At 41.0% G+C, this 288,358-nt stretch overlaps 9 protein-coding genes, 1 long non-coding RNA gene and 1 pseudogene across 35 annotated transcripts in view; 4 read left to right on the forward strand and 7 right to left on the reverse strand.

Moving 5' to 3' along the window:
* Window positions 1-4,883: 4,883 nt before the first annotated feature.
* Cryge (crystallin, gamma E) lies at window positions 4,884-8,145 on the reverse strand. 2 transcript variants are annotated; one of them, XM_030246091.1, is made up of 3 exons: window positions 7,891-8,145; window positions 7,099-7,341; window positions 4,884-5,225 (listed from the first exon to the last, which is right to left on the reverse strand). In XM_030246091.1, the coding sequence occupies exons 2-3, from the start codon at window positions 7,219-7,221 to the stop codon at window positions 4,953-4,955; spliced, it is 396 nt and encodes a 131-aa protein (XP_030101951.1). In that variant the 5' UTR covers window positions 7,222-7,341; window positions 7,891-8,145; the 3' UTR covers window positions 4,884-4,952. The 2 variants fall into 2 exon arrangements, with proteins under 2 accessions (XP_030101951.1, NP_031803.3); NM_007777.3 differs by lacking the exon at window positions 7,891-8,145 and adding an exon at window positions 7,434-7,492 and having other exon boundaries at window positions 4,886-5,225.
* Window positions 8,146-18,166: 10,021 nt separating this feature from the next.
* Window positions 18,167-19,769, reverse strand: Crygd (crystallin, gamma D). Its single transcript, NM_007776.2, has 3 exons — window positions 19,723-19,769; window positions 19,388-19,630; window positions 18,167-18,511 (listed from the first exon to the last, which is right to left on the reverse strand). The coding sequence occupies exons 1-3, from the start codon at window positions 19,729-19,731 to the stop codon at window positions 18,239-18,241; spliced, it is 525 nt and encodes a 174-aa protein (NP_031802.2). The 5' UTR covers window positions 19,732-19,769; the 3' UTR covers window positions 18,167-18,238.
* An 8,084-nt stretch (window positions 19,770-27,853) lies between these two features.
* Window positions 27,854-29,861, reverse strand: Crygc (crystallin, gamma C). Of its 2 annotated transcripts, none has more exons than NM_007775.2 (3): window positions 29,826-29,861; window positions 29,491-29,733; window positions 27,854-28,200 (listed from the first exon to the last, which is right to left on the reverse strand). In NM_007775.2, the coding sequence occupies exons 1-3, from the start codon at window positions 29,832-29,834 to the stop codon at window positions 27,928-27,930; spliced, it is 525 nt and encodes a 174-aa protein (NP_031801.1). In that variant the 5' UTR covers window positions 29,835-29,861; the 3' UTR covers window positions 27,854-27,927. The 2 variants fall into 2 exon arrangements, with proteins under 2 accessions (NP_031801.1, NP_001076042.1); NM_001082573.2 differs by having other exon boundaries at window positions 27,854-28,203.
* Window positions 29,862-36,550: 6,689 nt separating this feature from the next.
* Crygb (crystallin, gamma B) lies at window positions 36,551-38,619 on the reverse strand. Its single transcript, NM_144761.2, has 3 exons — window positions 38,576-38,619; window positions 38,244-38,486; window positions 36,551-36,896 (listed from the first exon to the last, which is right to left on the reverse strand). The coding sequence occupies exons 1-3, from the start codon at window positions 38,582-38,584 to the stop codon at window positions 36,621-36,623; spliced, it is 528 nt and encodes a 175-aa protein (NP_658906.1). The 5' UTR covers window positions 38,585-38,619; the 3' UTR covers window positions 36,551-36,620.
* Window positions 51,554-52,108, forward strand: Gm7329 (predicted gene 7329; annotated as a pseudogene).
* Cryga (crystallin, gamma A) lies at window positions 56,718-59,692 on the reverse strand. The gene is made up of 3 exons (NM_007774.3): window positions 59,658-59,692; window positions 59,310-59,552; window positions 56,718-57,054 (listed from the first exon to the last, which is right to left on the reverse strand). Exons 1-3 carry the CDS (start codon window positions 59,664-59,666, stop codon window positions 56,782-56,784), a joined length of 525 nt encoding a protein of 174 aa, NP_031800.1. The 5' UTR covers window positions 59,667-59,692; the 3' UTR covers window positions 56,718-56,781.
* Window positions 59,693-61,612: 1,920 nt separating this feature from the next.
* D630023F18Rik (RIKEN cDNA D630023F18 gene) lies at window positions 61,613-79,680 on the reverse strand. Of its 8 annotated transcripts, none has more exons than XR_003947354.1 (9): window positions 79,382-79,680; window positions 79,028-79,161; window positions 77,668-77,767; window positions 75,868-75,950; window positions 73,451-73,538; window positions 73,010-73,081; window positions 66,163-66,293; window positions 65,791-65,905; window positions 61,613-62,079 (listed from the first exon to the last, which is right to left on the reverse strand). XR_003947354.1 is itself a non-coding variant. In XM_030243843.1 (9 exons), exons 2-9 carry the CDS (start codon window positions 79,138-79,140, stop codon window positions 62,058-62,060), a joined length of 681 nt encoding a protein of 226 aa, XP_030099703.1. In that variant the 5' UTR covers window positions 79,141-79,161; window positions 79,382-79,674; the 3' UTR covers window positions 61,613-62,057. The 8 variants fall into 8 exon arrangements, 7 of the variants coding, with proteins under 7 accessions (XP_030099703.1, XP_030099707.1, XP_030099713.1 ...); XM_030243843.1 differs by having other exon boundaries at window positions 66,206-66,293; window positions 79,382-79,674; XM_030243847.1 differs by having other exon boundaries at window positions 66,206-66,293; window positions 77,686-77,767; window positions 79,382-79,671.
* Window positions 68,612-75,343, forward strand: Gm36358. Of its 2 annotated transcripts, none has more exons than XR_373470.4 (3): window positions 68,612-68,726; window positions 70,794-70,913; window positions 74,932-75,343. It is a non-coding gene; the product is annotated as a predicted gene, 36358 (long non-coding RNA). The 2 variants fall into 2 exon arrangements; XR_373471.3 differs by having other exon boundaries at window positions 74,968-75,343.
* A 35,264-nt stretch (window positions 79,681-114,944) lies between the features above and the next one.
* Window positions 114,945-142,808, reverse strand: Idh1 (isocitrate dehydrogenase 1 (NADP+), soluble). Of its 2 annotated transcripts, none has more exons than NM_001111320.1 (9): window positions 142,634-142,808; window positions 131,560-131,697; window positions 127,288-127,579; window positions 124,828-124,933; window positions 122,436-122,613; window positions 121,429-121,580; window positions 118,129-118,269; window positions 117,379-117,541; window positions 114,945-115,884 (listed from the first exon to the last, which is right to left on the reverse strand). In NM_001111320.1, exons 2-9 carry the CDS (start codon window positions 131,679-131,681, stop codon window positions 115,794-115,796), a joined length of 1,245 nt encoding a protein of 414 aa, NP_001104790.1. In that variant the 5' UTR covers window positions 131,682-131,697; window positions 142,634-142,808; the 3' UTR covers window positions 114,945-115,793. The 2 variants fall into 2 exon arrangements, with proteins under 2 accessions (NP_001104790.1, NP_034627.3); NM_010497.3 differs by lacking the exon at window positions 142,634-142,808 and adding an exon at window positions 135,319-135,471.
* A 160-nt stretch (window positions 142,809-142,968) lies between these two features.
* Window positions 142,969-235,025, forward strand: Pikfyve (phosphoinositide kinase, FYVE type zinc finger containing). 10 transcript variants are annotated; one of them, XM_006495776.3, is made up of 43 exons: window positions 142,969-143,162; window positions 146,648-146,828; window positions 148,474-148,623; window positions 148,860-148,895; window positions 151,985-152,103; window positions 152,941-153,112; window positions 159,045-159,252; window positions 161,918-162,007; window positions 172,263-172,401; window positions 176,083-176,240; window positions 178,599-178,710; window positions 179,834-179,981; window positions 180,491-180,658; window positions 187,123-187,182; window positions 190,059-190,188; window positions 190,583-190,763; window positions 191,339-191,413; window positions 194,764-194,871; window positions 200,725-200,865; window positions 202,039-202,165; window positions 202,391-203,547; window positions 206,515-206,615; window positions 207,934-208,005; window positions 208,741-208,912; window positions 209,681-209,859; window positions 211,371-211,484; window positions 211,851-211,959; window positions 212,268-212,422; window positions 212,877-212,967; window positions 214,238-214,298; window positions 215,112-215,249; window positions 216,328-216,448; window positions 219,209-219,304; window positions 220,676-220,759; window positions 221,578-221,675; window positions 222,091-222,255; window positions 224,155-224,214; window positions 225,027-225,203; window positions 226,202-226,305; window positions 227,597-227,725; window positions 228,776-229,037; window positions 229,362-229,436; window positions 229,972-235,013. In XM_006495776.3, exons 2-43 carry the CDS (start codon window positions 146,657-146,659, stop codon window positions 230,085-230,087), a joined length of 6,330 nt encoding a protein of 2,109 aa, XP_006495839.1. In that variant the 5' UTR covers window positions 142,969-143,162; window positions 146,648-146,656; the 3' UTR covers window positions 230,088-235,013. The 10 variants fall into 10 exon arrangements, with proteins under 10 accessions (XP_006495839.1, XP_006495842.1, XP_006495840.1 ...); XM_006495779.4 differs by having other exon boundaries at window positions 148,863-148,895; XM_006495777.4 differs by having other exon boundaries at window positions 142,969-143,107.
* Window positions 235,026-236,610: 1,585 nt separating this feature from the next.
* Pth2r (parathyroid hormone 2 receptor) overlaps window positions 236,611-288,358 on the forward strand; it is a 109,344-nt gene continuing 57,596 nt past the window's right edge. Inside the window, exons 1-2 of one of the 6 annotated variants that reach the window (XM_011238473.1) lie at window positions 236,611-238,552; window positions 278,298-278,400. In XM_011238473.1, the coding sequence (XP_011236775.1) occupies window positions 238,493-238,552; window positions 278,298-278,400 (163 nt within the window). In that variant the 5' untranslated portion in view covers window positions 236,611-238,492. Of the gene's footprint in view, window positions 238,553-246,539; window positions 247,091-267,212; window positions 268,000-268,025; window positions 268,220-278,297; window positions 278,401-288,358 lie in introns of those variants that run through there. The other 5 variants (XM_011238474.3, XM_017319688.1, NM_139270.2 and 2 more) reach the window with 5 other exon arrangements.

Consider the following 288,358-nt stretch of genomic DNA (forward strand, 5'->3'; position numbering starts at 1 on the left):
CACTGTGACCATTGGTTCCAAGAACGGCCACCTGACCTTCGGAGAGCCCCTGGACTCTTCCCCCTCCCTTGGAGCCTCCTCTTTCTTATATTGCCATCCCAGAATAAAGATTTTCAGAGCTTAATCAGTCTAATTGTCTTGCTATCATTCTTTTTCTTGTCCCTCTCACTCTTCCCCCTGCTCTAGGTCCCCACTGACTATCCCTGCAGGTCAGAGTATTACCCAGGGTAGTCTAGCCAGGATAATTTATCTGAGATAATTTTTGTTGGCTTTCTTCTGTTTCACCTTTAACAGTCAAGTTTGAGTACTTTAACTCTAAAATGAGATCTAAAGATTTCACATTATCAAACCACTAACATCTCCTTTATTAGGAATAAAACATCATCTTTCCTACAATAACTTTTTTTCTTTTACCTTAATTTTTCTGAGTAACTATGTAATTCATAGTGTCTCTACTCCCACATTCAACAACATCAGTGTGAATATGTGTAATTCATTAAATTAGTAATGGCAAACATGATCGAACCTTCTTCTTCTCCTCCTCCTCTTCCTCCTCCTCCTTCCCCTCTCAGAATTTCCATGATAACCAAATATTTTAGTCAAACACTTTCTAGTATTGACTGCAGGTGGTAAAGATGGAAATTCCATGGTGACTGGCACTGTGGCCACTTCTGCCCCATGATGCTGCTGGGCCCAGTCCTCAGCAGCTTCTGCCCCTCCCCATACAGACTCCTTTGGCAGCCTGTAACCTGCTCAGCACCTCCTGTGCAGTCTTACTCCTGAAACACAATGTGTAGATTCCATTGGCAGTACTTGAAGTTGTGTCAGTCATAAAAGCAGTGTAAGAACTTCATTGTGAGGGAACTACCTAGGGTGCCCTAAGACCTGCATTCATTAATCCCACCCAGCAATGGACCTTCAGTGGCGGATTACCTTGCACTAGGGCTGACTTCTTAACACTGTTAAGAGGGAAATAAGCTTTTACACTCTCATATTATATTCAGATCATAGCAGTATATAAATAAACTTTCTCAGATGTGAGCCTTAGTAAATTCCATAACTTAGAAATAAATACCATGAGACCTCCAAGCTATTTCATGTACACATGAGGGGAGTGTGGGCATGTGTGTGTGTTTACATAGTCTTTTGAAAATTCAAAGAGATTTCCATATCATCTGTACAGGCCGGTATCATCAGTCCTAGCTGGCAAAAGAATATTAGTGACTATTGTAGATGTTTTAAAACGTAAGAACTTCTCAGCAACCGTGGAGCCTCAAGAAGTTCCACAAATTTGCTGTCATCAAGATTGTGAGTCTGCAGTAAACATTAGCTAATGCTGCAGAGTAGCTCAGGCAGAGCAGGCGTGATCATCTAGATTGAGCACAAGTTAAACGGTGTGAAATGCAGATATGTGGAGATATTGTCAGCAAACACTGCTATGACTGGAAGTGGACTGAGCACAGCTCCTGTCTGAGAGCCTAATGCTGGTCAGACTGAGATAGCAGGGCACCTAAAACCTTCCAACTTTCCCACTTGAAAATCTTGGAAAACCACTTACGTCTCTTGAGACGAGGTGGGGGGGGGTCCATATAAAGGTAGGGTAACAGATTCCCTAGATTCACAGAAAAACATCTGTGAGTGAGGTGATAGCTCAGAGGTGAGCTCAGTGCTCACCTGAACCGAAACCTTTGTTATCCCTGGACCTGAGAGTTTCTCATGACAAGGGGTGGTCACTGCTGTGGACGCCCTGAGCTCTTGGAAAGTTTTTCTATCTTATTTGTTTGTTTGTTTTAGATGGGGTTGTTTTGTTTTGTTTTGTTTTTTGAGACACGGTTTCTTTGTGTAGCCCTGGCTATCCTAGAACTGGCTCTGTAGACCAGGCTGGCCTTGAACTCACAGAGTTCCACCTGCCTCTTCCTCCTGAGTGCTGGGATAAAGGCACTAGCCACCACTGCCCGGCAATAAATGTAATTTATAGATAAGTAAATAAACAAATAAATAAATGCTAAGTGGATGAGGCTGAGCTTCAAAGTTGGAATCTGGATATTCCATGAAGGGCTCAGGGATCCAGATTTTGTGGCACAATTCCAAGGTTTTCTTGAATATATACCAAAGGGTATGAGAATATGGACTGGTCTTGAGAGCTGCATCAAGACTTCTTGATGCCCTTGACACTGGGAGCAGGATTCCGGAAGAAGATGAGCAGCTCTGGGCAGAAGAACTCAGACCAACCTGCAGAACCAGAGCTTAGGCATAGGACCTTGATTTTTAAAGGTGAGGACCACAGCTTTCAAACAGAAAGGAAGAGCATTGTGCCATGTGCATTGTTTCTGAAAGCGCTTGGGTCCATTTGAGGTGTCTCACCATGTGCAGGATAAGGATTTCTGTGTACATGTGTAGATACTGAGAGAGGGACAGAAAAACAAAAGAAGTCAGTCTTAATCAACAAGATATATGTATGTATGTATATATGTATATACATATATACATACATACATACATACATACATACATACTCACACACACACACACACACACACATATATCACCTACAGTGAGAAGAAAGGAAGACTATAAAAGTAATTGCGAGAAACCGTAAGAAAGGTAGAGGTTGGGATTGAAGGTGAACTGAGGAACTATTTGGAGAACATAGAGTCTCTTTCCTCAGGAACTCAAAGTTTCGTACATCAGATATGTATCTATAAGATTCTGAGGGATGGGGGAGGAGATGTTGAACTGAGCACAACGCAAATGCTGGCTTCTCCATTAGAGAGCCGCCCTCTGCCAATGATAGCCAGGCCTCTCATGGAACACCATGCTCAACAGTTATTTTTAAGTAAAACATATATTTGTTTAATAAAATTAAATTGTTTTCTCTGCATTCGTGATTCTGGAAAGGGCTCTCCGACAATTGCCTTTCTTCTAGTGAGCACTAGGTGGCGGTCTTCTCTATAGTACAGGCTTCTCAATGGAGGAAGGTAAGGCAGATGCTTGAAAAAGTTGACATTTAAGGAATTTTCCATCATTTAATTAATCTGTGTGTCATAAAAGGCTTCCAGATTTTCATCTTAAGGATGGGAGGAAGGAAAGAAGAAAGGAAGGAGGGAGGGAGGGAGGGAAGGAGGGAGGGGGAAGGGACGAAGGGATGGTGTCAACAACGTGGCTCAGTGTGTAAAAGCCTTTACCACAAGCCTGGTGACCTGAGTTCAAGGAAAGAGCCATAGACCATAGCAAAGCCTGCACACAGAGCATGCTCACAATGACATGTGAGAGGTTAAAATGAGTTCCACTGACAGCGAATGTAATAGGACTAGGGCTCTGAAGTCTTTGTATTCAAAAGACTTTCTTCTGATCTGTTAGTGTCTTCTTGATTCTCTTATAATTCCTTTGGTTAATTAATGGAAAATACAATTAGGATGGTCCCTGCTCTACCTGTCACTGGTCTTTTCCTTGTTCCACTGAAGCAATGTACCCAGCCAGGCCTTGTTCCTGAAATATGCTTGCAAATCAATAGCTATTCTGCCTGAGGCTGATGGTTAGAACCCCATGAAAAGGTTCCAGTAATTCTTTCTTCACTTTGGTAACAAAACTTGTTTTTCAGGCAGGCTTTATCCATATTAAGTGATGGGAATTGTCTAAAGTGGGTTGGTGCATCTCAGGTACAAGTAGTAAGAAAAAAAAGGGTGTATTCCAAGTAGAGTTAGGGATACCCTAATACCTAATTCCTAAATAGGAAAATAGCACACAAGTCTCTGATTTCATCTTTACCTTATATTCTCTTTAAAATTTAAAGTTTCTTTTATTTTTTTAAGGATTTACTTTTATTTTGAAATTTCCCTGTGCATGTATGCATGTGAGTATATGTGTATGTGTGTATTTGTATGTGAAGGATCCTGCTCCATTCACTGTCATCTTTCAGTAGATCACAGTATCTAAGATGAATATGTGAACCCTTTTGGATATGACTCTGAGCTACGAAACCAGACTTAAGTCTCAGGGCTCTTTAATTTTACAAGCAAAACAGTCAGCTATCAAGGAATGTGTTGTAGGCTCTAAAAATTTTAGTAAGTATCCTGAGAGATTGTGATATAGCCCAACTTCAATTCGTTATACTTTGTTAAGCACCGACCTTGGTGCAAATGCTGTATAAGAAGTATTTAGTATACCTGTATACCACAAGTCCAGTGTGCAGGCAGCAGTTACTTTGTGTGTGGCCCCGTTACAAAACAATCATCACAATCAGATGACAAAAATCCATATTTGTTCTTCGTCAGGTCGGGATTAATACCTCTCACCTTCACAAACTAGAGAACCGGGGCACAGAAATGATAAGTGACATCAATCCATCGCCTGAAGCTAGTGACCCTGGCCACTAGCTTTGTTAGCCAGGGCCACAGCATCTTGTGAAACCTCCACCTCTCTGGATGAGCCACAGCCCATTTCTGTATCTACAGTGATGTGGTTTCTGGAAACGTGGTTACTTTTTCCTCTAGATTCTCGACTGCACTGCCCTGTGGCCCCCAGTAATGGCCAGGCAGGTCTGGACTGCCTGATGTTCTCGAATTGACTCCTCAATGGTTGCTCCTATTAATGGCCAGTTGTGTGCCTCCAAGGGAACCTTTTTAACCTCCCCCCACCCCCTTCCAAACGCTTAAACCACCCCAGCTAGCAAGCAGCCAATAGGATTTAACTCTTACAGAGACACGCGCCCACTTCTGGTCCCCCCCCCCCCCCCCAGAATCTGTGCTTTTTGTCTTAAGTTGCACGTTTTCTTGTCTGCTTTTCCGTTCCCAGCCCACCCCTATGTATGATACTATCCATATCATTTCTGAGTAGCTTTGCTGCGCCCTTCAATTGAGGGTGAAAGGAACAGAGAACTCTGTTATTGCATGAAACACACAGGAAATATTTTATTACTGTCCAGATGGAGAAAATGGTAGAGTAAAAATATTTCAATAGAAATCCATGATTCTCCTCAGAGAGCCCACCCTGGCATTCATGGCGCCCCAGTCGTGGTAGCGCCTGTACTCCCCAGGCCTGAGCAGGTACTGCCGCCCCCGGTAGTTGGGCATCTCGTAGAGGACCCAGTAGCCCTCCATCACGTGGAAGGAGTGGAAGTCACTGAAGTGGAAGCGGTCCTGCAGGTGGGAGCAGTCGTCTGTGATCTCCACCATTTGGCCTCTGTAGTCCTCTCGCTCGTAGATCTTGATCCTGTGAGAACTGGACTGTGTGTCCAGAGAACAGCAGGACGTCAGAAAACCTGAGCTGAGCTGAGCTGAGCTGAGCTGAGCTGAGCTGAGCTTGCCAATCCAGCACGTGCTGTCTGGGGGAAGGGCGCTCCCTAGCTTTTCTATGCCAGAACGATTTAACTGAAAGAAAGGCCACTAATACTAGGATCCCTGCGCATGATTCAGGAAGTTGTTCACAGTGAAACTCGAGATCATCACCACCAACCATTCCTTTCGTATAAACTGTGCTCCGGTGGAGTTTTCAAGTATAACTATCCACATACTGGCCCTCCTCAGCATCATTTTAAACAACTATTCTCCACCTCCCCCCCAACCCTCTAGATTCTTGGTAATCCGAGGTTCTTTTTAGAAGGTATAAAATTAATTTGGTATTGCAGTGAAAATCCAAGTGTATCTTTAGCAAAAAAACCACCATCCTGAATTTCAGTAGCATTAGGAGAAAGCAGAGGAAGAGAAGTCAAATTGTCTCTTCCACAGGAAGAGGATGGGCCAATTCAGGAAGAAGCTCAACCCAGATATCCCTCCCTCCAGCGTTCTTTGTTGCTTCCGGCCCTTTACAACCTCAAAGGTTATAAAGCAAGGATATCTCAAAGACTGAGGTTTAGCTCTCAGCTCTAAAGTGTGCTCTGGGTAAATCAGGTTTGGTCAATACCTGTGATGAATGTTTGAGATCCTGAAGAAGCCTGTGTGGATCAGGAATGCAAACCTTTAGAGCAGTGGCTCTCAACCTTCCTAATGCTGCGACCCTTTAATACAGTTCCTCACGTTGTGGTGACCCCCAGCCATAAAACCATCTCCTTGCTACTTCTTAACTGAAATTTTGCTACTGTTATGAACCATAATATAAATGGCTGATATACAGGATATCTAATACAGAACCCTAAGGGGGTAGTGGCCCACAGGTTGAGAACCACTGCTGTAGCACAGTGAATAGTCGGGCTGCTTGTCCTGGGCAAACCTGCTCTTCAGCTTCAGCAAGAGCTCTTGGCTCAAGGTCTTCTTCTATCCTCAAAACCTACGGTAGGAAGGGGTCTCCTAGCAACAGGGAGCAACAGGCTTATGAGGCATCCTCTGATAGACCAGTATTGTGCTCTTTGCAAAGGACTCACATGTGTGTGGACAAATTTGATCCTCAGGACAGCTTGTCACACAGAGAGCAGCCCTTATGACAAGACGTTCTTTTAAGAGAAAAGGAAAGGCCAGTGCTTTGAGTCTGTAGAAAGGAACAGGAGGAAGGGGGTAGCTAGGTAAAGGAAGAAGAGGAGGAGGAGGAAAAGGAGGAGGAGGAGGGATAGGACAAGGAGGGAGGGAAGGATGGAGGGAGGAAAAGGCAGCAGCTAATATCTGAAGTAGGTTATTAGAGAATCCATGGCATCTAGACTGTTGGGGCTTCCTTTGGGTTACAGTTGATGCCCCAGAAACTTTAAAATCCTACTTTTCCATCCCTTGGCAAGTATTACCACAGCTCAGCTAAACTTATCAGCTCAGCCCCTGGTGACAAGGTCTGATGTGAATGAAGTTAAGAAACATGGGTGAACAACCTCAAACCATCAGGCAGCCTCTTGGTATTAAAGCCGCGGCCCAGTGGCTCTGAACTAAAAACCATGCTCAGGTTATTCCCAATAATAGTGAATTGATTTTAGCAAAGTAAATGAAAATGCCCAGCGGAGAACTTTACTTTCAGACATGTTTTTGTGGGAACCTTGGATGGAGTACTTCTTAGTAAACATAGAGGACACAGAACCAGAGGAAGGTGGCTGCCACTCCTGACTTGAGCCAGTCACAGATATTACTAGCTGGTCAGGATCACATAATTGACTGTAGGCAGGAGCCCTGTGAAAAGACTCACGTGGGGGATGAGGCGGCAGGAGCGGACAGAGTCACTGAAACCCATCCACTGCTGGTAGTCAGGGTAGTCCCCGCGACGCAGGAAGTACTGGCAGCCTGCGAAGTTGGGCTGCTCATAGAGCATCCAGCAGCCACTGTCCACGCGCACAGAGTTGCAGCGGCTGAAGTAGGGCTGCAGGTTGGAGTGGTCGGTGCTGCACTCATAGTGGCGGCCCTGGAAGCCGCGGTCCTCATAGAAGGTGATCTGTAAGGCAAGGCAAGGCAGGGCTCAGAGGCCTGATGTGGCCTGGACCCCAGGGCAGGTCCTTTCCCAAAATGAGGATGCTCTGGGCTCACCTTCCCCATGGCTGGTGTTGGCAGGTCGGATGGGATAGTGCTGTTGAGTGTGTGGGGCTGGGAGCAGGGTCTATATAGCAGGAGGTCTGCTGCGTTGGCAGGAACGGCACAAAAGGGGCCCGCGGGGGGACAGGGCATTTTTTCTCTCTCTCTTTTCTATATAATGACTATGGGGGAGGTGTGGGTTATTGTATGTTTTCTCTTAGACTCTCCAGAGCTTTCGAATGGATGACGAATCACTGACCCGGCTAAGAGGGTCACTTGACGCGGCTCCAGCCTTTAAATGAAGCTGATTTCGGAAAAACTGATGTAGAGCAAAGTTGCTTAACTCGTTAACATTTGTAGCGAAATGTTTTAGCTATCTTTTACAGTTTCGAAACAATGCCATAGACTAACAATGCAATATAGTTAACAGTCTTGAAAAAGTGGAAGATGGGGGCGACAGGGGTGAGTGTACCTTCTCCACAGGATGATGAGAGTCCAAAAGGGTTCTCCTCTGTCCTGTACTCTGGAGACAGAGGCAGGCGGGAGATTAAATGGGCAGAGACAGGCAGGGGAAGGAAGATCTGTGTGAGTTCAAGGCCATGACAGTCTGGTCTCCAAAAATGAGTTCCAGGAAAGGCAGGACTGTTACACGGAGAAATCTTGAAAAAGCAACAACAAAAGAGCTTTCTTATAAGCTTTGTGCTGATCAGCTAGGAACCAGAGAACTAACGGGACTAAGTAAATGCTAAAGTTAGACACCTCAGTTCTGTTCCTCAGAGTGTGAGACCACGCCCATCTGCTTGGGCCTCTTCCCCCAGGCCTCTCTCAGTGCAGGCAAGAGATTTTAAGTCCTGGGGTCACAGGGTGACTCACAGCCCTTTTACACTGGTAAGTTTCTACTTGTATTGACTTCGCAGCAAAACATCAGTTTGTTCGAGCTGCCGATAAATGCACGGTAACAAACAACCTGTAAGGAGGACATTTGGAACCACACAACCTTGTAAAGACGCTGCCCTCAACACCCCTGAGCAAACCCTGATTGTCCTGTAGTGAGTGCACTAGTTAAAGGGGCTGGACCCCCTCCTCCTGTTTCCAAGACTCCCAACAGCAACAGGTACCTCACTCTCTTTAAAGCAAGGCCTCTCAACCTTGGCACAAGGTTGACATTCTAGCTGAAACATTCTGATGCATAGGACTGTCCAGAGAAATGCAACATGCTTCTTAGCGTCCTGTCTCAACCATCGGATGTCAGCTGACACCCCTCCCCCACCCCCAGCTGAGGTAATTGTGATAGCTAAGACTACACCTCCAGCTGCCCCTAGAAAACAGTATCTCCTTCCCCTTGGCCTTGAGAACTACCTCTGGAGAAGCTGCTCTCATTCCTAAACAGGGACTCTTACCACCTGAGTGGCTTACTCAAAACTTTTCTCCCTCAGCAAATTTAACTTGATTGAGTCCTAAGCCTGGTCACATCTTTGTCTTTTTAAAAATTATTAATTTGGGATTTATAAATAAGTAGGAGAAACAAAAACAGGGTCTTATATCCAAACAAGGCACTATTGATGTATATTCTAAATATTTATTTATTTATTTATAATTTAAAAAAGATTTATTGTATGTGTATAAGCATTTTGCCTGCATGTATGTAGATGCTTATAGTAGTCAGCAAATGGAGGTTGTATTCCCTGAAACTGGAGTCACAAATAGCTCTGAGTTGCTGTGCATGTACTGGGAATTGAATCCACAGGAAGAACAGCCTGGGTCCTAACTGCTGCCTATTTCTCTAGCCTTTGATGGTGTAGTTGTTTTGTTTGTTTTTCTAATTGCTGGCTATTTCTCCAGCCCTTGTTGATGTATTTTGCTTGTCTTTCTGAGACAGGGTTTCTCTGTGTAGCCCTGGCTGACCTGGAACTCATTATGTAGACCAGGCTGGTCTCAAATTCAGAGATCTACCTGCCTCTCCCTGGCTCCCAAATGCTGGGATTAAAGGTGTGTACCACCAGCTGGCTGTTGATGTATATTTTTAAAAAGTTCAATCCTTATTCCTTTGATTTAATAAGTACATCTCTAAAATCTATCTGAAAGAAATGGTTTAAGGTACATACAAAAAAGTAGTAGCTTATTTAAAAATTTGATATAAAAGAAATGTCCAAAATAGTATGTTAATTAAGTAAATTATGAAACATCTGTTTGATGAGTTGCTCTGTGACCATCAAAATTATCTCTTACTTTTCTGAGAATTTACTTAAGGATATAGAAAATGTTCACCATATGTTAAGGGAGAGAGAGTAAGTCTATTGTGCATAAAACTGCAAAACACTTCTGAAGATAAAAATGAAGAAGTTATAAACCTGTGGAAGGGAATCTTGTGCTTGTGGATCAGAATACTTGATATCATTAAGATGTCACAATTACCCCAAGTAATCTACAGAGTCAAGGCAACTCTGACAAAATCCCAGCATCTTCTACCCAGAAACATAAACATGTTCCCGAGAGTCAACTGACTTCTCAAAGGATCCAAACAGCCAAAATGACTCGGAAAAGAACAAATTTGGAGGGCTCATATTTCCTGATTTTAAAATTCACTACAAAGCTATAGTAATAAAAACAGTGTGGTACCAGTGTAAACCCAGACATGTTGAGCAATGGAATAAAGTCAGGATCCTGAAGGGGGGTGGGGCTCATATGTGTTTTCAAAATGGCTTTAACAAGAATATTAAAGTCACTCAGCAGAGAAAATACATTAAGCTAAGTTGGAGAAGCCAGAAAAGAAAGAACAGGTCTGCTATGATTTCATTTATTTGTCATGAAATAAACCAAGTGATGCTCGCCTGGTGCTGGGGTGTGGGGAATGGGGAGATGCTGTTTAGTGAGGGGGGAATTGCAGTCTGGTACAATGGACATTTCTACCTGCACACAGTGGCGGTATCAAACATTGGGAATGGGTCAGCTATACTTCAAATCACATGAACCAAAATGTCACCCATGCTTGCACGATACCTACTTCTATAGGAAATAGAACTAAGAGTATCTTATCATTTATTTTTAAAGTTCTCCTTATATGTCAACATTTTGGGTGATGGAAATATTTTACTCCAAAATCAAAACAGAACGGCAGGTGCTTGATTTGAAAACTGCTGTTACTGGGGGCTAGAGAGATGGTTCTGTGGGTAAGCATGCTTTTCATACTACTGTAAGGATCTGCGTTCAGACCCCAGCACCTATGTAATAAGCTGGACATGGCCTCATGGGTACCTGCAAACCCAATGCTGTGTGTAGGAGGAGGCAGGAGGATTGCTGCGACTGGTTGGCAGCCTTGCTGAAAACATAAGCAATCCAGGTTCAGGGAGTGAGCCTGCCTCAAAGGCAGGGAGTGATTGACCCGTTCAGCAGGTCCAGTTATTCGAGGGTCTCGAGGGGACCTCCTCCTAAAGAACCAAATGGGGGGTAGAGAGAGACAAGGGTCTTGTACAAGTAACGACACGAAAACCATTCTGAAGTTGTATCAAGACCCCAATGTATTGAGAAAGGTCCAAGGCTTAAATGCACAAGCAAAAGAGGAAGTATAGACACTGATCAGCGGGAGGGGTGGGGCAATACAAGCAAAAGGAGAAGTATTTATGGGAGGGGGGGCAATAGAAATTCTTTCTTTTGGCAGCTACTCGGGGAAGCAGGAACTTGGTGGTATCAGGGTGTGGTCAGGACATTGGTGATGACCTAGGGCTGGAACATCCATCTGGTTCTCGGAATCCATGTGTCGGTGGCCTGCTTTTGACCCCTTTTTCTTCTCGGTGGGAGAGGCCCAATTCAGAGATCAAGAGTTGTCTTAATAGCTCCCAACAAGTGATGGAGGAGGATATCAGATGCCCTCCTCTGGCCTCTACAGGTAACCCCTCACACACATGTGCACACACCACACTCACAATCAACAATATTAAAATTTTGTTGTATTTCACACTCATGTTTATAATGGAACTACTATTATAGCTCAGGTATGGAATCAGCATAGTGTCCATTACTGGGCTAATGGCTAAGGAATGTACAGCATAAGGTTTTATCCAGCCATAAAGAAGAATGACATTATGTCATAGACAAGGAAATGGATAGAAATTGAAATCCTCATGGTAAGTAAAACCAGACAGACTCAGAGAGACAAATGTTGCATTTTTTTCTTATATGCAGCATGTTGATTTTTTAAAACAATGTAAAAGCATAGGGAACTGTTTGCACAGGGAAGGGGATTAGTCAGTGTGGGAGCTTAGCAGCAGAAAGGGTAGAAAGAATGTGTTTGAATGTGATTTAAATACATCACAAGCATGTGTGAAAATGTCATCATGAAGCCAACTACTTTATACAGCACAAATAAATAACAGCACAACAACAAAAACACTGTGGCACTTTAGCAAGGATATATAAAATGTTGAGGTAATAGTCATATTATAAATATCATCTTGAATTTTTAAATCTTAGTTACAACTATATCAAACACCTTCCAGATTTTGATTTATTTCCTAACTATTCTCTGAAAGACGCTCATGTGTTCATTATAAGAGCACCATAGTTTACTATTCCTGTGCTACAAATGACTGGCCATCTCTAATTCTTTATTGCTATGACACCCCAAATAAACATTTTGCATATAGCATTTCTATTTTTAGAGCCTGTTTCTTAAGCATCCTTGGCATAAGACTCACTGGATCTAAAGTTAGTTCCCATCTTTTTCCTCCTGCTATAATGTTGTTGTTACTTAGGTTTTGAGACACTGTCTTGTTATTAGCATCCTATCTGTCCCGCAGGATGCTTTCCTCCACTTTCAGCCGCCTTCAGGCTGATAGTGTACCTGTGCCCAACTTCTCTGCTGCTCTTAGGCATTCCTTTTTTTTTTTAATTATTCATTTTATGTGTATATGTGTCTGAATATGTGTATATACAACATGTGTGTTCAGTGACAGCAGAGATCAGAAAAGAGCATTGGATCTTCTGGAACTGGAGTTTCAGAGAGTTGTGAACCACCATGTTGGTGCTGAAATCTGAACCCAGGTCCTTTGGAAGGGTTCTTTTTTTTTTTAATTAGGTATTTTCTTCATTTACATTTCAAATGCTATCCCAAAAGTCCCCCAGATCCTCCCCCCCTCCCCCTCCCACTTCTTGGCCCTGGCGTTCCCCTGTACTGAGGCATATAAAGTTTGCAAGACCAAGGGGCCTCTCTTCCCAATGATGGCCGACTAGGCCATCTTCTGATACATATGCAGCTAGAGACATGAGCTCCAGGGATACTGGTTAGTTCATATTGTTGTTCCACCTATAGGGTTGCAGACCCCTTTAGCTCCTTGGGTACTTTCTCTAGCTCCTCCATTGGGGGACCTGTGATCCATCCAATGCATCCACTTCTGTGATAGTAAGTGTTCTTAAATGCTGGCCTATGTCTCCAGCAGCTCTCTCACAACACTCTTTATTAGCACAACTAAGAAACTGTGAAAGTGTCAACTGTAGATTCCATCTCCGTTGTCCTCCCCAGTGGTGTGTGAATTTCAAGGATTATAAGAGAACTTAAAAGCATTGACTTAAATTTCTTCTGTGTGTTTAATAATATATAAAATAATTACATTAATATTTGTGGCCCTCCCTTGGGGGCAAGTCTACTTTATTGTTTCATGGCTAGGGTATATAAAAGCTTTTAGGGTGTATGGTTGGAAAGGCCTAATTTGTCATAACATCAATTGAGCAGAAAGAAAAGGCTGATTGGTCATAATATAGCACTTATTTATCATGTGGGCTGGAAGCCAGAGCAGGGAGTGTGTGCTGAGATATGTGCCCTTGCAGAGAGCTCAGACAAGGCCAGCCACCTGTGTTCAGGAACACTCTCCAGACAGCAGCAGACAGAGACAGAGAAGCTCAGCTGAAAAAGAGAGTCCTCCATTTTGCTGAGCTCAGGAAGCCATCCAGTCATGGGGGCCTGCAACCTCAATGCCTGGGTTCTCCATCAATATTTTAATTTACCTTTTCGGATAGCATCTTTCTCACCTCGAACTTCCTCTTCCATCTTCATTTAGTCGCTCCCTTCTGATTTCTTTATACCACTCTCAAGACTCTGATAATATTTTGATGTCCTCTTTAAACCTGGGAGCCTCTTTAAACCTGGGAGTGTATGCTCTAGGCTCAGTTAGAGATGGCTGTTAGTGTTTTCCTTCAGTCATCCTTTCTTGTTTATTAACTCAGATGCATCTTACAATTACCCTCTGGTTACCAAGGATACCAACTTCAGGACAATGCAGATGCTGGTTAAGCCAGTGTATAGCATCTGAGGCCTTGTTGCTAGTGTCAGCCTGATGGGTCAACTACCTCTAATTCTGAAGCTACCTTGGAACCTCTAGTCACTGAAGCAGTAGGCTTCCACCTTACTTGTCTATTTAACATGGAGTTGTTGTCATCCTTGAGTCTAAGGCAGCCCTACTGACTCTGGTCTGGCTGTGGGGTTGGGGTGTTTTGAGCTGGTTTGAAGAACTGGGTGGAGAACCGGCAACTCAGTGGGCCAGAGAGGAGGAGTAATCCAGGTGAGGGAAAGATGTGGGGAAGGACAAAGAGGCATGGCTCATTTCCTGTGTGTGGAGGACTCCTGGAGGTGAGAGCAAAGGATGGCTGACTGCAGTTAGGTAATAAGACATAAATTAGATGGTGGGGAGGGGTTTCTCAAAGTAATTAAGGTTTTCCTTATGGGTAGTGGAGAAACATCAAAAGTCATTTGTGAGGTTTTTTGTTTTATAAGTCTCTAAAGGTCTTTTTTTTTTAAAAAAAAACCTCTTAAATATTTATTTTCATTTTTGTCTTTTTAATTATTATATACTAATTATACATAATAATGGTTTTGTTATTTTTTTATAGATGTATATAATGCATCTTTTCCCCAGCTAGTAGTTCCTCTTCTATCCCCCACCTCTCTCTGATGAACCAAAGTTTTGCTAAGGTTGGATGAAAGTCTGTTTAAAGAAACATATGCCCTTTAGTAATGGTTATACCACTGAAGAAATTCCTCTCTCCTTCAGCAACCATTAGTTGCTCCCCTCTCAATCCCCAGACAGGACCTTGATTTTATGCAGGTCTTGGTAGGTTACTATGGCTGCTATGAGTTTGAAAGTGTCATGTGTGGTGGATTGAATGAGAATGGTCTCACAGGCTTACATATATGAATACTTGGTCCCCACTTGGTGGAACTGTTTGCGGGGGTGGGGGGTGGGGGGTGGGGGGTGGGGGGGATTAGGAGTTTTGGCCTTGTTGGAGGAAGTATGCCACTGGGTATGGACCTTGAGGTTTCAAAAGACTCCTGTGATACTCAATGCGCTCGCTCTCCCCCTCCCCCTCCCCACCTTCCTCTCCCTCCCCTCCCCTTCCCCACCTTCCTCTCCCTCCCCCTTTTCCTCTCCATCTCCCTCTCCCTCCCTTCCTCCCACATCTCCCTCTCCCTCCCTCTTCCCCATCTCCCTCTCCCTCCCCCTTCCTCATTTCCCCCCTCCCCTTCCTCATCTCCCTCCCCCTCCCCATCTCCCTCTCCCTCTTCCCTCCTCCTCCCTCTCCCTCTCCAAGAGGACAAGAGGAGAGCCCTCAGATGTTCCCTTAGTGTGCCATCACAGACTCTCTGACCCAAATTAAGACAAATTAAACACTTGCTTTTATAAGTTATCTTGTTCGTGGAGTTTATCATAGTGGTAGAAATTTAACTAAGACTTAGGCTATGATGGAAAGATAGTGTTTTTCACACTTCACCTCATCCTCTGGTTTTTATGGTTTTTCTGCTCTCTTTCTCACAATGTTCCCTGAGCCTTGGGCAGTGCACTATAGAGGTCCCATTCACAGCTGAGCATTGAATAGTCACTTACTATCAGGGCTTTGAGCAGCCACAAGTCTCTCTCTGCAGCTGTTGCTACCCACTGCAAAAATAAGGTCTTCTGACCACACCTGGTACTAGCATTAACATATGGGATTAAAGATAATTATTTAGAAGGCAATATGACAGGTACATCATATCCATTTCACAAAAACAACAGGAGGAGCTTTCCAACTAGGGCCTGTCACCTCCTCAGCCCCCGACTTTTGACCACGCTCATGGTACTGGACTGGAGTTCCATCCTGTGGAGGAGAGGTGATACAATCAGATCTGTGTTTTTAAGTACTTAAAAACAGTACTGTGTTTTTAAGGACATTCTTTTCTTAAAAAAGAGAGAGAGAGAAAAGAAACCTCGCACTAGCAGCAGCAGAACAACAGAAGAGAAGTTAGGAAATGTAAGAGGCAAAGAGAGAACCAACATAAATGAATCCAGGTCTTAGTTTCTTAAAACCTTATGCATAGTGTGCTAGCACATGTGTATATGTTGTGTATGTACAAGATTGTATAAACATACATAACTTTGTAAATGTGCATGTATATACAAGGGGATGAAGTTATAAATTTAATTCTTTTTTTCTTCTTTCTCTCTTTCTTTCTCCCTTCCTTCCTTCCTTCCTTCCTTCCTTCCTTTCTTCTTTTCTTTTTTTCTTTCTTTCATCTTTGTTTGTTTGTTTGTTTTTGTTCTTTGAGTTAGAACTTCTCTTTGTACCTCTGGCTGTCCTGGAACTTGATGTGTAGACCCCGCTGTCCTCAAACTCAGAGAGCTGCCTGTCTCTGCCTCCTGAGTGCTGGGCTAATGAGGTGCTCCACCACCACCCTAAAACAACTGGATCATTGTTTGGCTGTTTGCATCAATCCCACGGTAAGAATCTGAAATGTGTGCTGCTGTTTCTTTAGCATAAATCTCCCCGATTCCATACTGAAAACCAGCAGTTTCTCAAGAATCTTGTTCTTAACTCTATCTCAGCTACACGTGTACTTTGAACCTGAGCTACCTGCATGAGGGCTTTATTACGCACACACAGGTTTATTTTGATCCCATTACTAGAAGTCTCAAGGTTGTTGATGTTGATTTGGAGTTTTGAAGACATCAAGGTCAGCATCTCTGAAAATTTCATGTCCTTTCCTTTATAATTGTCATCTTCTTGATGTCAGATGATTAAAGTAATGGGATATGCTGTTAGGAGAATCTGCCCTTTCAGTTGGTCAAGTGGACGTTTTCCCTTCTACTAAGTACATTCCTCTTACTTCTCAATGGCCACAGTGGAGTCAGGTGACAAACTCAGCAGAAAGGGAGTCTGGTAAACATCTGCAAACTCATCCTTTTCATACAATGTTTGGGGAACCAGGAGTTCTCTGAAAGTCCCAGAGAGATGGCTCAGCAGTTAAGAGCACTGACTGCTATTCCCAAGAGAGGATCTAGTTCAATTCCTATACTGCTGCTCACAGCTATAACTCAAGTCCCAGGGGACCCAACAGCCTCTGTGGGCACCAGCCATACAAAAGGTACACAGACATACATTCAGGCAAAACACTTGGCCACATAAAAAAGACAACAAGGAAAAGAAAATACTCTAAAACTCTTTATGGTCTCCAGTCTCAGAAATCTGATTTTTAAAGTTGGGAACATCCTGTTTAAACTTGGCTTCCAGATGGTCACTCCTCAAAAAAAACAGAAAATAGAACAGATTCCTAATCATTTGGAAGCAACACATTTTTTTTAAAGTCTGGAAACTCAAATAAAACAGTGGTATGAAGGTTATTTCCCTTTTTTTTTTAAAGTGCTATTTTGCGTGAGTGTTTTGCCTGCATAAATGTTCATGTAACATATGCCTGCTTGTGCCGGAAGAGGGTGTTGCATCCTCTGGAACTGGAGTTACAATATGGTTAGTCACCATATTGGTGCTGGGAATTTGACTTGGATCCTCTGTAAAAGTGCTCTTTACCTCTGAGGTAGCTTTCCAGCCCATAAAGATGCTTTATAAATGACTAAGTTCTCTTTATATGATGGTATATTTCTATTGTGAGAATTTTCTTTTTTACTCATGAATCATCAGTTTGGTTGCCACTTGCATTGTGTGTGAGTGTGTGTGTGTGTCTGTGTGTGTGTAAAATAAAAATTATTTTACATTTAAGTAAAACAGTGAGCAGGGCAGGGTGGTGCACATCTGTAATTTCGACAGTGAGGTTGAAAGGCATCTTACATTTGAACTAGAGCGATGGCTCAGTCCATACAGTACTTGCTGTGCAATCATGAGGACTGAGTTGGATGCTCAGAACCTATGTGAAAACCCTGGCATGATGGCTGCTGACTGCAATTCAAGCATCAGGGTATCAGAGGGAGGAATCTCTCTGGGCCTCTCTGTCTAGTCATTCTGACCTATGCATTGAAGCCCAGGCCAGCAATGGCCTGTTTCAAAGGGAACCAAGTAACAACCAGGTTAACCTCCACCCTCTGTATGCATGAGTTGTACACATGTAAAACACATCACACACATGTGTGCACACATGCACACACATGCACATGCACACACATTGCAATGTATGCACATGCACACATATCACATACATGCATATACATCACACATTCACATGCATGCACATATATGCATATACATACATCACAGCACATGCACACATATCACATACTTACATGCACACACATTGCACACACATGCACATACATCACACACATCACACACACATGCTCACACTTCACACGCACATTTACATGCACACATGTACACACACACACACACAAGGATCACAAATTTGAGGCTATCATGGGCTAAATAGTGAGACCCTGTTTTGAACCAATAAACATAAGCAAACAGGAGATAAGACAAAAGAAAAAAACAGAAGCAAATAAGTGCCAGGAACACACAGAAAATATTTTATTAGCGTCCAAATGGAGAAAGGGTAGAGTAAAAAAACCAATTCAGTAGAAATCCATGACTCTCCTCAGAGAGCCCACCCTGGCATTCATGGCGCCCCAGTCGTGGTAGCGCCTGTACTCCCCGGGTCTGAGCAAGTACTGCCTTCCCCGGTAGTTGGTCATGTCGTAGAGGACCCAGCAGCCCTCTAGCACATTGAGGGAGTAGATCTCATTGAAGTGGAATCGGTCCTGGAGAGAGGGGCAGTCCTCCGTGAACTCTATCATCTGGCCTCTGTACTCTTCCCTCTCGTACAGTCTGATCCTGTGAGAGCCGGCCTGGCAGGCCCAGAAACAGTAAAAAGCAACGGTGAAGCGATTCTAATGCGTTAGGATGGCCTCAGCTGCATCAAGCCATTTGAACTAGATAAAAAATGCATTAATTAACTCAGACTTCTTATAAACTCGTCACTATGAGGGCAGATTCCAGGCTTTTCTAAGATCAGGAAGTATGAGGAAATGAATTGGAGAAGGAACTATGAGTGTGTTCAGAAACTGCAGGGCCCAAACCACCTCCTGTGCAGCATACTGTAAAGCAAACACCAGAGAGAAATCATGACTGTCAACAGCTTCTTACTACTTGGTTTGCTGATTGGGGAAAATGTTTTTATATTAAAATGTATTAAAATATTCAATATTTTAGGTCTCAGACAACAATGACTGCTCAGTTAATAATTTATAAATATAATGAGGGAAAAATGGAGAGATAAAATCAGTAAGCACAAGAGCCATTTTTCAGCTGTAAAACATCTGTGTTGCTCTGTCGAAAGGACTTCGACCGAATTAGATGGAGGAACCCCCAGATATGCACGTAGAGGACAAAAAGGAGGAGGGGGACTTTAAGCATAATTACTCTTGTGTTCAGTAGCCACCATTCTATTTTTCCATCCTAAATGATTGCATGACAGGACTCAGATTTCATACAGCCCGCTTGCTGCCAATGCGTTCTTATGCCACAAATACGTAGGGGCCAATAGAATAGTTGTAACTGGGTAACACCTTGCTTTTTGGATGTTGTGGGAACTATTGACCTAATTAATTCTAGCTATGGGTTTTTCTTTACAAGCAGGCTCAGCTCTGCTTTCAACATTTAACCTTATACTGGCAACTGCAGTCAGGGTCTTCAGTGCCTCAGTCTTGAGAATCTGGACTCACGTGGGGGATGAGGCGGCAGGAGCGGACAGAGTCACTGAAACCCATCCACTGCTGGTAGTCAGGGTAGTCCCCGCGACGCAGGAAGTACTGGCAGCCCGTGAAGTTGGGCTGCTCATAGAGCATCCAGCAGCCACTGTCCACGCGCACAGAGTTGCAGCGGCTGAAGTAGGGCTGCAGGTTGGAGTGGTCGGTGCTGCACTCATAGTGGCGGCCCTGGAAGCCGCGGTCCTCATAGAAGGTGATCTGTAAGGCAAGGCAAGGCAGGGCTCAGAGGCCTGATGTGGCCTGGCCCCCAGGGCAGGTCCCTTCCCAAAATGAGGATGCCCTGGGCTCACCTTCCCCATGGCTGGTGTTGGCAGGTCGGATGGGATGGTGCTGTTGAGTGTGTGGGGCTGGGAGCAGGGTCTATATAGCAGGAGGTCTGCTGCGTTGGCAGGAACGGCACAAAAGAGGCCCGCGTGGGGGCAGGGCACGTTCATGTTCTCCTCTTTTCTCTTTGCTGTCATAGCCCACGGGATTCATTGTGGGCTTTGGTTCTATTCACTCTGGAGTATTCAGGTTGTGATCACTAGCTGATGCTAATGAGATTGTTTGAAAAAAAAAAAAGTAATTTGGCACATTGTTTATTTAATAATAGAAGCAGGGCTTCAGCCATTTCATCGATAGACCACATTCTTCTTTGTATAGTTGGACAAAACAAAAACGTGTAATTGGGGAACAGACAACGTCTTAATGTGGTAAATGTAAGCCGTCTGTAAGATCCACTGAACTACTTCCCCAACCCTGAGCATGGATTAATAGGAAAGAAATAGACTCAACTGAATGGTGAAAATTTCAAGTCCATGGGAGATCAAGTCCTTTTAGAATTAACGATTGTAGCGAATGGGATTACTTTTACCAAGGGAGATCAGAGAATTTCACACTTTCACAACGAAAAACTAAACCAAACCAAAATTCCAAAAGGGCCAACACAGTCTTCAGTATTGTTTGTGACTTTGTTTGGAAGGAGGAGGCAAAGTAGGCCATCTCTTTTTGGCAATGCATGGTTTGGCATTTGAAAGGGAAAATAGTTTCAAGATGTTTAATCACAGAACTAAAAGAGAAAGTCTGAGGAAGTGAGAAAACCTGACCCACCAAAGACACACACACAAACCCCATCACGCCTTAGATCCACCTTCTTAGATAAAAGAAAACTAACTTCCAAGGTGCAGGGTCGGGTGGGATCTGGCGGACACTTTCGTTCTGTGGAGGACAGGCGAAGACAGCGTTTCACTCCGAGGTAACGGACTAGAGGATCATGGCTGCAGTGCAGCCGGAGAGGAAGGGATAAATGCCCAGAAGCCGCCATCTAGAAAGACTTCAGGGTGGATTTATTGGCTTGGAAAAGTTCGATGGGCTGGAAAGAGCACCAGAGTGGAAGATGTCTGTCAAGTCTAGCTTCTTTCATGTTCAAAGAATTATTCACAGTTCCGTTACCACACGGAAGGACCTTGCCGTGCCTTGCACCCCGTCTATTTTTCTAAGTGGGGACTTAACAAACTTGAAACTGCAACTATATGCAATACGATGATCTCAAGGGTTATTTTCTGGTTTCTGGCTTTCTGATCACATGTAGACACATGTTACAGATTCCCTTATGGAAGTGGAGGATAGGCAGACAGGATGTCTCATGCAGATAGTCATTATAATTAGAGCATTTCCAATGATGAAATACATATTGAGAGCAATGTTAAGTTTGTCAGAGTTGTTTCTGAGTCTAGGGTTCTGGGGTGGGGGGGAGCATTGACTGGCCAAAACTGTAAAATATGAGACAACTATCAGACAACAGAAAGTCTGACTGGACGGCTCAGGAGGAAAATACCACAAGGGGATATGTGTGTATATCAGGGGAATCCACTGCCTTTGTTGACATGAATTATATTTGAACACATCTGTCCAAACAAGGGGATCATTGTGATGGCTTTGTATCAGCCCCAGGCTGAACCAACCAGGGCAATGCCCCAGACTTCCTATAGAGCAGAAAAACTATTGGTTGGGTCAAAGTGTGGCTCTGTTTAAATGCTGGCAGAAAGTTCCATTAACAACAAGGTCATGTTAGACTCAATGCCCACATGTTAAACGTAGTATGTGAGGTGAGTGTGTGCCAGGTATGAGATCCTTAAAACGCAGAACTCTTTCCAAGCCGTCTGGGAGGACTGGGGCTGTCACTGAAAGGGAAACAGGAGAGGAGTACACCCTTGCCTTGATAAATGTCTCATCCAGAAAGTGACCTGTGGTCAGCCCCTAGTTATTGAAGTAAAATTTTAAAAAGTGATACAAGAAGAGAATAGCTCAGGCTAGGGTTTTGCTATACACACTGTCAGTAACCTGTGTAGTTAGTGTAAATGAAGTACATGCAAAATGAAGTATGTGAAAATCGTTTTTTTTGATTTCTGAGTGCTCGACATGTTTGATGAATCAGAGAGTCTTGTTCCACTGGAACGGAGAGAAAATGTGCTGTCCATCGTCTTTTGGGGTTTTCTAATCTTATTTTCCCAAGCGCCATGGTGCTAAGGTGTTCTCTTGAGGAGAGAAGGATTACTATGGAGTCTGTGGAATGGGAGCCTCCCCAGTTTCCACGTTAGCCTGGAAGTGAAGACTGGTACCATGAAGATGGCAGACGCAGATGGACTTTGGTGAGGCATTAGATGGGCGTTGTGATGTTCTGGATCAGTCCATACTTTTAATAATTCTATATATTTGCAAAGTTTTTACTCATTCAATGTTTTTATAGTTTTATTTTTATATGTATCCACAATCATTTCCTACTGTTTTTTTTTTTTTTTTAAACACATTTTTCCTCATATATTGATGTCATCTGCTTGGCACCTGGAGTCACCAACTTTCAATTCCAAACTAGAGCTTTCAAACTCAGCTGGATTGGAGGCGTGTGTCTTTGGTTTTCAGTACCTGGAAGACAGAGGCAAGCAGATTTCTGTGAGTTTGAGTTGCAGGCCAGCCAGAGCTGCATAGAGAGATCCTGTCTTAAACCCATCTGCTTTGACAAATTGAAAAAGTATAGAAACTTGAGAAAGTATCAAGTCTAGTTGCCAAGTGTGGGAACTTGGTCAGCTGCGTATTTTATTAGGGACTTTTACATTTGGGGTAGTTAAAATGCCCTTTTGTAAATATTTCACAAAACAGTGTAAGACTAGAGAGTGATTAGTTTTAATTTTGCTTTTGTTTTAAATGCCTTTGCTTATCCAAAAACAAATTTTAAAAAAATGGCACTATTATGTTTGTTACAATGGAAGAAAATTGGTTTGAAATGTGACCTCTGTGACTCATTGCTCCAAGGTATGCTAATCATAAAACAGATAGCGACATTCCTCCACCCACCCCCTTTCTGGGTTCAAAGAGTGTTCATTCAAAGAAAGTCACCCTGACCACTGCCAGAACCCGCTATGCAAATGTGCTATTGTTAGGGGCTCTTAGAAACTGTCTTGAGAGATAACCGGAACAATTACCAGGTATTCCTTGCGACTCTTGTGACTTTGCACTTCCTTGGGACTCTTAACTGGTATCTTTGGTATTTTCCAACAATGCCCTCCCCACTTCCTTGAGTTGTGGTTTCTTCCTTTAAATACCCCCTTACTCTGCTACTCAGGGTGCCACGGTCCTCTACCCCTGCATGGTGTATGACCGTGGGCCCGAGAGTGCTCTTGAATAAAAATCCTCTTGCAGTTTGCAGCAAGACCGTTTCTTGTGGGTGATTTGGGGTGTCGCCTCTCCTGAGTCAGAACGTGGGGGAGTCCTCACGTTGTGGGTCTTTCAGGATCACTCCAGAGACGCATTCCTCCAAGTTAGGAGCCACACAGAGTTAAGAACCTCTGATCCACATGAACTGGGGCATCATTGCTTCTCCTGATTAGCTGTAAGAACCTTGTGTGTTGGGGACTGGAGAGATAGCTCAGCAGTTAAGAGTTGTTAAGTTCAACCACCAAACCCAGACACTGGCAGATGCCAACAAGAGCCTGCTGACAGGAGCCTGATATAGCTGTCTCCTGAGAGGCTCTGTCAGTGCCTGACTAATACAGAAGTGGATGCTCACCGTCATCCATTAGACAGAGCACAGGGTCCCCAATGAAGGAGCTAGAGAAAGTACCCAAGGAGCTGAAGGGGTTTGCAGTCCACTAGGAGGAGCAACAATATGAACGAACCAGTAACCTCAGAGCTCCCTGGGACTAAACCACCAATCAAAGAAAACACACGGAGAAACTCATGGCTCCAGCTGCATATATAGCAGAGGATGGCCTTGTTGGACAGCAATGGGAAGAGAGGCCCTTGGTCCTGTGAAGGTTCTATGTCCCAGTATAGGGGAATGCCAGGGCCAGGAATCGGGAATGAGTGGGTTGATGAGAGGAGGGAGATGGGAGAGGGTAGTGGATTTTTGGAGGAGAGACTAGGAAAGGGGACAACATTTGAAATGTAAATAAAGAAAATATCTAATAAAAAATCTCTTTACTATTAAAAAAAAAAGAGTGGTTAAGTTCTTCCAGAGGTCCTGAGTTCAATTCCCAGCAACCATCTGCAATGGGATCTGATATCCCCTTCTAGTGTGTCTGAAGATGGCTACAGTGTACTCATATACATGAAATAAATAAAATAAACCTTAAGAAAAAGAACCTGGTGTGTTATTTAATTTTGCAAAAATAATGTTATATTTTCATCTAGAGACTTAATTATCTAGGATAGAGGCTTCTTATAGGAAAAAAAAAAAGCCTGCAAAATAATGTTCCTCACCCTATATCCAAGTACTTGGAAAGCTGAGACAATAGGGTTTGCTCTAAGTTTAAAGTCATCCTGGGTTAAGGTCACTTGTGTGCACTCATGGCTGGGAGAGTGAGGGGAACCTGGCTCCTCTGAGTTGCTCTCTTGGAATTTGAAAGAAGTGACAAGCTCTTTGTAACATGGTGTGAGAGAAAGGAAAAAGATAAGGCATTTAAAAAAACAATTGGATCATTGAATAGAGAATGGAGACTTCAGGTCTTGGCTTGCCCACACCCTGGCCATTGTGTTGCAGGGCAGGCCTGTATCCTCTCTAGGAAAGATGTAAAAGGCTTGTAAAGGCTGTGAGGAATCAGACAGAACAAATGTAGCAGGGAAAGATTTTGGATTTACTTACAAAGAAATAATCATTTAATTTATATAAATGTAAATTTGAAAATCATATTACATATAGAGTTTTAAATTAGAGTAATTTTAAAAGATAATTATAGGTACATCAAAAAACAAAAAACCTCTCAAGATACTGTAAAGAGAGACATACTAAAAAGCATGACTCCCATCCCCCTGCCATACCATCCCCAAGTTAGTTCTTTGTATCCTTCCAACATCTCTTAATAATTTACAAATAAATATGTTTAAAAAAAGAGTCTGGCAATGATGGCACACATCTTTATCCCAGCATTTAGGAGGCAGAGGCTAGAGGAGTTTCGAATTTGAGGCCAGCCTAGTCTACAGAGCAAGTTTCAGGAGATTCAAAAACAAAGAAATTCTGTCTTAAAAAACCAAAACCAAAACTGAAACAACCAACCAAGCAACCAAGCAAACAAACAAACTTGGATCGCTTCTGAAGTTTATTTCTTGGAAGAGTGATACATGAATTTTAAATACCATTAGTACAGGAACCCAGACTGGACTGCCTCATTGATAAAATTTATTTCTAAACACCCAGAGAGTACTGCATGATTCTTTATGTCTGCACTCCAGTGGTTTGGAGATGGGAGTAGAAGGACAAATAGCTAGGTACTGGAGGGACAGCAAGGAAGAAGGACACTGCAGGAGAGACTGGCTCTGTCTTCTTGTCCTCTGCCCTCTAGCCAGAGGTTGAAGGCAGAATGTGCTGTCTGTCGTACAGTCTCTTAGTTTCTGTCTGATCCCTGCAGCAAGGACTGAGTGTTTCACTCTCTTGGAAACTGTACTCACTGGGGATGTTGCTCCAGACTGGAAAACAAGGAGGTGCCAAAGAAACAAAGAAAGAAGGAGTAAGCGAGGATTTTGTGATGTAAACATTTTTCATCCCCTGAATGTAAAAGAACATAAACACATAGCAGAAGAACTATGAAAAAAGAAAGGAAGGGAAGGAGGGACGGAGGGAGAGAGAGAAAGAGGGAGGGAGAGGGAGGGAGGGAGGGAGGGAGGAGAGAGAGAGAGAGAGAGAGAGAGAGAGAGAGAGAGAGAGAGAGAGAGAGAGAGAGAGAGAAAGAAAGAACCCCTCGTGACTCTATTTTCTCTAGAATGGGATGATTCTGAAAGTACATTGAAATTAAAAGTACTCAAGCAAAAGTTGATCAGGTCTGTTACTTAGTAGTTGATATTTATTTATTGAGAAGGTGTCACTGTATAGCCTAGGCTTGCCAGGAACTTACAGTGCACCCCAGATTGACTTCACACTTGCTGTGATCCTCCTGCCGTAGATCGCAGAGTAATGGGATTCTGGTTGTGCTACAGTACCCAGATCTAGTAACTGACTTTAAAAGGATGCTCTTATGTCACTGTTTGAGTTGATATGTAGCAATATTTCTAGACTCGGCTCAGTGGTCATAGGGAGACTTTTTGGTGGTCTTTCATACTCAAGGATAGCAATCCCATGTAGATGCTCAATAAACAATAAAGAATCTATCTTAGTAGCTAATCACTGGCGATCTATAGAAATAAAATTTAAAAACAAGCAAACGACTTTCACTATGAACAGTCAGTCTTCCTTCTGGGTCTCTATTCTCCTGAACCTAAGGCATGTCAACATAAGAGAGTCCATGTATGATGATCTGTTTGTACCTTTGTGTCTAAGAGCCCAGTAGTAACCAATGAGGAAAAGATGTAATGATTTAGGAAACCTCCAAACAATGTACACCACTAAGCTGTGAAACAGAGCAAGATATTGACTTAAATATAACTTCATATGTGTTACAGTTTTTAACACAGCATGCAGCCCTATACAGTGATACATGCTTATAATCCCACCACTAGTGAAGCCAAGGTAGAAAGATTGAAACTAGCATGAGCGAGAGCCTATCTTGTAACAAACAAACATTGCAAATTAATATGTATTGTCTAATTTCAGCTCTATGAACAAGGGAAGAATGCCAGGAAGGTGAGCACCAAATATAAATGAGGATTATCTGGTTTTAGGAAGAGGTTTTACTTCTCTGTTGATAGAGTTTGTGAAGTGGTAAGGTTATGAGTGGTTGTGATGGTTGGCTTTAATTGTTGGGGTCTGTGTAAGAAATCTCCATGGTCTCATGAATGTGAGCACTCGGTCCCTAGAAGGTGGAAGAGCTTGGAGAAGGTATTGGGAGGTAGGGCCTCAGGGAAGGAAGTTCGTCACTGGGGTGGGCTGAGAGTTTACAGCCTTTGCCTACTTCCAGTTTGTTCCTAGTGTGTGTGTTTGCAGTTGAAGATATGATCTCTCCACGGTCTGCTCTGGCCTGCTGTCATGCCTCCCAGGCATTATGGACTCCTTTCTGGAACTATAAGCTTAAATACATGCTTTCTTTCATAAGTTATTTTTGATAACAATAGAAAATAGAAAGGTAACTAATATTACCAGCCATTTAACACAATCCAAAATGATCTGGGAAGAAAAGTCCTATCAGTCTACCCCCAAACAGGGTTTCTTCGTGTAGAAACTGGGCTGTCCTGGAACTCACTCTGTAGACCAGGCTGGCCTCCTCGAACTCAGAGATCGCCCTGCCTCTGCCTCTGCCTCCTGAGTGCTGGGATTAAATAAAGGTCTGTACCATTTCTGCCCAAAAGGAAGAGTCTTAATGGAGGATTGTTTAGATTGGGTGGCTAAGAATCTTTCTCACTGGGAATGGTTTCAGAAGGAAGTGGGTTTTAACCTTGTAAGGGTGGTGGCACCCCTGGCCTTATTTGGGTAATATTGTTCTTTACAGTAAACAAAATTAGTTCTCTTACAAGTCTTGATAGGCTCTTTGTCAAAATTGGACTCCAATCACTTCCTAGATTAGAAGACAACTTTGCCATATTATTTTTCAAGGTTGTCAGCTAACTGCTTCCTCTCCAATAGCCTTCTTATTGAAGTGTCTTTAGCTTGACCTGACCTTTCATTGTGAAATAAGCTTACCCCCCCACCCCCATGGTATACTCTCCCTCCATCAGGTATACCCTCCCCACCAAGTATACCCTCCCCACCACACCAGGTATACCCTCCCTCCACCTGAACCTTTTTCTTTTTTTTTTTTTTTCTGGTAATGCTAGGGACCGAGCCCAGGACCTTGTGCACACTGAATAAAAGCTCTATCACTGAGGTACATACATATATCTCCAGCCACCTAAGACTTATTCAAAATTAACACAATTGAAAAGTTCATGAACACCCTAACTTCTCCATTCTCAACTCAACCTTTTATAGGGAGAGTTTACAGGTGGGTGGATTTGCACACAATGAAAGAATAACAGAAGTCAGGGTTTGCCAACAATACAGACTAAATACTTTATTAGGTTCCAAAATGAGAAAATGGTAGCGTTAACCTATTTTAGTATAAATCTACCACCCTCCGCAAAGAGCCCGCCTTAGCATCTACAGAGCCCCAGTCCTGGAAGCGCCGGTACTCTTGAGGCCTCAGCAGATACTGGCGGCCTCGGTAGTTAGGCATCTCATAGAGAACCCAGCAGCCTTCCAGCACTTGCAGCGAGCGCACCTCACTGAGGTGGAAGCGATCCTGGATGCAGGAGCAATCCTCGCTCAGCTCCATCATGACACCTTTGTGATCTTCTTTCTCATACAGCCGCATTCTGTGGGAACCTGCCTGCTTGGGTCACACAGAGAAAGATAGGAAAAAGCAATTGAGTCTCTTCCAGAACTCACCCAAGCAAAACAATGGGTGAGTGTGGTCGACTGAGGTAGGAGGCTGTTGGTGTAAGATCTGAGCCTGTGATATTTTGGAGAGCTATGCATCAGTGGGTCTCCTGCTAGCATTACAGACACCCAGGTTTTGGTTTCCATTTAGGACAGTGGTTCTCAATCTATAGGTCCTGACCCCCATGGGTTAGTCCGATGACACTTTTACAGGCTTAAGACCATCAGAAAACACAGCTATTTATATCATGATATAACAGAAGCAAAATTATAGTTAGGAAATAGCAACAAAAGTAATTTTATGGCTAGTGGTCACCACAACATAGGGAACTTTATTAAAGGGTTGTGGTATTAGGAAGGTTTACAACCCCTTGATCTAGAAGATGGAACTTTTAAGGTGTTAAAAGTGAATTTGAGTTCATTAAAAATATGAATATCTTAATTTACAATTTCCTATGTTCATTCTAAGCTGTATGTTGGAGGGTATACAAATAATGTGTTTTGACTAGTATTTTTCTTTAGTTTTATGTATATTTATATTCATTAAAGTTCGTCCTTAAAAATAGGATTTTTTACTTACAATTTTTTGAGAATTTCATAAATTAGTACCGAATTTACATTATTTCCATCTGCCCCATTCTGCTTATTTTATAACCTAGGTTGTCATCAAACTCAAGATACTTTGGCCTCAGCTTCCAATAAAGTGGAGTTCAGAAAAATCATATATCTTTGTGGAAAGTTAATTTAAATAACCACTTATAATGATAACTAAGTTATCATTTTTAAAATTGAGTTCTGCCTGTGCAGTTTCTGATCACCGTACTTTTCAGTGTTTTCTGCTCCACAATAAGGTTTAATTAACTTACTTATCAGAAATCCCTTTATTAATTTAAGTACATAAAAATCAGTCTGATGGATGTGATTACTCTCCCATTCCCAACTACCTTCCCAATCACAAATTTTGTTTTCTATCCATCCCTGCATAAGATTATATTCACTGGGACAACTTTTGATTAATCTAATGGTGGCAACGAAAAAGAATAACTGGACCTTCTGTAAGTGGATTCTTCCTTATAAATCTGTCTTCCTGTCTGTATCCCCATGGATTTAGGCAGGCATTTGAACACCATTTAACCCTTAGATACTTCTGCAGAAAAAAACAAACCCTACTCTCTGGATTCCACATCAGTAAACAGTGAGGACCCCTGGGCAGCAAGATATGAAATCAAACAGGACTCACATGGGGGATGAGGCGGCAGGAGCGGATGGAGTCGCTGAAACCCATCCACTGCTGGTAGTCAGGGTACTCTCCACGTCTCAGGAAGTACTGGTGGCCCTGGTAGTTGGGGCGCTCATAGAGCATCCAGCAGCCACTGTCCACGCGGACAGAATTGCAGCGGCTGAAGTAGGTCTGCAGGTTGGGGCAGTCGCTGCTGCACTCATAGCAGCGGCCCTGGAAGCTGCGGTCCTCGAAGAAGGTGATCTGTAAAGGAAGAACAATTCTGAATGAGATCATTTGCTCCTCGTGTTAAGGCGGTTCAGTCTGACTTTTCGTTTAGTTTGCGTTCTGCTCACCTTCCCCATGGCTGGCTGACCCGTGGTGAGTTCAGTGTCCAGCCAGAGAGTGGCTGGTCTATATAGCAGGAGGGTTGCTGCGTTAGCGGAACTGCACAAAAGGGGCCCTCGGGCTGAGGGAATTTCATGGATCTCTATTAAGTGATGCATTCAGTGGCGGTGACTGTAGATTCGCCTGGTTCTCTGGTGTGTTCCAACGCTGTCCTAGATGAGCTGCTCAGTGTTGCTTTATTCAGATTCTTAGTGTTTTTTAAATTTATCAGCACATCAGCTTGAACTTTTGACCTGCAGTCCATGTCCCTACATTTTGATTCCATTATACTTGGTAAATCTGGGGGGTGGGGTGGGGTGGGGTGGGGGGAATCTGTGCATTTGTAGAAGAATCCCTGGGGTTGAGAAGGCTGGAATTCTGCAAACACTGAGTAGTGCGACAGAGACAGGCAACCCTATTCCCCTTCCCCCTTCTTTTCTGGTTTTGCTGGTTCGGTGTAGGGCACAAATCTGGATTTTGATCTAGGACCTAAGCTATCTTTCTCCTTGGTGGTTTCACAGTATGTGAGTCAAAATCCACCTCTGGTTATATAGCTTGTGTTAAGATGGGAAAAAATTCCTATGTTCATGAGGCCCAAGACTGACAAACATGTATGAGTTGCTTCATTCCCAAGGCCAGGGAAGGCTCTATACTTCCCATGTAAGAGTGAGATTTGAGCCTCTGCAGCAGGGCAGCAGGGACAGCATAAATCTCCTCTCAGAGCAAGAATTATCTTGTGGGAGAGTGGATGATAAGAAGGAAAGAAAGATCGGGGGAGGAGCAGGGGGAGGGAGGGAGGGAGGGAGGGAGGGAGAGAGAGAGAGTGAGAGAGAGAGAGAGAGAGAGAGAGAGAGAGAGAGAGAGAGGAAGAATGAAAAGAGTATCTGCCATCTGGCAGTGTATCCAGCACCTGCTATTCATCTATTAGATACAAGCAGACTTAGTAAGTACCCTCCAACAAGGTTATTCAGAGTGACTGTCTGAACAAAGGCAACCCCAAAGCACCCAGAGTGCTGAACGCTGCCCTTCTCAGTACCCAAATGATTAACCACTACTTGTAAATATACAACGCCTCATAGATGCTCAGCAGAGTCTTGCTAATGAACACACACACACACACACACACACACACACACACACACACACACATCACATCACATCACATACCACACCACCCTCCCAGCCCAGCATCAAACTGTTACTTCTTTATTTACAACTTTGTCTCTCGCCCCCTCTCCCTCTTTCTCCCCCAACCACCCCCCAACCCCCACCCCAGGGTCTCACTAAGCAGGCCCTGAACACACTGCAGTCCTCCTGCCTCAGTAACCTTGGTGCTGTGATTACAGGTGTGCACAGCCAACTCTGGAAAATTTCTGAGCTTTTTTTTTCTTGTTTTCTTTCTTCCCTCCCTCCATCCTTTTCCCTCTCTTCCACCTCCACCCCAGGCTCTCTCTTCCTATGTATGGCAGTGGTGGGGACTGAACCCAAGGTCTTATTCGTGCATTCTAGGTAAGTTTTTCCCACCAGGCGTCTCCACCCAGACCTCTATTTTTTTTTAAGATAGATATTTTTTTAAGAGGTCCTCAAACCACACGAGCAAGATATACATCCGAGACACAGTTCTTCTAAAGCCAGCTATGGGAACACATTCCCATTTCCTCAGGGTATGTGCTCTACCTGGGAGCAACAAGTCTTAAGTTTAACTTGTTTACAGGCAGGCAGTTCCTAGAGGTGTTTAGCTAATAAACATTAGCGTTCCTTAACCAGACTATGTGTATACCATTTTGGGCACAGCACTTGGTGCAGATGAACACTGGTGATATAGTGACATCGACAGCAGCATTGGAGCGGCATGATTAAAGATGATGTCAGCCTGCTTTCTGACCATAGATTATTGTTCTTAAAAGGGATCTTGAAACCTTCACTTCTTTTTTATTTTTTTAAGTTAGAAAATGCACAGACATTTATTCAGGAGGTACAATTACTAGAGTCCATATACATCTATCAATATCATTCCACAGTATAATCATATGTACTCTTTTAAGTCTATACCAAGTCCTGCTGACGCTTTCCAGGTAAGCCATAACCATATCCTCTATTGAATTCTACTCATTTTAACTGTAAACAAAGTGCCTGAGCTAGTCCTGTTCTTTAGGGTCTCGCTTTTTAAGATCATCCTCCTGTTGGAAAAGTTTAAGGCATTTTGCTCAAGTACTTTGTTTACAGAAACCTTCTATAGAGCCATCTTGTGGTTTAAAAGGGTAACACTTAGAATAGACGTTAGGAATCTTGTCAGGGGGGCTGGGAGTGGAGGTGCGTGCTTTTAATTCCCCGAACTTGGCATAGGAAAGTGAGTTAAAGGCCAGCCTGGATTACATGTTCCAGGACAGCTAGAGCTATGTAGAGAGACCCTATCTCAAAGAAGAAAGAAAAAAACGAAGAAGAAAGAGAAGGGAGAGGGGGAAGGGGGAGAGGGAGAAGGAGAAGAAGAAATCTTATAGTTTGTAAACTACTGCGTATAATAATTACAGAGTTTGTAAAAAATATATATTGCTGGGCCCTAACCTCCCCTAAGAGCCTACCTTATTAAATAAAGACAAGAGCCTTAGCATTTGCATGTTTTAACCAGAACTAGATAGTTCTTGGACTAAACTTTGAAGATCATGTCTGTGAGAAATACCTGCTTGTCTGTGTGTATCACAGCACTGTTCACAGTAGCCAAGGTATGGAAGCAACTTAAACACCCTTCAGCAGAAGAATGGATGAAGAAACATGGCATGCCATTTTAAGGAAGGAAGAACGAAATGACGTTGTTGGCAAAGAAATGAATGGAACCAGAGATCTTCATCTTAAATAAAATCATCCAGACTCACAAAGATGAATATCATACACTATGTGGAAACTTTATTTTTAAAATAATATGACATGGTAAGGAAAGGGGAAGGGGATCAGTGGGGGATGGGTAGGAGGGGCGGGATGTAGCTAAAGTCAGGGATAAATATGATCGGAGTACAATGGTACAATGATAAACAGGTGTGAAAATGTCACAATGAAATCCATCCTGTGGTATGTTAACTAAAATTATTAACAAACAAAACCTTCAGTTTTTGTAAGTCTTCAGTTTTGCTTTAAAAATTGTTTTAGGATAGTGATGGCACACACCTTTTCCCCAGACTTGGAAGGCAGAGGCAGGCAGGCAGATCTCTCTGAGTTTAAAGCTGGCCTAGTCTGTAGAATGAGTTCCAGGACACCTAGGGATACACAGAGAAACCCTCTCTCAACCCACCCTCCAAATCTTCCTAAAATTTGTTTTAATGCAAAGTCTTTCTATGTAGCTCAGGTTGGGTTTAAATTTGATATGGGCTGGTTTTGAACTCATGATCTTCCTTTCTAACACTCCCAAGTGCTGGAATTATGGGCTGTACCAATTTGCCTGGCCCATTCATTTATCTTTTCTTAAGAAAATCCACAGATAAGGTCTTGCTAGCAACTTATTAAGATTCTAGGGCTGGTGAGATGGCTCAGCGGTTAAGAGCACTGACTGCTCTTCTGAAGGTCCTGAATTCAAATCCCAGCAACCACATGGTGGCTTACAACCATCCATAATGATATATGACACCCTCTTCTGGTATGTCTAAAGACAGCTACAGTGTACTTACATATAATAATAAATAAATCTTTGGGCCAGAGTGAGCAGGGCTGGAGCAAACCACAACCATCTGTACAGCTATAGTGTACTCGTATACATAAAATAAAATAAATCTTAAAAAAGATTCTCTTTATTATTTTTACTAGTATATGCTAACTACTCAGCATAGGTATCATTATAACTTTTTCTTACTGTACATATTATATTTTGATCATATTCACCCCCTTACTCTCTTATCTCCCTTACACTCTTACTAATTCCCTTCTTTATTAGTCTCCCCAGTTGTGGTGGTTTGAATAGGAAATCCCCCACAGGTACATGTGTTTGAATAGGTTGTAGGGAGTGGCATTATCAGCTCTGTGGCCTTGTTGGAGGAGGTGTGTCACTGTGGGGCAGGCTTTGAGGTTTTATATGCTCAAGCTATGCCTAGTGTGGCAGAGTCTTCTGCTGCCTTCAGATCAAGATGTAGAACTCGCAGCTCTGTCTTCAGCACCATGTCTGCCTGCATGCTGCCATGCTTTGCACTATGACAGTAATGGACTGAACCTCTGAAACTGTAAGCCAGCCCCAATTAATTGTTTTCCTTTATAAGAGGTGTTTTCCTTTATGATCATAGTGTCTCTTCACAGTAATAAAACTCTATGACACTAATGCTTTCTTCTATGTGTGTGTTTGTGTGTGTGTGTGTGTTGTTGTTGTTATTGTTTATGATGTCTCTAAGAGTTGCGTTTGGGTATTTACAGAAGCATGGTTGAAGCGTTGTTTATAGGAACATGGGTATAGGAATATCAGTAGCTATACCACTGAAGAAAATGCATCTCCTTCCAACAGCGTCCATCACCAAGGTTAAATACACAAAGATATAAGCTCTCAGGGAGGGGTAAAATCTGTGATTTCCCCCCAGCTCCACCACAGGATGATAGCAGGCCAGCTCTGTGCAGGTGACCATAGCTGCTGTGACTTCAGGGGTGTAGTGGCCATGCCATTCCCAGCAGCTGATGCTCTCCACATAATTCTTTACCTTCTTCTTTGATGTTTCCTGAGTCTTGTGAGAATGGGGTGATATACATGTTCAGTGTATGGCTGAACATTAGACTATCAATTAATCTATCACATTGACCACTTGTGAATCTCTGCAATTTCCATAGCCTACTGAAAAGCAAAAAACAAAAACAAACTGTAGAGGAATTTTAATCTAGCAACACGGCTGCTCTGGCAAGGGATCACATACAAAGACCTTCTAGGTCTGTGTGATCTGCCTGGAATGACATACCTTTAATCCCTCTGGCTGGAATACAGGCATGCCTTTAGTAAACACCAATTCCAAACAATGAAGGTGAAGTTAGTTTGTAGAAGGAAGCAGCCATGTTTGAAAATGACGTCTAATTCAGACAAATTAATGAATCAGAAAGATCTGACAGAATGAGTTGGAGATAGGATATGCCAATGAGAACAGACAAGAAAAAGAGGCTATTTAAGAGGAGAGAGAGGGAGAGGGAGAGGGAGGGGCGAAGAGAGAGAGAGAGAGAGAGAGAGAGAGATTGAGAGAATGTGGAAATTTTACTGAGACAGGTGAAGACAGAGTGAGACAGAGAATGAAGAGCCAGAAGATTAGAAGAGATTGCCAGAGTTAGTTTGAGGCCAAGCAGAGCAATTCAGTCAGAAGCTGAGAGAAGCCAGTTTGAATCACCCAGTTTAGAGACAGGTTTGAGCCAGAATAGCTAAGTTGAACCAGCCAGCTAGAGTTCAGAAAGACCTGGAAAAGGTGAGCTTACTCAGCAGTGAGTCTCCAAGATGATAATTACATCTGGCAAATAAAAGTTATATTTACAACAAACAAACAAAAAACCTTTTTATCTGGACAAAGTTGATAGCAATAATCAACATATATGTACATATCTAATATATGTTGCATTATTATATTATATATGTATATTTATATAATATATTATATATACTTATGTATATAATATGTGTATGTATGTAAATATTACATATTGCATACAAATATATGTATAAATATATATTTTATACATTATATATAAATATATGACTATAATATTTTTAATATAAATATTTAAAGGTAATTTGATTAACACATTTAGCAAAATAAGAGCAGTAGCTTCTCCACTAAGGTCTCTCTCAGCCTCAGCCACAGACTTTTAACTGGGTTTTCAGGGTTCTATCCAATCAGAGAATGGTTGGTTATCCCAACAAGTGTGCTACTGCTGTATCAATGGGGACATCTTGCTTGGCCTGCTGTTAGTGTTGCACAGGGCCCGCAGCTGGCTAACACTATTGATGACTATTCTCCCCAGAAGCCTTATACCTTCTAACACTGAGGGCTAGTCAGCAGGGAGGAAGCTTCCAGCCCAATTGTAGTTTGACTTCTCTGTGTCTTGTGACTAGAGCCTGTGGTATCTTCAGCAACAGAATCTTACCGCTAAGAATCTCTTTAATCCTATAAGTAGAAGTACGGTTTGCTCTGTAGTCCTCTTTCTTATTCTATAAAGTTTATGCACACAAAGGTGGAGATTCCGTTGCATAAAGTTCAGTACTTACAAGACAAGTTACAAAGAAACCAGAAAGTGCTCCTCTGCTCCCTAAGTTTTAGTATCATTTCTGAAAAAGATAGTTTTTTACTTTCTCCCACTTTTCAGCTCTTTCTTTTTCCTGCCCCTGCTTATCTTTATTTTTTTCCATGGCACTCTTATATATCTGTTTGTGGGAAGGTGGGGGGTGAATCAGAAAACAACTCTTGGGAGAATTGATGCTCTCCTTCTGTTAGGGTCTTGGGACAAACATGGGACACCCAGACTTGGGACAGGCATTTTTACCTGCTAAATCATGTCACCAGGTCAGTTGTGACTTTTCTTGATAATTTACTTTTCTGTAATCTTACATATTTAGTCATTAGAGAATGTGTTTTTACCCAGAATGCTATTTCCCCAGATAGGAGGTTCCTTCCCATCTTGGTTATCATGTTAGGTTTAGCGACGTATTTTCTTAGGAATGCTTAAGAGATTAAAAGAAAGGCAGGACTCTTGGAGTGCCAGAATCATAAGCTACATACTTTATTTGGCTCTAGAGGAGGAAAGTAGAGTCTCAAAATGCCTCAGTAAAAATCCATGACTCGCCTAAAAGAGCCAACTTTGGCATTTGCAGCCCCCCAGTCAAGATATCTCCTGTACTCCCCCGGCCTTAGCAGGTACTGCCGTCCTCTGTAGCTAGGCATCTCATAGAGAACCCAGCAGCCCTCCATCACATTGAGGGAGTGGATTTCACTGAAGTGGAAGCGATCCTGAAGAGAGAGACAATCGTCTGTGATCTCTGACATTTGTCCTCTGAAGTCATCTTTTTCGTAGATCCTCATTCTGTAAGTGCCAGAGTGCTGGGGGGAAGGGGTTGGGGAGGGGGGCAGACAGAAGAAGAAAAGCAACTGAATACAAGTAGAAGCCAAGTTTCCTGTCTCAGTATCTTCAGCCTCTAAATCCCAAGTCCAAGTCTGCATTCAGAACAAGCTCGGTACAGAGCTCAGAAGTCTCTAAAGCCTCGGGTGTCACCTGAAGAATCTTAGGGTGTCAATGGCCAATCAAGGAACAGCACCCAGGCTTCTCCATGCCTAGCTACCAGCCCATAGTCTCTGGCAATTCAAAGTTGCTTAAAATAAAGCTTATCACACGTAGTTTAAAAATGCTTAAAGTAAAACTCAGCATACTGTCTTTGTGCTTGTTTGGACAGCTCTTTGCAGGAGAGGAAATCAGAAAGTTACCAGAAGGGTAGCGTTTTGATATGTCTCCCGTGTTGAAAAGGTATCAACCTTCAGCGATTCTCTGCAAAACCTGTGCATTGGTCCACGTATCTCTAGAGCAGGAGACTGAGCCCCTGTGATATATAAGGTGCTGTGTTTCCCTGGTTTCTCTTTCTAAGTCTCAGTTTCAGTCCAAATCAGCCCCTTCCCCTGGCTTCCTGCATGCCCACTGACCCTTCCCTGTGAGGGTTAAACTTCATCTTGTCTCACCCCTCCCACACTCCACCTGCCTAGGATGCTATTATGGTCGTGCTTTAGAAAGCATGAATCTTGAACTTTGGTTTTAACCCTTTTGCTGGTGTATTCCTCCAAGGGAGCCAATAGGTACTGCCCACTACATATGAATAAGAAGCAGAAGATGGGGAAAAAATCGAGTAGAAAGAATTGCAAGGCCAAGCAAGCCAACATGTTTTTAGATGAGATCAGGGCATTCAAGGTGGTATGGTTTTCTACAAAGCGGATGGCTCAGGCTGGCCTTGAATTCTTGCCACTATCTCTTCAGTGCATCCTACCCACCCAATGCATTTTATAACACCTGCACATTAGCCCATTGCATTTTTAGATTAAGAAACTGAATTTCTGACTTGAACTGGTTTGGAATGAACTAAGGACTACATATGGAGGGGATTTATATGTTAAACAGATAATAAATGTATTGTCTTCAATATCTTATTGTTTTAAAATTTCTCTCTGGCGTTGGCATTTGACTTCTCGATAGCATATAAAATGTGAAAATGGGGATTTGAGTTTTCTAAAAATTCACCACCACGTTCCTGAGAACTGAGATTCCTCTCTCAGGTATCCTACTGGATACACATACTAGGTATTACACCCACTCTTTGCTCTAGTTGAAACGACTTGCTTTAAGATGATCTTTTAGGATAATTTGTGTTCCCAGAGATCAATAATAAAGACAGCCAAACTCACTTGGGGGATGAGGCAGCAGGAACGAATGGAGTCGCTGAAACCCATCCACTGCTGGTAGTCAGGGTACTCTCCACGTCTCAGGAAGTACTGGTGGCCCTGGTAGTTGGGGCGCTCATAGAGCATCCAGCAGCCACTGTCCACGCGGACAGAATTGCAGCGGCTGAAGTAGGTCTGCAGGTTGGGGCAGTCGCTGCTGCACTCATAGCAGCGGCCCTGGAAGCTGCGGTCCTCGAAGAAGGTGATCTGTAAGCGCAGAAAGGGACCAGACAAATAAGTGATTTCTGCCAGCAAGGATGCTGCTTGCGGGCAAAGGTCAGGGTTCCAGGACTTACCTTTCCCATCTCGCTGAGAGTAAGAGATGCCCTGGGAGCTGTGAGACTCTAGGGGAGCTCCCCTGGTATATATAGCTGTCATGACTGCTGCCTCCACAGGAAATCACACAAAGGGGCCCATTTCGGTGAGTAAGGGGATTTGCAAGCTCGGAGAGCTCTCTCCCTCCCTCTGCTCATTGGGGTTGGCTGAATGGTTTACTCTCATTCTTTCTGGTAGGTTCGGGTTGCTCTAATTCACTAAAGCTGTTGTGTTGTTGCCATCAATGAGAAAAGTCTTTGCTCTTGTTTTGCAAAAGAATGAGCGAAGCTCTGATTCTGTGCGTTTATTTTATAGCTTACTCGGCTCAATTGACTTCTCTGGAGAGAATCTGATTTAGCAACTGTGCGTGCTTCGGATTTTGATTGCATATTTAAATTAAAAAAAAATTTATAGGTATTTTCCTCATTTACATTTTCATTGCTATCCCAAAAGTCCCCCATACCCTCCCCCGACTCCCCTACCCACCCACTCCCAGTTCTTGGCCCTGGTGTTCCCCTGTACTGAGGCATATAAAGTTTGCACGACCAATGGGCCTCTCTTTCCACTGATGGCCGGCTAGGCCATCTTCTGATACATATGCAGCTAGTTTAAATTTTTTAAAAGTGAAAACTTAAACAGTAAGGAAGCTTGAGTAAGAGAGCTCAAAGAGACGTAACCGGAGGAGACATTCTGAAAAGCATAAAGTTTAGTTCAAATTCAAGATTCTGTGATCATTAATGTTCGTTGGGGCGATGGTCTGGAGTAGAATTGTCAACTATTTTTGTGATGTCTTTTCTCCACCCTTGCACCTAGAACAGAGGTTTTGATGCTGTGGCTCTGACTGGAAGAGAAAGCAAGTGAGTGTTCATAGGCTTCCTCCATTTCCAATATCCTTGGAGAGCCTAAATCTCCCTTCTGCTCATGCTCACCCAGAGTCTGTCCCTCCTACAAATGCCACATTTTTTTCTTTCCATTTTTTCTTTTTATTTTTTGTTTTGTTTTATTTTGTTTTTCAGGAGCTATCAGTAAAGTAATATAAGGATTCTGACAGAAACCTTCCTAGCAACCCACCACAAACTTTCTCAGGCTTGAAATAATGGGTACCATCCAGGCCAGATTTGGGAGTAGGGGGGTGGTGGAGGGAGGGTGGGGGGGTGGGAGGAGTGGGGAGGGTGTCTTGACAGTGTGCCTCAAACATGTATTGTGGGAACCCTGGGGTCCCCTAGCCTACTTCAAACTGATATCTCTTCAGGACAGTTTTTCAGAAAAATACTGAGTTTATTTGCTATCTTAAGAAAATTTTATTCTTTCCTTTACAAATGAACAAATGAATACTGTCATTTCCCCACAGTAAGGATTTGCAAAAGTGTAAAACAATGCATCTTTTTGTCGTCTTTGTTTGGGGAAATATGGTGATTATTCACAAACACATACTATTTATTTATCACCTAAGAAGTTTACTGTTCAAGACCTCTGAGGGAAACAAATATCTGCGATCTATGTGGGTTCTATCAAGGATGGATGGGAAGATCTAGGTAGTCAAGTTACCACCGAGAAGCTGGTGGACTTCCTCAAATGCACTGAGGCCCTCCACTCTTCTGTCTCTCAGGTGGCCTGGACACTTGATAATGGTAATGGCTGAGTTAATGTTGTCAGGAGCCACTAAGCACAGCCTTCCCTGAGCCACCATGGACATGATAATTTGAGTTCTTTGTTCCAATCTGTCTGTCACCTGCTTAAATGGTTTAGCTTTTTTGTTTTCATTGTGGATTCGCTATGATAGGCATCAGTACGTGACAGAGTCATCTTCATGCTGTGCAGCCATTTCTGTATCTCCATGCATGTACCTCTACAAGAGGCCTTCTTACTCCTAATCTCTCCCTTTCTTGGCCCTGAATCAACTAGCCAAGTGACTCCCCATGCTCAATGACTCCATCTGAGCCCTGGCCTCAGGCTACTTTTCTTCCCACGCAAAGTGGATGAATGACCAGCGAGCTTTGTTTTGTTTTAAGAAAAAAAATATTTTAAAGTTATTTACTTTGTCAGGTTTTTTTTAGGGTTTCTTGTTGTTTTTAAGAAAAAAACTAAATATTTTAAATAATTACTCATTTTATTATTTTATGAGTGTTTGCCTACAGGCATGTGTGCATACTACATGTGTGTGTACCTGGTGCCTACAGAGGTCAGAAGAGGGTTTTGAATCCTCTGGGCCTGTAGCTACAGATAGCTGTGAGCTGCCCTGTGGGTGCTTGGAATCAACCCCACGTCATCTGTAAGAACAACAATCACCTCTAACCACTGAGCCACCTCTCCAGGACAAGGCTCACTCCTTGAAGGTCATCCACTGGGAGGACTACCCCCTCATTGCTGTTTTAATTGGGGCTGGCTTATAGGTTCAGAGGTTCAGTACATTATCATCATGGTGGGAAGATGGCAGCGTCCAGGAAGACATGGGGCTGGAGGAGCAAAAGTTCTACATCTTGATCCAAAGGCAGATACGAGAAGACTGGCTGAGGTGGTTGAAATATGATTGGCCCAGAGAGTGGCATTATTTGGAGGTTTTTATTTGTAGCCTTGTTGGAGTAGATGTGGCCTTGTTGAAGGAAGTGTGTCACTGTGGGTGTGAGCTTTGAGAGCTTCCTCTTAGTTGCCTGAGGATGCCAGTCTTCTATCAGCCTTCAGATGAAGATGTAGAACTCTCAGCTCCTCCAGCACCATTCCTGCCTAGACACTGCCATGCTCCCACCTTGATGATAATGGACTGAACCTTTGAATGTGTAAGCCAGCCCCAATTAAATGTTGTTATTATAAGAGTAGCCTTGGTTATGGTGTCTGTTCACAGCAGTAAAACCCTAAGACACTGGCATCCATGTGGCTAGGAAGAGGGTCTCAAATCCTACCCCCACAGTGACACACTTCCTTCCATAAGGCCACATCTACTCCAACAAAGCCATACCTCCTAATAGTGCCACTCCCTGAGCCAAGCATATTCAAACCACCACAGGTCCCATCATGCAATAACACTACTTTTGGCTTGAACCTGTATATCAAGCCAAGCCATTAGTGAACTGAGCCCACCCATCTCTTTTCCTCGAGTCAGCTGACCACAGGGCCTCCTGCATGCTGTTAGAACTGGGAGAAAGTAAAATGGTGGTGACTTCCCACTCTAGAGACATCTTGAACTGAACAAGGGACTGGGACTTTGTGCACCTTTAATGCTCAGTAAATCTATGTAGGTTGCTCCAAGAAAGTCCTGGAAGCTCATTGCATTGAACTTTGAGCTTCCAGTGTCTATGGAAAGGAGTACCTTGGTCCTGAGTGATGGTGTGAACAGTGTAGCACAATGCTCACTCCAAGAAGAAAAGAAGCCCTTATCTTGATCCCACTAGCTAAGATAATCGCAGGTAAAACAGTGGAGTCTAGCTTCCAGGCATCAAGGCATGGAAAGCCCATTTCCTATTATTATAGTAATTACGATTGTAATATTTATACCATGCAGCACACCTGTCTTCTATCCTGAGCCTTCTTTTAAATAAAGTGAATGGTAACACCAGATAAGGTTATCATATTAGCCTTTTAATGAAACATTATTTCAGTGAAGGAAAACTAATGATCATGCTGGACTCTTAACCATATCCTGATCGAAGCTTATCCAGTACTCAGATTCACCTGGGAGAACTCACTGAAAAATATGGTGTCGATTTTATGTGCTAAGATTTCTAACCCTTAAAAGGAGAAATGTAAAATAAATAAATAAAACTTAAAAATAAAAAAAAAGAAACATCACAACTTTATTTTACTTTAATATTTATTTATTCATTTATTTAATGCATATGAGTTTACTGCAGCTGTCTTCAGACACATCAGAAGAGGACATCAGATCCCATTACAGATGATTGTGAGCCACCATGTGGTTGCTGAGAATTGAACTCAGGACCTCTGGAAGAGCAGTCAGTGTTCTTAACTGCTGAGCCTTTTCTCCAGCCCCCACAACTTTATTTTATATATAACTCAATATATTTAATGTCACCCAGTGTTTGAGGATGGTAAGGAAACCTCAGTGAGTGATCACTAATGTTCTTATTTATAGTCTGATGTTTAAGAGAAGCATATACTAGACATACGTTGTATTGTACCATGATGTGACACAAAGGAGGAGAGAAAGGCTCACTTTTAGTCCTTGGTTTTGAGGTTCCATAGTCCTTGGCTCTGTTGTTTCTCGGCTTGAGACATCAGAACATCCATGGGTGTGTGTGGAGAAGGAGGTCGCTCACATCATGTAAGACAGGAAGCAGAGAAGTGGGTCACGACCAAGCATAACCTTCAAAGACCCTCCTAACTCCCTGACTTGACCCTTTCCCCAGTCTAGACTTTACCTCTCATGGTTTCCAATCCCTCTTCAACAGGGTCATCAGGTGAGGGCCAAGATTCAATGCATGAGGCTGGAGGGAAGGGAGAACATTTCATTCTCAATCTATGACAATTTAAGATCCCAGACTACGCTTTCCTTTTTGACAATTTCATGAATGCATATAAGCTATTTCAATCAAATCCATCCTCATTACACTTTCTTAGCCCCCTCCCATTCATCTGACTCCTTTTTTCCAAACTGGGTCCTCCTCCTCCATTCATTTTTGCTGTTTGACTGTGTGTGTGTGTGTGTGTGTGTGTGTGTGTGTGTGTGTGTGTGTGTGTGTGTGCATGTGCACATGCACATTTGTGTGTACAAGTGTATGCTTCTTGTGATGGTAGCTACATAGCTAAGCTATGTGTCCATGATTCCAATGGCCATGCCAAAGCTCCTCAGGCCTTAAACATTGTGATCATCCTGCCTCTTCTTATACAAGGTTTTGCAGGGAATATTACCAATGTCCCACTTAAGGCAGAGTACTTTAATAGCCATTTATTTTCAATGCTCTAACCAGTTGTGAGTCTCTGTATTAACCATCACCCTCTGCCAAAAAGAAGGGGGTAGGGAGAGGGAGAGGGAGAGGGAGAGGGAGAGGGAGAGGGAGAGGGAGAGGGAGAGGGAGAGGGAGAGGGAGAGATTTTCTCTAACCACACCCGAAAGCCACACACTAATGTATGGTCAGAATCTTAAATATTTAGAAGGCAGCTTGACTACACATCCATTTAATAAAACAGTAGTAGTTTCCCCACCAGGGTCTGTGACCTCTCCAGCCATAGGATTTTGGTTAAGGGTTAAAATAACAGCTATATATTTTCTCCTATGAAGATGGTTTGAAATACAACCAGGAAGCAGTTGAGTATGCCCAAAGTGGTCATGTCTGGCACATTGGTTTTGTAGCATTTAGAGTCCATAGCTGGGAAAGACCATTGATAGTTTTTCTCCTGCATAACACCTTTGCCACCATGAACACTAGCTAGCAAAGAAAAGGCCTTTAGTTCAGTTCCAACTTGGTTTCTCTATGTCCTGTACTCAAAGTATTTAGTGTCTTCAGCAATGCAGTCTCATCATCTAGTTTTAGCAGAAAACCAAAAGCAGGGGAAAGAGTCTCTAACATTTTGGGATCTCCCTGGTAAAGCTCATAAGGAAGTATCCCACATCTGGCAATGGGATTTCCGTTTAAAACCTCTTGCTTCTTGGAGGAGCATCCTTCAACCATTTAGCGCACTCCTTTATATTTGGTGGGTGGCAGGAATTGGAGAAACAACTTGGTAATTAAAAGCACATATTATTCTTACAGAAGACCCAGGGTCTGCGTCCAGATGCTTTCAGCTACCTTTGGCTCCTCCTCTGACTCATATGCATACCACATTCCCCATCCCGCCCCCACCCCATACAATTAAAATAAAAACAAACCTTAAATTGTTTTTTTTTAAAGTTAGTTTATAAAGTAGTAGGTTTTTGTATATTTTTATACACCCTTGGTTTTGATGAAACCTCACCTGTAACTCCATGTTTCTTCCATAATACACCCTAACTTTTGAGACAGGATTTTACTGTGTAATCCAGACTGGCCTCAAGTTTGTATTTCTCAAGCCTCAGCTTCCTGGTGCTGGGACTACAGGCCTGTACCACCATGCCTGACAAAATGATTCGTTTCTGATGCACAGAGAGGTCAATAATCTTGGGAAAGAACAATAAATCAGGGGCCAGCAAGACAGCTCGGTGGGCAAAGGCTTTTCTTGCCATCCTGCCTGAAAATCTGAGTTAGATTCCTGGGACCCATGTGGTGGGAGGAGAGGACTAACCCCCTAAAGTTGTTCTCTGACCTACCCACAAATATAAATACTTACACAAAAATGAGTAAATGTGTTATGAAATTCCAAAAAGAAAAATAAGTTAGACAAAGGAACAGAAGTTTAGACTGGAGTTGGGTATAATAGGTCCTGAGTCTTACACATGTCTAAGTGTCAACTCTAACTCCTGGGAAGGACTGGCTTTGCCATTTGCCTTCTCCTAATAATAAGTGCTTGTTTCCTTTAGAGCACCAGGGTGTGCTCTCTCCCTTGCAGACGGGCATCTCAGAACAGGTCCAGGACATCTGTGGTCTGGGGTAGGAAGATAATGTGCTCCCTCACTTCCGTTTCTGTGGCATTAGAGCATCTCTTAAAATTGTTCGGTGCTTAGAGCATACAACTCAAAAAGCATGTCTTGGAATAGGCACATGGATACCCATTATAATGAAAGAAGTAGGATTTCCCGTAGTAACCATGCTCTGTAAGAAGTGGCTGTTGCCTCTCCGTTTCATATGTGATTGAAGGTTTGTTTTCCTGGCAGGAGTGAGGGAATCTAATATCCTGTGGGCACCAAGGATTCACGCTGCTCCAAAGTTCTCAGGGGACAGAGTGTCTCCAGATAACTCCTGCCACAGCTGATATTCCTGGTCCAGACAGCTTGTGTGGTGACTCATGCCACCCTAATAAAAAGGGACATTGATAGTAGGTCTTAATAAGCAGAAGTTTATACCCTGGTCCTGTCATCACTCTTTGTGTGGACATATTGATTGTGACATATTCTCCACAGCCTCATGTTTTGAGAACTTTGTCCTCATATGGTGCTTTGTATATTAGGCTGTGGAACCTTTAGCAAATGGGACCTAATTGAAAAAAAAAAAGTGTCAGTTGGGGGGTGTATTTTATTATCTCTTTCTCTTCCTGGTCCCATTTCTCTGTCTCCTGGAGGGCTACCATATGCAATCAGCAGCCATGGCCTATTCTCTCTGGCCAGCACGCCTTATTCACCATGTTGGATTATAATCTTCTGAAATTGAGAGCCAAATGAATCTTTGCTTCTCTGAGGTGTTTCTATCAGGTAATTGGTCACAGATGAAAAGGTATGGGGTAGTTATATTTCTGTATGCTGCATATTCCTTAGCTTACACCATGTTGTATTGTAGAATTTGTTCCAACATCTTGACCAAACAATGGCAGCCCCAAAGGCTTGCTGAAGCAAACAACTGTATTATGACATGTTGAAGGTCAAATAAGATACCTAGAAATAAAATGCTGTTTCAGTGACGAGAGTTTGCCTCTTTAGATAAATGAAGAATTAATACAATGTCTGGGCCTGGAATCAGTAGCCTATGCTCACAATTTCTAAAGTGGGAGCACCAGAGACCTGGGCGCAAATGATGCTCTCAGGGCTTGGATGATCATTGACTTAGAAGATCTAATACTTGCAAACATCACCACCTAGCAGGACCTTTCCTCCTGTCCCAGTCTTTATTTCACATTACTTCCTTTAAAACTCCTTTTCAACACAGAGGAACTTCTGAATAGTCACTATCCATGGAGAATATGTGTAGGGGACCCATGGATGCACACATCCATACATATTTAGCAATTGCTGGTAATGCTTCTTTTAATCCTTGGAAAATCACTTAATCTCCCAATCCTCAGTTTCCCCATTTATAAGGTAAGAATAATTAATTAAAATCAAATGATATAATGAATTAAAAAGCACATGCAAAAAGTAATACCAGTGGAAAAGGGTTGTAGCATTTTGAAAAATGAGTTATTATGAAAGAAAAATTAGTTATAGTGTTTGCTAATGGTGGCAAGACTAACTTTGTTTAAAAGAGGATATAAAAGCAGGTAGAAGAATAACTATGCGTGGGTTTTGTAATGAGCAAGGTAGTTAGACTTGAACTCTAATACAAAAATGCACAAGTGGAGGTTTGTAACCAATGAGCAGGAGGGGTCCATTGTCAGTAGATGGAGAATTACTAAGAGGAAATGGCAAGGATAAGGAGTTTCCAGCTAAACTGATTGGTAAGATAAAGGAGGAAGGCAGGCCAGGGTGGTCACGGCTGGAGGAGAGTCAGTAAACTGACAGAGCAGGTTTGTTGCTCAATCTGATTGTGCAAGAGCATAGAGGGAAGTCCAAGGTCAAAGCCAAGCTGAGCAATCGGAAGAACCCAGCTCAAGTTCTGATCAGAGGGACAGTCTGCCAACATTTGATACTTGTCAGAGATATATTATTAACATCTTTGATATATATCAACTGATAGTATATTTCCAGGTTTGGGTATCATAGTGTCTACACGTTTGCTTATGTTATAGGAAGGCATACATTGTAGTGACTAGAGAAAGTGGGGATTAAACTGAAGTCATCTTCTCAGGTGTGCAGGTCTTACTAATCTATACATTAAATTATACTCTTCCCATAGCAGGTCTAAGGTCTTTCTTCAAAAATGAATCCACAAGCCCCTATTACCCACATAATCTACTCAGGTTCTGCCAGCCTTGGGTGTCTCTGACCATAACAGAAATTCTAGTATGTTCAGATGGGTTCAGATGAATTGATTTCATCTTTTTTTTTTGGAATGTCTCAGCATTTGACCAAGCAGAAGTGTCTTTCTACCTATTGGTTCATTAATTTGTGTGTGGACATGTGACACAGCAGTATTAGGTGATGCTTTAAACAACAGAGAACTCTAGGTATGGTAGGATATGTCTACTTGAGAGGCTGAGGTAGGAAGATTGTGGTTTTGAGGCAAAGTGGGAAAAATGAAACAGACTATTCCCGTTCACTTGAATTAGAGGTGGTTTCTGAAAAATAGCTCATCCTTCTGCTCTTTTTCTCCGGGGACTTCCCTGGAGACAGCACGCATATGAGCGTAATGTCTGAGCATAATGACAGCAAACCAAAGATGTGCTGATACCCATTTATCGAACATCTTCTATCTGCTAGCATGGTCAGGTGGAGCTCACGCAGTCACAAGGTAGACAGACCAAAACCAAGTTTATGGACTCCTGACCCTGCACTGAACCACAGATGTTTTCTCACCTAGAAACCCTGTAGAGCATTGTCATGTCTGAGCTGGGAGGATGCACCTTATCCACGCTCCTTATTTTGGTGAACGGAAACTGTACTGCATTAAGCTTTATGAACTTAAATGCAGTTTTCTGTGCTTCAGTTTTTGGTTCTTCTAAAGTAAGATGAGATTCCAAGTTAGCAAAACTGTTTTCCATGAGACATGACTCATACTTATTCCCTTTTTGTTAAAAAACAAACATGAAGACACCAGCTGTATGTCATTAGTCACCACACAGTGGGATAATGCAGTGGATTAGCTAAGCTAACACCAAGCCACAGATTTCCTGCATATTTGATATTGGTAAGAGTCCCAGTGTTTTGAGCTTCCTAATTCCAATTTACCTTGTATGTTCTTTCAGAGGGAAAGAATACCCTTGATCCGGAAGTTTTCTGAACTAGATGGGGGGGGGGGGGGTTTGAGGCAGCTTCGGCCATGCCATTCCATGTTCACAACACAGTGTTTTTAGTGTGTTTACAGTTATGTTCATAGTCACAACGAGAAGCTATACTCTAGACATCACACCCTAGTTAACCATCCCTTCAGCCCTAAGCAGCCACTACTGTTCTTGCTGCCACTATAGTTTTGGGTACTTCATATATCTGATTGTACCCGTGTGTGGTCTGTCTAGTCTGTAGTCTGTCTGACTCTTCTTTGCACACTTTCATGGCTTTTGATGGCCAGATATATGACATATTTGTATTGACAAATTTCACTGTGTTTGTCGGGTAATCTATTGACATCAGGACACTGGGCTATGTCCATCTTTTAGCCACTATAAAGAATATTACTACTATGCAAGTTCATGTATAAGTTTCTGTTTGGACCCTTACTTTAGTTCTTTTGATTGTCTACCCATGAGTGGGATTGCTTGGCCATAAAGCAACTGTTTCGGAGGAACTGTAAAGTCAGTTTCTCCAGAAGGGGTATCATTTACATTCCCATCAAAAATGTAAGAGAGTTCCAATGTTTCCATATCCTCACCAACACTTCTGGTTTTCTCTTTGGCGGGATTTAATTAGAATTAAATTTTAATTTAATTTAATTTTAAAATATTATCAACAGGCAGTGGTGGCTCACACCTTTAATCCCAGCACTCAAGAGGCAGGAGGCAGGGAGATCTTTGAATTTGAGACCAACCTGGTCTATCTGCATAGTGAGTTCCTGGACAACCAAGGCTATACAGAGAACCCCTGTCTCAAACAAAAACAAATCTGGGGCAGCTGGAGGATCTGGCCCTGGGGTCCTGAGAGTGGGAGAGCTGGCCCTGCCCCCCACCAGCTGCAGCTCTTAGGAGAGTGAGCCCTGCACCTTGCCTGGACAGCACAACAGAGTTGACCTTGGTGGTGAATGCAGGCGAGCCAACCCTGAGGGTGTGAGAGAGGAAGAGCTGGTCCTGCCACTCATTTGCTATGAGGTGGTATAGGTTTGGAGTGATGACCCCTATCCTCCCTCACTGCTCACCACCTGTGACAGTGGGAAGAGCTGGCTCTGGGATCATGAGAATGGGAGAGCTATCCTTGTCCCCTCACTGGCTGTAGCACTCAGGAGAGGAAGCCATGTAGTGGAGCAACTTAGTGGAGCTGGCCTTGATGTCGAAGGCAGGGTTGAGCCAGTCCGGAGGGTGAGAGAGTGGGAGAACTGGCCCTGCCTCCTGCCAATGGCAGCATTGGGTGGTGTCTCAGTCAGGGTTTCTATTCCTGCACAAACATCATGACCAAGAAGCAAGTTGGGGAGGAAAGGGTTTATTCGGCTTACACTTCCATGCTGCTGTTCATCACCAAAGAAGTCAGGACTGGAACTCAAGCAGGGCAGGGAGCAGGAGCTGATGCAGAGGCCATGGAGGGATGTTCTTTACTAGCTTGCCTCTCCTGGCTTACTCAGCCTACTCTCTTATAGAACCCAAGACTACCAGCCCAGAGATGGCACCACCCACAAGGGGCCTTTCCCCCTTGATCACTAATTGAGAAAATGCCTTAAAGTTGGATCTCATGGAGGCATTTCCTCAACTGAAGCTCCTTTCTCTGTGATAACTCCAGCTGTGTCAAGTTGACACAAAACTAGCCAGTACAATTGACCCCTTGTCAACTTGACACACAAACATATCACTAGTAAGCCTCAACCCTTACATTCTTATTTATTCCCAAGATCTAAACAACTTTAAAAGCCCCACAGTCTTTACATATTCTTAAATTTTCAATCTCTTTAAAATATCCATCTCTTTTAAAATCCAAAGTCTTTTTACAATGAAAAGTCTCTTAACTGTGGACTCCACTAAAACAGTTTCTTCCTTCAAGAGGGAAAATATCAGGGCACAGTCACAATCAAAGCAAAAATCAATCTCCAACCGTCCAATGTCTGGGATCCAACTCACGATCTTCTGGGCTCCTCCAAGGGCTTGGGTCACTTCTCCAGCCATGCCCCTTGTAGCACATGCATAGTCCTCTAGGCTCCAGATGCCTGTACTCCACTGCTGCTGCTGCTCTTGGTGGTCATCTCATGGTACTGGCATCTCCAAAACACTGCATGACCCCTTCAGTCCTGGGCCTTCAATTGCAACTGAGGCTGCACCTTCACCAATGGACTTCCACGGCCTCTCACAGTGCTGAGCCTCAGCTGCTCTGCGTGACCCCTTCATGCCTTCAAAACCAGTACCACCTGGGTGACCCTTACATATTACCAAGTCCCGCTGCAGCAGGAGTACAACCTTGGCTATCTCTGGAACACAGCCTCTTTGTGCTTTCAGAAAACACTTCCCAGAAGATGTCACCTCAACGATGCTGGTCTCTTCTTAATCACCGCTAATTTCTTAGCTCCAGCTAACCAGTATCAATAGTCCCAGTAATGCAAAGTTTTTGCTTTAGTAGTTCTGGTATCTTGTTAATCACAGCTGATTCTTCAGCCCCAGCTAACCAGAACTACAGAATCTTCACAATCAAAACAGCAATGGCCCTGAAAAGAGTCTTTAATTTTCCCTCTGAAATTTCACAAACCAGACCTCCATCTTCTGCACTGTTCTTAACATTATCTTCCAAACTCCTACACAACATCTGGCAAAGCTCTTAACAACAAATGGATCTTCAAGCCCAAAGCTCCAAAGTCCTTCCACAGTCACCCCCAAAACATGGTCAGGTTGTCACAGGAATACCCCACTCTGCTGGTACCAATTTGTCTTAGTCAGGGTTTCTATTCCTGCACAAACATCATGACCAAGAAGCAAGTTGGGGAGGAAAGGGTTTATTCGGCTTACACTTCCATGCTGCTGTTCATCACCAAAGAAGTCAGGACTGGAACTCAAGCAGGGCAGGGAGCAGGAGCTGATGCAAAGGCCATGGAGGGATGTTCTTTACTAGCTTGCCTCTCCTGGCTTGCTCAGCCTGCTCTCTTATAGAACCCAAGACTACCAGCCCAGAGATGGCACCACCCACAAGGGGCCTTTCCCCCTTGATCACTAATTGAGAAAATGCCTTAAAGTTGGATCTCATGGAGGCATTTCCTCAACTGAAGCTCCTTTCTCTGTGATAACTCCAGCTGTGTCAAGTTGACACAAAACTAGCCAGTACAGGTGGCCTAGTCAGAGCAGTGTTAAAAGAGCTCACACTCGAATGGTATTCAAAGGAGGATAGAGCCGGCCTTCTTGCAGGTGTTTATCTGACACTTGCTGAGATATGACCTCTTTGAATACCATTCGAGACGTTTCCTTGAAAATTGCAGTAAAGATTGTGCAAGATGCATACAAAGAAAAGATGGCCACTGTTTATCCTGAACCCCAAAACAAAGAAGAATTTGTCTCCTCCCAGATGTACAGCACTAATTATGACCAGATCCTACCTGATTGTTATCCGTGGCCTGCAGAAGTCCAGAAAATACAGACCAAAGTCAACCAGTAACGCAACAGCTAGGATTTTTAACTTTATTAGTAAAATCTTGAAGTTTTCATGATCTTTAAGGGTCAGAATCTTTTATGATGATTCATAGTGTGCTTAGAATAAGGTGATTTTAGTTTAATAACAAACTCATGGGAGTCTATTAGGATAAATTAGGATAAATTTCACACCAGACGGTTTTGTTTCACTGACTGTGGATATTTATGTTTTCTCTTGTGATTATTCTCTTTATGAATTCTGTTTAAAAGCTACTGTACCTGCTGCTGAGAAAGTCCTCACTGATATGTAGGAAGCTAATGGAAGACCCACACTAGTAATAAATTAATATAGCATAACTTGATTACAAAAAAAAAAAAAAGAGCTCACACTCATGGTACAAATAAAGGAAAGCCCACAGGCTGACCAACTCAACTACCAACTAGGCCCAGATCCAGGGCTCTGAGTTGGCCCATCCCAAAATGTATATCATCCCAAAATGTATATCATCCCCAAATGGCTGGGATATGTTAAAGAGACAGTCCTGCTATCCAAAGCTGCAGGATCTCCATGACATAGGACAATAACAGGATAACCCGGAGGAGTCCAGATGAGGATCTGATAAAGATGCTGTCAAAGAAGCCAGAGACCAGGAACCAGACTCATTGCAGTGAACATTTGCAAATGAAGATGTGTGGACAGAGGGATATACTGTGGGGCACACTGTGACACACTACAACCTCCACAATGAGATGTTTTCTATGTTTTGTTTTTTGCTTGCTTGTGTGTTTTTACTTTGAGGGGCAGGTTGCAAGGGCAAAGGGCAGATATGAAGGGATGGAGAATCAATAAAAAGATAAAAAATAACAAAAAATAAAATATTATTTTATTCATTAGAATAAACATTAAGTGTCATCTGATCTTGGGTTTAATTTGGATTTTTCTAATCACTAATGGTATTGAAATTTTTTCCTTATTTATTAGTCTTCTTTAGAAAAACATAATTTTCAATACTTGCCAATTTTGATTGTAGTTTTGTTGTTGTCATTGCTATTGTTTAGTTGAATTTTTTTTTTACATATTCTAGGTTCTAAGACCTTAACAGATAAATTATTTTTAAAGATTCTGTGAGTCATCATTTTATTTTATTAAGCTTTTTGTGGTGCATAAAATATTTTATTTTATAAATTTTAACTTACTAATCTTTAGCTGCATGATCTTAAATTTTTCAAATTTAATTTAGAGTCTTTTTTTCTACCAGGTGGGTCCCAGGGATTGAACTCAGGTCTTCAGGCTTAGCAGCAAGCTGAGCCACCACATCAGCCCATATTCCATGTAGTTTTAATGCTATATTTAAAATCATCAATGTTTTATAAAAGGATATAAATACTTATTCATAAGATTTCTCTTAAAAGTTTTATATCTTGACTTCTTAATCAGGTCTATATAACATTTTGAATGAACTTTTATTTACTATATAGGTGAGGGTGAGTCGTATGTGTGTGTGTTGTCTCAATACTATTTGTTTAAAAGACTATTATTTCTCCATTAATAATCTTCTCCTTTCTACCAATACTCAGTTGAACATTGTGGAGGTTTGAATAGGTTTGGCCTCATAGATTCATGTCTGTGAATATTTGGTCACAGGGAGTGGCACTATTAGGAGGTGTGGCCTTATCAGAGGAGGTGTGGCCTTGTTGGATAAAGTACATCACTGTGTAGTCGGGCTTTGAGGTCTCCTAGTACTCAGGCTCCACCCAGTGCAGAAGAGAACTTCCTCTTGGCTGCCTTTGGATTCTGAGGTGGAACTCTGGGCTCCTCCAGCACCATGTCTATCTGTATGCCGCCAGGTTCTCACAACGATGATAATGGACTGAACCTCTGAAACTGTAAGCCAGCCCCAATTAAATGTTGTTCTTATAAGAGTTGCCTTGGTCATGGTGTCTCTTCACAGCAGTAAAATCCATACTAAGACAAACATAGATATGGGAATTTATTTTGGGGCTAGTAGGTTGGTTTGTGTATCTATAGTCACTTCTCAGGCCAGCACTGCACTGTGTTGATTCTATTGTGTTGTGGTCAGTTTGGAAATAGTGAAGTATGAATATTCTTACTTTTGCCTTTTCTCAGGATTACATTAGCATTTCTGGGTCCCTTGAAATTTTATATGGACTTTAGAACTAGCTTGTCAATTTCTACAAGGAAGTCAAAGATCCAAGAGTAACATTTCATGCTTCTATAAATGTGTACGAACACTCTCAGAAAACTGTTCTTTTGGAATGAGATGTACTTAATATCAAATACTAATATCTTGCTCTGTGCAATTGAGTCTTGAGAACAATTCACCCCGAAGTCCAAAGTAAACACAACCTTGTTGGGGGTTGGGATGGGGGGACTAAAGGTATGTGCTTCTTTGCGTTTATATGGTAACTTGGAGATAACAAAACATATTCATAGTCCTTTTCTCATCTTTTCATCCTAACATCTCTGAGATTTAGAGAGGCATGAATCTGTAATCACTTGCAGCTTTCGATAAAGTAAGGTAGACATAGAGGAGATAAAAAGTGATTTGTTCAGAGAGATGAGGTAGAAACTAAAACTGCGGTCCTGGCTTACCTACATGGAAAACGGTGCTCAGAGAGATGAGGTAGAAACTAAAACTGCGGTCCTGGCTTACCTCCATGAAAACGGTGCTAGAACAGCAGATGTCTTAATGAAATCAGACCAGGCTGGTCACCGCACTAAGACCAGGCTGGTCACCGCACTAAGTAACAGAGGTAGGGTAAGCCACCGGCTGATTAACTCTTAGTACTTTTCCTACAAACACTGGTTGATCATGCATCTCCTGTGGAAGGTTTTGCTTAAACCCATCTCTTCATAAATCTTTTCTTTAAAAACATGTGAATAAATGGGGCTCAGAGTTAAACAAAGAATTCTCACCCGAGGAATACCGAATGGCAGAGAAGCACCTGAAAAAATGTTCAGCATCCTTAATCATCAGAGAAATGCAAATCAAAACAACCCTGAGATTCCACCTCACACCAGTCAGAATGGCTAAGATCAAAAATTCAGGTGACAGCAGATGCTGGCGAGGATGTGGAGAAAGAGGAACACTCCTCCATTGTTGGTGGGAGTGCAGGCTTGTACAACCACTCTGGAAATCAGTCTGGCGGTTCCTCAGAAAATTGGACATAGTACTACCGGAGGATCCAGCAATACCTCTCCTGGGCATATATCCAGAAGATGTCCCAACCGGTAAGAAGGACACATGCTCCACTATGTTCATAGCAGCCTTATTTATAATAGCCAGAAGCTGGAAAGAACCCAGATGCCCCTCAACAGAGGAATGGATACAGAAAATGTGGTACATTTACACAATGGAGTACTACTCAGCTATTAAAAAGAATGAATTTATGAAATTCCTAGGCATATGGATGGACCTGGAGGGCATCATCCTGAGTGAGGTAACACAATCACAAAAGAACTCAAATGATATGTACTCACTGATAAGTGGATATTAGCCCAGAAACTTAGTATAGCGAGATATAAGATACAATTTGCAAAACACATGAAACTGAAGAAGAACGAAGACCAAAGTGTGGACACTTTGCCCCTTCTTAGAATTGGAAACAATCACCCATGGAAGGAGTTACAGAGACAAAGTTTGGAGCTGAGACAAAAGGATGGACCATCTAGAGACTGCCGTATCCAGGGATCCATCCCATAATTAGCCTCCAAACAATGACAGCATTGCATACACTAGCAAGCGTTTGCTGCAAGGACCCTGATATAGCTGTCTCTTGTGAGACTAGGCTGGGGCCTAGCAAACACATAAGTGGATGCTCACAGTCAGCTATTGGATGGATCACAGGGCCCCCAATGGAGGAGCTAGAGAAAGTATCCAAGAAGCTAAAGGGATCTGCAACCCTCTAGGTGCAACATTACGAACTAACCAGTACCCTGGAGCTCTTGACTCTAGCTGCATATGTATCAAAAGATGGCCTAGTCGACCATCACTGGAAAGAGAGGCCCATTGGACACGCAAACTTTATATGCCCCAGTACAGGGGAACGCCAGGGCCAAAAAAATGGGAATAGGTGAGTAGGGAAGTGGGGGAAGGGTGTGGGGGACTTTTGGGATAGCATTGGAAATGTAATTGAGGGAAATATGTAATTAAAAAAAGAATAAATTAAGACAAAACATGTGTCTATTTGAAAAACCCATATTATTTGTGCAGTTCTACAAAAGTAAGTATGCATGTGGGCAAAGATGAATATGTTTACCAAATGGTCTTAAATAAATACTTAAGCATGAAAAAAAAAACATGTGAATATATATGTATTGAAGGTATGTGCATTTACACGTGTGTGCATTTGCATGCATGTGCATGTTTATGTGACTGTGAGTGTAGGTATGTGCAGAAGACAACTTTGGGTATAGATATTTGCCTTTCCCATTGCTTGAAGAGTCTCTTGTTTATTGCAGCTCACAAAAGGCTATTTGGCTTATGAACTTCTTTGGATTCTGCTTCTGTGTCCCATCTGACTGTGGGCACACCGGTGGTACAAATGTGTGCTGCTGCTTCTGGCTTTATGCTTGTTCTGGGAATCAAAGCTCTGCTCCTCAGGTTTGTGCAGCAAGTGCTTTATTCAGTGAACGTCTTTCCAGCCCCTATGGCATCTTTTCTAGACTACTGTCTTGTGAAATAGCAGCTACCCCCTCTAGCAGCCCTTTGTCTTTAGTGGTGTAGCCATAGGCAGGCGTTACATTTTCTACCTTCTCTGGGTTCTAAATGGCTGTTTATGTTTGTCTTTCCTCCCGTCTGCAGACCCAGAGGTCACCAAGGTATGCACCGTCCCATAAGTACTGCTTCCTGACTGGAAGGAAGTGAGTCAATATTTGAAACCTCTTTCAGGGTTAAGTTCCCCAGGATACCACTTAATAGGGTTTAGATATTGAAGATAAGCAAGAGCCACTTAGTGCCAGGAACACAGGTTGATTATTTATTGCATATATGGGCTGTAACAAGCAAAAGGAGGCTTAGTACAAATCCATGACCCGTCTCAGAGAGCCGACCTTGGCATCCATGGCGCCCCAGTCGTGGTAGCGCCTGTAGTCTCCAGGCCTGAGCAGGTATTGGCGGCCTCGGTAGTTGGGCATCTCATAGAGGACCCAGCAGCCCTCCAGCACGTGCATGGAGTAGATCTCATGGAGGCGGAAGCGATCGTGGATGCAGGAACAGTCGTCCATGAGCTCAGACACAAGGCCCCGGTAGTCATCTCTCTCATAAAGCCTTATCCTGTGAGAGCTGGTCTGTTGTTAGGAAGACAGAAGAGGAAAAACAATGATTTACACACGGTGTCGCAGCCTGCTTGCCCCGTCCCAAAACACAGCTTTCGGGCGAATCTGTCAAGTGTTCGTCTTCCCTAAGCCTACTCCGTGTGCTGTTGTTGTAACAAATTAGGAGATGCACTAACATAAAGTTGACCTGACCAGTGAACTCTTGTGAAGGAAACGAACACGGAAAGGCAGGGAGTGAAAGCACTTACTGCCCGTGTAACCAAATCCTACCAAGCTTATTTTTTTTTTCCATTTTTTATTAGGTATTTAACTCATTTACATTTCCAATGCTATACCAAAAGTCCCCCATATCCACCCACCCCCACTCCCCTGCCCACCCACTCCCCCTTTTTGGCCCTGGTATTCCCCTGTACTGGGGCATATAAAGTTTGCAAGTCCAATGGGCCTCTCTTTCCAGTGATGGCCGACTAGGCCATCTTTTGATATATATGCAGCTAGAGTCAAGAGCTCCGGGGTACTGGTTAGCTCATAATGTTGTTCCACCTATAGGGTTGCAGATCCCTTTAGCTCCTTGGCTACTTTCTCTAGCTCCTCCATTGGGAGCCCTATGATCCATCCATTAGCTGACTGTGAGCATCCACTTCTGTGTTTGCTGGGCCCCGGCATAGTCTCACAAGAGACAGCTACATCTGCGTCCTTTCAATAAAATCTTGCTAGTGTATGCAATGGTGTCAGCGTTTGGATGCTGATTATGGGGTGGATCCCTGGCTATGGCAGTCTCTACATGGTCCATCCTTTCATCTCAGCTCCAAACTCCGTCTCTGTAACTCCTTCCATGGGTGTTTTGTTCCCAAATCTAAGGAGGGCCTACCAAGCTTATTTTGACGCTGTCTTTTGTATGCATGACATGCAATGATTCGGATTTATTTTGAGTCCACATACATTTCTTTTTCTTTTTCTTTTTTTTCGTTTTCTTTTTCTTACCCCCTGCCCTTCAGACTGGTGATGTAGATCATATCTCATGAAACTCTAATCACCTGTTTCATGAGAGACTAGTCAATAATGATTCATAAAAAATACAAAACCACATGAGCTGACACCCATTGTTCTAGGCTTTAGGTGAGTGTGAGAGTGTATAGTAAGAAAAACTCACCACCAAAACAATCAGAATACACTAGCTCTAACCAAGCTTAATTAATTGAATTTTCAAATGTATTCTAAATTTGACAGATATTTTGTGTGTATTTATTAGGCATAGTATGGTGTTTTAAAGTAAGCACTATGCTTAAATCTAGCTAATTAATACACATTTGCCCCACATAATTATTATTTTTGTGCTGAGAATACATAGAATCCACTCAGCATTTTTATTGTGTGTTTAAGATATATTTCTTTTAATTTCATGGCTATGAATATTTACCTGCATGTTTGTAAGTGCACTACGTGAGTTGTGCTTGGAGCTCATGGAGACCAAAAGAAAGCATGGCATTCCTTAGGACTGGAGTCACGCACAGTTGTGAGCCACTTGTGGGCACTGGGAAACAGACCCAGGTCCTCTAGAAGGGTAGGCAGTGCACTTAACCACTGAGCCATCTTCCAGCCTCACCTTTCAGCAATTTTTAATAACTCTAATACATAACATGAACAGTCATCACTGTGCTATACAGTAGATGTCTAGATCATAGTTCTCTCCAGCAGCAATTTTTCTTTTTCTGACTGTCACTCCAAGCCTCTGGTCCTCTGCGTTGCCGCCCTAGCCTCTATATTTTTATGCCTGGTGCTGATAACAGAACTCAAGGCTGCATGCCTGCTAGACAAGCACACTACTGCTGAGCTAAATCAACGAGCCTGATCTTCTTGCCATAAACCTGCTGCTGTAGATCCCCCATAAAAATGAGAACTTGTGGCCTTTATCACTACATACTTGACTCCTTTCTTTTAGCACAGTGCCCTCCAGGTTCATCCATGTCATCACAAATGATAGGATTTCCTTCTTTTATGGCTGAAGGGTATGTATTTATTCGGCCAAGATTAATTTTAAAGGTCATGCTGTGGTTTCTTATGTCCTAAAACACTAATGCCCTTAAGTAAGAAATAATATATTGCTTATATTCTATTTAGCCTTAAGAGTCGGGTCTTGATATAACTGTGAGCACTTGTCACGCGTTCCTAGCCTTGCTTAGGGCATTAGAACACGAACTGGAACAAACTGACCATCAGGAAGACCTAGTGTTCTCTCACATCAGCCAGGCTGAAGCAATACTCACGTATGGAATGGAACGGCAGGAGCGGATGGAGTCGCTGAAACCCATCCACTGCTGGTAGTCAGGGTAGTCCCCGCGACGCAGGAAGTACTGGTAGCCCTGGTAGTTGGGGCGCTCATAGAGCATCCAGCAGCCACTGTCCACACGGATGGAGTTGCAGCGGCTGAAGTAGGTCTGCAGGTTGGGGCAGTCGCTGCTGCACTCATAGCAGCGGCCCTGGAAGCCGCGGTCCTCGTAGAAGGTGATCTGTAAAGGAAGAAACGGTGTAACATCACATGGTCAACTCGAAGGCGCATCCCCCACCCAGAGGGGGCACTCAACAGACTCGGGGAGGGTTCTCCTTTGGCTCACCTTTCCCATCGTTGTTGACAGCAAATGGTCAGTGTTGAGTATGATGGGGACAGGAGTGGCAGCTGATATATATACAGCAGGATGGCTGCTGTGTTGGCAAGAACCACACAAAAGGGGCCTGGGGGGATGTGTAAGGGGATTTCTGTGTCCTCGCGCTTTGTCATTTGGGATCATGGGGTAGGGGGCTCTCGTTCTCTCTGGCATTTTCGAGTTGTCCTCACTATCTCAGTGAAAGGAATTCAAGTCAGCAGAGCCATTATGACCTTGGAGACAAAGGGCGCGCTTCTCACCCTATGCAGCGCGCTCGAAATGCATTATGCACCCAGCATTTTGCAGTGTTTGCCTATAGAAACTGCTGAGGTGGAGGGTGGGGCCTCCATTTGTGGGAGCTCATGAGAAGCACGAGTTCCAGAGGCACTCTCAGGAGCCAAGAGGTAGCAGCAGAAAAACCAATACATTTCTCTAATTGAAAAACACTTGTGTGTCTTTATCTGTAGAATATGGGTTTGATGTTTTTAAAACTTTCACGTGTTTAAGATAAAAAGATTAGACCTGTGTATAGACTAAAATGTCAGCCATGGTCATCAGTGAGTGGTAAGTGTATATGTAGGTCTTCATTTTTTTTTCTTCATTTTTTAAAAAATGGTGTTTGTTTGTTTGTTTTAGAGATTTATTTATTTATTTATAAGTACACTGTAGCTGTCCTCAGATACTCCAGAAGAGGGCATCAGATTTCGTTATGGATGGTTGTGAGCCACCATGCGGTTGCTGGGATTTGAACTCGGGACCTTCAGAAGAGCAGTCGGCGCTCTTAACCACTGAGCCATCTCACCAGCCCCGTAGGTCTTCATTTTATTTCTTTCTTTTGATTTAAAAATTTTTTAATTTTACACACACACACACACACACACACACACATACACACACACACCAAATTCAGTGGATGAAAATAGTAAAATCAATAAATATAATATATATGCTTGGGATGATGATAAAGTGAAACACTTCTTCTTGGTCTAAAATGAAAAGCTCTCTGAAGAATCTGAGGCACACTGTTTAGGAGAAGACAGCCGTTCTTCCTGCCACCCCGCTTCTTCCAGAATTACCTTTTGTTCATAAAACCAGTGCTCTGACTTGTCTGTTTTCCCCCTCACCAAACTGTCGGCTTCCCTGAGCCAGGATGGCAGTCATAACTGACTTGATGTGCTTCTCAATTGCAGGCATGGAGGATGGTCCAGCCTTGGAATGTCTGCTGTCATCCCATTCTGTGCATATTTTAGGTAGTGAAGCCATGTCCATGAGGACACCCAACTAGAGTTAGCAATGCAGGCACAATAGCTGCATGAAAATCCTTAGGCATCACTTACAGGGCATGGACAGACCGTGAAAGGATGGAGAGCAAGAATCGTCTTCTCATAGTTAGCGAGGCTGCGCAGAAGCAGACCATAGCGAGGCTGCGCAGAAGCAGACCATAGCGAGGCTGCGCAGAAGCAGACCATAGAGAAGCGTCGCAGAAGCAGACTGAGCCAAGTCCTCAGTGGCTGGAGCATTGGAAAGGGCTACAGGCCACTGATGTCCTCTTTTGCCTCCATCCTAGTGTTCCAAGTGTCCTGGTGAACTTCAAGTTCAACTGTGATTAAGCCCCAGGCAGAAAGGCCCACATTGATCTCCCCAGCCACCACCCCACGTGGGAGTACCTCATATTTTCAGAAGAGGTCAACAAACTCCCCTGAGTTTGCATGTGGCACCAAGAGCATCGCGCAGAAAGATGGTTGGCCCAGTTGTTAAGAAAGAGGAGACAGTGTGATGTGTTCTGACATTAACCTGATGAAGTTGTTTTGCTAACTGGTTGAGCCATGTGCCTGTTGGCACTTGGCAAAGGCCAGGAAAGAGCAGCATATTTTCTTTCCCCATTGGTCATCGCGTTCTACCCAGAAAGAGCTGACATCCAGTTCTCTTTTCAAACTTTATTGAAGTGGAATGAGTTTACATTTTCTCTGAAAGTTATGCTAATGAGAAATTGGTTTTATTTGGGGTTAAAAACTTTTGGAAAACCACCTCCTTCTCCAGAATTCTATGCTATATTTAATGATACACATTTTCTAAGATGTGTATCAAAGTCAGATTGTCTGGACCCACCCAGAAATAGTGAACCCCCTCTGGATGCTCCAGTAGTCTTCCAGACACAGAATGAAATAGCAGAGGATAGACACATTTCTCCTTTTTGTCAAAATGCAGGTGTGCAATATGCTTCCAAAAGAAGACGGCTCAGTGGCAAACATGATAGTCAATGCAGTTTGCATTAAGAGCTCACTGAAGAAGAAGTGGGTGCTGGTGACAGCTGTAGCTTTAAGGCGAGGCATCCTGGCTGCTCCTAGAAGCTCTTACACGTCCACAGCACTAGTCCACGTTTCTAAGTGACCTGCAGAATGAAAGGATGGCTTTGGTACCAAGCACATCTGTATAACACAGACACATACACCAGCTTTCTATTGGAGTTAAGGTCAAATATCAGACACCAACAGAGAGGGATTAGACTCGTGTAGATGTGAAAGGATTTCCACAGAACGGTTCTGAAATATCTGAAAATGAGTTGTATTTCTCAACTGAAGGCAATATGCGATCTCACATTAAATCCTTATAGGGGACATTATTTTATTTTATTTTTTGAAAATAAAATGCTCTTTGGGTGATAGATTAGATAAAGGTAGCAATGTTTTAGATTCTGACGTTAATAATTGGCTACAAAGTAAAACATACAGGGTGAGTTGGTAGGGTATGTACAAGTTTTAATAGCTCAGGAAAGATTGTTTTTCAGTGTCTGTAAACACAAACAAAAGACAGCAGGGAGAGTAGACAAAGAGAAAGACATTAAGCTGGTGGGACAAACAGCAACATATATGTGAATCTGTGTCCTTGGTTCTATGGCAACATTTCTCTAAGTTTGCAATTACCTCCAAATTAATTTTTTGGCTTTTTTGTTTGTTTGTTTGTTTGTTTGTTTTGAGACAGGATTTCTCTGTGTAGCCCTGGCTGTCCTGGAACTCACTCTGTAGACTAGGCTGACCTCGAACTCAGAAATCTGCCTGCCTCTGCCTCCCAAGTGCTGGGATTAAAGGCGTGGGCCATCACCGCCCAGCCAAATTAAAAACAAAACAAAACAAAACAAAAAACAAGTGTAAAAGTCAAACTTCTTTGGACTAGCGCTACCCAACATAATTAATTTTTCAGCTCTCCGCTAGTACTATATTATTTTAAAATTTCCTCCTATTACTTTGAATTTAAGTTTAGATTCTTCTCCTTCTCTCTGGTTTCCTTCCATGACGCTGTGGGTTCTCTAGGAAGGGGGAAGAGTGGACAGGTATCTTTATATGCTATAATCTTGGTGATTCTCTGAGCCTTTATATGTGCACTAACTCACTTCATTCTTGAAATAACCCTATAAGGTATATAGTATACTTTCTTTTATAGAAAAGGAAGCAAAACATAGGGAGATTAACTTTCCCAGGCAATATTACTCATATTCATCTCAGTTAAAATAAGCTGCCAGGACCAAACAAACAAACAAACAAACAAAAACCAATAACCAAACCAACTAAACAAACAAAAAGTACTTAAATGTTTCACCAGAAAAGCTGGGTGTTTTAAAAAGTTTTTGCCTTTCTCTTAGTTTGATGAAACTCAGTGTCTGGAAATAAGAAAACTATGAAGAAAGATTTGCTACATAGGGGTTTGAAAAGTAAAGATAAAATGAGGAATTTCATATATATAAGATAAACAATTTCCTCACTCAAAAAGCCATAAAATCATACTTTCAGTCAGGCAGTGGTGTTGCAATAGTTTTGATCCTAGCCCTCAGAAGGCAGAGGCAGGTACGTGTCTAAGTTTGAGGCCAGCCTGGTCTACAGAGTGAGTTCCAGAACAGCCAGGGCTACACAGAGAAATCCTGTCTTAAAAAGAAAACAACAAAACAACAAAAAGCATACTTTATATACATTTAATAAAATGTTTACTTTATTCCATTTATAACAAGTAGTACACACACATATATATGTATAACAAATATTGACATATCATAAGGAATGTTAACAGCTGCTAATTATAAATCATGGAAAAGGAGTATAAAGAAAAGAGAATTCTTTTATTTTTCTACTGTAATTTTGATGTATTACTATTATATTTTATGAAGTGGTTTTAAAAAAATACCCAGGAGTTGTAAAAATGCCTAAATTATACAAATAATATGCATGAAAAAGAAAGCACCAACCGACTTTCTGTTTTCAGGAGGACATCTTGTTGGAAGGGGATTATTTAAAAATGGGCTTGAGTCTCAGATAGAGTATAGGAGAACTGGGTAGTGCTTAGAAAGAGGTCTGCTGGTCAGACTAAGCCCCCCAGAGCCATTTACTACTATTCAGTTACCAACAGTAGGTACAAGTCCCCATGGCGTGCAGACCACTGTGCGTGCACACACGCGTGCGCACCCGCGCACACACACACACACACACACACACACACACACACACACACACTCGTGAAATAAGCAGGAAGTGAAAGTTCTCCTGTCGCCAGGAAGCAACAGCCACTGGTGATTGTGAAAGAAAATGCATGGGGTTAAATTATATTTTAAAAACATAACACCCAAATGATGTCTAAAACTCAAATATTTACAACTACATTCTCATTACACAGGGCTATGCATGAACCTCAGTGAGTTTATAAACCAGTTCTTAAGATCAGTCTTTGTAAGATTACATTTTGTCCAGATTATCAGGGTGTGTCTGTGTGTGGTGTGTGTGCACACTCACAGGTGTTCATGTGACCTGTGTCTAGGAGTCTTACTGGTTTGTGGTTGTTGTTTTATTTTGCTTTCCAAGGCCTGCTGTTTCCAGATTCATTTGAAAGCTGGACTTTTTCCAGTTGTTCAGAAGCAATGACGTAGCTTGAGAAAGTCTATGCCCTGAAATCTCATTGGAGCAAGTGTCTTCAAAAGAAAACCCAATAGGTGGCTGCTTTGTCAGCTTTCTGTCTTTAGAATAGTGTCAAGGTTTGATGTAACCAGACAATCCAGAAAGTCCCTAAGCAGCCCCAGTGAGGAGGTTGTATGTCTTTTCTATTTCTAAAAGTGTGTGTGTGTATGGAGTATGTGTGTATGTGTGTGCATGTAGTATTATGTGTATGTATGTATGTATGTATGTGTGTATATGTGTATGTGTGGTGTTGGTTATATTTCTAACAAATCATCCCATTTGTTTCTGAAGACTAAACACATCTCAAGCAGTGTATAGTTCCGTTAATTTAAAGATGCACATTGAAAACATGCGTGGCACAGCAATTGAGTGAATGGAAATTTCATTTTAGGTTCCTTCTACTTTCCCTCCAGTCCCATCTGTCTCTGTGCTGATTCTAAATTCCTCCACATAACAGTTGAGGAGTGGAAGGGCTGGGCAGATGAAAGGACAGGAGTTGGAGAGATGCTATGAAACAAAAAGACAAAATTCTCTCTTTGTGGCAAAATTCTCATCTGGAACATTTTAGGTGCAGATGCTAAAACAAACCACCCTATTTGATTAAATAAATGGAAAAACATCGGATTCGCTTGTGACAAGCAATTTTCAAGTGTTCAAAGCTCATCACGGCTGATGTCTACTTGGGCTTCACCATGTCGAGTACTGTTCTCATCACTCGTTCCATAACCCTGATTAATCTGTGACTTTAAGAGGTGGGTACTATTCTTTCTCTCTTTCTTTCTTTCTTTCTTTCTTTCTTTCTTTCTTTCTTTCTTTCTTTCTTTCTTTCTTTCTTCCTTCCTTCCTTCCTTCCTTCCTTCCTTCCTATCTTCCTTCCTTCCTTCCTTCCTTTCTTTCTTTCTTTCTTTCTTTCTTTCTTTCTTTCTTTCTCTCTTTCCTCCCTCCCTCCCTCCCTCCCTCCCTCCCTCCCTCCCTCCCTCCCTTCTTTCTTTCTTTCTTTCTTTCTTTCTAGAAGAGGAACCTAAGGCACAGAGTGGTTTAGCAGCCTGTTCAAAACCACACAGCTGATAAGCGATGGGCTCCGTATCCACGCCCGGAGCCTTAAACTCCAAATACTCAGCTTTCAGTACGATGTAGGGAAGGCCATCCATGTTTAGTCTTACTTTGTTGCTGGGGTGTGGGTGCCTTTCCCGACAGGATCTCCATTCTGCCCTGTTGCTTTCTTTGTAGAACTGCTGGTGGTATTTTTATTCGTTGCGCCTCTTCTCAACTTGACACCTGCAGACATAGGCAGTACCACGCCTGAGTATAAAACTTAAAAAAAAACAGCGTCCACCATAGTGTTAGATCTTGTCTTTCTGGGCTGCATTGGCCCCCCTCGCCAAAGGGTCTAAGTAGTAAGGCTTTCTGGTTAGGGAAATGTAGAGGGAGGCATATGCCAACTTATGAAGAACGCCTAATTTTATTTTATTTTTAAATCTCACTAGATAGAAATCTAACCAGTACTATCATTGAAGCTGACCGAGTGGGCCCACCTCCTGGTTAACTTTCTCTACATCCGGAAGAGCGCAGGCTTACTCTGTCTCCGGTTGCACTCTGCTGCTCTGGGTGCGGTCAACATGGCAAAAGGATGCAAGGAGCGGCGGGGCAGCAGGGCCTGGGCGACCTGAAAGGAAGACACAGTTCCACATTACAGCGGTGTGAGTTTTGTGCGCGGAGCGCCTGCTGCTTACAGTGTCTTGGCGTGTCTCAGTCTCACCAACCGAGTCCCGGTGAACCGTGTCGATGTGGCAGCCGAAAGGCGGGTGAACGTGATCTTCATCTACAGCCCCTGCTCTGTGTTTGGTTCTCATGACCCACAGAAGCCCCCTTTGCACAGGACATTCCTCACAGCCCTCTACTGCACACAGCCCCTTCCTCTTTTCTGCCCCAGGCTCCAGCCTTTCCTTTGCTGAGTGAGAAACTTGCCCTGACATGTCTTCACCTGCTCCCTCCTGCCCCACAAACCGATGCACACTACAGGCTAGGAATTGCTACGTATGCAACTGGAATTTTTTTTTTAACGTGCCCTTAACTTTGTTAATATTTTTATTAAAAAATAAATTAACGAATATAGTTATATCACGTCCCTCATTCTGTCTTATCCCTGGTGTTCCCAGCAAGGCGAGCTTAGCAGTAATACAGTCATATGGAAGGCTCCCCTGGGCTGTCATGTAATTGATGAGCACAGTCCCGATTAATCCCCAGAATAGCCTGGTGTGGTTGGGGATGTGTCATCAAACCTATTTACACATAGGAAACTAGGTAACGGTTACCTGCCATTTTGTGCTATTACTAATATTATAAGGAAACTTTCTCATATATTCCTGATGTTACTAGGAAACTTTCTCATGCCCAAGTTGATTACATATTCTGTTATGTTCTGAGCACTTGGAAACCAGTCGAAATAGAAGTCAGTAGACTTCTCCCCCTCCCCCATTCTCTTTCTATTTCTCTCTGTTTCCATGTATTCCCAGCCGGCTTCTCTTTCTTTCTGTCCTCCTCAGTCCCCTCTTCTCTGCCCTCATGGCTCTGCTTGTCTCTACCCCTTCTCCAGGTCCTCACTCCCCTTCCTTCCCCCAAATAAACCTTGGCATGGGCCTACCAGCATCCCTGCCTGCCACTGCATCATATTTCATAATACCCACAGTCAGTTTGGACCCAAACCAACCACTCAGCAGCACTTCCTACACCTATCGATGAGCTTTTATGATGTTGCTTTTACCAACTAGCCCTGGGATGGAACCCAATATAAGAGAGACACCTGCACCAATATAAGGAACTACTGGGAATAAGACTTTCATTTTGAGTAGGGGATCGAGTAAAGTTTAATTTCCCAAGACCTCCCTGGGAACTGACATCCTACTTGGCAGAAAGAGTCATGTTCCTGGATAAGTAACATCCTCATTGGCAAGTTAAGACCTAAGTGTTAGACAAGACCCATTCTGGTAGACAAGTTAGGACATGAATGTTAGACACGTCCCCTGCCACAGCTGAATACCCCCACCAATAGGAGCAGGAAAAGTGTACAGCAAAGACATGTTCCTAAGGAAATCCCTTATCCCTAGATCCTGATTGGTGGAATAACTTGGCGCAGATGTTTGTGGATTATAGGCTTAAAAAGCATCTTAATGTCACAACCAGCTCCTGAGTCTGGATTTGTGGCCCTGGTCAATCAGTCCTGGGGTGTCTGCTCAGTAAACTATCCCTGTCTGACTGAGATCAGTGTTTATATGTTTTGGAAGGAGATTCCTGGACCATATCAGGAGGCAGCCAACTTAGAAGGGATGGATCTGGGTCTGGGCCCTGTCTGCTTTGCCTCTAGAGTCATGCATGATATTTGGTTGTGAGAATGGATGTGAATGCCGGCTCTTTTTTTCTCTTGATTTTTGAGATATGTTTTCCTCTGTGCAGCAGAGCCCTGGATGTCCTGGATTCCCTTTGTATACCAGGGTGGTTTGGCACTCACAGCGATCCACCTGCCTCTGCCTCCTCGGACTATAGGCATGCATGCACCACTAGGCTCAAAGCTGGCTTTTAAAATGGGATGACCTTTGGAGAGACAGAGGTGAGCTGAGGTCTCGGGGTTCTCTGTTCAGCACCCTTATCTCCTTCCACACACTTTTTTTTTTAATGCTTTTTCTTCAGTTTAAATCATGTTGGGCATTTTATATTTATCATCTGGGCACAGTTGTAAATAGCCAGTACTTATGTAAAGCCTTTAATTTAACTTTTTCTGGGTTCAGGGTCTTCAGCAGGAAAACAAAACAAAACAAACTGGAAATCGATTTTCTTATTAATAAAAAAAATGGCTATTTAGCCTGTTGCTGAGAGCGAACAGTACATGACTTGCTGCTATCCTTCCACCAGGGGGCAGCAAAGAGTCCCAGAGAAAGCCACCAGCTTTCCACAGTTCCCACAAGTCCTTTCCAGTTGCCGGAAATTCGTCCCAATCTGATTTGTATTCCTCTTGGTTTTAAACTCTGGCTTAGAAACTATTTCAGTTGTTGCTTAGAAGAAATTTTATCCGAAGGATTCAAAGGGCATTCTGATATAAGCGGTAATTAACCTTTGGCAACATCTATTGTTTTTAAACCACTCTGACTTATAATTAAAACCATTATTTTTGAAGTGATGTTAAACTCCAAAAGGCTGTTTTAAAATAGTCCTATAGTTTAATGTTTGAAATGTTTCATTGCCACTGAGAGATCCTGCTCGTTCCTCTTCTAAGTTGAAGAGAAAGCTTTAGGGTGGAGTCAGCCTGCAACTCTGCCTGGGGTGGGTAGGAGCTCTGGTGGGAGGGAGGGGCTGCTAGCATTGCTTCATCAAACCATAATCATTTGGGGAATTAGTTACCCCAGACAAGCCACGTTTGCATTGCTAATAATATACATATTTGATTAGCTATTTAATGTTTATATATTTAGAGTCTCTATCAGATGTGATTTTGTCCCTGGGGCACATTTAGCACTGGGAGGCGTTTTTTTAACTGTAGGATTCTGAGGATCGCGGCTATGTACCACTGAGCAGAGGCTCTTTCGTGACTGAACCAGTGATCCGGAGGACAAGCACGAAAGCAACGTGGCCTCCTGTTATAGCTCCGTTGTGTAGGCGGCACTTAGCCCAGCTGCTCTGACATTGACCTTTGCAAACCCTGACTGATGACCCCACCAAATCAGGAAGTCACAGTGCAATCCCCTTAAGAAAGAAGCATGGGAACTGAGATGCAACACCCAACCAGTGTGACTGACACGTTCCCGAAGCTAGAAGAAGAGAAAATCGAAGTAAAAAAACAGCGAGCAGGGATCAGGTCTGGGGCATATTTGGTGAAGAAGAGAGGAGACAGGCGGGCAGAGAGAACGCAGCAGCGAACACGCAGAGACTGGGCAAGGTGGAGGGAGTGTGGAGCCAGAACACCACAAAAGCGGGCCTTTCTTCACCTTAAAAAAACAAACGCTGCTTAGCGGGGCTGGAGAGATGGTTCAGTAGTTAACAGCACTGGGTGCTTTCCCAGGAGACATGGGGACAATTCCCAGGACCTACAGGGCAGCTCACAATGGTCTGTAACTCTAGTTCCAGGGAATCTGGCACCCTCATGCAGACATGTATGCATTCAAAACACCAATGTACATAAAATAAAATAAATAAATAAATAAATCATAGAAATCAAACCAGGTCATGTGGTATTTACTTGCATTTCAAAAAAAAAAAAAAAAAAAAAAAAAAAAAAAAAAAAACACCAGAAAACTGCTTAGCCTCTTAAGCCAAGCTAAGCCTTGATACAGAGTACAAGATCTATGTAAGACAAGGCACCTTGCCCAACTTGCTCACTGCTGACTCTGTGACACTCAGTTACATATTGTGAAAGAGCAAAGGAATGAGCAGGAAGCCATGCAGTGGTCAGGGAGAAAGCTGTAGTTCCTTCCTTCAGGACTTGAGGCAATGTGGATCTCAGCAAACGGAAGGTGCCGAAAAGTTGGTTCCACAGCCGTAAGACTTAGTAAACACTCGGCCATGGGGGTGGATGAACTAGGCACCTGAACTTAGGCTGTGACCCACTGCTCGAACAGTCTAGTCTGCAGGCTGTGACAAGAGCAGGGGATAAGTAATTGTCCTAAGTCTATGGCATTGGCCTCCTTCTGAGTCTTTCAAAACTGCTTTGTGGTTGTGAGCCATTACCTACACACTGTGGTCTGTGGGTATAAGAACAGGAGATAAATAATTGCCCTGTGTCTATGGCCTTGACCCTGCCCTGGTCTCTTTCTTTTTGTTTTTTTGTTTTTTTTCTTTTCTTTCTTTTTTTAAAGATTATTTATTTATTTATTTATTTATTTATTTATTTATTTATTTAATGTACGTGAGTATGCTGTAGCTGTACAGATGGCTGTGAGCCTTCTGATTGTTCCAGCCCAAAGGTTTATCTATTATTATAGATGAGTGCGTCAGATCTCATTATGGGTGGTTGTGAGCCACCATGTGGTTGTTGGGATTTGAACTCAGGACCTTCGGAAGAGCAGTCAGTGCTCTTAACCACTGAGCCATCTCACCGGCCCTCCCTGGTCTCTTTCCGAATCCTTTCAAACTGCCTTATGGTTGTGACCCGTTGCTTATATACTGTTGTCTACAGGTAAAAGAAGCAGGGTGGGCACTTGTCCTGTGGTTGTGTTCATGGCTCTGACTCTGCACTTGACTACCTTTTAAATCCAGATGGGAGACTTCGCAAGGGGCAGTGAGCAGAAGGCCAGGGGTGAGTACTCTCGTTCAGCTTCCTTTACCCCTGCTCCACCCCACCCCACCCCTACCCCAGCCACCTACTCGGCCCACAGAAGTTTTCAGTGGTAAGGGGATCATACTCAGTATTTAAACTCTTACTGAGTGTCGACACACTCAAAAAGTGTGAAAACGGAACTGTTAAAAACCATTCAAAGGGCTGGTGAAATGGCTCAGTGGGTAAGAGCACCCGACTGCTCTTCTGAAGGTCAGGAGTTCAAATCCCAGCAACCACATGGTGGCTCAAAACCATCCAAAACGAGATCTGACTCCCTCTTCTGGAGTGTCTGAGGACAACTACAATGTACTTACATATAATTAAAAAAAAAAAAAAACATTCAAAGTACTTTATTTTCTCAAATACTGAACCTCCTGTAGCCCAGGCTGGCCTGAATTTCCTATGTGGCCATGGATGTCCTTGAACTCCTGATGCTCTCGCCTCCTTTGCCTAAGAGCTGGGGTTACAGTGTGTGCCAAAAGCCTTATGGGTCTGGTCTTCATTCTGGATGGAAGAATACAGAATCCAGTGGAGGAGTGTGGCTTGTTAGTCCACGTTACGAAGCCGGAGTGTGACAGTACGGTGCGCAGAAACATCAGGATCTGGGCTCCCAGCCCAGTGCTCTCTGCTGCCAGACTCAGCCTTCCACAAAACACACCAGCACTTACTACTCGACTTAAAAAGGGGCATTTTACAAGCATGTGAGACTCAATTAGGATGTGGTTGCTTCCGTGTTTTCCCTTTATTAAAAGTACAATTATTTATTCAGGGGTGGGGTGAGCAGTTGTATGTGCTCAGGTATTCATGTGGAGCTCAGAGGGCAGCTGCCAGGAGTGTGCTGTCTTCTTCCGTTACGTGGGTTTGGGAAATTAAATCTGGGAGTCAAGATTGACTACAAGGGCCTTTACTTGTGGAGCAATCTCAATATCTCAGTTTTGGCTTTTTGACATAAAATTGTTATTTATATGATGCCTGAAAATATATCATTATAAATGTATATGCTAAATAATCTCATTCAGGGGCTGCGAATTGTAGCTCAGTGGTAGAACGGATGCTTAGCATGTGCAAGACTCTGAGTAGAATCCCCAGCAACACACACACACACACACACACACACACACACACACACACAGACTAGACACACACACAGAGAGACCAAACACACACACACACACACACACACACACACACACACACAGAGACCAGACACACACACACACACACACACACACACACACACAGAGACTAGACACACACACAGAGAGACCAAACACACACACACACACACACACACACACACACACACAGAGACTAGACACACACACAGAGAGACCAAACACACACACACACACACACACACACACACACACACATACACACACACACACAGAGACCAGACACACACACACACACACACACACACAGACTAGACACACACACACAGAGAGACCAAACACACACACACACACACACACAGACTAGACACACACACACAGAGACCAAACACACACACACACACACACACAGAGACCAGACACACACACACAGAGACTAAACACACACACACACACACACACACACACACACACACACACACACACACACACAGAGACCAGACACACACACACACACAGAGAGACCAGACACACACACACAGAGACTAAACACACACACACACACACACACACACACACACACACACACAGAGACCAGACACACACACACAGAGACCAAACACACACACACACACACACACAGAGACCAGACACACACACACACACAGAGACCAAACACACACACACACACACACACAGAGACCAGACACACACACACAGAGACCAGACACACACACACAGAGACCAAACACACACACACACACACACACACACACACACACACACACACACACAGAGACTAGACACACACACACAGAGATACATGCACATAAAGAGGTATATGCATGTATCTGTGTTTTGTGGCTTGGAATATATGTCAGTGGTAGAGCACTTGCTTAGCATATACCATATATAGGCCCATATACATCTCTGTTACTAGCAGTCCCATATCACACTTACCTTGGTAGAATCAGGACTGGCAGAAGAATTGGCCCCATAAATTTTAAGGACTTCTTCAATTGGAATACTGTTCTGTGAAATAAAAACAATGTGTTGCTATTCTGCCTTTTCTTTATTATAAAACAAAGTCACTGCAGCTTCAGTGGATCAAGTATGGTGTGAAGCAGCACAGCAACTAGATGATAATTTCCAAATTGATGGGTAAACACGTTTTCTAGACACTTCTGTTTCTCATCCTCTTATTCCTCTCTCATCTCCCATAAATATTTTTGCGATAGGGTATGGAAGTCAAATTTTTCATTATACATTTAAAATAATAAATTTTACTGTTAGTAAATCCAAGGCATTTAGAAGCGACATTAAAAACATGTAAACATGCACTAGCACCAAATGATCTTAGAAGACACAAAGTGTGCACAGATACAGTGCGCTTCCCCTCACCATTAAGACTCCAGCGTATGATGATAAGATCATTGCTTCTCGCTCTTTTCGGTTTGGATACGCAGGTCTGACATGAAGTGGTGCTCTCCTAAGGGGAAATAGGAAGAAGAGTTGGGGGTGGTGTATGTTGGGGGTGGTATGTGTGAGTGTGTGCGTGCACCTGTGCACATGTATGTGGAGAACAGAGGTCAACCTCAGGTGCCATCCGCTGGAGCCACCCACCTTGATTTTTTGAGTAAGGGACTCTCACTGGGACCTGGGATTCACCAAGTAGGCTAGGCTGGCTGGCCAGCCAGTGCCACATCTTTGTCTCCTCAGTGCTGTGATTATAACTTTGTGCCACCTCACCCAATATTTTGTGTAGGTGTTGGGGATCAAGTTCAGATCCCCTTGCCTATACACTAAGTGCTGACTGACTGAGACCTGTTTTCGAAACTCCTATTCTTGTTCTTTTTGACACAAGCTAAGGTGTGACACTAACTCATAAGTAATAAGTAATGACTGTGTGTTATCCACTTTTTAAATAGGATTAATATAATTGATTTTCATGAACCAATGAAACATGTACTTTGAATTTTGTTTTGTTTTGTTTTGTTGAGATAGGATCTTTCTGTGTAGCCCTGGCTGTTTTGGAACTCACCCTGTAGAGCAAGCTGGCCTCGAACTCAGAGATCTACCTGCCTCTGCCTCTGGAGTGCTAAGATTGAAGGCGTGTGCCACCACCAACTAGGAGTCTTTGAATTTTTAATTTGCCAACCAAGTGATGTATTTTTCTTCTTTGTTGGCTTTCACTAAAGCTGTTATAAATATCCATGGTTCCTGTAGTAATTAACTGATTATGGCTTTCTTAGCAGGAATTCTCATGCTTCTTTCTCCTCAGGGGGACCTGTTTTTACTTTACTGTAAGCTTGCACACCTGTAGGGAGGTTGAAAATACCCCTAGATTCTCTGAACGGGTCTTGCCAGGGTGATTCATGGACAGACAAATCAGGAAACAGAGACAACTGAGTCATGTCATGCTTGCTTGTTGTTTGTTTAAATCCATCTGGTTATGAAGTGAAAGGACACTAATAATGTCCACCCACAAGAAAGATACTGGAGGTAGAACCTGGTAGCAGCTGGTGAGGTTAAAAAAAAATCACATTTACTTGGTGTGTTTGTACATGTGTGTGTGTGAGGGGGGTGAGGAGGGGGGCACTTGCTTCACTGTGGAGTTCCTGTGAAGGTTAGAAGACAGTTTGAGGGAGTTTGCTCTGCTCTCTCCTCCCACCTTGTGAGCCCAAGGCATGGAACTCAGACAGTCAGGCTTGTGGCTAGTCATTGGCCCACTGAGATATCTCACCAGCCTGCGCTTTAAGTTCCAATGTCGACAATCCTAGTCCCAAACTTTTCAGGTATAGAGACAACCAAACCCACCTCTCCACCCCCCCTCTCCTGCTCTCTCACCCCGCCCCACCCCTTGCTCTTGTTCCTTCCTTAAGGTTATCCAAACTGGATTTTCTGCTTGTTACTGTCAGTGCCTCACCTGGAGCTTGAGCCAGGATCGAGGAAGAGAAACAACATCTGGACTTTGGACTGAGCTATTTGATCCTGCCTCTCCGTTTCCTGACCTGAGCGGTTGACTGAGTCTGCTGAGTCACTACCCTTGAAGGAAAATGCTGATAATCTTGGGAAGACAATGATCCCATGGACTCAAGTGCTGACATGCTCCAGAACCTGTGAACTCGTCCTTGGGAAGCAGTCTCAGTCTTTACCTACAGAACTAACCGGTGTGGAGTTTGTATACAATACAGTGAAGCTGTGCTTCTCAGCAGACACATCCCAGGCAAGACTGTTTTAAAAAAAAAAACTCAACAGAAACCAATGAGTACAAATACAAAATCTGTGAGCATACCTATGATGTCCCCAAGCTGAATCTGTAATGTGTCTTCAGGCTTCTGGCTGGAGGAGAAGTTTGCTCTGTGTTTCTATATCAGAGGGCCTCATAGGAAGATACCAGATAGGGCTGGAACTTGCTCCATCAATTAGTCATGTTTTAAAAGGAAAAACCACAAGGGCAGAGGAGATGGCTCAGGTGGTAAAATGTATATAAACATGATGACTTGAGTTTGGAGCCTTCCCCCATCTTTCATATAAAAAGCTAGGCATGGTGGTACAGCCTACAATCCTAACGCCCAAAAATGGAGGCCAAGACAGGAGGCTCTCTGGAGCTTGATAAACAGCTAGGCTTGCTAGTGGTGAACTCCAGATTCAGAGGGAGAGAGACCTTATCTCAAAAATAAGATGAAGAGTGACAGAGGAAGACATTGACCTCTGACCTATGCATACACTCACATCCATACATATACATATCTCTCTACTCACACTAAATAAATAGATAGATCAAAAAGAAAACCAACAAACATATTTCAACTTACACTTTCTCCCACTGGAGCCAAGTTAAGTTTTCTGAGCAATCTAGCCATTGACTGGCAACACTGATGGCCAAGTCATAGTGGGCCTGGAATCAGGAAGTAGAAAGCAGAGAGGTAGGTTGAGACCTTGGCAAAGCAACTCCCTGAATAGTGAATAAGCCCATCCTCTGCCCAATTTCAAGTGTGTGCGTGTGTGTGTGTGTGTGTGTGTGTGTGTGTGTGTGTGTGTGTAGAAGGTGGGGGACATTCCTATTTATAGCCTGATGCTCAGCTAGAGGTGTTCCAGAATCTTTGGGCAATAAGTTTATCTTCCACTAAACAGCTCCTTGCTGTGTGTAGTCCAGAGTAGTAGGAACCCTCAACAGGAAATTGGGGAATGTGGCCCCCTAGAATTTCCAGTATTTTCTTGGGTCTCGGTCTCCTTAAGTTTTAAAAGAGCAAAAGGAGAAAATGAGGAAAGAAAGCTACAGAGAACAAATTTTTTTGTTGTTGTTGTTTTTGTTTTTTGAGACAGGGTTTCTCTGAATAGCCCTGGCTGTCCTGGAACTCACTCTGTAGCCCAGGCTGGCCTCGAACTCAGAAATCCGCCTGCCTCAGCCTCCCGAGTGCTGGGATTAAAGGTGTTCACCACCACGCCCGGCTCAGAGAACAATTTTTTAATCCTGTTTATTGTTAGAGGACATAGGAGGAGCAATGGAGCTGTCAGACAGAGGTGACTGACAGCTCCATTGCTGTCACACCTGGTACAAAACTGAGAGTCAATTTGCATGTTGATTCTTACTACAGTGATGACCTTTTCCTTGGTTGTTTGTAACTTTTTACTTAGTAAATATGCTTACCACTTATTTGTAACATTTTCTTTCCACCCCTCATCTGGGCAAACAAAGGTAGATCTGGGTTCGTTTAAGGTTCTAAGAATTCCTCAATCATGTAATGACATTCTCCAGAGAATAAATGCCAGCCTAAATAATAAATAAGGGTTTTGGACCCTGGTCATTCTGTTGAAACCTCATCTGGAGTTTGATGCCTGGGTTAGTCACACTGGTCGTGCTCACTAGAAATACAAAGCCAGCCTTGACCTCCAGAATAGAAATGGCGCTGTAACAATACCTCATTAAAGTTTGAGAAGTCCAGTAATGATCTGTTTGATGCCTCTTCGTGATGTGGGCACACAGAGAGGCAGGCTTAGCTACAAACTTGGCGTTACTCAGAGGGAAACTGAGGAAAAGAGACACATCCCTCCTAGCAGGAGGATAACACATGGGCAGGGTGTAAACTGAATTCACTGACTTTTTTTGGGTTATATCTTTTTGTGGGTTCTTTTCTATTTTCTGTGTGACGAGCTAGCAGAACTTCACATGAGCCAGGGCTTAGTATGAATAACACAATGGATTCTAGGATCGTGTATCACTTAGCCTTCTCCACTAATGCCAATGATGGTAAGTGCTTAGAGTTGAGAACTACACTATTGCTAATTTTGTCAAGGGCTTACCATTTTGAATTAATTTTTTATCTTGCAGTCGTTGGTTTTAAAATCTTTTCTTGACTATGCTTATTTTCTCATTCTCATTTCGTGTCCTATTTAGTGGGTGAAGATGATCATAGAGACAACCACAGGATGAGAAAAGCATTAGGAAGGGGACAGGGTGTGTGTATGCATGCATGCATGTGCACGCGCTCACGCATGTGTGTGTGTGTCTGTGTGTCTGTGTGTCTGTGTGTTTGTGTGTGTATGTCAGTTACATATACATTTGATACCTATCCTCTCCCCTTATTACATACAGAATGCAATGGGAATCGCACCAGCGTGACTTGGTTTACCATATCATCTAGAAAGGTGAGTTGGCCTCTTCCTTTAGGATCAAATTCATTTTCCCGAAGTCTGATTCCGATATACTCTCCCCTGAAAAGCAAGAGAGCAGCATTAAACTCTTGGGGGCGACATAGGGTTCCATCCTCAGAAAGAGGCTTTCTTCCTGCTGCCCCTGCACACCCCCAAGACAAAAATGCAACAGAAGTCACTCATGGCCTAGTTGCTATTAACATCCAAATTTGGCTTACATAGTGATCTCCAAAGGCTGCAGGTTTAAAATATCTAATCACAATGAACTTAAATCACATTTATCTTAAAATTAGACACATTGTTAGAATAATTTACAGTTTAAAAAAAAAGGAAGGATTCAAAATGCCAACATACAGAAAAGATTTTTGCAAGAGGAGGGCTAAAAGCCATTGCATAAAATAAAAGATTTCCTGCCAGGCATGGTGGTGCACACCTTTAATCCAAACACTCAGGAGATAGAAGCAGTCACATCTCTTACGGGTATTTGTACTCTAAGAACAGGCCATGACAATAAAGCGTACATTTTTTTGTAAAATTTCCCACAGAACACACTAGCATTAGTCACTAACATACACACACAGAAGATAGCATGTGCAGCAAGAAAATATTTATTCACTCATTTATTCATTTATTTACTTACTTACTCACTTATTTACATGTTATCCATTCATTCTTTTTTTTTTTTTTTTTTTTTTTTTTTTTGAGATAGGGTCTCTATGAGTCATGGCTATTCCAGAATTCTGTAGACCAGATCAGCATCAATTCATAGAGATCCACAAACCTTTGCACCCCCCCCCCCAAGGACTAGGATTAAAGGCATCACAACCATACTTGTCAGAATTGGCATTCTTAGTGTTTTTTGGTGTTGCCTTTTAAACTACTGTTTGTTTTTTGTTATTGTTGTTATCTTAGCATCCAAACACACATGCATAAACATGAATGAATTCTGTACGTGTTTATTCTAGAATTTCTTATAGATTTAGTAAAAGCATTCACTTTCATAGGCAAAGGACATTCGATGGTATCTATGATAAGATCTTTGATGAAAAACATATTCATGTTGTGCCAACAATGTATACAGAATAAAATAAGACTTCCTGTTGTATGATCTGTGATTTTTTTCATCAACATTTGAAAAGTATCCAGTTAAAGGAAAACTGAATGGGATGGAAAAAATGTATGGGAAACTTCATCTTTTTTTTTTTATTAGTCAAGAAAGTTCAGAAGTCAAGAAAACAACAGAGAGGGATCATTTGTTTGCTAAGCTTGGCAATAAAAGCGTCAGATACTGGGCCCTAAGGCACATTTAGGGATTTATACCTTTTGCCAGTAAGTGCTGCCCATTTCAGCGGTGTATCCTGTCCCCCTAGGCTGTAAGAGGTGTCTTGCACATGCATTCTCCTGCAGAAGCATCTTGCCAAGAGATTCTGCATCCTGCCCTGTACCACATGTGCCTGTGTGGCAGGAGACAGAGACTAAAGCATCTGCCCCCCCCCCAAGCAGAGCAGAGAGATACCCCCCCAAGCAGAGCAGAGAGATACCCCCCCCAAGCAGAGCAGAGAGATGATACCCCCCCCCCCTTAGCTTTCTGTCCACCTGCCAATCTAAGAACCATCCGTGAGAGCATTCCAAACGCAAGGCTCAGAAACGAAAGTTATTCTCGGCAATACTCACAGCAGCCTTTTCACCTCCTGCTTCACAAGCCTCCTTTCCATGACGGAAGGCTGTGGCTGAGCAGGTATCTGCAGCTTGACATCCACCGATAGCCTTTAGGAAGAGCAGTTTCTGCAAGCCCAGAAACTACAGCAGCAAATCAGAGGGGATGTGGATTAGGGATGCTGTTGCTACAAATACCAGTCATGGAGTTTGAGGCTGTGGAAGGGATCCAAGACCATCCAGAATTCAGACCTCTTACCCAGCAAGTTCTAGGCAGAAAGTGATCTGGAGGCTAGCCCTGAACCTTGTGCCCATCTGAGATATCATTCCTTTCGAGTTTTAATTAAAAAATAAGCTTAGTAACTAACTTATTTTTGCCTGTGCATATGAGTGTAGGTGTGCATGAACCATGGCACATGTGTGGCTGTCGAAGGACAAGTGTCAGAGGGCAAGGGTCAAGGGATATCATGTGGGATCCAGGGATAGAACGCAGGTCCTGAGGTCTGAGTTTAAGTAGTTTGACCTGCTGAGCTGTCTCACTTGCCCTCTTTCAAGTTTTTCTGACACTCAGTGTGTGTGCAGCCTCACAGTTCTCAACCTTGTAAAACAGAGATGGTTCCTGAAGCAATTGGCAAGGCTCTTTGGGCAGAACCACCCTAACATGTTGACTTGTGATCTGAACGCATTGGAAGTGTCCTGTGTGGGGGTCAACTTGGTGACTCCCAGTGTGTTCACGACAGAGTAACAGCTCATGATGGAACTAATCCATATCCCCATAGCTGGGAGGTCATTTGACAGTTCACACAATAGGGGCAAATGTCTTCCTTCAGTGCCATCCTTTATTTTGAACTGGAAATCAAAGGCAAGGTTATGGGATCAAAGGCTGAAATGTGTCTGAAATGGCACACACAAATTGTTACTAATAAATGAAGGAACTCAGCAACAAATATGACTATAAACTAAATCTGTCAGCATCATTTATATTAATTTAGAAAGATTTGGAGCACTTTGTGATGGCTAGTTTGATGAATCATCGTAGCTGAATTACTATTATTAATATTTGGGCAAATGATATTCTGATGTTTTTATAAAATTGTTTTTTGGATGAGATGAAACATTTAAATGAAATAAACATGTAAACATTACGTTTTAAACTATACATTAAAGGAAAGTATATGTCCCTCCATGATTTGAGTAGCCTTACCTAACTTGTTGAAAGCCTTGAATGAACAAGAGTTGACATTTTCCTAGCAAGAAGGAAGTCTACCAGCAGACAGCTCAGACGCTAACTGCCACTCTTGCTGTGGTCTCCAGGCTGTGTATCTCTGCCATCAAATTCAGAATGACCAAGCATTGATCATTCTACACTCATGGGAACCAGTTTTGCTTTGGTTTTAAATCACTCTCAGTCTGTCTCTTTCCTACTTGTGATAGTTCCGTAGCTGTCTTAGTAAAGATTACACCTGTACACACACACACACACACACACACACACACACACACACACTCACACACACATATTCTCACAAACACACACATATGCACACACACATAAATACATATACTCTTCACACACACATATACACATATATACACACATGTAAACATACATATATTCACTCTCACACACATATATACATACATACACAAACACACACACATGCACATATATTCTCACACACATACACATATATACACACATACATACACTCACTCTCACACATACACATACACACTCACACACACATATACATACATACATACACAAACTCACACACATGCACACACACATACATATACTCTCACACACATATACACACACATATATATACACTACACATACATACACTCACTCTCACACATACATATACACACTCACACACACGCACACACACACACACATATATATACATACATACACACACAAATGCACACACACATACATATACTTTCTCACACATAACACACACACACACACATATATATATATTACATACACATACACTCACTCTCACACATACATATACACACTCACACACACACACACATATATATATACATACATACACACAAATGCACACACATGCACACACACACAAATGCATACACATGCACACACACAGTGCAAACACATGCATGTCTTGCGCGCGCTCAACAGGCCAGGAAGAACGACGCTGCTACAGGATCCTTCTGCACACGTTTATTCAGTCCTGTTTCTTCTTGTTTATATCTCCCTTGTTTTTATATCTCCCTTGTTTATATATCTCCCTTGTTTTTATATCTCCCCCACTAATAGTAATCCTCTCTCGAATAATAATCCTCCCTCTAACCCGGGCCTCTCACTCTTATATACTCTCAGTTCCCATCCACGCACAGCAGGCCACGCCACTTCACCAGGCACGCAGCTTCAGCTAATCAGGGCATCAGGGGCAAATCTCCACCAAATTGGATTCACCTGTATCCTGGTACACCTGCGCAGCACTCAAGATGTTTGTGTCTTGTATGAGGAAGTCAGGTGCAAGTCATATGACTTAGCTACAGTCTCTGGCGCCTTTGGGACTGCCGCCACACCCGCTCCCCACAATTCCCCCTTTTTTCTTTTTTGGCAGAGAGAATGTCTGTAGATAGCCCCCCGTAGTCATGCCCCTTACCCGTCCTTGGGTGACAAACAGCATTGGTTTGATCCCTGTCTTAGGTTGGTGACATGCCCAGGGAGTCTTATCACTGACTACCTCTCTATCATGCCAAGCCACACCTGGGGAGATTGTGTTTTGCTTGTGGCAGGTGCATCAAAAGGCCAGGATGTTAATGAACCTATGGCCAGATCTTAATTGCTGCAAGCAAGCCTCATGGGTGAAGGTAGAGGTCTGATCCCCAGTGTGCAAGCATAGGGGCCCTACACAAAACCATCCCTTAGGCTCATCACCCAGAGAGGTCTTGGCCAGCTCCCGTGTCGTTTTTCCTGAGGGAAGGGAACTAGGACACTGAACCTTCATGCAATCAGACATGCCTTCCACAGGATGCCAACAGCAAGCTATCCTCTGTGCAGTGCTTAGCCTCGCACCCCACGGCATAACGCAGCATAATTTCTTTTAGAGCGGCAAACCGAATCTGAGGAGATTGTCCCGCCTCCACTGCAGCAAAAGCCTATGCTACCATGGCGAAAGTGCGGGCCGCACACTCTGCACCTAACACATGTGCCCAACACACACACACACACTATAACAAGCATACATCCCAGGGCTCTCATCCCCGCTCATCTTCCCTGAAGCAAGGGATAGATGGCCAGCGGGGCTATCTCTTTAAGGGGAATTCAGGGATCAAAAAGCGTGGAAAAATTTGAATGTCATGTGGAGCTGGTATCGGCTTCTGGAACACCGAAAGGATCTCCCATCTTGGCTCCATTGTTTGTGCTTGTGGGAATATCCACCACATCCACAGGGGCAACTGGATCAGGACGCTCATTCTTGCAGCGTCTCACCAATCTCTCCAGCACCCAAAGAGGTTCCGTCTGGTCCTGTGGAAACACACAAACAGACCCTCTCGCCCACGTCAACACCAGATCTGGTCGATCCTCTCCAAATCTCCAGACAGAAGGTCCACCTACAGGTGGCTGCTGAGGAGGCATAGGGAGGCGGCGCAAAAGCTAATTCGCCTTCCTCCTCCACCTCGGCTCTTTTATTTCGTCCTTTCTGTCCACCTGATAACACTGTGTCTCCTTTCTTTTTCCTTTTTCTTTTTAAGCCCTTCTCCTCTTCCGACATACTTTCTTGTTGCTCTGTAAGGATTTTCTGACCTGTCTTGACTGCCTCTACACACAGTTTCAAACAGTAACAGAGTCCATATATCAGAACAAACAAGACCAAAACTATCAGACCTACCCACAAAGGGTCAATGGAAGAAAAAAGCATAACTACACAGTGAGGATCTATTGATCACTACACTGAGGTTATCATAGTTCCTTAACTTGTCCCCAAACCGGGAACCTTAACTTGTCCCAAAACCAGGAACCTTAACTTGTCCCAAAGCCTGCTTCCTGGCAACTTTATATTCGCCTCTATTTTATCCGAGGTCCTTCCCAAACTCCTGGGTTACTTTGTGCCTACTTCCTGGCAACTTTATGCTCACCTCTATTTTATCCGAGGTCCTTCCCAAAGTCCTGGGGTCGCAAGTTTCACTCACCGTGAACTTACCCTGCTGGCAACCACTGACTGCTGAAAGTTCTGAACTCGGTGGGGGAGTCGGTTCCCCGTACGGGCCACCAATTGTCGCGTCTGCTCTCGACCAGCAAGAACGATGCGACCACCAGTCCTTCTAACAGCAGTTTATTCAGCAAACTTCAGTCTTCATCTCTCTTCTTTCTCTTAAAAATATCCCCCTTTAACCCGGGGATCAATCTGGGAGACTTACCAGTACCGTTCCCCAGCTGAAGAGTTCTGAATCCACACCGGATCCTTCTCAGCAGTCTGTTTTACGGGAACACTTCATTACCACAGTTCCCCGTGATGCAGTTCTGAATCCTCCCTGTAGTAGGGGGTCTTCGCTCATGCCTGAAGATGTTTCTTGTCCCGGGTTTCGGCACCACTTCTTGCGCGCGCTCAACAGGCCAGGAAGAACGACGCTGCTACAGGATCCTTCTGCACACGTTTATTCAGTCCTGTTTCTTCTTGTTTATATCTCCCTTGTTTTTATATCTCCCTTGTTTATATATCTCCCTTGTTTTTATATCTCCCCCACTAATAGTAATCCTCTCTCGAATAATAATCCTCCCTCTAACCCGGGCCTCTCACTCTTATATACTCTCAGTTCCCATCCACGCACAGCAGGCCACGCCACTTCACCAGGCACGCAGCTTCAGCTAATCAGGGCATCAGGGGCAAATCTCCACCAAATTGGATTCACCTGTATCCTGGTACACCTGCGCAGCACTCAAGATGTTTGTGTCTTGTATGAGGAAGTCAGGTACAAGTCATATGACTTAGCTACAGTCTCTGGCGCCTTTGGGACTGCCGCCACACCTGCTCCCCACATGCATGCACACACACACACACACACACACACACACATCCTGCTGATTTTGTTTCCCCGAAGAAGACTGACTATAAATGCAATAGAAATGTTGACAGACTGCTTAAATTGCACATGTGCTTTAACATTCTTACTTTGAAGATAAATGGAAAGACAGCTTGGCAGACAATTGTAGCGCACGATCATGAAGGTTCATTTGAGCTGGTCTCTAACAGTAAGGAGAGAGCAAGCAGGCTGACACTGACTTGAATGAGCCAGGATGAGTGATTAGGATAGTTCTCCCTGCTGAGGCCTCTGCTGGGGCCTGTGAGAAGGGGGCCTTGGGTATGAAGAGGTGAAGAAGCACTGCATAGGAGGATTAATTGCAAAGACACTGCTATTCCTCTGATCAGGAGAGGCAGGAGAGAAAGCTTGCTGTAGATTAGAAAGGAGGTCTCATGGTCTAGAGGAAGAAAAGCCCTGACCTAGGGAAGTCAGAGACTGGGATGTGGCATCTCCTCTTCAACCGATTGGTGGGACCATGGTCAAGCTGCTTGGCTCTCAGTCTCTGGTATCCCCCAAAAATACACACCCATATGTATGTATGCATGTATGCATGCATGTATGTATACTTAACTTCAACCTGACATTCTATTACTCTATGGTGGCTGGAATATGTTAAAATTCTTTTAATTCAATCATTTGTAAAAGCACATGTTCATAAGATTTTCTTTTCTATTCCAGTTTCTGACTAGAAAGTGGGCTTGATTTCTTGGCAGGAAGTGGCCTTGGCAGGAGGTGGGCTTGATACCTTGGCAGAAATCAGCAGCATTAGCTTTGAAGCCTAAAAAGCAAAGAATCCTGGTATTTACTTTAATTCTTGTCTTACAGTCCCAAGCAGACTGTACAGACCCTCTGAATTTCAAACTTATAAATTATAAGCATGTGCCAGCTTTCTCTCAGCATCCCTACCCACAATGTGGTATAATTTCTAAAGATATACCACATTTGTAATATTTTAGAAATTAAAAATATGAATGCCTATAACCTCTAGATCACTAGGCTGGAGGTCTGGAGACCTTGAAAGGCCACCAATTAGCTGTTTCACCTTATGCAAATTTACTTTTGGGGTTTTTTTGGGAGGGATGCATTTCTTCTTCTGTAAAACAAGCATTGAATGCCTGGTGAAGTATGGCTAACTAAAGAACTATTTACATTCATTTGTCAGCTTTGCCTGGTTGAGAGACAGTCATTCCCATAGAAATTCAGTTAGAGTTGATTTTTGCCTGACAGAGTTTCTCTTTGTACCCTTGACTGTCCTGGAACTAGCTCTGCAGACCTCACACTCAGACTGGCTTTGAACTCACAGAGATGCTCCTGCCTCTGCCTCCGGAGTGCTGGAACTAAAGGCATGCGCCACCACAGCCTAGACATCCAGTCATTCTTCTGTCTATAGAGCTATAAAGGAATCAAGACCCCTAGCTGGAAGCACACTCAAAAGAGGCACTGGAAAATGGTCAGCTACCTCAACCTCTAGCTTTTTCATAGACACCCAACCCCCAAAAGTCACAGCCCCCATAGTTTAAGGAATCCTGAGAACTATGGAATATCTGCATATTCCAAGCAGATCTCCTCTCCACAATCTTTTCATGGTGATATAGATCTCTGCTATGTAATATCAGGTACAGGTCCTTAACAAATCCCCACTCCAGCATCTCACCCGCTGGAGACTGACTCCAGTACTTCTGTTCTCCCCAGAACCTGCAGGCAGGTTTGCACACAGGAAGGCTTGAGCTGGTGCCTAAAGTCATCCTGAACACAGATGCTTTTGCCTGGTTGCTAGGAAACAGTGGCTGGATGAAAATAGCTTTATAAACATCTTCACATCTCCTTCCACGTACATACAAAGGGGAGGGGCATGTATACTTGAGACAGACTGCGACCCTGACCTTTGGTTCACATATCTTTTCACTTGAGTAGGCATAGGTGTGCCAGCTAAATGATTAAACAGGAAACCAAGATGAGAAGAGGAGGCCACTTCCCCAGGTTTTCTTTTTCTCTCTTCTTTCCTTTCTTTTTCTTTTTTTTTTTTCCAAACTAGCATTTGGCTACAGATGGAGGAAGCAGATAATCTGCAAGGATTGCTGGGAAAAGCCCCTGAAACTTCTGGCTCCTTCATACTTAGGGTACCTCAAGCAATCTTTTGGGGTGACTTGACTCAGTGGCATGAAAAACCTTGGAAACCACCTCTGGTGGTCAAAGCACCATGTGCTGCTTAGTTATTGAACAACTAGGCACTGACTAGAGTCATCTTGGATGAAGGAGCCTTAGTTGATTGGCTGCTTTCACCAGATGGCCTGCATGCAAGTGTGTAAGAGCATTTTCTTGATTAATGATTGACATACGCTGTGGCTATAATGCTCACGAGTAGAGAACCACTGTGAGCACTGCCACCCCTGGTCAAGTGGCCCTGGGTTGTATAAGAAAGCAAGCTGAGCAAGCCACGAGGAGGAAGCAATAAGCAGCATCCCTCCATGGTTTCTACTTCACTTCTTGCATCCAAGTTCTAGCCTTGAGCTTCTTCCATGGCCTCTCTCCATTAATGGACTCTGCTCTGTAAGATGTAATGAACCCTTTCTTCCCCAGGTCAGTGGTCAGTGCTTTATTCCAGCAACAGAAAATCAAACTAGGACACATTAGCACCTCTCTCTGATGGCCTGTTTCCTGCCTGCACACTCTCATCCACAACCCATGTTCCATTCCCTTGCTTAGCTTGTTGAGGACATCTCTTTGCTTTTATGATAACATCTCTATGTCTGACCATGGTCTGCATATGACTTCTCTAAGCCACCAGACACACGCTAAGTTGGATATTCTGCCCCTGGGCTGAGGACATGTTACCAACACTCCTATCTTTGTGTTTATGTTACTGAGAATGGAATCCAGGGCCTGTCCATTCTAGGTAAGCACTCTGCCCATGAGCATTATAGCCACAGCCTAAAACCACTTATATTCATCATCACCTCCCCCTGATTATGTTAGTGAGGAAAAATATCTTTCCTCATGAATAGCAAGGTTCATGGCTGAGGACTTCCTAAATTGAGACATAGCAATAAGAGAAAGACACTAATTTAGCTAATAGGTTTCATATGACACAAGAGGCTTCATAATGAAACGAAGACCCAAAGAAACAGGTAAGCTTAGGTGTTTTCATGTTGAGTTTGGGAAGAATGGATACTCTCTGTGAAATATGATGGACAGAGATGCTATGATCTTGCGGTATACACTAAGCAGTTTAACCAAGCTCGATCCCTTAAGTGCTTCTCTACTCCTGTGTCATTGGCTCTTCTCCAGATAAGAGAGGTACCTCTCACTTGAGAAGTTAGGCTATGCTTCACGGTAGAACTGTCTGCTGTTGCTTGCTTTGGGGAAAAAATAAAAGTTGCTATTGCATTATCAAATGCTAACGTGCCTGGGTCCAGCATTGTGTGGCGTGCTGGGCTCAGTGGAGCTTAGGATTGGTGTAGAACAGAGAGTCTCTCCTATAACCAGTTGGTTATGTTTTTAACCTTTGGATTTGGTGTGTGTGGTAGTGAGGCACTGTCCACACCCACAGCATATAACAGACCATTATATGTGGATGGAGTATTTTTTGCATAAAAGGATAGTTTTACAAACTTCTCCATTGACAGAAGAGGCCAGACATTCTAGAGTAACAAGGAGAAATAACCCTGCTTACCATAGGATTTAGACATGTCTGGGCACATCAGGACAAGTCTGGAGGATTAGAGACTGTGGGAACATCTAGATTGTATTTGCGTCAGTGGATCTGAACTTTGGCTGTATGGTCCACCTGAGGAACTTTTAAAACTTGAAGAATCATTACCTTTGAATTCCTGAGGGTGAGATCAAGCCATTATACTCCTTAAGTTCTTCTGGGGCTCTGATATACAAAGAAGGTAGGTAATAGCAGGTACATGTGGAAGACTGGGGGACATCCTGGATGGTGGGTACTCCAGAACTACAGAGCTGCCCTAAGCTTTAGCTGGAGAAACTTCTCTTCATTTCATAAAGAAAAAAAAAAAGATGATGAATGGTGGGAAACAACCTGCCACTGAAACAACTTAGAGGTGACCCCTCCCCCATTAGTATAAGTTATTTTTTAAATTAAATATAATTACATCATTTCTCCCCTTTCCACACCTTCCATGACCCACTCCCTCACAAATTCTTTGACCTCTTTTTCTTGTTTTAAACACACACACACACACACTCACTCATTTTATTGTTACTTGTATGTATATGATTTCAGGGCTGACCACTTGGCATTGGATAACCAATTACCCAATTAGAGAGCTCCTCCCTAGGGAAGACCATTTCTCCTGCTCTCAGCATTCCATAGTTGCCTGGAGCTCTTTGTTTAGGGGTGGGTCCCCATGAGATTTCCCCACTTCATGTTAGCATGTCTATTGACATTGAATCAGTTCATGTCTTGTTTTGGCAGTCATTATTGAGGTATCGTAGTGACCAAAGCTACTCTGTCATTTCTAGGAGACACAATCCCACAGCAAATTTCCTGGTTCTCTGGCTCTTATAATCTTTCTATCCCACTTTTCACAATCTTCCCTGAGCTTCAATGTCCAGGAATTGTGTTGTAGATGTATCCACAAGGTCTGGGCTCTCTATAATCAATTCTTCTCTGTGTTTTGACCAGTTTTGGTTTCCTGTAATGGTCACTATTGCAAAGTGAAGGTTTTTGCTTGGTTTTGCACAGGATCTATGTGTGAGGGATAGAGAGCTATACTTATCTGTGAGTATAAGGTAAGTATTTAGAATACAGTCAGGTTTAGTGTGGTAGAAAGGTCACTTCTAGGTCTATGACCTCCCAGGCAGTTGGCTAGATTTCTGGCATTAGGCATGATTTCCCTCCTGTTGAGTGAGCCTTAGTCCAATTACACAGCTGTTGATTGCCATCAAGGCATGAGTGCCACTATTGCTTCCTTGGGGACATCTTGCCAAGTTAGCCATTGTGTATCATAGGCATCACAGCTGGGTAGGATTACTGGTTGCCTCCCTCAGGAGCTTGCCCAGAACCTTCTGGTACACTGAAATCTAGTCCTCAGGGAGGAGGCTTTCAGGCCAAATCCAGCTGGGATCCTCTGAGTCCTGTGCCTGAAGTACACGATGTCTTCAGCAATAGGGACTTACTTTCAACCTCTGGGAGACAACCAAGGGCAACAGCGGTAACCTACTTATATTGTTTTAGGAGTCTCATGGACAACCATGACCAACAATTTGAACAAGGGTATCTCATGCCTGGTGGTCCTGGGGGTTTTGTTAGGTAGTCTATGGTTCTTGAGGAAAGCATTGTCAATCCAAGTGTGATAACTTCATTTAAAATATATCTATACACACACACACACACACACACACACACACACACGTAACGTAAGTAATTTTGGTAAATAAAAAATAATACAGTTTCTTGCCGCAGACCCTCTGGGTCTCTGTGTCTGCGTTGAATGGGGTCTCTCAACTCGGGTGGGCAAAGTGTGGATGAGCAACAAACAGACACACACAGGAGAGTTCGAGTGGAATCTGAGTGTAATTTTACAACTCGAGCATCAGACTTTTTATGTAGAGGACAATAAGGAAGTTGGGTGACATATTCGCAAGGTACAATTGAGGTAACTGGAATCTTACATAAAATAGAGGAATGCAAACACAAAAGGTCTAATGGGAACCACCTGGGATAGAATTCATTGATAACAGCTGGGATCAACAAGGGCTCTACCTAAGATTCACTAATCTTAGAAGCCAGGGTCAAGGGCTTCGCAACCTTGCCATAGTTCCTATTTTAGTCTATTGTATAGTCTATCTTCCCCTTAGGCCATTGTAAATACGTGTGTAACTCTGCTATAGAATCTATTCTGGTTTCTCCTTTGGTCTGAAACTTTCTTCTTCCTTAGTGATGGTAAATTCCTGTGTAAGGGAGTGACTTAGCTTTTACAATCTTGCTGAATTCTAAACCCTTGATCTTGGTCAAGGACGCCCTTGGACTGCTGGAACACTGGTGGAAGGCTTTAACCATGTCAGAATTCAATTTTAAAAAGCACTTATAATAGGAAAATACTGAAAGAGAGCACGTGGATCCATACACTAGACTAACTCGGGAATGGAATGCAGGAGTAAAAAATTACTGTATGGGTAGGGAATGCTAGACTCCAGGAGGAGAGCTTCCTTGAAACTCTTTTGCCTCATGAGTGACTTAAGCCTCTCGGCTTGTCCAGTTGACTCGACCGGAGAGCGTAGCAGTTTTTCATGTCTACTTTTTCAGACATCCTTAGTGTTATTTTTCACATTTCTCCCCCTGACTAAAGCCACCCCTGATTTTAAACATTTCCCCCTATGTACTAAGCTCTTAAAAGTAGGATTCTCATTTTATTTGTAAAGTAAAAGACTTTGGGCTACAGAGATGTCTCAGTCAATACAGTGCTTGCTGTGCAAGCATCTGGACCTGAACTTGTTCTCCAGCATTCACATAAAGACCTAGGTGTGTATGTCTGTAATTCTGGCCCTGGGAAGGCCCAGACAAGGGGACCCCTGTGTGAGGCTTGCATGGCAGCTGGTCTAGCCAAATCAGTGAGCTCTGTGTTCAACTAGAGATCATGTCTTAAAAAAAAATAAGATGGGAAATTGGTAAGATGACTTAGTAAATAAAAATACTTGCCACTTCTCTGCCACTTCTCTGCATGTCTCTGGAAGGCAGGCTTCTTTTCTACATTTCCTATTATTCTAAAGTCACCCTCAGTATCTGATCCATGGCAGTCAAATGCTCTGCCACTGAGCAACACCACGTCATCTCCAGACCATCCTACTGGTTTTGAATCCTTTGAAAGAACAGTGGGTAGAATGGTTTCCTGGCTTCTGGCTGGTAGCATCTCTAGACTGACAGAAGGATTTTTGCCTTCATTGACTTGATCCATGTTGGGAAGGGGGGAAGAAAAAGATGATAAAATCAAAATTGGTTTATAAAAATTGTAGAATACACATTTAGTCCCAGCAGAAGCAGGTAGATCTCTGTGAGTTTGAGGCCAGCTTGGTCTGTAGAGTAAGTTCCATCCAGGACTACATAGAAAGACCTTGTCTCAGAAAAAAAAATTATATGTGTGTGTGTGTGTGTGTGTGTGTGTGTGAAAGAGAGAGAGAGAGAGAATATTTTAAAACTTAAATTTAAATTTTGAAAGTGTTTAAATCTTAATTTTATATAAATATTCTGTTTAAAAAGACCATAATCTGGAGTTCTTGGCTTGATTGTTTGCTTGGTTCAGTTCTGATGCAGAAGGAAGTGATATCAGTGCAATGGTCTGAAAATCACTGGAGGAAGACCCCAGATTCAGTTTGCAAAGACAAAGAGAGTTTGTTCTATAGAAACAACCAACATCTGAGAGCCAACCATTCCCCAAATGGTGACCTCAGACAAAGGCAGACAGGGCTTATAGGGGAGGGGGGGAATGCTCTAGAAGGATTAGCTAATCTAAAATTTCATTGGTGCTGGGGGGGCACAGGTGGTTAGTGGTCTGCATGCCTATGTCATAAACATTTAATCATAGGATGAGATAGGACAGCCCATGCTGAGGTAAGATATTTCCCCACTCTTGTGGTTATCCCCAGGCTGTTCTTTGGGAGGGGCTTTTATGACCTTGTTTCTGAATTGTATGGTCTGTTCCTGGAGCTGGTGCCTTATGGCCTTCTTTTCAAAGTCAGGCCTGGTCCTTAAATGGAGACAAATGGGGTGAATGTTATCTTTTCATTCCTCTCTTGAGCAAGGCCCCATCTCAAATCCTTGAGATGTCTCCAGAGCCTGATATTGCTACTTAAGACTCATCAGTTGGACCACAGAGATTTCTTCTTGTATGAATCTGAGCATTTATCGCACAAGATCCATGAGTGAGAACAGTTAGCAAGAACAGAATTGGTCCCACTCGTAGTCAGCCAGGAGGACCAGAAAAATTATGATTCATACCAGTTTTGATTCTGTTGCCTGAGTTTAGCCCTTTCCTCTAGTCTTTGGGGGACCATGGCCAGGCTGTTTCTGATAATGCCTGAGTTGTTGGTGTAGAAACAACATTGCTCTCCTAGGGCCTGGGAAAGTTCTCCCTGTCCCAGGATGAGTAAGTCTAATTCAGTACTACTTTAGCTAATGAGTCTAACGACTGTTCTAAGTGATAAACAGACTTTTTAAGTTAAGCTAAGTCAGAGTCTATATGGAGAAGGTAGATGGAACCCTTTGGAGACCTATGAAGGACCTCCATCATCTAGGGTACAGTGGGGTGTATGTGAGGCAAGAGTTTTATTAAATTCTTAGCTTGGATGGATCTTGTGGGTGGGCGAGAGTGAGCCACAGTGTAGTGTTGGCCTCGGGTGCTCAGTGCTCTAGAAGCTGTTCTCTGCGGTGTTTCAGCTGCTGAGTTGTCTCTGGTCCAGCAGGCTTGATGCAGGAGTGGTGGATCCAAGCCTTTATCCCATTGACTTTTAATCCCATGGGCATCGTCAGGTTCACTATGTGTGGGCCCTTTCGGTGAGGCTCAAGGGTCTGGTGATTATGCCTCTGAATCCAGACCTCATCACCTGATTCAAAGCAATAGGGATTAGGAGGGGGTGCAGACTCATAGATGTGGCGGATGCTTGGCCATATTTGCTGTGGCATTCTGAGAAGAACTGGTACCACCTCCATGACCTCCAGGTGATCATAGTCTGCAAGAATTTCAGACTGAAAGTTAGGTAAGAGGGGAGGGGACCTCCCATACAGGAACTTGAAAGGGGTCAAACCCTACATAAAAGGGGTGTTCCTAGCCTTACACAAGGCATAGGGGAGGAGAGCTACCCAGCCGTTGCCAATTTCTAGAGTTAATTTGGTTAATGTCTCCTTTAGGATCCAATCCATCCTTCTTACTTGTTCTGAACTCTGGGGAAAATAAGCACAATGTAATTTCCAATCTGTCCCCAATATCTTAACAAGTGTCTGTGTTACCTGAGAGATGAAGGCTGGTCCATTGTCAGAGCCCAGCGGTGAGGGCAATCCATACCTAGGATGATGTCCTCCAGCTGCTTCTTGGCTACCACAGTGGTGGTCTCTCTTTTGGTGGGGTTGGGGAAGCTCTGGTGGAACTAAGGCTATCAGGGCTTTAACTGTGAAATCCAATGCAGTCTTTTTTACAACCTTATTGTCTAGCCTGTTTCCTTTTGCCCTCTCACCCACGCCCTTTTGATGTCCTGGGCAGTGAACAGTGGCTCCCTTGAGGGGCACCCATAGTGCCTCTAAGAGGGCCAAAGTCTGTTCTTATTTTTGATAGCTTTTCCCTCCACCTTGAGCAGCCCCCTTTCTTTATATATGAGTTCATGAACATGTGTCGTAGTGAAGGCATATCATCTATCCATGCAGATATTAGCAATTTTACTCTTTGCTAGTTTTAGGGCCCCAGTGAAGGCAATTCATTCAGCTTTTTGAGCTGAAGTTCCAGGTGGTAGGGCGGAAACCTACCCGATAGACACACACGTGGTTCTGCCTTGCATGAAGCTGCTTCCATCTGTGAGTTAGATCATCTCTGCATCTGTCCAGGGGATTTCTCTCAGGTCTGGCCTCAGGTTCTGGATGTGCCTCAGCACTATTGAGCAGTCTTGCATAACATCCTGGTCCCGGTAGGAAGCAGAGTAGCTGGGTTTGAGGTGGAGGCAGCTTCAGGAGCAGGGACTGATGACGCACCAGCTAGGCATCAGATATCCAACAGTCTGGGAGGTTTTGAGTACTCCCTGGATGGCATGAGGGGTGATTATAATCGGTTCTTGTTCCATTGTGATTTTATCTGCATTTTGACCAGCAAGGCAGTGGCTGCCATAATAGTTAGGCAAGCTGGGCACCCTCCTGTGACAGGGTCAAATTTCTTAGACAGACAGGCCACTGGTCTCTTCTAGTAGCACCTTGGTGAGTCCCCTAGTCTGCCTATCCTCTGGAGCCTCCCTGTTGTTAAAATAGTTTTTGGCTATAGTTAGGAGCTCAGCCATGCACTTACCTTGAAATCCTTTCATCCGCTTGAGTTTAATATAGATGTCTGGCACTGCCTGGTTGGTGAATGCCAGGTTCACAGTGATTGATTTTCCCTCACCTCTGGGTCCCTATAGGTGCAGTAGGCTTCCAGCAACGTCTCGAGAAATGCCCCTGGACTCTCCTTACCTTGCATAACTTATCCTATCTTAGACAAATTTGTGGGCCTCCTAGCAGCTCCTGAAGACCTCTCATTAGACTTTTAGCCCCTCCTCATCCATAGGGTTGTCAGGATTCTAGTCAGGACGAACCAAGGGGAGAGCCACATCAAGCATCAATGTCAGCTTGTAGAGTGGTGGGCTGGCCATTTGCACCTGGAACCAGTTTCCAGGATGCTGCTGTCACCTGTTCATTCCCTCAGACTTGAAGACCACCTGCAAAAGTTGTTGGCAATTGTCCTAAGTAGGCTCGTGAATAACCATGCCAGAGTCTAATATGGCTATGAGGGCAGAAGGTTTCTCTGAAAACTTGGGATTCTGTATCTTCCAGTTGTATAGATCACTAGTGGAAAAAGGGCTGTGTGTCCTGTACTGTGTGCCCTGTCTATCTCGCCTGCAAAGGCAGTGCAGTGGTAGTGAAATCTGCCTACCTTGCTGTGCAGGTTCATGTATGGGGAGAGCAGACTCTGTCCCCTCCCACTTCCCTGGGACTCTGGATCAGCAACCACCATTTATAAGGGAGGGGTGTGCACTGGGAATCGGATGATAAGGGAATCGGCACCAAATGTCAGGTTTATAAGGGGACCAGAAGGAGTCTTCCTCTGAAGTCAAAAGGGATAGGACTGCCGGTTTGATTCTTTGGAGGTTCCATTTCTATTATCTGTAAGATCACTGGGGTAGATGGTAGGAAAGACCTCCCTCAGCCAGGTAGGAAGGCTCTACCAATGTTGCCAGACAGTGATATATGAAACCTGGTTAGGGTGCCCACCATGTCCATACATAATACCTTTAATCAACTAGATAGTAGGAAGGTGGAATGTAGCCATCACATTTGAAAGCTGGCCATTCATTCCTGCAAAACAAAACAAAAAACCAAAACAAAACCCAGTCAGCCTCCCTGACCGTACAGTTAGGTCCAAATTCTCTACCAGACATTTGAAGTCCTTGGAGTGTGACTGGACTGGGCCCAGTGGGGTGGAGCTAGTGGTCTGCTCCATGGTAGTTCTCAAGAAAATAAAAAAGAACAATAAAACACAAACACAGAAATATGAGAACAAACCTACAGGTATCCAGAAAAGAAACCAAAATGATGGTGGTCTATCCCAAAACAATGAACTCCCGTAATCAGGAGCTTCCTACCAACCTCTACCAAAGCCTGGGTTGGACTGGTGTTCCATGACTGGTGCTCCATGACTGGTGCTCCATGACTGGTGCTCCATGACTGGTGCTCTATGAGTTCAACTGAAAGGAGTCCAGAGGCAGCACTTATCCCTAAGAATGGGCTCTTCTGGCTGGGAAGAACCTGTTAGCTTCTGCGAAGACCTGGGTCAGAATGGAGCTCTCTGTCTCCAACTGTAGGGGCTGGGGAGAGACCTCCCAAGCCCTCTCCCCCTGCCAGGAGGGAGTTACTGGTGTATTAGTTGGCCTCCAGGTTGTGCAGACAAAAGAAAAGAAAATCACCCTATATTGAACAAGACAAAGTTCAACTCAGAACAAGACAAAGACAAGACACACAGCACTGAGAGGCACGCCCCAACTCACTGATCAGGGGAGTGTCAACTGCTCTCCAATGATGATGATGATGATGATGATAAAGCTCTACTATCAAGTGAAGGGGGATATCAGTGGCTCCTGGGCAATGCAACAAATGTAAGGGTTCTAAAATCGCTGAAGGAAGAGCCCAGATTCAGATAGTTTGCAAAGACAATGAGAGTTTATTCTACAGAAACAACCAGTATATGGGAGTTGGGGTGGTGGTGGTCAACCATTCTTCAAAATGATGACTTGAGACAAAGGCGAGGAGGCCTTCTTATAGGGAACCAGGGGAACTCTCAAGAAGGATTAGATAATCTAAAATTTCCTTGGTAGGTGCTAGGAGGTCACAGGTGGTCAGTGGTCTACATTCCTATGTCCAGAATGTTTAACCATAGAATGAGAGAGGGCTGCCCAGCACAGATGACCCATTCTGAGGTAAGATTATTTCACCATTTTTGTGGTTATTCCAAGGCTGTTCTTTGCGATTAGGTTTTATGACCTTGTTTCTGGATTTTATGTTCTGTTCCTGGAGCTGGTACCTTATGGCCTTCTTTTCAAGCCAGGCCTGGTTCTCAAATGGAGACAAATTGGTTTTATGTCATCCTTTCAGTCAGGTGTGAGGTGAAGGTAAGTGGAGCCCGTGAAGCCACTACCCCATTCCTTTCCCTCCTCTCTACTTCAAGATAGATTTAGCGGATTAGATACACCAGTTATTAAAGCACCGATGATAGACATATTATAGACACAGTGTGCCTTTAAGACCTCACCTATTAGATTCAAATACAAATGCATTTGTTGGATAGTGCAAATGAAAATTTGACTAGTTTCATTGATTTTAATTGAAGGCTGTAGCTTTTCTTTCTCTATCAGGTGGTCTGGCTGCAGCAGGAACACAGAGTAGGGAGGAGAATTTGGGCTATTCATAGAGACAGGTATTCATGGCATCTTAGTTGAAACCATGGAATCATAAATTATGAGCATTAGAAGTAATCTTTCCCTTGACTCAGAAAGATAAGAAAAGTTCCCCAAGGCCACCAAGAAGCTAAGGGACATGGCAGCGGCCACCTCACTGAGGACCCAAGGAACCATGCTTCAGAAAACGTAGTCTGAGGCAGATGTCCCAGATCATTCCTTCATGTGTCTCCTTGACCTTTGAATAAAGTATAGCTAGCCTAGCCAGTTGTCATGAGATATTTGATATCACGATAAGCCATTCATTGGTGTCCCGAGAGGAAGGGAATGCCTTTGTGAATTGTATGGAACATTCTATACTAGTTAATCCTCAAAAAGCTAAAGCTACAATGTAGACTGTAAGGCTGGATCCTACCAACATGGTGTTAATCTAACGAAAGCAGCCACAAAAGAATGCGTAGGACCTGACCCGTACATATAAACCTGAGAGAGAGAGAGAGAGAGAGAGAGAGAGAGAGAGAGAGAGAGAGAACAACTGTTCAAAGTCAAGGTAGTGGCTACCAAATCCTTACGACCAGACTAGTTAGGGGAAGAGGCCCTAAGTGGTTCCAGGAGCAGAACTGGGATCTGCATAACTTATAAAAATTCATCAACTACACCATTATGTATTCCTTTGTGTTTATTTATCATATTTTGATTTTTTTAAAATTTTTTATTAGGTATTTTCCTCATTTACATTTCCAATGCTATACCAAAAGTCCCCCATACCCACCCCCCACTCCCTTACCCACCCACTCCCCCTTTTTGGCCCTGGCGTTCCCCTGTACTGGGGCATATAAAGTTTGCAAGTCCAATGGGCCTCTCTTTGCAGTGATGGCCGACTAGGCCATCTTTTGATACATATGCAGCTAGAGACAAGAGCTCCGGGGTACTGGTTAGTTCATATTGTTGTTCCACCTATAGGGTTGCAGTTCCCTTTAGCTCCTTGGGTACTTTCTCTAGCTCCTCCATTGGGGGCCCTGATACATTGTTTTATAAAGGAAGAGAGACCTATGTAGTCGTCATGGATCCATTGTAAGTTGCTGGGGGAAGAACATTTAGAAGCATAGCTGCTATTATCTCTACTTCTGGGGACCCCATTGCTAGAGCCATATTTAAAAGCACGAAGCCAACTTCAAGGTGAGCTACTAAACAAGAATATAATGACTTGTTTTAATATCTGTTCAGTGGTACTTTGAGGTAAAAAAGAAAATCCTTCCTGTAGCTGGTGGAGAGAAAAAAAATTCTCCTTGATTGTACTGTGCCCCCCCCCCCTGCTTCCCAAATGCTTTATCCCCTGTGAACACTGATTCGCAAATTTCACAATGATCTGCAAAGGGGAAGCATATAAGAGAAGAGGAGAAACTGTGAAATAAACCAGGTTAGCATCTCTGCAGAGAATTCTTCTGTGTCCATTTCACTACAGGGAAAAGGGACCTGACTGGTATATGAAGTGGAAATTTATGGTTTCTTTGGAGACTCAGTTGTGCCATATGCTACTTCTCTGGAAACTGTCTTATAAGAGGATTTTTTTTTTCGCTGAGGCAGACATGTCGTGGGGTAGTTTTCTGAGAACAGACATACGGTGCTTTTCTGGAAAAGGGGAATGTGATGTTTTTGCTAGAGTGGATGCTTGATAGAACACATGATGCTTAGAACGGGTATAAATACAACCTAAAAGACAGTGGATGATGCTGTGTAGTTTTGGTTCGCCTTGTTACTCTTTGACGGTCATCATTTGTCATGACTTCTTAGAGAGAAACGCACAAAAGAACTTCTGGTGGTGTTCTAGCAGCTTCTTGCTGCTTCTGTGGACTCAGGCCATTGGCAAAGCCTTGAAGTTTCTTCTGGATCAAACTGCTGTTAAAGTGTTTGCAAGTGGATCAAGCTACTGACTTGGGTGGACTGAGCTGCCGATATCCTGACAATGCAGATTGGATTCACCCCAAAGAACTCTTTCTAAACAGGCCCACAGCCTCCTTTGCCCTGTTAACCTTTCCTTTCCACTACCTCCGGAGGGTGGCGGGCTAGAAGGGAGGTTAGAGCACTTAAATACACGCATTAAAGTAGGTTTTAGAAAATATAAACCTACAGGTATATCCTTAGGGACAACTATCTGAAATAATTTAAGGACCTGATTCAACTCATGCTTTGATTGAGGTCTTTTCTTATTTCAAAGCCATTTTCTCAGAAAACAGGACACTAAATAGTTACAAATAGCTACACCCCCCCCCCAACCCTCTCCCCTCCCAGTCTCCTTTTCAAAGCTGCCTGTCAGTGCTGGAGAACATAAGCCCCTGGTTTAGCTGACTGGTACATTAGAATTAGAATGAGTCTTCTCCCAGCTCCTCCCAGAGGCTCAGCTCCCACCAGAGAACCCAGCCTGTAGCACACAGCAATGGTCTATGCAGATGGTCAGCTGACTTCTACAAGAGTACCACAAAGTAGCATGATATGTTTTGGCTAAATTACATATCACAGTCAACATTTAATGAACACTGCAAATGTGCTGGGTGCTTCTTTCTCTTCTTTCTTTCTTTCTTTCTTTCTTTCTTTCTTTCTTTCTTTCTTCCTTTCTTTCTTTCTTTCTTTCTTTCCTTCTTACTTCCTTCCTTCCTTTCTTTTAATGTATATGTATACTTACATATATACATTTATACACACATATATATGCATTTAAGTGTATTTAGATAATATATTACATATATACATATAATGAATATGTATTGAAAGACCCACAATGTGAGGACTCCCCCACGTTCTGACTCAGGAGAGGCGACACCCCAAAATCACCCACAAGAAAAGGTCTTGCTGCAAACTGCAAGAGGATTTTTATTCAAGAGCGCTCTCAGGCCCACGGTCATACACCACGCAGGGGTAGAGGACCGTGGCGCCCCGAGTAGCTGGATAAGGGGGCATTTAAAGGAAGAAACCACAACTCAAGGAGGTGGGAAGGGCTTTGCTGGAAAATACCAAAAATACCAGTTAAGGGTCACAAGGAAGTGCAAAGTCACAAGAGTCACGAGGAATACCTGGTAATTGTGAGGGTTATTTCTCAAGACTGTTTCTAAGAGCCCCTAACAATAGCACCTTTGCATAGCAGGTTCCATCAATGGTCAGGGTGGGTCAGGGTGACTTTCTTTGAATGACTACTCCTTGAACCCAGGAAGTGGGTGGGTGGAGGGATGTCGATATCTGTTTTATGATTAGCATACCTTGAACCATTGAGTCACAAAAGCCACATTCCCAAGCCTGGGCCTAAGGGCCTAGAATTTTGTTTTTACGTTTTACTTTTTCATTCCCCACTTCTACTTGTTAGTAGTTCTAATCTTTTATTATATTTAATATATATGTTAAATTATATTCATGTATGCCTGAATGCCAGAAAAGGGCATTAGATCCCAGTATACATGGTCATGAGCCACCATGTGGTTACCGGGAATTGAACTCATGACCTCTGGAAGAGCAGATAGCGCCTTAACTGCTGAGCTATTTCTCTAACCTGCCGGGTGATAATTTAAGTGGCATGCATAAATGAACCAGTTCACAGAGCAGCCCCATGAAGGTGGTATCACTGAGGTTCAGCGGTCCATGCCATCCCTTTAATATCAGCTTTCTTGGTCATCAAATTGACATTTTTTTTTTGGGGGGGGGCCTGGATTCTGTATCTATCTCTCAGTGATTCCAAATTTGGGCAAAGAGAAAATAGATTTTATTTTTGAGTCCTTCAATCTAGACGAAAGCAAATAACGAACTTTCACACTGTCTCAATAAAGGCTTTGGGGTGCCCTGAGAGATTAAGTAAGGATAGTTCACCTTTGTTCTAATGTTTGATTCATCCCACACTCTGGTAAATTAAATTCTGCAAACAAGAAGGCCCTCTGAATGCTGCCTAAGGTAAACTGGCCACATGAGTAGAAGATGCTTTTAGAATCCTCTCTTTCTGCTGCCATTCTCTCCTTTCTTAGCTTTAAAATCACAAACCTCAATACTAGCTGCATATGAGACCCTGTGGATAAAGAACAGAAGGCACATATTCTCCAAAATCAAGAAACCTTAATGAAATTAAGCAGCAAAAAAGGAAATAATTTATACGTTCTTTCTACGTTCTTTCTCATGTCAGAGCACCTGTCTGTCATCAGTTAGTTCCTCCTTCCAGCTCAAGATCTTGTTTAATCATTACCAGATCAAGGATTCCAGAAAAGCACTTGGGCTAACTTCATTTTTAATTTTAACCTAGGTGCCCCAGCCATAGGAGGCTGGGACAGAATTTATAATGATGTTTTAATCATAGAAGCAGGCAAAGATGCCATGTAGTTATTTACATACTGTAAAATTGCTCATTTATTTGAGACATTAATAAGATGACTTCCATCATGACTAGCTTGCTTTTATGAGTGTTCCTGGGAACTTTGAATTCATTGTAACACTGAATACTCAGGTGTGATCTACAATGTTCATCTGTTATGCTGGTTCTAGAAATGTTGGGTTTTACTTATTATCTGCATGTTTTCCATATAGTGTTTTATAAATCTGATCATAGAATTTATATCTTTTCAAAAATGTTTAGATATACAGATATCCACTGCCTCTGAAATTAAATGTGTGTGCCACCACTCCTGGCCCATACCCCTTTTAACAACCAAGACTTCTTGATCTCCCACTCACCCCTTCATCCTGCCCAGGCTCTAGTAACCACTGTTCTCCCCTCTGTTTCAAAGGATTCATTGTCAGAAGGTTTAATGTTTAAGTGGGATGATGGGTAGTATTTGCCTTTCTGTGCCAAGGTTATTATTATGGACGTATAGTTATCTCTGTGACAAATGACAGAATTCCCTTCTCTTTGAAGGCTGAATAAAAAAATGTATACAAATAGAATCCCATTCTATTCATTTATTCACTGACCCATTTTAGTTTGCTTCTGTATCTAGCACTGGATGCCTTTTTGATGCTCTGAGCCTGCCAGCAGTCACAAAACTGTATGTCTGGGAATCCCTCCTACCCTACCCGTACTGTTAGTTCAGGAAATAGTCAAAGATGGAACTAAAATCTGCATGAAATTAGTTTTCACTCTGAAAATGTAGGAGAGGTTCACTTGCAGGCTTCAAAGGAAGTTGTACAAGAATTGGCAGAGTAAAGCTCACACACAGTCTCTCCATGTGATCCTTGCAATATATTCCTTCATATGTATTCCTTTTTGGTTTTTATCATTATAATAGTCAGCTCTGCATCATGATCATCTGACTTGAGATACTTAAATGGAAATGAGGCTTATTTAGTTTGAAGGTTTGAGAGTTTAAGTCCAAGGTTGGGCAAGGAAGGACTGTTGGGTTAGCCTTTGGTGAGTGTGGAAGATGACAACAGCCTATTATGGTGGGAGTGTGTGTGCATGTGTATGCGTGTGTATGTGTATGTGTGTATTCACATGTCATGTGTAAGCTTATAGTTCCAGAGAGAGACAGAGACAGAGAGAGACAGAGGGGGGAGAGAGAACTTCCCATCTCACTATGCCCCACCTCTTTACTACTTGTAAATATATATTGTAACATAAATTATGGTTTTATTAAGTGTTCCTTCTTCTCTTCAGAGGTAGAAACATTTTCTTCTTTATGCCTAAAGTTCTTCAGAGCCAAAGGTAATTGTGGGTACTAACCAGCTTCCTGATGTCAGAGCCTAAATTAACTTAAAAAAAAAGATTTCTTATTTGCTACTTCATATATACATATAAAGTACATATTATATATGACATATATAATATGTATATTAATGTATAATTACCCTATAATTCCTACCATACTCTAGCCTCTTGAAAACATTATTATCTTCAAAGTTCCTATGGGTCAAGCCAGCTGATAACCTTTGTAAGAATAGCAGACAAGTAGAACTGATTAGAACGGGCTCAGGAAACTAAGAACACCCTCAGGGAGTCTGAGTTTCCCTTATGGCCTTGTTAGAAGTAACCACGTCACCCACAGATGCTGACAGCAACTCTCTGGTATGGCAGGCACACACTGTTGCAATAGAACCCCTCAGGCAACTTCTGGAATATTACCTAGAACTTTAGACTTTGAAAGATACCAAATCATGGGCCCTTAGGGTTCAGTCCTTGATTTATTATGATTTATGGCAGTTACATTGAAGCCTGGGTTGACCATGGCTGACTGAGCCAAGTCAACTATCTGTAATACTTAATCCTTAGACAGTAAGAACAAGAGAAAAAAATTGGTGTGTGTGTACATCTCTCTCTCTCTTTCTCCCTCTCTCTCCCTCTCTCTCCATCTCTCTCTCTCTCTCTCTCTCTCTCTCTCTCTCTCTCTCTCTCTCTCTCTCTCTCTCTCTGTGTGTATATGTTGGGTACATGCAGGAATTGGGGAAAGATTCTTGGGAAAGCAGAGTTCTCTGCACACCATAGAACATCAGTTTGAAGTGTTTCTTAGCATTAACGAAATAGCATTAGATGATAACTTGGGCTCCCAGGTCTTTCCTGTGCAGCTCTGATGTGGTTACTAATGATTCCTGATGCATTTGTGATTAAGGTTTTTGTGTCTTTGAGACTTTTGATGTCAATGTGAATTTCACCTGAGAGATAGATGCTGGGAAAAATATTGTCGATTTGTTTGAAAACAGACACACGTCCCTGGTGGCTACAGAATCGACAGCTCCCAACCACCCCAGCCTGCCCTGCCAGCCTCTTGACCCCACCAGTGAGCTTTCAAAAGAATGCCCCATACCAAACCTAGAGTAACCACTTAAGGTCCAGAGGTGGAGAAAGGAAGATGAAACCAACAGCTTGGAACGGTGGACTTCAGAGGGTGTCTTCCGGAAATCAAAACTTGCTGAATCCACAGCTCAAATGGTTGAAAGACCTAACCAGTCTGCCTTAAATTGTGTGGATTAGAAACAGTAAGTAGGCAGGTGTAGCCTCTTGATGTGGGTGCTGGGCACCAAACCCATATCCTCTGGAGAGCAGCGTATGCTCTAAATGCTGAGCCATCTCTCCAGTGCCAAAGATTTACTTTGTGAAGAAATGTATTTAAGTGGAAAAAATATTGGCTAGAGAATTATGGGATACAAAGTGAGCACAAAAGCTGGGCAGTACCACAATCCTTTAATCCCAGCACTTGGGAGGCAGAGGCATGCAGATCTCTGTGAGGTTGAGGCCTACCTGGTCTACAGAGTGAGCTCCTGGTCTTAACCCTTTACCCTGTGCTCTGAATTAGAAGTTTGTGAGGGAGACACTGCTTTTCCAAGAGTATCAGGAGTAAAGGACACACTCAACTACGTTTGTTGGGTGAATTGGATTCAAAGACATAAGGAAGGGAGAAAAAAAAAAGTTCTTCTCCAAAGATGGAAAAACCACTGTTCTGGCTCACAGTTCTGGCTGAGATCCAAGCTCTAAGTCTTCATGGAATAGTACAGGGTGTGGCAGCTTTTGCACAAATAAACAAGCAATCAATGTCCAGGTTCATCTCAAAAGTTAAAACTGCGAGCATGATCAGAGTGGCTGGAAACTCACTGAGCAAGCCCAGCAAAAACAGTAACTGCCGATAGAGAATCTGTGAGCCTTTAAATAGATGAGACTAGCTTTAAAATATTCAAATCAAAACACAGAGTCAAAGTTAGGCTCCCATCATGTTATTTAAAGATTTTGGAGTTTATCTGGAAAATTCATGTTGTCCAAATATTATTTAAGAAATAGAAAAAGTCTTGAAATAGGAAGTATGTAGGAAAAAATTGAATTTGGAAAAATTTTAGTGATCCCCAAATTAGGAAAATGTGGTTGTTATGATGCGTCTTGAAGCTTAAGTTCCTGAAGAGCTAAACAATGTGCAAGGCCAACCAGGAAAACATACAGAACTCAAACCAAAGCTTTAACCCCAGATATTATGGACAGGAAGGTATCATGGCTTCATCAAGGCAAGGGACTGAAACTCCAAAAAGCTAGCCAAGGACTGTTCAGTGTCTTTAATTTAACACTTACTGTATAGACCTGTTGAAGTTACTAGAGTATTCCAGATGAAGGCTGGGGCATCTTTTTAAGAGATAGTTTCTAGCATATGTTTGAGAAGGTGAGAGATGATGGGACTGGAATTGTGTCACTCTATCAGGCAAGGGACAAGGACATAAGCCCAGTGCTGCAGAGAAAGTTCTTGGATGAGCTGAATGTGAGTCTGTATCACCTACTCAGAGACTTGGGATGCGTTTCCTATTGTTCTACTTTTTCTGGAGAAATGTGAGCAGTAGTCTATTCACTCTAGATAGGTCACCAAGGACAGACCAAAGAAAGGATTCCATCCAAGTCCAGTTTGCTGAACCAATGATTTTTATTGGGCTCAGTTGTAGAAGTATCAAGAGGGGCTACATACATCCATGGGAGTATGGATGACCCCAAAAGATATGCAGTGATAAAGTGCCACTGCAGCATGGATGATGGCCATCCAACGGCTACATAGACCATGCACAACCTGTATATCTTATCTTCTTACTGAGGGCACATGTGGCTCTGAGATCCAGGCAGTACATGGGAGCCTGGAACTTCAGGTAAGGCACTGATGACCCTCTTCATCCATGAAAGAATAGCAATAGCCCTGATCTTGTGAAGGGTTCATGGAGGTTTTTGTCACAGATGCTCTGATTTCAACCAAGATCATAGCCTTACCGTGGTGAGCAAATAGGGCACCATAACATTCTCTGGTACATTTAGGAGCAAACCACACATAACAAATATGCAGCTTAACAAACTTACTATTACTATTACTATTACTATTACTATTACTATTACTATTACTATTACTATTACAAGGCACTCTAATCATGACCCTTCTCAAGAGAAACAATGCTGAAGCCCTCCATTGCCTGTCCCAGTGATAGCATCCCCACTGATTATTATCTGAATATAATCCAAGGTTAACTTCATAACATAAAATAAAAAATGTAGTTTTTAAATTTTAAAATAAAAATATTTTATTTAATTTAAAATAATTTAAATATTTGTCTCCAAAGGATCAGGAGCCCTGCAACCCTCCTTTTCTTCTGGTCTACACCTGGCTTTTTGCCATTACATTCAGGTTTTAAGTCAGGATATGGACTCTACTCTTGAAAAGCACAGTCCTTTTCTGTTGAGCTAGTGGGACCCAGCACCTGGGTGGAGTGAGGGTCTAGATGGTGGAAGAGGGTGGGAAAGCTGATCTCAGAGGAAGCCTCACTTAGGTGAGTAGTGGAGTCAGGTGTCATGATGTAACAAATAGTTTCTTTCTTTGTCCAAATAGCTATTTATGAAATATGGCACAATGCTCACAGGGTATAATTTGATAAGATACACAATGGGTAAGTCTGAGGCAGTTTAAGTATCAATGATGCATAATAATTGTGTTTTATTATAGTCCAGAGAATAAAAAGAGAATTGGTGAGTGTCTATATTGGTGTAAATTAATCAAATAGAAGAGTGAAGGGAAGTGTTCCATACAGTAGACTATAAGCACATAAATACTTCTCTGTGCCATTTAGAGTGTATGATGGGCATAAACTCATCAATGGAAACTAAAACAATGGGTGAAGAACTCTGGGCTGGCATTGTGTCTCTCTCCTTATCACCCAGTTTTACAAAGGGCAAAATGATAATTTAATGGTATAAATACAAAGCAATTACTACATTACCCAGGTGAGTAACACCCCTACCCCTTACACAGTGAGATACCTGAGAGGGATACTATAATCCTTCTGTAGTATTTTTTTTTTTTTTGTCAAAAGTGCTTAATTTTAATCAGATTGCAAAGAAACATCAGCTAAACCTAATTAGGGACTGTCTATAAAAATAACTAGTGTTGTGATTCAGAAAGGGGTATGCTAAATATTGTTTCTTTGCTGTTGAGGGATCATGGAGCACACCAGAACGAGGTCCCTCTGGTCTCCTCTTGCTCTTTGTTCCCCCTTCCAGAGTAAAGAGAAACGCTCTGCATGTTCCCCCTTCCAGAGTAAAGAGAAACGCTCTGCATGTTCCCCCTTCCAGAGTAAAGAGAAACACTCTGCATGTTATTGACCTGACCTTATCCCCAAAGAAAGGAACTCAATAAATTACCTATAATCTCCCCTTTTCCCCAAACTTTCTTTAATCAGAGAAAACCAAACTCATAGGATAAAAGTTTGTAGTCTTCCCCACACTATCATCCTCTACTTAGGCTTCCTAGAGAATCACTGTGGTAGTTTGAATATGCTTGGCCCAGGGAGTGGCACTATTAGGAGATGTGACCTTGTTGGAGTAGGTGTGGCCTAGTTGGAGAAATGCGTCATGGTTGGGGTGGGCAATGAAACCCTCCTCCTGACCATCTGGGAGCCAGTCTTCTCCTAGCAGTCTTCAGATGAAGATGTAGAACTCTCAGCTCCTCTTGCACCATCCCTGTCTGGATGTTGTGATGCTCCTCCTGCCTTGATGATAATGGACTGAACCTCTGAACCTATAAACTAGCCCCAATTAGATGTTGCCCTTATAAGAGTTGCCTTGGTCATGGTATCTCTTCACAGCAGTAAAAACCTAAGATAGAAGTTGGTACCAGGGACTGGGATATTGCTGTGATAGGCCTGACAATGCTTTTGTTTGAAGGAATGTGGATTTTGGGACTTTGTAAAGCAATGAAATACTTTAAGTGAGTCTTAATGGGCCATACTAGAAGAAGCATAGAGGACAGTGTTCCTGGGTGTTTTGAACAGTGGGGGCCTAGCTCAAGAAGTTTCAGAGATGAAGACTTTCAGTATGTGGCCTAGATACTGTTCTTGTGACATTTTGGTAAAGAATGTGGCTGCTTTTTGCCATTGTCCAAAGTGTCTGCCTGAGGCTAAGGTGAAGAGATTTAGATTAATTGCTTTGAAGGAAGTCTCAAAATAGCTTTGTATAAATTCTGTTGTGTAGCTACTAAAGTTCACTCTTACAAGAGAATTTTAATGAAAAGTAGCAAGCAAGAAAGGAAAAATACAGAATGTATGGTTCAGAGAGTAAAGAGGCACCAGGAAGTGGAATGAAGTTAAATCCTGTGTTCAAGGATGTTAAGTGGAATTAAGGGAGTGCTGACCTTGGGATCCCACACAGCTAAACTTATTGTTTATGCCTTTACAATTGTATAAGGGAGAGTTATAGCATGCTAGGTGTTTTTAAAGCTTAAACCCAGGCATGGTGCTACATAGCTTTAAGCCCAGGAGACAAAGGCAAGCAGATAGCTGAGTTCAAGACCAGCCTAAGACAGAGCAAGTTCTAGTGAAGAAAAGCTTAAGTCCATGTGTGGTGGTACATGCCTTTAATTCCACGATTCAGGAAATAGACACCTGCAGAAATCTGAGTTCATGGGCAATCTACAGAGCAAGATCCAGGACAGGCAAACTTACACAGTGAGGGAATTGGAAAACAGAAAGCTGGTAAGAGAATAAGGGGCAGGGGCATATTCCAGTGCCAGCAAGCAGCAGAACTCGGCAGCTTCAGCCATGTAGCTCTGGGTTTAGAGTCAAGAATAGAAGGGACTACTTAGGACAATTGATGCTGGTTAGCTGGAACTAAGAAATTAGCAGTGAGTAAGAAGAGACCAATATCACTGAGGTGAAATCTGGGAAGTGTTTTCTGAGAGCACAAAGAAACTGTTCCAGAGATAGCCAAGGTTGTACCTCATGCTTCAGCTGGACTTGGTAATGTGGAAGAGTCACTCAAGTGGTACTGGTTTTGAAGGTATGAAGGTGTCCTGGAGAGCTGAGAAGCCAGGGAAGGCCATTGCCTGAGTTGTAGTTAATGGCCTAGGACTGAAGGGGTCATGAAAAGAAGTTGAGACTTGGCACCATGAAAAGAGCCTATGAGAGGCTATTGGTGAAGCCTAGTTGCAGCAGAAGACCTCAGTGTATTGGAAATGCCAGTATCATGGTATGATCACCAAGAACAGGAGCAGCAGTGGAGAGGAGTCATCCAGAGCCTAGAGAGCTTCAGAAAGCAGAGCTAGAGAAGTGATCCAAACCTAGAAGATCTTGTGTGGATCCCAGGCATTGGAACAAGAGGCTATGAAGTTGATGTCAACTCGGAGACCCCAAAATGTTAAAGATGCCAGAGCCATGGGCTACCTGCTAAGAAAAGCTGCTAAGAGGGAGTGGAACCAGCCCAGGAGAAAGAAATATGTTACAGTCAAAAAGATGAAAAAGGAGTTGGAGATCTGAAGACTGCATTGACATCAGACATGGAGATGCAGAGTTTGGAGTTTGCCCAGCTGGTGTCCTGTCTTGCTTTGGGGATTACAGTTAAGTGACTGGATGAATCTCAGAAGAGACCTTAAACTTTGGACTGCTAACATTGTTGAGACTGTAATAGACTATAGGGACTTCAGAAGTTGGACTAAATATATGTTTTTATTATGCTATGCATAGTTATGGTCCCCATAGACTCTTGTGTTTGAATAAGTGTATGGGGGACAGGGAGTTGAATATGTTGGTTTGAATATGCTTGGCCCAGAGAATAGCACTATTTGGAGGTGTGGCCTTGTTGTAGTAGCTGTGGCCCTGTTGGAGGAAGTGTATCACTGTGGGGGTGGGCAATGAGACCTCTTCCTAACCATGTGGGAGCCAGTCTTCTCCTAGGGGTCTTCTTTAGAACTCCCAACTCTTCCTGCACCATACCTGCCTGGATGCTGTCATGATTCTGCCTTGATGGTAATGAACTGAACCTCTGAACCTGTAAGCCAGCCGCAAGTAAATTTTGCCCTCCTAAGAGTTGCCTTGGTCATGGTGTCTGTTTACAGCAGTAAAATCCTAAATAACTCAATCACCCACCATTCATTGTCTCCTGGGTTCTGTAGACCTTGTCCAGGGCCAGCCTTCAATTTGTAAACCCTTGGAGTTCTCCCAAATTGTCCACTTTCTCTGACACTCTTTTCCTATGCTTTAGGAAAAGGACAATTGAGTTTCTGAATCACATTGGGCTGTGATTTTTCCATTTATTACACATTAATAAATTTCCAAGCTTCTTGTCTATTTAATCAACCTTTGTCAGTTTATTCCTGTGACCCTTCAGAGGGTATAGGAGAAATATTTCTTTACCCTACACTGGGGATTTGGGAACATGAGTGCTAGCCACTTCTATCCTTGGAATCTAGGGATCTAGAAAGTCCAGAGACTTAAGATGTTTATCAAAAGGTTGTCGTTAGACTCTTGTTTGAACAATTTTCTTTTGTTTTCTGTCCATCATGTCACACCAATAGTCAAGAGAAGTTTTCCTTGTAAGAATTTTTTTATAGCTTTAAAATCTAGCACATAGGAGACAGAGGCAGGCAGATCTCCGTTTTGAGGCCAGCCTGGTCTACACCATAAGTTCCAGGATAGCCACACCTACACAAAGAAACTCTTGTTTCAAAAACAAAACAAAACAAAACAAAACAAAACAACCACAAAAACAAACAAACAAAACATCATTGCTTGGCCACAAAAGCTCCCAAACTTTTCTCTTTTTTGAATCCCGGATTTACAGCTGTTTTAGCAGTTTGAAAATTCCATGTCCCTCGATGTAAAATAAGGGACCATGGGTGAGATTGCTTATAATAATCAATAAACACTAGAACACTTTTGTCAGTGTTGCCACAAGTGCTCCAAGCCTTCATTGCTGTTTTGTTGTTGTGGTTGTGGTTGTTGTTGTTGTGGTTGCGGTTGTTATATTGGGTTTTGAGCTCATCTCCAGATTAGCAGGAAGAGGTAGAGCCTTCATTATGGAGAATCTAATATTAAACAGAATGTATATATTAAGAGTACAGAGAGTTGTGATTCTAGTTGTAAAGACTAAAACTTGGGGCTGGAGAGATGGCTCAGAGGTTAAGAGCACTGACTGCTCTTCCAGAGGTCCTGAGTTCAATTCCCAGCAGCCACATGGTGTCTCACAGCCATCTGTAATGGGATCTGATGCCCTCTTCTGATGTCTGAAGACAGCTACAGTGTATTCACATACATAAATAATAATCATTTTAAAAAAAAGACTAAAACTTGAATGTTTCCATTTAAAACTCTCCTAGGAAGGAGTATTTGTGAAATGTAAGGATTCCCAACTTTGGAATTCTCCTATGCCCCTGAATCCTGCTGCTGCCAACATTTTGCTGAGGAGTCATTTTCCAGGTCAGTAGTCCTGACCCTCCTGTGGTTACAAAATCAACCATTAGCCTGTGGACACATTAGTCAGCAGCTAATCTGATAGTTGTTTTAGACATTAACTGGCTCTTGGCCAGATGCTGGGCTTGGGCAATGTAGTGGCACTCATTTGAGTGACTCCCAGAATCTTTGAGAGCAGGAGGGGTGAAGAGATCACCCAGTCCAAAGCCATTGTTCTGTTCCACACTGTTTCTTCCTCCTAAGCTTCCAAACCTGAAACAAACAGGTGGAGAGAGACAAGGCTTTGCTGAGTCAGGACTCCTGAAGTCCCTTTGCCAATGGCCATTGACATATTCTGTAGTCTCAAGCAAAGCTCCTTCCACTGCCTTCATGTCCTTCCTTACAACATATTAGTAGTGATAGCTACCACCTACCATGAAGAGTCTATGAAACAAAAGATAGTAGAAATGGGATTCATCCTTTTGTTTGTTTGTTTGTAACAGATTCTCACATAGTACCTAGCCTTGACCTTGCTCTGTATTGGAGGATAACCTTAAACTTCTGATGCTCTGCCTTCAGCTCCAGGCCTATACCACTATGTCTGACTTTATGCAGAGCTCATCATTAAACGGAGGAGGGTCAGTGGCAGTAGGTAAATACTCTACTCCCCAAGTCCTTCCCTAAACACAAAGCTTCATAAATTATGACCTTGCCAATAAAGGGTGAAATGGCTGTTGTAATAATTATCAAAGTATTAACAGTCAAAAGTCCAAACAGAAGTTAGTAAGCATAGATAAGGCAAGGTGAATATAAACTTGTTGACAACTCTTATGTTAAGAGTCAGTCTTGTTATGTTGCTGAGGCTGATCTTAAACTTTGGCTCTCAAGTCATCCTCTAATCTTCAGATTTCCAAGTAGCTGAGACCATGGACACATACCGTCACCCAAGATGACACTTATTTTTTGAATGTAAAATTTAAGTCTAGAACTTTTTAGTTTGTTTTTTTTCAAGACAGGTGTAGCTCTGGCTGTCCTGGATCTCACCAGTCTGAGACCACGCTGGCCTTGACCTTAGAAAGAACCACCTTAATTAGAAAACATTCGAGAGCGGATATGATGATCCCTGCCTGTGATCTCTGAGAAAATGAGCCAGGGTAGTGAGTTTGAGGTCAGCTTCAAGTGCAAGTTAGGAGTTTTATGATCTTTGGTAAAAATGCCTTACATTTTTATATAGAAGATTAAAATATGTATTGCTTTTGTCCTGTTTTCCTAATAGGCTTTTGTTTTGTTTTGTTTTGTTTTTCTTTTGTTTTCGAGACAGGGTTTCTCTGTAACTCTGGCTATCCTGTAGCTCACTTTGCAGAATCGGCTGGCCTTGAACTTACAGATCAGCCCGCCTCTGCCTCCCAAGTGTGCCTGGCTCTCCTAATAGTTTCAGCTAGAAACAATATGCTTTTCCCCCCATTGCCCTAGGGTCATCTGGGGAAACTGATGGACACTAGAACCTTCTCCCACTTGAGAATCGGTCAGATGGTTGTCTGTAACTTGTGCTGTCTGGGATGAAGTGCCCATGCCGCATGGGCCTCCTCTGCTTTGTGAGGTTTTCTTGGCAAGAGAGCTGGTCCGTGACTGTAGGTTTAGATTGGAGTTACCATGTGGGTAGCACGGAGAAACTAGTTCAGATGTGCATACTGCATCACTGCCTGCTTGGATTCTGGAAGGCCTCACGTATAGGCAGTGTCTACAGCCTGAGCTCAAGCTTGCCAGGAGGGCAGGCCAGAAAATGAGAGACAGCCACTCCACGCATTGACTTTTTTGTTCTACATTTTTAAATTCCCCCCTTTTATTTGGAGGGTTAGTGGTGGAGGGTCATGCATGTGTTAGAGTCAGGGGACAACTGTCAGCATCTCTCCTTCCAACATTTAGGTACCAGAAGGCAATCTGAAGTTGTCAAGCTTGGTGGCAGGTGCTTTTATTGGGTGAACCGTGTCACTGGTTCTAATGGACTTTTGAGGTAGGAGAGTCCAAATTCGCAGAGCCTCCTCCACTGAAGGTGCTGGGATGAGAAGAGCCTTCTCTTAGTTTTGAGAAAGAAGCCAGGAAGGCTTCCTACTGCTCCCTCACCACCCACATCTCTTGCTTATAGAGAAACCTACTCAACTTGTGTTTATGCATACATGTATGGGCATATACACGTGTGCATGGGTAAGCCAGAGGTCAGCCTTGGATGATTGGTATTCCTTATGCAGCATCCATCTCTCTCTCCTCCCTCCCCCTCTTTCTTTCTTTTTCCTTTCCTTTCCCCTTCCTTCCTTCCTTCCTTCCTTCCTTCCTTCCTTTTCTTCCTTTCTTTTTTTCTCTTTCTTTCTTCTCTTTCTTCCTCTCTCTTTCTTCCTCTCTCTTTCTTTCTTTCTTTCTTTCTTTCTTTCTTTCTTTCTTTCTTTCTTTCTTTTTCTTTCTTTCTTTCTTCTTTCTTTCTGTGTATTTGGGGATTGACTTCATGTCTTCTTGCAAACACTTTACTAACTGAACTGTGTCTCCAGCCCCATCCACCCCTTCTAGGATCTCAGAATTCTATCCCATTTTCTTGAGTGCACCTGCCAGTTGGATCTTCAACGTTTTTCAATTAATGTGTTAACAGTTGCCTCCTAAGCAGTCTTCCTCCCTCACCAGTGTCTGCTATCCTTTCCCCCCTTCACCAAACATCATTTATAAGAGTGCTGTTTTTTTTTTTAAGATTTATTTATTTATTATATGTAAGTACACTGTAACTGTCTTCAGACACTCCAGAAGAGGGTGTCAGATCTTGTTACAGATGGTTGTGAGCCACCATGTGGTTGCTGGGATTTGAACTCAGGACCTTTGGAAGAGCAGTTAGTGCTCTTAACCACTGAGCCATCTCTCCAGCCCCAAGAGTGCTGTTTTTAAGACTGAAAACATATCATGTCTTTCCCTTCTTAGAAATCTTCACTGTCTCCTTATTAACTTACAGGGCAATGCCTACATTCTTTAGTTTATGCAGTGTCTGCTGATAGTTTATTAGGCCCTTAGGTCTGTCCTTTTTCCTTACACTGGAAGCAGGATCTTGCAGCACTACTCTGTGCTTCCAGAGCAGATTCCCCTCACTGTCTGTTAATTCATGTACCTCACTCCTCAGCAAACGTTTTTGTTTGTTTTGGTGTTTTTGGAGACAGGGTTTTTCTGTGTAGCCTTGGGCATCCTGGAACTCCCTCTGTAGACCAGGCTGGCTTGGAACTCAGAGATCTGCCTGCCTCTGCCTCCCAAGTGCTGAGATCACAGATACGCACCACAGCTGTCTCACAGTAGACTTCTTAAGAGAAAAAATATTTTCAAATCAAATTCCCATGGCTAGGATATAATCTAGTGTCTGTGTCTGTGTTACTTTTCAACTTGACAGAGCCCAGAATCACCTGGGATATGGCCTCTAAGTATATACACTAGGGATTCTCTGATTTCTGTTAAGGGCTAGGGGAAGCGCCATCTTGGTTTCTAGGCTGAGCACTAGCATGCATTCCTTGTTCTCTACTTCAGGACCAGCTGCTTCAAGCTCCTGCTACCCTGACCTCCCAGCTACACTGGGAGTGTACCTTGAACTGTTGCCAAAACTAACCCTTTCTCCTTTAAAATGCTTCTATCTAGGTATCTTATTACAGTAATAGGAAAAGAAATGAAAAACACTTTTTAAATAAAAACACATAATAAACACTTCAAAGAAGAGTCATTAGTACTTCATTTTAATTAAAATTAACAGTTTAGAAGGACTAGACTGGAATAGTGTTTAATATCAACTTCTGGGAAAAAAAAGTCACATTTATATAAAAGAAATGCAGCAGGTCAGCAGAAATCCAAACGGTACAGCTCCCATTATTGCCCATGGGTGAAATGTACTGCTTGGGGTAGGATAATACTTAGGCTGGGTCACAGGAGAAGAGAAATCAAAGAGCAGAATCCTCCAGTCTGCATTTATTCTAGACTTGGAATTCTCCAGTGGTCTTAAAATATAACTAGTATATTGGACACATACATGCTCTTTATAAACACGTCTGCCATGCATTTTAGCTACACACATCCTATCTGTTCCAGTCTTATGTGAGCTTACTGTATAGCTCTCCCACACACAGTACAACATTTGCGTACAAAGGCCCCAGTGTTCACACTCATGGACAACAGGGGAAGTGAGTTTCTCTTTTCCCCTTATGGGGAACCATACTGTAGCTATTGTTCACCCTTGGAGCACTTCTGATTTTGGTCATTTACATTAGAGCATGAGAAAACATGACAGTTAATTGTGAACAGGTACTAACATAATTCCTACACTGCTACTACACAATAAAATACAATTAAAAAAATTTCCCCACCACATTCATTAAGGTGGCAATAACTGTATGAAAAAGAAAAAAGACTGTAAACATATATAAAAGTTCAACTTTGTCTTCTAAACAAATTACAAAATGATTTTTGTTTTTAATCTTGAGTGTTACTAAAAAAAAAAAAAAAATACGTAAACCTGTGGACCTAGTTACCGCAAAGACTCATTCTAAGCCCAGGTTTGACCTTAAAGTTTGGCCTGAGCTAATTTGGCCTTCAAGTTTTCTCCAAGTTTGTCCATAAACTCAAATGTATTCAAGTAGTCAGAACGTTGTACACTGGTGGGAGAAAAAAGAAAGAAATTTAGTTTTTTCTCTGACAAGGCAGGAGGTAATTAAAAACAAATCACAGTAATGCTACTCACACTTCTAGAAGAGAACTCATTAATGTTAAAAAGCTACAAATCTGTGGGCCATGACTGAGGTTCCTGGTGCTGCCTGTGCTCAGGGTAGCCTGCAGTGGGGTCTCATGTGCACACATTCACAGGAGACCCTGCTGTACGGCTCTGAACTACCAGGAGCTTTAGGTCAGGCTAATGCCAATGTTACTGAAACCATTCCACTTAAAGTTTGTTAATAAATGCCCGAAGAGTAGGTTTCAAAACCACTGTGCTGATGTTGCAAATGTATCTTTGCTGGAAATCTAAGAAACGTGTAGTAAACCGACTGTAACAGATCTCTGAGGTGTACTGGTGGGGAAATGGTATTAATTTACATTTAAGTAAGAGTTCATTTTTTGTTTGTTTTGTTTAAAATTTTAAACTTTTGTACATTTTAATTGAAATATAATTACATTACTTTCCTCTGGTCCTTCCCTCTCTTCATTCTCAAGTCCCAGCTCTTTCCATGCCCCTCCACTCTCTAATCCATAGTCTTCTTCCCCATTTATTATTGTTACATACGTATGTATATGTAGGCACAAACATGCAAGCATAACCTGATGAGTCCATTTTTGTTGTCATGTGTTTATGGTTTTGGGGCTGACTTTATAATTTCTCCTTGAGAGTGGATTCTGAGTAACAGTTGATCTAGCTAGGACACTGGCTCCCAGGTCCTCAAACAAGTCCTGGCACCACAGGGACACTGGTAGGTACTTTAGGGAGGGGCTACCCCATCTGGATTGCTTCTACTCATACTTAGGCTGTTTACTCAATGGGAAGTTAAAGAAAACAAGTGTCCTTCAGTGTCAATTTTCTCTAAAGATTTATTTTAACTAAGTTACATGCGTGTCTGTGTCTCTCTGTGTGTGTCTGTTTGCACATCAGTGTAGCTACCTATGTCAGAAGCCCTGCAGTTACACTTATAGGTGGTTGTGAGCCATTCAACCTGGGTGCTGGGAACCCAACTCATGTCCTCTGCAAGAGCAGTAAGTGTTCTCAAACATAAGTCATCACTCCTGCCCTCTCATTTAAAAAAAAAAAATTAAATAGGACTCTTTCATTTTAACAACTGCACACTAGGTCAGAAACCAGCAAATTTAGAGCCCAGCTCATAATCCAAATCTAGCTATAGCCCAGTTCTCTACACAGGAGTTTGATTGGCACGCCACTGTACCTATGCATTTCTTTATGATCTATGGCTACTTTCCTGCTACAGTGACAAATGTGGAAGTGTGTGGTTGTACAAAGATGATTTTCACAGAGCTGAATAGGTGGTCTACCTGATACCACACACTACACACATAGTGTGTGCTGACCCCAGAAAAGACAAACAGCTCACATAATGTCAATGAGGAGTGATTTGACCACAGAGTGCAGGGCATCTTACACTTACTTGGGTAAGCCTTTAATGCAAGCAGCCAAGTCCTTAGTCATAAAGCCAGCCTCAATGGTCTCAATGCAGACGTCTTCCAAAGCCTTTGCGAAGAAGCTGAGCTCAGTATTGTTATCAAGCTTTGCTCTGTGGGCTAACCCTCGGGACCAGGCAAAAATGGAAGCTAAGGAAAGAAAACAAACAAAGAAATCACTATTTCAAATCACTCCAGGTATGGGGATTCCTAGTGTTTCACTCTTTCTAGAGATGGGGCAGGTTTTGTTTAGATGATGGGCATCATTAGGGGTTATGAATTATGGATGAGTTTTAGGATGGTTGGAAATATTTCATCTGAAGCTCTGTTAAGAGAGATTTAACTATTTGACCTTAAGTGACACCTCATTGCTCCTGGGGTAAAGGAAAATGCTTTTGAAAATGCTCCTCTCTGTTTTTCAACAAAATACAATATTGATCTTCTGCATTTTAAAGGACATTAAAATCGCTCCTAATTATAGCATACACCCATTAACCCAGCACATGGGAAGCAGAAACAGGAAGATTACTACACTGTTAAGGCTAGCCTATGCTACATATAAAAGGTTTAGGCTAGCCTAGGGTACATAGACGTTGTCTCATCACCCACCCTCCAAATAAAACAAAGTAATGATTTTGTAGGAGTCTATGAGGAGCAAAGGTACGCGTCTCAGTTCCTTTGAGATTGGCTTTGAAGAGTTCTCTGGCTGGAAATCAGTAAAGTAGATACTATCTTACCAATGGGGTTGGTGGACGTCTCTTGCCCTTTCTGGTACATGCGGTAGTGACGTGTGACAGTGCCATGGGCAGCCTCTGCTTCTACCGTCTTACCATCTGGACAAATCAGCACACTGGTCATCATGCCAAGGGAGCCATAACCTATAAGTGCAGAGCATGAAGTGTTGGGTCCAACTGCATGAACAGCCCTGCTCTAGAGATGAGAGTAAGCGACTTGATGTTGACAGGTTACGATAAATAAAATGAACACAAGTGCATACAAGCATCCACAATGCTCTTCAGAATGCAGGGCCCCAGCTTCGAGTTTGAATCAAACTGCCTGGAAAGGCTATTATTCTCTCCCGAGCATCTACTTTGTGTTAGGGGGTGACCTATCCTCCATTCTACTTCTGAGGCTTCATTGCTCCCATGACTCAGTTTCCCTGCCTGTAAAGTTAGGTAATCAAAGCACTTGCCTGGCTGAGTTGCTGCGGGATTAGAGGAATACACACATAATCATGACTATGTGCTTGCATACTTATATCCCTTAGAACAGAACTTCCTATCAAGTAAGAACCCACTCTAGCTCTGTGCAGAATGCCCCTTGGCTCTGGAGAATGAAGTGAGTTATCTGCTGCCCTCCTGTGGCTCACTCACCCTTGCTGAGATGGAGATGAAAAGGCAGCTTTAAAGCAGGATGGGGTGGGTGGGTGGATGTAGGAACAGCCTACTTGCTTTCCCTTGCTCTTTTCTGCAGTCCCTATCCAGCAAACCCTACTGTCACTTTTAAGTCCATGCAACTGTTTTTCCTTTTCATGCATTCTTTACTCAACTGCAAAGCACTTCCATTTTCTTTACTCTCCCATGACCCCCTAATGAAGCTGATGATAAATTATAATAAAGAGGTTATAAGCAGGCTACTTTTTTTTTTTGGTCTGACACCAAGAAGATTGTTTTATTTTATTTTATTTTTGGCCACATTAGGTTTATTATTATTATTATTATTATTATTATTATTATGTATTTGGTATGTGTGTATGTGTCACATCTGAGCCCATGTATGTGTGGAGATCAGAGGACAACTTTTGAGAGTCACTTTTATCCTTCCACTGTGTGGATCTTGGAACCTGAACTCCATTCACCATGCTTGGTGGTAGATGCCTTTGCGTGCTGAGCCATTTTACCAGCCCATATTGTTTCTGTCATCTTTGACTTTAGTGAAATCAATCTTTCCCTCCTTATTTTATGCATTTGTAAGTGATTAAAACAAAACAAAACTTCACACAAAGGTAGAAAGTCACTTAATTTTCCTATCGTCATATCTCTGTAAAAAGAGAACCAAGGTATTCTGGCAAGGAGTAAAAGGGGTAACTCCTAACCACCAAGGATGCGCTCCCCAAAGAGCTCATTATTTGGCAACAGGTCCGCAGTGTGCTCCTGAGGAATTGAGATTCCTCTTCCCGCCGCCTAACTGTACCAGTCTAAATCTATTCAGTTGATTTAACAGCAGCTCCTTATGTTGAAACTGGTAAACAGAGAGAATGCATTTAAAAAGCAAAGATGCCTCTGTGTGGGAGCAGTGGCTCTCTCCAGTACCTGTGCAGCCCCCAAGGCTTCAGATGCAGTGACTGGTGAGGGACGACGTCCCTCACTGTGGGTCTGATCTATGCTCCACTCCACTCCACTCTGTAGCTTCATGGCTCCTACCCAATGTATCTACCACGACACTAGCTGGTGCCACTGTCAAACTGAGAACATAATTGAGTACACAACAGTTGTGCCTCTCCAGGAGAGGGAAGCTGCCTTGCAATCTGATTGGCTCTCTGAGGTCTCGTAATGTATGGGCTTTTGGCCTGCGCAGGACCTAGGCTGACAGTGTTTATTGCACTTCGACAGGACAGTTAACAACAATGGGTGTGGGGATTTAGTTCACGATACAGCACATGCCTAGCTACACAAGGCTTTAGAATGGCTTTGTGTATCTTCCCCAGAACTCTGATGACGTCCGCCGTTTTTTTTTTGTTTGTTTGTTTGTTTGTTTGTTATTGTTGTTGTTTTATCTACCAGGGTGTCACTACAAAGGACTGTTTCACTCAGCATAAATGCATGAGATTTTAGAGAGACAGAAAGTTGTGTAACCACTGTATATGATACTAATGTTATCTTCTGTTGGTCTGGTCTACTGATTTTCAAACTGATTAGAGATTCTCAACTTTCAAAGAGCAAAAGCAGTACCTCCTGTGGGAAAGTAAACATAATTGAAACTAACACAAACACTCATCTGGGGAGATTCCGGTTCTCGGACTTCCCTTGTGCAAACCTGAAACCAAAGGGCAATCTGGTGTGGAAGTCAGGGAGTTTTACATGGCAAAACCACCCGTTTCTTGAAATTTCTGTAAACAGCATTGGGCTTTGCACACTTCCTTTGTGCTGGAAGCTAAGTGCAAAGCATATGTTTTATAGAGCATCAGAACAGCCTTCAAGGTTGGCAGGAGGAGCACACTTAGGACTCGTTGCCTGATGAATGACCTCTTGGAGAACCCCGTCCTTGGTGCTGGGGTCCTTCACTTTATAACTTCTTTTTGGTTTTTCTCTACATTCTTTTGTTTGTTTCAGACAGAACTTTCCTACATGTCCCTGGCTGTCCTCGAACTCATTATGTAGACCATGCTGGCCTTGGAAATCAAAGAAAGCCATTTGCTTCTGTCTCCTGGTTAAGGTGTGCACCCCCACACCTGGCCTCATGAGCTATGAGGATAGGGGAATTGAGTGTTCGGATATGGCTTTAGCTACCCACTGGGAGCTCTGAAACTTCATCTGGGGTAAAGGGCTGAGTTGTGTTACCATTGATAAGGCTGGAGCCAAGAAGGGCAAATCACTGAAGAACTTTCTGTGTGACTGAGTAAAGCTACTTTCCTAGGAGGAGTGTGATTCACTTGTCTAGGCACCTAAGAGTGCCACCAGGCCTCTTGTGCTGTTAACGGTTCATTAAGAGACAAGGATTAAGACATTCCCTTGTATGGCTGGGCTGGAGAGATGACTAACAGCTAAGAGCGCTGCTCTTCCCAAGGACTCCGGTTCAATTCCCAGCACCCAGATGGCAGCTCACAACTGTTTATAGCTCCAACTTTCGGGGACCTGGCACTTCCACAGACATACATGCAGTCAAAGCACTAATGTACACAATGAAGTCTTAAAAACAACAACAACAAAAAAGAAACAAAAGTCCCTTCTCACACCAGAGCCCTTTGTGGAATATCCTCGCTGCCAGCCGGCATGTGCTTCCTCTAAGTAGTCCTCTGGCCATTTGTTTATATTTACCTTGGGCGACTGAGTCTGACTGCACATCCCCATCGTAATTCTTACAGGCCCAGATGAAGCCTCCCTCGGACTTCATAGCTTGGGCCACCATGTCATCTATGAGCCTGTGTTCATAGCAGATCTTCTGAGCTTCAAACTGGGACTTGTATTTCCTAAAACAAGCAAACGAACAAGAGAAAACAAGAATAAAATAGAATTAGTTTTATCAGAGATACCATTTGCAACTCTCCAAAAGGACAGGAAACATTATTGTTAGTAGATACAGCACAAATTTGGGACAGACAAATGCTTAGATTCCTATCCTAGACCCTCAAAGTGGCCATCTCTCATAAGACTATTCTCTCTTACGAATGAAGGTCTAAGAATTATGCGAGAAAAAACAGATTCCCCCACATATTTCTTTGCTTCCTACATTTTTAATAATGATCAGATTTTGTGATTCAATTTATTTTAAAAATGTCACAGTGCCCAAGCTTGGAACAGATGGGCCATAGGAAGAGGACTCTCCAAACTTCAGCAAAGGTCTCCTTTCATTTCTCAGCTCCCATCTGAACACTTGCCCTAACTGGGAGTTATGCCATGTTAGGAGCGGACCCAAGCATGCCTCCTGTGTGGCCGAAATGAGAACTGTTACATACAAATAACAGAACCTCTTAAAGCAGACCTTTCAATTCAAGCAAAGGTCTTAAGAAAAATAAACTGGGCGGGCTTCAGAAACACACACTTTCAAAACATTGGCACTTTTCAACATAAATGGGCTACTTTATTCAAACACTGAATAGCCCTGTCCCTACCAAGAAAAGAAAACACATGGCCCTTATTTAGGAACACATTTACCTTCTAAGAGCACCTCAGAGTAGTTTCCTTTCAGCCCTGCTAAATCTCAGATTTGCCATTACCCAATTTCAGGGCAGTGCTGTGGCTCATTCAGTCTGCCCCAGGGGCTACATCCTAAATGCCTGCAATTCTTACTTGAAAACAGAAAAGGGAGTAAGGGCCATAGTTACTTGTCATAGATCTCCTGGAAGATGTCTTTGAAACGCCCATCATACTTCTTCAGAATAGTGTTCTTGGTGCTGAGATACAAAGGCCAGCCCTTGGACAGAGCCATTTGGAAGGAACTGTGTGCAAAGTCTTCAATTGACTTATCCTGGTTGTACATGCCCATGGCAACACCACCACCTTCTGTGGAGAGGAGGTCACCAAGGACAAAGAGGAGAAAGGTAAGGAGGATGGTATTTATAGCAAGACTAAAACCATGTATAATAAAGACCCAAGGACCAATTTCTCAGCTGCCACCACGGGCTCAGGACTGTGAAATTCCAGAACTACCAACTTGAACAGGCTATGGCACAGGCACAGAGGGGAAGCATTTGTTTTAGATAAGGATGTTTTAATGTATTTTTAGAAGGGCTACAGCAATAAGAAAATCATATGGTCTTTAAGATTCCAAAAATTGCAGGCACAGAGGTGCACATCTTTAATCCCAGCACATGGGAAGCAGAGGTAGGTAGATCTCTGTAAGTTTGAGGCAAGCCTGATCTACAGAATGAATTTTATGATAGCCAGGGCTACACAGTGATTGCCTATCTCAAAAACAAAAACAACAAAAGATCCTGAAGATATCAAAACATGGAAAACTACCCCTGGGAACTAGAAGTACAATCAAGAATGGGAAAGAAGGGGCTGGAGTTAAGAGCACTGATTGCCTTTCCAGAGGTCCCGAGTTCAATTCCCAGCAACCACATGGTGGCTCATAACCATCTATAATGGAATCTGATGCCCTCTTCTGGTGTGTCTGAAGACAGCTACAGTGTACTCATATATATAAAATAAATCTTTAAAAAAAAGAAAAGAATGTGAAAGGAAGTTGGAACTCTTCTTAACACACTTTAACATGTTCCAACATGGAATTTGTTTGTTTATTTTTGTTTATTATTATTATTTTTTGAGACAGAGTCTCTCTGTAGTGTTGGCTGTCCTGGAACTTGCTCTCTAGACCAGGCTGGCCTCAAAGTCACAGAGATCCCCCTGTCTCTGCCTCCAGAGTGCTGGGATTAAAGGCGTGTGCCACTACTGCTTGACTGTACTTTATTTTTTAACTGTGCATATATACGGCGTGCGTTTGTGTGTGTGTGTGTTGGCTGTGTACCAGGGCACTCATGTGGGCTAGAAGACAATCTCAGCTTTCATCTTCTGTTGCTGTAGGCAGGATCTCCTGTGTTACTCATTACTGCATCCATCAGGTTAGCTAGTTTGTGAGCTTCCAAAGTCTCTTGTCTCTGCTTCCCATCTCCCTGTAGGGGCACTGGGATCACCAACATTTGCTTTTTGTGCTTGGCTTTGTGTGTGGGATCTGAGGATTTCAGCTCTTGCTTGCATGGCGAGTACCCTGCCCAGTGAGTGATCTCTTCAGTTCCCAGCATGCATTTTAAACTTAGGTATCCATAATGGACAAAGATTTGCATTTTAACCACTGGGGGTATACTGAGCACACCTGTGTTAATTGGGGTAAATAATTACACTACACGTAATCACTGGTGTTTCACAACTCTTTTATTAATTGACCTCTGTTATTACTGAAAGCAGAACCTGAATCCATGCCAAGGCCCCAAGCTAACTTGGCTGAGAATGTGAAAAACACTAAACAGGTAGAACTAGAATCTATGAATCTATGAAGACACAGAATCTATGAAAACAATATCACTTAGAGGAGGCAAAAAATGCAAAAGCTGGGGAGGCCCTGGGTTTCCTGTTTGTGTGAATGCTTAAAATTTTGGACACAGTTTAAGATAAATTGGTGTATGTGTGATGATATTCATGTGTTATGTATGAGTGATTACATGCACACATCTGTGCATAAACAATGTGTGGAGGTCAGGACAACCTCAGGAGTGGGTCTTCCATCTTGCTTAAGACAGGGTCTAATGTTGCTAACCACTGTGTGGGCCAGGGTAGCCAGCCTGATATTAGGCATACAGTTGTGCTTAGCCTATATGTGGGCTCTGGGGATTCAAACTCAGGTCCTAAACTTTGTGCGGCAAGTGCTCAAGTGCTTTATCCACAAAACCACCCTCCCAACCCTTTAGACTTGGATGTTCCTCAGAAACGTGAAGATTCAGGTTGGCTTTTTAGGCAATTGCATAACTACCCCCCCACCCCTTTTTCTTCTCACTTTTTGAGACAAGGTTTCTCTGTGTAGCTGTCCTGGATCTCAGTTTGTAGACCATGGAGGCCTCAAACTCACAGAGATCTGACTGCCTCTGCCTCACAGGCGCTAGGATTAAAGGCACACGCCACCCACCACCTCTTGGCCATAGCTAAGTTAAATAAATCTATTGTAACAAAGTAGCCCAAGGCATCTGTACAGTGACATGAAGCAGGGCAGACTGCACCTACCTTCAAAGTCATGTACCATGTATGTCACCTTCTGAGTTCCATCTTTTGGTGTGTAGGTTATCTCTACTTTTCCAGGCCCAGGAACAACAAAATCAGTTGCTCTGTACTGTAAAGAGGGGAACATACATTAGGAAAAGTACCCCACCAGAAACTGTAAGGGGTAAAAATAGATTTTGGAGCCAAACACCAGCAGTGTAACTTGAGGCTGTTTGGTTTTAAGAGCTAGGGTTGGGGTGGGTGGGGCCCACTATGAGGGAGGCCTACTAGTTGGTAACAGTGCATGTTGAAGATGGCACATCTTCTTCATCAGAAGCCTGTGGAATAGACAGCAGCGTTATGAGCACTAAGTCAGAGAGGATGGAGACTATCATAAACTTCTGTCTGTCTTAGCTTTGTTTCTGTTGCTGCGATACAACACTCCAACAGAAGCAATTTGGGAAAAAAAGGGTTTCTTTCAGCCAGGTCCAGGTGATGACAGTCCACCACAGTGGGGAAGTCACAGCCGCAGAAGCTGGCCATGTCACCACCACAGTCAGGAACGGAGAGCAACGCACACACACGCTAATGCTCAGCTTTCTTTCTTTCACCCAATCCAAGGCCCAGTTGGTGGGAAATGGTGCCACCCACATTCTGGGAGGACCTTCCCACTTAGATTAACTGGGTTCAAAAAATTCCCTCACAGACAAGCCAACAGGCCAACCTAAATCAAGACAATTCCTTCTTGAGACTCCATTCTCAGGTGATTCTAGACTATTAAAATGGCAGTCAAAACTATCCACCACAGACATTTCCCTTTAGGAAGCTTGTAGCTGCGTAAAGACAGACACAGGTGGAGAAGTTTTAAATGTCAACATGGGCGTGGGGGGTGCCGGGTAGAATGAGGCAACAGAGGGAAAGGTAGAGTGAGATAGATGCCAGCATCGCTCTCCCGCTGAAGATGACTGAAGAGCTTATGTCACGTCCTGACACTAATCTAGAAGCCGAATGCTGAACACATCTGATTTTGGCACCAGGTTTTCATGAAGGAACTAGGAAAGAATGCACCTGGCCAAGTGGCGTGGGATGTGACGTGCTGTTAAATTTTCAGGGTTCAGTCTCCCTCTGTGGTGATCACTGTTACTAACACCTCCAAGATGGGCCTGAGCCACTCTACAGTGGAGACATGTGCCCCCGACACACCAGGTGCTCACAGGTCACTGCTGCACGGGACCTTTTTCAGGACATGGGCAGTGCCAGCTGCACCTGCCACTTTACAGTAATCCTAACCACAGTGTGCAAAAGGTCAGATAACAGAAAAGACCAAACACTGCTGTCATCGAAAGTTCTCTACCAAGGCAGCTGAGGCACCGATGTTCCCTAAGACACTTTGTACAGATCTATGAACATTAAACCGTGAGTCAACACACTAGTTTAAAGAAAAAAAATAGATGAAAAGAAAATAGAATCCACTCCTCAAGGGACTGAAACAAGAATTGAGCAATAAAAAGGACAAACAAAAAAAATACTGAGTAGGCAGTATGCTCAGGATGAAGACTTATCAAAAGCTGCAGGGTGAAACAAAAGCCATGGGACACATCAAGGACCATGCCGGTAACCCTGTCACAGGAACAGAGACATCTGCTGTGGCCACGGTTTCCAGGGATGAGTCCATAGCAGCCTCTTGGTGTTAGCTGGCTTCCGTTTTGTTTAAGGCTCCTTTTGATAGATAAGCTACTATCTATTAAAACCTGAAACCTCAGTTTCTAAGGACTTTGTAATCTGTGTTGTCGGCAACTTTTCTGCCCAATTCACCAATGAGACTAACTGTACCAGTACAGAAATGAATGACATTTGTCTTCCAAGCCGTACAGAATGCTTTCACAAGCATTCTGATTGAAACTACTGGGTGACTTTCTCTTTATCCACGAAGTGATCAGCTTAATGTAATACCTGGCAGTTCTTCATGTGGCTGAACATTAGAATCAGGTGGGGTTTTTAAAAGAAACTGATCCTCACAGAATCCAAATTTCACTGGCTCTATGGTGGGACTCAAATACTAGAAGTGAAACTAAACAAAGACAAACAAACACAAAACCCAAAACAAACCAAAGCAGCAATGCAATAAAACCGTCACCATTACCACCAACAGCAACATCTCATGAAAGGATCCCAGCACGCAACCAGCACTGAAAACCACTGATCTGAGCGTATGGTCTTACTAATACAAAAATGGCAATATCATATGGAATAACTTAACAAAAGGATATTTGGGGAAAATGTGTTAAGATGAGTATTTATTTGAAAGTTTATCTGTATTTTTACACTTTCCTAAACATATGTAAATCTATAGTTTATTCATAATATATGTTGGACCTCTCTTAAGGGTGTAGATGCCCAAAGAACAAACATAGATATTGGAGCTAAAGGTCTGTGAAAAATAAATACGGAAAAAATCAAATTATGCTCACTCAAATGACTTACTTGGTCCCCATATGCATGTCGGCCAATGATGATGGGTTTTACCCAGCCTGTCACTAGCCGGGGGATATTTTTGCAGATAATAGCTTCCCTGAAGACAGTGCCACCCAGAATGTTTCGGATGGTGCCATTTGGGGATTTCCACATTTGTTTCAACTTGAATTCTTCAACCCTCTTCTCATCGGGGGTGATGGTAGCACACTTGACGCCCACGTTGTATTTCTTTATAGCCTCTGCAGCATCTTTGGTGACCTGGTCATTGGTGGCATCACGATTCTCTATGCCTAAATCATAGCTTGGAGAAGGAGAGATGTCAGGGCAACCGTGGAGACAAACTGACAGGCTGCAACCTGCACGCAGAGCTTGCTGGACCAAAGTGAAGATCACAAAACATCTACGTATGTCAAGTTCTAGCATCAAACAAAACATGGGTGCTTAGCCTGCAAAAACAAGGTGAAGCTACACTAGGAGGCTGCAGCCTGCCTCCCTCAGGTGGGAAGAGCTGCTTATCAGGAAACTAAGCAGAAGCCAATGCAGTCTGCTAAATGGCCTCCTGGTTTTCCCCATTTGAAGGCAGCAACAGATCAGAGCAACCCTTTGGCCTGGCTTCTGTCCACACAACTAGCAAACAAATTAAAGCCAAGTCCAACCTTATTGTCCCATCATAAGTTTTATACTCTGTAAGTAATGAGGCGGTAAGGTGAAAGGATTAAAGGGCTGGTTTGTATTTCTGGTACTCAAGTGGTGGGAAGGTTAGCTCTTGCCGATCCGTGCCAAAAGAGCTGAGAACTCTTTTGTTAGAGCCAGTTAGTCATAGGGTGAACCTTCCCCTACATCTTGGTAAGTCTCTTTGTTCTCGAACCAAGCCTGTAGTTTATTGGATAAGCAATGGAATCCACCAACCATCTTGTATACACAGTATTTAGCACAGCTCCCATGGTCCAGACTATTCACAGAGGAATGAATGGATGCTGGCTGTCCACAGAGCATAGAAAATCATGGGAAAGCTTAAGTACATAATGGTTTACTAAAAGTAATACAAGTTGGGAGGTGCTGGTGCACACCTTTTCTTTAATCTCAGCACTTGGAAGGCAGAGGCAGGGGGAAAATCTCTTGAGTGTGAGGCCAGCCTGAGTTACAGAGCAAGTTCCAGGGCAGCCAGGGCTACTCACACACAGACATACTCAGACACCCACAGCTGTTTTGAAAAAGCCAGAAAACAAACAAACAAACAAACAAACCAAAACACAAAACAAAAACCAAACCAGATACTCCCCAGCCAAAAAAAAAAAAAAAATACCTTAAACATACACAAAATCCTTAAACATCTTAAACATACACAAAATCACTAAGCGATTTACTTTGCTCTCCATGGCCTTACAGGAAAGCCTCAGCTCTCCACACTAGCTAATAACTAAGCTGCCTTTCTCTTCTCAGGGTTTGTCTTCCTGTCCTGACCTATCCCAACCGCTGGTGCAAACACAGGGAGAGGGGCTTTGTGTTTCCAAACAAAACTATTTTCTGCTTCAGCTTTAGAGAATTCATATGCACATAACAGAGCCACGCACTTTCTTGTCCTTTGTGCCTAGGGAATGCTGAATATCTATAGATATAACAATCTCAACTCCACAGGGAATGTGGACAACATTTTCCATGCTATAGGAGCCTTTTCTCAGGAGAATCCAACTGCAAATCTGTCTGAGCCTTTCAAAGCCTAGAGTCAGGTACTTATTTCTTCCTAGGCACAGGGTCTCACACTGCAGTCTAGGCTAGCTTGGAACTCACAGCAAGCCTTTGCCTTAGCTCTCTAAGAGCTGGGATTACTGGCATGAGCCACAAGGGCTCTCCTTTAACATGCCTAATGCAGGTCGGGGAGAGAGAGAGCAGTCACCGAAGTGCTTGTTGTGCAAGCATGAGGACCTGAGTTCAGTCCCATCTGAGTTCAGAATCCACCTTCAAAGACAGAAAAGGGCTGGTCATAAAAAACCCACCAGATACGTTTATGCATTTGCAATCTCAGAGTAAGGAGGATTCTGGATCCTAGGGCTTGCTGGCCGGTCAGCTGAGTTTACTTGGTGGATTCCAAGCCAGTGAAAGGGCTGACTCAAAAAAAGATACCCCAAGGAAAACAGATACCCCAAGGTTGTCCTATGACCTATATGTATAGCCATGTGCAACACACCAACACACACACATACACACACACACACACACACACACACACACACACACACACACACACACAGAGAGAGAGAGAGAGAGAGAGAGAGAGAGAGAGAGAAATAAAGAAATTTTGCTTCCAGATAAGTGTCTCTAAGCATTTAACTGGAGCATGGCCTCCAGGTCAGCTTGGTCCAAGCTAACCAGGGAGACATGGTGAGGTCCTGTCTCAAAACAACAAAACAAAACAATAACCAAACCAAGACCAAAAAGAAGGTCTGGGGAGATGGCTCAGTTGTTAAGAGCACTTGCTGCTCTTGCAGAGGACCTGAGTAACTCCCTTTTAGGAATTCTGATGCCTTTTGCCTGACTCTCCAGGTACCAGGTATTCACACTGCACAAATACACACATGTAGCCTAACTTAAAATTAAAAACTCTGAAAGCAATCCCTGTCTCCATGCTGTGTGTGTGTTGGGGGTGAGGTGGGGTGTAGGTTCACTTATTGCCATGCAAAGTTCTGAACGAAAAGTTACTAAAATGCCCCCCCCCCCCCCGTCATTCCTCTATGCTTAGGGGGTCTTAGGCAACTACAATATTGATCTTATTTTGACTATAATATAGACAGTAGCAGCAGCATAGATTTACACAATCAAAAGGTAGCTAATGACATAACGTGAACTAAATATCTGTACCCAACTTAGCAATAGGATGTGTACAGAGTGATTCTGGGCCAAGGCAAAGGCAGACATCAATAGTTTGCCTTAAATATATTGCTCAACATTATACCATGCCAGCCTTTGACCACTTCACCATTTAAAAAAAAGCATCTCTAATTAGTTCAAATGTGCAAAAGGGCAAGGAGCAAGCTTATGAAAACCACCAGGAGCAGACAGGTCAGTAGGTGGTGAAACACACCTTTAGTACCAGCACTTGGAGGCAGAGGCAGGTGGGTCTCTCAGTTCAAGACCAGCCTGGCCTACAGAGCGAGTTCCAGGACATGGTTACAAAAAAACAAGAAACAAAAACAAAAAGAAAAAAAAAGGGAAAAAGGAAAAACAAACACCAGGAAAAAGGGAGAGAATAAATAACCTACTTCCTAATCTGCCTCTTAACCCAGCAAACACAGGGTGAAGGCACACAGGACTCCTAGGGAGCTGCTGCTCGGGGAGTGTGTGTGTGTGTGTGTGTGTGTGTGTGTGTGTGTGTGTGTGTGTGTGCGTGTACTCTGGCAAGTAGCATGAAGAGAACAGAAGATGCAGGAGGAAAAGGAAAGCCCCGCCCACTGACTCAGTGGACACAGAAGAGCCAGCTGGGAAGGACAATCAGGAGTTCTCAGCATTTAGGTCACCTTTTGTCCCCTATTTTTTTCCTTCCACAAGTAATACACCGACTGCTCTAGACAGCTGATGTGCGAAGACATTCACAGGGCAAAGACATGCCTCAAAATTCACTACGTTTCTTTTATAGGGCTTAACTTTGAAATAATGGCAAGCCCACTTTTTCTAATAGTAGGCTAAAATAGAAGACTCCCTGAGGGCTGAGGGGCAATGGCTCAATGGAGGAGGATTCTTGCTCCTAAGCCTGATGATCTGAGGTTGATAGCTCGATCCATTGCGACCACGTGGTAGAAGGGGAGAATCCACTTCCATCAGCTGGTTGCCCTGATCACCACTGTGGGATGTGTGCTGCAGGATGTGTGCTGTGGAATGTCCCTGCGCGGGAGCACGCGCGCGCGCGCACACACACACACACACACACACACACACACACACACACACAAATTCAAAAAACAGATTCACCTGCATATATTTAAGATAAAAAATAAGCTTTGGCTAAGAATTGTGGTATATGACTGTTGTCCTAGCATTTGAGAAGCTGAGGCAGGAGGACTTTTGTGAGTTCAAGGTCAATCTTAGCTACAAGGCAAGTCTCTATGTCTCAAAGAAAATTCAAAAACCCAACCCAGATAACAACAAAAAATTTAAAACCTTTAATCACAAACACAGGTATTTTTATATGTAAAAAAAAAAAAAAAAAACAATGCCAGGTACAATTTGAGATAACAATTGTTTCTGAGTTTGCTAGCTACAGAGAAGAACAATTAATTTATTTACCTATGCAGATCCAGTTCCACATAGGGAAGAATAAGTTTTTCCTTAATCAATTCCCAAATGATTCGTGTCATTTCATCTCCTTGCATCTCCACCACAGAACCTCCTTGGATTTTTCTGGACATTTTTACTTCAATAACCCTAATTTAAAAAAAAAAAAAGAAAGAAAAGGTTTGTACCTTGTCACGTTATAAAGTAGAAACAATGTATCAATGAATTGGTGACTATTAAAAAAGAACAATTTATAATAGCACAGTTATTTAGATCATCACAATTACATTTACCAACACAACTGAGAACTTCTCTGTGCAAGACACAGCTACAATTCTTTTCCTGCTGCTTCTGAATCAGGACTATAAGATGACTCTGTAAGAAATTATTTTACCTCTTGAGAGCCTTACCAAGGCCATCTGGCTAAAGTGTAGGGGAACGTGACCCTGAAACACACCCTTAATAATGCAATCATTATCTCAACCATTACAAGAGCAGATCTGTTATCTTAGAGATGAATAAATATTACTAAAGTGATTTCTCAGATAGAGAAATCAGGAGACAGAAAGGCCCCTTCCTAGTACACAGGCTTATCCCTTGGCTTTTCAGGGGCAAGAGCTGCTGTTTGTATGATGGGACACTACATTGTTCTAGGAAGGCCATCACTTTAAAAAGTATTTGCCAGGCAGTGATGGTGCATGCCAGGCAAGTGGATCTGAGTTTGAGACCAACCTGGTCTACAGAGCAAGTTCCAGGACAGCCAGAGCTACACTAGAAACCCTGTCTCAAAACAAACCAAAAGTATTAATTTATCTGATTCCAATAAAGGTCAAAGATGACTGCTTGGAAAAAGAGAAACTTCAAGGCTTAAAGAATAACATGCTTGTATTCAGGAGGCAAAGGGTCCCTGAACCTCTGAGAGTGTCTATTCCTTATAGGAACGGTTGTGTAACCATTTCCTCTGTAATTGAAGCATTCTATCCTACACTAAGCTCTTTAAACAGGCAGGTAAAGAACTAAAAATATAGTTTCAGGATGTCTCTGAAACTGAACAGAGTTGATAGGCCCCACCCTGACAGAGTAAACAATAAAAGTTGAGACTCTTAGACTGGAGAAGACCCGACCCAGGCCGGCCACCTGGAAAGGACAGTCTCCAACCCTTGAGCTGCCAGCAGGCTGTGTAGTCTGCACCGGGTTCCCAGCTTTTGTGAGTTCTCACCCATGCTGGGGTGAGGTGATGCAGAGCCATTTTTGCTCCTTACCCATATTCGGGTAAAGTAATCCCAACAGTACTTATTGGTTCACCAAGTTGGATTTTGGTGGTGTCTCTACTTTGTCCTGTCATAGGATCCCTGTATGGGCTACGTGTGTTGCATTTCCCTAGGCAACAAGTGCCCTGTTCTGTCACACAAGTGACACTATATTGGGAACTTTCTTTCCAGAAATGCAGTGGCATATAGATCAATGTTATAGCTGAGGAACAGAAAGACTTTAAAGCAATTAGATAACAACCTAAAGCTGTCTTGAAACTAATTTGATCCTTAATTTTTTTTTAAAGGGAAATGATTATTAGACAGTAGGTCTCAGCACCTCACAAGAAGTCAGGAATATTTCCCAACTCTCAAATCCCATTTTTATGTCTGAGATTTGCATTTCTAGCATCCTATTTCTAGTATTGAATTTGTACCCTGAGTCCATCACCAGGGAAGTTTCTGGAAGCCAGTTAAAAGAAATCAACAAGCTGGTGTGGGTGAACCAATACCACCCATGAGATACAACTTAAAGATTAACTTGCAGTAGATCACAGAGTTCATAATTAATTCCATTTTCACCATGGCCATACTTTAGAGAGACAGCTAACTTATCTCAGTTTTGATACTGCACTCTCACGGTCATGTTCCTACACGGCATTACACAACAGTTATGACTAGGCTATTTTTCTGCGATGGCAAATACAGCTAATAAAATATCACAATGCCGGGAATGTCTGAACTTTTTTATTTGCTTTGTTATTTCCTTCTTGGTGTGTATATACTCTGATGTAATCTTTTTATATCTCAGAATTCACCAATGAATGATAAACGTCAGATTTCCTTCCCTTTATCTATTTAGTTTTTTTTTTTTTTTTTTAGCACTTGTTAATTAAAGAAGTGAAGCTGTATTGTAACTACTATCACACTTCTGGATTTGATTTCCATGGCATGTATGGGCTTTAGGTACCCCTAGATTCCCTGACTTCTTGGGTCTCACATTTTCTGATCCCACCCAACCCCAACTTTTAAAGGAAAGTTTGATCCAAGCCTAATAGCTACCAGCTTATTTACATAGTCTGAAGGCAGCCAGTTTCCAATCTGACAGCCTGTGCAATTCCAGAAAACAAACATAATAGACTAGTTAAGCAATAGGAACCCTTTGCCATACTTAATTTTACTTCCATAAATCTCAAGTTTCTATCTTGAGCCGATCTTTTTGTTTTCCAGCCAAGTTCAAGTTGCAAAACATGTGGGGACTCTAAGGAAGTAGTTGCAGTATATTGTCGAAAAATTCCTGCTTCTCTCTTTTCCCAGTGCCTACACTTGCACTAACGCCCAACTAACTATACAATGTGGTCACATTAAAGATATCAGATTAGAGGGCAAAATTGCTAATTCTTATCTTGATGGTGAACGGACTTGCAATTATAACAAGGCCTCTCAATTTTGATGACTTAAACAAGTGTCCTTTCAATTTATCTCCTAAAACAAAGCAAGATCCGGAACAGAAAGTCTTAACATACAAATACCCCTGCCAGGAGGATTTGTATTTAATATCAGCCTTACAGCCCAGTTTATCTGGTTTAAAGTACAGTGCTTGAGTGTATCCAGAGGGGCAAAGGGCAGGAGCCTTCCAAATAAAGGTCACAGGAGTACAAATATTGGTGCGCACACACGCTCACACCACAGGACGGTGAGTCCTAGAGTGAGCGCCCGGCTCTTTGGCTTTTTGCAGGTCTCGGGTTTGCTCGACCTCGGGTGACACTGAGACAGGAGATATCCATGTGGGCGTTGTGCAAGCTCTGCTAATGAAGCTGACTCGGTTCCTCCTTCCAGATCCCCACACCAGCCCCTCCTCTCAGCACTGCCAGGACCTTTTAAATACGAGGTCCACTGAGATGGCTGCATCTGGAATCGAGACCCCAGGGCGCCCCCAAGTGGCTAAGCAAACACTACAGACTGAAGCTGGAGGCTCCGCCTACCTTCATCCCCTCCCTCTCTTGCACTCTCATTAGCTCTTCTCCGACCACAAGGCAGGTCCCACCCCTGAACCTTGAAGGGAGTACACGCCTAAATTCCTGGCTTACACCCTTTCTGCAACCAGCTTTCCTGCCTAGTCCTTTTACACCCAACACTCAAGAGTTCTGTGCGTCCACCTCAAAGCTAAATTCTCCTCCGCGGGTGCCTTGCCACTTGTCACTGCTTGCAACGTCCTCGCCTCCCAAAGCGATCCCAACCTCGGAAGCGCCCTTCTATACAGATAGGCAAGCAGCACTCTGCTACTCCCATTTCCCTTCTCTACGCCCAAACTCTGGAAGCGTCCCTGAGTGCACCAGGGCCTTGCCACTGAGTTCATCTCTGCACAGCCAAGACCTGGGGTTTCTTCCTTTTTTCTCACTCCAGCTTTCAACGGAATAGTTTAATAGTAAGGGGCGGCGGCTGCCGCTCTAAGCCTTGGGGCACCTGTAGGGAGGGGAAGGAGCGCCCGCTTGCAGCCGGAGGCGCCCCAGCTACTCACCGGCTCACACCCGCGCGTACACACAAGCTGTAATAAGCCGGCCCCAGTTAGATCAGCATCTGCCACAACCTTCGCTCGGAAGCCCAGCGGCAGGGTCAAGGCTGTTTAACTCTTCCCGGCTTTGTCTCCTCCCAGGCCCCACCCCCTCAGCCCACCTCCCGAAGCCCCGCCCCCTCCACGACGCCATTCGCCGCCTCCGACTTTGTGGGGTGGGCCGAGGCATAGATTGAGATTAAGTCTGGGATGCAGCGGTCCGCTGTTCCCGGTGGGGGATGGGACTGCCACGCCGCGGAGATTCCTCGGGAACACCCTGCAGTTGAGGAGCGAGGACGCCACCTACTGACAGGCTATCGGAAGCGCCGAGACCGAGTGTTCTGGGCTCCGCAACAATCTAGGAATCCCAGCGTTGAGTATCCAGGTTCTCTGCAAAAGGTACAAAAGAGGGAGCCCTCCCTAGACTGGATCCCTTCCTGGAGTCTCCGGATGCCTCTTAGAGCTGGACTGTGCCCTTTGAAGAATGTGCATTTGAGGTTTCTTAAAGGCGTGTGAGGACTACAGATTCTACCTTAATGCAAAAGCTAAAACAGAGCGCATTTTCCATTTCAAAATCAAGAACAAACAATACCCTACACACAAATACATATATGAGTAAAACCATTCATATTCTCATGCTGAGGCTTTTACAGAGCTTCACCATTCCACCCCAATAATTCCCTCCACTACCAATGATCCGTATTCCCAACTGTTGCTGTTTATAAATAAGCTTCACTCACCATTTGTCATGGAAGACAGTGAGGTTTATTTTCTGGGTTGCGATGAAGCTGCACTAGAGATACACGATATAAATCTTAGAATTCTAAGAATGGGTTAAACGTATTCCAATCTTTCCAGAGATTTTTCTGTCTGTATTCCTTAGTCTTGAAAAGGAGAACATTATGACTTGTAGGACAATAGGTCATCCTTGATTGGTCAAGATTCAACGCTTCATGGACTTTTAAAACAACCAGCATTGTGTTGAAAAGTTATGAATTCACGGCAGTTAGTAAGATTCATTTTGGACGCTAGAGGGCGCTATGTGGAAAAGGACTCATACGTGGTGTCAGCTGTTAATGTTGATTAACTGGGTATTAGCTGTGACCTCCGTTTATTCCTATAAAATGATTAGAGAGTGTGTGAGTTTATACTTTCACCTCTAATCTCACTTTAAATCACTTTAAAAAACGTTACTTACTACCATCAGGCACATATTGTTTATATTACTAAAAGTAAGTATTCATAGCCATTCTTGTTCCAGAAAGCATTTTAGAATAAATTCAAGAAACGAAGAATAAAACACAATAAGAAGTATTGACTATAGGTGATGGCAAAAGTAAGAAGAATGCATAGGAATACAGAGCCATGGTGAATTTAAATATAAGCATCTTCAACCAAGTTCTAAATATGTGCTAAGCATGGATTGACTATCTGAGACACTGAGATAGGACATATGGCACTTATGTGCATGTCTCCATCTGGAATCCCGTTTTCAAGGGCTGATATGTCAAGTGCACGAGCTGATAGATCACTGAAAGAGAATATTTGTAGATGCTTGGTATTGAATTAAATTATTACAAAATAAGCCAGGTGTAGTGGTGCATGTTTGTATTCCCTACACTTGGGAGGCAGAAGCAGGAGGATTGCCACAAGATCCAGGCTAGCCTTGTCTACATAACGAGCTCCGGTCTGGTCAAACCCCATTTCAAAATCAAGAACAAACAATAGCCTATACTCAAATAAATATATAGGTAAAACCATTCATATTCTCACGCAGAAGGTCTCGTAGAATCGTAAAATAATAAACTTATAGACTAAATGACTGGAAAAATTACAAAACATTAAAAAAATCATTATTGATGTCTAATATGTGAGTGTGGAAATGTGCATGCCATGGCAAGGATGTGGAAGCCCAAGGACAGTCTTGAGATTTGTAGGCTTTGGAGACCAAACAGGTCAGAAGGTCACAAGGCAAGTGCTTTGATCCTCCTGAGCCACCTCTCTAGCCTCACAAAGCAGTACATCACCACTATTAGTAACAATGAGACTTAACAACTGGTGTTTGGTTGAAGATTACATTTCTCTTAAAAATGTGAATATGACATTCACTGCTCATATTCATGTCGCTCACTGCATTTGCATGCTTATGATTTGCTATCTTTTTTTTTCATTTACTCAATAAAAGTGTCTAAATATTTAAATAAGGTCTAGTAGGAACACTACTGTAAACATCAATGGGAGCCTGGGTCAGAAAATGTCTGTTAGCATCTGCTTGCCTATGAGACACTCAGCCAGATGATGGAATTCCCATGAGATTCCAATGCTACTTTATGTTCGTTTTGATGATCTGGAAAGGTAAAAACACACAAAAAAGAAAACGAGGGCAGAGGTTCAGTAGGTCAAGGTATTTTCCTCCAAAGCAGATATTCTAAATTCAATCCCCAGTACCCATAAGGTAAGAGAGAACTGACTCCTGCAAGTTGTCCTCTGCCCTCCACACATGTGGTGTGGATTGCATACGTATATAGGTGCATGCACAGACACACACAAAATAAGTGCAAATAAAGACAATGAAGGGAAGTGAAATGACGTCATCATTACTTACCAGTTACGATTACCAGCAGGAGAACAGCAAAGATAACGGTTGCACTTGGTTTTTGAGTGACAGACACTCTTCTACAGGAAGGGATAGGATCATGAGTTGGATGACCAAGATAATGAGTTTAGCTCTAGGACTGTTTAAGGTGAATGCTTGTGGGACAGGAAAATGGGGTTGTCCAGGAGGCGCTAGCCACATACATCTGAGCTCAGAAGAAATGATGGGGCTGGGGACCAAAACATGGGTTTCTTTAGTGTGTGTTTAGTGATAGCACTGAAGATGGTGATGAGATCGTCCAGAAGTACTGAAGAATAGCCTACTAGCAGAACCCTGGAGGCATGTTTGAATCTTTAAGGGTCAGGTGGAAGATTAGAGCCTCCTACCCCCAAAGAGAATGCAGAACTAGGGTAGGAGAATTACAGAGTCTGCTGTGATGGAAGCCCAGAAAGTTTTCAAGTACAGAAGAAGTACTGTAGAACGGTAAGAAAAAGACAGAGCCTGGAAAGAAGAGTGGGAAGAGCTCATGGATGCACTTTCAGTAGGATGAGCCTACGGTCACTCTGATCAGGAGCCCTGCTGAAGGGGACTGACATGGCTTTAGAAGGGGGACAACACTGTGAAGAAAGCACTTTTTAATAAAGATTGTCTCATGTGGTCCAGGTTAACCTTGAACTTGTTATGTAGCAGAGGCTGGCCTAGAACTTCTGGTGTTCTTGCCGCCACATGCCAAGTGTTGGGTACAGGCCTGGATTATACTTAGCTATAGAACAAATGCCGATGATTGCTAGTTTCTGTCATCTGGCATACTTGCAGGCCATTTAACTTGAGCAGAGTGGGTCAGATCCTGTTACTTTGGAATCATTTGCTTTGGTTGTTTCTTCTTTTATTTCCTCATCGCATCAATAATAATGAAAAATCCATCTTTATCTTGCTTGGTAAAAATGCTCTTTATCAATTCTGAATGCTAGATTAGTGGAACTAGTGGAACTGGAGTATAAACATTTTCAAAGTGCTTGTTAGAGCCACCAAATCATTTTGCTGAAACATATATCTACTTATACTTTCACATGCAGTGCGAAAGAGTGATAATTTCATTAGAGTCTAGCTAGAAATTAGTCTTACAGTAAACAAACAAACAAAAACAATCTACCACCACTACTACCATTGTCACCACCACCACCATCACCACACCAAAAAAACCAACCAAAAACAGCGTTTGCATTATATACCAAATGAAACCATAATTTCTTAGACAGTCAATTGATTAGCGGCACTGGACAGGAAATGTTGGAAGTTAGTCCACTAGGCCAGACAGTAAATATGTGCTTTCAATATGTCAGGATTGTACCCCACAGGTCTGCTGTAATGAGTTATTTGTGAAAACGGAAAGCCTCTGTGTCTCATCAGGCGAAGGTGCTCACTCTTGCCTTGTCTCAACACACTATAAGACAAAGAAAGGCATAGACACTATCCAGATGGGAGAGGAAGAAGTTAAGAGGCCCTGCCTGTAGGTGATATGATCTCAGATCAGAAAAATCCTAAATGTGTGACCTAAAACCTCTGGGAAGTACTGAAACTCAGTAGCATTGTGTGCCATGCAACCAACACAAACACACAAAAGGTCACAACAAAAACAAGGTCAAAACACAAACACGGTCAATAGTCCTTTTTTTCTCTAACAGCAACACAAAAACGGTAAATAGTCCTTTTTTTCTATAACAGAGAACTCCTCAGAAGAGATCAAGAAAACAATCTCACTTGTAATACTACAAAATGAAAATGCTTAGAATTAGGGGCTGGCCTGGTCTACAAAGCTAGTCCAAGACAGCAAAGACTGCACAAAGAAACCCTGTCTCAAGAAACCAAAAATGAATTGAGTGTAGTGTTTCAGTCCTGCAAACCCGGCACTCAGGAGGTGAGGCAGGAGACTCTCTGGTTTGAGGACAACTTTGGGTACATAGACATTGTCTCAAATCACCTGCTCCCCTAATAATGCTTCCCAGCTTTAAAAAGCAGAAATCTAGAAAAAGAGGCAATTCTATAATTTGTAGGACTACTAAAAGAGTAGTCCGAAAAACTAAAGATTCCAAATAGTACAAAGCTATGTTCATCAATACAGCATGGTCTCAGCACAAAAGTAGACATAGACCACAGAATAGAAAGAAAAGAGCAGGAATAAATCCACTTATGATAGACTTACTATTCAGAAAAACCCTGAGGGAAAGGATAGTCTGTTTAATGAATGTTATGGGAAAAACTGAATACCCACAGTGCACGAAGGAAATTAGATTGATATTTCACACTACATTTAAAATTAACTCAAATTGAATTAAATATCTAAATTTAACACCTAAAAAGTACAAATTAGTAGAAGAAAACACAAGCAAAAAAACCCATGACATTGCCCTGAGCAGTGACTTTTGTTTTTCTTATTTTATTTTTTTTTATTTATTTTTTGACTTTTATTTTTATTTTGTTTAACCCAAAAGCTTAGGCAAAAAAAAAAAAAAAAAAAAAAAAAAAAAAAAAAAAAGCAAAACAGACAAATAGGATGTTATCAAAATAAAGTGCTCTGGAAAGCGAGAAAAACAACTTTGAAGAGATGATCTATGGGATAGTAGAGAATATTTACTTGACTTTGAACATTAGAACAAATATAAATTTAAAAACAAGGAAATTTTATCCTTTGTGGCAACATACTGAACCTGGAGGAGCCTATAGGAAGTGAAATACGCCAGAAATAAAAGCCCTGTAAGGTCTCAAGTGTAGAGTTTTAAAAATGTTAAGTTAGAAAGAAAAAGAGCAGAGTGGTAGTTTTTAGGGGTTGGGGAGCAGAGGTAAGAGGGGAAAATAGGAAACAGAAAGCAAATGTTCAGAAAGTCATGGATCCTGGCAACAATACCCAGGGTTTTCATGAGATGCTTCCACTGGCCAAATCAGGGGCAACTTTTAGAGAATAGTGACAACTTTTAAAGAATAGTGACAACTTTTAGAGACTGAATAGTGACAGTGTTGAATTGGGGCATTACTGAGAAAAATTATATTGATACTAACCAATATAAAGAGAGGGAAAGGCTACGAATTCTCAGTAAAGTATTATAAGCACGTGAGCACAGTACCATAGTGCACCCAAGCCCAGCAAGTATCATAGAAGTGCTTGGATGGAAGTTCTGGGAAAGAATAGTTACAGGTACGCACAAAATGTCTCTACAGATAAAATACACCTGGGATTAATTTTTGATGTCTAGGATGAGGTAAGAACCCAAACTAATTTCTTTTCCTAAAAGAGAAGTCAATTTTCCCACAGAAATTAAACTTCATGCTAATGTAGGCACGGAAGTGCAAACTTCTGGGGAACATGGACTGTGTTATGGCCACAGCTTTACCTTTAGCACGGTACCTATGTGGCCAGTGACTGGCGCAGAGAACGAGGACTTGTCCAATTAATGACTCATAAAATGTTAGCTGAGGAGCTGGAGAGATGGCTCAATGTTAAGGGCATATACTGCTTTTGCAGAGGACCCAAGTTTGATTCCTAGCACCCACATTTGGGGGCTCACGACCTCCTATATCTCCAGTTTCAGAGGAATCTGACCCCCTGGCCGTCCCCCTATGCTCCTCTGGCACCCGCTCAGCCCACTATATCTTTTAAAAAGTGTTAGTTGATCGGGTGTTTCTGTACATAGAGTTTCTTCTGTATCTTGCTATCCTCTCTGCTGGATTATCTATTGTGTTCTCTTGGTCTATTTTATAATTTATTGTACGTTTATGGAATATTAGGGTCTGTTGGGCTAATTTAAGAAAAGATTTTTTTTTCTTCTTCTTAGGGAAGATGCTTGTGTATGTTTATGGGCCAAGGAAGGAGTTATTGGGAAAGGTTTGTTTGAAGAGACATTGCAAGCCCCCAGGGATATGTGTGAGGGACGTGGTTGGTGGTGGAGGTGGTTAGGTTAAGGATAGATAGTACCCAAGGTAGCCCGGTGTTTTGATTTGTATAGATGACAGTTAGAGTGGAGAGTGGAGAGAGGCACAGTAGTAATGAAGACCAATGCGGTCAGAGGACGCTGAGGACAAGATCCAAGAGCCAGTTAAGGATGGTGACCAGGAGTTGCAGCGTCCCCTAGCTTCAGGTTTTGATGGTAATTTCCAACGTTGAAACAAATCAAACAAACAAAAAACCAAAGCTGGGTGGGAAATGCCAAAGTTTTAGAAGAAAAGAATTCTCAGAATATCACCAACCTTCAGATTCCTTTCAATGCTCCCCTGCAAAGCCCTACGCTTTCAGTAAGCGGGTTTTAGCTTGTTTTCTACTTTTAACGGCACAGCCCTGTTAGCAGGACAAAAATAACGGGTCATGTTAATACTAAGCTGAGCAAGTCAGGGCTTGATAACTCTTATCTGCAACACAAAACCCGAATTAAAAAAAGCTATATTCAACCTCACTTGAGTCAGATTCTGTGCCAACTGCCTTTCATGCACAGTTCTACCTAATCCTCAAACAAGACCACCAAAAACATTAACAACAAAAACAACAACAGTAAAACAACAGGGAGTAAACGCAGCTATAATTAACCCTCCTTTACCCACCAGAGGTGTGAGGCCTAGAGAAACAAGCGATTTGTTCAAAGACACATAGTTGGTGTTAGCGGAGTCCTGAAAGGATCCTGAAAGCTAATTAACTACCTCTTCACTCTGGACTACACAGGTAGAAGTCGGTCCAAGAGAGCTCTGAGAGCGGTCCTAAATTATATGTGCTCACGTTGTTGAACACATACGGTAACAGCGACTGGCTGGCGTCTAATGCCTGGCGCGCGTGATGCTCACATGCACCGTCCTCCCCGCTTCCTTCAGGATGGCTGAGGCAGCGTTAAGTCCTCTGGGGGGAGGGGGGGGGGGGTCTAGAACGATACTCTCTGGGTTGGATTCTTTCAGCCTGAACATCTGATCGGAAGGTCTAGAGGGCGGAGAAAAGTAGGCGGAGCCGGCCCTTGGAGCCGGTTGATGATTGGTTAGAAGGGGTACTGGGCGGAGCCTTGAGGTGGTAGGCGGAAGCGAGAAGCCGCAGTTACCGCGTAAGCCTCTGGGCTTCTCGGCGCGACCGCCGGCTGCCTGAGAAAGCCGGCGCTGTGCTTGGCCTCGGCTTCCCGGCCGAGAGTGGTGAGGCGGAGGCCGGGGAGGCGGGAGGCCCGCGGGGCCGGGGCGGGAGGCGAAGGTAAGGGAGGCGGCGAGGCATGGGCAGGCAGGGCGCGCAGTGGGAGGAAGGCCAGCGTGGGTCGCGGAGCACCGCCGGAGGGATGGCGAGGGCCCGGGGCTCTGCGGCCGAGACTCGGCCGGCGAGCGGGGAAGACCCGCCGGGAACCGGCTGGCTTCTGAGCGCCCGGCGGCCCTGTGTGGCGAGACCGGCCGCGGGCCTCCTGGGCCATCTCCCGCCGAGGCTTCCTTGACACAATGGAAGTTCTCTTGCCTCTCTGTTTTCCTAATGCTCGAACTTATTTTGGAGGTGGACCATGTCATCCCTTCCTCTGAGCGGGCGAGCTCAAGTCTCAGGGTGCAGCCTACTCTGGAAAAGAAAGTTCTGACCCACAGAAACCATTCCATGCTTGAGTGTGTCCACCAGCTTAAATGCTGGTTTTTGCCATTTGAGGCTTTTATTTTTCCTTTTTAACTTTAACGTAGTCCTGTTTTGAGGAGGAGGCTTTGTTTCCGAGTAAGTCGTTTCCCCTTTCCCAAGAGGTTCCCAAGAAAGGTTGAAAGTGAAATTTGATGGATGCATTTAGGAATTTAGGGTCTTCTGTCCTATGTAGGTTCTTAGGACATTCAGGGGAAGATGGCAATTCTGCATAAAGCAGGTCATTGCTGTGTATCTTAAGTGCGTAATGTGTTAAATGATGAAGGGTTGCTTCTTCAGTTGGTGCATCTTGTGTTGGTAGAGGTAGACGCCCAGCAAACCTCACCGTCTTGTTTTACATTTATTTGAGTCTCTTTCTGCCTCTCCAGGACTCCCACTCTGTCCCATTCCCTCTCCCCCCCCCCCGGGGGGGGGGAGTGAAAGAGAGATAGACAGAGACAGAGACCGACACACGTGCGGGGTGGCGGCGGGGGTTGGGTGGGGGGAAGATAGTCTTAGTTTCTTTCTCTTCGATTCATTAGGTTAAGGCTTGTGACTAAGGTCAGGACTTTTCTGAGAAGCAACACTAATTTCCTGAGTCCTCCCCCTCCCTTTGCCTCTTTCTGGAAAAGTTACGTGGATCACACTGGTTTTCCTTTAATGTTTCTGTTGTGCATGGGTCACAAAATGAACAATATGCCTTTCTTGATGGAAGCTAACATTGCTTGTATTCAGCTGTCCTGCATTAATAGATAAAAGTTTGAGAATTATACTTAAGAAAAAAACACTCTAGAAAATGATTACACTGCTGTTTTGAATTTCACCTACAGTTTTCGTATGAGCTGATAGGTCAAGCTACACTTTAATATCGAATTCATTTTCTGATTTGCTTCACCAAGATACTCATTTCAAATCTGTGTATACCACACTAGTGCAGAGAAACACTGCAGAAGTTGTTGGATAAGTAGGTTAATATTTCTAATTATGTATTCAGAAAGAGCCATCCTTTACAGTATAAACAGTTATTATGCTGCTAAAAATCAGAGTTGTAATTTTTTTGGTTGCTGGTGGCATGTAATTATTAAGATTAGGTCTATGTGGTTGTATTTATGTTTTTAGAGACTGCACTTGATGTGATGTGTGTTTTCATGATAATTTTTTACTTTCACATGTCCAAAGGTTAAAGAAAGTTGTGGATATAGAAGACCTTTAGAAGTAATTCTAAGACTCTGTAGGTGGATTGGTTTTTGTGCTTTCGTTGGTGCTTTTGTGGACGTAGAATAGGTTGTGTTTGGAAGCATGAGGGTTTTCATTGCCATTACATCTTTTTTCTCTGGTGGTCTTTAAAACAAAACAAAACTTTGAGTTTTTACTTGATTAATCGCCATCTTAATCCTTTATGCTATAGCATCGAAGTTGTATGTTAGCTTGACACAAGCTGGAGTTTTCAGACAGGAGAGCCTCAATTGAGGCTTCATAAGATGGACTGTAAGCAAACCTGTAGGGTATCATCTTAACTAGTGATTGATGGGGGAAGGCCCAGCCCCCACGGTGGGTGGTGTCCATCCCTGGGCTGGCTGGTGGTCCTGGGTTCTATAAGAAAGCAGGCTAAACACTTGTTCATGAGGAACAAGCCAGTAAGCAGCACCCCTCCATGGCCTTTGCCTCAGCTCCTGCCTCCAGGTCTTACCCTGCTTGTGTTCCTTTCCTGACCACCTTTGATGATAAACAATGGTGTGGAAGTGTAAACTAAATAAACCCTTTACTCCAGACGTTCCTTTGGTCATGGTGTTTCATCACAGCAGTAGTAACCCTGACTGAGACAATACTTTACCTGATACTAGAGGTCCTCCTTCCCTGTCTTTCTTCTTCCCTTTCCTCTCTTTCCCCTACTCCATCGCCTTCCTCTTTTCTTTTCCTCCCCATCCTTTCCAATAAGCACTTGTTGCCAAAATTCCATCCAAGTCAGTGGTTTCATTTCTGTTTTAATTTACTAATTTGAGAGAATCTTGAGTATTAAGAGACTACAGTTGGCTAGAATTGGAAGTCTGTGAAGAATACAAATTTTTTTTGATAGAAGACTGTCAGAGAATTTTGTTGCAAGAGTTGTATAGTCACAAGTCTATTTATTACTATCTCTGATTCACCCAAAAGAAAACTGTTTTAGTTGCCTCAATTGTTAATTATAGTAATAATACTTACTTATGTGACTTCTAGGAGTGTTGTGAATATAAAATGAACCTATACATCTGATTTTGAAGGAGAAAACAGTTTTAGGAGAATATAATGCCCTTTTTTCTAAAGTATAGATAGATTACAAACTTTAGCATTTTTTACTAACATAGCAAAGGATATTTCTCTTTAAACTTTCAATCTAAGAGGGGAAGAGCCTCAGTCCCTTCCTATGACTTTATTTCGTGACTAGACTCACTGCTTTGGCCCATTATGCTTTCTTGGTTACTTATAAGCAAAAACACCTTTTAAGAAGGTCATACCTTAATGTCTTTTGAGTTTAGGCTTATAAGGTAGTTGTGGAAATCCCAGGTTCCTGTGCCTACGAGGAGAGAAGAGGAAGCCTGTTGATTCGAGCACTTGTCACAGGCGTTGCCAAAGCCCTTTGCTCAGATTGCATAGACATGTCCTGCCAGCTGACTGGCTTTCTTTTCCTCAGATACATATGTAAAATGAGGCTGAGTAGTTTATGTTATATAAAGTCAGTTTCTGCTCTAACTTTATAAAGCTATTATTATTTTAACAAAAAACCTTGGACACCTATAAGTAATGGGAAATTTTTTGTCTGCTCATATTTACGTCTTACCTGTAGATTTTAAATTAACTTTAATTGTAAAGAGAATAAGAATGGTAATATTTGAAATGAGCTCAGCCACATACATGGTTTTAAGTGTTGAGGCTCTTTCCATTTAGACAGTAGTAATTTTTAAGCCTCAATTTTTGAATATTTGGACATAGGTCTCCTTATTCTTTTGTGTTTTGATAAGAATTGTCACGCAGGGGGGCTGTTTGGTTATTTGCCTGTTCTTGAGATGGTTTCTAAGGAATCTCTTTCCCTCCCTGCCCTTTCTTTCCAGACTCATGAAATGGCCACAGATGACAAGAGTTCCCCGACACTGGACTCTGCTAATGATTTGCCTCGCTCTCCTGCCAGTCCTTCTCACCTCACTCACTTTAAACCCTTGACTCCTGACCAGGATGAGCCCCCCTTCAAGTCAGCATATAGTTCTTTTGTAAACCTTTTTCGTTTTAACAAAGGTAAGATTACATCTTAATAAACCTCATAAAATGCAGTTTGAATTCTCTGCATTCCCTTTAGTGTCTTGCTGTGTGGTTGTGAGAATGTGAAATATTAATAAGGTGGTGACTTCAATCTCAGGTCACCAAGTCTTTCTGTCTAAGAAGGAAAAGATAGCATTTCATTGTAATCCGATTAATTATTTGTGTAAATTGAATTTAAAGTGGTTAGGGAGGTCCTTTTTAATGAGAAAACATTTGTTCTACATATTTTCTATCAATGTGCTTTGACTTAAGCTTACAGAATGAAACTTGTTTTGAGGGAGGCATTGGTAATAAGATTTTAAAGCAATAATATTAAGCAGCAGTATATGGTTTGTATGTTTAGAAACTTACAAGCTGACAGCAAGCATGTTGGGACTTATACTCATTGGATTGAGTTGTAAATGACATGAAATGAACAGATAATTTAAAGGATGAGTTCTTGAATGCAATGTTCATTGTTTTTAAGCAGAATTTAAAATATAGACATATCTTGCTCTTATTTTGCACTTTTGTTTTTGTTTTTGTTTGAGACCAGGGTCCATTTTTTGGCCTTGGCTAACCTGAAACACTGTAATTTTGGCCATGAGGCCATTTTCCTGTGTTAGTCTTTTGAGAGCTTCGGTTGCAGGTATGAGTTACCATGTCTGATTTATTTGTCTTTATTGTTTGAAATGTGTTAGAAGATAGAACCTGATTTTAGGAATTTGATAGCTTCACTCAGTAGAATTTTTTTTTTTTTTTTTTAAAGATAGGCTCTTACTCTATAACCCTGTAAGTCAGGCTGGCCTGTCACTATCCCTGCCGGGATTCAAGGGATGTGCCACCACACCTGGCCTTTAGTAAAAATTTTAATAGTACTAGCTCAGTTTTCCTAACAGTTTTGTTATCGAGGATAACATTTTACATTTAGTTGTTGTAAGTTATGCATTTAGGAAGGGTTAAAAAGCACCTAGTATGCTGGACACTGTCTCAGTAATATAAAGAGATCTCTCCCATACACTGGTCAAAAAGGTCAAGGTCTTATGTGAGGCTTGTGTTGCTTCCTTTAGTATGTTCACAAACTTACAAATGAAAAGCAAAACACACAGTTCATGTACACAAAATGTGTGACTGTTGGAACGGAATTTCATTCTGGATTTTTTTTTTTTTTTTTTTTTTTTTTTTGGTTTTTCGGGACAGGGTTTCTCTGTATAGTCCTGGCTGTCCTGGAACTCACTCTGTAGACCAGGCTGGCCTCGAACTCAGAAATCCACCTGCCTCTGTCTCCCAAGTGCTGGGATTAAAGGCGTGCACCACCACCGCCCAGCTTTTCATTCTGGTTTTTTACTTTTTCTTTAAAATATTTAAAAATTTAAAAAATTAATTTTATTTTCAGTTATGTGTGTGCATGTGTTTTATGCACATGTGTGTGAGTACCTGAGGAGATGAGAAGAGGCTTAGTTACAGGTGATTATGAGCTGCCTGACATAGGTGTTGGGAACTGAACTAGGGTCCTTTGCAAGAGCGTTACATGCTCAGTTATGAATATAATACTTGAATATTGTCTGAAGGATCTTATCTGTCACCTTGTTGAACTCTGAGCCTTAGTTTTTCAAGTAATACCATATTTCCTTTGTCACAGAGCGAGGAGAAGGGGGCCAAGGAGAGCAGCAGTCTCCGAGTTCAAGTTGGGCCAGCCCTCAGATCCCTTCAAGAACACAGTCTGTGAGGTCGCCTGTACCTTATAAAAAACAGCTTAATGAGGAGCTCCACCGGCGCTCTTCAGTGTTAGGTAAAACAGCAATTATTACACTTTGTGTGTGAATTTTCATCTTTGTGCTTTCTAGGTGATATGCTGAGTTAATGTTTCTGTTACTTGGAACAGTCCAGTACCCTTCAGAATAAATAAAACTTACTTATGTGATAAAACTTTTCAGTTGTTGAAAAGTTCATTATGTCATTAAATTTTGATTATGCAAGCACTGATGTCTTGATTGTATTTTGATTAATTACTTGCTTGGGTTTCAGCAGAGAACACTTTGCCACATCCTCAGGAGAGCACAGGTTAGTTCCAACTTTATAGATGGATTCTGCACTTATTTTTGGATGCTAATGAAGTGTGATGTGCATGCCACTGGCTGCAGAACACTGTCAAACTCCATTGGTGGGCTGCTGATTGCTGCTGGCCTTTGTCTTTGTTGGGCTTCAGACTGTCAGTGTGGCTGGTTACACTGTGGATACACTGTCCCGCTTGCCTGCTTGTTCTCCATCCTGTGGTACTATATCATCACCTCATGCATTTCCATGCTTTTCTGATGGGTGTGGGCTGGGAATCTGTGTTTAGCTGAGGGACTACAGGCGGTTTAGGTTTTATTTGTTAGATTGTTATACTCGGTGAAGTGGTTGCTCACCTCTAGGTGATAGAAGTGCAGAGGCAGTGATTCCGTAGAGAGGAGAGGTGGTCCATTGGGAATCACTTATCCCTAAACCCCGTATCTGTCCTGTCGGGCCGTTCACTTCCAGGAGATCCTTGGGTGAATGATAGTTGTACAATGGTGGTTAGCAGAAGGATATTTTACTGCTTGTTGAGGTTTTTCTTTCCGAAAGGAGGAGGAAGACGCTAGTAGAAAGAGGTGTTTTTGCTGAGTGGCTTGAATGATGGCTGTGTCACCCCCACACATTTCTTAGGGCAGCCCCCTCAGCTCAGGTTATATCATTTTGAAAGGGAGAGTTGGGAGATGGAGGCAGAAGATTTTCTTTCATCCCAGATTATTCAAGTTTAACCTCAACCTTATTAAACTTCTCTTAGTTTCTGACACATGGCTTAGGAGGATGAGGCAGGAGAATTGCTAATTCAAGCCAGCCAGGAAATACTAGCAGGTTCCAGGCCAGTGTAGGATACACAATGAGATCCTATCTTAAGTAGCAAAAATGAATCACAGCAACAGAACCTGATCCAAGGCAACATTGTGCTATATTTAAGTATGTTCTTCTGACTAAATTCCATGCTGAATTAAAACACTGTTGTCCGAAAGCTTTCATTTTCTTTTCCTCGCTGAACTCTGTTTAGTTTTTCACACAATGCCAAGCTATCCTTTGCTGCAGAGGGAGGAAAAATAGGCCAAAGATCAGTCTGAATTTCTTAAAATTGAGGAATTGGACTAGAATCCAGCCTGCTAGGGATTGCAGAGTTGTAGTTTGCCAAAATTTGCTTTTATTGTATGATAAACGAGCATAAGCAGAGCTTTTCTCCTTCAGTGTGGCTCCCACATTCCCTACTGTCTAATCGAGTCCAATTCTTGGCCTTTACCTTGGAGGCCTTTGAACTTAAGAAGTTTGGGAATGCTTGCTTAGTCAAATACATTTTTTTCCTTAGCTGTACTTCTATAGATTGGGAAGTTCTTAGGGAAGTTACTTGATTTTCTAGCATCCATTTTACAAAACAGTAGCTAATGTTATTGTGTCTAAGAGCATTGATCTCTTTTCTTTCACTGAGATCAATCAGGGTCTAACTGTTCATTCTTTCCCAATGGAGGAGAGTATTGATATCCTTCTCTTCCAAGCAGCTCAGTGCAAAGAACTTTACAATTTATTTTGGTGGTGCCAGGGATCACTGCCATTATGATTCTTACAGCTTTGTGTCTCCTTTTAGGACTTATAATCATGGAGACTGTTTTTTAATCACTGTTTGAGATTCAAGAAAAATTTAGCTGTAATGCATGTTAGCACAGCACATCTGAGATACATGCTGCAGCTAAGATAGGTGCGGTTTGGATGAGGTCTTATTTTAGTGATTTAACTGCCTTAAGAAATTTTGATGCATTTGGATTTATACATCTCTCTCTCTTGCAATCCCTATTTTCTCCCCTCCCAACCAAAACAAAACGCCTAGTAGGAAACTAGTAAATAGATAGATTCAGGGTGGGATATTTCCATTTGATAGTAAATTACCTTATAGAAGATACCTTTTAGATCTCAAGTAGATGACTAGAGCCAGAGGCAGTTTCAAAGCCATAGTACATGATGTTTTGGTCAGTATACATTGAAACCTATGATAAATTAATTCATAAATTTGGCCAAGAGATTAATGTCAGTAATCTAGTGACATTAGTAATGTCACTAAACTAGTGTAGCAGTATAATCAGGTCATGTGATTGAGATCTGTTTCTCTTGAGCTAAGACAAATGTTAATATTTTCAGACTGTGTGACTGAGGATAACTGAAACCTTGGAAGTAAAACTGAGATATGGAGGAATTATGTAAATTAGGGAGACTCCACAGGTTATTAGGTTAATGTGCTTTAATTAATAAGGATTTTTTGTTGTTGTTGTTGTTGGTCAAGCCACTTTAACCTGAGATTTTGAAACTGCTGTAGCCAGGAATAAATAGAAATTTCACTTGTGATTTTCATCTAAAATAAGAATAGGTAACAACTATGGTAGTTTCATGTTTCATTCTGGTCACAAAGCTAAAATATGGGCTTGTTTTATTAATATATTTGCTTTCATATTGGTTTTCAAGTGCAAATGATCTCTTCCAGTGTGGAATTGCAGGATTGAGGAGGTGGTGGGTGTGGGTGTGGGTGTGGGCTAGCCAGGTTGATGCTTTGGCTTCATTGGTCATATTTGGTCATATAGCCCTGGATGTCCTGCAAAGCCTGCTGGGATCTATGGAGGGTTGTCTGTCAAGTTTCTTTCTGATGATCTGCTATAGAACTGACAGTTTGGTCCTATTGCTTACCTATTTGACTTTTGGGACCAAGTTAGATTAACTCTCTGGAATTACTTTTTCTTCTGCTCAATGTCTATGAGGTGTTTATTATTTATTTGGTTGGGAATTAAGTGTGCAAGAAATCATTAGTGAATTCTGAATATGTAAGTGATGCTTCCACTTCAACCATCAAACCCATCCGTTTTTCCATATAGTTCTTACATAGCAGTTAATACATGTAAAATAGTGGTTTATATGTAATGCATACTTTCAACAACTTATTTTTGATAAAAATTAGTTTTAATTCTCAGTATTAATGGCTGGGAGATCACATATCTGCTAACAATGGGGATAATTTGTATTATATCACACACACATACAGCTTGATATAGTTACTAAAACTATGAAAACAATTATTTTCTTTTTAAAAATATCTGACTCAGACTCCAGAAGGAAAGCAGAACCAGCCTGTGGAGGTCATGACCCACGTACAGCTGTTCAGCTTCGAAGCCTCAGCACAGTATTGAAACGCCTCAAAGAAATCATGGAAGGAAAAAGCCAGGTATTGTAGAGAGGCCTTGGGAGATTTTTTTTATTAATCACTCATGGAGATCATGCCATGGCATACTGTCACTTAAGTCAAAGTTTATTACTTCCTCTGATTGTGAATACCAGAGTTTTATATATAATTCTTAATTTGTTTTATTTTTTGTGTAGTCTAATTTTTCTTCCTTATCTTTTTTATATTTTGTTTTGGTGTTAGTCTATTAGCCAAGGTTTGTACATATTCTTCAGCAAGCTTTATTATTTTTGTTCATAAATATGGTTCCAGTTTCCTTTTGTCCCTTTCAGTGACTAGTGAACCTAGCACATTGCTTTTAGATAGCCCTTCTTTCATGGTTACATTAAATAACTCATCATAAGTTAGTAGACTTGCAAGCAGGCCACTCTTTCCTGTATTATAGTTCCATTTTGTGTGTCCTTTTACTAATACTCTGTCTAAAGTTACTGTAGCTTTAGCCTGAGTTCTGAGAGTGAGTGATTTAAGTCTAATTTTTCTTTAACATTGTCTTGATCTTTCTTCTCTCTCTCTCTCTCTCTTTCTCTCTCTCTCTTTTCTGGGACAGGGTTTCTCTGTGTAGCCTTGGCTGTCCTGTAACTCACTCACTCTGCTGGCCCAGAACTCAGAGATCTGCCTGCCTCTGCCTCCGAAGTGCTGGGATTAAAGGCGTGCACCACCACCAGCACTGTCGTGGTCATTTTAACCTTTTGCATTCCATCTGAATTTTAGAACTAGTTTGCCATCTGCAAAAGACACCTTCTAAGATTTCTTTTGTCATTGCAACTTAAACTCTTTATTTTTAAGAAGCCCTCACAGCACACATTTTTGTTGTTATAGGACAGTGACCTGAAGCAATATTGGATGCCAGATAGCCAGTGTAAAGAGTGCTATGACTGCAGTGAAAAGTTTACAACATTTAGGCGCAGACACCATTGCAGACTGTGTGGGCAGATTTTCTGCAGTCGTTGTTGTAATCAAGAAATCCCTGGAAAATTTATGGGCTATACAGGTAAATGCATCTCCTTGATAGTTGTTATATTTAAAAGTCAAATTATGAAATAGTTAAATAGAAGGCTAATATTTTAGACATTTTTTTATTTTGGGTTTTCTATCTATGAGGTATAATAGTGAGAAAAAGATAGACAGCTTTGATTTTAGGAACTTTATGCTTGAGTAATAAAGGAGGTGATATTTATAAGTAACTAGAGTAAAAATATAGCTATTATATAAAAATCTAAAGTAGCATTCACGATTATTAGATAAGATAATGTAGATTTTTAATTTATGTTTCTGTAGAGTTTTTATTCACAAAGTAAAGGTTGACTTGACTTACATGATAGTATACTTTGGCAAATTGTATTCCACTTGTATTACATTCATTGGGAATATAGTGAAATTCTGGTAATGGAGAGAGTTTATGGACACTGAACCATGGGGAATGGATTTATGCAGTGACTGGGGAATGGAAGGACTGGTTTTGTTTTGTAACTAGTCTTGACTGTCCACTCTTCCCATCATAGTCATGCAAGTGCTGGGTGCACAGATACTTCAGCACCCTAGAGTTGAAAATGTTATTTTCTTATTTATTTATTTGTTTGTTTGTTTATGGTCCTGGGTATCAAATCCAGAGCCTTTTGCATTAAGGAAATCAGTGTCCCACAGAGTTGTGTCCTCAGTTCGGGAAGGTGCTTAACATGTTTCTCATGTTATTTTAGTCATTATAAAGGTCTTCCTTATTGTTTATTTTTAATCTAAGATGCTATAGAGTTTATAATTTCATAATCTTCCAGTTAGATTATAACCATATCGTCATATCTTTTAAAATTATTATTATTATTTTTTTGTTTTTGTTTTTTTTGAGACAGGGTTTCTCTGTGTAGCCCTGGCTGTCCTGGAACTCGCTCTGTAGACCAGGCTGGCCTCGAACTCAGAAATCCGCCTGCCTCTGCCTCCCGAGTGCTGGGAATAAAGGCGTGCGCCACCACGCCCAGCTAAAATTATTTTTTTAACCAATAGTCTTTTACTATTACTTTTTCCCTATCTTGAATTCACTTTTCTTGCTCGAGTTAACCTTTTGTGTGCTCGTTTGATCACACAGGGTGTGTCCTACTGATTGTTGTCGGCCTTCATAGGCAGCTCTCTTCCTCTACTCTGTTCTTATTCACCTCCCTGCAGTTTGAGACTCTTGGCATCTTAGCAGGCACCAAGGTAACAGGAAGTTAAGCTCACCTTTTTTTGTACTTTGTGTTCTACATTTAGGAGCAATGAGCCAATCTCATACTTGTTAGTTTGACAGGTTTGTCAAGTATTAACCTAAGCACTGTCAGTATTCAATTAAGAATATCCAGAATTATTGCCTTTTTTTTCTGTTGCCTTACCACTTCTCTCAGTCTTCTTGTTACTATTAGAAATACTAATGGTTTTATTTTTTTAAATTTTCTTTTAAGAGTTATTTTGTGTTTTATTATTTGTGTATGTGTGTGTTGCAAGTTATGTATGTGTACCAGTTGTGTACCTAGTGTGTTCACAGAAGTCAGAAGAGGGCATTGGATCCCCTGAGATTGGAGTCACAGATGGTGCTGGGAATTGAATCTAGATCCTCTTTAAGAGCAACAAATGCTCTTAACCACTGAGCCATCTCTCCAACCCTTTCGTTAATGGTTTAAGTTGAATGTAATTACAGAACCAATTTCAGAAATCTCAGAGCCAATTCTGAAAACTTACCCCTAAGCTATTGTGTCTATAAAACTGTTCTTGCACTGACTCTCTTACACTGAATCTCTATCTGTCAGTTGTCTCTACTGAGTGGAACCAATGGGTAGGTTTATCTATAGTCAAGGAATCAACTCTAGTGCTTGTGCAGTCTGAAGTTATCAGAGTTATCAGCAGGGTGCAGTGCCGAGACAGAGTTCTCTTGCTTTTGGAAACTTTAATCTTTGTACTTGAGGCCTCAGCTGATTTGATGAGAATCATACTATGGATAGTAATCTGCTGTATTTAAAGATAGCTATAGTGTTTGTTAATTACACTGGGAAAACAACAAAACCAAATGAGCTTCAACTCTGGTGTTTGACCAAAAATTTGTTTAGGCAAATTGAACCTTTAAGTTTAGCCCTTGCAGATGGAAAATGTATTTTGGATACAATTGCACACTTAGATCCTAAGTAAATATAGCATACCTATAATTTTGATACGTAGAAAAATCAGTGGGTTGGGCTAATGTGGTCGCACATGTTTTTAAGCATAGCATTCTTCATGGAATGAGAGGAGTGGTGAGGTTTGGCTCTGTTTCTTGGTTTGATAATGTTATTCTTAATGGTTGACTTCTAAAGGGAGTTTATCCTTTATGGTCTAACCTATAACCTAGCCTTTGCTGTGGTGAAAATTGAAGGTCTTTCCTCAGATAGTAATTTCACTTCCTTAATGTGGTGCAGTTTTGGTAAGTGGCAGTGATTATCATAGCACTTTTATTTATTCTAGACTGAAGGTTACTTTATTTTGTTACTGTTTACTGAGTCCTGATCAAAATGATATAGTTTTCTTTACTGAGCTTTAGTAACATTTCATCTGCTAAACTGCTATCTTAGAAATTAGTAAATTAGTGACTTTTTTTTTTGATAAAACAGAGTTATATAATAGTTTCTTTTTTTTTGTGGGGGAGGGGCCAGGGGGCAGGGGCCAGGGGGCAGGAGGTAGGGTTTCTCTGTGTAACAGAGCCCTGGCTGTCTTGGACATGCTTTGTAGACCAGGCTGGTCTCAAACTCACAGACATCCTCCTGCCTCTGCCTCCTGAGTTCTGGTATTAGAGGCATGTACCACCACCCCTGAATATAATAGTTACTTTAAAATGAGACAATAAAAGGCAGTTTAGTATACTTGGTAGTAATTTATGGTAAAACATAGTATATTGAGCTTTCAGAAATTTTGTGTATCACTTTACATTTTTATATTAATGATTAGGTATAATTGAGGTAGAATTATTTAATAACATGCCTTTTAGTTAACAGTTAAAAATAAATATAGCTTGTTATTAAGTAGTGGGCTAAGTTCCAGAAATGTATCCCTAGGAACTTTTGTCCTTGTGTGAGATTGTATCATAGAGAATACTTAGGAGTAACCTCCATTGAACTATAAATTCTGTAATGGCAGGAAATGGTCTTCTTATTATTAGAATTAAAATTATCAAGTAAAGAACAGCCAAACCTGACCACAAAGCTTTTGTTCATTGAAGAACACGCACCTTCCCCTCAGTGTTTAACCCCAGTGTCGTACCTCCCAGGCTAGTCCTGAAGGCCTTAGCCTTTTGTCTGCACCTACCAGAAGACCTTATTTTCCTGCCTCTACATAGCAGGTGTGTGCTACCATGTTCTCTTTTAAGATGGTGTCAATATATTGCCCAGGCTGTGTTTGTGTAGCCTGCCAAATACCATTATGGCCCCTCAAAACAGTATTTTTTTTTTTAAATATTAGAAAAGAAATGATCAAAAGTATAACATAGTAAAGATAAAAACTAGTGACTTGGTTGTTTATCATCAAGTGTTATTTATATTCATGATTCAGTTTTTATGATTATATGTCTTATGGTTTAGTGACTTACAGATCAGTAAACTTAATTAAATCAGCCTCAGCAAAAATGTGAATAATATGCTACCCTATAACATTATGATGACTGTTATACCAGGCCCCATTTCAGCCCTATTATAATCTCACAAAACTGCCTGTGTGTGTGGCCTGTTGTTAACTGAAAAATCACGTGGTACATGGTATATTTTGCCTCTTAGCACACCAAATTGTTATGGAGTCACACCAAACAATGTTATGTAAAAATAGGGTAGAAATGAAGCTTACTTTAGGACAGGATTGTATCCTAAAAAATAGGTTTAGAAATATTAAGAAACTCTGTTTGTATTCCTAGGAACTATTTCTGTGGTGTTACGGATTGAAGTCAGTGTTCTAGGCAAGCACTCTATCACTGAGCCACACTCTTAGCTAGAACATTGCGTTTTTAGTTCACTATAAAATTTCTTTTAGTTTTATTCCTATATATCATAGTGTATGTAAGACCCTTTTCCATTAGTTTTAAAAAACTGTATACTGCTAGTCGATAGAGGAGATCCTACAAGACCCTGTGCCTAGACGAAGAGCTAACTGCATGGCTGCTGAGAGAGGGGAATCAGTCTTCTCCAGAGACAGGCCCTGAGATAGGTTATCCAATCTCACACGTTCAGCTCTAAACACATATGAACAATACCCGCTACATTGGGCTCCATGTGTGTGTGTTTGTGTGTGTGTGTGTGTGTGTGTGTGTGTGTGTGTGTGTGTGTGAGAGAGAGAGAGAGAGAGAGACAGAGAGAGAGAGAGAGAGACAGAGAACAATTAAAGAAGAGCTCATAAAATTGAAGGGAGTTGGGGGGCATGGGATGAAGTGGGGAGAGGGAGAATTGGAACTGATGTAAATACAGTACTCATCTATGTAATTCTCAGAAGTTTTTTTTTAAATAGATTTTTAAAAAAGATTTATTTATTATTATATCTAAGTACACTGTAGCTGTCTTCAGATGCACCAGAAGAAGGCGTCAGATCTCATTACGGATGGTTGTGAGCCACCATGTGGTTGCTGGGATTTGAACTCAGGACCTCTGGAAGAGCAGTCGGTGCTCTTAACCACTGAGCCATCTCTCCAGCCCCCAGAAGTTTTTTTTTTTTAATTAAAAAAAGTGCACTCTTCTGGAGAGCATTCTTCAGGGCTTCATTGTAGAGACGTCACTATTCTTTCCTCCCTGCGGTTGCCTGGGGAAGACAAGTTGCTTCTGGTGTGTTGGTTATTTAGTATATGGAAATCTCTTTTCATTGAAAGAGGGCTCTTGTAAAAGTAACTTTTAGTCTCTGGTTGTAATTGTTGTCTGAGCTTACTGCTTCTGTCTGCTAGCCTAGGCCTAGTCCTGGAAGTTTCTACTCTACAATCTTAGCTAGCCCTAGAATGTTTTTAGCCTCTGATACTTGCTTCTGACTAAATTCACCCTTTCCTGGTTCTTTCTGGACTCTAGCTGGTTGGTTCGGCTCAGCTGTTCTGGGTCAAACTCCTCTTCCAGCTGACTTACTCAGTCTGGCTTTTCTCTCTGCCTCTGAATTGATCTGCTTGGCCTCAAACTAAATAGCAATCTTTTCTAATTTTCTGGCTCCTTCTCATTTTCTTGGTTGATGTGTTTTTGCCTTTGTCTAATTTGTTCTCTCTTCAATCCGTCTCCTTAAACCTCTAGTAAAACAGCCTCCTTCTCCACCCCCTCTCTCTGTTCTACTCTCCCTCTCAACTCTACTGCACTGCTCTCCAGTGTTCCTGTACTGTACGCTCTTCCTCCTGTGCTGTCTGCCTCTCCCTTAAGTACTTCCCTTTCATCTCTCTTCTCATGAGAGTTAGGCATATCCCATTCTGTCAAATCTTTCTCTGACTCGTCCCTTTTTCTACCACTCAATTAGACTTCACTTTCAAACATGGGTGCTTCCTTCTACAAACTAAATTTACCTTCATTGTTTGGGATTAAAAGTGAATACTAAGGCTGTGTCTGTATTCCAGTCAGAGGGATTAAAGGTGTATGCTAAGGGTTGAGCCACACCCTAATGAGAAATAAGATCCATTAACTCTGATAGACCCCTTATTGCATGAATACAATTTTGAAAAAAATATTCTTACAGCCATGGTTTTATGTTACTATTACTGGGTCATTTGTTTTAAACCTAGTACAGATATTTGAAGTAATCGGGATGCTTGGATGAATTTATTGCAATAATCTAACATGTACAGCAGAGCCAAGTATTTCACTTTCTTAAAATGTCTTTTTGATAGCCTTTAGTTGAAGATACTCCTTTTATTAAGGTACATATTAATACAGATTTAAAGTCTTTCATTAAGTAATGTATTTTCTTATTACTCTTCCTCCTAGGAGACCTCCGAGCATGCACCTACTGTAGAAAAATAGCCTTAAGTTATGCTCATTCTACAGACAGTAATTCCATTGGGGAAGACTTGAATGCTCTTTCAGATTCAACTTGCTCTGTGTCTATACTTGATCCAAGCGAACCTCGGACACCAGTTGGGAGTAGAAAAGCCAGTCGTAACATATTCTTAGAGGATGATTTAGCCTGGCAAAGGTACCGTAACGTGAATATAATTTGATTTCAACTTGAAAAATGCTTAGTCCTGTGACCTTTTTCATTAGAATTTCTTTTTGTTACCTGCAAATTTACTGTCTTTTCCAGAGAAGAATCATAGATGTAAATGGATAATGATCACATTAACAACATTCAAATAGAAGTGTATAAGAAGAGAGTTTTTATACCTTTATTATTTACTATTCTCCAATTGAAACCAAAAACAAATGCTTGCATGTGCATGATTCTTGCAATATTTGTTGAACAGGCAACAGAAGTCATTGATGCTAATATTCCTAGTGTAGTCTTCTTTGAGAAAGGAGATCATTCCTCTAAAATCCGGATTTGTTTGCAATTTCAGTTAGGTTTTTTTTCTTCAAAAGAAGTTTTTGACATGTTTATATCTGAAGATGCTTTGCTGGCAGATTGTAGATATACACACCTCTTTACAAGTTAACTAGAATTATTTATATTGGAATATTAGGTTCATCAGTTTCTGAAAATTTCTTTAGTGAAATCATCTTACATATAATTTCTAATGAATTTAGAATATTCACTATTCTTTTTTTTTTTTTTTTGAGACTGAGACAGGGTCTCTATATAGTCCCAGGTATCCTAGAACTCACTCTGTAGACCAGACTGGCCTCTGACTCACAGAGATTCACTTGCCTCTGCCTCACAAGTGCTGGAATAAAGGCTTGTGCCACCACACACAATTCAACTAATGTTTTTCGGTGAGTAGTTTTCTTAGTTACTTCTTAACAAAGAGAATAATAAGTGTATCGTATATTTAAAAGGAATGAAATAAATTATAACTACACTCAGCATGTGTGAATCCAGGGACATAGAAAAGAAAGTCACAAATCATATCTGCACTTGGATTCTAGTTCTATGATGTTTAGAAATATATAAATGAAGGTAAATGCCCAGGGATGCAGATGTGGTAATTATTAGTAGTTACCTGTCTTGTTGCTGTAACAGGATGCCCAACAGAAACACCTTAAAGTTCTAGGGGATAGAGCCCATCTTGGCAGAGGAGGGATGGCAGCAGAACAGGATGTTAGTCACCTTGCGTCCACAAGGCAAGAAATGAGAGCTCTGAATACCTGTGCTCGGCTCCATTTCCCCTATTCTTCATTCAGTATGGCACCCCAGTGCATGAGGCAGTACTGCCCATATGTACATGGGTCTTTCACCTGAGTGACCAAGCCCGCTCAGTCAGCCAACAGGGTCTCAAAGGAGGGAGTGAGGACTGAAAAGAAAAAGACATTAGGCAGCACTATAACATGACGCCAGCCAGTGCTGAGGCTGAAGCGGGTTTATTTTTTCCCAGTCTGCTTTTATACCATTCTAGGTACTTGCAGGGAATAGGGTCAGTTCTTAGATCAAAGACAGAGTAATCAAACAGGGTAATTAACAAGAGATCAAACAAGGCAATAAACTGGTCACTGTTTCTAGGAGCTTGTCAGGATGACCTAAATAAAACCTTGTGTTTTGTATTTGCCTAAATGTGAATATTCTTATCTGAGCCTACCTTCTTGAGCCCAGTGACAAGAGCTTGCCAAATTTCTATAAGCCCTCTCCACATCTCAGGTAACCTAATCTAGATAGTCCTTCACAGACATGTCTGGAGGTTATTTCAATGGTCCTTGGCAGCGTTAATCATATAACAGTGATAAACATACAATTTGTAATGGTCTCCTTGGGATTAGGGAAAAGGATGGTACTGGGTATGGGAACACAGGCACTTGAAAATGGTGGTTGTGGAGTTTTTTTCCTTAAGTTGCTTGATGGCTCTTTTAATGTTTGTACTGCCATAGTTATATTATACCTCACATTTTATTACTTAAGTGATTCTGTATTTACTTAAAAATATGAAGATTAGATTTTTCAGCTTTTTATTATTTTAGTTAGCAATGCTTTTTATTTGTGTGTGGTCCACTTGTCTGAATTCAGAATTGACAAGTATGATTTAGTTCAGTCTTAGGCTCTCTCTGTGCTAACAGTTTCATATTCCATTAAGTTATCACATCTTTTTGGTAGGAAATATTTTCTTTGTTGACAGATGTGGGTGATAGAGCTTGGAAAGATTAATAAGTAGTGACCCTGAGGTCACACAGCTGTACTTGGACCTTGGTCTGTCTGACTCTCTGCTGCTCTTCTTGTGAGTTGCGGGGATAGAGAAGTTTTGAATACAGTTTTTTGTTGTTGTTGTTGTTTTTGTTTTTTTACCCAAATCACTTACATCTTGTATATGTGAAATGGAAATGAATTTTACAAATCACCTACCCAACTAAATTTGCAGTTTTATTGACATTTAGTACACTTAAAATTATTTTTTTGATATTTAATATCCTAGAGATGAAACTACACTTTTTTGTTTGTTTGTTTTTTGAGAGAGGGTTTTTCTGTGTAGCCCTAGTTGCCCTGGAGTAGACCAGGCTGGCCTTGAACTCACAGAGATCCGCCTGCTTCTGTTTCCTGAGTTTTGGGTTTAAGGGTGTGCTACACCACTGCCCAGAGAAACTGCACTTTTTGCCTCAAATAAAGTAAGGGTGAAAATGAACTGCATATAATCTTATTGTTGATGGGAAAATATTGCTTTTAAATGTTAAAGCACTTATTATAGCCCCAAATGACCCCAATATTTTAATTTTCTTTATAGCTTGATTCATCCGGATTCCTCAAATAGTGCTCTTTCAACAAGACTCGTATCTGTTCAAGAGGATGCTGGGAAGTCTCCTGCTCGAAACAGGTAAACTGCCAATAAAGAAACTACTCTGTCTGATTTTTTATTTATGTCCATTGTAATGAGAACAAACAAGCAACATGGTGAGACTGTTTCAAAGTTCTGTTAGGTTATGCTTTCTTTTTTTGGTAGTTCTTTCAGTGTTTAGCTCCTTCAGATATTTTCTGATGATGTCAGGTACTGGAACCTATCTTCTGTCTAGTAGTTTAGTATGATGGTCTGAAGGATGTAAGAAAATGAGCCATGGAGGCATTCCTGTGAGAGTGTGCACCAGGAAAACACCAGGAAAACAGAACAGCGGAGTCTTAAGAGGGAGCACAGCTGGCCAGGAATGGAAGAGGTCCTATGTGCTGCAGCAGTGTCTTGCAAGAATGAATGCTTCAGATGCTTTAATCTGGTCTAAGATGAGGAGCCATTGGAATTAAACAATTTTTTTTAAATTTCTTTGTAAAACTTAACTTATATTTTACCTATTTATTTTGACACATCTTAATGTACAATTAAAAAAGAAAAATCCTTCAATTGATTGATTTCAGCCCCGAGTTTGATTATTTTCTCCCATCTGCTTATCTTGTGTTTATGTTTGCTTCTTTTTGTTCTAGAGCTTTCAGATTTGCTTTTTAAAAAGTTGCTAGTTTGAGACTTCTCCAATTTCTTTGTGAAGATACTTAATGCTATGGACTTTTCCTCTTAGCACTACTTCTGTTATTCATATTTTGGGTATGTTGTGCCTACATTTTCATTGAATTCTAGAAAGTTTTTCATTTTTTCCTTATTTCTCCCTGAGCCTAGTGATCATTCAGTAGAGAGTTGTTCAGTTTCCATGAGTGTGTAGGTTTTCTGTTATTTCTGTTGTTGAAGTCCAGCTTTAATCCATGGTGGTCTGATAAGATACAAGGGGTTATTTCAATTTTCTTAATCTGTTGCCACTGGCTTTCTGACTGGACTGTATAGTCAATTTTGGAGAAGGTTTCCTTGAGGCGCTGAGAAGAAGGTATATTTTTTCCTTTGTATTTGGGTGAAATATTCTATAGATAATCCATTAGGTCCATTTGATTCATAACCACTGTTTCTAATCTCTGTAACTAACTTCTGCTTAGTTTCTGTCTTGATGGCCTGCCTGTCCATTGGTGAGTGTTGGGTATTGAAAGTCTCCCACTATTAATGCGTGTGGTTCAAAGTGTGATTTAAGCCTTAGTAATGTTTTTTGAATGTGGGTGCCCTTGCATTTGGGGCATAGTTGTTCAGGTTTGAGATGTCATCTTGGTGGATTTTTTTCTTTAATGAGCAGAAAGTGTCCTTCCTTAGCTCTCTTGAATAATTTTGGTTGAAAGTCTATTTTATTAGCTATTAGAATGACTATTCCAGCTTGTTTCTTGGGGTCCATTTGCTTGGAAAACCTAGCCTTTTACTCTGAGATAATATCTGTCAGTTGCTGAGATGTGCTTCTTGAATGCAGCAGAGTGATGGATCCTGTTTTTGCATCCATTCTGTTAGCCTGTGTCTTTTTATTGATGAATTGTAGTCCATTGATGTTGAGATATTAATGACCAGCGATTATTAATTCCTGTTATTTTTATGTTAGTGGTGGTTTTGTGTGTGTGTGTGTGTGTGTGTGTGTGTGCATGTGAGTGCATGCGTGCATGCACATGTGTGCATTTTTGTGCACACACTTCCCTTTCTTTGGTTTGCTAGTGTGAGGTAATTTCCTGTGTTTTCTTGGGTGTAGTTAGCCTCCTTGGGTTAGAGTTTTCCTTCTAGTATCTGTTGTAGGGCTGGATTTGTGGATAAATATTGTTTAAATTTGGTTTTGTCTTGGAATATCTTGCAATCCTGTACAATAAAAGGACTTCTGGAGGTATTACCATCCCACATGTCAAGCTGCACTATAGAGCAGTAGTAATAAAAGCCGTATGGTATTAACATAAAAACTGACAAGCTGATCAGTGGAAGAGAGTAGAAGACCCAGATATAAACCCACACACCTATGGACACTTGGTTTTTGACGAAGAAGCCCAAACCATACAATGGACAAAAGGAAGCACCTTCAACAAATAGTGCTGGTCTAACTGGATGTTTGTGTGTAGAAGAATGCATATAGATCCGCATCTATTACCCTGTACAACCCTCAAGTCCAAGTGGATCAAAGACCTCAGCATAATACCAGATACACCAAATCTAATAGAACAGAAAGCGAGGAACTGCTTTGAATGCATTGGCACAGGAGACAACTTCCTGAGCAGGACACCAGTAGCTTAGGCATTAAGATCAACAATCAATAAATGAGATCTCATGACTCATGACACTGAAAAGCTTCTGTAAGGCAAAGGACACCATCAATAGCACAAAACAGCAGTATACAGACTGGAAAAAGATCTTCACTAACCCTACATCCATCAGAGGACTAATATCTAAAATATATAATGAACTCAAGAAATTAGACACTATCAAACCAAATAACCCAATTGAAAAATGGAGTACAGATCTAAACAGAGAAGTCTTAACAGAGGAATCACAGAAAGAATGGAAACAGGCAACATTCAGTAGTTAGGGTTTTACTGCTGTGAACAGGTACCATGACCAAGGCAAGTCTTATAAAAAACAACATTTAGTTGGGGCTGGCTTACAGGTTCAGAGGTTAAGTCCATTATCATCAAGGTGGGAGCATGGCAGCATCCAGGCAGGCATGGCGCAGGCAGAGCTGAGAGTTCTATGTCTTCATCTAAAGGCTGCTAGTGGAAGACTGACTTCCAGGCAACTAGGGTGAGAGTCTTAAACCTACACCCATAGTGACACACCTATTCAAACCAGGTCACACCTATTCCAACAAGGCCACACCTCCAGATGGTGCCACTCCCTGGTCCAAGAATATACAAACCATCACAGCAACCTCTGGAGGTAGGAGGTTGGGGGGGACCCTCCAGGATGTACCAGAGACCTGGGAGGTGAGAGAGACTCAGGAATCAAAAGGAAGGACCTAAGATGAGATGCCCTACAGTGGGGAGAGGGAACTTGTAGAGCCTACCTCCACCAGAAAGTCAGGGCATCAAATGAGGGATAGGTTACCATCCCATAGTCAAAACTCTGACTCATAACTTCTTGTCTGAAAGAGAACTGCAGGAATGGAAATGGAGAGAAGCCTGAGGAAAAGAAGGTCCAGTGACAAGCCCAAAGTGGGATCCAGCTCAAGGGGAGGTCTCAAGGCCTGACACTATGACTGAGGCTATGGAGCACTCAAAAAAGGGACCTATTATGGCTGTCCTCCAAAAATCGCATTAAGCAGCTGAAAGAGTCAGATGCAGATATTTGCACCCAGTCAATGGACAGAAGCTGCTGACCCCTATGATTGAATTAGGGGAGAGCTGGAAGAAGCTGAGGAGGAAGGTGACCCTGTAGGAGGATCAGCAGTCTCAATTAATCTGGACTCCTGAGATCACTCTAACACTGGACCACCAACCAGGCAGTGTACACCAGCTGATATGAGGCCCCCAACTCATACACAGCAGTGGACTGCCGGATCTGGGTTCAGTCAGAAAAGATGCACCTAACCTTCAAGAGACTGGAGGCCCCAGGGAGTTTAGAGGTCTGGTGGGGGGTGGGGACATCCTCGTGGAGACGGGGAGGGAGGGTGCAGGGAGGAGGTATGGGATGTAGAAAGAACATATGGAGGGTGGACCGGGAGGGGAAAAAAATCTGGAGTTTAAAATAAATAAAGAAGTAAATAAATAAATAAATAAATGATAAAAAGATAAATGTTCAGTGTTCTTAGTTATCAGGGAAATGCAAGTCAAAATGACTCTTAAGAGTCCATCTTACACCTGCCAGAATGGACAAGATCAAAAACTCAAGTGACAACACATGCTAGTGAGCATATGTGGAGCAGGAGGAACTGTCCTCCATTGCTGGTGTAGTGCAAACTTGTACAACCACTTTGGAAATCAATTTGGCAGTTTCTCAGAAAATTGGGAATAGTTCTACCTCTAGACTCAGCTGTACCACACCTGGGCATATACTAAAAGATGCCCCACTGTAGCACATGGACACTTGCTCAACTATGTTCATAGCAGCTTTATTCATAGTGACTAGAAACTGTAACAGCCTAGATGTCCTTTAACTGAAGAATGGATAAAGAAAATGTGGTACATTTATACAATCGAGTACTACTCAGCTATTAAAAACAAAGACATTATGAGATCTGCAGGCAAATGGATAGAACTAGAAGATACTATCCTGAGTGAGGTAACCCAGACCCAGAAAGACACGCTTGGTATGTATTCACTTATGAGTGGACATTAGCCATGGAGTACAGGATAAATGTTCTACAATCCACAGACTCAAAGAAGCTAAGTAACAAGGAGGGCTCAAGGGAAGAGTCTTGAATCTTCACTCAGAAGGGGAAATAAAATAGCCATTGAAGGTGGAGGGAAGGAGGAAACTGTATGGAAGGGAGGTAGGAATCAGATCTGGGGAGGACGGTGGGTGTGGGCTGGGAAAGAAAATGGAAATTGATGGTGGGGTATCTCTGGGACAAGCTGGAGACCTGGGACAGGGAGGCTCCCAGGAGTCTATAGGGGTGATCCTAGTTGAGAGCCCTAGCAGCTGGGATACTGAGACAGAAATGCCACCTCTTTAGCTAGTTGGGACTTCTAGCAGAGGGAGGTGGGGACACCAACCCACCCACAAAACCTTTGACCCAGAATTTGTTTGCCTATATGATGTGCAGGGATAAAGATGGAGCAGAGATTAAGGGAATGGGCAACCAATGACTGGTCCCATGGGAGAGAGCCAACCTCTGACATTATTAATGGTACTATGCTATGTTTGCAGACAGGAGTCTAGGATGACTGTCTCCTGTGAGGCTTTGCTAAGGACCAGGCTTGGCTTGGAGAGGGGTTCTGAGGAAGGGATATTAAGAGTGGCAAAAGAATGACTTGAAAGTCAAATCCTAGGTACAAGCTGATGGCCCGTGTTTTGCTAGAGACATTTTCTCTGGAGATATAGCTCATCCATACAGCTCAGCTCTGCAGACTAAGGTCCAGTCTTTTATTTACATACCAATTCAGTTATTTATTCCAAGTTCCTTTTGATTATCTCACAAATTAACATTCCATGACGCCATGCCCCTGATTCTTAGTATAAGACCGCAAGACATTTTCTTTCTTTCTTTTTTTTTAAACATTGCAAATAAATCCAGAGATCTGCGCACAGGTAAGCTAGCTGGGTGGGATCTCACTCTGAGATAGGCAGCCATGCTATCACAGCCAGGCCTAACCTCACTCTGTCCCAGGCTGGCCTTGAACTCAGGAATCGGCCTGCCTTGTATCTGCTTGCCTTTGTATCTTTCTGACAAGCTGGCTCACTGTGTAGCTATCTCTGCTCTTTAGGTCTGTGAAGCTCTTTGTATAATTCATATTATATCCTTATATTTTTGCATAGTTGAGAGATTACATATTTTTGAACTCATGTTTTCAGAGTTCTTTCCTACAGCCTTAAGGGCTGTCCTGAAGATCTCAGTGTTTACCATTTTGCTGAAACATTAGCCACATCCTCAATCCCTGACTCATGCTGTCTTTGATTATCATAGAGTCATAAACCTTGGTAGAGAGGATATTCTTCGATAACCTTTGCTGGGACAAAATTTCCCATTAACCTTGGCAGGGTTTTCCATGAAGTAATATATAAGTATTTTTATACAAATAAATGTCATGATCAGGAACCATCAACAGTCATGGAGGCACATGCCCTGCTGGCTCTGTTCTAGGGGCAGGAAGCCATATTACACCATCCCTTCCCCATAGCTAAGCAGGACTCAAGGCTTCCTTTGGTAACAGATGGGAACAGATGCAGAGTCCTACAGCCAAACAGTAGGCAGAGCTTGAGCTTGGGGAGTCTTGTGGAAGAATAGGGAATGAATTGAGGAAGCTGGGGTGGGGGCAGGAGGGCGTGGTCAAGGACACCACAGGATCTATAGTCAACTAACATGGGCCCACGGGGGCTCATAGAGACTGAACCACCAACTAAAGAATATGCATGGCCTGGCTCTAGGTAGGTTTCTTATACATATTTAGCAGATGTGCAGTTTAGTCTCCATGTGGGGCTCCTAACAATTGGAGTGGGGGCTGTATCTGACTCTGTTGCCTGCCTTTAGATTCCTTGTCCCTAGCTGGACTGCCTTGTTGGGTCTCAGTGGTCACATCCTCAGAGGAAGTGCTTACTGCTGCTCTAACTTGATGTATCCAGGGAGGATTGGTACTCATGGGGGGCATCATCTTCTGTGGAGAAGGAGAGGGGGTATTTGGATGAGGGATTTGTGAGGATGGGACTGGGAGGAGAGGAGGGAGGGGTTGTGATTGGGATACAAAGTGAATAATTTAATAAACTAAGGAAAAAATCATCCAAGAATAGAGTCATAGTTTTTTCTTTAGTTAATAGATTAAAAAAATGCATTTTTGAAACAGGATCTTGCTGCTCTGAAACTCACTGTGTAGCTGCCCAGACTGGCTTCTACTTCATGATTATCCTATCTCAGCTTCCCAAGTGTTGGGATTGTAGGTACGGACTACTACATCCAGCTGAGAATACCTTTTTGTTTAAATAGCAATTTTGGCTTGATAGTAACAATTTTACTTGAAATCATATAACATGTATGTAAAAACAATGATTTGTTTCAGTTACCTCTGTTTTCATAACTTACTACATGTTTTTCTTTATTGCTAGGCAATATTCCATTTTCTAGATGTGTCATCTAGACTGATGTCTTGGTTGATTTCTATGTTTTGACAGTTGCATTGAAGCCTGTGAACATCTGTGTGTAATTTTGGGTGTGTGTGTAGGGCAGGGTCTTAACTGTGTTGCTTTGTCCATTTGAGAATTTATAGAGATCGAAGTGTTTCAGTCTCCTGAATGTTGAGATTAAAGGCGAATGTTACCTTACTCAGCTCTGTGTAATTTTGTTGTTTGTGGATGTAGTTTTAAGTTCATTTGCATAAATACCAAGAAGCATGATTGCGGGGTCCATGTTTAATTTGTAAAGGTTTACAAAACTGTTTCTCAAACTGGTAATGCCGTTTTGCATTTCCACAGGCAGTTCATGAGAGTTCCAAACAATTGCCAGCATTGCTGCTGCCCGTGTTTTGTAATAGGTGTGCAGTGGTGTCTCATCACTTTAAAAGGGTGTCTGGCTTCTCCAGTGAGTGCATTAAAGGACATAAAGAGTAGAAGCTGGTACCGCAATCAGCAGTCCAGGCTGGGGAATATACTTAGATCATCATTGAAGTGAGGGGAGGGAACATGAACACATGAGAAGAGGACAGATTCTAGATGGTTATTGATTGTATGGAGTGTAGGCTAAACAAGAAAGGACACCAAAGATGTCTAAGGTTTTTTGACCCCAGCAGCTTAAGTATGACCCTGCTGTTTACTGAAATGAGGCTGGAAGCTGGAGGCATGTGACAGTTTGATTTTAGATGTGTTGAATTTGAGATACCATCCAAGAAAGATGTCAGATAAGACAAGTTTAGAGCAGTGAATGGTGTAAAGCTATGGTACAATCAGGAAAGAGAATGTGATGGGGTTGGGGAGGGATGGAACCAAGCCTTGAGATTGGGGAAGTAAAGAGGAACAGGAAGAGGAGACTGAGCTGGGGAGGCTAGTGAGGTGAGATGTAGCCGGGAAGGCTTTTGTGTTAGCTGCCAAATGAAGAAAGGTGTTCAGTGAGGCAAGAGTTCATGCTGTGATAGTGAATAAGATGAGTTAAAGCTGGGCATTGGATTTAAACCAACACTGATGAACATAATAGACAATCTCAGTGGTTGTTCATCAAATAGAAAAAGGAAGGATTGGGGATGGAAGTTTTGCTGTATAGAGGAGGGAAATGCACAGGAGGAATGTAGAGCTGAGGCAGGTTTTAAAAGGTCAGATACATCACGGTATTCTCATCAGCACGCACACAGTTACAGCTTGCTGGTGCACAGTTATGTCTCCCTGTGCTTGGGTTGATGTGAAGATTGGTGGAGATCTTCAGGCTATAGAATTGAGTCAGTTAATACTATCTTAATAAAGTTAAACTAGTATCCTTGCCGTAGCATATTTACTAGAGCTTTTTGACAGCAAAGTTAACTAATTTTCTTTTATTCTTGATGCCATTATATTAGAGTGCATTCAGGAATTATTGCAATGTTACAGAATCAGGCAGCATGAATGTATGTACTTATTGTGGAATAGACTTAAATTAGTTGAATAAGATACAGTGACAGATTTTCACTGAAAGAAAATGTCAAGAAGTGAGTAATTGATTATTATTAACTCTGTGTTAATGACCTGTGAATGATTTCTTATTTTAAAGTGATTTTGTCTTTATAATGCACAGAGAATGAACTCTCATCTGAGACCTAGGATTTTGAATGGAACCTCTTACTATTAAAGGAATAAAGTTAGTTAAATTTCTTTATCCCTGATTATTATTATTATTATTATTATTTTCCAAGACAGGGTTTCTTTGTTTAGCCTAGGCTAACTACACCTTGCTCTGCTGGCCTCAGATTCACAGAGATCTACTTGCCTCTGCCTCCCGAGGGCTAGAATTAAAGGCATGTGCCACCATGCTCAGCTTTATCCCTGATTTTTGATTTAAAAATTATTTTACATTTACCCAGGTGGTGGTGGCACATACTTTTAACCCCAGACCTTAGGAGGCAGAGGCAGAGGCAGACAGATCTCTGAGTTTGTGGCCAGCCTGGTCTACACAGCAAGTTCTAGGATAGCTAGGACAAATGGAGAAACCCTGTCTTAAAAAATTAATACAAAACAACCGAAAATTTTTAGACTTATATATTTATTATTATTATTTATATGTGTATATGCACATGCTACACATGCTACAGCATACATGAAGATGAGAGGATAACTCTTATTCTACCATGTGGGTTCCAACGTTTGAATGCTGGTCATCAGGTTTGGTGGCAAATACTCCTACCCACTGAGCCACCCTGCTGGTTCCTGCTTCTTGTTTTTTTTTCCCCCTTTAACCTGTAAAATGGAGCTGGTAATACATACTCCATAGAATGTGTGAGGATTAAGTGAGGAAATGTATAGATTATCCCAGAAATGAGTTATGTAGTATGTCTTAGTGTTTTAGTGCTGTGAAGAGACACCATGACCAAGGTGACTCTTATAAAGGACAACATTTATTTGGGGCTAACTTATAGGTGGGTTCTGTCCATTATCAAGGTGAGGAGAAGCATGGCAGCATCCAGGTAGGCATGGCTCTGGAGAAGGAGCTGAGAGTCCTACATCTTGTTCTGTAGGCAAACAGAAAAAGACTGGCATCCTCAGGCAGCTAAGAGGAAGCTCTCTCAATGTCCACCCCCATACTGACACACTGCCTCCAATATGGCCACACTTCCTAGTAGTACCACTTCTTGGGTCAAGCATATTCAAACCACCACCATGTGGTGTCTAGTGAAGTTTCTTTCTATCCTTTCTATTGAAGCTGAAGTTTGATTTCATTTTTTTGTTCATTTTGTAGTTTTTACTGAAAATCTTCAGTTCTATTAAAAATGAATAAAGCTTGGTGATATTGATATATGATATATAAGTCATGATAGCATTGCATAGAGGCAGAATTAAGGATCCATGTGAATACTTGCATAATGAGAGGAAACATTTCCTATGACTTTTTTTTTTACTGATGAAATAAATTTATAATAATATTTGAGCATGGTATAGGCCTACTAATGAGAAGAAAAAGAGTTCTTTCTTGAGCCATAACATTCTCCTTAGTCAGGGTTCATGATTAGTGCTCCTATCAGATTAACTGCAGGATGTTCATCTATAAAACTGATTATTCTTAGTTCCTTGGTATTTAAAAACAGGGGCAGGCTAGATTTGGCATTCAGACCATATTTCTTCTAATCCAGATATGCGAGGTTATTTTTTTGAATATAGTTGTTATTTTTTATTTTTCTCAGAAAAATGATTTTCCAGTATTTTTTACAAGCAGAGTTTCTGTGTGTTTCCTTTGAAATACTACTAATATGCATACTGTATAATTTTTTTCCATAATATTTAAAACTTCAAATTTTTAAAGTCAATTAGTAGTTTCTGGTGTTCTTCCCTCCTTTTCTTCAGTGATAGTCTGCATAGCGATCATAACTACATTCATAGTTCCTTTAGCACTGGCATCTAAACATGGGAATATGAATTTTCATTTTGTTCTCAGATGAACTTAAAATTGTGATTTTATTTTTGTTTTTATTTCTAGATCAGCCAGCATTACTAATCTGTCACTGGATCGGTCTGGTTCTCCTATGGTTCCTTCATATGAGACATCTGTCAGTCCCCAGGCTAACCGAAACTACATTAGGACAGAGACGACTGAGGATGAACGCAAAATTCTTCTGGTACCAGTCCAGCATCTAACTTGTTGCTAGTTTTGAACGTAAAGAATGCTGACTTTTTATTCCCTTAAAGACACACATATGTAAGAGAGTCAGCTGGGTTTGGTGTGCATGCTTGTAAAATAATCTGGGAAGGCTGAGGCAGGAGAGTCTTGTGTTTGAGACCAACTTGAGTTAAGTGGGATATTGTCCTAAAAAAAAAAAAAGTATATCATTAAACAGGGAAATCATTAGCTGAATCTTTTATTTGCTAGTATATTTTTTTCATACTCAATTACTATTTCTTTCTTTCATTTGTCAAAATCAGAATTTATCTAATGCACGAATTGAGCTTGAAGTTAGATTGTTGTTTTCTTAAACTTTGAAACTTAATTCTAACTATGTTTATATTATATAATAATTGGTTCTTTGTTCAGTTTATGTATATGAAAAACGTTTACCTAATTCTAAGACCAACTCAAAGAAAGGAAAAATAAGTCTTTTGTTCTAAAGCTTATAATTCAAAAGGCAGAGGTAAGATCAATGGGAAGATTCTTACTAGTGAAAGAATTAATATTTTGTTTTATAATTTCATTTATTTTGTTGTTTTTGAGACATAGCCTCTCTGTGTAACCCTGGTTCTTTATATGTAGACCATTCTGGCCTTGAACTCACAGAGAACCACCTGCCTCCGCCTCCCAAGTACTGCAATTAAAAGGCGTGTACTACTATGCCTGGCTTTGAAGTAATATTTTAATAATAAAAATGTGTAAAATGTATGCCACAGCTGTATGTCCTAAAGAAATAAAATAAAAAGGTTGATAACAATGATGGAGTCAGGAAATTCCAGAGGCTGAAATTGGTTTCATTAGGCAGAATGTGAGTCTTACTTAAAGGTACGACAAAAGGTTCAGATTTGGGATCAAAGCATTTTCCACGGTCAGAAGTAGAACTTATTAGTTGAGACAGAGTTTAAGTTGGAATCTGTGTTATGATATCTCTGCTTTTTAAATTTTTTTCAATAGCAGTATATCCAGATGGTTTTGATTTGAGATGTTAATAGGTAAATCTAGTTGTCATTGAGCATTGTTGTATAATACTTAGCTACAAAGAACAGGGAAAAAAAACTGTGTTCATTACTATTGGTTATGTTATTATATTGATCAGAAAATTTAGAGAATAGCTTGAAAAGAGACCCATATGAGTAGTAGTTCCGATCTCTTGTAGAATGTAAGCCCATATTATTTGCCCTTTAATAGGAGCACGGATGTTATGATGTACTGTGCAAATAGGACGTGACTTAAATACCAAAGGAAAATTAAATGCAGTCTGGTCTTCAGATGCATGAAGGAGTCTGTTATGGCCCCAAGGTCCAAGCATGAACAGTCGTTAGTGAAGATAGCCCAAACTGGATCCATCTAATCTATTAGTTGAAACAATGAGGTTGAGCAACATAACCTATTTTCAGAGGCACTCACTGCAGATACACAGGTCAAAGCAGTTAATATTGCCAGAAAGAGATTCTCAGGTGACATAGGGTTCTGGGTAAAATAACTTCTCCCTTGGTGCTAGGGCCTAACCTGGGCCCAGGTGGGCAGACTTGACTTCTGATGGTGTGACCTTTTGCTCTTTAGCTGGAGGTTTGCTATCTTTCTGACTCCCACTGTTTTTTTTTTTTTTTTGCCTTCAGCTGTTGTCCTTGATGGCCTGGGGCCAAAGGAGCTGAAGAGGAATCCATGATATTTGAGTGGATCCATCTGTAGTGACAGATGTATACCCCTTCCCAATTAGATAGTCTATTTCTTCTGTAGTTAGACCAGCGAGGTTAGATGTGCCTGAGTATGAGTAATACACAAAAGATGTATATGGGTTTGAAGTGGATGTTGTAGTTCCCGTAGTAATGAAACCATAACAAAATGTGAAGGCAAAATTAAAGCAGTTTCTACTGCTGGAAATAATCCTACAACATCAGATCAGTCAATACTACCTGCTGGGCTGAAGAAAAAGAAGTATTAAATGATGACTATCTGGACCATGAAGCTTTCTGTACCCTTAGATGAGTCATCAATAAAATAAGTGTCTGTCAGTGGAATGGGAGAAGAGTAACAGGTGTTGTAACCACAAGTTCAGTCTGTATGAGAAAACTGACTGCTTACCCGCTGGACAGTAACTGCCTATCTTTTCCTAATAATCTGCAAATGGAATTTGACAAATCCATAGAGTTCTGTAATGCTCTTAAAAATTTATTATTACCTAAGGGTAATATAACACATCAAAGATCAAATCCATATAATTGGTGACATTGGGTTCACCCCTGATTTATAAGATAAGCAGTTAGTATTTTATGGCCCTTGAGGTGTAAATAAATATTCCAAAGGTCTTTGCCTCTTTTACCAATTTTAAGGTTTGGTTCTCCAGTTTATATTCATTGAAGGAATTAGTCATTTCTTCCACATGATGAATATCCTCCTTATCTTAATAATTTTTATAATAGTCTGAAGTAATGTCCAAGTGACCCAAAATTGTATAGGGTCCGCCATGTTTATATGCCATTAGTGTTCTTTTGGTCTCTGTCCCATATTTCTTCATTTAAAATTCCTTCTGGAAACCAGAGATTATAGTCACAACTTGCAAACAGTCAACTAGTTATGATTTTAATATTTGTGTCCCTCCTTTAAAAATGATGTACAGCCTGGTCTACAGAGTGAGTTCCAGGACAGCCAAGGCTATACAGAGAAACCCTGTCTCCAAAAACCAAAAAAAAAAAAAAAAAAAAATTATGTACAAGCTTGACATAAGACAACTTTTCCTGGGTTCTGCCACATTCTCAGCTCCTTCTGTGAAGGTCCCTGCTCTTCTATCTCATCGGTGACTTCAGGCCCCTGAATTTATTCAGACAATTTATACTTTGAGGATTAAGAGGAGTCACCTGAGTAAAGTGTACAGTCACACAAGAATAAGCTGCGTGTGGAGGACAAACTACATGTAGCAAAAATTATTTATTCATAGAGGCATATAAATAATCATAGCCATTGTAATAAATAAACTCATTTCTATCTGCTACTCCTGGGAGGAGCATGAAAGCACATTCCAAGAAAATCCCATGTTTTGAAGAAACTGCTGTCATAAGACTTGTGTCTTGTTTTCTTGGAATTTTCTCACAAACACTCAGAATTCTCATACAGCTCCAGTTTTGGACTGTGTTCCAACACCTATTCTTACAAGTTTAGGTTTGAACTCATAACTGAGGAACATCATTGAAAGTTTTCTGGGGTAGGAAATTATTCAACAATGACTTTCTTAAGAAATCTTTACTGAGTAGTTGAAATAGGGGAAGGATGCCTAGAATCTGTGCAGTGTGGACTACTATGATTATCTTAGGTTCGCACAATGATTATTATCTTTGTCTTCCTTGACTTGTCTCCAAAGAAGAATTTTATATTGCACATAACTAAGAGACCAATAATATGTGCCATCAAATGAAAAAGAACACTTTTTGTTTTGAAGAGAAAAAAGTTGTTTGGAACTAATGAGTCAAATCCAATTGTTTCCTTGTATGTGCCATTTATATTTAACTTAATAACAGTGAGCCCTGTGAAGAAATCCAAACTGAGATCCTTTTAAGAACTTAGAACCTAGGACAGTGTCTGAACAGAACACAGCATCCCTCTCAAGGGTAACGAGTAGCTTTTGATGTGATTGCAGGACAGTGCTCAGTTAAAGGATCTGTGGAAGAAAATCTGCCATCACACCAGTGGGATGGAATTTCAAGATCACCGTTACTGGTTGAGAACACATCCCAACTGCATTGTAGGGAAGGAATTAGTCAACTGGCTAATCAGAAATGGACACATCGCTACAAGGTATTTTAATTTCAAAATGTTTTGAGATTATTCATTAGTTAATATTTATTAATGATTAGGATGTATATTTGAAGATGTAAAGGTACCATCTTTTTGTGAGTTAGGGTGCTGTTTTAAGGATTTGATGGTTTGGGGGAACTAGCTCTTTAACTTCATTTGGTGAGACTGTAAGGAACCAGATTGGGGTCACAGTTTTCCATATTAAAAACAAGGACTGGTGGCTAGTGAGATGAATCAGTGAGTAAAAGCACTTGTTCCCAAGTCTGATGACCTCGGTTGGATTTCTAGAACCATATGCTGTAAGAAGAGGTAAAGCATCCATGGAAAAACTGGGTGTAGCAGCAGTTCCTGGAGAGGTAGAGGCCAGAGGTTCAGCTTGCTGGTGAGCTAGTCTAAGTGTAGTTGATGAACTCCAATTTCAGTAAGAGACCCTGTCTCAAAGGAAAAGTGGAGATCAATTGAGGAAGACCCTCCATGGTGTTCTCTATCTTCCATCTGCTTCCACATGTGAGCACCTATGTGCACACAGACACACATAACATACAGTAATTTTTCAAATGGATCCTTAGAAAAGCTAGAATCTAAAGTCAAAGGATTTTCTTGTCACTATTCTCTAATCTAAACATCAAACCTGTATTGAGATTGTGTCCATAATCCATGTCTGGAGGGACCTAATCACAGATTACACACGTATAAAACAAACCACAGGCAGGATCTGTTTGCTTTTTGTGTACAATGCCCAGGGAAACTTATAGAAGAATGACTTTATTTTGGCATAAGATTACAGAAGAGTTAGATTACATAATGAAAGGTATCTTATTTAGGGTTTCTATTGCTATAAAACACCATACATAAGAGTAGAAAACAACAATTAACTAGAAAAAAAGAGGCCATGAATTTGAAAGAGAATAAGGAGGGTTATATGGGAGGACTTGAAGGGAGGAAAGGGGAGGGGGAAATGATGTAATTATAATCTCAAAAAAAAAAAAAGGAAATAAATCAAAATTAAACAAAACACAACACCATGACCAAAAGCAGCTAGTGGAGGAAAGGATTTTTTTCAGCTTACAACTCTCAGGTCACACTCCCATCACTGAGGAAAGTCTGTGTAGTAACTCAAGCAAGACTGGAGGCAGGAAGAGAAGCAGAAGCCTTAGAGGAGTGTTGTTTACTGACTTGCTGCCCAAGCCTTTCTCAGCCTGCTTTATTATACACCTATTATCACCTGCCGAGGAGTATGCCCACCTGTAGTGTTCTGGGCCTTCCCACATCAATTATTAGACAAGAAAATGCTCCAGAGGCTTGCCCACAGGCCACAGAAGTGGGGGAATTTTCCCAATTTAGGTTCTCTGTTCTAAGATGTCTCTAGCTTGTGTCAAGCTGACAAACCAAACCAACCAACCAAACAAAAAACCCTCTAAATGGGACAGCAATAATAGAATGCCAACAGGCAGCAGGTATGATGACAGAACTGGATGCTCAGAGCATACATCTTGAAGGGCAAGAGGTTTTCGTTTGAAAGTTGGCCTCCATTAACATTCTTCCTTCAGCAAAGCTTCATTTCTTAAATCTCCACAAACACAACCACTAACTGGGAACCATGCATTCAAATGTCAGTGTTTGAACATATAGGGACATCCTCACTCAAACTACTACACCTTTCAAGTTAAGCTATCTCTTAGTTTTTGATATTTGCTGGGATGAGCGTACACTCATGAGAAGGAACACATACCTAAATAGGTGAAGAAACAAGCTGTGAACAGGGGACCTATGGGTTCTAATTTGTCTGTATCTTAATAGTTTGTGTCTTTAGATAAATTATTGAGTCTCTTTGAAACTTGGACCTCTTAGTTCCAAATAGGGGGATGGTTTGGTGTTGAACTAAGCCGTGGGTATTGAATGTTGGCTAGGAATGTTATTAATTCCTGAAATATCACAAACTAGTGTATTTATTTCCCTCATATATTTTGTATTTATAATGTTATTTTTTTATTGATACTGTAGGCTGTTTGAATGTAGGGGCCATGCCATTCTCAGTTTTGCTTACTTTGCTAAGGATGGGTGTGAATGCATTGTGTACTCAGCGAATGCTTACTGAGGTTAAAATTAGCTTGTTTAAAAACAAGGGCTACTTAAATGACTACCTTACTAATAGGTTCTCTGCTTTGGTACCTAGAAGAGTTTAATTTGTTTCAAGTTTTCTTTTCTTTTTATCCCTTACTTATCTAAAGACCATTTGACAGTTTCTCTTTAATTAGAAATGATAAAAAAAAATGAAGATGTGTTTTTTTTTTAATGTACCTATACAGTTATTCCACATAACCTTTTAAAATTCCAATTTTCTTGGTTTTGATTTAGGGCACAAGCTATAGCAATTGGACAAGCAATGGTTGATGGACGTTGGTTGGATTGTGTTAGTCATCATGATCAGCTTTTCAGGGACGAATATGCGTTGTATAGACCACTTCAGGTAAGCTTGTAGTGATACTGCCAATGAGAACGGTAGTAGCTTATTTTGAAGTTGTGTTTTCATCAGTGGGAATAAAAAGTAGTCCAATCACCCAAAGATTCTGTTTTTAATACTTATGATTCAATGTTAGGGAACCAGTTCACCATTGACTTACCCGGTTTTAGGATCTAACACTGGTGTGGCTTTGCTTAAACTTGGCTTTCTGGTACTTAGTTACTTGTCATTTAATTTTAATGCTGTTCAGTTTTACTCTCTGTATTTTTAGAACTAAAAGGGAGTGAAGTATTTATAATAAAGTGATTGGAAAATTTAACATTAGTTATTGAGTTAGGTTTTGACTCTTGGTATACAAGTTGTACATTAATGACCAAATGCTTAAATTTCTTTTTTTCTTTATGAGAATAAAAATTATTTATAGATAAATTAAAAAAGATACAACTCTTTAATTTCTGGTTTGTGTAAAATAATAAATATATATACACATATTATCGTACACCTCCCCCCTTGTGATGAGACTGAGAACCTTGTGGACTAAGAGTTGTAAACTGAAACTAGAAGCTCCATAGTTAGAAATGACAAATTACATCATAGTGGTATGATATAATTTGTAAAATTGGTTTTTTCTTAGGGGGTTCCAGAGTTGCCAGGGCTAGACCACATTTAATGCTATCTTTACTCAAAACTAAAGGATGAAGTGAAGCCATGCCAAACATGTATAAGAGAAATGTTCATTTGTAAAATGCTATATAAGTTCTGTAGTTAGTGAAAATTCTAATTTTAAGAGTACTTATCAAGCTGTAACTTGGGGTGGCGCACACCCACACACTTTTAATCCCAGCACTTGGGAGGCAGAGGCAGGCAGATTTCTGAGTTCAAGGCCAGCCTGGTTGACAGTGAGTTCCAGGATAGCCAGGGCTATACAGAGAAACCCTGTCTTGAGAAACCAGGAGGAAAAAAAAAGTGTTTATCAATATGATACTGCTCTGCACCTCTTTTTTGTTATTTGGTTGTTTCTTTGTCAATTTATTGAGTTGTTAAAGTTATAGAACTATAGGCCATGCCTTCTTTATCATGTACTAGTGTCACTGAGAGCCAGTTGCTTGCTGTGCTTTGGTCTTTTCAGAGTACAGAATTTTCTGAGACACCTTCTCCAGACAGTGACTCTGTGAACTCTGTGGAAGGACACTCCGAGCCATCCTGGTTTAAAGACATAAAATTTGATGACAGTGACACAGAACAGATTGCTGAAGAAGGTGACGATAATTTGGCTAGTAAGTTTGGTTTTCTAATGCTTTAGTTTTTACGGCTTATTACTATGTTGGTATGGTAAAATGCTTGTCTTGTTTATGATTTAAGATTCTCACTTGATGGTAACATCTGATAGTGATTCTTGTCTTAGATACAGTATTTTCTTAAGAAACCAGTTTGTTAGTCAGCTGACATTCATTTCTGGGTGTTGCATTAGTCTCTAGTTTGCAGCAGCTTAAAAATAACTCCAGCTAATATCTCAGCAGGCAGCTTTCTTATATCTTCACTGTGGTATCAGACTTTCTCTCTGCAGAACCTCCAATTTATTTCCTCATTTAAAAATTCCTTTTAAATTTAATCTGCGTAAATTTATTAAGTCTACCCAGAAGTACATGAAAATACTGTATCCATTTTGGTATTGCACATTGGGCTTGTATATTAAAAAACTTTTTTCCTTTCCTCCAATGCCCTGATAAAACCCATTTTTTACTCCCCTCTCCCTGTATTTCTTTCCCTTTCCCAACACTAAAAGATTCTGCCAGTCCTAGCAAGCGCACCTCAGTCAGCAGTTTCCAGTCCACAGTGGACAGTGACTCAGCCGCTTCTATCAGCCTGAACGTGGAGCTGGACAACGTGAACTTCCATATCAAGAAGCCCTCCAAGTACCCACATGTGCCCCCTCACCCTGCTGACCAGAAAGGTAGGAGGAGTCACCAACTGGACTCAAAACAGGCTGCAAAGCTGGGCCCTAGAATCTCATTGCAGCCTGTCCTCTGGCTTCCTCTGTCCCATAAGGCTGAGGGATTTGGAGTGGGTTTTGTTCCACCCTTTCTTGCCTCCCCCCAGTACTCCTCCCCACACCTTTTTGGTTGATTCTTTTTATTTCTTATTTTAACCCTTTGCACTGCCATGCCCAGTTTAAAGTATAGTCTTTAAAAGGAACTCTTCTGAGTGCTGTTCCCATAATGTGCAACTTCCAAGGTGGCAATTCTTTGCATTTATAACATGGACGTTCTGCTCTATTCTTTTGTCTTTTCTTCATTTAACATCACAAAGCCTCTTTGCCTGTGCTATTCTGTAACAACAGTTTGTTTAAGACAGTGTAGATTTTTGAACTTAGATTGAGGGAAATTTTCCATTCATGTTCATTACATTTATTTTAAAATTTCTTCTCTAGTAAACAATGAATTCCTTTGTGATTTTAGTTGTCTTATTTGATGCCTTAGTTTGTGAACTCAAAAGTACTAATGACCACATTAAAAAAAAACCCAAAACCAAAATCACAATGTAAAAGGAAAGATACAGCAAACCATTTCTAGCATTTCACATAGCAGCATAGATGGATTGCTCCTTTTTAAAAATGAGCTGTATATTACTAGATGCAATTAGAAGCTAATTTAAATTATAAACCCAAATATACAATTTTTTAAAGAAAATAAAATAAGTAATTAATTATGACAGTTCATTATAATAATTATAGTAATAACCAAAACATCTGTTATAAAGTACTGAATTTACCTAGAGTTTGAATCTTAAACTTTTAACTCTCTAAAACTGAATTGCTTCTGAAATGCTTGTCTAACTCTTTGCTATTCTTTACTTTAAACTTAAAAATAACATAAAGACCATTTGGGTTTATTTTATGACTTGAAATATTCCTCAACAAATTTCTCATAATTATCAATGTAAGCTATTATCAAGATGTGATAAAATGTCAGTTAAGGCAATCATGATAATAAAAAGTGCTGCTTATTTAAGAAATAATGTATTGAGAAAGAGGGAGAGAAAACAGATTTGATTGCCACTGAGTATAAAATCCGTATGGTGATGGGGATCCTTTTAGTATAGAAGTTTGCAAAATGATGGGGAAGATCTGGATGAGTGTAAGGACAGTGACACAGATCTGACCCGTGAGGATCCAGTATACTGCAGTTACATGAGGGGATTAGGCTTTTAATAGAGGTGTATATCAGGAGTAGACTATGTCGTGACGGGACATTGTCCTCTGAACATGCGTGGTAGCTGAACATGTCTGTTTTGCCGAATGCAGAGTGTGAAGTATACTTGTTTGCTGATGATTTTACCTCTTGGAATGTTAAGCATGTTTGGAAAATTTTGAAAAAAGTAACCCTTCATCATAGAATTTATACTGCTGAGCTGGCACACATTTACTTTAGGAAACCTAACTGGAAATGTTAGGTGAGGAACAGAACTGGAGAATTCAAAAGTGACATTTTTGTAGCCAACCTCAGTATAACTGTCTGGAAAATAAAAGGAGAAGTTTCTGCAGTTGAAACACCCATCATTCTTCTTGGAAACTCTGGTTTTAAATCATTAAAAAATGGTAAGAGTCATGAGCAGCAACTGCCATGTGCAGATAAATCTGAAAGAAGGGCACATACTTGTTAAGAAAATGACAGAATTGCAAAAATCCACATTGTACTGAAGGTTGGAGTAGAGGTCAAGGATATCAGAGTCCAGTTGTCATAGAAAGAAAAAAATCCAAGTTATTAGAGAAGTAGATGTATTTCTCTGTCAAAATTGATCTTATCCGGAGAGATCTATGGATAAGGAGAAATGAAGTTCAAGAGAATAAGGAAACAGAGTGCATTGTTAGTACAAGTAACTGCCTAGGTGTAGGTAGGCTGTATGCTAGCTGGTTGAAAGAAGTTGTATCTGTGATCAAGAAGCTAGAATTTAGAGTCTTTAAAGAGTCCTGTGGAGTAGGAGTGTAGACTACTGTATTGCTAGGTGGCATGACACTTTTTCCTTTTCTTTATTTATTATACACATTGATGCTTTGCCTGGATGTCTGTTTGTGTGAGTGAGAGTGTCAGAACCCCTGGAACTGGGGTTACATAGACAGTTATGAGCTACCATGTGGGTTTTGGGTTCCTTGGAAGCACAGCCAATGGTCTTAAACCCCGGAGTCATCTCTCTAGTCCCTTATTTTTTGGTTTTTTGGGATAGGGTTTCTCTGTGTAGCCCTTGGCTGTCTTGGAACTCACTCTGTCAACCAGGTTGGCCTTGAACTCAGAGAAATCTGCCTGCATCTGCCTTCCAAATCAAATGCAGGGATTAAAGGCATGCACCACTACTTCCCGATGATACACACCCACCCACCCACTCACCCCCCCCATATCTATATCTATAGCTATATCTATATCTATACCTATATCTATATCTATCTATCTATCTCTATCTATTTCTCTCTATATAAATGGCTTCTTGATAGGGCTTTGAAAAGTAACAAAATTATAAGAAGTTTAATGAGTAAAGTATACTATGATATTTAGAAAAGGATTTGTGGTGACTGGAAACCTGTGCTGCCTAACTAAAATAAGTCACTTTGAAATGAACCTAACCCCACCTTAATAAGAAGTTGTTTGGATAGAGGAGTAGCACACTTTGTTGATGTTAATAAAGCATTTGATTGTCATCATTAACTTTGTTGGCCAAGACAACAATGAAACATGTAAAAGAGGTAGTTGGAACCAGTGGTTCTGTGTATTGGTTGAAAGCATAGGCTGGGCTGGGCTGGGCTGGGAGATGGCTCAGCAGGTAAAGGTGCTTGACATACTGAGTTCCATCCCTGGGACCCACACGGCGAAAAACAAGAACCAACTCATGGAAGTTGCCTTCTGACTTACGGCATTGGCATACCCCCTGCCTACCAAATACGTAAATAAATAAACATGAAAAAAAATTAAGAGAGCTCAGGCTATGGAGCCTGAATTAGCTTTATAACAATTGGTTGCTTGTTTTTAATAGTTGTTAAAATTATCATTATCAATTTGATGCCACTAAGAAGAGAATATCCTAAGTTATCCTATAGGGCTCTGCTATAGTCAAGTTTGTTCAATACTTACTGGAGCACATTGATAATATGGGATAATGGGTTTCATTGTGGTTCTTCACATAGTCATAAATTATATTTGTATTAGTTATATGGAACAAAGTGATGCAATGACATAAAAGGAATGAGTCAGTAAAACCAGGTAACATCTGGCACCTTAGGAACCAACCTTTTTGTGTGTGTGTGACAAAAACATTCAAGATTTACTTTCCTGTAATTTTAAAATACCTACTATGCATTTTTAATTGCAGTCATCAGGCTGTAAAGTGCATCTCAGTTCCTCTACCTAACCGAACCTTCCTACCCTAGACCAACACTTCCCTATTCTCTCCACTTCTGCTGGCCTCTGACACCCAGGATTCTGCCCACTGTGAGCTTTTGTTTTTTTGAATGGAAATATGCAAAGCATAGTATATTTGTAACTGAAGGAGTTTAGCAGTGCTGTTATGAATGTTGACACAGAGTTGTGTAGCTTGCTTGAGTGATTGCGTAAAATACTAAAATGAGCAAGATTAGTTTGAGACCAGCTGGAAGAGGATGCTCTTAGGTTATGCTATAGAGCTTTGTATGGCTATAGTCAATTTGTTCAGCACTTTGTATATGTGTTGTGGGGCATATGCTTATAAGAGGTGTTTTCTCTCTCTCTCTCTCTCTCTCTCTCTCTCTCTCTCTCTCTCCCTCTCTCTCTCTCTCTCTCTCTCTCTCTCTCTGTGTGTGTGTGTGTGTGTATTACATGCATGTATGGAGGAGGACAAAGGTCAACACTGGGTATTTTCCTCATTTTTGCTCTTCACCTTATTTTTTTAAGAAAAGGTGAACCCAGAACTCACTGGTTTGGTTAGACTAGCTGGCCAGCAAGCCCCAGGGACCCTCCTGTTTCTACTTCCTTAGTGCTGGGATTACAGGCTTGTGTTGCTAAATTCACCCGTTATAGATGAGTACTTGCGATCTGGACTTAGGTTCTCATGCCTGGGTGGCAAGCACTTTGTGACACTTTAAATATTTATAAACATTTTTTATTTACTTTTAAAAATTGTATATTAGTGTTTTACCTGCATGTATTTATATATACCATGTGTATGTATGCTTGGGGCCTGTGGATGCCAGAAGAAGGCAGTGAATCCCCATGGACTAGAGTTATAGATGGTTGTAAGGCACTATATGGGTGCTGAGTATTGGACCCAGGTATTAAAATGTATTTTATGTTGCAAGCAAGATTCTGCAGTGTTTCTTATAACGTTAGTAGCAAGACTTTGAGACCTAGATGAAAGCCATGGCTCTGTGAGTCCTTTGAGTGGATTTTCCATGCATAGAAAACGTGATTAAGGAGCCAGTTAAATATCCCATGGAAAGAAACACTGGATCAGACCTAGCATGTAGGGCATTGCATCGGCCGTTTGCCTGTTTTCTTGAAAACTCCTTACCATGAAAAGACACTTGGAGATCTGCTTTACGTGGAAAGAGAATAAGGGGCATGGTAAGCAGATTCCATGTGGTGGGATCCAGTTTTCAGGAACATGTTTTTGAAAGATACTGCACAAGTAGATAAATTTGAATATGGATCAGTTCTGTACTTGTTACAGTATTGACTGCTTTCACAGCTGTGTAAATAATCAGGTGGCCATAGAGGCCCTTGTTTTAAAGCGATGCGTACTGATGTGCTACTTGCAAAGTTTTGCGAGGAACTTGAAATCATTTACTTTTAAAATTTATTTATTTACTTGTATGTGTGTATGTTTGTGAGTGTGGGTGTCAGGAGCTGTGGAACTGGAATTATAGGCAGTTGTGAGCCATCTCGTGAGTGCTGAGAATCAAATTCGGGTCCCCTGGAAGAGCAAGCAGATGCTACTAAGCCCTGAGCCACTTTTTTAGCCCCAGGGTAACTTTAAAAGCATGTGCAGATATATAGAGAAGTAAGACATTACAAGTTTTCAACAGTTGCTATATCTAAGTGGACAGTATACAGGACTTTTTGTGGATTTAAATTTTTCTATAATGAGAGGGGAAAACTAATTTCTGGAATTTGAGATTTAAGTTTTAGTATGAGAAGTAGGGCTTTTAAATAACATTAATTGAATTAACAGAATTTGACATTGCTTTTTTTCTGACACAAATATAGAAACAAATTATATATATCTTGCCTATGGTGTTGTTTAGTTTTCTAAATAAAATATTTTCTCTGCTTCCTGGCTGGAAGGGTGAATTTATTGGCTTGGAAATGAACTTAGAAAAAGTTTTGTGGAATATTCACATAGAAGTTGTTAATGCAGCCGGGCGTGGTGGTGCATGCCTTTAATCCCAGCACTGGGGAGGCAGAGGCAGGCGGATTTCTGAGTTCAAGGCCAGCCTGGTCTACAGAGTGAGTTCCAGGACAGCCAGGACTGCACAGAGAAACCCTGTCTCGAAAAACCAAAAAACAAAAAAACAAAAAAAAAAACAGAAAAAAGAAAGCAAAGAAGCTGTTAATGCACTGTGGTTTAATTTGCATAGCAGAAAGAACCGATCTGAGCTGTGTTAAGAGGAAAGTTCATTTGTACAGTTTCATTTGTAGAAAGTATTTAGATTTTTAAATGTTTTGAAAGCATTTGGAGTGTGTTCATCAGTTGTCTTATTGCAAAGATGTGATTTTAATAAGCTAGGGCTAAAAAAAAAAAAAAAAAACCAAAACAAAACTGTGATTTTAAAACGTAACAAAAATTCCTTGAATTATTTCTTTATCTTTTGCCATATGAATTTATTTTATTGCATGTATCTTGTACAGTTTTCTTATGTGCTTCTATAAAGTATCTTGCCTATAGATTGTCATTATTTGTGAAATAATGTAGTAATGCATGAGGAAAGTGGTAAGTTATATAATGTTTAAAGTTTATCATGGTAATTACTAAAAACCTTTGCTTTTTTTTTTTTTTTCTTTTTTTAAAGGACCAAGAGAGAGCTAATTTTGAAACCATTTTGAGTGACCATGGTCCAGGAACATTGGTTTAGGTTTCTCCAGTTTCCTTATTTCAGCATGGAAGCAGTTTAATAAATTAGTTCTGTTTTGGCAACTTAAGGTCATTTGAAAACATATCTGTTAAAATGTCTGACATCTGAACCAAGGCAAATCATTTGATGGTCCTATTGTCAATTTAAATCTCTTGAATATAGTTTAGTATGAAATTTATAAAACATATGTAAAAGTTTGCTGGACGGTGATATATTTTGTAGGAGTACCACACCCTTGTGGGGCTGTTCTGTTGCATAATTATGCTGACATATTGAAGTAATTGTCTCTCCTTCCTCTTCTCTGTTCTCTTCCTGGTTTGCAGAGTATTTGGTTTCTGACACTGGAGGACAGCAGCTCTCAATAAGTGATGCCTTCATCAAAGGTAATCTTAAAACAACTGTACTGTTGTTTTAATCAACATCAACTGGAAGTGATGTCTGCTTCTTGATATGGTGTGCTTGAGGTCTTAGCACATTGATTGACAGAAAGTGCTTATGTATTTAATTATTTTGGTATCATAGGAACATGATTATAAATGTATAGAATAACTTTGGAGTATGTTGGAGTTCAAGAATATATAGTTGGTCTTAGTTTGAGATGAGACCTTTAAAATAAAAGTGATTAAATATTTTTTAATCAACTTTGTGTTTTATTCTTTTGAAGGCATTATATAATAGTAAACATTGATGTACATGTTGTCAAGGATTGCCTCATTGTTAGAGAGCTCACAGGTGAGCTCGTCACTGGGACTTGCTGTTTACTCTGTAGAGTTGGGAAGAAAAGTAGGCAAAAGAGGATAAAGCAAAAGAGGAAATCCACTGTCAATTTCATTGGATTTAAAGAAGACTAGATGAATACAAACCGCTCTTTTTATTTTGTTAAAATTTTTTTGAGTTTTTAAAAAAATTAGATATTTTCTTTATTTACATTTCAAATATTATCCCCTTTCTTGGTTTCCCCTCTGAAAACCCCCTATCTCTTCCCCACTCCCCCTGCTCACCAACCCACCCACTCCCACTTCCTGGCCCTGGCATTCCCCTATACTGGGGCATAGAACCTTCACAGGACCAAGGGCTCTGGGGGTACTGGTTAGTTCATATTGTTGTTCCTCCTATGGGGCTGCAAACCCCTTCAGCTCCTTGGGTCCTTTCTCTAGCTCCTTCATTGGGGACACTGCTCAGTCCAATGGATGGCTATGAGTATCCACTTCTGTATTTGTCTGGCAGAGCCTCTCAGGAGACAGCTCTATTAGGCTCCTGTCAGCAAGCTCTTGTTGGCATCCACAATAGTGTCTGGGTTTGGTGGTTGTGTATGGGATGGATCCCCAGGTGGGGCAGTCTCTGGATGGTCATTCCTTCAGTCTCTGCTCCGCATTTTGTCTCTGTAACTCCTTCCATGGGTATTTTGTTCCCCCTTCTAAGAAGGATTGAAGTATCCACACTTTGGTCTTCCTTCTTGAGTTTTATGTGCTTTGCGAATTGTATCTTGGATATTCCGAGCTTCAGGGCTAATATCCACTTATCAGTGAGTGCATATCATGTGAGTTCTTTTTGTGATTGGGTTACCTCACTCAGGATGATATCCTCCAGATCTGTCCATTTGTCTACAAACCTGTCTTAACTTAAGTTGTGGAGGAGAAAAGGCAAAGGGAGGGAATGGTCTTTCTCTGGTCTACTTAGTTCCTAGGGCTTTAGAAAAAGAGGGGGAGGGGCAAGTTGGAACAAGGGAGGCAGCTGCTCTGGCTGGGCAGGAATTCACCTCCTAACATCTGCTTTGACTAGAAGTTTATAATTGAATTGTAATTGAAAAGTGCCAGTCTTTTGCCTCTTGTACCATTACATGTGCTTAATAGAAGTTGATTTGCTTTAAAAGAAAAAGAATTATGTTTCCTATCTCTTACCATGTGTTCAGTCATGTTCTATGATTATTTAATGAGCACATGTTTTGTAAAGCATTCTTATTTAGTTTTTTTCATCCATTTCTATCTCTCTAATAATTTTTATTTATTTTTTTAGAGTCACTTATAGGTGTGTGTATGTGTGTGTGTGTGTGTTTATGCGCGTGTGAGTGGAGGCACCTGCAGAGACCAAAGGTTTGGATTCCCTGGAACTACAGTTATAGATGGTCGTAAGCTGTCTGATCTGGGAGCTGGGAACTGAACTCCAGTCTTCTGGAGAACAGCAAATGAGCTTAACTTATGAACCATTTCTCCAGCCCCCAAGGCAACTTAGATCAGGCTGGCCTCAAATTCATAGAGATCTACTGCAGCCTTTACCCCCTGAGTTCAGGGATTAATAAAGGTGTGCACCACAACACTCAATTATTTCACCCATTTACAAAAATTAAAGACTTCAAAATCATATGTAAATTGTTTATTATGTTTTACTTAGTATAATTTCTTTGTAGTTTATTTTTTAGTTTCTTAAAATTTTGTTTTAAAGCCTATATTGTAAAATACAACGAAGAGGATTGTGTGAAGTGACTTTATACTGTCATTTAGGACTGGGTTTGTCCATGAGAGTTTCTTTCTTGAGAGTTCAGGGCCCACATGACTATGCTACTATTATCATTCAGATTTCAGATGAATGTGATTTTCAATTTATAATTTTATGTGGTAAATTTGCATTCTTTGTAACTTTCTAAAACAGTGGCTCTTACCCTGTGGGTCTCAACCTCTTTGGGGGTCAAATAGCCCTTTTACAGGGGTCAGCTAAGACCATTGGAAAACTATTTACATTATGATTCATAGTAGTACCAAAATTAGTTATGAGCTAGTAATGAAAATAACATGAGGAACTGTATTAAAGGGTCTCAGAAAAAAAAAAAAAAATGGGCCACAGCATTAGGAAGGCTGAGACCCACTGCTTAAAAAAAAGCAGGATTCAAAAATACCATTCTGTTTGTGTTTCAGAAGTCACTTTTGGCTGGAGAATCTTTGTTACTTAGGTTAAATTACTTTTCATAATTGTTCTCAGATTTTGCCTGATGCTAGTTGTTTCTTGACTCCTCCATCATGCTGGGTCTTGCACATGCTAGAGAAGTGCTGTACCTCATGCCCTGCTTCTATGTTTTAGTGTGTTGATGTATGTATACATGTATGATTGCATATTTATTATGTATTTTAGTTGTGTGTTGATTAAAGGTCTTCACTGTTTTATAGCAATAATATACATTGGCTACCTTCTGAGATTTTTTTTAAAGTATATAAGTTGATGGTATAAAATATGACAATGAAGTACTAACTTATTTTATGTTTAGAGTCCTTATTTAATCGACGAGTAGAGGAAAAATCCAAAGAGCTGCCTTTTACCCCTTTGGGCTGGCATCATAACAACCTGGAACTCTTGCGAGAGGAGAATGAGGAGAAGCAAGCCATGGAAAGGCTGCTGTAAGCACTAGAGTTTTATTTTTCTCTTATAGTTTTTGTAATTTTCATTGACTTGGCTATATGCATAATTTCTCTTGCTTATAAAGTGGAAAATACTAATTTAAAGTCTAGTCTGAGTTCTGATGAAATATCTTATAAAGCAGAGTTCCAAGCTGATTGTCTCCATTTTAATTTATGTGGTAAAATTTTATTTCAGCACTTTGAAGGTCATTTGTTAGTTTAAAGCTACTCACAGATTTTATTTATGTACAGAATCATTATGGTAAATAAAGATACATTGAAAGAATAAAATGGACATAGAAGATTTTGAATAATTGGAATGTTTATTTCTTTAAAAGTGCTTCTTGTATTATTAGTACTAACTGTACAAACTTGTTTTTGTAACATTTTGTAGTTCAGCTAATCATAACCACATGATGGCCCTACTCCAGCAGTTGCTTCAAAACGAGTCATTGTCATCGTCTTGGAGGGACATCATTGTGTCACTAGTCTGCCAGGTTGTTCAGACAGTCCGACCTGATGTCAAGCACCAGGATGATGACATGGATATCCGTCAGTTTGTCCATATCAAGAAGGTGAGTCCTGCTACTGTTTGCTGCTGTTAGGAACTGCTGGGGCAGGTAATCTGAAAGGAGGATTACCATAAACTTGTCTGCTCTGTCAACAATACAAATAGAGCTCTTGGTAGTCCTCATAGGAAGTGAGAGGGGCATGGAAAGAAGGAGTTGGGTGTGTGGTGCGAACCAAAATAAACAACTTCTTCCCTTTTTACTGCTGCTTCTTAGCATTTCATTTATGAGAAAGTCTGTTCTCATACATTCCTATCACTGTCTTGAGGAAACGCAGTGAGTAGTTGCTTTGTTTAGATAATATTAACTTGGGAACGGCTGCTTTACCTGTAATATTTAATGTTAACAATAGTGCTGTAGACACCAGCTTATTTAGTCAGTGAGTATTTAGAATAGCATATATCACTTAGAAAGTAGAGGGTAGGAGCACAATCATGATGAGATGGAGAATCATGAGATGAAATGAATTATATTCTGGAACTTTCTGCTTTTAACTATATCAAAGATGTTTAGACATAATAATAACCATCTGATGAAGTCTGGGTACATCACTGGTTTTTATTGTTTTCTTGTTTTATTAGATCCCAGGTGGAAAGAAATTTGACTCTGTGGTTGTCAATGGCTTTGTTTGTACCAAGAACATTGCACATAAAAAGGTAATAAGTTTCAGTTCTGCAGTGGAATTCAGTAGACCATGGCTATGTGCTAAACTCACAAGTTGGGATTTCTATTATGCAGGAAAAGGAGATGCTGAAGGGTACCTAGTCATATGGTTCATAGAGGTGAAAGTTCAGAGTTTCCAGGAAAATCTGCCAGAGCTGGTGATGGGTCGGAATTTGAATAATGGGAATTCATAAGACAGAAGAAGGAAGAGGGAGAGTTAGGTTTTCAGTCCAATAGAGGGCAAGGATACTGGTATCCTATCTCTAGAGGCCTTGCCTCCGGGCAGGGTTTTTCTAAAAGTCAGCATTTCTTCAAATAGTTTAGTTTTCTACAACTGGTCTTCCTACGGAATTGTCATTATTATTTTCTCACCAATTGTACTGGCTGGTTTTGTGTGTCAAATTGAGAAAGTTATCACAGAGAAAGGAGCCTCCCTTGAGGAAATGCCTTTATGAGATCCAGCTGTAAGCCATTTTCTCAATTAGTGTTCAAGAGTGGGAGGGCCCATTGTGGGTGGTATCATCCCTGGGCTAGAGTAGTCTTGGGTTCTATAAAAAGCAAGCTGAGCAAACCAGGGGAAGCAAGCCAGTAAGCAGCATTCCTCCATGGCTTCTGCATTCAATCCTGCCTTCAGGTTCCTGCCCTGTGTGAGTTCCTTGGTGATGAACAGCAGTATGGAAGTTAAGCTGAATCAACCCTTTCCTCCCCAACTTGCTTCTTAGTCATGATGTTTTGTGCAGAAATAGAAACCCTGACTAAGACACCAATTTTACTCCTACTCTCTGCCCTAAGGCCTCTTTTGAGCACTAGCACAAGAGAAGAAGTTAGGTTAAATATTGAATGCTAGGGAATCTTGAGATAGGAACTTCCAAGGGCTTTTAATTTCCTGGACACCTCGTTAAACACATAGCTCCCTAGCCTTTTTAGACGTCTGGTTCAGTTGGTTAAGGGGGTGGGAAAGGCTAGATGACTGAGTGAAGGGTCATAGTGTTGCAGTTAAAGTGGGTACTGTGGATATTTCAGTGTCATCTGCTGGTTGTTATATTCAAGTACATTTTTATTGATTCATTTTCTATGAGCCTTTTGCTCAGATGAATGTCTGTATACTATGTGTGTGCCTGATGTCATGGAGGTCAGAAGAGGGCAGCAGACGCCTTGGTACTGGAGTCCAGACAGATGGTTGTGTGCGGCCGTGGTGCTGGGACTTAGATACCAAGTGCACTTCCCTGCCGAGTTGACTTTTTTAGCATCCTGATCTTCACATTTTGAGAAACTCTAACACCATTCTTAGACCTTGCTCTACTTCACAAGCTTCAAGGAAACTACATAACACTAAGGAGTACACAGGAGACTTGCTGCTGGGAAGTCAAGACAACCGCTTTAGTCTGAGAAAACAGATTGTTGAAATGTTCTGTTTTAACTATTTTCTAAGTATAGACTAATGCAATTGTCTCTGAGTTGTTGCAGGCTATTGGTTCCAGGGTCTCAAGGGAATGCTAAGATGTGGGATGCTCAAGCGCGTATATAAGATGGCTTAGTGTTTAATTATAATCTAGTGAATACTTTCTTGTAGACTTTAAATTATCTCTAGATGACTTACAATGGGTAGGATGTAAGTGTATAAATAGTTGTTTTGCTATATAGTTTATGGCCCTAATGAGTTTTAATGATAGAAAAAATAATTTGTACATGATTAGGACACACACACTCTCCATTTTGCAAATATTTTTCTATATGTAGTAGGTCAAATCCAGGATGTGGAAATTATGGGTATGGAGGGCTGTAAGACATTCAGCCTTTAGAAAATTGTTAATGATCACTTATAAATTATATGCTGGACGTTGCGTGAAATATAAAAAGGCATCTCACGCTGTCACAGGCTAGCCTGTGATATCAGCAGCAGACAGGCTGGCCTGTTCTTGCCCAGCACACTGTCAGACTCAGAGCTCCAGAATCGCTCTCTCCTCCTGGCTCTCTAAGTTGGCCTGCCCCATGCTTTCAAATTCCTGAGGCTGCCTGGGGTGTACTCTTGCACACCAAGCTCTGCTGCAGTAACTTTTTCTGAAACCCAGTTGAGTCACTGCAGGAAGGAAAACCCCACATAATCTTAGTTTAGAATCAACAGGTAACACAATTGTTGGGCAAAGAACCTAGGATCCTAAGTTTGAAAACTAATCTATGTTAAATCCTTGAGTGTCGGATCCTGGTGGGTCCACCACTCAAACCCACAGCCTCTGGCTTCCTTCATTCTGTCTGTCTCCCTTGCTCCCGCTGTTCAAAAGAGTTATTTCTCTCTTCCTCTGCTTCACCTGGAAGTCCCACCTACTTGCCCAGTGATTGGTCCCTTGTAATCTTATTCATTAGGAGAAAGTTCTGCCACAGGTGGTATTAAATGTTATTTCTCAGACATGGTCCAAAATCACTGTGTTTATATATAGAATCTTGTAAATCAGGATATTATACTTTTAAGGTACAGTGTCAAGTCAAAATAAGTGAATTTTACCTAATTAAGACGAAGAATTAGTCAGATGGTGGTGGCTCACATTTTTAATCTTAGTACTCAGGAGCTAGTGGCAAGTGGATTCTCTGAGTTTGAGGCCGTCCTGGTCTAAAAAGTGAGATCCTCCCTATCTCAAAAAAGAAAACAAAATAAAACAGAAGGACTAAACATGTTAGGAGAGGTAGATATATACCCATGAGTTATTGGCTTGCCTCACCGATCACATTTAGACAGAGTCTTTATTTTTAGAGCCTCAAATACATTAGCCCACTTACTTCCTGTCCTCAGAACTGTTTGCCAGTCTGGGCTGCGTTAAGTTTGGTCAAACTGAAACCTTAATGGGAGGATATAAGCCGCTCTGCCTGTGGCTTTAGTCATAGTTGGAATGTTGGCATGAATTTCTTTGACAGTAATTTTAGGTTTTCTCTTTTAACTTCACATTATCCATTGGGCTTGCTAACTTAGGATTGTTGGAGAATGTATTCCATTAGAATAATGTTCAAGTACCATTAATTTTTTATTCCTTTTTTACTTTTGAAGTTTAGAAAGACCGAATATAGTCTCAAAGTTGTTGATCTAGAATGTGTGAATACTCTGGATATAATACCCACTGCCACCTATGCATATTATTTGTTCTTACAGTATGAGAAATTATAAAGCAAAAACATAATAAATAGTATAGAGGAAAAGATAAGAAAAAGTTGTTTTTGAAGAACTTGCTTTGAAAAAAAATCGAGAATTACCCAAAAGTAATAGTTTAGTAATAGAAATTATGAACAATATGAATTAAAATTGTGGTTAAAGTCTATAAAGTGCAAATCTTTAACAAAACATTTTTTTTAGATGAATTCCTGTATTAAAAACCCCAAAATCCTTCTGTTGAAGTGTTCTATTGAGTATCTCTATAGAGAAGAAACTAAGTTTACCTGCATTGATCCTATTGTGCTTCAGGTAAGAATTTCTGGAGGAAATCATTTGATGGATGCTTACCTTCTGTGCTGCTTGCCACCTCTTAATTTCAAAAACTTTGTTATGTTTCAGAAATTAAATTATGCGAGCCATGTTTATGTTACACTTAGGAAGTAGCTTACCCAAATCTCTTTCACCCATTTTTAAGGTTTCAGAGTGATGAAGGGAACATATGCCTGAGAATGCGTGAAGTGAAAATTCAACTTTCAGTTTACTTTGGGTCTCTCGTCTGTACTTTGGCCATTGCTTTACTGGGAGAGTTTCTCTAACTTCTTAGGCTACTGGGATCTCCCGTTTTGTGATATAGACTCTCATTAATACCTGTTTCTAGAATAGACATAGTTTATATGTAGTTGGCAAATAGAGGAAAAATGTAAGATGGTGGTTATATATTGGTTTCTTTGTGTTTTTCCCAAGCAAATGGCACCAGAATAATGGCTGTAAGTTATAACTTCAGACTTTTTGCTGCACGGGCATGAGTTCTCTTAGCTCTGCTCTGTTTAAAGAAATGGTTACAAAGCTCTCTCCACAGAAGGATGTACTCCTAGCCAAGGCTGGCTCCTGGGAGCTTTTCTGCCAGAGTGTCATCTCTACTCTTGCAGTTACAGTAAAAAAAAGTTTTTAATTGAAATAGAATTAAATACATCACTTTCCCTTTTCTCTTTCCTCCCTCTGGCTCCTCTCAGCTACCCACTCTTGAACCTATCCCATATTCCACCCATTGTCCTATTGATAGCCTCTGTTACTTATGTGTGTATGAATGTATATGTATGTATAGTTATACATGATCTATGTGAATATATATGAATACATATATGAATGTATATGCACAATTATATAATATATATGATGTATACACACACATATGCAAACTGTTTAGTGTTTTTGTTATTGGTATATATATGATTTCAAGGCTGATCACTGCATTGGACAACCAGTAGTGGGGTTCATCCATGGAAAACCTGGAAAATGCTAATTCTCCTTCTTCTAACAGTCATTAGTTAATTGTAGTTCTTTGTCTACGGGTGGGACCTCATGAAAATTTCCACCCTATGTTAACTAATGCCATTGATATTGCCCCAAGTCTGCATGTAAATTTATTCTATTTCATCTTCCCAGGGTAATCCGTGTGTCCTGTCCCCACTAAACCCTAACCCCTAACCCCTCTGGGTCTACAGAGTGTAGCTTGGTTATCATTTAATGGCTAATACCCATTTATAAAGGAATATATACCATATTTATCTTTCTGGATCTGGGTTACCTCACTCAGGATGATTTTTTTCTAGTTCTGTCTGTTGGTCTGCAAATTTCATGGTGTCATTTTTTAAACTACTAATACTCCACTATATAAATGTACCAAATTTTCTTTATTCACTCTTTGGTTGAGGGACATGTGGGTTGTTTCCAGTTTCTGGCTATTATAAATAAAGTGTCTGTGAACATAGTTGAGAAAGTGTCCTTGTGATAGGACGGAGCATCCTTTGGGTGTATGCCCAAGAATAGTGTAGCTGGGTCTTGAGGTAAATTGATTCCAAGTTTTCTGAGGAACTGCCATATTGATTTCCATAGTGGTTGCACTCCCAGCAGCAGTGGAGAAGTGTTCCTCTTTCTCCACATCCTCACCAACATGTGCTGTCACCTTAGCCATTCTGATTGGTGTAAGGTGGAATCTCAGGGTCATTTTGATTTGTATTTCCCTGATCACTAAGGATGCTGAACATTTCTTTAAGTGCTTCTTGGCCATTAGAGATTCCTCTGCTGTGAAGTCTTTGTTTAGCTCTATACCCCATTTTTGACTGGGCTGTTTGGTTTATTTTGGCAGTTAGGTTCTTGAATTCTTTATATATTTTGTATCTTAGCCCTCTATCAGATGTGGGGTTAGTGAAGATTTTTTTTCCCCAATCTGCAGGTTGCCGATTTGTCCTATTGACTATGACCTTTGCCTTATATAAGCTGGGAGGTGAGAGACTTTCAGGACTCAAAGGGAGGGATCTTAGATGAAATGCCCAACAGTGAGAAGAGGGAACTTGTAGAGTCCATCTCCAGTAGAAAGACAGGGGCATCAAGTGGAGGGATGGGGTTGCCATCCCACAGTCAAAAACTCTGATCCAGAATTCTAAAAGAATTGCAGGGACAAAAATTGCAGGGAGAAGAGACTGAGGGAAAGGAGGTCCAGTGACCAGCCCAACTTGGGATCCATCTCAAGGGAAGGCTCTAAGGCCTGATTAATGATGAAAGGAACTTTGTGGTTGAATTAGGAAAAGGTTGGGAGAAGCTGAGGAGGAGGGTGACCCCATAGGAAGACCAGCAGTCTCAACTAACCCAGACCTCTGAGATCTCTCAGACACTGAGCCACCAACCAGGCAGCATACACTTGCTGGCCCAAGGCTCCCAACACATAGCCTGGTCTAGCCTCAGAGAGAGGAGATGTGCCTAACCCTTTAGACTTGAGGCCCCAGGGAGTGGGGAGGTTTTGTGGGGATCAGGGTAGGGGGAGAACATCCTCTTGGAGATGTGGGGAGGGTGACAAGGAGGAATGAGATGAGGAATTGTGGGAGGGCAGACCGGAATTGGGGCAAAGACTGGACTGTAAAAAAATAAAAGTAATTAAAAAAATTTAAAAGAAATCAGAGAGACAACACTTACAATAGCCACAAATAATATAACATATCACATGGTAACTAAACAAGCAAGTAAGAGGTCTTACTTGAGGAAAACTTCAAGTCTTTGAAGAAAGAAATAAAAGATTATTTCAGAAGATTGAAAGATCTTCCACAATCACTGATGTTGGAATATCTTTTGTACCACCCCTTTACCTGAGGAAATGTCTACTCCTTTTTTTTTTTTTTTTTAAGTTTATTTATTGTTACATGTAGGTACACTGTAACTGTCTTCAGACATCCCAGAAGAGGGCATCAGATCTCATTATGGATGGTTGTGAGCCACCATGTGGTTGCTGGAATTTGAACTCAGGGCCTTCGAAAAAGCAGTCAGTGCTCTTAACCGCTGAGCCATCTCTCCAGTCCCGAAATGTCTACTCTTAATGTTGCAATGTGTTTGTTGGTGTATATATATCTTCTATAATTTTATTTTCACATTCTTCTCTGATCTTGTTGAAAATATTTTCTGGGTCTTTGAACTTTGAACTTCTTTCCGTCCTTTATTCCTATTATTCTTTGGTTTGGTCTTTTCATAGTTTCCCAGATTTTCTGGATAATTTGTATCAGGATTATTTTAGATTTAACATTTTCTTTCTCCAGTGTATCTTTGGTACCTGAGAGAGATTCTCTCTTCCATTTCTTGTATTCTGTTGAGGAAGCTTGCCTCTGTAGTTCATGTTAATATTCCTAAATTTTTAGTTTCCAAAGTTCCCTCAGTTTGTGTTTCCTTTATTGCTTCTATTCAGACCTTCAACTGTTTGCATTTTCTTGGATTTCTTTAAGGAAGTTATTCATTTCCTCTTTAAAGATCTCTTACCATCTTCATGTAGTTGGTTTTGATGGCTTTCTTGTGCTTCTGTTATGTAGGAATATTCAGAGCCTGCTCTGGAAGGTTCTGGAGACATATTGCCCTAGCTGTTACTGTGTTTTTATACTGTCATCTAGGCATCTGGGTTTGGGATGATTATATAGGTCTAGGTTCTGATTTCTGGCTTTGTCTTTGTTGGGTAGATGTTTTGTTCCTTGGTTTCTGTTTCTTTGGAGGATTTTTTGGAGAGTGGTTGATGGCCATGTTTTGCCCGTTTTACTGGTCTGTTCAGTTGGTGTGTTCACAGAGAGTGGTTGCTGGTATTGGAGGCTAGGATACTGGGTTGAGTTGGGGGAAATAAGGTTGAGGGAAAGGGTTTTTGTGATCCTTCGGAGACTGGGTCAAAGAGGAAAGGAAGACCACAGCAGCTTTCCAGCTACAGAGTTGGGGATAAGACTAGGGGGGTAGGGTCTCAGTAGTAGTTGGAGAGGTGTGAGCCTGCCCTCAGCCTACTTGTCGCCGTGGAAGAACGGCCTTAGATCTGAAGTTGCATCAATTTCAGGTGTTAGTGTTTTTTGTTTGTTTTAATTTGCAATGGCTTTTTTTTCTCCTATGAATGGTATTATAGTTTGTGATCATTCAAAATATATGGTATTTAGGAATATAAATAGCATATACATGGAAACACACTACCAGAAATACTTAGGAAAACATACTTTTTATATTCGTAGTCATATTTTTTCTAGCAGGATAGAAGCAATCACTTTGTATTTCATTCCATAGATAGGAGCTAGCAAAACACAGTTGTAGTCTAAGACAAAATGCTTTTTCAAATTTTCTGCATTAGCTAATGAATTTATTTCCTGGAGTTCTTGTTCTCTTATGCTTTCTGCTATTATCATTAAAAATGGAAGATCTTGTTTAGATTTAGGTCAGCATTTCTGGATATGATGGAGTATGGTTTTCAGTGAAGAACCTAAGAGAACAAGGGGAAACACAGTTATGTACGTTATTGCTCCTCAGGCTTACACTGTTCTGTGTATATCATCCCTGATCTTGTGGTTTTATAGATGATATTAGCATACTTTCATAGAATTAGATCATAGCCATATTGAGTATAAGATGTTACTTGGTTGTAGAGTTGTTAAAATGTATAAAATTGTGCCTTGTTGGATTTCATGAACCATGGTATTTGAAATCTATAGATATTTCAATATCACAATTATTCACAATTTTCTGAATCTGGTTATCAAATTATATGTGAGTCATGGCTTGGGCACATTTGTAGTTAACAACATGATTTAATACTGATAATATGAGACATCTTCTTCATCTGTGTTTTCAAACTTCTTTTTAAACCATTAATGCCAGTTCTGTTAAATTTCTTAGCTTGAAAGAAAAATGTCAGCTAATTTGTTATTTCTTTTTCTCTCTCCCCTTTCCCATCTGCTTCTTCTGTCCTCCCTACTATGACCAAGTATAAAATAATCAGGGAAGAAACAAATGTAATCAGAAAAAGGATGAGAAGCAAGGGACAGGATATAATTAGGTTGTGATGCCATTTATACTCCATACTAGCTTTATTGGTCTGTAGTCCTCTAAGCGGAACTTGGTACACACCTGATGGTCTTTCTTGGATGAGCAAGAACCAGACTGGGAGGAAGTTTATTTGTCAACATTGTAGCAGAAGCAGACTCTGTGTGTGTGTGTGTGTGTGTGTGTGTGTGTGTGAGAGAGAGAGAGACAGAGAGAGACAGAGAGAGAGACAGAGAGAGAGAGAGAGAGAGACAGACAGACAGACAGACAGACAGAGAAACAGACAGAGAGACAGAGACAGAGACAGAGACATAGAACCTTATATAGCCTGGGCTGCCCTGGACTTGTAAGTAACTTGGCCTTTCAAATTCTGAAATTATAAGTATGACTTAACCACGTTTGGTTTCAGAATAATTGTGTTTTATTGGAGCTGCACAAAGAAAATAATTTCAGATGTCCTTGAATTAAAATTTAGTAAGCAGATTAGGAAGTTAATGTACTTCGAGAAAAATAAAGGGAGAAATTGAGAATGTATAGTTGCTATTTCTCCCTCACCAAGTGTCTACAGCAGACTGTAGATTGTTAGGGCCTGAAAATCTTTCAAAATAAAATTTATTAGAGGGTGAAACTTTTCCTAAAACTTTTAAGTAAAATGTATACTTGAGAACTATAATTAAAATTTTTTGTTGCATTTGAATTTGTTACAGACTTATTTGTGAATGAAAGACTATAGACTGAATATTGATATTAATAGTCAGGCTGTCATGATACTTTAATATATCAGAATCTTGAATTATACCAGGTTTTGTATTTCTGGTTTATCTTACTTAGGAAAGGGAATTCTTGAAGAATTATGTTCAACGAATAGTTGATGTTCGACCCACATTGGTTCTTGTTGAGAAAACAGTGTCTCGGATTGCTCAGGACATGTTACTGGAACATGGCATTACTCTGGTCATTAATGTAAAGTCAGTGAGTGTTTATTTGTCTTTTTTTACTCATTTATAAAATCATGGCTTTTAAATTAATATGCATGTATGGTAGGTATGCAGCAATATTTTTATTTGATGTAGCACTTATGTGGAAGTGGGACCCAGGTGTAGTAGCTACATTATTACAACTGTGGACTCACACTGGAAGACAGAAGACAGTGTAACTTAACTGCCATAGGCCACCCCAGTCGGGTATGTGGGTCCCTGGAATGAGGGATCCTCGAAGCTAGGTGGGTAAGGATTTGGTGGTGACAAACAGAAACAAACACAGAGGCAGTTTGAATCTCAGTGTATTTTGCAGCTCTCAAGCAGGGGATTTTATACATTAAAAAACCAAACATTACATCTCTTAGAAACTATATCCAGTGAAACAGTCATAAATAACCAACAAAAATCATTTGGCACAGAAAAGCACAAAAATCATCCAAGCATTACAACTCTGAAACTATGTATTCAGTGAATCACAAACAGAACAGGTAACATCATTATAAATCATCAAAGTGTAATAATTCTAAAAGGATGTATTCAGTGGGGGCTGTCATCCAAGGCTAGTGGCATATTTCTAGGAGCAGGTAGCTATTCTTTTGGGTGTTTTTGAGACCAAAGGTGGAATGGACATGACCCATCAGCATTTGTGCTTCATTCTGTAAAACAGAGGTCACTTTTAAGGAAACTGATTTTTATTTGTTTTCCCATCGTAACATCATGTCATAGCTAAGACATGCTATCCAAATGCTCTTTTAACAAAAGACAATAACAAAATAAAGTAAGAGTAAAAATAATGTAGTTTCACATTGTATTTCTGGCAGGTCTGGAACTCAGTTATTAAACCAGGCTGACCTCAAACTTGCACTAATCCTCCTGCCTCTGCTTCCTAAGTGCTGGAGTTATACAAGTGAACCACCATGCCACACCCATGTTTTGATAAGAGTACCATGACCATGGTTTCTTTTTGGGGCTACACATTGATTATTTAGCAAGTAAATTTGGCCAAGTGTAGAATAAACAAGTTGTCAAGCGATTGATTTATTAAAATTAAAGAAGTTGATTGTGAACATTATTTTGTTTAATACTTAATGTACTTTTCCATGTTATTGAGATTTTTATTCATAGCTAATTTAATTTTGTAATACAGTGTTTTTCTGTTTTGTAGCAAGTTTTAGAAAGAATCAGTCGAATGACCCAAGGTGATTTAGTGGTGTCCATGGACCAGCTGCTCACCAAACCCCACTTGGGCACTTGCCACAAATTTTATATGCAGATATTTCAGCTGCCTAATGGTGAGTCATCTTAAGCATATAATCACTCAGTTAGGGACCTCAAGGAGAAGTGAGTCATCTCTGAGTTAACTGTATCATTGTTTATTCAGCAAGTGTTAATATCTGTTAGCACTGGTTAAGTGGGAGATGTTTCAGGTGGCTTTATTCACATATGGTTTTTCTTTTTTGTGGGTAGTAAATTGTTTGGTCATCTAAGTCTCTTCATTTTTATTTATTTATTTGTAGAACAAACCAAAACACTGATGTTTTTTGAAGGCTGTCCACAGCATCTAGGCTGCACAATCAAGCTCAGAGGAGGCTCTGATTATGAGCTGGCTCGAGTTAAGGAGATCCTAATATTTATGATCTGTGTAGCTTATCATTCTCAGCTAGAAATCTCTTTTCTCATGGATGAGTTCGCTATGCCTCCAACATTAATGCAAAGCCCTTCATTCCATCTTCTGACGGAGGGACGAGGTGAAGAGGGAGCCTCTCAGGAGCAGGTCAGTGGCAGCTCCCTTCCTCAGGATCCTGAGTGCCCTCGTGAGGCCCTGTCTTCTGAGGATAGCACTTTGTTGGAATCAAGGACTGTGCTAGAGAAGGGTGAACTAGACAATAAAAGTATTCCACAAGCTGTTGCCTCTTTGAAGCATCAAGATTATACCACCCCCACTTGCCCAGCAGGTATTCCCTGTGCTCTTTTTGCATTGGTACCAGAGTCATTGTTGCCTCTCCATATGGATCAACAGGATGCCGTAGGAAATGAACAGCCAGAGACTTCACAGCAAACGGATGAGCAACAGGATCCCAAAAGCCAGATGAAAGCTTTTAGAGACCCTTTACAGGATGACACTGGAATGTACGTTACTGAGGAAGTCACCTCCTCTGAAGATCAACGAAAGACTTATGCCTTGACATTTAAACAGGAGTTAAAAGATGTAATCCTCTGTATCTCTCCAGTTATTACATTCCGTGAACCTTTCCTTTTAACTGAAAAGGGGATGAGATGCTCAACTCGAGATTATTTTCCAGAGCAGATTTACTGGTCTCCTCTTCTCAACAAAGAGGTGAAGGAAATGGAGAGCAGGAGGAAGAAACAGCTGCTCAGGGATCTCTCTGGACTTCAGGGCATGAATGGCAGTGTTCAGGCCAAGTCTATTCAAGTCTTACCCTCACATGAGCTAGTGAGCACCAGGATTGCTGAACATCTGGGTGACAGCCAGACCTTGGGTAGAATGCTAGCTGATTATCGAGCTAGAGGAGGAAGAATTCAGTCAAAACATTTGGACCCCTTTGTCCATTCAAAAGATGCATCATGTACTTCAGGTGGCAAATCAGGAAACAAAACTGAGAGTGATGAAGAGAGGGGATTGATTCCAAGTGATGTAATATGGCCAACAAAGGTAGGACGTCTGGGTAAGATTAGAATGTTTTGTCTGTTGAAAAATTACTGAGGCAAGATTTTTAAAAAAAACAATATGACAAATTGCATGCAGACTTTTAAAATATTTATTCTTTTGTTTATTTCCTTTCTTCTTCTTGAGTCTGGTGGCTTATATATGAAGTAGAAAAGTAGAGTCATAAGGCAACAAAACTGGGATTTTGGATTTTAATATGCACTTGTAGTAAAGTAGGAAGGGCTTGAACTAAGGGAAAGTGTGTAGTTGTTTTAAGTTTCTGTCTGTATTGCTTAAGTGTGATGATGTAGCTCTTGACTTTTTCATTGCTTTAAGATAGGTCATGTTTTTGTTTTAGTTTCTTTTCCTCTCTCCCTCTTCTTCCTCTCCCTCTTCTTCTTCCTCTCCCTCTCCTTCCTTCCTTCCTTCCTTCCTTCCTTCCTTCCTTCCTTCCTTCCTTCCTCCCTCCCTCCCTCCCTCCCTCCCTCCCTCCCTCCTCTTCTTCTTCCTCCTCCTCCTCCTCCTCCTCCTCCTCCTCCTCCTCCTCCTTCTTCTTCTTCTTTCTTTCTCTTTCTCTCCTCTCTCTCTCCTCTCTCCTCTCTCTCTCTCTCTCTCTCTCTCTCTCTCTCTCTCTCTCTCTTTCTTTCTTTCTTTCTTTCTTTCTTTCTTTCTTTCCGTGGTGACACACTCCGACAAAAAGACAGCTTATGGAAGAGTTTATTTAGCTTATAATTCTGGGTTTACAGCCCATCAATAAGGGCAAATAAAGGTTACTTTAAGGAACTTGAAGTAACTTAAGATACCACCACAGTTAGGAACAAAGCAGAAGAAATATGTATATGCTCTCCACTTGCTTGTGCTCAGTTCTATTTCTCAGTACTTAAACAGTTCAGGACCTTTTGCTAGGGAATGGTGCCACCTATAGTGGGTCTTCTTCTCACATTTTAACTTAAGACAATCACTCAGTAAGCCCATCTTCCAAACCAGTGTAGAGAATCCTTTATTGAGACTCTCTTCCTAGTTGATTCTAAGTTATGTTAAGGTGACAAAGCTAATCTTCATAGGTCTTATTATGTGATCCTGGCTGATCTTGAGTTTATAATCTTGTCTGTACCTCCTTAATGCTAGGAGTATACACACACACATACACACACACACACATACATCTAAGAGTAAAAATTATATATTGTTATTTAACTACATCTGTTTAGATATAGAAATTAAAGATGTTTAAGGAAGATCTACTTGTGGATGTGTACATGATTTAAATTGAAACTTATGAAGAAATCTTTCATTAGATTAAATGCAGTTCGTTAAAACAAAAAAAATCTAGCTTCACTGTTACTCAAGGAAGTATTAAATGGTGGTGCTAAGCAATTGTGAGACTCACACAGAACTATAGTGAGAGTCAAGAAATTTTGAATGCTTTTGTATAAATTTATAGAAAGTGCTGAGGATATTTACATGTACTATCTTATTTTACATGTAGTTTTATACACCTTTGACTCAGGATTCCAACTTCTCTATTCTTGAATGATTTAAATATATGTGAGGATCCTTGCTTGTAAGAATATATGTACAAGAATGTTTGTTGAAGCACTTTATTATATCCATTTTTTTTGTAGTTAAAAGGATTACATTATGTTTTGCAGATGTAACAAATACGTGACATTAAACAATTTAAGGGAGTTTATTTTAGCTGGTGAGTCCTAGGCTTCAGTCCATACTCCTTGACTCCATTATTCACAGTAGTTGGAGTCTGGCAGAGGTTATTCACTTCACAGCAGATAAGTAGAGAGAAGTCGAAGGGCCTGGGATAAGATACAGGCTTCAGGGAGACTCCCTCAGTGACCTACTTCCATGTAGGCCCCACATTATAGTTTCTAGTATGTCTAACATAGCATCCCAGTTGAGGAAAACTTTAAATACAGGATTCTTGGGCATGGGCATCATTCATATTCAACCCATATCAAACAAAGGATAGGTTGGTCCCTATATGATCTGTATAAAACCCATGATAACTTCTGAACTACTAAAAAGCTTGTCATGGAATTAATTCCATGTATGATTTTTTTAAAAATACGACTTTAAAGTTATGCTATATTGGAATAAAACATTATGGGTGGATGTATTTTAGCATGTCCTCAAAACAAGTTATATTAATTCATTTTTGTAGCATATCTCATTTCAGTGAAAACAAAGTCACCTTTGTATATGTATATGTGTATGAACATGTGTGATTGTGCATGTATGTTTATTTGAATAGTATGAATAAACAAAAAAGAATAGTTTTTCTTTTGGTGCTTGTTGGTTTGTTTCTTGTAGGCTGGCATCAAAATCTAGTTGAGGAAGACATTAAACTCCTGATCCTCTAGACTCTACCTCCCAAGTGCTGGTATTTTATGCATGTGCCACCATGTTGGTCTGAGTTGCTATTTAGTTGTGCAGACTACATAGTGTGATAGGTGGAATGATATCTAAGGAGGAGGGACTTTACTATTGAATTTTAACAGGGAACAGGAAAAGCACAGGTGACAAAATATCTCAGAATTTAGATCTCTAGGCACCATGGATTGATAACATATCTTATCTGTCAGGTCATATTGTTTCATAGGAATATATTTTAACTAATTAGTTCTTCCAGAATATAATGCAATTTTGAAAAAATGGAATGTTTATGTTAAGAATCAAACTTGTTAGTTCTCTTATCCTTTCAGGCTAGCTTTGGGTATAACGAGGACCTCATTTATGTTACACTCCAACCCCAGTTACTTTACACTTAAGTTTACCTTAGAGTTCTGAAATAGTCTGTGTTCAAAACCTGGCTGCTCTTATAGTTAGCCTTTTGTAAGTCTTTACAAGCATCCAACAGTGATAACAGAAGACTATTAACTGAGTGCAGCATGTTCTGCGTCAGTGACTTGGTTAGGAGCTGTGTTCTGACTTAGGTGTCATCTGTTCCTTGTTCTGCAGGTGGACTGTCTGAACCCTGCTAACCACCAGAGGCTCTGTGTGCTCTTCAGCAGCTCTTCTGCCCAGTCCAGCAATGCTCCCAGTGCTTGTGTCAGTCCTTGGTAGGATGCTTGTGTGCACTAGTGCACCTAGTAGTGGAATTCCAATAACATAAATAATGCCTGCTTTTAGTTATGATACATTGATGGTCACATGTGAATTGATAGAATATTTAAACTTATAAAGTAACCGTGAAGGGTTTTTGTTCATGAATAAATAATTGTACCTTAAGTAAGAATGAAAAAAATTCAGAGAGAGGAAAGAGAAATGTTTGTATTATAGAACTTACAAAGTTGATCCACAAAAGCTGGTTTTTGAAACCAAAAGTCTACATTTTGATTATAAGCATGTACAATTTAGGTAGGTTTCCCTTTGCATAGTGTTATAAAAGAGTCAGCCGTTTATCTTACTGTTTGTAGTTCTACCACTGAGTTATACTACCAGACCAACCTTTTGTCTCATTAGTGTGTTCTTCTTGTAAATGTCTTAAATAAATTTATAGAGACAAACACATTTTATAATGTTGTAATATTTCTAGTGATAGCCATAAAGACCTTACATGCCTGTTAGGTTTTTGTTGTTATGTTAAAAAATTATCTGTCAAAAGCAGCCTAAAGGAGAAAGGGTTATTTGGTTCATAGTTGAAGGATACAGTCCTTCATGGCAGGGAAAGTCACAGAAGCTAGAGCTTGAAGTAACTGATGATAGGAAGCCAGCATTCAGGGGAAAGCATTGAATGCATGCACGGATGCTGTGCTCAGCCTCACTCCCTTTCTCATTGTTGTTTGTTTTTGGTAATGCTGCTTCCATAATAAAATATTTATCTCCAACAAAAATTTTTTTCTTGAAGCTTGTGTAGTTCCAGGACAACTTTAAGCATGATTTTCTGAAAGTGTGTAGGGTTTTTTTCCCTTAGAAATTAATGGACTCCTTAGGTAATACTAAGGATACAGATTTTAACAAGCGTACATGCAAAGTCTCTAATTTTGGTTAGTTGTGTTACGTACAGTTAGGAGCTGTTTTCCATACTCAGTGACTAGAGGGCAGAAGAGCACTGTCTTTTTTTTTTCTCCCCAATGTTGATTGGGATTGAAACTGAAAGACAGTTTTACCTCTTCCTAATGCAAATCAGTTTTATTCCACTTATTTTACAGTTTGTGCATTCTCATTAAATAATTTTTTAAAGATACTAACGAAATAGGAGTGGAAACGATGCTATAGTGTGGCTAGTCTACACTTGTTTGACAGAATGAGGTAAAACCTGTTCCACAGCATCATTAGATATGTTTTTCTTTAGTACTTCATCATAAGCATATTTAATAATTAGAATATAGTCTTTGTGGTAATGTTGCCATATTTCTAAGAAGTCATCTCTTTTAGGATTGTAACAATGGAGTTTTATGGAAAGAATGACCTTACACTGGGGATATTTTTAGAAAGATACTGTTTCAGGTAAAAGTCGATATCTTCCTTATGATTTATTATGCTTTGCTATTTATTTATTTATTTATTTATTTATTTATTTATTTATTTATTTATTTGAGAAAAATGTCTCACTCTATAGCCTTGACTGGCCTGGAACTGACTCTGTAGACTAGGCTGGTCTGGAACTCACATAGATCTGCCTCTCAAGTGCTGGATTAATTATTATGCAGTTTTGAAGTCCAGAATTTCAAGCTAAACATTTTGAGTTGAATATCAAGTATTGTTGATGGTTCTTATTTTTGCATCACATGTCAGAGTATATCTTTACGATATACTTTCCAGTCTTTCTGCCATTCCAAGACTTTTTTAGTATGTCTATGTTTATAGTGATTGAAGTGAGAAGCAGGCTTGGGGCACCTCGACATCAGTTTACGTTTCATTGGTGTTTCCAGTTAAGCTTCACAGCAAGGCATGAGCGAGTTAATGTTAACAGCTTCTTTTACAGGGAAAAGTCCTTAGAAATATCTGGGTTTTACTGTTGTTTGAAATTGGACATTAGAAGGTGTTATGGCAAATGAGAACTTCTACCATGCTTCAGTTTAAGACAGCTCAGAGCAGTGTGCATCCTGTTTAGATTGTGCACTGTCTGTCATTATTCTAGAGCTGCTGCCGTACTTTCTTGGTTGTGGCTGTGATCACTCGTTACTTGCTGTGTGGACTGTTTCAAATTTAATGTGAGAAAGATTCTCTTGTTTATCCCAGGTCTTCTTACCAGTGTCCGAGCATGTTCTGTGACACCCCCATGGTTCATCACATTCGACGCTTTGTTCATGGCCAAGGCTGTGTACAGATAATTCTGAAGGAGTTGGATTCTCCAGTGCCTGGATATCAACATACAATTCTCACATATTCCTGGTGCAGAATCTGCAAACAAGTATGTGCTGCTACTGACATATTTCCTGTAACATTTCCTTCTCTTTGTATAGTTTTTGGGGGATGTAGATTTTGAACTTTGTTATTTGTTGTTGTGATCTTCGTATAACCTTGTGCTATATGCTTAACTTAATACGCTTTTACACTTCATTGAAAGAATATATGTCATTACATAAAATATGTATGCCTTGTTCAAGAAATATATTGAAATTATATTTTGATAACTTATATATGTTAATTTAGCAGACAATCCTTTCTGTGTTTTAGGTACGATTTTGCACCTTAGGAATAGAATAGAAAGAGAATAAGGAATGGCTTGTAGAGGAGGAAATAGACTTATAAAGCAGTAACTACAGTGTATGAAGAAGATACTTACCTAACAAATCTGAGTCTGTATCAACAACTATTCTGAAAAAATGTGGATGGGGCTTTGTTGAAAATGCTCTGTATTGGTTTTTATATCAATCTTAAAAAAAATGATATGGACATGTATTTAATTTCTTTGAACTGTCTCTTCTAACTCTGAAAAAATATTTGATGTCAGTATTGTGATTTTTTTATTTGCTTATTTTTTATTAAATGGGTTCAATCCATCTTAGGAGAAATAGCATAAGTTTAGGTTATGATTTATTTATTTATATAATTTTATTTATATCTTTATGTAATCTTATGTGTCAGAGTATGTTGTTTGTCTTGAAAAATAGAAATACATCTTTCAAAAGTGAGATTCTTAGTCTGTAATTTATTACTTTTTCCCCCTGAACTTCAGGTAACACCAGTTGTTGCTCTTTCAAATGAATCCTGGTCTATGTCATTTGCAAAGTACCTTGAACTTCGATTTTATGGCCACCAGTACACACGCAGAGCCAACGCTGAGCCCTGCGGTCACTCTATCCACCATGATTATCACCAGTATTTCTCTTATAACCAGATGGTGGCATCTTTCAGGTAAGAAGGCAAAAGGATCGTGTGTATTATCACATTCCTTATAGATAGAACACTTCCACTCTTGGGTTGAATTTGGGCATATATGTCCTCCCCTATCTCTAAACCTACAAATGCAGAGGGCTATACTTTAAGAGCTTTTAGTGTTAGTTACCCTTTATGCCAAGAACTAGGTAGTATTATTGTTCTGTTATAAGCAAGGATAATAATCTTGTATATTTCATCCATGGAGCAGTCAAGTGATTGATTTTTCTGCTTCCTGACTCACTCTTGACCATTGTTTTGGCATCTGCAAGTCTGAGATTTTTGTTGAGAAATTACCATGAAGATCCTAAGATACTTCTAACAAAGCTAAAATTCCAAGTTCAAGGAATAAATACTCACTGTTGCAGTATCAAATGTGAGAACGCCTTAAGTGCTGTCCTCAGAAACTACTAATACTACTACTTCATTGCTCTAGGCATGCCATTCTTTTGTTTTAGCAGGATGTTACCACAGTAACTCTGGACAGACCCCCTTAGCCTTATTCCTGTAGCCAGCTCTTAGCTCTGTTCAGCAGTCAAAAATGTGAGCCTGTTCCAGGAAAATCAGCTGTTCCTTATGCTGCTGTAGAAATTCCAAAGGTATCTGGTTTGCAAGTAGAGGCCAGAATCCAGTTTCTGGCTTACAAACCCTTACATACTCTTACATACTCTGGTTGCTCAGGGCCTGTGTTCTCACCTCCTACTGCTCACAGTCACTCTGCTGAGGTCTCTCTGGCTCTGGCCTGCCTTCTGCTGTGCCAGGTAGGTGCCTACCTGGGAGCCTTGTACTTATCCTTCCTTCTCTCAGCTGCTTGTCCCTCAGATACCTACCTGTTTCCTTACTTACCAGCACTCTCTCTTTAGATCTTCATGCTTCATTCTTTGCTCATTATTATTTTTCCATAGAGCTCTGATAAAGATACTTAAATATTTATATTTTGTTTATTAGCCACATTTCATTATTCCTAAGTCATGAGGGCATGAATTTTGATGCTGTATTCTAGGTATTTAAAACCATATCTGACATAGTATACTCATGAAATATTTATTAAATAGAATTTTCTTTTTAAAACAAAGGCTTTTAACCATAAATGTAGGATGTAGGATATATGTATTTACTAGTCTGTACCTCTGGTGGAAAGGAAGTAAAGATGCATGAAGAACCCTCAAGAGCTGGGAGTTAATAAGTACTTTTTTTAAACTTTATAAAGTTCCTTGAGAGCCATAGCAAAAGTTTGCACTAAAGTCATTGCTGAGGGGTAAATAACAGCATTACAGTGCAAGGATAAACAGAATCCTCTCAACACTGGCAAAGATACTTCTGGGGGTTGAAAGTTATTTTTTGTCTTTATGAAACTTAGTTTTTATAGAAAACATTATTTTCTCTTATGTTCAATAGAATTTAATTAAACATTTGCATACATATGTATATGCTCTGTATAAAGCATTAAAGTAGTATTCATTTTCTCCTGTTACTGTTTCTTTCCTCAGTTACTCTCCTATTCGGCTTCTTGAAGTATGTGTTCCACTACCAAAAATATTCATTAAGCGTCAAGCCCCACTGAAGGTATCTCTTCTTCAGGACCTCAAAGACTTTTTTCAGAAGTAGGTTTTAGTTGCTTTGGTCATCTATTTTTGCTTGGTCATGTTTGTAGTCCATGGTGATTTATTGTCAGTTTAACTCTTCTTTTGAAATATGAGTAACTTTTGTTTTCTAATTATATGTATATAATATAATAGATAGTGTGTGCTCAGTGGGAAAAAGAAAATTCAAATAATGTTGTAATAACTGACAACTTAAAACTTTGAAGTAAATCCTTTGATACCTTGTTTTGCTTTGTAAAATTCCACATGATTTTTGATGAGAATTCCCTTTAGCTATGGTTTTATATAAACTGCCTTTCCCCTGGTTTCTGTGCAATAGTTTGATTTCAAGTCCTCTGACATGTGGTGCTCTTTCCTCACTTTTAGGGTTTCACAGGTGTACCTAGCTGTTGATGAGAGACTTGCATCCTTGAAAACGGATACATTTAGCAAAACTAGAGAGGAAAAGATGGAAGATATCTTTGCACAAAAGGAGGTAATTGTTTCTTCTATAGAAAATCTAAAAGCAGGCTGGAGAGATGGCTCAGCGATTAAGAGCACCAACTGCTCTTCTGAAGGTCCTGAGTTCAAATCCCAGCAACTACATGGTGGCTCACAACCATCCGTAATGAGATCTGAAGCCCTCTTCTGGTGTGTCTGAAGATAGCTATGGAATACTTATATATAATAATAAATAAATCTTAAAAAAAAAAAAGAAAGAAAATCTAGAAGCTGTTGTTCCCTAGAAATTCCTCTGTCTCTCTGGTGTCTAAGCTTACCAAACTTGTTTCTGTTGCTTTCCAGATGGAAGAGGGTGAGTTTAAGAACTGGACAGAGAAGATGCAAGCAAGGCTCATGTCTTCCTCTGTGGATACCCCTCAGCAACTGCAGTCCATTTTTGAGTCACTGATTGCCAAGAAGCAAAGCCTCTGTGAGGTGCTCCAGGCGTGGAACAGCAGGTATGGCTTTGTCGGGCTTTGTCCATAGCATTGCCAAATTTGTTCTACCATAGTATTCCAAAAGTTATTTTCTGTTCCTGGGGATCAAACCAAGGCAATGTGTTTTGCTAGGCAGTACTTTGTTACTTAGCTAAATCCCAAATCCCAGTTTTTAAAATTAAATATCCTAGTTGATTATAGATGCTCCATTTTCTTAGTTTTAAAGGTTTTTTTTCCTTTGTTGTGTTCATTCTTTAAAACATATTGCAGCCTTTACATAGTTTGTTAAGATAAGAGGAAATAGCCCTCATTGCTGTTTCAAGTGTGTGTGCTACTGAGACTGTGAATCATCTTTGACTATCATAATAATTCAATAATGGCTAGGTACAACTTTAAAGTTTATAACAAGAAAAAGTTTATAAGTATAATTTAAGTACTGAAAACAAAACCATGTCCTTTTTGCCTGTGGCTATAGGTTGCAGGACCTCTTCCAGCAGGAAAAAGGTAGAAAGAGGCCTTCAGTTCCTCCCAGTCCTGGGAGACTGAGACAAGGTGAAGAAAGCAAGGTAATAACATGTAGCGTTGTCTTTGTTGTTTCATCGATAGAAATATAGTTAATTCCACTTCTAACACTTAGGAGTAGTAATTTAATGCATAAAGTTTTCTGTCATGTGTGAATTTTCAGGGATATATGATCTGGATTACTTTTATATTTTAATACCAATTAAAATAATATGTTATAATTTATTTATTTGAATATTTGTAAAAAGGCTACTCTACCTGAGACAGTATAGAAGATATAACAGAGGAAGTACTCAGGGTCCTCAGAGTTATAGTAGAGTTCTCAGTCTTTAATTTTCTTTAAAAAAAAATGTAGTTGTTTACTTTCATGAGCATGAGTGCTTTTGCCTACATGTGTACGTGCACCTTGTATGTGCCTAGTGTGAGACCTTTTTGAGTATAGTCTGTAGGCATACACTTGAAAATACATTATCATCCAGTAGGTGATCTGCTTTGGGGAAGTAGAAAGTTGACTTGAAATTTTGTTGCATGGCCTTTTGATAAATTATTTAGAGTGCTTTTTTTGGTTTAGGCATTTTTCTAGGTTACATGGCATGCATTTGTGAACAGGCTATAGTTACTACCTCGTGAAACATTTGCCTGGTTAAAAAGAAACTAATTGTAGAGAACCCTAAAAGAAAATAGAATTTTGGTGATAGAGTGGGTAATAGTGGTGGATTATTTTATGTAAGATACAAATAAAGATCTCTGTGGTATGGTAATCTTTAAATGACCCCTAACTAAATTTTTTGTGGGGCTTGCAGTATTTCTATTATATGTTGTCCATAGGTGATTGGACCTAAGAAGGTTCAGTGGATGGATTATAAGAGATGAGTAGGCTTACTTGACAAACACAAGTGTTCCTAGATATACCCGTGCCAAGATGTGAGCTACTATTTACAGCAATATTTTCAAAGTATGGTCCATGCCTGCTGGTTTTCTCTTTATAAACTGCATATCTGTTTAAAGCCAGGATTGGTGTTGTAATAATACGTCTCAGTAGAATAAATACAGAATCTAGCTGTCTTATAGTTAGCCAGACAGCGAAGATATTTCTGAAAATGTAAAATAGTGATAGTCTTCATTAGTGCTTGTTTTTTAATTTTGGAAAATTGCTTTACTCTTCAGGTAGTTTATATATATATATGTTTATATAAATAGGGTTACTTTAAGTGAACCAGTAGATGCCATTTCAAGATTCATAGGGTTAGACTACTTTTAAAATAGGATTTTAAAAAATGTATCCTTAAGAATAGTGTATTTATTTCTCTATAGATAAATGCAATGGACACATCTCCAAGGAATATTTCTCCAGGACTTCACAATGGAGAAAAAGGTTGGTCCTCAGTATGGTGACCTCTTGCTCTTGCCTTTAAGGAGGTTTTTGCTTCTAACTGCTAACATGAGCATTATTTTCTAATACCCTTGTCCATTGTCCTTTTCCTCTTTAGAGACCATTTATAATGCTTACTGGTCTGAGACTGTCATACAGTATGCTATAAGAACATAAACTAGGATGTAAGAAATGTGCACAGTGTATCAAGGGCTGCCAGAAGGAGAAGAACAAAACCTGACATTAACTTTCTCTTTTGCTTGTGCTGGTCAGCCTCCCTATTCTATTTGCAAGAATCTCTCTTAGCATGCTTAATTTATATTTTACATCATTAAATTATTTTTTAGATTTAAGATTTCTTTCTTCAATAATTTGGTGTCATCTTGGAACTGGGGAAATTTATATAGGCTAACTACTACAAAGAAATTACCATTTAAAAAATATTTTTCTATAATAATGATAACATTGTTTTTTCTCTCTTAGGATGAGCGTGTAAGTTTCCCCATAGTGTTCTAATTCCATTTTCTGTTAAGCCAAGTAATATTTAGGTAGACAATGTAGCATTGTTGGGTAGAGGTCAGAATTGGTTGATACAGTTTTGTCACCAAGATTTGGTTGTGGTTAAGTCATACAATCTAGATTTCTTTGTCAATTTTTATGCCATGAGTTATATGACCTAGATAATTTTTGAAAAGGTAAAATTTCTGTTTGAACAAGTAGAAATAAATGATTTTGCAGTTAAGAAATATAAGTACTAATTAGGTGAAGTGGACTTTTTTGTTTCAATGACTCATTTAAGATTGTGTGTTTCTTTAGAGGATCGCTTCTTGACAACCCTGTCCAGCCAGAGCTCTACGAGCTCCACCCACCTCCAGCTGCCCACTCCTCCCGAGGCCCTGGCCGAGCAGGTAGTGGGAGGGCCGACTGATCTGGATTCAGCCAGTGGCTCTGAAGGTACGGTGTGGGCCAAGGTTTACTCAACTTCATTGAATCTAAGACAGATTATTCCTTGCTTTATGTGCGTCTCTGAAAAAGAAGAACATGGCTAATTCTTTGACATAATGCTTTCTTAGTCGTTAGAATTATTTCATTTTTGTTGAAAGTACATTTTCAAGGGGCTGAAGAGATGTCGCAGTGGTTTTAAGCACCTGCTGCTCTTCCAGAGGATTGGGACTGGTTCCCAGAATCCACGTTAGCTCACAACTGTGTAATTCCTGCTCAGAGAATTTTTTCCTTGCTCTTCTGATGCCTCTCCTTGGATCCCAGTGAAGCATTTGGTGCACATATACACATGCAGGCAAAATACTTGTGCATATGAATGATAAACTATTTAAAGGACCTTTGTAAACAAAGCCTTCCATTCGTTCCTCCTTCTATTAGTAGTACTACTTGATGGGCATCACTTTGTGTATGTAAATGTTCTAGTAAGACAACATTATTTAATGGTATCTACCTTTTGGGAGGTGTCTTTCTTAAGGTATATAAAATGTATTATTATTGTTTTGTAAGGTGAAAGAAATTTCTGCCAGTTTTTTTTTAACGAACATTTACATTATAAATCCTATACCTTCTTTCTTCCCTTGTTTTTTTTTTTGTTTGTTTGTTTGTTTTCGGTTTTGTTTTTGTTTTTGTTAAGCAATAACTACTTTAAACTTTGGATCACTTTACCATTGCTACTAAGCTCTGGTGTAGTGGGCAGAGTGCACGTTCCTCAGTTGGAGTAACAGTGATGTGACAGTAATGTGACATGGTCAGACAGTAGTTCCCTCATGGATCCTGTGATGGGAAGAGCGCTGACCCAGGATGGTCTCAGTTTCAGGTGTGAGGACCTACACAAGTCTCTCTGAATCAGTGTCAAATAGATTTCACTCTTGCCATTTCATGTCCTAAGAGCCGCTTTCTTAGACCAGAAAATGGAAGTCATAGTTTATATATCTGTCTATATTCTGAAGAGAAAATGAAATAAAACAGACACTTCTACTCTTTGTTTTTCTTGAGTGTTAATGTATAAGTAGAATATGTTTTATCCTAGATGTATTTGATGGTCATTTGCTGGGATCCACAGACAGCCAGGTGAAGGAAAAGTCAACCATGAAAGCCATCTTTGCTAATTTGCTTCCAGGAAACAGCTACAATCCCATTCCATTTCCTTTGTAAGTATTTCAGAACCAAGTGGCATTCTTGCTACTTATTCTCTACTTACTTAGATCAGTTTATCTGCAAATATGTTTTTTTGTCTAAATTTACATCGTCCTAGTACAAGAGAAAGCTTTGGTGTATAATTTTTAGAATGTTTTATCATTATATCAGAGGATGGAAGAAGAAAACATTAATGTTGTTTAGTGTGTAAAGGCACTAGTTATGAAAACAGATACACAACATATATGTATCTATGTAAAGGTAAGTGCTAATATTCATTGATCTTTTTAAAAACTTACTTGTGTAAGTTTTAAAATTTTGCTTGTGTGTGTCTGAGTGCTGTGTGTGTGTGGTGTTACTTATGTATGTATATGCAAGTAAGTACCTATGTATAGAGCTCAGAGAAAGACGCTAGGTGTTCAGTCATATTACTCTCTTTCTCTCTCTCTCTCTCTCTCTCTCTCTCTCTCTCTCTCTCTCTTTCTTTCTTTCTTTTTTATTAGATGTTTTCTTTATTTACATTTTAAATGTTATCCCCATTCCTTGTTTCCCCAACAAACCCCCCATTCCATCCCCCCTCCCCCTGCTTACCAACCCACCCCCTCCTTCCTCCCTGCCCTGGCATTCCCCAGTACTGGGGCACTGAGCCTTCACAGGACCAAGGACCTCTCCTCCCATTGATGTCTGACAAGGCCATCCTCTGCTACATATGTGGCTGGAGCCATGGGTCCCTGCATGTGTACCCTTTGGTTGGTGGTTTAGTCCCTGGGAGCACTGGGGGTACTGGTTGGTTCATATTGTCACTGAATCCATAGCTAGGCCGATGCCCAGCAAACTCTGGGGATCCTCTTGTTTGTGTTTCCCTTAGTACTGGGGACATGTATGGTCATACCTGGCCTTTTATATGGGTGCTAGTGATTTGAGCCATCTCTCAGTCCACATTCATTTATCCTTAAAAGACAATATGCTGGGTATATGAGTGCATTCGTTGTAACAGGATACTGATAGGAGCAAATGGCCCATGCATGTTTTCATATTTTTTTATGCTGTATTCACTCAGACTGGAAAGAAATACATAATGTTGTAAAAGCTTGTTTTTCTATTGGTTGACCTGTCTGTCTGTCTGTCTGTCTATCAAATGCTGCCTTTGTTTTGGTGGTACAAGTATATCCAATTCATTTGTTAATAAGAATCTTTGTTTTTATTCAGTAGTAATTAGGTTTTTATATAGTGACTATTTACCACCCCTCAGGTGGAGAGCATTGCTCTTATGAGCATATGGTTTTGAAGGAGGAGATAAGAGTCTCACAGGCAGTTTTGGATACATTACATGGTAGTCATATATAAAGGCTCGTCCTCCCAACTTCAGGTCTGGGTGTCTGTTTCTTCAATATCATTTGTTCCTTCCTATTAATGGCCTTTGTGTTCTCACCATCTTTCTTAATCAGGAAGGTGAGTTCTTTTCTGAAGACAACTTTACTAGATGGTTCTTCTATGCTCCAGTGCTAACCAAATTAAGCCTCTATGTTTTATTAGAATTTTTATCTTAGTTTAGGCTGCTATAATGAGTTTCCATATCTTGGTTTGCTTATAAATGATAAAAATATATTTCTCACAGTTCTGGAGGCTAGAGGATCAAGTTCATATCTGCAGGGTAGATTCTGAGGGTCCTTGTCCAGGCCATCCTCACATGGTGGAAAGAGAGCTCACTTGTCCCTCTTGTCAGGGATACTACTTCCATTTAGGATGTCTTTATCCTAATGATCAAAAGGCACTGTCTCCTAATATTATTACACTGGGGCTAGGGTTTCAACTTAGGATTTGGAGAATGGGAGTTAAACACTTACCTGCAACAATTCTCTTACAGCATTTATCACAGAGAGTGGTTGTATTTATTTGCAGAATAGTTTCTTTACCGTTGTGTACTACAAACAACCTGTTTCGTTCTCACGAGTGTATTGTTAACTGTGTACAAATATGGAAAATGCTGAAATAGGAGTTTTCCATAATACTGTTTTTCTCCCACATTGGATAGTCATTAAATGGCATCCAAGGTAAAGTCAGTGACCCTACCTAATGGTTTCCAGAGGAGTTGAAGCAGAACTCAGGGAGCAAAATTTGGGTTCAGGTAGACTACATACGCACTCAGGTTCCATGTGATGACAGTAGAGTGGTTTTGTTGTGTTATTAATAGCTCTGGAACTATCAGTTTCTGCATAATTACTGGGAGGCATTCTCTGAGGGTTAGAAAAGAACATTCTAGACTATTGCATACCCCTTTTTGGCCAAGGTCTTGACAGTATATAAAGTTTTGGAGTAACTATTTTGAAACATTCAGATTTGAAAACTATTTTTTTAATGTTTGTTTTATGCATATGGGTGTTTTGCCTGCATGTATGTCTGTGTACCAGGTTTGTGCCTGGAGCCTGAAAAGACCAGAAGAGAGCATTGGATTCCTCCTGAATAAAAGTGACAGACAGTGACAAGCTGCCTCGTGGGTGCTAGGAATCCCAATTTGGTCCTTGTGCTCTTCACTGCTGAGCCAGCCATCTCTCCAAACCTCAATCCTATTTCTGACCATTTTCCAGTTGCTTTTATAAACTTTTCTTGTTTATTTCATTTAGTTTCTCAGCATTTGCTTATTTTTGGCTTTCTTAATTATGGTCACATTGCTCAATATTTAGTTATCTTAAATTGTCCAGAGATTTGATTGTACTGGGTTAATCAATGTTGTATTAGATTTACTTCAAAGTGTGTTCTTCTTTATTGGACAGTGATCCAGATAAACACTACTTAATGTATGAACATGAACGGGTGCCCATTGCTGTCTGTGAGAAAGAGCCCAGCTCCATCATTGCTTTTGCACTCAGGTATTATGAGCCTTTCCTGTACATCTGTGTCTTTTTAAGTCTGTCTGTTAGTTATCTTGTTTGGGGCTCTTTAGATAGAAACCAAAATGTATGTTTGTTAAGCATGAGAGTCTTTTTTGTATTTGAAAAGCTTTAACAATGGGATGATGCATGGCTTTTAAGCAAGTAGTTACTAATGTGACCTGGCATAGTATTTGCTAAACCTTGAATATGCTGACCACTGTCTAATGTATCTCTGGTAACTCTTACTATGTGGTTTAGTTGTTAATGCAACAGTGAACCCATTTCACAATATCTGAGATCACTTTCTTCCTACTTTGCACACATACTGGCTCAAATTTTCTACCTGGAGAATGCTGTTTCTGTATCTTGTCCCAAAGATACATTTGTATGTTTAGCTTAGTAATTACCATGATCTTAAAGAAGCATTGCACCTTTAAAATATTTATATCTAATGTCTAAAATCCTCAGCATCTCCTTCATACAGCTATCATGATAGTGGTGAATTTAGTTTAAATAGCATCTGAGGTGCTTAACTAAAGTATAAAAATAAAAAAATTGTTTATGTATTGATTATAAAGTATCCCATTTATTATAAAATATTTGATTTTAAGCAAAATGTGGCATGTAGATATTGCATATACCAGAGTAAATAGTATGGTTTTATCTGATTCTACCTTTATGAACTTTAGAGTTTATATTAGGTAAGAATTCTTTTCTTACAAGAGCCTATATAGTGATTTTTTTTTCCTTTGTGCTTTAGCATTATGAAGATGATATGTACGTCTTCCCTTATTGATTAATCACAGTCCATAGATATTAAAGTCACAAAAATATAATCATTCTTTATAGTAATAGGAAGCAGATGTTCTACCAGAGTATATCTTTCAGTATTTTAGAAAAGTAATGGATCTTAGTATTTTAGGCTGATAGTTGAAGAATCAGTTTTAAACTTTTGGAATGTTATTTAAAAAACAAAACAAAAAAAAGGTTTAGTTCCTTCAATAGAAAATCACTTTCAAATTCCTATCTTTTCTTGAGGGTTGTGTAGGGGTTGCTGATGGCTGTTAAACCCAGGGCCTTTAGATGCTAAGCAAGAGCTCTCCCACTGAGCTATATCCTACCCCTTATACACTGTTTTTGGATCATTCTTAAGATTATTAGATATGGTTGATTTGGTGATTGTTAGTTCTTTGTGAAGACATTAATCTTATTCATGAAGCTTGATTACTTTTGTTAATGCCTAATGTATTTGTTTAACTACGGGCACATATAGTGATTATGCTTTTATAATGTAAAAGTTATTTTAAAACTTCTTATTGTTAAAGAAGAACTTAATGCTTAACATTTTTAACCTATTTCTGCCCTAAGTTGTAAAGAATACCGCAATGCCTTAGAGGAATTGTCCAAAGCAACTCTGCGGAACAGTGCTGAAGAAGGGCTCCCAGCCAATAGGTGATTCATGATTGAGTGAATTCTTTTAGAATTGAGCTATGTCATCGTTTTATATATCCTCGTACTTTAGTTCTGTGATAGCATTTATTAGTACAGAATCTCCTAGGATTCACATAATTCCCTCAGCTAACTGTTGGAGCAACAAAATTCAAGTCTTGTAAAAGACCTTACACAGACCTTAGCGTATAGTTTCTTACCTTGCTGTGATGTTTCACTGTGCACTGCAGGTTAAAACTTCAATATTTTTTAATGATAAAGAGAAGCGGCTGTTTTATTTAAAAACCGGGAAAGTTTGTGCTATTGCTTGGCTTTATAATTTTAAGTGTTTGTAAACTTTCTATAGTACTAAAAATCCTAATATTTAGAAAATAAATACTCAAATCAGTCTACTTAGCATGTTCTGTGTTATAGAAAGAAATTGGCATAGGCTTATCCTTACTGAAATAAATTCTCCTGTTTTACTGACCTGATAAGATTTAGTCTGAATTATCTTTGTAACTAAAGTAAGAAAAAAGATATTAGTATATTTTGGTAATTGACTTATAGTTCTGAGTATGGGAAAATTTTATTAAAGTCTTTTTTTTTTTACATTTTTATATACTTTTCTAGTTTTCTATACTTTTTACTTCATTAAAACCTAATAGATGTTTCAGAATTTTTTTGTAACTTGTGTTTTTCAAAATTATGAATCAAGTTTCCGATATTGCGGGTGATGTAGGTAAGGAGTACAGTATTTTAGGAGCTAGAATTCTTGTTTTTTGTTTTTTTATCTGACTATCTTCAAATTCTTTCTCTTCTTTCTTTCTTTTTCATGGTAGTGCTTTAGATAACAGACCTAAGAGTAGCAGCCCTATTAGACTACCTGAAATCAGTGGAGGACAGACAAACCGCACAGTAGAAGCAGAACCTCAGCCAAGTAAGATTCTCAAGGCTTCTGTTATGTTCATTCATTCATTATTTATTTATTTGTGTGTGTATGTGTGTGTGTGTGTGTGTGTGTGTGTGTGTTAGCAAGAATGTGGAAAGCAGAAGACAACTTGTGGAAGTTTTTTGGTCCCACAGTGTGGGTCTCTGTGAGCCTTCTCAGGTTCTTGAGCTCAGAGGCAGGTGCCCATTACCACTGAGCCACCACTGGCTCTGATGAGGGCAAATGGGGAAGGGACTTAGAAATAGCAGCAACATGGGGAATTGCAATTTGTAAATGAGAATATCTGTATAATGCAGATTCAGTAACATCACACAATGGTTATTGCCAACAAAAGGTTGAAAACTTTTAGTTTTTAGTTTTAGTGACCTGTACTTACATTAACGTGGTACCTTTTATTTTTAAGCCAAAAAAGCTTCAGGAATGTTGTCCTTCTTCAGAGGAACAGCAGGGAAGAGCCCTGATCTGTCTTCCCAGAAGAGGGAGACCTTGCGAGGGGCAGACAGTGCTTACTACCAGGTTGGGCAGGCCGGCAAGGAGGGGTTGGAGAGTCAAGGCCTGGAGCCTCAAGGTGGGTTGTCAACTCTATGTGCTTATTTTACGCTTTCATTTATTTCTTTAGCTTGTGCATTTTTTAATAAGTTTAAGTAAATAATTCTTTGCTGAAGCCAGAGCATCCACTCTGTTTTAGTTTAGTTTCTGTTTAGTGTAATAGACCAGAAACAGCATGATACTTGGAGTCTGTCTGGCTTCAGATGTCTGCACTGTTCGAATGTTAACACATGCCTGCATGTGATAGAGTCAGAAAGCCTCAGTGTCCATATCTATAAGACAAAAGCAATGTCTTTTAAGGGCTAAGTGGCATTTGTATATATGTAAACATAACTCGTAATATGTACTCAGTCTTCAGTCCCCTATTCCCCCTGCAGATGTTTTCCTCCTTTTCCAGTCCCTGTAAAATTGTGGTTATGTATATATATGCACCTTTATTTTGATCCTTAAAAACTGTGTTTACCTAATTATGTTTAGATTTGGCAGATTTGACCAACTGTACTACCTGAGTAAAAATAAAATTTTATCAGAATAGGGCCATGTGCATTTATTTCCTGTTGTCTGATCACTTCACATCAAATTGGCCAGTTGAGAAGTTGTAGCGTAGTGAAGTGTTTACTGTTCGATTCTTTAGAGGAATTGTTTGGTGACTTATAAGTTAAATCATGGGAGAGAAGTTTTAAAAATAGCAATTGCACTTCCTTTTTCATGTAGGATTTTTTTCTGGCTTGAAAAGCCCTACTCCTAACCAAGAATCTGTTAGCAAGAAATTGATTCTTGCTGGGCAAGGAGCATCAGTTCTCTCCAGTGAGTGTCACTGGGTCTGTCAACCACACTCCAGGACAGGCAGGCCCCATGCCCAGGAATAACTGGCCAACATAAAACAGACTCTATGCTTTTCTTTCTCTTTTCTTTTCTTTTCTTTTTTTCTTTTTCTTTTTCTTTTTTTTTTCTTTTCTTTTTCTTTTTTTTTTTTTTTGGTATGTGTGCATGTTTTGTTTTAGATTTTGTTCTTGATTTTCATGGTTTGATTTTTTGATCCTTTTTTTTTTTTGAGAAAGAAGGAGAGGACACAAAGGCATGAAGTTGGGTGGATAAGGAGTTGGGGAGGAGCTTGCAGGAATTGAGGGAGGGGAAAGAATATGATCAACATACATTGTGTGTGTGTGTATGTATGTATGTATGTATGTATGTAGTATGTATGTATGTATGTATGTATGTATATATGTATATAAACACCAAAACCCTCAGATTGGCTTGGTGGTACACTACTATATCCTAGCACTCAAAGGGGTTGAGGCAGGAGGATTGTGAGTTCCTGGCTAATTTAGGTCATATGGTAACACCTTGCTTCAAAACAGAGCAAAACAAAACAAATAGCAGCTGAAAAATTTTTTTACTAGTAATTAAAATATTTGTTTAATAGCTGTATGCTCCCATTGGACTATAGGTATCTTTAATGTGTCCCTTGGAGGGATATGAAGGGCTATGATGCTTAGCAAGTGATTCTGAAATGTAAAAATTAGGAATGGTTTGTTCTTCTGCATCTTAGGATGCCTACTAAGACTGTAATATATCGAAAAAATGTTTTTTTTTGTACCTAGAAAAAAGTATCATAAATATGGATAGGGAAACCATGGGAATTCTTGGTATAAAAGCCGAGTTTGCTCTATTGCTGTCACAGAAGTCACTTGCATATAAGAAAATGATCCAGCCTGAAATATTGAAATCCCAGGAATAAACATACATTTTTTACTGAAGTCATTTGCACAATTTGTCTGTCTAATGTGTGCTTTATAATAATTTGATTAGGATATTTTTATTATTGACTTGCTAACTTCTGTTGCTATATTAGGAAAAAAGACAAAATGAACTTATAACTAATGCTTTGCTTTTACTAATGATATTAAACCTTTAGATGAAGTAGATGGAGGAGATACACAGAAGAAACAACTCACAAATCCTCATGTGGAACTTCGTAAGTATGCAATGACATTTGTCTAAGGACAGGGACTATAAGATAAATAACTTCATTGTAGATAAATGTACTTTTCTTTTTAAATGAGTGTTAGGTATTGTTTGAGTTTTACTTAATCTATAATTCAATACATAAAATTTGTATTATTTATTTTCACCACTTAAATGATAATTTATTAAAAATATATTTTAGTTTTAAAATTTAAATATTTTCTTCTATGTAATTGAGAGATGTAGAGCTTGGCGAGCACTAAGATGTTTGTTTAGGGCTGAGGGTGAAGTGCTCACCTGCCAAGCAGTTTTGACCCTGGGCTCGATCCTTGCTACCACATACTTATAAAAGGCAATGTAAGAACTGCTTTAAAGTATAATGAAGAAAATACAGTTTCCAGTGTAGTAGAACAGAGGTTTTGTTTGTTTGTTTGTTTTTGGTTTTTTGAGACAGGGTTTCTCTATGCAGTCCTGGCTGTCCTAGAACTCACTCTGTAGACCAGTCTGACCTCGAACTCAGAAATCTGCCTGCCTCTGCCTCCCAAGAGCTGGGATTAAAGGCGTGCGCCACCATTGCCTGGCTTAGAACAGAGTTTTATATTGAGGTCTTAGAAGATAAGTAAGAATGGTTAGATGAGATTCCCTGATACTGTGAAGCTCAACATAACACAGTTGACATAGACCAGGACTTTACTTCATTAGGAAAGATGTTATCACTGAGAATCCTAAAGGGTTATGTTTGCTGCTTGGAGAGGAAAGGAGAGATTTTCTGCTTTACGTACCTCCTCCTCGTCCTCGTCCTCCTCTTTCATCTCTCTGTAGAATTTTCTGATGCTAATGCCAAGTTTTACTGTCGGCTGTACTACGCGGGAGAGTTCCACAAGATGCGTGAAGTGATTCTGGGCAGCAGTGAGGAGGAATTCATCCGTTCCCTTTCTCACTCATCTCCCTGGCAGGCCCGGGGAGGCAAGTCAGGAGCTGCTTTCTATGCCACCGAAGGTGATTCTTCTTACTCACTGGTGCAGGGCACTTGTCCTTTGCCTTGAGGCAGTTCACAGAGCACTTGAAGTGCCATTGCATATTAGCTATTGGCAAACAAAGTTCTCTAGTTTCTTTCTGTTCCTGAGAGGAAGAATAAAACCTTAAAGGACTACACAAGCTCAGACATTGGTCAGATACTGCCTGCACTCTTTCTGGTTCGAGCTTTCCAAATGCATGCAGAAACGATGTTAGTTACTTTTATGTCTCTGTGATCAAAATGCCTGTCAGAGACAGCCTAAGCGGGTTTCGGCTCATGTCTCACACCGAGTGGTTGGCAGCGGGAGCATGTTCTGGTAGGTAGCCATTCACATCATGACAGATAGGAAGCAGAGAGTGAGGCTGGAATGGGGTGCGTATAATCTTTCTCTGTTCAGCAGCTGGCACCCACTTCCATACCTTTCCACAGTAGTACCACCAGACTGAACAAACTTGCAAGCATGGGCCTGTGGGGGACATTTCAGATTTAAACCATAGCAGACATCTTATAGGAAACTCAGTTGGGTGCCACAGAACTGATGAGAGAAAGGGGACAGTGTTTGGCCAGAATATAGAAAGACCAACTCTTTCCTACACAGGCTTACCCAATAGTAAACAGGGTGACACTTTGTATGTTTAATATTCTGCTGTGCACACCTATTGAATGCTAAATTTGTGTACTTTGCAAATGTATACTGAATGCAAGAAAATATATATTAATTGCATGATAAAAACTTTAATAACTTCAAGAGTCATTGAAATGGAGTTATAAATGGAGTTATAGGCATTTTTGTTCATGTATCTTCAGGGCTCCTAGCATTTTAGTCACTTGAGAATTGCTTTTTGATCAAAATTTTCACTGTGTGGTTTAAAAGAATGCCTTGAAACAGGAAATAAACAGACGATTTGGAGTCTGGAATGATTTCACTTTCCTGGACAATGTGTACTGTGATAAATAATGCGGGATTTCTTCCTTGTAGATGATAGATTCATTCTGAAGCAAATGCCTCGTTTGGAAGTCCAGTCTTTCCTTGACTTTGCACCACACTACTTCAATTATATCACAAATGCTGTTCAACAAAAGGTAGAAATCCTAAATTGTGGTTTGTGGTTACAGTGCATTGGGTTTTCTACATTCTCAGTTTGCCCTGATTTATCCATGGAAGGAGTTGCAGAGACAAAGTTTGGAGCTAAAACAAAAGGATGGACCATCCAGAGACTGCCCCACCCGGGGGTCCATCCCATAATCAGCCTCCAAACCCAGATACTATTGCATATGCCAGCAAGATTTTGCTGAAAGGACTCTGATCTAGCTGTCTCTTCTGAGGCTATACCAGTGCCTGGCAAATACAGAAGTGGAGGCTCACAGTCATCTATTAGATGGAACATAGGACCCCCAATGAAGGAACTAGAGAAAGTACACAAGGAGCTGAAGGGGTCTGCAACCCTATAGGTAGAACAACAATATGAACTAACCAGTAACCCCCACCCCCCCCCCACCCCCAGAGCTCGTGTCTCTAGCTGCATATGTAACAGAAGATAGCCTAGTCGGCCATCATTGGGAAGAGAGGCCCCTTGGTCTAGCAAACTTTCTATGTCCCAGTACAGGGGAATGCCAGGGCCAAGAAGTGGGAGTGAGTGGGTAGGAGAGCAGGGCAGGGGGAGGGTATAGGGGACTTTTGGGATAGCATTTGAAATGTAAATGAAGAAAATATCTAATAAAAAAAATTAAAAAAAAAAAGAAGTTGTCTCTGGTAAGAGCAGGTCACATGGACCAGGCTCTCTATTACTCTATTGGGTTGTGATGGAGTGCATAGTTTTTAGATATTTTTCCTACCTCTGCCATTGAGAAACCATGTAACCTTGAACAATTAACTTTTGATTGGTATATACATTCCTATATACATATATAAGTTACTATAAAATATTAAGATCAGATGAAATTAGGTATCCATTTAATAACATTTTTATTGAGACAAAAATATGAAACATGTTGATAAATGGGAGCTTGCTAAGCTAGAAAAGAAACCAATGAGTAGCTCATGTTTGTCCACTTGTCACTGAGCCATGAATGGAGGCTAACTGTTGTCAAGTAATAGTTGCAAATTATTTGAGGGGAATGTCCATACGATGATAAAGTTTTTGAATTTGAACAGCTGTGCAGGGATATTGTACTGTACAACTTAAGGACCTACTATTGTTACTTGCATGCATTTTATTCAACTGCAATTTTTGACACAGAAGAGGTTCAAAGGCCTTTTCCTGGTATATCAACAGAAAATCATCCCTGGATATTATGTGGAGAAATCAGGTGTTATATCACCTACAGATAATTTTATTTTGGTAATAGTTTATTTTGATCTTTTCTCAATTAGAGGCCCACCGCCTTGGCTAAAATTCTTGGAGTTTACAGAATTGGTTATAAGAACTCTCAGAACAACACTGAGAAGAAGTTAGATCTCCTTGTCATGGAAAATCTTTTCTATGGGAGAAAGATGGCACAGGTGAGGACCCTGGACTTTGTGAAGCATTCGGCTGTGAGAACTTTGGTCCTTTGGTTCTTGAATGTAGTAAATTTGAGGAATGTGTTAGTCAGCACATTTCACTTATTTTTGGAAGAAAGAAAAGTTGGTCTGTAACTCATCTTAAAATTGAACACATCCAATGTTCTAGAATCAGGTTGGTGGTGGGCTAAGGAGAGTGATGTTGTTTAAACTTGAATTAGCTGAAACCTGTAGTCTCAATGACCTGTCAGTCATGTGTTTGCTTTTAGAGTCCATGTTGGTCTAGAAGTTGTGAGAATGGCATTGCTAGCTACTGCAGATAACAAGGCACTTCATCCAAACTTTAAACAGTGCTTTCCAAGTGCCTCTCCAACATAAGCCTTCTCCATGAAGACATAAGCCTTGTGCTTACATCTAATTCAGCATAGTAGTTTGCCACTGAGAATGCCTTTGTATGCGAGCACTGGCTGAGCTACACTGTGTGGTTATTGCCTTTACGTTGTGCCAGTAGCTATAACATTTTCATGAGCCAGGACTAGCTGGCTAGCGTTGGTGTAAGGATGGGCTGGTCCTGGTCATCAAGCTTTTTTGACATTTCTTACCCTCCAGATAGTCTGAAATTTGTGTTCTCACTTTATATTGCCTTAAGTGATTTTATAGAGTTGTATTAGTATTTTAAGTTTCCTAAGAGTATTTGTGTTTTCTTTCATACTGTTGGATGATCCAGTGATAAACTTATTACTATATTATAAAATTGATTAAATTGACAGATTATTTCTGAACTGTTTTAATAACTGAATACCTATGTATTATTTCGAATGATACCATTGTATCATCATGAATTTAACGTATCATGTACTATGTATTTTATGTGTTATATAATTATATTGTTGTATATTTATGATTTAAATTAGAAAAGTTAAATTTTGAAATAAAATTTAAAAATACATATTGTGGCAGTAACTACAAGGGATCTTTTTGCCTTTTAATTGCACCAGTTAACCATTGTGGCAAATTTGCACAAATAATACAGTATTTTTGTTTTGCTAGGTTTTTGATTTGAAGGGTTCACTTAGGAATCGAAATGTAAAAACTGACACTGGGAAAGAGAGCTGTGATGTGGTTCTGTTGGATGAAAACCTCCTAAAGATGGTTCGAGACAACCCTCTCTATATTCGTTCCCATTCCAAATCTGTGCTGAGAACCTCCATCCACAGCGACGCCCATTTCCTTTCCAGCCACCTCATTATAGACTATTCTCTGCTGGTTGGGCGAGATGACACTAGCAATGAGCTTGTGGTTGGCATCATAGGTAAGTCAGCCAGGGTTAACACTGGAGCAGAATCTCAGAGGTTCTGTTGAATTGGTTCAATATTACAATCACTGAGTACTTTGCAGGCTTTCATTTGTAATTTCAAGTTAACAAGCTTTCATTCTAGTCTTTTCTGTTCAGTTTCTTCATTTCTAAAATATATCAATTAAAGGGTAATAATAATTACTTTAAAAAGAGACACTGTGCCACAGTTGTGAGAATTAAACAGAGTAATGTGGGAACAGTCCTTGGAGCACACTGTAAAGATGCAGTGTAAGTCTTACAACAGTGTTTCTGTTCATGCTGCCTTCTTTCTATCCGTAGATTACATTCGAACATTTACATGGGACAAAAAACTTGAGATGGTTGTGAAGTCAACAGGAATTTTAGGAGGACAAGGTGAGAAAGTGTTGGTTTGTTTATTTTTTAACACTGTTCTCATATATTCCTTGAATATTTAAGACTTTAAAGCATGGTAGCCAGGCATAGTGGTGTATTGCAATCTCAATGCTTAGGAGTCTAAGGTAGGAGTATCATGAATTCAAGGCTAGCTTTGGGTACATAAGACTCTTCTTTCTATACACAAAACAAAACAAACTCAATGTGGCTGTCTCTGATTTTGCCATTTCTAAAATGACTTTAATATAAAGAAGCTTATAAGTGGGGGAATACTGAATTTACATGCCAGAGGTTTCCAAAATAAGTTTTTAAAAAGCCAGAGATTTTGAATAAAAGATTGTCTTTGATGCACACTTGATAGCTTCTAGATTCTGTAGTTCATTTCTGAGTTTAGATGTCCCATCCCTCAAGAGAACTCATCTTCAGAAGCATTCTGCCTGCTTCAGAGTGCTTGGGGCAGTGTATGTTTGGTGAAGTCAGTTGCCCAACTGAATTAAAACAGCTTTATTCCTCCCTTTGTCTTTCACTGTCTTAGGTAAAATGCCAACTGTGGTCTCTCCAGAGTTGTATAGGACTAGATTTTGTGAAGCAATGGACAAGTATTTCTTGATGGTGCCAGACCACTGGACAGGGTTGGATCTGAATTGCTGAAATCACACAGATGATTTGAAAAAGACTGTGAATGAAAGTGGATCTGAAGAAGAAACCCAAACTCTATGATGTTTTGTTTCTTTGTCATATATACCACTGAACACAAAGACCTTTCAGTTCTGTGACTGTCTATAGATTGGCTTTAGACTGTCCATGACTGCAGGGTAAAAAAGCCCCATGGATTTGCTTTTGATATTTGCTATTATCTGCCTGTAAATGGGAAATTGTAAAAGTTAAATACAATGTTTTTTTTCAAAGGGCTGTGATTAGAGATGACTATATAGATGGAGTAAGATATTGAGTTGTCATACTTACTAACTCAATTGCTTGAAGAGGAAAGCGCTGTCTGATAGACACTGTCTTGTAGACTGACAGGTAGACTGTCTAGTAGACTGTGACTGTCTAGTAGACTATGACTGTCGGGCATCACATTTGTTACTTTTTTCCATGAGAAGGCACTTGCAGACCTTCTTGGTTTGGTATACGTTTCCTGTGTAGTGACTTTATGTTTGTTCTTATAATATCTAAAACATTTAGGAAAAATCTGATTTATTCCATTAATGGCCAGTTAAACAGATTGGTGCTTGCTTTATTAGGAATTTGACTTAAATTAGGAATCCTGCCATAATCTATATTCTCCAACTGTTTTGATGCTTTCACATTCTACCTTCTATGCAGGTGACAAGAGCCTTTATTCCTTAGCTTGAGAGCCTTTCTTAGAACATTTTAAGGAGCTTGTTTAAAACATTTGAGTAATGTGCCAAACAGCACTTAATCTGCATATGTGTTCATAGTCTAGATTTACCTCTCATTTTGGGCAAGCAAAATAAGCAGGAAATGAAACTGTAGTCACTGAAGCCCTGAGTGAAGAATTAATAATGAAAGCTTTTTTTTTAACGGCAAAGAGAAACTAATTGAGAATCAAAAATGTGGGGTTTTGTTGTTTGTTTTTGTTTTTCTTATATATGTATTTGTAAAGTATCTTTTAACACTACTAGCAGTTAGGTGGGATTTGTAAAATTTAAAAGTTTTCAGTATGGATACTCTCATTTTAAGTTTCCATCACACTGACCAGTGCTTCTGAGAAATGCTGAGAGGTAAAGTTACTCCTACTGAAGGAGTAGTTTACTAGTTAGCAGTATCATCTAAAACATGACCAGAAATCCTGAACTGTGAGCAGATGCTTTCACCCCATAATATGCGAGTGTTTCTCTTGCCTTTTCTGTAACAAGGATATTTGGAAATTTATAAAGTTGTAAGATTTCCATTTTATTCAGACTTTATCTAATAGCATGTTAATATTCACAAAGGGCTGGATGGACGATGCTACAGAGGGCAGTCTGCACCCGAGTCAGCACAGTGTGGCAGGTTTGCTGTAGACAGTGAAGCAGTAGCTGGCTATTGGTTACTTGTTGAGTGTGTGGCTAAACAAGGCTTATGTATGCTTGATGTTAGGCCTTGGCCTCTTCAGTGCCTTGGAAAGATGGACCGAACACTGAAGAGTCCAGCTGTGATGTTAAAGATCAGTAAAGGAATGTATAGATTTGAAGATTGTGTGGAACACACTTTCTGTGCTTCCTGGGACAAAGGCTTTTGTGTCTGGTTTGAAATGCCAGCTGATTTGTCTTTGTTCATTTTTTCTAATCTTGATTGATTAGGCTATAGGACCCTCTCACTTCCTGTAGGACTAGAGAGATACCTTGCCTAGCTGGGGTTGTGTTGTTTCTGTTTTTCTCTTTGGTTTCAGTCCAGTGCATATTTGAGCTGAGCTCCAGGGGGGTAACTCCTGACAGTAACATGGCGTGTCCATCTTCTCTTGTCCCTGATTGAAAAGCAACTTTGCTTTTTAAAGTATTGTTTAAAGTAAGCAAATATTGAGGTATTTTGGTGACTTTCTGAAGCAAGAGTTTGTACTTTGAAAGCTTGATTTGTTTTTTTGCTTTTTTTTTTTTTGTTTTGTTTTGTTTTTTTAAATTAATGTCTGGCTGGTGTTAATGAAGGGGAAACACATAATTGAACTGTTTTGCGTGGTACAAATGTGTGACTCCTGGCTGCTTGTGTTTAGCAACTGCTGTGTATATGTGTGTATATATAGTGTTCTCAGTGCTTTGAATTGAATGGCTGTTGTCCTCCTTGACTCCCTTTCATGGCCTAGAGAATATTAATGCTGAAAAGCTGTGAATACGAAAGAAATCTCATGCTCAAAATATGAATTCCAAAGTAGCTGATAGTAACATGAGAAAATTATGCCTACGTGTTGCTGTGTATAAAAATCTTGTTCACAAATATGAAACTTTTTGATGACGTAAAATTTTGTTTAAAGACTAGAATTTGAATTTTTCATGTCTGCCTGAGAAAAGAAAGCTGGAATAAGCTGGAGAGCCCTTTTGTAGTCTATTGAGTGCTTATAGATTCTCAAGATTTCCTAGGGAAGGACAGAGCAGGGGTTTTCTAGCTTTGACCTCTATGTATGTATGGGGTCACTCTTGAGCATTGGCTTGAGGTGACTGTGTGGTGGATGGCTTCTTGGCACGTTAGCCATGGCACTGGGCTTCTGTAGAAGTGCCAAGGAGGTGATCTGCCTGTGGCAAGTCATCTAAGTTTCAAGTGTGAAAACTATTGTGAGCCTGGGACCGAGTCTTCCTAGGACACCCAGTTTCTAAAGTGACTTACGCAGTATTCAAACCTTCTGTGCAATGCCTTTTTTTGGTTGTTTTTGTAACGGGTGCAGTGTATTATAGGAAAAAAAAGGAAACTACAATCACAAGCAGTTTTGTTTAATGCTGCTTTGTCAGTTTTGTAAAAGAAAATGTACATAATGTCTTTCAACAGGTTTTAGACTAGAGGAAATAACATTGTAAATCACAGTAGCCTAATTTAATAGTAAAAGTACTTAATGTATTATAATGTGTATATTTCTCTAACTTTGTTTCCAGCTGTTTTATATGATTGACATGTTATTTAAAGATAACTACCATAGCTTCTTAGAGACTTGTACTGTAAATAAAGAGGACCTTCAATAAACTGGAATTTACTTACTCTACTAGATTTCAGATCTCTTTGAGGAAATTAACAAAGTGAGAGAAAGTTGAACTCAACTCTGTTGACCAGACTGGCTTCAAACTCACAGAAAAGCACCTTCCCCTATGAGTACTGGGATTAAAGGCATGTTCCACCACCGCCCGGCCCTCAGTCTTGAATGACTAGTAATGCCCATGGCTGTATAGGCCTTCCAATGTTTAGTTTTCTTGATAAAGCATCCAGGGAAGTGAATCCCTTTTCTGTACAAAATAATCTGGTTGTGTGGGTGGATGGTACTCCATCATTCATTATTTTCTCCTATCAACTTGAAGACAAATACTGTACTGGCTGAAACTGAAACCATCTTGGTGGTACTCATGGTTGTGGTCTCTAGGCCACGAGGCCCACTTTCCCTTAGATTCATGAGGGCAAAGCTGTGAGGGGGGGAGAGGAGAGAGAGGAGAAGAGAGAGGAGAGAGGGGGGAGAGGAGAGAGAGGAGAGAGAGGGGAGAGAGAAGAGAGGGGAGAGAGGAGAAAGAAGCTAGGTGGGAAGGTTTGTAGACATTGTCCCAAGCTTCTGACTTTCAGGCTAGACTCCTCCCAGTTACCTAGTAACAACAAGATAACAAGCCCACTATAAGAGGGGCTGCTCGGCCCCTCCTTGCTCTCTTACTCCCTTTACTCTCTTACCTCTTACTCTAACCTCTTACTCTCTAGCCTTTCCTCTCGCTCTCCTTTTCCCCTTCTCTCCTCTTGGACATGGCTGGTTTCTCCCTCTCTTTCTTTCCACCTTCTCTCCTTTCTCCCTGCCTTTCTACAATAAAGCTCTAAAACCATAGACTGTCTCTGTTCATCAAGGCCCACTGTGCTTGGATGATCAGATAGGTTTTCTTCTAACCAGCTGTGCCTAATCTCCCATCTCCTGTCAGAAGGCCTTCCTGTGCTCCAGCCACAGACTGGACTAAGGACTCTTGCCTGCATGGGAACCTCTCTCCCTCTGCCCTCTCTTCTTGTATCTCCTGGCCGAGAGTGTTGCCCCGGGGCCCCTGGACTGGGGGCTGCCCCTTGTCCACCCTCTGCAGTGTGCGGTCAGTGGCTCCATACAGACAGATGCCCACCTGAGGCCGAGTGGAAAGCGTCCGGCAGAGTTCCTGTCCTCCCGCATCCGCCTGCCCAGAGCACAGGAACTCTGGCTGGAAGCGGGCTCTCTCCCCCCTACCCCCATACCCACAGCCACACACTGAGTGTGCCCCAGAGATGGCTATGGCTAGGTTATGTGGGGAAGTAGGGAAGTTACAGACTTAAAGATGGGCACCTTTGCTCTTGTAGGATGGAAGAAGTGAATGGTAGGAAGAGAATTCCTAAGTCAATGCTTAAGGAAATTAAGAAATTTTTAATTTTATCTTAGCAGTTATATGCTATAGTCAGATACATAGAGCAAAATTTACCATCTAAAATTTTTAAGTTAAAATTCAGTGGTGTGAAGCACACTCTTATCTTCAAAATCCCAGGTAACTACCATCTGATTTGTAAGAATGTGATTATCCAAGTTACCTCATATAAATGATTTTGTGACTCTCCTGTTTCACTTACATATTTTATGTTATGACAAGTGTTACCTGCTTAATATTTGATACATCCTCTATTCAAAATACTATATTAAAAGGAGTTTTGGAGCTGGGAGATGGGATAGGAGCTTGTTCTGTCCACTCCACACACTGGTTGGATGTTATCACAACTGTCAGACCCCATTTGGGGGACGTGGAGTTGACTTCGTAGCTAATGCTTTGGGGGATTTTGGTTTTGGTGTTGGGAGTCTGTTTCCAAAGTGATGTAATTTGTAAGTACTGAAAGTTTAGGCTTCCAGCATTTGAAGACGAGATATAATAAATCAGCTCTACAGTCTTGTTCTCTTTATTTCTAATGTGTCTGTTTTTTATTGGGAATTTCATACATGCATATAACATGCTTTGATCAAATCTATCCCCCTTTCTCCTTCCCTTCAATCTTTCCCCATTCCCCTCCCTACATCTTTATCCCCAGGTTCATGTGTTCTGTATTTAAACCTACTGTGTCTACTCAGTGCTGCCTGCGTGGGTATGGGATCATCGCCTGGAGTACAAGTAGCCTCTCATGGACCAGCTAGCTCGAAGAGGAAAACGGATTCTCCCTCTTCCAGTGGGCTCCTAAGTCTGTTTTGAACTTCTTTTTGACAGAATATTTAGACCTTTGACTCAAGAATACCTCAGTAGTATAAGGAGGGTTAGTTTGGCCAGGGAACCTTTCCTGGCTAGCAAAGAGTGAAGAAAAAATTCTCCTTAGGCCAGTTAAGGCCTCATTTGACATGAAATGCAAGTGTGTGCCAATAGATAGCTCAGGGGTAATAGTGCTTGCTGCCAAACCTGAAAGACTTGAATTTCACATCACACACACACACACACACACACACACACACACACACCATAGTGGAAAACGAGAACCCCACTCCTGCAGGATTTCCTCTGATCTCATTGTGTGCATGCATAGAAAAGAACTCTGAACTTAAGTTGCAGGAATTATGTAGCCCCTTGTAAATATCTAAATACCCCAAATAGGAGACATGGGTTGACCCTGTGACTCATGATTCTCACCTAGGCTGTATCTGGAATTAAATACAAGCAGCTGGAGCACCTGTGAGATATTTTATTTTCTTAATTAAATCATTTGAAATGGAATGGTCCACTTTTAATTTGGATCTTTTGAGGTGGGAAGATCCAGCTTTAATCTGGGCTACACCTGGGGACAGCCTATATTAAGGACATGGAAGAAGGAAGCTCTCTTTGCCTGCTTGCTGTCTGGCTGGCAAGTCCTTTACTCTACTGTCATTAGAGCCTGCTTCTTGGGGATTCTGATGCATTGTGAAGACCAGCAGAGACATCAGCCCTGTGGACTGAACTCTGCCTACTAGATTCTTAGGGTTTCCATTGGTAGACACCCATTGTTGGGTAGCATGACCACTACCAGTAAGCCTCTCAAATTATATATTCATAACATCTAGTGCAATATCTTTTTTGGTTTGGTCAGAGAACTCTTTACTAACACAGACCCCTTTGAAATAATTTTGACTGCCTTATGCCTGCTGGCATTTCTAAGCTCTTTATTTCTGTATTAGATAGTGAATATTATGGAGATTTGAGTAAATTATTTAATGCATTCAGGTATATATGGAAACTGACAAGTGTCATTCATGTGCAGGTGTAAAGGACAAGGCTTTCACCATCTGACAAAAGTCTCTTATGCCTTTTAACCAGCAGACTAAGATACATCAGAGCTTTTAGAAGATATGCACTGTTACTAAAATAATGGGCCCTTTGGATTCACCTTGGCCATCAAGAACTAGGCAACTTTGTCCAAGATCACAAGTCTATACAACCTTTTCTCCACCTTTCTTTCTCTCTCTCTCTCTCTCTCTCTCTCTCTCTCCTCCCTTCCTTCCTTCCTTCCTTCCTTCCTTCCTTCCTTCCTTTCTTTCTTTCTTTCTTTCTTTCTTTCTTTCTTTCTTTCTTTCTTTCTAACTTCTTCACCTCCCCCCCACCCGAAAAATTCTTTAACCTAGAAATTTTAACAAAAATCTTCCCTTTTCATTTGTAGAAAGAAGGGCTGAATATTACTCTTATCCTATTTTATTCTTACTCTGTTCCTATGTGGTGGTCTCACCTTCACAAAGGAGGTTTGCCCCAGCTACACCAAACCCCACAATCCTAGCACAACCCAAATATCTGTTGTTTCAACATTCCAAACCCTGGCTGTCTTAACTAATTTCGAGCCGAACCTGATCTAGCGACATTCTCCCAGTACAAATATCTGCTAGACTTCTGTCTTAGGTTTTATTGCTGTGAAGAGGCACTATCACCATGGCAACTCTTTTAAAGGAAAAAAAGTAATTTGGATTGGCTTGCAGTGTGTTTAGGCCTTTCTTTTTGATTTGTGCTGGTTTCTTCTCTCCAGACTTCTAGCTCAAGTCTTTTCTTCATAGTAAGCAACCCAGCTATGTGAAGAGCTTTGTGTGGTATTTTAAATAGAGGACACAAAGGGATCAAGCACACACCAGAAAGTCATGAAATTACCTTAAACTGCAAATCCGTGAAGCAACCATAGATGAAAGCCTTGTCTGACTCAAAGCAGAGCTGCATAAGTTCTGTTCTCACAAACCCCTCAGAGATCTCCACACAGGGAAACAACTGGCTGATTAACACTTAGATTCTAAAGGGTTTGAAAATGAGCCAGATCAGAACTGTCCCTACTTGCCCTCTAAGGCCTTAGCTGGTATGGAAAACCTGCAAGCTCTTCAAGGAGCCACTCCTTGAAGGCTGCTCCCACTCATTCTTTCCCTGGTAGTGAGCTGCTGCTATCTTATGCCAATTTGCAGACCCAAGAGCGCTCAAACCCAAGTTGGAAGAGGAGAAGTTATTTTCCGAACATGACCAGGCTGATTGTCTGGTAAAACTGTTAGTATTCTCTGCAGAAGTTGGGAATACAACGTTGTGTTTAATTACTAGGCCTGTACTCACTTGCAGTAACTATCAGAAGTTTCACTTATTGGGAGACTTGAATAGGATAGAGAGACTTCCTGGCTTATCTCTGCTTGCAAAGCTTTATGTTTCTTCCCCTCACTCTGTTCAGTTGACGTCCTGGGAGTGGGAAGAGGCTGAGACAACAGCTTTGCTTCGGTATTCTCCCTGTGTGTTTCCACTTACGCTGCAGAATCACAAGAAGGGAGATCATGTGTTAAATTCCAACCACCGTAAAAAACGGAGGGTGGTTGTAAGTGCGTACTGCAGCATATAAATATTTGTCTTCAGAATACTTTGTAGTAATATTCTTTAAGTATGATCAGGTTTGGAGTAAACAATTAAAATGTCCAGATTTTTAGAAATGTTCATTTCTTGGACTGCTGAGACTGTTCAGAAGGTAGAAGTGTTTATCGCTAAGCCTACAACCTGAGCTTGATCCTGCGACTCATGATGGAAGGAAGGAAGTGCCATTCGTGTTCTCTCACGTCCACATGTGCAGTGTGGCACACATACATAGACACACGCACATATGCATATCCACACACAATAAATGAGTGCAATAAAAAATGTTAAGCATTGTGGTTTGGATGATTCATCAAAACTCATTTTGGATTTAATCCCCATTGTGAGGTATTAAGAGATGGAACGGGAGAGAATTTAAGAGATAATTAGGTCACAAAGGCACGGATCTCATGAATGGGTTGACCCATTAATAGATTAAATGAGTGTCCTGGAATAACTGACTATGCCAGTTTGTGTTTGCCTTCTTTGTGCTCCCCTCTCACCATGTAATCTCCTTTGCCACCTCAGAACTCTGAGGGTCTAAGCAGCATGAAGCTCTTTACCAGAGGCAGCCCCTTGTCCTTGAATCTCTACCTTTGGAACTGTGAAGTGAGTAAACCTTTATTTTTTCAGTGTGCATTATTTTTCAGTGAACCTTTAAATTGTTCAGTGTGCATTATTCCAGTTATAGCAACAGAAAATGGTCTATGACTTTAACTAATAGTGTATTACTTGAAAAACAAAACAAATAGGAAGAATAGTTATATTACTATCACCCAAAAACATAGTATGAAATTCAGGGCAAACTGACCTTTTTAGTTAACAATTTCTGGGTTTTGTGTGACCATTAATTATTCATAAAAGAAAGGCTCAGACTCAAGGCTTATAGGCAGTAGAACAGGTTCTTTGCCATATATAAATCTTGGTACCTTAGGCTAAAATGGCAGCTGTAGGGTGAGATGGAGACCCAAGGGAAGGGAACTGACAAGCCATAGACAGAAGCATGTCAACAGTTACTTCCCTGTTTTCAAAGCCTTCATCTATTGAAAGACTCCCCACCTTTCCCCCATGTAAATCAATATTCTTAATTTGTTAAAATCTAGAAATAAACATGTGATAGTAATTTTACTGTAGTCTCTTATTTTCCTAGTTGCTATCTTCTGCTTATTACATTGGAAAAACACTAGTTTTGCCAGGAAAATATCAACTTGATAGCTTTTACCTTTAGAGCATTATCTATTCTTACATGTCACAAGTGTGGATTGCTGTAAAAATTGTCCCTGCTCAGAGGGTAGGCGTATGGGAGAGCATTGGAGAGACAGCAACAAAACGAGGTTGTAGGGCTGAACAGTGGCCATTAGAGGGCACTAAAGCACTTTATTCTAGTATTTGCTCATTCGCGCCTCAGAGCAAAGGAAACCCAAATAGACCTTGGGACACGAGCCTGTCCCCCCAAATCCACTTGAGCCCAGTCCTTATTCTTTAAAAATTTGTTCTCACAAATTTACGTTTTTATATTGAGGGTGTAAAACCCAGATGCTAGTTTAACTGTTGTATTAAAAAAAAGTGTAGCCATGTCCTAGAAAGTTGCCCTGAAGGTTTTATTTTTTTTAAACTCTAAAGTATAATGTAAATTTTATATTTGCTGGCACTATAGCATTGAAATAGTAGATCCGATGCCATGTGTGAGAATGAGTGGACTGTATTGTGACAGCAATAGCTCAAGCCTTCAAGTGTTGATGCTCATTAGCAGGACCATGCATTAGCCATTATGCTTGCTATCATACTAAAATGCTCTCCCCTTCCCAGTTCAAAGGACTGGCTGTTATGAAGCTACAGTAAAACATGTGAATTAAGGATCATCTACAGTTGTCTCTTGGTGATCTTGGAGGTTGTTTCCAAGACCCCCTACCCCAAAAGGCAGCAGTTTCTTCAGGGCCCTAATTCTTCATGGCAGAGTGCTCACAGGGTACTCATATCTGAAGCAAAGTGACTGCTGTGGAAATAGGTTATTTCCTTGTAGTAAATAGCAGCAGGGAAAAAGAATTTGAATGTATTTAGTGCAAACACAGATCCTTTTTAATATGTGTGATCTGTGGTGGGTTGAATCCTTGGTTGTGGAGTCTGAATCCTCAGATGTGGAATCTGCACACATCAAGCACCCACTGCCATTGCAGAGTCTTGTCTTTTCTATTCTTTTTTCTTTTCTTTCCTTTTCTTTTTCCTTTCCTTTCCTTTCCTTTTTCCTTTTTCCTTTTTCCTTTTTCCTTTTTCCTTTCCATTCCTCCTTTTCTTTTCTTTTCTTTTCTTTTCTTTTCTTTTCTTTTCTTTTCTTTTCTTTTCTCTCTCTCTCTCTCTCTCTCTCTCTCTCTCTCTCTCTCTCTCTCTCTCTTTCTTTCTTTCTTTGACAGGGTTTCTCTGTGTAGCCCTGGCTGTCCTGGAATTTGTTCTGTAGACCAGGCTGTCTTGAACTCACAGATTTGCCTGCCTCTGCCTCCCGAGAGCTGGGATTAAAGGCATGGACCACCAACTGGCATCTGGCATCAGTTATTTTGTTGTTGTTTAATCTATCTTTGACTAGTTTCTTCACTCTTGTGATTTGTATATAGATTGATCCTGCAGGTTCATATGTTGAAGGGTTGGTCCCTTGCTGGTGGCACTTTTTTTTTTTTTTTTTTTTTTTTTTTGATGTGGTGGAAACTTTGGAGATGGGGATCTTGGCTTGAAGAAGGAATTGACTGGGGCATGCCTTTAAAGGGTCCCTTGTCCTTTCCTCTGCTGCATTTTGCCTCCCAGCAGTCATAATGTGGAAAGCTTTTGCCAGATTCTCTTGCTCTCATGATGTTTCTGTCTTGTCTCAGGCCTGAAGCAACATAGCCAGCTGATCCTGTGAAACAGAGAGCCCAAATAAACCTTTGGGGGCTGTGATTTGGTGATAGAATGCTTCCCTACCATGTGCAAAGCCTGCATTTGTGGGTTTGGTCCCCAGCACTGAAAGTGGGGTGGGGACATATGGGGGCCATACAAGGAAATATTTACAAATCTCAAATACACAAAATATTTATAAGACCACTCCTCTTTTGAAACTATTTCCTTAGATAATTGTCACAGTGATATAAAAGCTAGACACTTCTTACAGGGTCAGTCCCTAACAGACCTCTGGCTGTCACTGGAGAGGCCTGTCTCATGAACTTGCACTGCCCGATCTCTTGGCTCAGTCTCTGTGCCCAGGAAGTACAAAGAATTCCTCTAATTCCTCTCCTCTGTGAAATGTGGTTGGGACAGTTACACTTCTTATGCTTCCAGGTTCCCATCCTTTCCTGGGTGATACCCATGATCACTCTGGTTCCTTACTCTGTTATGTCTTAGCCAGACACAAATGCCCATTTTGGAATGAGATTTTATAAAAGCTTATATTTAAATGTGCTGTTGAATATTTGATGTCTTCTCTGGTGAAGCAATAGTTCTTTATTTGTGACTATTTTAAAGCCAAGCTTTAAAGAATCTAGTTTCTTCTAATTGAAGTGCCATTTTCAGCAACAAATCAGAATCAACCATAACATAATTAGAGAAAATGTACTATTGAACCTCCATTTCCAAGAATGTTCACACATAATCAGATTGCCTTTAGCAAAGGTTGGTAGGTATATTTAGATGCTTTTTTCAATTAGAACTTGATCAGTTTCTCTGTTGTGAACATGCCACTTCATCTCAGAGAAACCACCTGGCAGTTCCAGCTCCCCAGAATCTGACAGTTGTCACCTTCCTCGGGAATATCATTTAGATGTGATGCATCTTGGGAAGCCTGTCCCATGACCCATAAGTGCTACTTCTGCCACATCAGTCTGTCCCTCTTCCAGCTTCTCTTATCACGTGCTCTTACTCTTACCCGCCATCGAGATAGATCCTCTTCTGCATCTACAGAAATCCTCACAGTTACTGGCTTCAGCAGAAGCCTCCACCCAGTGCCAAAGCCTTATATTGAAGTCTTCACCTTCAGCATGATGGTGGCATTACGAAGAGAGTGCTTCAGAAGATGAGTCGTAAGGGAGTACCCATACATGGCATTAACGTCCCTATGAAAAGGATCCCAGCTCTACCATTTCTGCTTATGTGAGAAGGCTTAGGTGAGCCCAGAAGTAGACCTCACCAGACCACAGATCAGCCCACAACTTGATTTTGGACTCCTCAGCCCTCCAGAATTGGGAGAAACAGTTATTATTCAAGTTCTCCCTCTCCCTTCCCCTCCCCCTTCCCCTCCCCCTGCTTCTCTGTGTATCTCTCTCTGTCTCTCTGTGTCTGTCTGTCTGTGTTTCTGTGTGTGATACATACGCAAGTACGTATACATTAGTACATGTGAGTGCGGGTGCATGTGTGTCAAAGGAGGTCAGAGACCAGCTTATAATTGGTTTTCCCCTTCCACCTTGTTTGAAACAAGGCCTTATTGCACTATTTATGCATGTGCTACACTAGCTGGCCTGTGAGCTACAGGGCATTCTTTTTTTTGTTTGTTTGTTTTGTTTTTTTGTTTTGTTTTGTTTTGTTTTGTTTTTTTGACAGCTTTGACATTGGATCTTCTGGTCAGTCAGTAGACTTTTAAAAAATTACTTCCCTTCCAAAAAGTTAGTATTTTTTTAAAAATATTTTTTATTACATATTTTCCTCAATTACATTTCCAATGTTATCCCAAAAGTCCCCCATACCCTCCCCCCCACTTCCCTACCCACTCATTCCCATTTTTTTGGCCCTGGCGTTCCTCTGTACTGGGTGTCCAATGGGCCTCTCTTTCCAGTGATGGCTGACTAGGCCATCTTTTGATATATATGCAGCTAGAGTCAAGAGCTCCGGGGTACTGGTTAGTTCATAATGTTGTTCCACCTATAGGGTTGCAGATCCCTTTAGCTCCTTGGGTACTTTCTCTAGCTCCTCCATTGGGAGCCCCGTGATACATCCAATAGCTGACTGTGAGCATCCACTTCTGTGTTTGCTAGGCCCCGGCATAGTCTCACAAGAGACAGCTACATCTGGGTCCTTTCAATAAAATCTTACTAGTGTATGCAATGGTGTCAGCGTTTGGAAGCTGATTATGGGGTGGATCCCTGGATATGGCAGTCTCTAGATGGTCCATCCTTTCGTCTCAGCTCCAAACTTTGTCTCTGTAACTCCTTCCATGGGTGTTTTGTTCCCAATTCTAAGGAGGGGCATAGTGTCCACACTTCAGTCTTCATTCTTCTTGAGTTTCTTGTGTTTAGCAAATACTACAGGGCATTCTTTTGTCTCCATTTTCCATCGTGCTGAAGGAATACTGGGATTTGAGATGCATACCACCGCACCAGGCTTTATGTGTGTTCTAAGGATCCAAATTCAAGACTTCATCTTACCTGGTTATACCCACTGTGCTATAAAGTCATGTCTTATGACCATGCTTGGCTTACTTCTACATGGCTTCTGGACATGGAACTCAGGTTCTTTTGCTTGCACAGCAAGTGCTTTCTCAACTAAGTTATCTTCTCAGTCTGGGTGAGGCAGGGCAAAGCTTTACAGCTTAGTAAAGACTTCTAGACTAAGTGGATAATTCATCCTTTGTTCTTTTGTAGATAATAAATGCAGTTATTAAAACACAATTTATTTCTGCTCATTAGAAAGAATATTGTCAAAGGGATAAGTCAGTGAATTGAATACATTTGTGTTTTTAGTTATCAAAATAACCCTTAAATTTTACACAAAGAGATTCAAGGAATTCTATACAAAGTTCTATACAAAGCCTACTAGACCCACAGTTTCTAACACTGGAAAAATTCAACCAATCCAGTTTCCTGGCACCATTAGAATTTTCCAGCTGTGTACTGCTCTGTGAGCATGTGTAAATTCTGTGACCAGAGAATCTCTTATTCTTTATTTACAGGACAATCATGTGGGCTAAATGAGCTCATCTCTAGCTTAGGATGATTTCCTGGTAAATGGCATTTCCTTTAACAAGTTCTCGCTCAGCATGAGAATGTATGGTTTGAAGGAGACCTCAGTAAGATACATAGCAGAAGATGTGGTCCATGATGGTGTCAGCTTTCCTCTGTTCATCAGATGCTTACGTGCCAACGGTGGCCGTGCTCTTTAATGTTTAGGCATGCTGTTTTCTTATTTTGGACTTTATAAAATCTCTATCAGAAAGTTGGGCAATGAGCTTTATTCTCATGCTTGCAAGGGCAATACTTCACATGCTATTGTAAATAAGCTCAATACATTCTGCAAGCATCATACACATATGGTCCTATCATTACTCTTTCCACTTAAACAAGCACACACTTACTCTATACACCCCTAGCCTCTTGCTTCTCTTTTTTTTGACCCCTTTGTTGTCTTTAGAACTGAATTGAGTGGCTGAATTGGTTTCTATATTCATAAATCAAGTTTTTTAAATGGTAGGACTCTGTGATGAATGCACACAAATTTGTTGTCTTCTCTTCTTTTTGCCTGGTGCTTGGATCATCTATAGAATGAGCTTTCCCTGGTGTAGCCTCACCCAGTGCCTAAACTCATCCATCCACTAGGCACAATTGGCTAGTGCATACCTCAGCCCCCTCGCCAGTATTGGCTTCATCGCTAGTACAGGTCCTGACTTTTGTCTGATGAACATGTCTTTATTGGATCTGCATTTTGGAGAGAGAAAACAAGGATGTTCCTTGTGTTCTTGAGCCATACACATGGTGAGAAACATCTGTACCTAGGAAACTCAAATCTTCAGACACAGCCTTGTGTTTTCTGAAGTATATAAAGTAATCTATTTACCTTGCTTTTCATTCACACATGCTATTTGAAAGCTTTTATTACTACATACCAGATATATGTCCCCAGGTCTCCTCATCTGTACTGTATAGTTAATACTGTCTGACAGCCAGGATAACTGCAAACATGAATAAAGTCTATTTGAACCTTGCAGTTGTTGTTACATTGTCTTAGTTTAGGGTTTCGTTGCTGTGAAGAGACATCATGATGAAGGCAACTCTTATAAGGACAACATTTAATTGGGCCTGGCTTATAGATTCAGAGGTTCAGTCCATTATCATCATGGTGGGAAGCATGGCATCACGCATGGAGACAGTGCTTGAGGAGCCAAGAGTTCTACCTCTCAATCCGAGGGCAGTCAGAAGCAGACTGTCTTTGGCATGCAGCCAGGAGGAGGCTCTCTTTCACACTGGGTGCATCTTTAACACTAGAAGATCTCAAAGCTCACCTATACAGTGAAACACTTCTTTTGACAAGGCCATACCTTCTAATAGTGCTTCCTTCCCGTGGACCAAGCGTATTCAAACCACCATGCTATATGCTCATCATTTTCCATTTTTTGTATTTACTAGAAACTGACATCTCTTTTAATAATGGTTAACAACCAAGTATATACTTTTATTGATTTTTAAAATTTTTATAATAAACATGGTCTTCCCTTAAATTTTAAATCACACTTGAGAATCAATATACTACCATGTCTGTAAGCACAGCAAAGGGATGGAAGCCTTTTAAAGAATAGTTTGTGAGGGTGAAATTCTAAGATGACTCCCAAAGGCTCATACCCCATTTCAGCCAATGCCCTCCTCTAGGGTGATCTGTCCTTATCAGTTGGCAATCAAAGGGGAATCACCCTGATTAGAACTAATGAATTTTAGCTGGGTATGATAGGTCAAGCCTTTAATCCTAGTGCTTAGGAGGTTGAGACTGGTGAATCTCTGAGTTTGAGGCTGGTTTGGTCTTCAGTGTAAGTTCTAGAAGAGCCAGGGGTACACATAAAAACCTTGTCTTGGAAAAAAATGCAGCGCCCCAAAAGCAAGCAACCAAGCAATCCCTCAACCCAATTCATTGAATATTAACAAGAAAACTGGGACTCAAGTTGTTCAAACAAAATGTGGTGGTAATGTAGTTTTTTTGTTTGTTTGTTTGTTTGTTATAAATAATTTAATTAGTTTCAGTTAGCTTTTGATTCTAGTTGACAAAAACGCCAAGTGGCTGTAATAAGGATTCTTTTTTTTTTTTTTTTCCTAATTTAACTTTTTTAATGTAGTTACTTTACATCCTGCTCACTCTCCCACTGCGGGTCACCTCCACCCACAATCCTTCCTCCACCCACCTCCCCTTCTCCTCTGGGTATCCTACCCTGGCACTTCAAGTCTCTTCCAGGCTAGGCACTTCCTCTCCCACTGAGGCTACATAAGGCAGCCCAGCTAGAAGGGATACAGGCAGCAGCTTTTGGAATAGCCCCCATTCCAGCTGTTTGGGATGCACATGAAGACCAAGCTGTATTTGCTACAGATGTGCGGGAACACTTAGGCCCAGCCTGTGCATGTTCTTTGGTTGGTGGTTCAGACTCTGAGAGCCCCAAGGGTTCAGGTTAGTTGACTCTTGTTTGTCTTCCTGTGGAGTTCCTATGCCATTTGGGGCCTGTAATCCTATTCTTCCATAAGAGTCCCCAAGCTCTATCCACTCTTTTGGCTGTGGGCATGTGTATCTGTCCGAGTCAGCTGATGGGTGGAGCCTTTCAGAGGCTCATACTCTGTCTGCAAGCATAACAGAGTATCATTAGTAGTGTCTGGGATTGGTGCTTGTCCATGGAATGGGTCTCAAGTTGGGATGGTTATTGGTTGGCCATTCCCTCAGTCTCTGAGTACATCTCATCTCTATCCTCCATGCCTGCATTTCTTGTAGACAGGATAAATTATGGGTTGAAAGTGTTTTGGGTGAGGTGGTGTCTCTATCCCGCTATTGGGTGGAGCCTGGCTATAGGAAATGGCCTTTTCAGGTTTCATAATGCCAATATTGTGAGTCACAGCTAATGTCACCCCCATTGATTCTTGGGTGTCTCCCTTATCTTAGGTTTCTGTCTTGTCCTGGAGCTGCCTCCCACCTCCTCATCCCTGTCAGTTGCAGATTTCCATTCATTTTTGTGGCCAGCCAGCCACCTTTCCTGTCCTTCCCTATACCTGATCCTGAATCCTCCATTCCCCTCCCCAACCCCTTCCTCCATCTGCCTCTTATGACTATTTTACTCCCCATTCTAAGTGAGATTCAAGCTTCCTCATTTCCCGTCCTTGTTTAGCTTCTTTGAGTCTGTGGCGTATAGCATGGTACCTGTGTTTTGTGGCTGATATCTACTTATAAGTGAGTATATACCATGCATGTTTTTGGGGACTGGGACACCTCACTCAGGAGCATGTGTAAGTTGACTCTTGGATCATGGATAGGAATTTGCTAGAGCACAGACATGAAACAAAGGTGTATTCAGTATCTCTGTCCTATCACTAAAGCAGATTCAGAGAAGAGGTGCACACAGCAAGGAGATAGAGTCTCACTATGTAGCCCAGGCTGGCCTAGAATTTACAGTCCTCCTGCTTCAGTCTCCCAAATGCTGTGATTACAGGAGTGAACCACCAATCCCAGCAGGTTTGATGTCTAATCAGCCCAATGCTCTTGTATGACATCTGCGCTGCTGTGTGCATCTGTTTTGCTTTTTGTTGTGTTCTATTGCCAGAATCTACCCAGTGGACTTATTCCTATGTACTCACAGATATGTAGTTATTCCTGTTTTAGCTGTTATGAATAATCTTTCTGTAAAACATTCCCATACATCTCTGTGAAGACTCAGGTTTTCATTTCTCCTGGGGAAACACATAGGAGGGGGAACTGCTACAGCGCAAAGGTAAGTCTAGCTGCAGCATGATGAAATTGTCAATTTGTTTTCCAAAATGGTTCATTCAGGCTTTTTTTTTTTTTTCCTTTTAACAGAAAGGAGCTGTTAACTCTTTTGGTGCTGTGTATTGATACTCTCAGAGATGTATCCTAGCTCCTCAGAATGTCAGTGTGGGGTTGGTAGGTGAAAGCAGGGAAGGTGTGGATGAGGCAGCCACGCTGGAAACTTCTGCTTCCCTTTCTCATCCTACCTTACTTCAGGGTTTGGCCTTCTGTTTTACTCAGAGCTAGACTAGCAGCCGATGCTTCTGCTGGTCCCTCTTCTTAGTGATGGGTCTATAGAGACAGGAAGGATTCAAATTATTCCAGGATTTATTGGTGTGACCCTATGCCCATGGGCAGCAGTGTGTGTCACCCCAGCTGCCAACTCAATTTGGGGGTTTGTCAGCCGAGCACTGATCCACACTCTGCACTGTTTTCCAGGGTTCATTTCATGCTGTTACTGTGCCCTGCTTCATAAAGCCAGGCCCTCTGCACTGGCTTGACTCTGAATCCCAGGCTTGGTCTCTCATGCTGACTAAGTTATTGTTTTCACAATTAATCTCTCCTAATAATGACACCTGTGCATTGGCACATTCGCTCTTCCTTTATTACCTGGGTGGGCAGTTCTCCGGACCCATCCCCTCAATCTCCTTTTAGTTTTTTTTTTTTAAACAAAAAATTAACATAAAATAATGGGTTCCTTATGATATGAATGCCATAAACTTGGTTCCTGTGCACCCTCCTCTTCTTCCTGCCTTCCCTGTCTTCCTCCCCCAGAAATCTCACACTCATGTATGTGTGTGTGTGTGTGGTGTGTGTGTGTGTGTGTGTGTGTGTATGTATGTATGTGTGTGTGTGTGTGTGTGTGTGTGTGTGAGAGAGAGAGAGAGAGAGAGAGAGAGAGAGAGAGAGAGAGAGAGAGAGAGAAAGTATATGCCTTCCCTGGCAAGAGTCTGGAAGTCAGAAGACAACTTTATGGAGTCAGTTTTCTCTTTCCATCTTTACACAGGCTCTGGGCATGAAGCTCAGGTCATCAGGCTTATTCAGTAAGTACCGTCATCCACTGAGCCATCTCACCAATATTGAGATAGATTTTTTAAAAAAAATTAAACATTCGAGAGACTGTGCAATATTTGTTTTTTTGAGTCTGACTTAATTTGCTTAATGATAGCCAGTTTTATTCATCTTTCTGAAAAACATGTAATTTCATTTCTTCTTTACGGCCAGATAAAACCCCATTGTGTATATTATACTACGTTTTCATCATCTGTTTATCTGTTGGTGAATATCTAGGCCTATTCTATATATTCATTAAGGTTCCTTTGTGTGTTTATCCATATGTGCTAATGTCTCAATTTTTATACCAAGCTGTGTGTGTGTGTGTGTGTGTGTATAATATGTACATCTTCAGGCATCGAATGCATCATTAGAATCTTGGACCTCCACTCAGGTGTGTATTTTGACATTATGATGAGTCCTAGGTCACCTTCAGACTCTGCAATGTCTCCACACCTGTGTTCTGCCTGTGGTTGGGGGAGGGGCTCATCCCCTCTCTTTGCCAACTGTTTTCTTTCATATGTTAATTTTGCAGCTTTTGTACAAAGCATTCTAGATTGCAGTCTCTACTGCCACAGAATAAGTCCCTCAATATCAATTTAGTACAAAAATATTAATTCATTGCTACTATTATATACTACTTTCTCAACACATATTTTATATTGGGAATTTTTCTTTTTGAAATAATTTTATCTTTGTGTATGTGTGATGTATGAATTTGAATGTGGAGGTCACAAAAGGTGTTTTTCTATTGTCCTCCAACTTATTTTTTTGAAACAGAGCACATTGAACCCGAAGCCTACTAGGCTTGTTGGCTAGACAGATGTAGACTATACTGGTCTCTGTCCCACAGTGCTGAGATTACTGGCACACACAACCATTCCTGGCTCTTACATAGGTAATTGTCTTCTTGCATACATAACAAGTCCTGACCCCCTGAGCCTGTTCCCCATCCCTGGAAGACTTTTTTTTCATATTTTATTAGATATTTTCTTTATTTACATTTCAAATTTTATCCCCTTTCCTCATTTCCCCTCTGCCCTGGAAGATTTTTCTTAGGTGAACTGTTAAATAGTTTAGAAATAATATAGCCCCAGAAAAATGAAACATAATGTAGTTACTCCTCAAAGAGAGATGATTGTCATGCATGGATCACACACTAAATCTGTCTCCAATGCTTAGAAATGGAATAAAAATTCATAGGCAAACATAGTACAAACACTTAAGAATTATCTTCCTTCCACTATGCCTTGCTTAGGACAGACAAAAGTCTGTGCTTTAAACAACGGCAGAATTTGATTTACACTTGTTGGTTTCCAAGTTACATTTACTACTGGATAGTTTTATTACTTTCACCTAGTACTTTTCCTCCAATATACTTGGAAAGGGCCCTTCCCAGAAACTGTGTCCTTAAATTCAATTAAGTACCCATGTTGTGATTACTTTTAAAATGAACATTTGATTCACAGGTATGAGCAGGTCACTTAAAAAGCAGTCATTTAAAAGCTCCCTTTACCTCAAAGAAATGTAAGTTCAAATCATGAGATTACCTCCTGCCTCCCAAACGAAGACTTTAAAATGGAAGAGCTGTGGATAGGACTGCAAACCATTCTGGGCTTCCGATGTTCATAGCAGAAGCTCTGAAGTATTCTGATGTGTCCACAGTGCACAGTGGGCCTTCCCGAGCCCTCGCTGCATGAAGACCTATTGTCACTCTTGATCTACACTGAAAACTTGATCTACACTGAGGCTGAGGTATTGGAGAAAGGCACAGTAAGGGAGGTGCCGCAAGCCTGTTCTTAGCTGCAATCTTTTTATTTAGTTTGGTTTCTGTTTTCTGGGACTGGGTCTCATTGTAGCCCAGAGACTAGCTTTAGATTCCTGATCCTCCTGTCTCCACCGAGGGCTAGGATTCCAGGAGAGCACCGTCACACAGCTCTGTAGTCTCCATTCTCCAGATTCTAACCAAATACAGTCAGTCAACTTCCTGAGTAAGATGTATTAGCAGAGCTTAAGGTTGGCAGCGCAGTCAGGCTTTCAGACTTGGTGGGACTTCTTCCAACTTGTTGATAATAAGCAAATGTCTAAAGTTGGAGACACAGAATAAAACACAGAAGATTCAGATGCCCCAAGAGAGTTTACTGCCCAAATCACTGATAGGGCAACTGAGGAAAAACTTTTAAATATTTTATTAAATGAATGGGTACTGGCAAGTGAGACACATAGGAAGAAACTGTGCTGTCTTCTGTCTGTCTATCTATCTATCTATCTATCTATCTATCTATCTATCTATCAATCAATTATCTGGATATCTGTCTATGTATTATCTATCTATTAATCATCTGGATATCTATCTATCTATCTATCATCTATCATCTGGATATCTATCATCTCAATATCTCTGTATCTATCTAATCTATGTACTACCTATTTAATGTGTGTTTGTGTGTCCATGTACCCACTGCATGTTGCATTTGCAAGTCTGCCAGTGAGAGGAGAACTTACGGGAATGAGTTCTCTCCCTTCATCCTGTGGTTCTGGGCATTGAGTCCAGGTCCTTAGGCCTGGCAGCAAGTACTTTTACTCCCTGAACCATTGCTACCTCAATGGGAAGTATTGTAAAGCGAGCTTTACCCGATTTCTGCCATTCCGTTTTCTTTGTGCTGTATACTTGCCTGATCTGTTAACTGTGATTTCTTTAGAGAAAAATCCTGAAAGAAAAACCTCTTAACTGCACGGAAATTTAACCCTTCTCTTACTTTTCTCTGCTCTTGATTTTACTATTTTTCTTTAGACACTAAAAACTCCAGAAGATATTTGAATCATCAAATTTTAATTAGCTCCATTTATCTGCTTAAGAAAGTATTGCTGGGCTGGAGAGATGGCTCAGTGGTTAAGAGCACTGACTGCTCTTCCAGAGGTCCTGAGTTCAATTCCCAGTGACCATATGGTGGCTCACAGCTATCTGTAATGGATGCCCTCTTCTGGTGTATCTGAATACAGCTACAGTGTGCTCATATACATAAAGTAAATAAATATATCTTTAAAAAAGAAAGAAAGAAAGAAAGAAAGTATTGCTAACATCCTTATGTTGAAGAAAGTCAGACTTCTACTTTAGCTTCTCATTGTACCTGTGTTGCTGATGTTAACATGTTGCCCTGTTAAGATCTACGATGTAGTTGCATATCTCACATTGCTCTGTGCACATTTGTGTCATATCATGTTTGTGTTGTGATAGGTACATTGAAGCACACATTCATACACACACATGATGCAGATGGCTGCATATAGAACACTGATGTAGTTATAGTGTTCTGCTATAATCACGTTTGAGTTCCATATATATATATATATATATATATATATATATATATATATATATATATACTGTACTTATATCAATATTTGCATTGTGGGCACAAATAAGTAAAAGCCCATGAAGCTTTCAGCACTCCTGGCACACTGCCGAGAATCAGCAGGGAGTGGGAAAGGAGCTCTTTGGGGTGTGATCGAAAATACCATGGTCTGGATGACTTGAACAAAGACACTTATGGAAGTCCAAGGTCAAATGTAGCAGATTATGTTCTTGGTCTTCAGTTTGCAGATCCTGCCGCCAATGAGTGCAAAGGGAAGGGCAGGACACGTTGTGTGTAAGCAAAATACGTTTCTCATAGACACCAATCCCACCATGAGAGGATTTTATGACTTATCTCTAGAAAGTACAATGTCAAAAGTCCATCGCATCGAGGACAAAGGCTTCAAAGTGAATTTCGTGGGGACACACACGCAGTCATTTATGCAAGTGCAAGTCTGAACTCTCAGGGATTTGCTTTGTGTAGGAGAGCTTATTAATAGAAAAAAATTAAATTTAACTGTATTTTATATTTTCTGTTTTAAATATTAAAAAAAATTCATTTTAGTATTTTTTCCCCTCCATTGCCCTATTGCATCATGGGTATCCTAGTAGCTTGTTTCTGAGATAAGATTTCACATTTTAAAAACAGTTTTATATGCAATACTGAATTTGAATTTTCAAAACACCTTTTATGAATAATTTATTTTATAGATAAGCTCCAGGGACTGATGATTTATGTCTAGAAGACAGTAGTGCTAAGTACTAAGTGCTAAGTGATCACTTAGACTGCACTGCACACTCAGGCATCCTCACCCCAGGACATCACAATGATCCAGCAGGCAGCTCACTCACAATACCACACTCAACCAATGATGTGCTTGGCCCAATTTCGGCCATTCCGTTTTCTTCGTGCTGTATACTTGCCTGATCTGTTAACTGTGATTTCTTGAGAGAAAAATCCTGAAAGAAAAACCTCTTAACTGCATGGAAATTTAACCCTTCTCTTAACAGTGGCCCTGTTTTTACAATCAGATGATCACTGTCCATTGAGAAAGTGATTGAAGCAGAATCACCTTGTGTTATTACAGTGTTACGGTGTTTCTGTATTATAGTGTTACAGTATTTCCCTACTACAGTGTTACAGTGTTACAGATGCTGCAGTCTTCAAATCAAGGTGCTGACCCTTTAATCCCTAAAGGGTAAGATCACACCTGCCTGAAGCTAGATTACATCATAGCTAACTCCAATACAGGCACACCTCAGTTTTTTTCTTTTTTAAAAGAGATTTATTTGCATGTACATTGGCATTTTGATCGCATGTATATCTATGTGAGGGTGCCATAGGCTCTGGAACTGGGATTACAGACAGCTGTGAGCTGCCATGTGGGTGCTGGGAATTGAACCAGGGTCCTTTGGAAGAGCAGCTGGTACTCTCCACTGCTGAGCAATCTCTCTAGCCCCCTTCTTTTACCCCTCCCCTTTCTTCTTTAAAAGGAGCAGGAAATTGGTATTCTTGAGTTAAGTATCTTATTTCAGAACCACAGAGGATCCTGGCAGCGAGAGATTAGTTTGGATATAGCACCCTGCCATGCAAAGCTATTGCAGTCCACAAATATTGCACCATGCTTCAGTAGAGAGGGTACACCATGCTTCTCGGAGATGTGGTTAGAGCTGGGAGTGAATTAACAGTGGTTTTAGACTCCATTGTCCACTTACATTAGTCTCATATTCCAGAGGTTTCATCTCAAATGGTATACCACACCACCCTCCAGATGTTACATACAATGCGATCCCTTCTAGTATATTTACTGCTAATGTTCAAGACTTGCAGATAGTTTATTTCCCCTTCTGAATAAGATTCAAGCATCCTTGATTGGTGCTGCCTCACCATTTAGCTTCTTTGGGCCTGTGGCTTGTAGCATGGATATCCTGTGCTTTATGGTTAATATCTACTTGTGGGTACATGCCATGCATGTCCTTTTGGGTCTGAGTTACCTCATTCAGGATATTTTTTAGTTCCATCCATTTGCCTGCAAATTTCATGATGTTCTTGCTTTTAATAGCTGAATAGTATTCCATTTTATAAATGAACCATATTTTCTTTATCCATTCTTTGGTTGAAGGGTATCTTTTCAACCCAAATTTTGTTGTGGATGGATCAGAGAGAGACAGATGGACTTGCTAATCAATGACTGGTCCAACTTGAGACCCATCTCATGGTCAAGAATCAATCTCTGACACTATTAATGATGCTCTGCTAAGCTTGCAGACAAGAACCTAGACAGGAGTCCTCTGAGAGGCTCCCTTCAGCAGCTGACTGAAACAGATGCTGAGACCCACAGCCAAACTTTGGATGGAGTGCGGGGAGTCTTGGGGAAGAACTGGGGGAAAGACTGAGGTACCCAGAGGGGATAGGAACTCCACAGAAAGACCAATAGAGTCAACTGACCTGGACCCCTGGGGGCTCCCAGAGACTGAACCACCAACTCAAGAACATACATAGGCTGGAACTAACCCTCACTGCCCCCTAATATGTAGCAGATATGCAGCTTGGTCTTCATGTGGGTCCTCCAACAATTGGAATAGGGTGGGGGGTGGATGCTGTCATTAAATGCTTGCCCATGGATCTCGTTTCCTCATCTGGGCCACCTTGTCTGGCCTCAGTGGGAGAGGATACACCTATTCCTGCAGTAACTTGACGGGGTGATACCCAGAGAGGACCTACACCTAATAAGAGGAGGAGGGGTAGGGGTAGGAGAGGGGCTGTGTGAGGGGGAGTCAAGAGAAGGAGCTGTGATTAGGATGTAAATTAATTAATAAATAAATTAATGAGAAAAAAAAGACTTGGCGATAACTTGCTAGGTCATATTCACCTCCCTCTTGACCAACTTTGTCTTGGTACAGAATTAGTGTAATTCCTGAAATCCTCTGTTTGCATTAAATACATCTTTGTAGATTTATATTCTTATAAATTACTATGGAAAAGATGCTGAGATAGGAACCATTATAAGGCAAATAGAAGTGAACAAGTGAGTACAACTTAAGAAGGAAATCTGTCAAAGTACTTGGCTATCAGGATACCAGATGCACTGGCTCATTGCCTAATTCCCAGTTTTTGCATTTCTCCTGATATTTGGTTATAATGCTATACCCAGGACCTTTGCGAGTAATTTTATAATTTCTATTATTTTATTTTTTAACCAAAAATTGTTTTTTCTTAAAAAAAAGATTTATTTATTTACTATATGTAAGTACATTGTAGCTGTCTTCAGACACACCAAAAGAGGGTGTCAGATCTCATTACAGATGGTTGTGAGCCACCATGTGGTTGCTGGAATTTGAACTCAGGACCTCTGGAAGAGCAGTTAGTGCTCTTAACTGCGGAGCCATCTCTCCAGCCCTGAAAATTGTTTTTCACGCAATTTATTCTAATTATGTTGTCTTCCAAGGAACCAGGGGTTCTGTGGGTCTCTGGTCCAGCTGGAAAAGGCCAAAGTGTTACAGCTCTCAGAAGGAAAGCCTGTGTTGGGTGGGGTCCCAGATCTCCCCTGCTACCATGGCAGTGCCAATGCTAGTGGCAGGGGTGGCGGTGGCAGTGGTGGTAGCAGTGGTGGTGGCAGTGGCAGGGATGGCAAGGACAAGAGCCCATCCCACCAGTTGGGTCTGAGGTCCAGTGATGAATGCTTCGAGAGACAAAACTCTTGCCCAAACTGTTATAGCCCAGTAAAACAGCCATTCTCAGATGATTCTCAGTGAAATAACTTGTGCACGTTAGTCCATGTGGATAGGGACTTGATAAACATTGAGGGGGAGGGTGGGATCCAGGGGTAGATGCTTCCCATTGGCTCAGTTCCAGATGCTAATGATGCTCTATTAGCATGGCGAGGACTTCAGGTGTTTTCCCTACTTGACTGATAGTCATGGTCCTTTCAGTGGGGTGTCATGGTTTTGTGTTCCAGAGCAGATAGTTTGGCAGGGAGTTGGCCCCACACCTACTCTGTACTCAATTCTGAGTTTCATTGGGTTTGGGTTCACTCAACCTTACCAGTCTTCTGTCTTACCAGACATGCATAATTACACCCTCTCCCCCCACTCCTCCCAGTTCCTCCCCACCTTCCCTCCATTTTTGGATCCACCTCTTTCTCTCTCATTAGAAAATAAACAGACTTCTAAGGGATAAAATACAATAAAACATAATATGATAAAACAAAAACAAACCAATCAGAAGAGGACAAGAAAAAAAAAAAAAAAAACCAAAGAAAAGTACAAGAAACACAAGTTTGCACATACAGAAATCCCATAAAAACATAAAACTGGAAGATAGTATATATTTGCAAAGGACCTGCAAGGTTAGATGCCCCGATGCTATTGAATTTTTTTCTGGGTGTGAAGCCTATGCTTAAGAGTAGTTTGTTTCCCCAGTGAGACTCCTTTGGAGAAACTAATTTTCTCATGTGCAAGTGGTTATCAATTGGAGATTGTTTCTGGGCTAGAGGTGGGGCATGTGTCCATTTTTTCTTTTAGTTCTAGGGCCCTATCTGGTGCAGAGCTGTGCAGACCCTGTGCCTCAGTCTTCACAGGCAATTTTAACTAGCAAAATACCAGGGTAGTGAATACTCACTCTGTCTGATGCTCATTAACAACAATGTAAGCAACAAATGCCCCACAGGCTTTGGATCACGTGTATTAGAAAGTAATGGAAGGTTATTTAAACTTTTAGTGAATATATTGACTTGAATAAGTGACTTTGTTACTCAAATCTCTGTTCCCCTCTCAGAATTGAGAGATTCTGATGAATAATAATTGTGTGTTCCCATTGTGAGAACATCTTTATTATATCTGAGTTTAAGTATTAGAGGATTCTTTGAGTTAGTGGAGTACATTTCTCACAGCTTGTTTTCTGTTGCTCAGAGCATTAGAAGTATTCCATACTTTATAGAATGATATATTAAAAGCAAAGTCACATGCACACACATACACACATGGATGCATATACACACACATGCACACACACATGAATGCACACACACATTTGAGCGCACACACATGTACCCGCAGTCTATTTGGGGAATGTCTCCAGGTTTTCCCTATTTCTTGATACAGCTCTCTGGTGTTACTCATCATTTCACTAAAAAATCTCCCTTCTCATTATTTTTAGCTCTTGACAATTGTTATGCTTAATTAGCTCGATCAATTGTGGATTACTGCCAGTTATATTTGCAGAAACATAGCACTTCATTAATCTTCAAAAATGCCAAAAGATAATAGAAGTGCTGGAAGACTGATAATTAAATGCACCTTTTAATTTCTAGCCTATAAATTGAATTTAGCTTGCGTTGGAAGGTTTTCATCCATGCGCACACTCTGGAATAGTGCCTTTCTCCTGCTGTGTCCATTTGTGGCCCTTCAGGGAAAGCAGTGAATCATGGCTAAGGCTCTACATGGGTACCAAGTGTGAGATGTTTTATCATAAGCCATTAATGAGAGACATTGCAAGGTCTTTGAAGGAAGATGTTTCGACTGAGAGAGAGAGAGAGAGAGGGAGAGAGAGAGAGAGAGAGAGAGAGAGAGAGAGAGAGAGAGAGAGAGAGAGAGAGAATGTCTGTGTGTATATGTCTTGTGTGTAGGCCAGAGGAGACATTGAGTATCTTCCTTGATAATTCTTTATTTTTTGAAACAGAGTCCCTCACTGAACCTGGAACTCATGGTGTTGTCTTTGCTAGCTGTCCAGCAGTAGCTGCAGGGACCTGTCTGTCATTGGCTTCCCACACCCTCCAGTGCTAGTAAAGATGCATACTGTCATCAGCTTTAAAAATAGCTGGTAGGGATTTGATCTCAGGTCCCTAGGCTTGTGTGGTAGCCTCAAATTAACTGACTGAGCAGCCTCTACATATTTTGTTAACTACTGTTTGGTTACATCCTGGCCAAGAATCTGTCACAACAGGAGTTTGTTGGAAAAGTGAATGGTTTGTTATTAGTATTACCTATGGCAGAGAATCCATACTTTTCTGGGTCTCCAAATATCATGTCAGAGGACGCTTATGTAAAACGAGAGTAGTGATGCATTCCACGTATTACTAGAGAGCAGTTTACTCATCCAGCCTAGAAAACATCCTCTTGCAGGAATTAATTGGGCCTTTGATTCTTTTTTTTTTTTTTTTTTCCATTTTTTATTAGGTATTTAACTCATTTACATTTCCAATGCTATACCAAAAGTCCCCCATATCCACCCACCCCCACTCCCCTGCCCACCCACTCCCCCTTTTTGGCCCTGGTATTCCCCTGTACTGGGGCATATAAAGTTTGCAAGTCCAATGGGCCTCTCTTTCCAGTGATGGCCGACTAGGCCATCTTTTGATATATATGCAGCTAGAGTCAAGAGCTCCGGGGTACTGGTTAGCTCATAATGTTGTTCCACCTATAGGGTTGCAGATCCCTTTAGCTCCTTGGCTACTTTCTCTAGCTCCTCCATTGGGAGCCCTATGATCCATCCATTAGCTGACTGTGAGCATCCACTTCTGTGTTTGCTGGGCCCCGGCATAGTCTCACAAGAGACAGCTACATCTGCGTCCTTTCAATAAAATCTTGCTAGTGTATGCAATGGTGTCAGCGTTTGGATGCTGATTATGGGGTGGATCCCTGGCTATGGCAGTCTCTACATGGTCCATCCTTTCATCTCAGCTCCAAACTCCGTCTCTGTAACTCCTTCCATGGGTGTTTTGTTCCCAAATCTAAGGAGGGGCATAGTGTCCACACTTCAGTCTTCATTCTCCTTGAGTTTCATGTGTTTAGCAAATTATATCTTATATCTTGGGTATCCTAGGTTTGGGGCTAATATCCACTTATCAGTGAATACATATTGTGTGAGTTTCTTTGTGAATGTGTTACCTCACTCAGGATGATGCCCTCCAGGTCCATCCATTTGGCTAGGAATTTCATAAATTCATTCTTTTTAATAGCTGAGTAGTACTCCATTGTGTAGATGTACCACATTTTCTGTATCCATTCCTCTGTTGAGGGGCATCTAGGTTCTTTCCAGCTTCTGGCTATTATAAATAAGGCTGCTATGAACATAGTGGAGCATGTGTCCTTCTTACCGGGCCTTTGATTCTTAATGCTCTTTAAGCCACATAAATCATGCATAAGACTATGTTCACCATCTTAGGTGTTCCATTAGAAATGTGAGTTTTGGCTGAGTTAATCCCAGCACTTAGGAGGCAGAGGCAAGTAGATCATCCCATGTGCAACCCCCATGTTGCATTTAATCTACACCTTTCACTGTAATGAGCCATGACAGTGAGCGTAATGGTGTCCGACTCCCGAGTTCTCATCCCCCAGCCTGCAAGTGATGATGCTGGGCCCTCCCAGTATTCAGTGTTTATAGAGCGATGACTTTGAGCTCACTCCCCATCCCATTCCCCTATAAGAGCCTTTTCCTCGGTAGAAAGTGGAACTACAAATGTCTCTGCTAATACTCCCTTCCCCCAGGTCCTCATGTTTGCTTAAGCCTCTCTTGGGGGAGGCTTAAACCTACCTTAATTGTCCTGAAGCAAATAATAAATTTCAGTAGGTTTATCACCTGAAAAAAAAATTAAACTCTTCCTAAAACTCAATGTATTGGGTGACCTGTGGTTTTGCAGTTCATGCTGAAATATGGAACAATAAAGTAAGCATATATCATGGTTAATACATCCAGAGACTAGCAACGCACTTCTGCCTTTGAGAACAGAAGGAAATGTGAATTCTAAACAGCGATGCTTCCATCCCTCAAATGTCACCTGGAGTTGGTTGTTACAGACATTGCACTTTTGCAATATGTTGCCGTAATGTCCTGAGAAATACTGAAACATTGCACAGTTATTAAATTAGTCATCTGTGCCTCTCTTTGGGACTCTGTACACTGAAAGCGTGTGTCTGCCTACTCGCCAGTGCTGTGTGCTTATGCTTGGGGCATAGCAGGAACTATTTGCATTGCTCTTTAGGATACCTATTTAGATGTCTATCTTAACCAGGTCATCTAGTAAAAATTGTGCTACTCAGATCACTAAGGGATGGGTTAAAATAGATTGTATTTGTGGTTACTTTGGACTGGCTTTTTTTTTTAATATTGCCTATGACCCTTAAAGCAGCTTTCATTGCTTCATTCAGAGAAATTTTAGAAATGTAAAAAAATCAACCATAAGTTTATCTATTTATTTTTCTTTCTTTTTTGGAAACAGGGTCTTGCTATACAGCTTAAATTGGCCTGGAGGTTCCTGTGTAGTTCCAGTTGGTCTGGAATTCACTTTGTTTCTTCTTCAGATTCCCAGGGAGATTGCTCCTATCCATAGCTGAAAATCACCCATTTAATCAAAATATTTCGCGGTTATGCCAGTAAGAATCGAATCTATAATTGCTAGGCATCATTTCTTTTACTTCTAAACGATATTTCTATTTTTTTCTGGAGATACAATTTATGTACGTTCTTATCAGCTAGTCAAGATATTATTTTGTCAGGAGATTTGGTATTATGGAACTTATACATTTTAAATGTTTCTCTACAAACAGAAAAGCTTTATTTGTGAAGAAAATAAAAACAAATTTCATAGCAGATCTCAACAGATATTTGACAGGAGTTAACCTCATAGTTTGAGAGTAGAAATCAATTGGATTCAATATAGTCTAGAGACCTGATTCATAAGCATTATAATAGATTATATATTAGATATAATAGATTCATTGAACTCCAAACAAGCACTTAGGGGCTATATACTCTAGAACATGCTATAGTATGAGATTTTTAGATGTATGTGTATATATATTCTATGGGGGAAAATCACCCATATTCTTTCATTTACTGGGCTTATTTAAGGTCTCATGATCAATTCCAAAATCTTTATTGAGCCCCAGTCTTCAATTTTGCAGTCTCTTTAGTCTTCAAGCCCTCTTCAGCTTGGCACCGGTGTGTTTGATGGAGGGGAGTTAAGTAGAGCTTGTGCCTGATAAAAACCACACAGTGGTTTTTCCTGCAGTGGTACCTACCTTAATATAGCTGACACCACTAGTATACGAGTATCGCTAGCATGTCTGGGCTGGATAGTTTTATGTCCATCTGGCATGAGCTAGAGTCATTTGGGAAAAGAGAACCTTCATTGAGGAAATGCCCTCACCCAACCTCACAGACTGGCCTTTGGGAAAGCCCGTAGGGCATCTTGATTGATAAGTGATGTGGGAGTGCCCAGCTCACTGGGGTCATTCAGTTCTTGCTCTGATTTCATTTAGTGACTGGTATATGGAAGTATAAGCAAAATCAAACTTTATTTTTTTTCCCACCAAGTTTCTTTGGGTCATGGTCAAGCATCAGAAAACTAAGTCAGACTATCAAGACTGACAAGTAGTTTAAAGTGTTGTCTTGTTTTCTAAAGATTCTGTCATCATCTGACCTCCAAGGCCTGCCAGACCAGTCCATTTAGCAGCAAGACCGTTTCTTGTGGGTGATTTTGGAGTGTCGCCTCTCCTGAGTCAGAACGTGGGGGAGTCCTCACGTTGTGGGTCTTTCATTTTCCTTCAACAAGGCCACACCTCTCTTTCCTCCTTTCCTTTCCTTTCCTTTCCTTTCCTTTCCTTTCCTTTCCTTTCCTTTCCTTTCCTTTCCTTTCCTTTCCTTTCCTTTCCTTTCCTTTCCTCTCCTCTCCTCTCCTCTCCTCTCCTCTCCTCTCCTCTCCTCTCCTCTCCTCTCCTCTCCTCTCCCCTCCCCTCCCCTCCCCTCCCCTCCCCTCCCCTCTCCTTCTTTGTCCTTTTTCCTTTTTTTCTTTTTCCTTTCCCCTTTCCCTCCCTCCCTCCCTCCCTCCCTCCCTCCCTCCCTCCCTCCCTCCTTTCTTCCTTCCTTCTCCTGGCCACAATTTCCCCTCCCTCCTCTCCTCCCAGTCCCTCCCTACCAACTTCTCCTCCCTCTCCTTCCCCCACTCTTCCATTTCTCTTCAGAAGAGGGCAGACCTCCCTTGCATGGGTATCAACCAGCCATTGCATGTCAAGTTGTAGTAAGACTAGGCATCTCTTCTCCTCTTGAGGCTGGGTTTGGAAAGGATCCCAAAAGCAGTCTACTGAGTCAGAGACAGCCCCTGTTCCTACTGTTAGGAGTCCCACCAGAAGCTGAGCTACATAACTGTTACATATGTGTAGAGGGCCTAGGTCAGTCCTGTGCAGGCTCCCTGGTGGGAGGTTCAGTCTCTTTGAGCCCATATGGGCCCAGGATGGTTGATCCTGTGAGTGTTCTTGACCCCTCTGGCTCCTATAGTTCTTCTTCCCACCCCCCCTTTCTGCAGGATTCCCCTAAGCTCCACCTCATGTTTGGCTGTGGGTCTCTGCATCTGTTTCCATCAGTTGCTGGATGAAGTCTCTCTGATGATAACTGGGCTAGGCACCAATCTATGAGTATAGCAGAATATCATTAGGAATCATTTCATTACCTTTTTTCTTTTTTCTTTTTTTTGTCAGTAATGTTTGGCTTTATCCTAGGTTTCTGGCCTATCCAGCCTCTGGGTCTTGGCCCTCCAGGCAATGACAGGGGTGGGCTCCCTCTCTTGGCATGGGTCTCAAGTTAAACCAATCATTGATTGAAGGCCATACCTCTTAGTCCTTTCAAGCATTGCCACTCCCAAGTGACAATCAAATCTATGAGCTCATGGGGCCATTCTTACTCAAACCAGCATGGAAGCTGCAAACTAACCTGCCTTCCTTCTGTGCCACACGCCTGTGTTTTTAAGGTACGTTACTTTCTTCATGTTGATAATCCATTCTTTATTTAAGAACCATTACATTTTGTTGTTTATACCTGTTTGTTTCTTATAGTGAGCTTTTGTGTCTACAAAGTACCTAGTATAAATTGCTTGGCTCCTTAAGTTTTAAAGATCATAATCAAATTATCCTTTTCAAGGCTTCCTGAACATTCTTTTAAAGTATGATAAACAAGTAGGTTGTCTAGTGTTCTTTCTTAATCCGTCTTCACATTCAAGGGCTGCTACTTTTGTAATTTAGGTTAATTTATCGTCTCAGTGTTATTGGGTACAATATTGGGAGCATATGCTTACTTGTGCTGAAATGTGACAAATCCTTCAGTTGAATAAGACTCTCTTTCTAAGGGGGGGGATTTGAGTGGCAGGTTATCTCTGTGGGGGGATGAAAATTTGAATGAGGGGAGGCATTCCCCACCACTGTGAAATTCCAGACAAATGTTAAGGGCAGCAGGAGGTAGGAAGTCAAAAGTGGTTGTCCAGGCTGGGGTCTCCACACCTGCTGTGCTCTGTCTCCATGTCAATGGACTTTCCTGTGTAAATGGCTATCACCACTAAAGCGGAACCTTGGTTTACAAATATTTTAGGGTTTTTTGGGGGGTGGGGTGGGGATGGAGGATAACGTTATCTTGTTGATATGTTTTCCAAACTTTATGCTCATAAAAGAAACTTCTAAAATAATAAAACTAGAAAGTATGAGGTATTATTTTGGTCAGCCATTTAGCTTCTGATGATGGCTCATTCAAACATTTTTTTTCATGTAAACTTCATTTCTTGGGGGATGATTCTTATCATTAAAGGTATTTTTATGGCAAGAAGTATGGTGGGAAATGTGTAGGAATGATTGAAATCTTGGAAGTTGAGGGACTTTTTCAAGCACCAATATTCCAAGATCCAGTGTGTGTGTGTGTGTGTGTGTGTGTGTGTGTGTGTGTGTGTGTCTGTGTGTGTCTGTGTTGGGGGATGGATCTATGATGCTCACCAATTCTGGAGAAAGAATGAGTCACCTCTGAGAATGCCATATGATTTTAGAAAGAAAACATGGAGTTGAAAGGGTGCCCAGAGTGAGCTTTCTGTCCAGCCAACACTGGACAGGACTCACCAGGTTGCAGCTGGCATAACGATTAGGAGAAACATTATTTTTATGGTCTACGTTAGGAGACAGATAAGCTCTTCACACCTCGAGGACAGGAGTTTGGTGGTTGGTGGCATCTAGTCATCACTGCTGAGAGCTGGTGGTCTGAGCCTCCTCCCTATCTGAGCTCTTAGATGCTCAGGCTTGAAACTACAGTAGAATTTGACCCAGGCATACAAAATCATCAGCTTCCAACTTTAACCTCCAGGATTCATTTTCATGATGGAACTTTCAAAACCACGTTGCAAGTAAGTTTGGAGGCTCTCAGGGGAAAGTGTATGTCCGAAGATTTGGAGGACATATTTGAAAACTACAGATAGAGAATGAAGAGGAAACAGCAGGTAGAAGAAGGCTGTCTGTGGGAAGCAAGCTGGAGGTGTCAGGTGGCTTGTTAGCCAGTAAGGTAACAAGAGATTTCTTACATAATTATTCAAGAAACAAACACAAGGCTTTTGTTATTTCACAAGTTAGGGAAAATATGGATTGAAGGGAGGACTGCCAAATGCACAATTGTCTAACTTTTTAATTTTCTTCAGGCTTTATCTTGGCTGAGGTGGGCCCTGTGTTCATTAGTTATGTCCTATAATCCCCAATAGAGCAACTTTAAAATTTGCTATGGCTTACTTTTCATTATGTTTTCTAAAGCTACAAATTAATTTCTGAGTATCTTATACTAGGCTTTGTACATTGTTAATTATAAATTGAATTTGATAGGCTTTATGAAGGTATTGACAGATACCAAGCCTGCTGTCATTTATGTAACTCTGTAGAGTGGATGATAGGAGTTTTGTTGGCCTGGTTGTTATCTCAGTTCTCACATCAGCATGGTCTCTAGACAGAAGCACTGCCCTTGTGGGGCCCTCTTTCCTTATAGATAGATGTATCTGGCCCATTCCTCCCTGTAAATGCCCAGGATTCTCCCTGCTCTTTGTTGCTGCTGCCTTTTTCCAGAGCTCCAGGCAGAGGACCTCCAGGACAGAGGCTCAGATATTACAGCTGAGGGAACTGGAAAGTTATTTGCCAGAGGTCCTTGACATCTGGGGTTGATGAATGGGATTCCTCTCTGGGTAAATGGCAAGAGGCTCTGCTCACTCAGCTGCAACTCCCGCTTTATTCCTTAACCCTTCTGGGGAGCTGCACTTGGGATTTTAGAGGATGCTATTAAACTTTTAGCCTTCAAAAGATCTTCCCCATTAAAAAGATAGATTCTTCGGCCGAGAAGACAGCTCAGCCGGCAAAAGTAAGCATAATGATTGGGGTTTGGTCTCCAGAGCTCATGTGGAAAGGTCTGGAAGGGATGGTGCATGCTTGAAACCCCAGTGCTTGGGAGATGGAAGACACAGATGTCCTTAGGATGGGTTGCCCAGCCAGCTTGGCCTTCTTGGTGAGTTCCAGGCAAATAAGAGACTTTGTTTCAAACAAAATAAAACATGAAAAAAAAAATCACACACACACACACACACACACACACACACACACGAGGGAAGGAGGCATCCCCACATAAATGAATATGCACACACACACATATATGAAAATAGACTCTTTAGTAAATAATGGTATGTTTATTCATTAGTCTGATAGCTGTCTATCTGTCTCAGCCATTTTTATTCTTAAAAGCCTCCAGATTATTTGCGTTTTGCTGCTTGGAAAATCCTGACTTGTAAAGAGAGGAACTGCCGATCAGGAAGCCAGAGCTGTGTGCATTAGCCCACGGGTCTGCACTAGCATTTGTTGTGACAGGATGAAAGTAGGCTTCCTGGACTACTGGCTCCCAGGGCCCTTAGAGCCTGAAAGATGTTGGCACCTTAATCTTACAGAAAATCTCCCCACTTTACTGAAGACAATATCAGAATCTTCTGGAAGCCTTCCTGCCCCTTTGTAGTCTGACTACTTGGTGACATACTTTATTTTATGACTTAAAAAAAATCTCTAGGAGGAAGGAATCCTTTGAAGAAACATGTTTCCACATCCTTGAGTTTAATCGGGGGAGGGGGAGTCACTTGTATTTTGGTCAATGAGAAGCTATTTTGTTATTTTAAAAATGTTACTTTTTTATGTAGAAAAATTTTTGGCGTCCAATGTAGGACAGTAGGAGTCTTACATGGATACTGGGTACTTAGAGAACCTGTTAAATTGCTATTAAATTGAATACTTTAAACAAGCTAATTAAAAATTATTAATGGTACAAAAGAATGAGAAACGATTTTGATGAAAAGATTCTACATTTTCCAGTTTATACAAAAAACAAGTATTCAATATTTTGGCATAAAATTGACACGATAAAATGGTGAGCTAGCTCAGTGGTAGACCTTAACTTGTATCTGGAGGCCCTGATTTGATCCATAGCATTGCAAAACAAAACACTGGTAGATTTAGATACATTAAAAAGGAAAAAAAAAAGCCCTTGACATTGATTAAAGTATTAGAAGTTAAGGTGAGAATAAAGGTGTACAGCCATAGCAGCGGTTATACAGAATATTGCAAGTACAGACAATATTCTTCTATTCAACATAGTCCTTTGCTCAGTCATAGATTGAGTTGTCACAACCACAATCATTATCATCATTCATCATCACCACCACCACCATCATCGTCACCATCATCAATAGTAACTATAATATATACACTTACTGAGCATCTCCCTTAGAGGGCGCTGCATCTTAAACTCAACTTTCCCGATAAAGTTTTGAGTGTACAACTGGACCTAACGCTTATGTTCTCCCAGAATTCATATGCTTGCAATCTAAGGGTCCAATAAATAGTAGCAATACCCTGATGAGGGATCCCAGAGAGATACCTTCACAGTTTCTGCCATGGGAGGGTACAGTGAGAAGAAGGGGCAGGCAGACCATGTTCTGACCATCAACTCTGAGGAACAAAATTACTATTAAAGCACGTGAGAGTACAGGAAGAGGGTTTAGCAAGAAGCTAGTGGTTTTGGAGTATTTGCTATAAGCTTTCATTTTGAGCACGCCTTTCTAAGAGCTGCATTTAAAGGATTGAAGGCAAAACCTGATGATCAACACAAAACCCTGTGAGCTTGGAGCTTCGGTGAGCTTGGAGGACAGAAGCTACGGTTTACTGCACCAGTCCGTCCTGATCAGAACGTGTCTTCAGAGGCAAAACTCCCAAAATGCAAAACAAAAACAAACAATAACCCATAACTGAAAAACAAAATCAAGCAAGCAAGCAAGCAAGCAAGCAAGCAAGCAAGCAAGCAAGCAAAAAACCAACAAAATGTTGCTAGAAATAACTGAAATATTTCTTTTGGGACTTTGAGCTTCCACAGGACTGAGTCCTTTTATCGTCAAAATGCTATTTCTCATTAGTAATTTGTGTGACACACACACACACACACACACACACACACACACACCCCTCCCATATCTGCCATATCATTGTAGTGAGGAGAAAATGAATCGGAGAACTTGTGCTGTGGGTAGCTGCAGAGACTAACCCTACAGGTCTCAGGAAGCCTTTATCACACTGGCATCTTGGTGGCAGATGGTCAGTGCGCATCTGGGCAGGAGGAAAGTTTTGGGCCATTCCTCTGAGGACTTAGGGCATTCCCAGAGATGGCTTGGGGACTCAGAGCCCAGTGCAGCGAAGCAGACACACCGAGAGTCAAGCCTGGCTGCAGCCCTGCTTCGGGATCGCATGGCATCTGAGCTCCTGGGTTGCGGACTGAGTGACTGGCAAAGGACGCACTGGCGTCCTCCGCCCCCTCCCTGCAGCTGTCCTCGGTAGAAGGCGGGACCACCCAGAGCCCTCAGGACGGGGTTCCAGACTCTGGGGCGCAGGCAGCCAGACCCCCGAGAGTCCTGGCTAGTGACTCCCGCGCCTCAGCTGCCCAGCGGTGCCTCGCTCCCCATCACAAGTTTGGTCCATACTGGACAAGTAAGCGAGCCTGGGATACAGACTGCTTTTGCCTTGGGCAGTTTTGGACATGGCCTGGCTGGAGACTTTCACCTACATTTGTGGATGGCTGATTCTCAGTAGCTGTCTCCTGGTTAGAGCGCAGGTAAGAGCTGGGACACCAGAGCGTGCTTCCCCAGCCAGAGAAGCAAGCCCAGGGCGCGCCGCACTGCACCGGTCTGTCCACATCCTCTTCAGGCGGGAGGTCCCAGCTCCGGGCGGATGGACCAGCTTCCTGGTGTTCAGGGATCTGGTAATGCACAGCTGGAGGGGGAAGAACTTTGTTCTTTCTGATAATCCCCGGGGTACTCGCTTCAACCACCACAGTAGGTTTTGTTTGTTGGCAATTCACCATCATGTTTGAGAGCTTAAAACTTCTAGAATCGATGATACAGTGTAAAAGTGTAACTGTTTCTCTCTCTGATACAGAAGCGCGTATTTAAGCAAAGGGGCTATACCGAATAAATACCGTATTAAATACAGCTCGGGTCTTAAACGTTGAATAGCAGTGGTTGTAATTTTCTTATTGCCACTGTCGCTTAGGGGTTTTCTGGAAGTTCTTTCATAGTGGGTCTCTTTAATGTGCACGGAACAGTTCATCTTCATTTTTTTAAGTCAAAGAATATGTTAGGTTTATAGTTTTATTTATTTATTTTTCAAACGAACTAGAAAGATGCTTGCAGTGGTGTGTGTTTTGTGGTTTGATTTGTCCTATGATTTAAGACATATCCGAGGTTATATATGTCCTGTTCGGTAGAGGGCGCACATTGACTGTCAAATAAAGATTCAATTGGTTTTAAAAAAACTTCCACAAAGTTAAAGCACCCATGAATATGTTCCGGTGGTACTTAAAATGACATCTTAGACCTTTAAATGACCAAATTGAATTTTAGTTATTCAAAAGATACAGTTAAAAAAATCCAATCTTCCAAAGTCGTAACAACATAAAATCAGAAGATATTTCTAGGAAATATCTTTCCTGAGACATGCTACTCTTACTTAGCAGGATCAGGACATTTCATGTAGACTTATTGTGTTGTGAAAAAAGAATGAGTGGGGAATCATACAATGGACACTTAAAAATATGTTCTCTTAAGTTCAAAAGAAGTTTCTATATTTGTAGAAGGAATAAGCAGGTATGGGGGGGGGGAGCCTTCTAGACTGGATGGTACATTTCCATTAGAGTAACAGATGATCTCCAAGGTACCACCTACATTTCTGTCTTAGGAGGTCCTTGGATACTATGTTAAAACCTCTATCTCCGTGTGTAAGGAGCAGATCTGCTCTGACCAGTTCTTTTCACTTGGTGTTCTAGGTTCCTTTCAAGAAATTAGAGATATTATTTAGCACAATAAAGAAACAAATTACTGTGAAGTCAAGCGTAGATTGTTCCAATTGCCTTTTGCTTTCAATAAAACAAGTTGGGTCTTCACTACAGCCTTTTCCTTTTCGAGCCACATACCCATTTCTTTTGGGGTTGTCTCCTGTAGTGACAGGACATTCAGCAGAGTCTTTGTACTCTGTCCACTAGAGGCCAGTGACACCCCTTTGGCCCTGACAGTAGCAAATATTTGCACATACTGCCAGATCTCTTTGGGTGTTGAAATTCCTCCTGGTTGGTAATTATTTTTTAACAAGGATTTTTATGTCTTTTTTTCCTCCTTTTCTTTCCCTCCCTCCCTCTCAGTGTGTGTGTGTGTGTGTGTGTGTGTGTGTAGGAATTAATAACCTGCTGTATGATTACATTATATACTAAATTTTTAATCTTTAAAGAAAAACTGTAGTCTTAAACATATTTATACATCCTCTGACTTTTAGGTTTTCATCTTAAAAAGAATTATACTGGACTATTTTTTTTTTAAAACTTGGTAATTCTCGGTTTATTATTTTGTGGTTATTACATATTCTGAAATTTCATTAGTTAATTGAAAGAATTATAGAGCTGAAATGGATTGTGGGTATTATTTATTCAAGTGCTACCTGTTGATTCTATTAGCTAAAGCATGGGAGACAAGGTGTTTATGAAAAAGTGAATGGTAAATATACTTCTAGCTATACATATATTTAAAAATTATAAGATATTGAAAAAATACCAAATAAGACTCATCTGAAAAGAATGAACTGGTATAGAATAGATGTTTAATTGTCAGTCGACATTGGCTCACGTCACTAAATAGATAATAACATGGACCAGTGCCCACCAATTCTTATAAAGAACGCTATGGGTTTTGTGAAGAATTAGCCTTGTCTTAAGACACAGTTCAGTACCCATGCACTCATACCCCTGATATCATTACAGACTCTGGCAGTGCATGTCTTAAAGCCCGGACATGACATGACACCAGGACTATCATATAAATACACATTGTGTTTCCTCTACTGTGCCAGTGAGCTACCAGGAAAGAGACTTTGAGATGGAGATAGGGATGTAAGAGGTTTGTTGAGGGATGGAATGATGTCTGTGGAAGATAAAAGGACCAGGAACAGGAGAGAGTTCACACATGTGATGCTAGCTCTAGGTCAGACTGGTTGGTGCACGGTGTGCATTTTAGGAAGTGGATATTAAAGATCTCAGAGTCCAGATAAAACTCCAGACACAGCTCACTCCATGGAAGGAAGTGTGTCACCCTGTACAGTACATGGTGTGAGCAGAGACCGATTTGCTGATTCGGCTTTCCTGTGGCCACTCTGGATGGGGTGCTAGCACTGCTGTGGTCACTCTTAGGGCGTTGGATGGAGGGAGAAACAGCCTCAGGAACCTGGAGCGCTGCATTTGGATCTCTCTGCAGTAAATCTTTGAGCACAGACCTGGGTCCCTCCACTTTAATTGTTCCCTTCTGTGCAGTGAGGCAGAGGTCTGTGAACTCTACTAACCTACCCTGAAGATGCAGTCTCCGGGCAAGTCAAACACAGTACCCCAGGACTCCACTCACTCGGTCACTAAATGCCCAAGAATGTGCTAAAGCACTTTTGTTTCCCATTTAATTCCCACAATAAACCCGTGAAATAGGCATTACTTACATTTTTATACATGAGGAAAGTGGGCTAAGAAATGTTAGAGAATGTACAAATGCAGATAGTTTCCATTAAAGCATAGGGGTTACACTCTGGCTTTGGCTTTCAGAGCTCCCATCCCCTGCCGAGCGTTCCCATCCCCTGCTGGGTGCTCCCGTTGTGGAGGTGGCACAGCTCAGCTAATTTATGAGCACACATTCCCTTTGTCCAGTAATGCTCACTCCTGAGATGTTGTAGACCGTAGAATTTCTCATCTTGGTCTATAAGGAGCACCAAAGCAGGTCTGTGCTGCTATAGAATTGGGCACAGCCTGAATGTTCATAATGGGGTACTGTATACAGCAAGAAGCAATGGGTTAAATATGGCTTCACCAGCATGATGAGATCACAAAGCAGGACGAGATGACAGAGAAGCCATGAGAGAATGAGGAAATACCATTTACATATGTTAAAACGTGTATAGTGCAAAGCGCTAATGCATGCTCTGTAAACGTGTTCAGATAAAAATGTGTGTCTCACATGACACGTAGTGGATAGTGAAATGTGAGTGGGAAATAAGGAAGAGAGCAGAAAAATCAGCATGTGGTCACTGTGCACTGTGCATTTTAAGAGACTGACGTACCAAGGAGCCATTACTGGTGGATAGAACCATGAGGAGAGCCCTAGGACCTGGGCAGCTAGGGCACTCTTTTGAGAAAAATCTAGCAGAAGCATGACTGCCGATTATCTCCCCACTGTGCAGACTGCTTCAAGTCTCATTGCAGCTAAGCAGGGGAGAGTTGTGGTTGTTGTTGTTGTTGTTTTGTTATTTACAAGGAAGACCCGTGCGTATCCTTGGAGGACATGGAGGACATCCCCTTGGAGGGATGGAGTCTGATGGATTTCTCAATGGCTATGCTAACTCTGGGCGGTCTCTACAGCCTAGTAGCCCAGAGGCACAGAGATGGACGGGAGTTACACTTTGAGTTTTCTTGGCGACTTATCAAGTTATCTTTAATTTCTGAGCACTTTCTCAATTCTTTGGAACTAAATCTATAACATTCTCAGGCAACACCCACACACTCTGATCACTTTCCTGTCTCTGGCCTCAGCTGAGCTACTCATCAGCTAGGACGCTGGTTTGTCTTTTCTTCTCTTCGTTCCTTTTCCTGACACCTCTCTGGTTTATTAAGTCTCTGTCTCTGTCTCTGTCTCTGTCTCTGTCTCTGTCTCTGTCTCTCTCTCTCTCTCTCTCTCTCTCTCACACACACACACACACACACACACACACACTTCATTTCTCCTTTTGAACTTCATTTCCTCCACTGGGAAATGGAAGTAATAATATCATTTATGTACAGAATGTGAGAGTCTTAAGTTTAAGGATATACAAACAAGAAGAAAACCAAAGTACCAGCTCTTTCTTTTCTCCCAGTTGGATTAGCCAGGCTCACCTCAATCACATGGTGGTTGGATTGAGATTGCATCTAGATGCGATCAGGAACTGCTGCAGGTTTTGAACTGACACAGGAGAGAATTTGTGAGGCCGGGCCCTCCATCTGTGATTTTCTCCTCTTAGTCCTCATGCCTCTCTAGAACCCGATTTCTTTCTGATAGCAATTGGATCCTTAAACCATATTACTTATGCCTGTTATAACATGTGTTATTAAGAGCATCTAATTAATATGATGTGAATCAGAATTTTTGAGAGGAACAGAAGCAAAAGTATTGGATTTGTTTGGCTATTTTATTTTATTTTATTTTATTTTATTTTGAGACAGGGTTTTTCTGTGTAGCCCTGGCTGTCCTGGAACTCATTCTGTAGACTAGGCTGGCCTCTAACTCAGAGATCCACCTGCCTCTGTCTCCTAAGTGCTGAGATTAAAGGCATGTACTACCACCCCCTGGTTCTTATTCAAGAATTTTAAAAGTCAATTTATGCTAAAAAAATGCAGATATGGCTGGCTAAATTATACCATGAGAGGTCAAGAACCTGGTCCTTGCCTGGTCCTTGAAGCCAGGTGCCGCATCAGTTCCAAATCCCTTGTCCCTTACTCTCCGATAGAAGCCTGGAAACACTGGCTCTGATATCAGCAAAGGACTCATTGTCACCAATATCAGGCTAAGTCAACTGAGCCGTGGCAGGGAAGGCCAAGCAAGGTGCAACGGGCTACCTGCCTCAATGGTTTATGTTCCTGAATGAAACACACACACACACACATAGTCTTTATATTTTAATAAGCAGCACAATAGTTGGGTGACTGCCTAGCCTCTCTGCTGCTAGAGTCGACCTCCCACCAATAATTCTGAGTTACTACTAAATCCTTGGTGCCGTCCTGGCTGCTCAGGACCCATTTGTGCAGCCCTCTGGCCCTTGCTTTCTTGGCCCAGAGTCCAGGACGCTCTTCTTGCTTCTCTCTACGCCTCTGTGTCTCTCCTCTCTCCACACTCTCCTAAAGCAAAGCCTTTTACTGCCAGTCCCAAGCCCAGGAAACCTAAAATCCTAAGCCCAGGAATCATAAAATCCCGCCTCTGTCTGTCCTCCCCAGCTATTGGCTGCTGGCATCTTTATTTACCAATCAGAACCAACTGGGGACAGGTTCTCAGAAGTTATATGAAGACTCACTCCAGCAAACAGTTTTTTTTTTTTTAGGGGGGGGGGTATAATTAGGTTCGTAATACAAGCAGCTACACCTTCCTTTGACCATACCCTGCCTATCTGACTGGTATCAGAAGGCGCCACCCACAATTTGGGCAAGGCTTCTCATGTCAGTTAAGGCAACCAGGACAAGTCTCCACCAAAGGATCCTTACCAAGTGGATTCTAATTTCTGGCAGGTTTCTATTAAAACCAACCACAACAATCGACATCCCTCTTTTGTCAAGGAAAATTCGGAATCATAAGGTAGTTAAATCATTTTGTTCAGCAGAAAGGGCATGTGGTGGAGTAGAGGTACACTGATGTCTACAAGACGATTCCCCCATTGCTAGGTCCATAGTCTCTCACTCTGTGAGCCTGTCCGACTTAACAAATTCAGTTAGACTTGCTAAGGATTTTCTTCATGTCACCTAGTTGAGTGTACAGCTAGAACAGTTTTACCTCAAAAACAATATCATATTTGCTCTTTGTACTGAGAGTACCTTCCTAATCAAAATACAAATGCCAACTCGTGACAGTACAACTCGGCAGGTGCCCCAAATGCCTCTCATGCTTCAGTCTGGGAGAATCCCTGGAGACAAAGTCAAACACTGGACCATGTTTGCCAAAAGATCATGTTTAATATTTTTAAAGAGATGCTTCTAAATGTGAGGTTGTGCTATAAACAAATTTGGAGTGATGACAGTTCAGTAGGAGGGGAGATGAAAAAACACATGTCTTATTCTCAAATTGCTACCTCTTATGTGTTGTCCTTCAGTCTGTATAAAAGTCTGGGTCACAAGTTACAGTCATACTACACAATATTGTCCAGAGTAACCTCCTACCCTCATTTGGATCTGACTTTGCTGACGACACATAGATTTTCTCTTTTAGAAGCCTTCACTTTTTCCTTGGAACTGTTGACTAAATTGCTCAGACATCTGATCTACTCTAAGAATAATTTCTCATTGGTTTCTTTCCTTTCACTCACAAAGGCTGATAGTCATATCTTTATATTGGAAAATGAGGAAACTAAGGCTTCATTCCCGGGTTTAGCATTAAAAAAAACTATGTACTTTTTGTACTTATTTATTCTGTGTGTTAGTCTCTCTTTCTCTCTCTCTTTCTCTGTAGTGTGTGTGTGTGTGTGTGTGTGTGTGTGTGTGTGTGTGTGTGGTGTCTTTGTTGAGTGTATACCAACACGTGTGTGCAGATGCCTGACTCTGGCTACCCCTGTAGATGTCAACTGTCCCTCTCTATGATTCTATACATTTTATTTGAAGCAGAGTTTCTCTTTAGACTTGGGCATTTCATTGTCTCTTCTGAGTCAAAAGCCAGCAAGTCCCTCCTTTCCCACGGAGAGCCGGTGTGAATAGGACACCTCCCTTTTAGGACACCTCACTTGTTGCCTGGGTGCTGGTATTCAAACTCACTCACCACAATTGCCTAGCAAGAACTTTTAGTGATCTCTCTAGCCTTACGGGGTTCACCTGTTTGAAAGGCTGTGGAAAACTAATGAGTTGTCTAGGTCTCATGTTAAGTTTTCCTTGTGTTCTTAATCAACATGCAGAGTTGTTACTACAGTGGGTGTACAGAGTTTCCATTGTTGTATACAAATTTATAGTTTGGTGACTGTATTATTAATAATGATTTTATCTCATTGCTTCTGTTCAAAATTGGCCTTCTCACTGATGATTGATATTAGCCATGTTAGTTTTCCTAGTTTCTACTTTTCCCCAGGATGGTGCAACTGTGCTCTATGGCAGATGTGTTGCTTCAGGGTAGCACTAGTGACAAATGGCTTGGCCATTGGCCATTGATACTATTATGTGTCCATCTATAATTTGGCCCACATTCTGATTCTGTAATCTCAGATCCTGTCTGTTAACTGCCTGAAGGAAATTATTTCCTTGACAATTTGTCATGTCTCAAATTAGGCCAATGTCATTTGTATCTGAGTACCTATTGCCTGATAGCCATTTCCTCATGGACTGAACTACACAGAAGTAAAGCATAGCAGCAATCACCCCGGATAGCAGAAGGAGCTCCACACAGTCCTCCCGGGAGTCCCTGTCTTTCCCGAGAGTAACTGGGTTTCAACAGGCATGTGTCTGACCACTGCATTTCTTTTCTTCCCAGAGCAACAGTAGAAGGTTTTGAGCTCTGACGTAATAAGGGACTCAGATTTCTTTGGGCTACCCATACATTTTTAGCCTAAATCTGAGTCCAAGACAAAAATGGTTTAGATCCCCATTTATTATTTATCTACATTCATATTAAGCTAATATATACTTTCAGTTATATGATACATAAGATATTATATATTACAGCTCTCTCTCATGCACACAGATACACACACAGAGGAGAGAGGGGGGAAAGAAAGAGAGAGGAAGAGAGAGAAGAAGAAAGAAGAGAGGAAGAGAGAGAGAGGAAGAGAGAGAAGAAGAGAGGAAGAGAGAGACAGAGAGGCTGTTTGTAGAAGGCTGACAACTTGAAATTGTTAGATTGTGTTCAAATGAACTGAGGGCTGTTGTTTGGGCTGTTGAGCTGTTTTGGGCATGCTACTCCGTGATGCTTCCAACACTGTTCCAGACGTAGTTGCAGAGAAGTAATTGTTATGGAAACTTTAAGCTCTAAACCATCAGTTCACAGCCTTTGAATACAGTCAGATATCACTGGTGTGCAGAAAGAAAGAAGTGAGGTATCTAAGAAACCAGCGCTTACAAATGGTGAAGTAAATTAGGTCAGCATGGAATTCAGTAGTGTAAGAATCACACTTAAATAGCAGCATTATTGTTGATATACTTGTATCATTTTCACATTTCTGAAGTGTTCTAGTACTGAAAACTTTTTCTTATAAATTTTATCTAATTAGCTACCTTGAGTAATTTCACAACTAAAATTAATATCAAAGGAGCATTCACTACAGATTACATTCTTGGTATAAATGGTGACAGTGTAGTACATTTTATACAGCTGCATGCCCTACAGCATTACCATAACTTTTCCCTAGGCAATAGCCATTGTACTATTTATTTTCTTATATGTTTTGCATCTTTCATTAGGCAGTGAAGGCAGTGCATATTTTCTTCTTCTTATTCCCATTACAGTAGGTTGTTTTTAGTTGATATAATTTCATTTCTCAAACTTTATTTCAAAAACTTCATTCACTTAATCATAAATTGACAAACTATAGTCTGACATCCAAATATGACCTACAACCTACTTCTGTATACATGCTGAGATCTAGTAAAGAGTTTAAAATTTTTAACGTTTGAATGAAGATCCAAAGAAAGAACTAGGTTAACATCAGCAATGAAGCGTATTGATTCCAGGTGCTGTTGCTATGGTGCTTCATGAATAGTGCCTCATTCTGTGGTCTTCCATTTCTAAATACGTTACTTCAAGCCAGTCTCAATCAAAAGACAGGATACATCATAACTAAGGACTCCATGTAAAATACCCAATCAATGCTCCTCAAAACTGTGAAGATAATTAAAAATGAGGAAGTATGGAAGCCTAAGAAAACATCCTGCACTGCGCTGTGTTTTGTGATAAGATGCTGGAACATAAAACATTAAGAGCTATCAATTCAGTTTCTCTTAGACTTTAGGTCTCTGACACTGGAATTCAATTTTATTTCAAGTCACAAATGGTCACACATGCCCAGAACAAGTGACTGTTTTGCTAACTGTAGTTCTTTGTTGTGTCTGCAATGGTTGCTTCTGGAGTGACAGACACTGAGGAGAAAGCGTTGCTCATGTGTTTTAGCTACACTACCTTTTTCACATCACTGTAAGGTGAGGAACGACATGTGCAGATGTGCTCCATGTCCTGATGTAATCTTCTCTTCTCCCTTCATACAGCATGTTGCTTTCATATGAAACTAATAAATACTGATGAAATGGATAGTGGATATGTGGGTGTATATCTTACCATTAAAAAGTCCCCAGTTTTAAGGCAAGGAGATAGATGGAGATCATTTAGAGTAACCTATTTCTTTAAGAGATAAATAAACCTAAAGTCATGTTGCATCTTGTGTCCAGGCTTCATTGATAATTTTTGTGATAGTGCTAAATTTAGTCTTCTATTTCTCTGTAACATAACTGCCATGTTGTGAAAGAATTAGTAATGTGTTATGTCTTGATAAAATGCTAGGTATTTTCACTGTCTACTATTTCTTCTAGTTACGTTATTATTTAAGGTAATCAGCCAATCACAGTTTAGAGTTTCCTTGCATTTTCTGGTGGTACATTTAAAATTACCCAAAAAATGTTGCTATGTGAATTAGTTATCTTTTTATTACAGTAATCAAACACCAGACAGAACAAAGTTAAGGGAAGACTGACTTATTTTGGCTCACAGTCTCAAATGATTTGTTCTGTATGGTTGCTTGAACCCTGTGCAATCTGGCAAAACAGTGTGACAGTACAACCGTGTGGTGGTGGTGAGATGTTCACTTCATGGAACTAGGAAGCAGGGATGAGTTAGGAAGTGACCATAGATAATATACTCCTAAGGACCTTGCCTGGTTGACCACCTAATTCTTTCATCTCTACCCCATCTTCTAGGTTCTAAAATGCCCCCAAGTAGTAGCATCACCTGGGACCTAGTGTTCAGTTCATGAGCCCGTGGAAGACAGTGGATATTCCAATCACAATAGTGTATCCTGATGGGGTACTGTTTCAGTTAGCTGGATTGGGAATGAAATAAGGAGCACATTATCCTGCCTTTAAGATGATGGGGAATGATGGCGTGTCCTTTGCTTCCACAGCTGGATTCTGACGGCACCATCACTATAGAAGAGCAGATTGTTCTTGTTATGAAGGCTAAAATGCAGTGTGAACTTAACATCACAGCCCAGCTCCAAGAAGGAGGTAATGGTGCCAAGAAATGTCTTTTCTTTGTATTCTTCACTGTAACCAGCACAAAAATCAGAGAATTCTCCTCAGTGTTAGGGAGGTCCTCATCAGACATCTTCTGTGTTTCTATGTGGAAGGTCTGTAGAGAGGACAAGGTTCTCCCATCTCTGTACCACACATACCTTCCCTCTCTTATGAAAGAAAGGACTAGTCTCATTAGTGGGTTTTGGAGTACATCAACTGGGCATGTGCACATCTGGCCTCTCTTTCGATTTGTCTATTGTGTGGGGTGAGCATGTTGGCTTGCTCTTGACTGTGTAGTGAGCTGGGAGGAGGAGGAGACACAGCCCCTGTGAGTATCATCTCCAATCTCAGCTCGGACCAGACCCTAAGTCACGTTCTACTGAAAACTTTTAAAATAAAATGGTAATTTAATGTCCAGGAAAATTTATCATTTTTTTTTGAGTTTTTGAGTCATCTCTTACTTATTTCTAAATTCAGGTCAGAAATGGGGGTTGATTTACTGAGTTTCCTAAGTTTCAACTAACTGAACGAAGCAATGTCTCTAAAGCTATCTATACCTCATATAATTTTCAGGTTAATATCTGCGTATGCTGGTTTGTAAATGTTCAGAAACTGTGACTGATTTTTCCATTCATTATGATCAGAAAATGTAGTTTGCATGATGGTGACTTATCAAAGTGTGTTGAGACTTGGTGGCCTTTACTGCAGCCACTCCTGATGAATGATCTATATGGTTTTCAAAGGAATGTGTGTGCTCCACTTTCCAACACTGTGTTTTATAGAATCCTCCAGGTTAAGCTTATCAGTTACACTGTTCATATGTTCTGTATCCAGAATAATGATCACTTGACCTTTTATTTCTTAAGATACATGTTTTTAATAATAGCTTGATGGTGAATATTTTCATTGAAAAGTTCATTGAATAGTTCTCAAATCAAGTACTTTGAAACTATGTTACTAAATACATTAAGTTTAGAAATTCATGTCTAGTGCTTAAACATGTTATCAATATAAAGGCTTCTAATACTCTATAGATACTTATGATTGGAATATTAAAATTATATATACTTAAACAATCACATTAAAATAGTAATATTTAATCAACACCAATTTTTTGCTTTGTTAATTTAGTGTAATTTTTTCAATCCTTTAAAAATGTTTTAAATGTGATATGGACACAATTTTAAACTTAACAGTTTTACCTACATCTAAGTTTACTATTCAAGTACTAAGTATGTTCACATTATTGCGTATTAGGACCTCCAGAAACTTTTTATCTTGAAAATTTGTAATACTATCTTTTAAACAAGTACTTATATTTCCCATTAGTTTATTAAATTTTTCATACATTTATATATTTTAGGAATGTCTTTTTTGTTTTGTTTTGAGACAGGATTTGTCTATATAGTCAGGAACTCACTGTGTAGATCAAGCTGACCTCAAACTCACAGAGATGTACCTGCCTCTGCCACTCAAGTGCTTAGATTAAAGGTGTGCTCAGCTAGGAACATTTTATGCAAACAGTTCACACATGAATTTTTCCTTACTTATTCTGATAATCTTTGTCTATTAAACAAATAATTTATTCCAGTTATAGTAATTGTGAGTGCTAATGTGCAACATTGGAATTGAATTCTACCACTTTATTTAGACTCCCAGGTCCCTTCCATTCCTTCTCTCTAATCTTTGGAATTGATTGAAACACTGCTGCTCATTTCTTTAAAATACTTTTATTTCATTTGTATGAATATTTTACCTGTATGTATGTGCATCGCACATGCGCCTGGTGCTGTGGAGTTCAGGAGATGGCATGAGACCACCTGGGACAGGAGTTACAGATGATTGTGAGCCATCTCTGCAGCTGTATATTCTATCCTGCCCCAACCTCTATAGCTAATTATTAGGACACTTAATTCCTTTAGTGGCTACTCTAGAATTAAAAGGTGTATATTTAATTTAGAAAGTTTAAAAGTTATCCTAATTTCTTCTTTCCATATAACATCAGTATACTGGGACACTTTTATTGTTTCCAAATTGTAAGCTATTGTCACACAGGATTTTAGTTTGATCTTAATTTTATGTTAATTTTCCCTCTTCCTCGTGTATTTTTGTCTCTCATTTATTTGGTATTTATTTACATTGGAATGTGCTTATTGTGCTCTGAATTTTTGTTGGCTTGGAGATGACTTTTTCAGTTACAATCTTAATATATATTTTTGGATCTATAATCCTTGCTTAAAGTGCATCTGGTAGTGTTTGTACATACTATCTCATTTTTGTTCTAGATCCTCTTGCTACCACTGCTGAAGCAGTTTTCAGTCTTTGATGGTGATCTGTCTTTCTTTCTTTTTTTTTCTACTTTGTTCATGTGTTCTGAAGACTTGAATGAGACTGAATTCAAAAGAAATGCACTAAATTTTCTAGCGAAGGGAATTTCAAGACAATATAGCATTAAGGTTGTGACATGGTAACTGTCATGAGTCAGATTACAGTGATAAAACAGAGCAGAAAAGTATGAGAAAACATTGGTCCACAGAAGACTCTCCACACTGCAGGTGCCCTAGCACGCCCATGATCTTAGGATCACTGGGGAGTGGAACACAACATCTGTTCCAAACCAATCTCGACGGGGCCTGTGACAGCAGGACACATGAGCCCTGCCTGACCAGCAGCTTGGGTTCCTTCTGATTGGTGCTGGTATACCTTGGTTTCGAACATACCAGACAGCCCCACATTCCCCAGAGGAGACACCACTTCTAGGGGATGTAACACACCCAGGATCTTAGAATTTCAGGACACCAGGATACCAGGAGCTTGGTTAAACCAGGATCTCAAGGTCTCAGAGGAAGCTTGACTGCCGAGAACTCTGACACACCCAGGATCTCAGGTTCACAGGATCCCAGAATCACAGGATCACAGAGAAAGCTGGAGTCTAAGGAGTACTGAATCAACCGGGATTATAGGAAGGACAGGCTCCAATAAGATATATTGAGGGCAGCAAGCACTTGCCATCATTGGAACACAGTTCTTCCACCACAGCAAGCCCTGGATACTCCAGGATACTGGAAAAGCTGATTTAAAGTCACATCTCACGATGATGTTAAGGACTTTAAGAAGGACATAAATAACTCCCTTAAAAAAATACAGGAGAATATAGATAAACAGGTAGAAGACCTTAAAGAGGTAACACAAAAATTCCTTAATGAATTATAGGAAAACACAACCTAACAGGTGAAGGAATTGAACAAAACCATTCAGGATCTAAAAATAGAAATAGAAACAATAAAGAAATCACAAAGGGAAAAAACACTGGAGATAGAAAGAGATCAGGAGTCATAGATGTAAGCATAACCAACATAATACGAGAGATAGAAGAGAGAATCTCATGTGCAGAAGATACCATAGAAAACATTGACATAACAGTCAAAGAAAAGGCAAAATGCAAAAAGATCCTAATCCAAAACATCCAGGAAATCCAGGACACAATGAGAAGACCGAACCTAGGGATAATAAGAATAGAAGAGAGGGAAGATTCCCAACCGAAAGGGCCAGTAAATATCTTCAAAAATTATAGAAGAAAACTTCCTTAACCTAAAGAAAGAAATGCCCATGATCATACAAGAAGCCTACAGAACTCCAAATAGACTGGGCCAGAAAAGAAATTCCTCCTGTCACATAATAATCAAAACACCAAATGCACTAAACAAAGAAAGAATTTTAAAAGCAGTAAGGGAAAAAGGTAAAGTAACATATAAAGGCAGGCCTATCAGAATTACACCAGACTTCTCATCAGAGACTATGAAAGCCAGAAGATCCTGGGCAGATGTCATACAGACCCTAAGAGAACACACATGTAGCCAAGACTACTATACCCAGCAAAACTCTCAAGTATCATAGATGGAGAAACCAAGATATTCCATGACAAAAACCAAATTTACACAATATCTTTCCACAAATCCAGCCCTACAAAGGATAATAGACAGAAAATGCCAACACAAGGAGGGAAACTACACCCTAGAAAAAGCAAGGAAGTAATCTTCTTCCAACAAATCGAGAAGAAGATAGCCACACAAACATAGTTCCACCTCTAGCAACAAAAATAACAGGAAGCAACAATTACTTTTCCTTAATATCTCTTAATATCAATGGACTCAATTCCCCAATAAAAAGACATAGACTAACAGACTGGATACGTAAATAGGACCCAGGATTTTGCTGCAAACAGGAAATGCATTTCAGTGACAAAGACAGACACTACCTCAGAGTAAAGGGCTAGAAAACAATTTTCCAAGCAAATGTCCCAAGACACAACCTGGAGTAGCCATTCTAATATCGAATAAAATCAACTTTCAACTAAAAGTTATGAAAAAAGATAAGGAAGGACACTCCATACTCATCAAAGGAAAAATCTACCAAGAAGAACTCTCATTTCTGAACATCTATGCTCCAAATGCAAGGGCACCCACATTCATAAAAGAATCTTTACTAAAGCTCAAAGGACACATTGCGCCTCACACAATAATAGTGGGCGTCTTCAACATCCCACTCTCAACAATGGACAGATCATGGAAACAGAAACTAATTAGAGACACAGTAGAACTAACAGAAGTGATGGACCAAATGGATTTAACAGATATCTATAGAACATTTTGTCCTAAAACAAAAGAATATACCTTTTTCTAAGAACCTCATGATACCTTCTTCAAAATTGATCATATAATTGGTCACAAAACAGGGCCTCAGCATATACATGAAGATTGAAATAATCCCATGCATCCTATCAGATCACCATGGACTAAGGCTGGTCTTCAATAACAACAAAAACAACAGAATGCCCACATACATGTGGAAACTGAACTCAATGATAACTTGGTCAAGAAAGAAATAAAGAAAAATATTAAAAACTTTTTAGAGTTTAATGAAAATGAAGGCACAACATACTGAAACTTATGGGACACAATGAAAGCAGTACTAAGAGGAAAACTCATAGCTCTGAGTACCTTCAAAAAGAAACTGAACATAGCTTACACTAGCAGCTTAACAGCACACCTGAAAGCTCTAGAACAAAAAGAAGCAAATACACCTAAGAGGAGTAGACGGCAGAAAATAATCAAATTCAGGGCTGAAATCAACCAAATAGAAACAAAAAGAACTATTCAAAGAATCAACCAAACCAGGAGTTGGTTCTTTGAGAAAATCAACAAGATAGATAAACCCTTAGCCAGACTAGCCAGAGGGCACAGAGACACTATCTTAATTAACAAAATCAGAAATGAAAAGGATATATTGACAGAAACTGAGGAAATTCCAAAAATCATCAGATCCTATTACAAAAGCCTATACCCATCAAAACTGAAAAGTCTGAATGAAATGGACAATTTTCCAGACAGATGCCAAATACCAAAGTTAAATCAGGATCAGATAAACCATCTAAACAGTCCCATAACCTGTAAAGAAATAGAAGCTGTCATTAAAAGTCTCCCAACCAAAAAAAGGCCAGGACCAGATGGGTTTAGTACAGCATTCTATCAGACCTTCAAAGAAGTCCTAATACTAATATTCTTCAAACTATTCCACAAAATGGAAACAGAAGGAAAACTACCCAATTTATTCTATGAAGTTATGATACCCAAACCACACAATGACCCAATAAAGAAAGAGAATTTAAGACCAATTTCCCTTATGAACATCTATGCAAAAAATACTCAGTAAAATTCTCGCAAACCGAATCCAAGAACACATCAAAACTATCACTCACCACAATCTAATAGGCTTTATCCCAGGGATGTGGGGGATGGTTCAATATACGGAAATCCATCAACTATATAAACAAACTCAAAGACCACATGACCATCTCTTTAGATGCTGAGAAAGCATTTGACAAAATTCAACATCCCTTCATGTTAAATGTCTTGGAAAGATCAGGAATTTAAGGCTCATACCTAAACATAATTAAAAAAAAATACAGCAAACCAGTAGCCAACATCAAACTAAATGGAGAGAAACTTCAAGCAATCCCACTAAAATCAGGAACTAGACAAGGCTACCCACTCTCTCCCTCCCTATTTAATATAGTACTTGAAGTTCTAGCTAGAGCAATTAGACATCAAAAGGAGATCAAAGGGATACAAATTGGAAAGGAAGAAGTCAAAATATCACTATTTGCAGATGATATGCTAGTATACCTAAGTGATCCCTAAAATTCCACCAGAGAACTTCTAAACCCGATAAACAACTTCAGCAAGCGGTCAGCACGTAGAAAAATGCAAACCGACCCATTCTTATCTTCTTGTACAAAGCTCAAGTCCACGTGGATCAAGGACCTCCTTATAAAACCAGATACACTGAATCTAATAGAAGAGAAAGTGGGGAAAGCCTTGTACACATGGGCACAGTGGAAATTTTCCTGAAGAGAACACCAATGGCTTATGTCAAGAATTGACAAATGGGAGGGACCTCATAAAATTGCAAAGCTTCTGTAAGGCAAAGGACACTGTCAATAGGACAAAATGGCAACCAACTGATTGGGAAAAGATCTTTACCATTTGCAAATCTGATAGAAGGCTAATATTCAATATATACAAAGAACTCAAGAAGTTAGACTCCAGAGAACCAAATAACCCTATTTAAAAATGGTGTACAGAGCTAGACAGAAAATTCTCAAGTGAGAAAACTCAAATGGCTGAGAAGCACCTAAAGAAAATTACTAAGGAGTCATCAGGGAAATGCAAATAAAACTATCCCTGAGATTTCATCTCAGAGCAGTCAGAATGGCTAAGATCAAAAATTCAAGTGACAGCAGGTGCAGGTGAGGATGTGGAAAAAAACCTAAAACCTTCATTATTCTACTGTAAGTCTTTTGTACTTTTAACAGTCTTTGAATCTCTTTTTATTTTCCTAATAGTAATTTTAAACTTTGTGTTTGTGAGTTTGTATACCTATAGACTTTGCTGGTGAACCAGGGTTACTGCAGGGATGCCTGTTTACTTATGTGTCATATGAGATATGATGAGGATCTCAAGGTGTTTAGTATGTACCTACCTACCTACCTACCTACCTACCTACCTACCTACCTACCTATTGCTTCTATAAGACCTCTATATGAACTATTGTCTTGACTTTTGTTTAAACTCAGTTAAAACAACTTATTGAATATGGACTTAGAGTTACAAAATTTTGGATTAGAATTTTTCCTCTTATTTCAGCTCTAAATCCCACTGAGTTTAAAAAGGAGCAATATCTGTTGGGAATGATGGTTTTGTTTCACATTTACTCACTAGTGTTTGGGACCATTTTTTGAGGACACTAACTTTATAGCAGGATGTACAATATGGTAGTAGTTTTATAGCCTTATCATGTCCTAGGCTTATCTTTCATTGCTCAAATACAGTAAAAAACCCCTAACAGGTCAGTGGGAGCTTCTCAGATAAGACCTAAATACAGGAATCAATGCCCCTATAGAATAATTTGTGCTTTTATATTTATTCCTTTTACTTTATGGCCCATGGTATAGGAAAGAAGATTTTTTTTTTTTTTTCAGAAACAATGGTAACTCAATCTCTGGGCACAACAACTAGAATCCTAATCTTGTAAGCCACATTAAATCTAAATTCTCCTCTAGCGAATCCTGGTGGATTCACCATAAGCTGGGAGACACTCGTAGCTACATCATGTCCTCACCCTATACTCGTCTAAAAGTACCCTCTCCCTCTCCTCCTTATCCAGTATCCAACCCAGAAGTCCCTCCTACTTGCCCAGTGATTGGCTCCTTTATTCATTAGGGGATTGGTTCACAAGGGGTCACGTGAGTATGTGACTCACTTTTTGTCCACAACCCTTCCCAAGAGAGGGAAATTAGCATCAAAATACAAACAGAACCAGGCCCACCCACGACACTTCCCCCTTTCTGTTCTAATAAAAAAACAAAACCTTTCTCTCAAATATAAATAGAGCACCAACTATTACCATTTATAAAGTACAAGATAGACTTAACACTCAGTCCATCTTTATTTATTTATTTATTTATTTATTATATGTAAGTACACTGTAGCTGTCCTCAGATACTCCAGAAGAGGGCGTCAGATCTCGTTACGGATGGTTGTAAGCCGCCATGTGGTTGCTGGGATTTGAATTCCGGACCTTCGGAAGAGCAGTCTTACCCACTGACTGAGCCATCTCACCAGCCCTCAGTCCATCATTTTTGTCAATAAAATAGAATACTGTCATGTATCCTAACTTAAAAAAGACTTATAAATCTACATCCACTTATGTCTTGGCTTTAGATTGAGTGCCATCTGAAAACCATCCTCTCAAATCTGTTCTCTCAATGTAAATAGACTGTGTTGGCTATGAGACTATAAGTAGTCTTTCAACCCTGTCAGAAACCTGAAAATGACCAACATTAACTGAAAATATATAGGAAGCCTAACACAGCTTCTAGAACTGAGACAAATTGTAGACACAGCTGCCCACCTATACAGCCTCAGTAAGTCAGGAAGTTGGAGCATCCATCTGTCTTCAACCTTCTGGCCCTGGATCATTTGAGAAACCTAGAGAAACAGGAAATTAAGGACTAGCCTACTCTGCCTTGGCAGAACTAAGCTGTCCTAACCTATAAATTGTGTCCTTTCAAGAACAGTACAAGTCTACAGGAGAGACTGGCAATTTTCTGCCCAGTGGCGACCTAGCCACAAATTACAGCCTCACCTGGAGGTAAGATGCTCAGCTGCTTCTTTGAATTTATGAATGGGAAGCTGTTAGGAGCAGATTTGTCTCAACAACAAGTGAAAATGCCACATTCTGTAGATTTCTGACGTTTTTGAAAACTAATCTATCTATGGAAAGAAATCTGGACTGCTGTCTGCTAACTACTCTCAGCTATTTCTAAGTAAATATCTGAAAACATCCTAACAATGAACTGATAGCCAAGAATTTGCTATTTGGCCCTTAACTCATAGGCTTAAACACCTCAGATCAGTTTACAATAACAGTTATAGAAGGACTGGGTCTAAGCCCTGTACTTTAAACATTTTTGCAGCAATAGAAGAAATTTATACCAATGAAAACCTTGATTTTGCATAAAAATAAATTCTGTACCAAAATAAGGAATTATCACTTCAACTTAGTAACAATTAAAAAGATTTCTACTAAATGAGATTATGGCTATGCAATCAATCAATTGTAGCTATTTCCTCCCTGTTCCAATTATGGCCATTTCTACATTCCCTAGAAAGACAACCTATACTAACCCCCTCTAGCCACAAAGCCCAGGGAACTGGGGTGGACAGGGGCAGAAGGGTAGGGAAAATGGGGGAGTTGGTTGGACTTAAGAAGGCCACATCAATGACTGATTTAGTCTCTGATGTTTGTGTCTTGACTGGATCCAGCTGAATGTTCAAGACATCAGGAATTCAAGCAGGTCAGGTCAGCATGCTTGACGAGGAGACTCACCAAGGCTTTATATTCTGTAATATACAAATCTCAAAACAAAATTTTAGTATCATCAAGATAAATTTTTTGTTTGATTATCTGGAATCTAGTCCTCTGGGAGTCTCCCTTCATCATATCTGATCCATATAACTCTGGAAGGTGTAAAGACTCTAATCACCTTTTCTAAACATGTAAAAACAAAACGGTTCTCCCCAAATAGCATATCCTTTAGTCAGCAACCAGGAAAGCTTGTATCCTGCCCTCTTTTCCAGAGGAATAATAGTAAAACCACAAAACTCAAAATCAAACCCATTTTGAAAGTTAAAACAAACCAAAAAAAGAAAGTAAACTAAAATACTGTGTGTGGCTATTCTTAGGCCTTTTCTATTTTGCCAAGCAGGATAAAACCCCAAGATTCCTGTGGAGCCCATGTTAGACAGAATTTGAGTATCCTGGGAAGCATACAAAGCAATCTTCATATCATCTTACTGGTCGGCTCTCTGCCTAGAGCAGCCATCTT

The sequence above is a fragment of the Mus musculus genome, chromosome 1 (assembly GCF_000001635.26).
Source record: "Mus musculus strain C57BL/6J chromosome 1, GRCm38.p6 C57BL/6J".
Classification (NCBI taxonomy): Eukaryota; Metazoa; Chordata; class Mammalia; order Rodentia; family Muridae; genus Mus; species Mus musculus.

Coding starts and splice junctions, on each gene's coding strand:
- Cryge (NM_007777.3), bottom strand. Junction 5,226..7,098: donor CCTGCCGCCTCATCCCCCAC/GTGAGTCTTTTC, acceptor CTGGACACACAG/TCCAGTTCTCACAGGATCAA.
- Crygd (NM_007776.2), bottom strand. Junction 18,512..19,387: donor CCTGCCGCCTCATCCCCCAC/GTGAGTCCAGAT, acceptor TGGGCCTGCCAG/GCCGGCTCTCACAGGATCAG.
- Crygc (NM_001082573.2), bottom strand. Junction 28,204..29,490: donor CCTGCCGCCTCATCCCCCAT/GTGAGTCCTGTT, acceptor GTGTGACCCAAG/CAGGCAGGTTCCCACAGAAT.
- Crygb (NM_144761.2), bottom strand. Junction 36,897..38,243: donor CCTGCTGCCTCATCCCCCAA/GTGAGTTTGGCT, acceptor CCTTCCCCCCAG/CACTCTGGCACTTACAGAAT.
- Cryga (NM_007774.3), bottom strand. Junction 57,055..59,309: donor CCTGCCGTTCCATTCCATAC/GTGAGTATTGCT, acceptor TCCTAACAACAG/ACCAGCTCTCACAGGATAAG.
- D630023F18Rik (XM_030243840.1), bottom strand. CDS start 79,140: ATGCAGAATCTCTTGGCAAGATGCTTCTGCAGGAGAATGCATGTGCAA. Junction 77,768..79,027: donor GCAGCACTTACTGGCAAAAG/GTATAAATCCCT, acceptor CTTGCTTTTCAG/GGGAGAGTATATCGGAATCA. Junction 65,906..66,205: donor AGAGTGCAACCGGAGACAGA/GTAAGCCTGCGC, acceptor CTATGTCTGCAG/GTGTCAAGTTGAGAAGAGGC.
- Idh1 (NM_001111320.1), bottom strand. CDS start 131,681: ATGTCCAGAAAAATCCAAGGAGGTTCTGTGGTGGAGATGCAAGGAGAT. Junction 117,542..118,128: donor GACGTCCACCAACCCCATTG/GTAAGATAGTAT, acceptor TTCTTTCCTTAG/CTTCCATTTTTGCCTGGTCC. Junction 115,885..117,378: donor TGCATTAAAGGCTTACCCAA/GTAAGTGTAAGA, acceptor TTCTCCCACCAG/TGTACAACGTTCTGACTACT.
- Pikfyve (XM_006495776.3), top strand. CDS start 146,657: ATGGCCACAGATGACAAGAGTTCCCCGACACTGGACTCTGCTAATGAT. Junction 152,104..152,940: donor TCATGGAAGGAAAAAGCCAG/GTATTGTAGAGA, acceptor TTGTTGTTATAG/GACAGTGACCTGAAGCAATA. Junction 211,485..211,850: donor CTCAAAGACTTTTTTCAGAA/GTAGGTTTTAGT, acceptor CCTCACTTTTAG/GGTTTCACAGGTGTACCTAG.